At 32.3% G+C, this 288,358-nt stretch overlaps 11 protein-coding genes, 1 long non-coding RNA gene and 1 other non-coding gene across 35 annotated transcripts in view; 7 read left to right on the forward strand and 6 right to left on the reverse strand.

The window, feature by feature from the left end:
• Positions 1–627: 627 nt before the first annotated feature.
• Positions 628–9,202, forward strand: LOC145322615 (uncharacterized). The gene is made up of 10 exons (XM_080164763.1): positions 628–658; positions 1,981–2,037; positions 2,654–2,737; positions 3,841–3,895; positions 4,538–4,621; positions 5,943–6,025; positions 6,572–6,654; positions 7,800–7,835; positions 8,038–8,056; positions 8,206–9,202. Exons 4-10 carry the CDS (start codon positions 3,862–3,864, stop codon positions 8,338–8,340), a joined length of 474 nt encoding a protein of 157 aa, XP_080020889.1. The 5' UTR covers positions 628–658; positions 1,981–2,037; positions 2,654–2,737; positions 3,841–3,861; the 3' UTR covers positions 8,341–9,202.
• Positions 9,203–15,136: 5,934 nt separating this feature from the next.
• gig (TSC complex subunit tuberin) lies at positions 15,137–55,235 on the reverse strand. The gene is made up of 46 exons (XM_080165484.1): positions 55,118–55,235; positions 54,357–54,416; positions 53,700–53,774; positions 53,066–53,200; positions 52,352–52,464; positions 50,895–50,997; positions 50,396–50,487; positions 49,751–49,831; positions 48,946–49,066; positions 48,367–48,514; positions 47,980–48,065; positions 47,496–47,592; positions 47,004–47,089; positions 46,673–46,721; positions 43,995–44,079; positions 43,679–43,744; positions 43,100–43,252; positions 42,234–42,303; positions 41,652–41,756; positions 41,206–41,362; positions 40,632–40,707; positions 38,360–38,436; positions 37,967–38,012; positions 37,343–37,432; positions 36,833–36,931; positions 36,326–36,458; positions 35,665–35,734; positions 35,148–35,246; positions 34,083–34,229; positions 26,168–26,263; positions 25,534–25,638; positions 24,963–25,075; positions 24,366–24,449; positions 23,676–23,928; positions 23,247–23,356; positions 22,409–22,558; positions 21,939–22,093; positions 21,264–21,382; positions 20,629–20,807; positions 19,990–20,098; positions 19,408–19,526; positions 18,872–19,012; positions 18,208–18,324; positions 17,040–17,135; positions 16,383–16,453; positions 15,137–15,385 (listed from the first exon to the last, which is right to left on the reverse strand). Exons 1-46 carry the CDS (start codon positions 55,196–55,198, stop codon positions 15,349–15,351), a joined length of 4,854 nt encoding a protein of 1,617 aa, XP_080021610.1. The 5' UTR covers positions 55,199–55,235; the 3' UTR covers positions 15,137–15,348.
• Positions 55,236–55,739: 504 nt separating this feature from the next.
• On the reverse strand, positions 55,740–62,285 carry LOC145322637 (uncharacterized). 8 transcript variants are annotated; one of them, XR_013880777.1, is made up of 6 exons: positions 61,705–62,285; positions 59,396–59,626; positions 59,184–59,253; positions 58,827–58,938; positions 58,127–58,322; positions 55,740–57,644 (listed from the first exon to the last, which is right to left on the reverse strand). XR_013880777.1 is itself a non-coding variant. In XM_080164796.1 (2 exons), the coding sequence occupies exons 1-2, from the start codon at positions 62,240–62,242 to the stop codon at positions 59,475–59,477; spliced, it is 690 nt and encodes a 229-aa protein (XP_080020922.1). In that variant the 5' UTR covers positions 62,243–62,285; the 3' UTR covers positions 59,074–59,474. The 8 variants fall into 8 exon arrangements, 1 of the variants encoding a protein (XP_080020922.1); XR_013880776.1 differs by having other exon boundaries at positions 55,740–58,358; positions 59,184–59,244; XR_013880775.1 differs by having other exon boundaries at positions 55,740–58,358; positions 59,154–59,253.
• Positions 62,286–62,424: 139 nt separating this feature from the next.
• On the reverse strand, positions 62,425–65,676 carry chico (insulin receptor substrate 1 chico). The gene is made up of 2 exons (XM_080164795.1): positions 64,577–65,676; positions 62,425–64,218 (listed from the first exon to the last, which is right to left on the reverse strand). Exons 1-2 carry the CDS (start codon positions 64,991–64,993, stop codon positions 62,440–62,442), a joined length of 2,196 nt encoding a protein of 731 aa, XP_080020921.1. The 5' UTR covers positions 64,994–65,676; the 3' UTR covers positions 62,425–62,439.
• Positions 65,677–66,637: 961 nt separating this feature from the next.
• On the forward strand, positions 66,638–78,099 carry PpD3 (protein phosphatase D3). 15 transcript variants are annotated; one of them, XM_080164809.1, is made up of 14 exons: positions 66,638–66,786; positions 66,892–67,060; positions 67,320–67,567; positions 69,973–70,096; positions 70,523–70,646; positions 70,774–70,866; positions 71,207–71,330; positions 71,700–71,948; positions 74,268–74,409; positions 75,657–75,779; positions 76,102–76,295; positions 76,694–76,807; positions 77,091–77,261; positions 77,458–78,099. In XM_080164809.1, exons 1-10 carry the CDS (start codon positions 66,667–66,669, stop codon positions 75,719–75,721), a joined length of 1,458 nt encoding a protein of 485 aa, XP_080020935.1. In that variant the 5' UTR covers positions 66,638–66,666; the 3' UTR covers positions 75,722–75,779; positions 76,102–76,295; positions 76,694–76,807; positions 77,091–77,261; positions 77,458–78,099. The 15 variants fall into 15 exon arrangements, with proteins under 15 accessions (XP_080020935.1, XP_080020937.1, XP_080020934.1 ...); XM_080164811.1 differs by having other exon boundaries at positions 76,694–76,801; XM_080164808.1 differs by having other exon boundaries at positions 76,694–77,866; positions 78,018–78,099.
• A 4,703-nt stretch (positions 78,100–82,802) lies between these two features.
• LOC145323102 (protein maelstrom 2-like) lies at positions 82,803–105,669 on the forward strand. The gene is made up of 19 exons (XM_080165485.1): positions 82,803–82,889; positions 84,092–84,184; positions 85,270–85,401; positions 86,245–86,314; positions 87,324–87,392; positions 88,029–88,053; positions 88,462–88,506; positions 88,956–89,051; positions 89,417–89,501; positions 90,217–90,313; positions 90,997–91,101; positions 91,460–91,553; positions 92,729–92,837; positions 93,096–93,161; positions 100,749–100,824; positions 100,947–100,981; positions 102,035–102,136; positions 103,276–103,327; positions 105,547–105,669. Exons 1-19 carry the CDS (start codon positions 82,840–82,842, stop codon positions 105,667–105,669), a joined length of 1,524 nt encoding a protein of 507 aa, XP_080021611.1. The 5' UTR covers positions 82,803–82,839.
• LOC145322641 (syntenin-1-like) lies at positions 104,253–119,030 on the forward strand. Of its 2 annotated transcripts, none has more exons than XM_080164814.1 (13): positions 104,253–104,321; positions 104,807–106,230; positions 107,486–108,102; positions 109,219–109,309; positions 109,580–109,708; positions 110,115–110,230; positions 113,953–114,024; positions 114,389–114,504; positions 114,991–115,051; positions 116,131–116,220; positions 116,530–116,640; positions 116,922–117,043; positions 117,583–119,030. In XM_080164814.1, exons 3-13 carry the CDS (start codon positions 108,052–108,054, stop codon positions 117,635–117,637), a joined length of 1,014 nt encoding a protein of 337 aa, XP_080020940.1. In that variant the 5' UTR covers positions 104,253–104,321; positions 104,807–106,230; positions 107,486–108,051; the 3' UTR covers positions 117,638–119,030. The 2 variants fall into 2 exon arrangements, with proteins under 2 accessions (XP_080020940.1, XP_080020941.1); XM_080164815.1 differs by having other exon boundaries at positions 104,273–104,321; positions 104,787–106,230.
• Positions 119,031–121,387: 2,357 nt separating this feature from the next.
• LOC145323372 (uncharacterized) lies at positions 121,388–134,481 on the reverse strand. Its single transcript, XM_080165798.1, has 12 exons — positions 134,378–134,481; positions 133,011–133,098; positions 130,313–130,413; positions 129,912–129,988; positions 128,179–128,240; positions 126,428–126,533; positions 124,689–124,717; positions 124,562–124,620; positions 124,040–124,129; positions 122,553–122,616; positions 121,682–121,770; positions 121,388–121,490 (listed from the first exon to the last, which is right to left on the reverse strand). The coding sequence occupies exons 2-12, from the start codon at positions 133,065–133,067 to the stop codon at positions 121,412–121,414; spliced, it is 813 nt and encodes a 270-aa protein (XP_080021924.1). The 5' UTR covers positions 133,068–133,098; positions 134,378–134,481; the 3' UTR covers positions 121,388–121,411.
• A 29,948-nt stretch (positions 134,482–164,429) lies between these two features.
• On the forward strand, positions 164,430–215,714 carry LOC145322642 (ceramide synthase 6-like). Its single transcript, XM_080164816.1, has 15 exons — positions 164,430–164,520; positions 172,842–172,954; positions 193,197–193,279; positions 193,707–193,801; positions 195,381–195,428; positions 196,887–196,963; positions 197,766–197,871; positions 199,650–199,739; positions 200,443–200,519; positions 206,718–206,802; positions 207,857–207,909; positions 208,831–208,894; positions 212,304–212,387; positions 213,148–213,269; positions 213,710–215,714. Exons 1-14 carry the CDS (start codon positions 164,491–164,493, stop codon positions 213,247–213,249), a joined length of 1,107 nt encoding a protein of 368 aa, XP_080020942.1. The 5' UTR covers positions 164,430–164,490; the 3' UTR covers positions 213,250–213,269; positions 213,710–215,714.
• Positions 215,715–222,161: 6,447 nt separating this feature from the next.
• On the forward strand, positions 222,162–254,472 carry LOC145322643 (transient receptor potential cation channel protein painless-like). The gene is made up of 34 exons (XM_080164817.1): positions 222,162–222,354; positions 222,767–222,825; positions 226,566–226,628; positions 229,979–230,057; positions 230,741–230,861; positions 231,549–231,645; positions 232,062–232,151; positions 232,445–232,537; positions 234,788–234,871; positions 235,315–235,432; positions 235,880–235,977; positions 236,450–236,587; positions 237,621–237,757; positions 239,774–239,815; positions 240,080–240,190; positions 240,288–240,375; positions 240,785–240,865; positions 241,230–241,312; positions 241,837–241,946; positions 242,272–242,346; positions 242,862–242,940; positions 243,273–243,410; positions 243,839–243,938; positions 244,185–244,255; positions 244,848–244,898; positions 245,406–245,445; positions 246,030–246,141; positions 246,751–246,874; positions 247,313–247,395; positions 247,967–248,081; positions 249,097–249,186; positions 249,617–249,691; positions 253,209–253,268; positions 253,917–254,472. The coding sequence occupies exons 1-34, from the start codon at positions 222,219–222,221 to the stop codon at positions 254,029–254,031; spliced, it is 3,156 nt and encodes a 1,051-aa protein (XP_080020943.1). The 5' UTR covers positions 222,162–222,218; the 3' UTR covers positions 254,032–254,472.
• Positions 237,253–237,339, forward strand: TRNASTOP-UCA (transfer RNA opal suppressor (anticodon UCA)). Its single transcript has one exon. It is a non-coding gene; the product is annotated as a tRNA-Sec (tRNA).
• Positions 254,473–257,989: 3,517 nt separating the features above from the next.
• Positions 257,990–262,160, reverse strand: LOC145323373 (uncharacterized). Its single transcript, XR_013880937.1, has 6 exons — positions 262,124–262,160; positions 261,546–261,615; positions 260,150–260,215; positions 259,325–259,378; positions 258,900–258,936; positions 257,990–258,147 (listed from the first exon to the last, which is right to left on the reverse strand). It is a non-coding gene; the product is annotated as an uncharacterized LOC145323373 (long non-coding RNA).
• A 5,751-nt stretch (positions 262,161–267,911) lies between these two features.
• LOC145322649 (uncharacterized) overlaps positions 267,912–288,358 on the reverse strand; it is a 124,658-nt gene continuing 104,211 nt past the window's right edge. Inside the window, exons 9-14 of the mRNA XM_080164824.1 lie at positions 282,277–282,359; positions 278,807–278,927; positions 277,853–277,975; positions 269,666–269,754; positions 268,406–269,304; positions 267,912–268,254 (exon numbers count right to left, since the gene is read on the reverse strand). Coding sequence (XP_080020950.1) covers positions 269,277–269,304; positions 269,666–269,754; positions 277,853–277,975; positions 278,807–278,927; positions 282,277–282,359 — 444 coding nt within the window. The 3' untranslated portion in view covers positions 267,912–268,254; positions 268,406–269,276. The remainder of the gene's footprint in view (positions 268,255–268,405; positions 269,305–269,665; positions 269,755–277,852; positions 277,976–278,806; positions 278,928–282,276; positions 282,360–288,358) is intronic.

The raw sequence follows: 288,358 nt of genomic DNA on the forward strand, positions 1-288,358 counted from the left end.
AGAAATACATAAATTTAAGTAACATTACCTTTTAACTTTATATATATTAAAGATTAAATTATGTGGTGCTTTCACCATGAACGGGTGTTTACCCCTTTAGACTTTGAATCTCTTATTTTATACCCCTCAAGTTTTTTTTAAAATACGTTTTTACTCCCCTTGAACGTATAGAACCCCTAATTTTACCCCAATACAGAGTAAAAAGCTTGGGCGTCCTTGTGTTAACATTAGTTTACAATTTGCCTTTTGTTCTTTTGCCAGCACCTGGTTGTATTTACATTTTCGAAAGATTTAGCTTACACGAAAGACCCAACCCAAAGTTGATAGAAGGCCTTTGAAAAGGGGTGATTGTTACGCATACTATTTATCGCTCTATAATATTACTTTAATGGACTAAAGAAGTTATTACTTTATATTATAGAATATTGGATTTGTAAATATTAGAATCAAGCATAATACAAATAATGAAATATATAAATTATAATTACATATTTATTACATACAAAAATAAATTTCTACTTTATGTGTCATTGACCTCTCCTTCACTATAAATTGCCCAAAACCAGATATAGATATTGAGTTTTCATATAATTAAAGTAAAACTATAACCTTTGCTTGATACAGATTTTCAAAAACGACTCCAAGAAACAGCATCCAGGTAATTTTAAACACGCAAATAGCTGTCTATCTATAGTGGCCTAGCAAAATGGGGATAGATGTCACAATTGTTGGCCTACCTTATCTATTGACGTCATAGTAGAGGGAAAAAGAAAGTGAAGAAAGAAAGAAGCCCCCTAGAAAAGAAAGGGGGTATTGGGTATTTCCTGACTGCAATAGGATAGGTAGGCCAAAAGCAGTGACATATATCCTAATTTTGCTAGGGCACTATAGACTGCTACTTCAGGATTTTTTATAAACATGCAAAACTTGTTCTATAAAACTTCTTTTCTCACTCTGTCTGTCTGTAAGTCTCAACACATTTTTCATATTTTAAGTAACTCTGTTTTTTTATGGAATTTTCTTGGTTTTTATTCTATCTAGCTACATTTTTAAAAATTCAATACATTAGCAAAAATTTGAACTTTGATACCAGATGTTGGAAATATGCATTCCCATATAAACAACCCCTTAAATAGTGGATGTAAATATTCATTTATTTCCCTGGTATCTCATTTATTTCCCTGGTATCTCATTTATATCCCTGGTATGATTTTAGAAGATTTTTAATTTTTTTTGGAAGATTTTAGAAATTTTATTAATTACTAAAAGAAAGAAAAATTATACCAGGGAAATAAATGAAATTTAAAAACCAAAATTAAACCACATTTTACTAGCATAAAAATGAGTTTTTGTTTAAATGAGAATGATATTCCTGTCCAGTTTTTTGTTTAGGAATGAATATTTCTTACCCGAGGGAATAAATGATGGACCGATAGGTCATCATTTATTCAGTTTTTTGTTTAGGAATGAATATTTCTTACCCGAGGGAATAAATGATGGACCGATAGGTCATCATTTATTCACGAGGGTAAGAAATATTCATTCCTAAACAAAAAACTGGACAGGAATACCCCATTTCATGTTAGATTCATTCAATAAAATGATTTTAATTGATTTCTTTTTATATTTGGAGTATAATTAAGTGTATTTTTTTCCTGCTTATTTATTCATTTTGTCATAATTTATTCACTGGGGGAGGGGACATTGGGCTGTTTTTATTACACTAGTCCCCAAAGTCTTATTTTAGGTAGCTTAACAACCTTGGGGACTTTTATTGAACTTTGAATGGTTGGTTCATTTAGTTAAGTGTCCAAAAATTTCAACCACTAATTATAATCAACAGAAGGGGAATTTTTGTGTATTGTCATTGGGGGTGTACATCAATTTATCGGCCGTTGTCTTATCCCTTCAGATCCCTGTAATTTATTACATAAAAGTTTTGTTGCAGAAATATTTTAATTTAATCTATTCCTTATTAAGTTTACCTCCTACCGGCAGTCTTGCCTTGTGATAAACCCGGTTTGCTTCAAGAAAGAGGTAAAATTATTAAAAGTATGGCTTTAAAACCGATTAATATTCGGTGGATCAGAACCGGTTCTCAGCCATACCGAAAAATCATATGTCGTATCGTATTATAGTTTTATAAGAATAATAAAACAAATCATAATTATATACCTTTTTTGCATTTTACTTGCCGCGGAAAGCTGTCTATAATATGATGCGGTAAATGTCTATTTATTTATTTATACTGACTGTCCTAATTATATCAAGATCTTCATGATGATTCCTGTAACAGTAAGTAACATATTATAATGCGTGCAAGCAACTCTATAACCATTACCAGATTAATGTATGTATGTCTTTTTTAATATCGATTTTAGTTAGATTTTTCAAATAATGTTTCATACTTTCATAGGATGATTAATTGTAGTCAGTAATGCAATAAGCGAAGCATCTATGTATATAATCATTTTTAAAAGTATTTCAATATCAAATATCCTCTATTTTGGTCATTTAACGATCTTTATTTTAAATTTCTGTTAAGATTTCGAAATAAAATTAAATTTCTTATGCATTTAAAGTGCACAGTTACTCTATATTTGTCAATGTTCATTAGTCCGTGTGATTTGTCAAAATTAATTTTTTTATCTAGAATATAAGTGAAGTTATAAAAACAGTGAGATGCATCAACAATCCATTTATACTCTTTGTACCACAAGATAAACTAACACTCACGGTAATACTTTTTTAATTGGGGACCGTACCAGAGATCTTAATGGATAAGACAATGGACATTAAATTGATGAACACTCCAAAGAACAACATATGATACAAAATTGTTTTTAGATTCAAATTATTAATGGAAAAGATTGGAAAATGCTAGCTTTGTCTCAAAAGTTTTAAACCAACGAATGAGATAATGTGTTTAAGATATTTATGTAAATTACAGTCCAATGGCCTATTTTTCAATTGAAGGCGCCATGTCATATTTATTGGTTATAATCTCCTGTTCATATGCAATTTCAATAGTTTTTGTCAGGGCTCGGCAGCCGCGCCTCAGCCTCAAATTTAAACCAGCGTGTGTGCAAAAACAAAAATTCTGAAAGATTGTCTGTTTCGGAACAAGTTTAGACATCATGCTGAATTTTAAAGATATAATACGCGGCTGCCAAGCCCTGTTTTTTTCGACTGTGTCGCATCACTAAGCTAAGTCATGACTGACACAATAACCACATGCTATTTAAACCATAAAATTAGTATAAAAACAAGGATGACCAACATCCATAAAAGCGAAGCTCTGAAACGGTAGGAAAAACGAATATTTATACTTGTAGTGTGTCAGAACTGAAAAATCGGAACATAAATGTATAAATGTCAAATCAAAATTTTAATTAAATTTGTTGAAAAACTGCAGAAATACAGGATAATGTTCAAGGACATACTTACGTTTTTAGGACTTGATTATAGTAATGCTTTGCTTACAACATTGTACTTTGTTGTCGTAAGAATCAGTATTCCAAAAATCAAAACAATCGGATGATCTTATCACACAAAAATTTGTTGTCAAAAAAGTTAAAAATCAATATGTTTAAAAGGGACATAAGGACATTCTGGTAACGATTATAGAGTTGCTACGCTTTCTAAATCATACCTAACTACTACAGGAATCACCATGCAAAGTTTGAAATCGATAGGACAATTCTAACATGCCTAAATTAAAGAAAAAAGCTATCCGTTACAGACATACGGACGGGCGGACCGACCCTAATTATAGAAAAGCTTCGCTTTTAAAAACAAGGATAAAAACATTCATTTGCTTTTGATATATGATTTTAATAGGCTGACGAAGTTACCCCTCTAATGATGAAATTTAAATCTTGTCTCAAACAAGAAGGTTAGTCAATATTCTAAGATATCCATATAACAAGGACAATTATGTACATAAGTAATGCAGCATTGTAAGTTATCAATAGCATATCATGAATAAAAAAATACAGTAAAATGTTATTTTATATCAAGGAATTCGGTCTTGAAAGTGTAGTAATCGCTTGTAAACTTAATTTCAAGGTGGCGTTATCATTAATCTATAATACAAAGTAGAATGATGTCTGTCTGTCTGTTTGTTTGTAGCGAAGGATCTCGCTAACTGCTGAACCGATCGGGTTCTCCTTTACAGGGTAGCTTCTCATAGGTCCCGGAAAGGTTTATACCTATATTTTCTTGGGGGGTGGGACACCCCCAACCCCCCAAAAACCTCTTAGAGCAAAGCCCCTATGGGCTAGGGGCGAAGCCGCTAGTAATGATTATAAAGGGATTTTTTTATTTTCAAAATGTGCAAAACAAATTTTTGGGAATAAAATGACGGCGTTATTCTATATGTGACAGTAAAATATGAATTTTTCTCTGCCCATCAAATTTCTAAACTAGTTTTTCCTCTGATAGCTTAGAGTTGTTGGAGAGGAAAAGTAAAATCTATTTTTCTCCCCAGTTATTTTATTTCTCATCCATTGTTCTATCTCTGTATGTCATGTTTAAGGATTGGAAAGCATAGTAACAGCTTGTGGACTTAATTCCAAGATGGCGCTGCAATCAATATTGGCTTTGCTCAGGGCAAACCCAGGTTTATTTTTATTTTTCCTTATCATTAGTAGGTTTGCGCCTATCTTTTTTGGACTGCTCCCTTTCCCCCATTTTTTTTAAAAAAATAAAATTATTCGGGAATAGTCTCTTTCGTAACATCGCCCCATAAGGGGCGATTCGTCATATTTTTAAAATGGCTTTTTATAGGTTATTTTAGGTTATATTGGGTTAGGTGATTGCCCCACAGGGTTAGGTAATTGGCCCCGCAGTGGCTAGAAATAGGAGAAAAGCTACTGTGAAAAATACGAAGAATCGCCTCATAAGGTGCGATGTTACGAAAGGGACTATATCCGATTATTCTGAAGTTTTTTTTACGAAGGGAAGGAGGGGTTGTTTCTATGGGCAATTACACCTGGATGTATTCTTTAAGAAGTTATAAACCCTCCTTGTACCTCAAAGAAGCTTCATTGTAAAGGTGAACCATATCGGTTAAGCGGCTAGCAAGATCCTTTGCTACATAGTATAAATAGACAGACAGATGTTATCTTAAAACAAGGATGACAACATCCATAAAAGCGAAGCACTGAAACGGTAGGACAAACGGACATTACACTTGTATAGTATCTGAACTGAAAAATCGGAACATAAATGTAGGTATAAATGTCGAATCAAAATTGTAGGTAAATTTGTTGAAAAACTGCTTAAAAACAGGATAATGTTTATGGACATACTTACATTTTTGGATTTGATTATAGAGTTGCTTCGCTTATACTATTGTTCTTTGTTGTCCCAGGAATCAATATACAAAAAATCAGATCAAACGGATAATTAAAACACTTGAAAATTTGTTGTTGAAAAAGTAGAAAAATCAACATGTTAAAAATGGACGTACGGACATTCTGGTAATGATTATAGAGTTGCTACGCTTTCTAAATCGTACCCAACTACTACAGGAATCATCATGCAAAGTTTGAAATCGATAGGACAATTCTAACATGCCTAAATTAACGAATAAAAGCTATCTATCTCGGACGGACGGACGTACGGACGGACGGACGGACCGACCCTAATTATAGAAAAGCTTCACTTTTAAAAATGAAAGGTTTGAGCTATTAACAAATTGATAAATAATGAGTTAGAACATCGGTTAAAGGTTTAGAAGGATGAATTTTGATGTTTATATGACGTATATATGAATTCTTTAATTTTCGTAAAAGCTTCCTAATATTCAGTTAAATAGACAATTGGCCTCAGCTTATTTGAGAAATTTCAGCAAATTAAGGCTTTAAATTATCAAATATTTGACACAAATTTGCTATTAAATAATATTTTGTGTATTTTTTTTTACTTTTAAAATTTAGATGAAGTGGCTCCGTTGGCGTACGGATTTTACAAGCAGCACATCAAGCGGAGTTTAACTACCGAAGTACAGACAAACGCGTTGGTAAAGTCAAAGTGATATAAAAAAACATACTTCGGCGTCTATCGTCTTTAATAATTCACTTTGTCTGTCCGTCCATAACGCAAAGGTAAATGAGATTTCCTCGGATGCTATTCAAGATCGAAGGCTATTTTTCTGTGCGAGAAGATTCCCTCTACCAATGAGTATCCAGTATTACTTAACAGATAGATACGATTTAGAAAAGTGTAGCAACTCTACAGAGGTTACCAAAAATCAGTACGTCCAGTTAAAGCATGCTGATTTCAAATATTTTTGTATGATTTAATTATCCTATTCATCTGAGTTTTGGAATAATAATTCCTCGGACAACATAGTACAATATTATATCATAAGCAAAGTATCTCTATTATAAAGTCCTAATGTATGCCAATCGACAGTATCCTGTTTTTAAGGAGTTTTGCAACAAATTCACTTAGGTTCAATTTTGTTTTTACACTCTACAATTGTTAATGTTCGTTTGTCCTGTCGTCTTATTTTAAAGTTTAGCATTTATGAATGTTTTGATCCTTGTTTTATATTTAATTTTAGATACTTGCTGGAATTTGTGAGACTAAGGCAGACTGTGCAATACTGACTTTGGATTGTAACAATATCAGAGATCTGTTTGAAAAGTAAATATATTTTTATTACCTAGATGATGATGACCTCTAGGGGGCTTGGTGCCGCGTTGGGTTCGAGACCTCTCCACGCTCCTTGAAACATACTCGGCGTCTTATAATTGCGGAGTAAAGCATCCATTCGCCCGATAGACAAGCAACCCTTTGATTGCACGACCTTTGTCTGGAAGTCCTAACTGTCTGTATGTTAATGAGTTACACCTGTTATGGGTAAAGGCATTCCCCCCTACTCTTACTATTGATGTCAGACGCCTAGTGTAGGTATAATTTTTAATGTTTCTAATTTGACGTGGTGTGGACCAGACACCTCCCCGACAAGTTACCAATTACGCTAATACCTCGGGTTTTATTTCCCTAGATGATCAATCATTTACAAAAATCCGTTCAACTATTATTGAATATATCTAGCAGACGAAGATTTTGAAACATATGATTTAATCCCACAATTCGAACTTCGAAATTATTGGACAGTTGATTTTACCGAAGCAAATGTTTCTCCATAAAATTAACATTATTAGACGTGTTTTCAAAACTTGTAAAATTATTTTTCATTATCCCAGATATCATCATATAAAATCAATTTAAAAGCTAAAATATCATTATGTCTAATTCTAACAGGAATCCACAATGCAAAGGTTGAAATTGATATATATAATTTAAGATTACAACTAGGGTTGGCAATCCGTATCCGAGATCCGCCCAATTTTTAGCCAATTTTGGAATCCGAATCCTAATCCGGTATCCGTTTTTTAATAGCGGATTCGGATTCTTAATTGGTAGGCTAAAATTAGCGTCTTGGGTTTTTTTTTCAACTCCGCCTTTTTGAAGGCAAAGATTATCATCATTATATATAATACCTTTTAAAATTTGGTTCTTTTCTCGGAGGTGAATTATATTATTACACCACGAACATTAATTTTTAATTGAAAAAAACTTTAAAAATATTGCTAGAATTCGGAATCCGCCAAAAATAATAATCCGCATTTTTTGGACGGATTCTTGTAAGAATCCGAATCGATCCTAAAATTTGACGGATTGCCATTCCTAATTACAACATACATAAAAAATAATTTGTGACATCCTTTATGGACAGAATGTAGAAAAACTTTGCCTTTATAATGACATAAAACTTTGTTTAGAGCCAGTCAAGCAGACCTCACTTTGCCAGCTAATTCAGGAATTTATGTGTGCATTTGCAAATTTTTAGATTGACAAAACACAACACAACTCTAGCTTAGAGGAATAAAGATATCAATTCTAGGTCCAGTTTTTCAATTATAATTTTTATATTTATTGTCTAGGGTAGGAAATTAACTTTACTTTAATTTGTACATTTTATCACTTTTTGCAACGCTATTCACACATAGATTTTCTTCTAGGTTACAGAAATCTCATGGTAAGTTTAACAATTGATTTGTTTGCGAATCTTCTTTATAATTCGAAGAAAAAATTTTATTCTTGAACTTTAAATAAATATAATTTTTTTACTTACGGCTTTTAACCAGTTTCATTCTGTTATATCCTGGAAAATCATCTCTAATTTAGATCAACTGCAAAATTGCCAGTGCCGAGCCTCCAAACTCAAAGATGACCGCCAACGTTGCCAAGAAAGATGGCACTGATGACCAAGCTAAATTAGCTACCAACCATCTTGAGAGACAGACTGAGGAACAAAAATAATGAAGAAAAAAGTTTGGCCACATCAAACAGTAAAACATATTTTGATAACTAAAAATTGTTTGTAATTAGTTTTTATTTGTATTGGGAGTAAAGCTACTTTACATGTTATAATTGTCGGTTTTTAATCACTTTTAAACCATCAGGAACTTACTTATTACTCTTCCACTTTTATGTGCAACCTTTCGACTGAACACAAACACCACAATACTTTTTCCTCCGAATGGGAAACTTTCAATATATATTACAGGTTTAACGGATCAGGTTAAGCAGTGCTTACAAATAGGTTGACAGTTTGGGCAAGCTCTGCTTTACCTGTCAAAATTTTAGGGTAGCTGCTAGTAATTAGAATTGTGTCTTTTGGTTAATAAATCATTCAAAGTAATAAATATTAGGGTTGGGCCGGATATCCGGCCAGATACCGGATATTGAAACTATCCGGCCGGATATCCGGCAATATAATCTTTTATATTTTACAACAAAAATCTATGTTTTTTTTTAATCTTAAATGGCTGTAATTTTCTTATTATTGAAGCTAGAAGAAAATTTTTTCTGAATATGTTTATCTTTATGTAAATTCTATATTAGAAATCTCAAAACATAAATTTTGGCGGTGGCAGCAGTACTTGGCAGCTGCCAGCCGCAAACCGACGGTTAGCAGGTAAACGGCAACGGATTTTATGAAATTGTAATAAGTCATGAAGATATATAAAAAAGCTTAAGTTTAAAATTTGAAATCTTCAAGTAAAAAGTTGCGGTCACAGAAACCGTTTAAAGATTTCTGGAGACCTGGAGGTTCAGAACTTGCAGGATTATACCTGGAACCTGAAATCGACTTGAACATCTATATTACATATGAGGATGTATGACTATAGGATATTTTAGTATTAGATAACATGAAATGCTTTGTTTAAGTAAAAAAATATTTTTACTTTTTACCTGAATGACCTTACCAGATTTGCTGGCATCCTGTGCCCGCCAGGAAGGAGGTATTAAAAATTTTCAACTCTTAGTTATGTTTCATACCCATATTTCGAAAGTCACTCAGTTGTAGCCCTCTACCTTTTATACACAGAAAATGGGATAGAAAAAAAACAGAGTGTAGGGGGGGGGGGGGGCAGGCATTTAACGCCCCCTCCCCGCCCATCCTCCAACCGTTAGGGGTTGATATTACATATTGAGGGTAGTAATGGTTAATTAGATTTATTTGCTATGGAGATTTAATAGTTACTTAATTTTATCCTATTATATAAAGTAGTAAGCTTTTTTTTGTCTGTAGCGAAGGATCTCGCTAACTGATGAACCGATATGGTTCTCCTTTTTAGGTCCCAGGGTGGTTTTAGTCAGTTTAATTTTTATAAAAAAGTCGTTGTAAGGTTTTAAGTTTTTTTTCTGCACTTTCATGTCCTTTCTAATATCCCTAGATACTAGGGACGCAGCCGCTAGTATAATATAAAACACCAGTTTATGAAGAATTTTTTTTGCGGGTATAGTCCCTTTCGTGGCAACGCCCTTTAAGGAGCGATTATTCGTATTTTCACAGTAGCTTTCCTCCTATTTCTAGCCCCTCGCAGGGGACTCTAACCTTGCGGGGCCAATTGCCTAGCCCTGCGGGGCAATCACCTAACCAAATATAACCTAACCTAAGCTAAAATAACCTATTAAAAGCAATTTTAAAAATACAACGAATCGCCCCTTAAGGTGCGTTGCTACGAAAGGGACTATATCCTTTTTTGATGCTTTAATATGTAGTAATTTGGCCGGTTACCCGGCCGGATATCCGGTGGTTTGGCCGGATAACCGGATATTTGCCGGATATCCGGCGTTGGCCAGATACCGGCATTTGAAATCAGCCGGATATCCGGTATCCGGCCAAAAAACTATCCGGCCCAACCCTAATAAATATATTAAATCATGTATTTGCGTTAGGGGGCACGCTTTGCTTTACTTGACTGAATATGGGCCTGCTCTTCTTTGCTTAATAAGCAATTGGCATAATTTGCTTTACTTGTGATCAATTAGCATCTGCTCTGATCCTGTTTCAATTCGATAATAAATTCTTATGTCGAACAGGTTGCTTCACTACTGTTTTGGACGTCAATGTCCTTGTATTACTTGTTAAAAATAAACAAAAATTAGCTTTGTCAACATTTATTAAAATTATTGAAATGTAAAATTATGACAAAAATTTATATTTGTAAAGAAATAATAATTTGTTGAATACGTCCCTAAATTATGTTCAATATTTCAAGAAAGTTATAGCAACATTTGATTTTAAAAATTATTATAACATTCTCTATTTAAAATCAAAATTGTAAAGTAATCATTGAATCAACCATGTTTGAATTATTTTAAAATAAATATTAGAAAATTAGACAGTTTTTTTAAATTAATGAAAATAAGTTTTATATTAAATGAAGTGAATAAAAAAAGGAAATAGGTATTAATGTAATTGTCCAATTTTAAGCTGTTGTTTTTAACAAATGAAAACGCGAGATAAAATAGTTTTTCTTTAGATAAAATTCCCCCTCGTTTTTCTAACTGATTACGATTTTGGATGAATAAAAATATTTTCGATAACAAGTTTTAACTTATTTTGATTATAAAGATTTTTAAATAAATAGAAATTTTATAAGTTTAACACTTTTGTATCTAAGAGGGGAAAGGAATTAGGATCTAGATCAATCTTACACTGCCCTATTCTTGGTGTTTTATCACAAATAACTATCACGGTCCATTTTCATTAAATAAAGAATAATTTTATGTTTATTTTTTCTGTTTAACCTAAATTCATTATTACAACTATAAAAAAAGTGTTCTGAAAAATGCTATGAAATGTGTTTTTATAAAGTTCTTTTGTTATGAAAACTTTTCCTACAAATATTTCCAGTTAAATCTTGAATAACCACATAATCAATTTTACCTCAGAATAATTCGCCTGCGGAAAAACAACTTTGCTTTCAACTTTTTCAGAAAAATTGTTTTTCTGCAGATGAAATATTTCTCCCTAATGTACCTAGGCAATTTAATATTTAGATAATAAAATGATTTGGCGGTTTCCGTCAAAGTGCCTTATTGGGCATAATCCAACCCCCCCCCCCCCCCCCTCCCATAATTTTTAATAAATAGGTAGAAATAATATTTTATTTTTTGGGGGGAGGGGGAGGAGACAGTTTTTTGTTTGTTTGTTAGGTTGGACATAAAAGAAGTACTCCCTCCCTCCCTCATATAAAATTTATTTTTAAATAAGGCGGATGGGTAAGGGCCCGGGGGGGGGGGGGGTTCTGAGCTCGAAATGCACTTTGAGGGAAATCACTCATAATTTTGTATAACTCTGTTAATAACTCTGCACAGCCTGACTACAATAACAACATTTCACAGGTGACCACATTTAAATTTTCATAATATGCACAATGTTACAATAGCTTAATAAGATTTCACTAACCGCTGGACCGAGTGGTTCTCTTTTGAAGTAATGCTTCTTAAATGGTCTAGGGAATTTTAATATTTTGGGGGGAGCACCACTTACAGCTAGTATTATTAGTAGCAGTTTTGAAACATTAATCCATACTCGAATACATTTATCTCGTATTCATTCGAATCCGGTGGATAGGAACCGGTTCTCATCCATACGAAAAAACTATGTCTAGCATCGTATTATATCCAGCTTTCTATAAATATAAAAATGTACAATCATAAGATTAAAACTAGTTTTTTTAGCCCCGAGGTGCTGAAAGCGGAAAGCCGTTTATAATACGATGCGAGAAATAACTATTATTGCATCGTATTATATACAGGGCGACCACTCCGAAACCAAAAAAATATAGTATTTTTATAGTATATTTTTTTAATCCATATAGTATATATAGTATATTTTTTTAAACTCATATAGTATGATATAGTATCGGACTTAGAATTATTTAGTAATACATAGTTTATACAATATACATCATCAATGCAATAATAACTCAAAGCATAGCTGTTATCAAAGCAATTTCACATATAAGGGGCTTACTCTGTGGTTATTAGGCAAGGTATCAATGTGAGATTATAGGTTATTTAGGATAAAAGTTTTTTTTTGGTTAGTATTTCACATATATTTAATCATTTTTTGGATAGGTCTCAGGTTCAGGTGCTGCAGGCTATCTGGAAAGGTAAAAAAAATTTAGATTTCTGTTTGAAGAGTAAGTTAGAGATCAACTTATAAAACAAAATATGCATCTTTTTGGATGTTATTAACATAAATGAAGAAAAAATTAAAATAGTCCTCCAAGTTCTGGTCTTGCAGGCCTCCAGGTCCACTCTGGACAGGTTATAGATATTTTTTATTTGAAGAGTTAGAGGCCAACTAATAAAACAGAATATGCATCTTTTTGAATGCTATTAACATATCTGAAGAAAAAATTAAAATCGGCCTCCAAGTTCTGGTCCTGTAGGCCTCCATGTCCACTCTGGACGGGTAAAAAATTAAAATTTCTTCTTTGAGGAATTAGAGGTCAACTTATAAAAAACATAACTGAAGAAAAAAATTAAAATCGACCTCTAAGTTCTGGTCCTGCAGACTCTGGACAGGTAAAAATAAAACTTCCCTAGTTGAACAGTTAATGGTAAATTTATTAAACAAAATGAGCTTATATTTGGATGTTCTTTATATATTTGAAAGAAAAAAATAAAATTGGCCTTCAGGTTTAGGAGCTGCAGGCCTCCAGGTGGACTCTGGACATGAATAAAATAAAAATTTTAAATTTAAGGAGTTAGAGGTTTATTAAACAACATAAGCATTTTTTTAGATGCTATTTATATGTTTAAAGAAAAAATGACAATCGACCTCCAGGTTTGATGCTGCAGGCCTCCAGGTGGACTCTGGACAGGAAAAAATTAAAAATTTCTTATTTATGTAGTTAGAGGTTAGTTTATAAAACACCATTTTTAATTTAATTCTAAATTTAAGGAGTTATAGGTTTATTAAACAACATAAGCATTTTTTTAGATGCTATTTATATGTTTAAAGAAAAAATGACAATCGACCTCCAGGTTCCGGAGCTCCAGGCCTCCAGGTGGTCTCTGTACAGGTTAATGAAAAAATTTGTTTTTTAAGAGTTAGAGTGCATGTTTTTTTTCTTCAAATATGTGAATAACATTTAAAAAGAAGCATATTTTGTTTTATAAGTTGACCTCTAACTCTTAAAAATTTTTTTTTTCATTTTTACCTGTACAGAGACCACCTGGAGGCCTGGAGCTCCGGATCCTGGAAACAGGTTAATGAAAAAATTTGTTTTTTAAGAGTTAGAGTGCATGTTTTTTTTCTTCAAATATGTGAATAACATTTAAAAAGAAGCATATTTTGTTTTATAAGTTGACCTCTAACTCTTAAATTTTTTTTTTTTTCATTTTTACCTGTACAGAGACCACCTGGAGGCCTGGAGCTCCGGATCCTGGAGGCCTATCCAAAAAATCTTAAAACTTGGAAAAATTAATCATATAAGAATGATTTTATCTTTAATAACCTATCCTCTCAATCCAAAGATAAAGCCTATATACCAGGTTTACGCAAATGTGTCAGAACTCCCCCCCCCCCCCCCTTGACCTCCAGGTCAAGGTGCTGCAGGCTTCCATGTAGACTCTGTCCAGAGAAAACCTGAAGGCCTGAACTTGGATCCTAATATGTTAATATTATCCAAATAAATGCATATTATGTTATTTAAATAGGTAGACCTCTAACTCTTCATATAAGAAATTTGATTGTTTACCTGTTCAGAGTAAACCTAAAGGCCTGCAGGACCTGAACTAGGAGGCCAATTTATATATTTTCTTCAGATATGTTAATAAGATCCAAAAAAAATACATATTCTGTTTTAAAAGTTGACCTCTAACTCTTAGAATAAGAAATTGATTTTTTACTTGTCCAGAATGGACCTGGAGGTCTGCACGGCTTGACCCTAAGGGCTAATTTTCAATTTTTTTCAGATATGTTAATAACATCCAAAAAGATGCATATTCTGTTTTATAGGTTGACCTCTAACTCATCAAACAAAAAAATTTGAATTTTTACCAGTCCAGAGTTGACCTGGTGGCCTGCAGGACCAGAACTTCGAGGCCAATTTTAATTTTTTTCTTCAGATATGTTAATAACATCCTGAAAGATGCATATTTTGTTTAATAAGTTGATCTCTAAATTTTACAATTTTTTTACCTGTCCAGAAACCACCTTTTTCCTACCTGAACCTGGAAACTTATCCAAAAAAATATTGAATTTAAGTGAACTACTACCCAAAAGTAAATTTTTGTCCTAAATACCCTATAGTCTCACATTAATACCTAGCCTAATAATCACTGAGTAAGCAAAAGTGGTAAAACTTACCCCTCACCCTTAAGTTAACTCTATGAAAAATAACTGATATTTATATCATAATCACAAACAAAAATATATTTTAAAGGATTTTCTTCATCTTTATGCATTTTAGTCGTATCACAGTATCTTTTGAGCCCCCTGCAGGGGCTAGAAATAGGAGAAAACCTACTGTGAAAATAAGACAAAACGCTCCCTAAGAGGCGTTGTCACAAAACTGGCAATATTAGTTTTTTGTTATATAAATGTAATATTATATAGTATATATAGTAAATTTTGGCCAAGTAAAGGTTAAAATATATAGTATATATAGTAAATTTTGGTCATATAGTATGATATAGTATCCAAATTCATCCTATATAGTATAAATAGTATATATAGTATGCAGTGGTCGCCCTGTATATAATCAAACAGCTTTTCGCGGATAGTAAAGTGAAAAATTAAAAGATTAAAACCAGTTTTGGTAGCCAGTTCTAATCCAGTGGATATTTATCGGGTTTGAAGCCATACTGGAAAAAACTTAACTATTAGAATAAGACCACGTAGTACATACTAAGAAAGTTTAAATGAGATCACCTTATCAATTAAATATATATATAAATATGTACATTTCTATGTATAATAATATAATTATGATTATTTTCATATTCTATGTTCAGGTTTCATATTATGTTATAATCCTTAAATCCCTCGTCTTGCTCCTGCAATGCAAAATATCAGTTTTGTTTCAAATAGTTAAGGTTATTAAGTATAAACTTAGGGTACTTTTACTGAATTTTGATTAGTCGGTTCCAAACAGAAGAGTTTAAACTTTCAACTTATAATTCAATTTGAAGAAGAGGTAATTTTGATTATCATCATTGGTGGCGTAAATGAATTTATCGTCCATTGTCATATTCCTTAAAATTCTTGGGTAGCACTGTAAATAAACATTAATATTACTGGAATTTTACAAATAGGAATCGAATGCCCTTCCCCTTTCTTATACCTTAGTAACATTTTGGAAAGTACGCCTAATTTATTTCCTAGCTTTAAATAAACCTTTTTCATCAACATGTATTGTTCTACCTACACGTGTTGATATTAATCCTATAATTTCATTAATTCTAAGAACTACCAAGAAACCTATAAATTATACATACTCTTGAGTTATATAAAGTTCAACCCCAGGACATCCAAGCTTTTATATTTGGGGGGGGGGGGGGATAAAAATTAAAATTAGGGGAGAGGGGGGTTATCTATATAACATAGAGGCAAGAACGTCCAATTTTATTTGGGGGGAAGGGGTAAATCCCCCCTCCTTTGGACGTCCCTGGTTCAACCTACATGTGTTTGTAAAAATCCAATAATTTTCTTAATTCCCAGAACTAACTTAAAAAAAACTTGATACCAATAAAGTTAACACCCCATAATTAAACAAGTTGTTGGTCCTACTTTATATTCGTTAATTAGCTCCTTATTCCGTGAAAAAGAAAATCAAGTCTGTATTTGCTTTCGCGACATTCCGTAAAATTGTGAGCAAACTTCCAATCAAATGCGCTTATAAGGTCTAAATGTTCTTAATGTTGACTGAAAGCATAGTATAAATAAACACATATCTAAAAACAGTTTGACCTGATAAGCGCATTTGACTGGAATCTGACTGAATTTTGTGAAAGCTACTATTTCCTTAGTAAAAGAAAACTGATATTTGCATTCCTTTTGAACTTTAGTTTTTAATCTCTTGATATGGCGAAGTCTTTCTAACCAGTTGCTGGCGTATAAATCCTGAAATAAATATTTTAATTTTAATTATTAACGGGGAGGGAGGGGAAATTGGACTCTTAACAATACTAATTTTATATTATCTCATTTATTGGCTATCTGGACTTTTTAAAAATCTAGATTGTTTGTTTGATCTGGCATCAATAATTTTAATAGGCAGAAATGGTAATTTAGTTTATAAAAAGTACCTATATTAATTCAATGTCCATTGCCAATTTGCCTTATCCCTTATTTTAGAATATACCATACACCATCTACTATTACAGAGACTGACGGACAGACAGGTATTATCTTGGTGCTTATTATGATGACATTTTCAACGATGGCGCGTTTTTACTAGCTGCTACTAACCTAGCCTCTAGGGGCTCTGCATTCTAAGAGGCAAAGAGGCGCTAGAAAATATCTTTGAACCATCCCAAGACTTAAATCTGTAAACAGAATGCCCTAACTGGGACCTATGTGAAGATTTCCTCGAAGGAAGAACTCAATCAGTTCAGCAGTTATTGGGATCTTAAGCTTCAGATAAAAAAAACCTTACTACTTTATATAATAGGATACTATAGTTTCACCAATAATAAGTGATACTAACCGCTTTCTTTTCAATATTAGAGTAGATATTAGCTGCCAGATTACAGTGGAGAGCTATCTGCCGGACTATCATTGATAAATTCCAATCAGACACAACCTAAATATTCAAACCTTCAAAATCTGTGTATCATAATCAACTTTCGTATTAGGTGCTGCGGTGTTTATGTCTAATCTATGTCAAGGAGGTAGGAAACAATGAACTGTTAATGATGCTATCCCCCCCCCCCGCCAAAAAAAATGGATTTATTACTACTTTGATCTTACACCAGATTTTCATGTACTCTAATAAAGTGAACCATGTAATGATGTAGCGGGCTAAAATAAAGATCTCCCCTGTACCCTTACCTACAATTGGATGAACCAATAAAAGATAGGTAAATAACAACTCTAGTATAATTAAGTTTAAGTTTTTGGCTTAAAAGGAGAAACATATTCATTTACTCTCAATTGCTCTGGAAAAAGTTAAGAGAACATTTATTTGAGTTAGTTGTAATTGAGAGTCCATATACAGAACACTTCTGGTTTTGGGTCGAGCCTTCTTTAGGCCAATTCAGCTACATAAAGACATCCTACTACTTGAACGAGTTTAATACAGACAAATATTCCACCTCTTCAACGCCTTCAAAGTTATACAGATAATTAATACTTTTGTATTAATTAGACAGACAGTCATCCTGCTGCTTTGGTGTTTCTACACACAAACAGACATCCTACTACTTCAGAAACATTCCAGCATAATTAATCAATAGTTTTAATCATTTAAATATATTTAATATTTGCTAATACAGTATTCATATTTACTCATAAATATAATAACCATATTTAATCAAAACTGCATTTAATCCTAGTTAAATAAATACTTAAAAAGATATATTTTATGTTTGAATTAAGTATCCGAATCTACTCAATCATTTAATTCGTGTCAGTCTGTCTACGTTTCACAACCTAAATTAAAGAAAATATTTCCCATGTCATAATATCCACGTATATTTTTTATCCATCTCCCTCCATTACATTCAATAGCTATGTGGGGAAATTTTGATTGGGTTGTACATTGTAGAAAGTAATAGTATCTAAACTCTTTCACTACCAATAACATACTTTATTAAACATTAAAATGGGAATGTTAGTAATAAAATTATTTTTATTTTTCAACTATTTTGTCTTACCTTGCCCTGTGTGAGATGAGAAAGAAACTGAGAAAGCTCAGACTTGGCCAACACAGTAATTTTATTAGATTCAAAATCCAGAGGCTCCACCACCACTGTAGCATAGATAAACTGACCCTAAAAAATGAAAGTTTTATAAAACCTATTCGTTTGCTTAAAAACTTTGGGTACTTTTATTATATCTTGATTAATTTGTGCACTATGTTCATTGTCCAAACTTTTCCACCAATGACTCTAATATTTATATACTGCAAGGGTAATTTTGTTTAACATAAGTAAGAGTACATTGTATGAACCCTGGATCAAATGTATACAAAGTTGTTAGTTTCCGGTTAGAAAAAACTTTGGGTCCTTTCGTGACAATGCCTCTTAAGGGGCGTTTTGTCGTATTTTCACAATAGCTTTTGATAGGTTATTTTAGATTAGGTTAGGTTATTGTCCCTCAGGATTAGTCAATTGGCCCCGCAAGGTTAAAGCCCGGCCGCAGGGGGCTAGAAAAATGAGAAAATCTACTGTGAAAATACGACGAAACGCCCCTTAATGAAAAAAGCTGTCGCCAACTGTACAGACTTTTACTAATCCCTTATTATATTCTAATATGTACATATAGTTATAGAACTCTTATTGAGTACACCAAAAAATAATTTATTTATAAGGATATTACCTTAACAGTTCCCATTTGATAATTTTCTCCGGAATCATTGTAGACAATGGCAACATAATCATTACCAATATGGCGCTTCTTCTTGTTGAACTGCGGGTCTGTCTCTCTGTTCGGCATCAGGGTTGCCGTGTGGTAAACAACCTAATTCAAATTGGTGATATCAGTACCCCTTCTGTAGATTACAATTAGTTCATGAAACGTTTGGACACTCTACTTCATGAACAAACCAATCGTAATTGAAGAAAAGTCCCCAAAGTTGTTAAGCTAACGAATATAAAATTGTTATTATAAAACTTTGAGGACTAGTGTAATAAACAGCCCAATGTATCCTACCTCCCTAAATAGCTTTGCAACAAGACTCTAAACCTAAAGAATGTTTCACAACTTTCTTTAAACGAGCACGTTAATAATCGCATCCTTACGTCTTTGAAAGCCTGTTTGATAGCATAATCAGTGTGATATAGTTAATGATCTTTAATTGAGACATTGATAAATCTAGTAAAACTCACAGACAAATGTCGCACAATCAAATCTACCTGCATAGCATCATCCAGCCAGACGTAAGCGCTCTCACCATCTCCATCCTTCTCACTGAGGCCACCAAGGAATATTTTACTTGTAGCGCCCTCAGCTAGGGATATCAGATCACCCAAGCCTATGAAAATACATCCGCTGATAAGTACTGCTCTCACTGGTGTAGATAACCAAAAAGAACCGTCAAATGGCGATCAAAGGCTTCTAGAAAGTCAATCTGACAATTAACAAGCCATGAAACTCTCAAAGCAAATCAGATGCATAAACTGACAGAGAAAGGGGACAATGGGTTGGTTATTACACTAGTCCCCAAAATTTTTTAATAATGATCTGAGGTAGATTCTTTAAAAAAAATAGGGTAGCTGCATCGCTGAGGCAAAATTGTTTTTGTGAAAAATCCACGAAAATCACATAAAAAATCTATAAAAATTAAATAAAATCTTATGTCAATAACCCTTCCGTGATTTTATTTTATTTTTGTAGATTTTTAATGTAATTTTAGAGGATTTTTCACAAAAACAAGTGTGTTTCACCAACGATCCTATTAAAAAAAAGAAATCCACCTCTAGTGAGTTGAATCTTACCTGTAAGAAAAGCTTGATATCTTGCGGAGCCTCCAGTATTGCTCAATATTTCTGTTTCTTTGTTGGCTTGTCCGGGCCCAACGTAGATTACACCGATTTTATGAGTCTCCTAAATAAATTCAGCGTTTAAATTAAAACATGTTTAAAATACTCGCGGCATTTGGCTTCGGCTTTCTGTCGGGGAGGTGTCGGGTTTAAGTCTGAACAACACCGCGTCATACCAGAGACGTTAAAATGGTACCTACTGCTGCTATGTCATGTGCGTGACATAACTAGTTAGGAAAGGGGAAATGCCTTGATCCATAAACAGGCCTAATTCATTAACATGCAGTTAGGACTTCCAGATAAAGGTCTTGAAATCAAAGGGTTGGTTGTCTATCGGGCGAATTTACGTGTACACAGCAATGAATTATAAACTGCGGAGTATGTTTCAGATGCGTGTAGAGGTCTAGGACCTGAATCACCATCAAGCCCCATAGAGGTCAAAAATGTTTACGATGCTTTCACACAAAGTGCACGCTGGGCACTGTAACCCCCTCCCCAATTCCTCTTGGGCGCTGTTTAGTTTTTTAGTGAAGTTCGATTGTCTTTAAAAACCAAACTAAGCTATAACGATGAATTTGATAAATAAATGTCAACCTGATAAGGAATCATATCCAGAATTCTGAGGGAGGAATCAAACTGACGAGTCTTGGGTATGACCAAGCACTGTTGTTCCCCCGCTGGACCTGGGGGTGGGGCGGAGAATCCTCCCGCTCTCAGCAGCTGTTCCAACATCAGCTCAGGAGTCACCGCGTCTTTACCAACCATGACGTTTCCTAATTAATAATAGTTATTTATAGCATCGTATTTTAGACAGTTTTCCGCGGATATGTAAATGAAAAATTGTAAGATAACCGGTTTTAAACTTATGAGTTTTATTTTAATATTCGTGGAAAATTGTTAGTAATACGATGCTATACATGATTGTTTATTATGGCTGAGAACCGGCTCTAATCCAACAATTATTAATCAGTTTATCAGCCATACTGGAAAAATATATCAGAACCAAATATGAATGTTTAACAATCACGTTCTCGTATTCGTTGGCTCTAAACTAAATTTTTTAGACTGATATAAGGGGTTATTTTGTTTATCATAATTAGGGATGTTTATCATTTTATCGTCCATTGTCTTATTTTTATCTATTTAGATCCCTTTGGTAAATGTTGTATACATTAGTAATAAAGAAAGCCATATGTACATGGGGGGTTGACAATTTGTAAGGAGGTTACCTGTAACTGGAGGCGGTACAGGTCCTCCAGCAGCCGCCATACCTCTCTTAGAGGTGGCCAACATCATACGCTTTACTGGCTTCGTGGGCGAGGACGAATCTATGGTGTTAGATCTTGCTCTAAAAAAAGTAATCATTTTATGAAAGTAACCTGATGTCTGTCTGTCTATCTGTACCGAAAGATCTCGGTAACAACTTTAAGGATATGTATCTCCTTTATAGCTTAGCTATCATTTACACACCCACAAAAGAAATATCACGTAGAGACAAAAATGTCCCTACGACCCCCAAAAAGAGACTATCATCCCCCCCCCCCCCTCTCATAGAGCCCTTTTGATAAAATACCTATCATCAGAAACTATTCAGTATTTCTATAAAAGATCTATCATTTTATAATACACTTTCTCGTATTCATTCGAAACCGATTAATATCCGGTTGATTAGAACCAGTTCTCATCCATACGAAAAAACTTTGTCTAGAATCGTATTATATCCAGTATTCTACAAATATAAAAATGTACAATCACAAGATTAAAACCAGTTTTTTTAGCCTGTGCCTTCGGCATCTCTGGGCTAAAAATATGGTTTTAATCTTATAATTGTACATTCTATGTTTATAATACGATGCGAGAAATAGCTATTCTTTTTCCTATTAGGATATGAAGTGGATTCTTACCTGGTACGCATAACAGGATGAGCCTGGCTGACCCTGGGACCGCTGGTGTTGCCCTCCTCAGGTATAGGATCACACACCTGCAGACTTTTCATCCTCGACAGGTCCAGCGGCGTCAGCTTGTCCAGGATCTCGGGGTCAGAGTTAGATCTATTCACCTGATAAAAAGTATTTTATCATGATTTTGTAGGATAGAACATTTGACAGGTTACTTAAAGTGACTGACCTAAAATACTTTTGTAATGTATTGTACAAAATGTACATATTACTTTGTAGGTATATCTTGAGATTAAAATTTGCAGTAAATAGGTACATAATCTTTAAAGAAACCTTAAAAATAAAAGTCCCAAAGAAAAATCAAGGAAAAAATATCATTTTTATACAGCTTTAGATACTAGTGTAATTTACAGTCCAATGTCCGATCCCACCCTACATAAATGTAAACATTTCATAAAAGTGCATAAATTATTTACCTTAATCTTGGAAGTAAACTCTGTACTAGGAAAGAGTATGGCACAGATATCAGATAATGGAAAACTGTTGCTAGAGAGCTGGCCGTTGTTGATCTGACATATCCAGGACATCTCCCCACTGGGCCGTCGTATCAAGATCTCACACCAGCCCTGGCAATAAATTATAATCTAACAAAGATGATAAGATCCATAAAAGCAAAGCTCTAAAATCAGACGGTAGGATAAACGAACATTAAAACATGTAGAGTGCATAATACAGGATACTCTTTCAGGGAGCGTGTCGGAGCCGTTTAATTTTGATGCGGCTCCGGCTTCGGCTCCTACCTTAAAATTAACATATAAATTTTTGTTCATTGTTGAATTTGATAGGTAAAATAAAATAAATAATATAAAATATTTTGCTTTTATTTGATTAAAGCTATATAAAAGTAGAAGGATGTGTGTCTATTTGTTAAGTAACAATAGTTTTTCAGTTTATTATATGGAAATAGACCGTTGCCAAATTATAATATTACTTTAAAAAAATCATTTTTAGCTAATCTTGAGCCGGAGCCGTTTTTAACGAAAAATACCACCAAAAATGTTGCTGCTCCCGGCTCCGGCTCCGAAACGCTGCTTTCAGGACATACAATTTTAGGACTTGATTATAAAGTTGATTCGCTTAAAATATAATACCTTGTTGTCATAGAAATCATTATTCTAAAAATAAGAGAAACTTTTAGCTTTTTAAGGAAGTTGTAAATGTTTTTGCACCGGAATTTACGAGATCCCAGCTTCCTTTAAATAAATTAAATACCTAATCATTGTTTTAAATTAAAGTAATGCAAAGAAAACTTACTTGGCACCAACAAGGACAAATCTTGTTCCCATCCGCATTCAGGGGTGGCTCAGTGTCAACCTCAGGAGTTATGTTGTGGGCCAGGGGTCCTAACATCATACCTGGGTCGTCTTAATTGGTCCAAACAATAAATATATCGCAAATTAGCTATAAAAGGGTTAGAAAAAAAGTCTCAGTTTAAAACTAGTTCCGGAAGTTTTACAATAACGTTTTCCTATTCGTTGTTTCAAACAACTAACGATTGAAGCATAATTTTAATCTAAAGTGGTTAATTTGTGTACCATCATTGGGAAGTTACTCGATAAATCGGCCATTGCCTTATCCTTTTAGATCCCTAGTTTCGATAATATAAGCCAATTTCTATATTTATCTATTTATCATTTTCTTGGGGCCAGGGACTTATTAGTCCTAATTTAATATTGCTCGCACCCTGAAGAGCATCTCCGCCTTCAATATTGAGATCTCTAAGATCCTCCAGCGAGCCGACACTGCCATCTCCATTCAGTTCATCAACATCATCCCCAAGACCTTCAGGGGCGTCATTCAAACCATTTTCAGATTCTTTTTTCTCTTTGTTGTTGTCAGTTGTGGTGGTTGTGTTAGTTGGTGGAGATAGGTTGGTAACAATATTGTCCACTGATTTAGGCTTCTGGAGGGTCAGTTGTTGGTGTAGTAATATGTCGTCCTGTTTTAATAAAACTTTGAGAATATGTTACAAACAAGTATGGCAACATTAATAGGTAGCGAAGCTCTAAAATACTAAAATAAGAGCAGCCATGCTGATATCGAGGGAAAAGTTAGAAAAGTATAAGAATGAACAGTTCTTGACAAAAAATTCAAAACACTTATCTTTGACAGTCATATTTTCAGAACAATATCATAGCAGAAAGACAAACCGTCATCGTAAGTTTCTTACAAACAAACAGATAGGCAGGCATTTGAAATGATACATTATATTCTCTATTAAAATTATGAGTTTTAAATCACAAAGTTAGCCATAACGAACCTTTATTCTACTTCTTTTTCTTTTTAGAAATAGTGCCATTTCGATCAAAGCGTTAAGCAAGGCATACAAATTCAAACAGACAGACATAAAATATAAAATTAATCTCAAATAAGTTCCTGTGTGAGAGGTATGGGAGATGAGACTTGTTGTATTCTGCTTCGGACTGGTTGCTCACTGTGATGACGCTTCTTGTCAAACTACAATAGAAATGTCCCATTAAAGATATTCTTTATTAGAAAATTAATTAAAGAATGAAATATTACCATCTAGGAAATAAGTTCATTAGCTCTGAGTTAATTCATGAAATTTTCCCATTAAAGGAATTTATATGATAGTTACTTAGCTAATTGAATAGTCACATGAAAATGTTAAGGGAATTATATAAGCTAAATTACTAAACAATAGTCCCAATAGAGGAAATGACATTTTTCTGGCATCGACCAATCCAAGCTTGAATTGATTTAATAACCTTGGATATACATATAGTTTTTTTTTAAACTTTTATCAATAAAGTTTTAACAACGATTTTCAAATTTTAACTTGTGTAATATGCATTCTCATATGGAAAATAATGTACTAAAATAAAATAGACGATTGGAAATGTCCGTTGGACATAATATATAGTTCTATCATAGTAGCAAAACTTAAAACTTCTTTAAAAACACGCATTTTTCAGAAATATGTGAAGTTTTTTTATGTATTATACTCACCAGAGAGTTATTTTGATTAATGGCCTCACAGCCCTTGGCACAAGATTGGCAGAGGCCACCTTCAGAGGCCTGTCCGTTACACCCACTCACAGATATGGTCAGGATAGCCGTGTCTATAAATAAACAAAGAATTTGAAAATCCTGTTAAATAAAGTAGTAATATTTTTCTAATCAGAAGCTTAAGGTTTCAATAACTACTTAACAAAGTTCGCCATTTTAGAAAGGCTACACATTTTCCCTGGATGGTTTTAGGTTATTCCTTACAACTACAATTACAGGGCTCCTAAATGTTAAAAGCGCAGTCGCTAATATTAAATTGATTGATTAATCATAGTTTCTTAGGGTTTGGACCTAAGTAGTCATGGAGTAGGTTGAGACACTTTTGTATAGCCACTAGGGCTATCAAGCTCCACGTTCAAGCACATTATGGTTAGTGTAAATAAATTTTTTGGTTTCCCAGTTGAGACTTTAGGAGAAGATTTGTCAAGGAGGATCTCTCTGTCTCCAATGAAGGATTAACACACACACACACACACACACACACACACACACACACATATATATATATTACCTATAAGCCAGGAGGTAGAAGTGCCCGACTTTAGGAGGAGATTTGCTAATGAGGATCTCTCTGGCTCCAGTGAAGGATTAACAGTGCAGTATCGAGTCATCATATCTTAAAGGTAACAGTTATATGGAAAAGTGTGTTTGTCTGAATGTTGCTTAAGATCTCAAAAAAGCCTGTTAAAATCTTTGAATTATGGAATGGACGGTGGCCAATGAACAAGTACCTAAAGATTATTACAAATAACAAATTTTATCTTCGTAAAAAAGATCTATCGGTGCTTTACCTCAAAGTGCTTATCGAGCAATGATAAACCCAATCCCAACCAATTTCTGTGTACAATAAGACATTGCCGATCTTACACTCATGTAATCAAAGCAACTCTTTATTTAGAAAAATTCCTATCCGTCAGTTTTTTTTTCTTCAGAACAATATAAATATGCCTAGGTAAAGATTTCATTATATAGATTCTCTGTATTGGTTTAGTTTTCTTGTTTTATTAATAGCGATAAAGATTTACTATAAATAGACAAGTAGCTTTACTATAAATCCAAGCTGCTTCGCCAATTATTGATGTTATAATTCTTCTTGAAAACTAAAAAACAATTAATTATGCATATTACAAGTGAATGTTACTTACCAAGACATGTTTGAGTAAGTTCTTGATGAAAAGTATGGAGGGCTTGTCTCTCATCTGGACCACTCTTCAACTGAATGTTAGGTCGCGAGGGCAGTCCTGAAATACAAAATTAATCTTGTTTAACAAAAAATAGTTATTTCTCGCATCGTATTATAAAAGTATTTCCGCGGATATAGAATGTACAATTTTAAGATTAAAACCAGTTTTTTTAGCCCTGAGGTGCCGAAGGAACCGGCTAAAAAAACTAGTTTGAATCTTTTGATTGTACATTTTTATATTCGTAGAAAGCTGGATATAATACGATGCTAGACATAGTTTTTTCGTATGGATGAGAACCGGTTCCTATCCACCGGATTCAAATGAATACGAGAAACTAAAATCATCAGGGAGAAAGGAGACTTTAGACTGTAAATTACAATGAAGCCCAAAGATTTATAACCCCGTTATCTTAATCGATTGCACAAAAACTTTGGGTACTTAATTCAACTGGTTGGTTCCAAACTAGCAGTGTCCAAACTTTCCAACCATTAATTTAATCTACATGTTTCGGTATGTATTTCCTGTATTCCCTGTCAAGTTCGAACCCATTAATCCCTGTTTCCTTACACCAAATTTCCTAGAGAATGAGTGTGTTACGCGGCATTCCTAATTATCTCCGCGCGGCGCGTGGCTTGTAAACAGACAAAAGAAACGCGCACTTTTTCTTTGATTAGTCCCACATGAGGAGCTACGTGATTGAAAATAATGTATTGCTTGAATATACATGTGCTCTGATGTGTGGAATATCTCAAATAAGCCTTCTGCTTAGTTTGACATCATAATGTGGTAAGAATTTATCTTTAATTCTTAATAATAAGTGTAGTATGGTATATTTTTACGAAGAAATTTAAAACATTAATTTTTCAACAAATAGACCATTTAACTGCTAACTTTTGACATACGAATATTTTCCTTAATTTTATTGATCATTTGAATCTAAAATTATCAATTTCTGATGCTATTTAATATGTTTCGTGCCAATTTAAAGTTTTTTAGAAATTTTATATTTTTAATTAAATTGAAATCACGCAACCTCGATATACAAAAATAATAAACCATTAATGCTATGTAATTAATCTTTATATTTTTGTTTTAGATTAACCGTTTTCATGGTAATAAATACACATTTGTAAACATTCACATGTTGGTCATTCGGAGGGCTTGGAGATTAAGATTTCGTGTACGGCAAGGCATGCGTACCGAAACAATGAAAACGAGACAGAACAGATGCAGCTAAGAACATTCTGTGAAGTTTTGTGAATGTGTTGGTTGTGATACCTTACCACACATTATTATTATAGTCATAATCAGTACAGTTAACTTTAGTGACAATTATGGGTCCTAAAAAGAATAAAGGTGAACAATTGAGTAAGCGGCTGCGTCCAGCCGTTGATGCCCTAACCAGTGAGCTAAATAGAGTGATGAAGTTGGTCAGTGATACTTCAGAACTTAATGTTAGACATCTCACTAAGGAATCAATCCTTGTCCATGACAAGTTCGAGACATTTGACAGCATCATGGTCGGTTTTAGCAAGCTTGGTTTGAGAATCCAAGAGCTTGATGAGTTTAGTGACATTTATTCTGATATAGTTACTGTACAAAAAGACTATAGTGCCTTGAAAGATGCTCTTGATGCTATAGAAGAGCTTAGTGACATTCAAAGTGTTGTTGATGTCGTTGGTGATAATTTGCCTAACCATCAGGCTGAACTTTATGATCGATGTTTGAAGATTGTGAAAGTTATTAAAGGGCCATATTTTCCCTTACCTGATGCAATTATAAACACTTTGTCTGCTTTGATGAAACGTTTGGCTGAGGTTAAGCTTGAACCTGTGAAGCCACCTACAACGTCGGCGGGTGCCTCGACAGCATCGCCATTTGTGTCACCGTTTGGCACACCACAGTTCGCCGCCGGTTCTATATTCACGCCAGGATATATGAATCGTGTCGACGAACGTCTTCTTCCCAGCTTCGACGGCCTGGAAGCATCCTACGTAAGTTTTAAAGACACTTTTAAAAAGCTTACTGTAGGACAAGACCCGTCGTATTTACATTTATTGTTAAGCAGTGAAAAGGTCTGTAAAAATAAAGAGCTGAGACTCCAGTTAATTCAGATTCAATCGCATGAATCTCAGTGGGCCTACCTTGACGCACGTTTTAAGTCCAAAACACGTCAGATGCTCTGCCTTTTCAACCAATGGGAGAAGAAGTCTAAACCGTCGGACTCCAACCAGATTGTGACTGTGTTAGCAGAGTTTGGCGGAGCAGTTAGCCAGCTGGAGCAGCTGACTAAAGATGATGAAGATGATGAAGTTACCACTAGCCAGTGGTTGACTGTGATACTTCTTGAGATGTTATCCAAGAAGTTGCCACGTGATTTTCAAGATAAGCTCAATTTATCATTGGGCTCGATGGATGTCCCAAACGTCCCAAAGCTGTTAAAGATTATTGAAGAACAGCGTGGCGCCATTTTAATGAGGTGTTTGACTGATATGGACACCCCCTCTAAGAAGAAAGGTAACCCTGCGACAGCCGCTACCGCCGTAGGTAAACCTGGTAAATCTAAGATGAAACAGTCATGTTTTGTAAATGGCTGTAATGATATGCACTTACTTTACAAGTGCCCAAAATTTCATGACCTGTCAGTGTCAGACAGGAAGAGTATTGTGGAGAGTGCTGGATGCTGTTGGATTTGTTTGCAAAAAGGGCATAAATCTGTGGATTGCCCGAAGGCAGATGTAATAGGCGGCTGCAAAGTGGACAACTGTGGTCAGGCCCATAACAACCTTTTGCATGAAAGTGTTGATATGGCCGCCGCCGTCTATGAAGTACATACTTCCCCTGAGGCGAACCTAATGTTAATGTTACAACAGTTAGACGTCGTTGACATTAATCACCAGAAGGTCCCAGTGAACGCCATGTGGGACACTGGTTTAACTACCACAATGGTAACCCAGTCACTTGTTAATAAACTTCAGTTACCTTTTACTGGACGTTCAGCAAGAATTTCTCTAGCTGACGGTGAAGTTAAACGTCTCCCGACGGTCAAGCTATGTTTAATTGATCGACACAAGAATTATCACATATTAGAACCTGTGGTAGTGCCTCTCATTGGTCCAAAAGAGGCGATCTGCTCCATAAATCCTGTGGAGGCAGCTGTTTTGTTTGATATGAAACCTGAAGATTTTACTTTGGTTGATGGGCAGGTTGATTTGCTCGTAGGGCACCTGCACCCATCGATGTTTCCCTACTCTGAACGTTCAGTAGGAGAAACCATGCTTTACTCCAGCCTGTTTGGATCTGGATATTTTGCTGTTAGTGCTAATGGTTTAGCAAAGAGTAGGTATGTTGTCTGCTCAGATGTTCAGCCGCAGCCGACTGTTGGTGCTGCTTGTGATGCTAATATTGAACCTGTTGGTTCTGCTTGTAACGCGGCTGATGAACCTTTTGGTTCTGCTAGTGCTGCAGCCGTTGACAACCTGGCTACGGCGGGTGCTGCCGTGGTTATTACTGATAATGATGTTAGTTGTGCTGCAGTTATTCCTGATGATATTGGTAACGATACTGTAGTCGTTGATAACTTTGTTACGGCGGGTGTTGAGCCGCTGAATGATTCGGTTCCAGCCGGACAAGAGCCGACGGGAGTTTCGGTTCCGGCTGGACAAGAGCCGATCAGAGTTTTGGTTCCAGCTGGACAAGAACCGACAGGAGTTTCGGTTCCAGCTGGGCAAGAGCCGATAAGAAATTCGGTCTCGGCCGGACAAGAGCCGACGGGAGTTTCGGTTCCGGCCGGACAAAAGCCAGTAGATGATTCTAAGTTTTATGACAGCCACACTTTTATTACGTGCCCTGGTGGTGTTATGAATCAAGAATCGACTTGGTTGCTGCCAAGCTGGCCGCCCGACGCAGGGTAAGAGGCCTGCCAATGGCGGGTGGAAATATGGCGGGTGTTGCCGCCAGAAACTCATTGAAATTTTTCAAACCACACATATCTAATCTACAACATGATCTTTAAAAAAAAAAAAAAATATATCACAAGTTATATATTAGGCTTGTGAAGGGAACCAAATGGGTTCTGTAAAGAATAAGTATTCATTATTCAACTAATTTTATTGTTCATAACTAAGCACAAAAATTCTACAAAACTGTTTAGACTTTTAAAGCAGATTTTAAAAAGATTTTGTTTCTTTAAGTATGATTTTGAAAAGCAAAAGTTCGTGAAATGATTTTTGCAGATTTTAAATTGAGAAAAATAGATTTTTTACAAATTATTTTTCTAGTTTTTTTTATGGTTCACGTTTACTTAAAAAATGTTATTTCTCAGATTCTCATATGAAATAATGCATTAAAGTAAAGAGCACAACATGTAATATTATTATGATAATGTTTAAGATATTCCTCATTATTATTTTAAAAGATTATCGCAAAAAATCAAGATATTTGTTTAAATTTGTAAGCAAATCAAAGATTTTCTTTCATTCCGGAGGCAGAGATTCTTAACAATTCATGTACAAAAGTTTTCTTTCACTCCGGAAGCTGGGATTCCTATTAATCCACGCGTAAAGATTTTTTTTCTTCATTCCGAGAGCAGAGATTCGTAGTAATGTACGTACCTAGCGATTTCGGACAATTTTAAACCTTGAGAAAATACTTTAGCAATTATTTTCCTAGGTATATATATTTTTCGTTCATGTTTAAGCATTTATAATAATGAACACGATGTATGGTATTATTAAAATATTGATTATTATTTTATCTGAATGCCACAGAATTAATTTAAGATAAACTATGCATATTTTAAATTAACTCTACCTTCATTTTTATCGTATATATTAAAATACTGCTTCAATGTATTTATTTTTTGTAAAAAGAAATTAACCATTTCTTAAGATTTATAAGTAACGCAAATTTTGATACAATTTCGTTAAACTTTCAGATCGATGCAAGATTTTTTTCATTTGAAATGCAAACTTAAGTTTTTTATACGTTTACGCAAGTTTTTCAATGATTTAAGTCTTTTCGGGACCAGGGATTTTTTTCGCGGAAAATTTCCTAGGTACCTGCACAGATATAAACATTTTTATCCTTGTTGGATTGAAATTTGATATGATAAGAAATTAACAAAATGAGAGTTTTACATCATTTAAATATTTCTTTATGATTTATTATAATCACATAAATAATTTAATATTACATGTATATTAAAAATATTACTATTTACCTTTGAACTGATGTACCTAAAGAAAAAATGCAGATTTTTTTCGCCTTGAATTAAGTAGATTCTTTGAGTTCGAAGATTTAAGCTTAATAAAACCGCTCTATAGTGTATCTTAGCTCTGTTACCTCGGCCAGACATACTACAGAACGGCAAAACTAAAGCATAAGATAATTTTATTTTGATTGCTTTGATTGATGATTCTAAAGTTTCTTGAATTATTCATGATTCTTTTAATTTTTGATTTGATTTAAACATCACTAATTATGTTTATTTTCAGTTGATGGAGCCTTGCGCCAGAAATCCTGTCGGAAATTATGCAGTATCAAAAAATTGTGATGGAAAGACATAACGTCCGTCAGGATAGCTGGAACATGGCATTATTATTATTTGAAAGATTGGTTAGTTTGTATCTTGAGGGGTTCATTCTAACTGAGGCCCCAAATTGCCTTAATTTTGACTGTATGAATATGTACAAGTTGCTTTCTTCTTAAAACAGAGAGAAATTGCAAACTCAGCATTTTTTGAAGTTCTTTTCTTATAATTGAGCTTTTGTTTTATTTTGGTAATTTAATTTGCATATTTCAATTGCAATTTTATTTACGCAATTTTGATTCACGAAGACTTAAAATTATGAAATTTTAGTTTTCCGATGTTTGATGATTTTTTACAGTCATATTTTATTTAGATTTAAGTATCTATTTTATTAAAACATGTTAGATTTAAGGATCTTACCTATCTTATCTTAAAAATGTTTAGATGTAAGCCCGAGTATTTTTCCGCTGGAAACAATGCTAATTATTGAGAAGTTTTTTATGAAATTTTACTTTTCTTTTCTAGCAAAAAGATTTAGTAGAAAAAATGTCATTATTTAATCTTTCTTTCTTTTGATGAAAAAAGTTTGAGTTGATTATTTAATTATCGATGCGATTTTTAGTATAAAAATCATTTACCTATTTTATTATGTAGATACCTAATCAAAGTTTAGGTACTATTGATTATTAATTCATGTATTCGCAATTACATGGTCTGTAATTCTAATTTTATTGAGATTATGAGGCCATGATATAATGAGATGTGTGAGTGGTAAATGTGCAATTCATGTATATTGAATGCTTTTCCCATTCCTTATTCCTATCCTTATGTGGTAGTGGACTCGGTTTGAGTTATTGTGGTATTCGCGAGTTACCATAATTAATTTTAGGCCTTATGGCCATAACATTTTAAACTCTTGTGGTTTATGTGTTGTGAGATTGTGATTTTGTGGACACTGTCTGCACGCATATTGCAAAGATGAGGTATTGTGTTCGATTCCCAGTGAATAGACGGGTGTGTTTCGGTATGTATTTCCTGTATTCCCTGTCAAGTTCGAACCCATTAATCCCTGTTTCCTTACACCAAATTTCCTAGAGAATGAGTGTGTTACGCGGCATTCCTAATTATCTCCGCGCGGCGCGTGGCTTGTAAACAGACAAAAGAAACGCGCACTTTTTCTTTGATTAGTCCCACATGAGGAGCTACGTGATTGAAAATAATGTATTGCTTGAATATACATGTGCTCTGATGTGTGGAATATCTCAAATAAGCCTTCTGCTTAGTTTGACATCATAATGTGGTAAGAATTTATCTTTAATTCTTAATAATAAGTGTAGTATGGTATATTTTTACGAAGAAATTTAAAACATTAATTTTTCAACAAATAGACCATTTAACTGCTAACTTTTGACATACGAATATTTTCCTTAATTTTATTGATCATTTGAATCTAAAATTATCAATTTCTGATGCTATTTAATATGTTTCGTGCCAATTTAAAGTTTTTTAGAAATTTTATATTTTTAATTAAATTGAAATCACGCAACCTCGATATACAAAAATAATAAACCATTAATGCTATGTAATTAATCTTTATATTTTTGTTTTAGATTAACCGTTTTCATGGTAATAAATACACATTTGTAAACATTCACATGTTGGTCATTCGGAGGGCTTGGAGATTAAGATTTCGTGTACGGCAAGGCATGCGTACCGAAACACTACAGAAGGGGTAATTTTGTTTAGCAGATATGTTTGAATTCAAATATTTTTTTTTAAAGAATGAAACATTGTTATAATCAGTGTTTCGGCAACATTTTTGGTGGAGCCGGAGCCGTATTTTTCGTTAAAAACGGCTCCGGCTCCGGATTAGGTAAAAATGATTTTTTAAAGTAATATTATAATAAGGCAACGGTCTATTTCCATATAATAAACTAACAAAACTATTGTTACTTAACAAATAGACACACATCCTTCTACTTTTATATAGCTTTAATCAAATAAAAGCAAAATATTTTATATTATTTATTTTATTTTATCAAATTCAATAATGAAAAAAAATGATATATTAATTTTAAGGTAGGAGCCGGAGCCGCATCAAAATTATACGGCTCCGACACCCTGGTTATAATTTATGGTGAATGTAAATTTTAGGTCTGATTTTGTACAGTACATATTCTGTACATTTAGATTTTACTAGATTCTGTAAAACGTTTTATTTATAAAAATGTACAAAACAAAGTGATTTTTCAAAATATTAGATAAACTTTTAGAGGCATCATTTTATTGGCTACTTAAAAACTTGTGTACATAATCGGTCTACTGGGTATCAATCAGCAAAATTACCTGTCAGATTCCTGCTTCTAGTTGGTCTACTTTCTTCATTTAAACTTGATGATCTGGCCCTGTTGCTAGAATCCTCATTCAGGGCAGATAAATCTTTCTTTCGGAAGTTTCCCTCCTCAAATGGTTGCAAGGCATTCCCCTCTAGTCCTGTTCAGACATAGAATATAATTTCAATTTATATTTTGGTAATTGCAAAATGAGGGGAAAATATTAGGATTAGACTATGGGTTCTGGAACTTATGTTCCAGTATGGCTTCGTAACCGATTAATTTAATTACTGGATTAGAACCGGTTCTCAGCCATACCTACGGAAAGATTATGTATAACATCGTATTACAGACAATTTTTCACAAATTATAAAATTAATACCAGTTTTGTTACCCCAGGCCTTTGGCCCCTCGAAGCTATCAAAACTGGTTTTCATATTTTTTTTTTTTTCGGTTATAATAAGAACTTCTTCATTAAAGTGTTGAAATTATTTTCCTTTGACAATAAAATTAATGAAATCTTTTCTGGAGGCCATCCTACACTTGAGGAACCACATGATGATGACGTGATGCGCCAGGGACACCGTGTAGTGGTTGAACTTAAAGGGGTTGGTGAAGGGCAAGGTCATGGCGAACACGGACATGTACTGGTTGTTGTTAAAGCTAGAAAACACCTGATATTCATGAAACTTTAAAACTTGTAATTTATAAATTAAATTTATTTTCAAAACTCTTGATTAAAATTGGGTAGTCATTCTAAGACGCTAAAAAATGATAGAAATACAAAGATCAACGTAAAGCTTAATACATACAAGAGGTTCCCAGATTAATTCACTACCTCCATGGCGCAGGGTTCTGTATGTATGTATGGGGCAGGGTTCTTCTTCGATATAAAGTAAAGAACCCAGGGGCTCATATAGGAAGCGACAATTTAATGCCCAATATAGTATATGAGGTTAATTAACATCCAACAGACAACCTTTGTAAGCACAGATAATACAAATACGAGATCTTTAGTCTGTTAGCCTAAAATTTACTTATTATCAAATGCTTCTAGACAACTAGTATAAAACTAAGCTTAAAGTTTCCTTGGGTATAGAAATGAGAGTTGATAGAAATTCTAGAACTGGAACAGCCACGTGCACAGTAGCAGAGATTTTAGACAAGTTTAACAGCACCTATTTGTACAACATTTTTCATTTTTACATCAAATATTTTTTTAAATTCTCTTAGATTTTTATCCAAATTAATTACACTAGCGGCCACGCCCCTAGAGACCTTAAGGGGCACTTGAGGGGGGGGGGGTTTCAGTCGACCCTCCACTTTCCATTTAAGTTATGTAGGATCAGGGATTATTTCTCCTCTTTTAATATAACTATAAACTAATTATATAAGGATAAGAATTAGAAAAAAATAAACTTCTACCAGTGCACTGCAGTGTAAGAGGGCTCACAAGTAGTAAAACATCAGCCAATGGAGTCGTAAATATTATAAAAGTCGCTACAAAAGAGCAAAAAGCAATTTGCTAGAAAATCCAGGTAGTTGTCTGGGTTATGCATCTATACTGATACATTTATTGTAAAAATGGTTTATTTCCTCTGGCAAGAAATGATTCATACTCTCTGACATCTCAAGAATACAGGAGGTTAATGCCACAGTGCAAACCTGAAATATATTCACACGATAAACATAGAGTAGCCGCGATACTTAAAATATTTTGATTTTATAAAAAATATAGGTAAAGAATACCTACAAGTTTTTTTACAATTAAAATTTTCTTTCTACAACGCAAGCAAACTGGTGTCCAATAGTTTTATTGACATTTTAAAATACTTATGCTACCAGGTGCTTGTAACTCATGATAATAAAAATTTTTCTCCTCTGATCACTTATATTTTCAAAAATTATACATTGGTTTAGCTATTGTCGATCGAACACTTTATTAAAGTCAAAGTGCAAAATAAGCGATATACAAAAAAAGAAGAAAAAATAGGTTATCACTACTTAAAAGTTGAATGAAAAAAAATCGTTATGTTTCCCAAAGTTTCTAAATAACGTTTTCTTATTCGTTGGCTTAACAACTTTGGGGACTTTCGTAAATTTTGATTGGTTGAATCTTTAAGTTGAGTGTTCAAACGTTTTAATCTCTAATTCAAATCTACTGAACTGGAAATTTTGTGTATCATCATTGGGAATCTACATTAATTTATCGACCATTGTCTTATCCCTTTAAATCCCTGCCAGAAAAGGTCTTACCTTACTGCACTCTTTATTAAGCAACCCAGACTCCAAACTTTGTATGACAATACGTTTAACTTCAGCATTCAACCATCTGTTGTAGGAGGCCAGGGCAGACAGAACTGGATACACTGCCAGGTTAAAATCTGTCCTAAATTTTTAATATATTTATGTAAAAAATAAATTTTTATTTCTAGTCACGTAGCTACTATATAATAAGGGTATGGCCGTACGTCACACTGTCAATCCACCTATATCTACTATATCTAAACATTTATTTAAGTAATTCTACATTAGTTATTTATCACTCTCTTAACTAATAGGAATATTCCATTCTGGAAGCTTTTATTAATTACTTTTTTGTTATTTCCACCTACCTTTTAAATCTTGTTGGAATATTCCATTTTTAAAGGTTGTAACTATGAATAACTAATGAATTATTTCCACAAACCTGTTGAATCTCGTTAGAATATTCCATTTTGGAAGGTTGTAACTATGAATAACTAATAGCTTATCTCCACCTACCTGTTGAATCTTGTTGGAATATTCCATTCCGGAAGTTTCTGACTACTTTGAACAAGTCCACACAAAGCTTCAGCCAGCTTAGAAATCGACTCTTCATATCTGAACAAAAGAATTATAAAAGAAAGGTTCGAAAGGCGCCAATTATAATGCAGCTGTTTGCAGCTGACAACTTTAAGATAAGGGAGGCTAGCAATGAATTTACTAACTTGCTACCATTACAATAAGGTGTAACCAAACCAAACCAAAATGCAGCTAAAACATGGGCATAAACCAGCAGCTGCGAATTTTTATGGCTTGCAAAAAAACCGACAAAAATTGTAAAACTATATCATATTCATAATACTAGCCGCAGCGCCTCTAGCCCCTAGTGATAAAAGAGGACAAGACAAAAAAATTGTCTTTGAATTATATGAAACTTCCCTGAAATGCAAAACTTAATCTGTTGATTGGTTAGCGAGACATCAAAAGGAACATTTAATCAATATATAATGTTTTCCATGGAAGCTTTACCTTAAAAGTATTCCTCTGTTTTGTAAAACATTTGGCACTTGGTTCAGTAATAATTGAAGCACCTTCCAATCACTATCTTCTTTCAAAGATCTAAATATTAAATCAGTTATGGTTTCATAGTAATTTGGTAGCTTATAGGTAATTTTTTTTGCTTTTTTTTTGCATCATTTTCTTTCTTATTGGTATTTTAGAAAATATTTTGAGCATGTTATTATCTTGCTTAAACAGAATACCACATGCATCCATAAGTAGGTAAAGAAAGAATATAAAATAATAAAATTTTTTTTTAACTAAATTGGCACGATTTAAAAGAAAGGTACATATTAAAATACTGAGATAGTAAAGCTAAACTGAATTGAACCCAATCTATTTTAAAATGCATCAAGACTACACAAAAAAAATCTAAATTGTATGTATATAATACCTTAAAAAGAAACCTATAAAGCAAAGTATTAAATACACCAACAGCTGCCAACATATAGCTGCCACATTGCAACGTACATGATAAGTCAGCTGATTTGTGTCCATGTGACGTTCTAATAACGAACTTCTCTTTCCGACAAAAAGCTCTATATAACACGAGTTTAGTGAATTTTATCATATAAATTAATGATGTAAGCTTACCTTATCACAGCTCTACACGCCCTTGTCAATGAGAGAACCAACATATCTAGAAACAAAGAATGAGTATAACCATATACATCAGCCAAATAAAAAAGAACACTTTAATACAAGTTATAATACAGAAAATATAATGAATTAAACAACACCAGCGGCTACGCCCCTAGTATCTAGGGGATATGTATTGAAAGGGACAGAGAGGGGCTAAATAAATAGCTTAAAACCACCCCAAGACTTAAATCTGAAAGTAAAATAGGCAACAACTATCACAGGACCTATGTAAAGCTTTTCTAAATTAGAAAACTAAAAAATTTCAATAGTTAGTGAGATCTTAAGCTACAGACCAAATACCTTACTACTTTATATAAAAGCTGATTAAGATGAATGAAATTTCACCTTTATCTTTAGGAAAGAATCCTTGTTTGCTCTCGCAGACCACAAAGGGACTGAATATCACACAATTTCGACCATCCCTAAAACAAATAAACTTTGGTAGAGTGCATGGATTTTAAGGGATATGACAATGGAAGATGAAATCCCGAATGATATGAAACAAAATTAACCCTCCTCTAGATAAAAAAAAAACGTTGAAGAAGTTTAGATCTCAACTAGTTTTCAAATAGTTATTCATCGTATTAAAAACAGTTTTCCGTGGATATTAAAATGAAAATTTTTAGTATTTAAACCAGTTTTGTTAGACCCCGAGGGGCCCAAGGTCCGTTGCTAACAAAACTGGTATTAATTTTATGATTTTAATATTCGTGAAAAATTGTTTGTAATACGATGCTATGCATGAGAACCGGTTCTAATCAGGGTTGGCAAAATTCGGGATTTTTGTAGGTTTAATCCGCGGACAAGGAAAAAACCGGGTTTTATTGGTTTATTCCGGGAAAAGTCCGGACTTTTGTAAAAAGTTATTTTTTAAAAAAATAATCAACGTAAATGTCAACGTATTGACCCAATCTTTAGTATTTAGGTATGAGAGAGGCAATAATAAGCTGAGAGGACTTCTTGGTAGTACAGATACTCTACAATTATCTTGAATGAATGAACGTTAGTATAAAATTTAGGATTGCCTCTTAAATTATAAAATTAACTTATTGATATTAATGTTAATTTATTAAGTCAAAAGATCACTGTTCCTAATTTAAGCTAAAAGTATTTGTTAGTTTCTGAATTCTATGTTTCATAGATAAATTTTGTAGCATATTTAATAAAAAAAAATTTATCTGTTATTTTTATAATTTAAGAGGCAAGCTTAATTTTTTTAGGTACTATCGTTCATTCATTCAAGAGAATTGTAGAGTATCTGTACTTCCAAGAAATCCTCTCAGCTTACTATTGCCTGTCTCATACCTAAATACATTTTTCAAATAAAAATGTTGCTTTCTAAAAATAAGTCTTTTTTTTTTTGTAAATTCTAATGTTTTTCTACTGTGTTTGTTTACAGGCATTTTGATAAAAAATAAGAAGTTTATTACGAAAAAGTAGTAATTTAGGACCTTTTTGGAGGCGAACATAGCATTTTTTTTCAAGGTGGACTTTTGTTTTTTTTAAAGTGGACTTTTGTTAGACCTTTTTAGGGATAAGGGATAGGAAACCTGGACATAAATTAGATCTCGGCCTGGTTTTGAAAGGGATCATGCAACTTTTACCATTTGCCTAATTTAATGACCTTACTGGCGGACGGCTCATATTGGCTACCGCTCTAAACCAATAGTGTTCTGTGATTTGGGCTTGTTTTGTATCAACCAATCACCAATTGGCGGAAATTTTAGAAGCAGACAATTCTAGAAAAAAATAATGATTTGTCTGCTACGAAAAAATAAATATAAATGGTGTTAGATCACATTAGTTTAATTATTAAATCTGCTTAGAGTTAAACATTAAAAAAGGGCCATATAGAAAAAACAAAAATAACGGGATTATTTTCTTGGAAAGAAGGTAGCTACGAATTTTCATTTGGTAGTTTATAAATTAGATGTTGTATTTTAAATTTTAAAAATTTAATACGGAATTTATACAACACCTTAACCCTAATTTTTGTACAATACAACACAGTACAGATTTATCATTACATTATAGTATCCAAAGAACTTGATAGAATGTTACCCAAGTGCATATTTATTTGTTTATTTTGAATTTTAATTAGCAATGAAATTTTCAAATAAAATTTTTACTCATTAATAAAAATGCAAATAATACAAACTAAAATCTGTCTGAGGGAAACCCAACGATAGCTTTCTGACAGTTCAAATTACCAAAGTAAAAGATAAAAAAATTTTGGGAGAGAAAAAACTTCATTTTAACAAAAGCCATTAATATATAGGTTTATAAAAAGTTATGTTTTTTACTTTAAACTAGCTACCTGAATTTGATTCTATACTTTATCTACACACACACACACACAGCTTTTTCATTAGCGTTTAGGACGAACCACTGCGCCATCCCAAAACTGGTTTAATAGGCCTAGGCTTGAAATAGGCCTGAAATAATATTTTCCTACGTTTCCCATCCCTTATCCCTGGACCTTTATGTTGACTTTTTCTGGTGGTTGAAACCGGTCAAAACCATGTGGTTTTAACTGCCCTGGACTTTTCTTGCCAACCCTGGTTCTAATCCATCGGATCTTTATCGGTTTCGAAGACATACTAGAAAAGAGACTTACTTGTGATAGCCGAGATGAAAATCCTGTCTTGCTCGCAAGCTAAGAAAACAACGAAATATTTCATATCTCATTTCACCTAGTAAATTAAATTAAGTCAATTGCAATGGTAATGCCGCTACTCTATAACTAGGTTCTATCCAGACTTCTGTTATAATGACTATCGATAATTCACGCATCATTTAGCTACAATTAGTGAGATTTTAACCCAAAAATTTAAATATAATTTGAAATAGGTACATATTTTAAATTAAACTTGAAAAACAAAAAAAATATTATATAATCTAAATCAAGAGTCATTACATGTCTTAAAATTCGACCGATCCAATGGCACCCATAAAAGCAAAGCTTATATACTTTTAAATCACAGAAGACAGCTGTATATAAACGCCTGTTTTATTTATAAAATAAATTGAAAATAAGGACAAAAGCAGGTAGTTTATGCGTATATTTTGTTTATTTATTACATTAAGCAGGTTAGGTTAGGTTATAATGGGTACTGGATAGCCCTGTAGGGTTAAGGCGCCCTTAGGGGTTAGGCAAAACTTTACATTCAAAATTAAGATGAATTATTTACCAGTGTACTGTAGAAGTGCTGGAACAGAATAGAATCTGTCCAGCAGTGTGACCATGGTCTCGTAGCATCTCTTCACACACTGTATGGGAGGCTTGAAGAACTTGGCCTTGAACACCTTCACCACCCCCCTCACAGCCTCAGTGTACATATCAAAGTTCTGAATAAAGAGGAAATACTTTTTACAAAGGGTGAAACGCAAAGATCTTAAAAGATAAGACAATTGACGATAAGTTGATATTTATCCCAAAGATGATATTAATTTTTTGTTCATTTTGAGTTATCTGATAACTGATATTTCTAATTCATGTAACGTGAATAAATTCATGGCTACTTATTCACTATCATAGAATGTTTATTTGTTAAAATGTCCTAAATACTTATTTTTACAAGATCACCAAGACATCAACCCCCCCCCCCCCCCCAACCCTTCGTTTAACAACGCCTACCTGATCTGCAATCATTTTGTTGATGGCCTCCTTATTTATCTCCTCCTGCTCCGGGTCCAGGCTAGTCAAGGCAGACAGAATATTTTCAATAATATCAATCAAGTCCTAAATATCAACAAGAATAACAACACCCATGAAAGCGAATCTCAACGAATCAAAAGGACCTAACGAAATAAAGGGATTTCGCTTTGTTCATATAAGAAAGCTTCACACACTAATTAGAAGTTTAAACAAGAATTCCGTAAAATCAATCCCAATAGGAACAATATGCTCGACATAAAAAAACTTACATTTTAAGACATAGTTATAGAGAAGCTTCGTTTAAAACATTATACCCAATGGTAATGGAATCTTATTACAAAAATCAAGTGAAAATAAGTATAATCATATTGTTTTTAAACAACAATATATCATCATAATTAAAATAAGCAAACAGACTTTCTGGTACTAATTTTAAAATTGCTACGCATTCAAAATTGTACCCTACTACTACAGGAATCCGTTTTCAAGTTTAAATTCAATAGAACAATTAAAAAGTGCTATAAGAGCTCTCCGTTGAATTCATGAAATTGAAAAGCTTACATTTTGATTTTGTCCGGTAGATTCCGCCGCTAATTCTGATATTGTTAGCACAGCCTCAAGTTTTATACTCCTAAAATAGGTGTGATATCATTGTCATTTTGACGCATACATTCATATTCATAGTCCACCTAGAGCGTTCGTTTAGTGGCTTATTAGCAGGGAGAGAGGGGACACATTGGACTAAATTACCCAAATTTTTATTTCATTTGTCAAAAACTTTGGGTACTTTCATGGAATTTGAGTTTTTGGTGATGGTTTGTTCCTAGAAAAGGATGTTTAAAAAAATTTCACCACCATAAACAAGTCGTCATGTTTCAGATAATGTTTTAGTATGAATTTATGATTTATGAATTCTAAGTGCCGAGTCAAGAACAGACCCCCCCCCCCCTCCGGTTATTTTAAAAGCACCACAAATTAGGGTTGGGCCGGATACTTTTTTGGCCGGATACCGGATATCCGGCTGATTTCAAATGCCGGAAATCCGGTATCCGGCAAATCACCGGTTATCCGGCCTAATTACCGGATATCCGGCCAAAATACAAGTTTTTAAAGTAACAAAAACAAAATTTCTTCATAAGCTGGTGTTTTATTATATAAAATTAAGGTCAAAAATTAAAAATTAAGTAACTATTAAAAAAATTGTTCTTTTAGATTCAATAATAAGAAAATTACAGCCATTTAAAATTTAAAAGGCAGATATTTTTGTTGTAAAATGTAAAAGATTATATTGCCGGATATCCGGCCGGATAGTTTCAATATCCGGTATCCGGCCGGATATTGAAAATGGCCGGATATCCGGCCACATCGGATATCCGGCCCAACCCTACCACAAATGTCATTTAATATCTGAAAGAAACATATTCTACCTGTGAACCTCTGAGTTAAGATCTGACAAGAAAGGAATAACAGATTTCTGTAGAATTTGATCCTCGGCGTAGGAAAGATAATTCTTCACGGTTGTCTGCAGCAAATTCAGCATCCGCAGACGAACTTCCACCAGATTTTCTTTCCCATAAAATCTAATAAAGAAATTAGGCTAAAACTTTTTGTATGAAAGCATTTCACACGAAACAACTAAACTGGAATTAATCTTGATTTTTTATTTTACTATCTGAGAAAAGCTGATTGTAACTATAATACGATGCGATAAATAACTATTATTTAATTACACCATAGAGCGAATGTATGTTAAAATCTAATATTCGTATGAGACACTTTTATAAACAAACCTAAAACCAAAAAAGGGTTGCAGCACTGTAATTGGCCTGGTGTTTGCTTTAATGTAATAAAATATGAAACTGCAATGCCAAATTTCAGAGCTGTACCTCTTTTTTTGGTTGGTTAGGTTTGGATACAAAAAATGGCTTATCCGCCTCCCCCCTTTGATTGAAACCGTCTGAGATTTGAAATATTCAAAGATAAATCATTATTATAGCATCAACTACCTTTTCATTAAATCCGCAACATAATCAATCCATCCTTCTCTACTTGGCCGAACATTTTCATGGCTCCTAAAATTAAAAAAAATATGATTGATTAACAAGAGTGACAACATCTATAAAAAGCGAAGCACAAAAATCAAGAACGGACTAACGAACAAAGCGATTGTATAGTATACTGGTTATTTATAATGATCTTTTAAAAAAAAATCATAAGTTTAAACACAAGTACAGCCAAAAAAATCACATTTCCTCATATCGTAACGGACAGAAGGCAGACAAAGTGAATCATAGATTAGCAACAGATTAAAAAATCAGTTACCTGTGAGTAATAAGACGGACAATAGATTGTTGAGGACACAAATGGCACATAGTTTCTATCATATCATATAGTTCCCTACTGTCTCCTATATAAAGATATTATTATAGACACAAATGGCACATAGTTTCTATCATATCATATAGTTCCCTACTGTCTACTAAATAAAGATATTATTATATACACAAATGGCACATAGTTTCTATCATATCATATAGTTCCCTACTGTCTCCTCTATAAAGATATTATTATAGACACAAATGGCACATAGTTTCTATAATATCATATAGTTCCCTACTATCTCCTATATAAAGATATTATTATAGACACAAATGGGACATAGTTTCTATCATATCATATAGTTCCCTACTGTCTCCTATATAAAGATATTATTATAGACACAAATGGCACATAGTTTCTATAATATCATATAATTTCCTACTATCTCCTATATAAAGATATTATTATAGACACAAATGGCACATAGTTTCTATCATATCATATAGTTCCCTACTGTCTCCTATATAAAGATATTATTATAGACACAAATGGCACATAGTTTCTATCATATCATATAGTTCCCTACTGTCTCCTATATAAAGATATTATTATAGACACAAATGGCACATAGTTTCTATCATATCATATAATTTCCTACTATCTCCTATATAAAGATATTATTATAGACACAAATGGCACATAGTTTCTATAATATCATATAGTTCCCTACTGTCTCCTATATAAAGATACAGTGTTTTTTTTTTATGAGAACTTTTTTAAAAGCAATTTTACCCCACTTATAGTTATCAGAATTTAATGATTAATGGCTTATTTTCTTCGTTTTTTAAGGCAATTATTAGAACACCAAAACAATATTTCAGTTTTTATTTAAAAAGTACAGTAAAATGTAAAATTCAAAACTTAGGTGTCAACATCTAAAAATGGTTTTAGCGCTTTTTTCTTATGCCTAAATCTTCTACCCTTTGCAAGAAAAAAATTGGATTTTCTGTAGTCGACTTTGGGGGGCCAGTACTCCCTCCCTGGTTGAGATATGACCTTCAAACTGTGATATGTTATAGTACATGTCCCCAATAGTATCTGTAGACATTTTTAGCCCTATATCTCAATTTTGAAGCGTTTAGCAGTCATTCTTGCAAAAGGTAGAATATTTGAGTATAAGAAAAATGCGCTAAAACCATTTTTAGATGTTGACACCTAAGTTTTGAATTTTACATTTTACTGTACTTTTTAGATAGAAACTATGTGCCATTTGTGTCTATAATAATACAGTGTGTTTTTTTTATGAGAACTTTTTTGAAAGCAATTTTACCCCACTTATAGTTATCAGAATTTAATGATTAATGGCTTATTTTCTTCGTTTTTTAGGGCAATTATTAGAACACCAAAACAATATTTCAGTTTTTATTTAAAAAGTACAGTAAAATGTAAAATTCAAAACTTAGGTGTCAACATCTAAAAATGGTTTAAGCGCATTTTTCTTATACTCAAATATTCTACCTTTTGCAAGAATGACTGCTAAACGCTTCAAAATTGAGATATAGGGCTAAAAATGTCTACAGATACTATTGGGGACATGTACTATAACATATCAAAGTTTGAAGGTCATATCTCAACCAGGGAGGGAGTACTGGCCCCCCAAAGTCGACTACAGAAAATCCAATTTTTTTCTTGCAAAGGGTAGAAGATTTAGGCATAAGAAAAATGCACTAAAACCATTTTTAGATGTTGACACCTAAGTTTTGAATTTTACATTTTACTGTACTTTTTAAATAAAAACTGAAATATTGTTTTGGTGTTCTAATAATTGCCTTAAAAAACGAAGAAAATAAGCCATTAATCATTAAATTCTGATAACTATAAGTGGGGTAAAATTGCTTTCAAAAAAGTTCTCATAAAAAAACACACTGTATTATTATAGACACAAATGGCACATAGTTTCTATCATATCATATAGTTCCCTACTAGCTCCTATATAAAGATATTATTATAGACACATATGGCACATAGTTTCTATCATATCATATAGTTCCCTACTATCTCCTATATAAAGATATTATTATAGACACAAATGGCACATAGTTTCTATCATATCATATAGTTCCCTACTATATCTTATATAAAGATATTATTATAGACACAAATGGCACATAGTTTCTATCATATCATATAGTTCCCTACTGTCTCCTATATAAAGATATTATTATAGACACAAATGGCACATAGTTTCTATCATATCATATAGTTCCCTACTGTCTCCTATATAAAGATATAGACACAAATGGCACATAGTTTCTATCATATCATATAGTTCCCTACTGTCTCCTGTATAAAGATATTATTATAGACACAAATGGCACATAGTTTCTATCATATCATATAGTATAGTTCCCTACTATATCCTATATAAAAAGTAAGTTTTTAGGGATATAGGGAGTAGAAATTTGTTAGTTATTTTCTATACTTGACTCCTGGCTGGAGAGCTCTAACCCAGCTAATCAGAGTACCCTTTATCCAATATAACTTAAACTACCGTGATCTAAAAAGATAAACAAATAAGCGAAAAAAAAATTCCCTTATCATTTTCAATTTTGTCAAAAATAAGGTGGTTGGGGATTTATGTATTTCTACTTAAATTTGATTTTTAAAAATAATAAAGATACCTGTAAATTTATTCTTTGTTATAAGCTCGTCAATTGTTGTAATTGTTTCCTACAAAAATATAAAAAAAATATTATTTAAATCTTATTATTTAAGTAAATGTTAGAATTAACTATTTAAAAACACCCATTAAACAACCAACCCTGATCTTAAGTATGGCTTATGCAATCTATTGGCCAAGGCATTCCCCGTTTCCTTATTATTATCAGATATTAGAGCACTTTTGGCCATTTCTATTGTCTTGAATAATTGTGCGAAACGATTTTCTTCCGACAAATAGCAGGCGCGTTTGTATATTACAATAAAAATGTAGCTTTACATTAATTTTTTTACCTTTACATTATTTTCAGCCTGAGGTTTGATTTGTAGATCCTGGCAGATTTGTATGCCAGCATGTACTGCCAGTAACACAGAAAACACCTGTTGGGCATGACAAAAAATGTAAAAATTTAAAAAAATTAACAATTGAGGAAATGTTTTGTGTCAGAGCAATTATAGATGCAAAAATGTGCTTTCCCCCAAAGTGCCTGTCGGGCACTTAAACCACCCTTCATTTTATGAATTAATTTAAAGTAAGGGAGGAGTACTTTTTTTCCAATGCTGCGGGGCTATCCAGTACACAACTTATAACATAACATAACCTGTACAAAAGTAACTAAGTAACCCCCTCTAAAAATTACTACTCGACTTGATTTCGGCTGGGAATTCGCTTTAATAAATGTACACTTAAAAGTAACTTAGCTGCAACCTTATACCGAATTTTTATTTCTTGATGAAAGTTGATCATTTAATGTCAATTCATTCAAATTATTTGTTGTCTGCCTTCCTGTTTCCACCCATCCTTGTTGAGATCCATGCCCTGTAGCTGCACTAGAGACAGAACCTGGCAACTTGCTTCCTCCACAACCTGCGGCTGTCCATCCTAAAATTAAACAAAAAATCGTAATAGTATTTTAAAATCATTTAACTGTAAGTGTAAATTATAACGGTGACCCAAGTTTTATTTGTTCTTCAAGCTATATTTATAAAAAAAAATTCTACAGAAGGGGTAATTTTGTTTATCCTTATTTGGCATGTGCATCAAATCTTTCATTGTCTCACTCATGAAGATTGCTGGCAAATTATACTGGTATTCCCAAAGCTATCTCATGTTGACTAAGACATTTCATAAATCTCGTTTTGTTGGTGTCCAAACACTTTATTTTAATAATGTTAATCTACATAATTTTGTTAATCGAAATTGGGGGTGTTGATAATAGACAATTATTATATTTTAATGTTTTGTTGTCAGTAAAATAAAGTTTGCTACCTTTAGTGCAACATGAAAAACTGGTAGAATTGCGGAGGGTGAATATTTCAGACTGGGCACGCTGTGTGGACCCCATAAGCAGGAACCTTTAAATAATTTCAAATTGTTAAATGGCAGGGAGGGACGGGATATTTGGGTGTTTATTATACTATGCCCCAAAGTTTTATTACAACGTTTTCTAATATGTTTGGTTAACAAACTCGGGGACTTTTTTGAATTTTGATTGTTTGGTTCATCAAGTTGAGTTTCCAAACAATTAACCATAAATTGTCATCTACACAAGGGGAAATTTTGTGAATCATCAGTGGAGATCTGTGCTTGATTAAATTCCCCCCACGAATTTTGACCTAAAATAATGAACAAACAAACGAAATTTTTTCCACTTACCGATGAAGAAAACAGCCCCGCGTATGAGAAGTTCATCCTCTTGTTGATCTGGCGAGGATTGGATGAGAGAACAGAGATCCGCGAGAGAGGATTGTCCCATCCCTGTCCCCAACAGACTTCGCATTGTGATCAGAGCGTCTAATCGAACCTGTACAAGTATTTAATTAAAAACATGGATCTCAAGGGATATTTCCATGGACGATAAATTGATGTACATTACCCAAACACGATTAACATTAGAAATAGAAAATAAGGCTAATCACAATCAATAAACTTCAGATTAAAATTATTTCATAGGGAAGAGGGGAAGTGTGTGTTGGGGGGGGGGGGGGGGGGGGGTGTTGAGAAATTGTTTTCTAAGATGTAGAGAGAGGTTAATTCTATCCTAAGCTTCGTTGGATAATGGACTTAAACTATCTTTTTAAAAATTAATTAATCACCTCCCTCCTATCGCTCATTTTAAAAATCTTTTAGGACCTACAACGCGAATCAAAAAGACCAAACATATTTAATAAGTTTTAAAGCTTAAAAAATAGCAATATCTCATAAGAATGAAGTAAACAATTGTGATATTATGACCTGTTGTATGTTGACAACCCTGCAAAGGCAAGCTATAAATTGTAGAATTGCTTCACTGGGTATACTGGTGTGGTGAACCATGTTCTTGTAGATGTCAAGAATATATTGCACCTCTGCATCACTGCAACAAGAATTATTTTTAGAGTAGCTGCATTTCTAACGAATTTGGGGAAAACATTCCACTTCCCAAAATACAAACATTATTAGTTCTGAGCTTAATATTTCTTTAAAGCAGTGTTTCGGAGCCGGAGCCGGGAGCAGCAACATTTTTGGTGGAGCCGGATCCGGAGCCGTATTTTTCGTTAAAAAACGTAAAAAAAACAAATAGACACACATCCTTCTACTTTTATATAGCTTTAATCAAATAAAAGCAAAATATTTTATATTATTTATTTTATTTTATCAAATTCAATAATGAAAAAAATTGATATATTAATATTAAGGTAGGAGCCGGAGCCGCATCAAAATTATACGGCTCCGACACCCTGCTTTAAAGATAAATGCCAAAATGAAATCTGTAATGTTACTAAACTCATTTATGTAAAAAAAAAGGTTCCATTAAAAAATCAGCTCGATACCTATAAAATAAGCTCAGATCTAATAGTTACAGTGGTTTTTTTTGAGGGGGGGCAGGGGTGGTTGTTTTACTCCTTTAGACCCTAAAAGGAAAGAGTCAAAATTCAATTTTCAAAGTTTTACAGATCTATATCCAGTCATATAAGAGATTTTACAAAAAGAATTAAATTGATAACTGTAAAAACAAGCCCGTAAGTCCAGTGCAAAAGTTTAAAAGAGATAACTTTACCTTTTGGTGTTGCAGGCATGACTAGATAGAATTCCAATGAGATGCATTACAATATCTGGACCCAGGTAAGTCGAGTCATGACTGATACACAGATCATACCATTATTTTTCAATGGGAGTTAAGTTAATCCAGGGTCCGATTTTGTACAGCAATTATTTTCTACATATCTTTTTCTAGTTTTACAAATATTTTTAAAAGGTTAATTTACCTAATATACCTATAAAAATAAGATTTTATTATTTCAGTTGTTTTTTGCCCTTGTACTTTTATCACTTGTATACATTCCCAGCCAACTGGGTTTCTGTCATCTTATTTTCAATCAAGAATGAATAAATAACTTTCATCGCATTTGAAGTGCCTAATTCTACTTCTCTTAGCTTGTTTATTTCTAAGGAGAAAACAGGGGGTACTGTAGATCATTTAATATATAATTGTCCTTTAAAATCATGGGATAATATAGTAACCATCTAATTTTGCAAGAAGAAATTGTCAGGAAAGACTGTTAATGAGCTACTTAGCTTATAATTAAAACATGTTTATTATTTATGAAGAAATCACAATTCTGAAATCATAAATGTTATCCTTACATAAAACAAAACAAGAGAGGAAAAAAAGAATTTCTATTTACAAATTAGGGTATAATGCCTGATCAGATTAGAAGTTAGGGCCAGAATTAGTGTACAATCCTCCAGCTGTTCGGTGGACTGGCGTAACATCACCACAAGCACGCTTCCAATCTACAAAAGGTTTTAATTACTTTGAAATATTTTTTGTAAGGAATTTTTTATGTAAACAGTAGGAATATTGATGACATACTTACGTTTTTATACCTAATCAAAGAAATGCCTTTAAATTGTGCCTGATCGTGCTAGGAATAGATACTCCAAAAATGAAGGGAATATTACGATTATTATATTAAAAATAGATAACTGTCTTAAACTAAAAAATAATGTTTGAATTTGACATAGAAACTTTCGACTGGTAATAATTATAGAGTTACTAGGCTTTTTACTATGTAAATAAATTGTTACAGGATTGGGCATGCATTAGTACTATTCTAAAATGCTCAATAATACGGACGGACGTACATGATGCACCTAAATGTAGAAAACTTTGATTTGACTGGAAAAGTACATTATCATACCTCTGTCTGAAAATGGTTGACGTTAGTACCATGCTGAGTCAAGGCATCCAGCAGAAGAATTCTCTGTTTAACATCTTCGGCCACTGTATGTCTCTTTAACAACCTACAATGCAATGTTAGAACAAGTTTGACAATATCCATAAGTAACGAAAAAAAACATGGATGAACTAATGGACAAATGTTTAGTTGCCATAAAAGAAAAGGAAAGAATTCTTGATTATAAACTAATAGAAAATCACGAAACTCTTAAATAAATCAATATATATTTTTGTCAATTTTAGCATGACCAAGGGAGATAAATGCTCTTAGAAAGATGTTACTGTATCTTCAACAAAACAAGGATGACAACATCCATAAAAGCGAAGCACTGAAACGGTAGGACAAACGGACATTAACGCTTGTATAGTGTCTGAACTAGTGATGGGAATCCGGATCCGTAATCCGAATCCGGAATCCGCCCAATTTTCGGCCAATTTTGGAATCCGAATCCGGATCCGGAATCCGTTTTTTATAGCGGATTCCGGATTCTAAATTGGTAGGCTAAAATTACCGTCTTTTTTCTTACAACTCCCTCTGTTTGAAGGCAAAGATAAAAAAAAAAATTTCTACATAACAAATTTTAATAATTACTAATGTGATGTAAATGTTTTAGTTATGCTGGAAGTCAACACTTTAAACAAATCAAGGCTTCAACCAAGTAACATAGTGATAAATTAACGAAAAAAGCTATCCCTGTGACGGACGGCCTTTTAAAATACTGCTAGAATCCGGAATCCGAATCCGGAATCCGCCAAAAATAAGAATCCGGAATCCGCAAGAATCCGTCACTTTTTTTGACGGATTCCTTCAGAATCCGGAATCCGAATCCGGCCCAAAAATTCGACGGATTCCCATCCCTAGTCTGAACTGAATAATCAGAATATAAAAGTATAAGAGTCAAAGCAAAATTGTAAGTAAATTTGTTGAAAAACTGCTTGATATAGGATAATGTTTAAGGACATACTTACATTTTTAGGACTTGATTATAGAGTTGCTTCGCTTATAATATTGTTCTTTGTTGTCTCAGGAATTAATATACCAAAAATCAGATCTAACGGATAAATAGTTCACATAAAAATTTGTTGTTTAAAAAGTAGAAAAATCAACATGTTTAAAATGGACGTACGGACATTCTGGTAATGATTATAGAGTTGCTACGCTTTCTAAATCGTACCTAACTACTACAGAAATCATCATGCAAAGTTTGAAATCGATAGGACAATTCTAACATGCCTAAATTAACGAATAAAAGCTATCTATCTCGGACGGACGGACGGACGTACGGACTGACCCTAATTATAGGAAAGCTTCGCTTTTAAAAATGAGCATATTATCTTAAATAGCAACTTTAAAATCTAATTTCCCTGATACAGTTACGAATGAACGGATATAAAGTCAAAGTTTTTCAAAATCCTTACCCAAAGAACTGTAGTCGCATGACATCAAGAGAAGAATATTGACTCGTAACAATGTCGGCCAGAAAATCAAGAACAGCATGCCTCGCTTCTGTCAGTGTTGCTGGATCAGTCTCCTGTACAATACATCAGGTTTTAGGGATTTGTAGTAACATTGAGTAAAACAATGGAGGGGAAGAGGTTAAATAGCTGCATGTCCCCACTACGTGGACCCTGTGCCGAATATTAGCCAATAGCGTCTTAAATATTAAGCCAAGTAGCTACAAAAGAGCAGAAAGCAATTTGCTAGCAGACGAAAAAGATCCCAAACAATTGATCAAAATTAATAGTTATTTGGATTATATACATAATTATCTATACTGTTACATTTATTGCAGTAACAAATGTACATTCAACGGAGCAAAAAATTATCAGGATTTATTTAGAAAAGAAAAAGAATAGTTAAAAAGTAAATCTAAATAAAAAGTTATTTTATCAGACAACAGCGGCTGCGCCCTTAGCAATAGCATGTAAGGACCCAATATTCCAAGGGTATTGAAGGACAGAAAAATAGCCTCAAACAATCCCAAGATTTCAATCTAAAAAATAAATGTGAAACTTGCCTATATTAGAGAACCCAATCGGCTCAGTTGAGATTATAGGCTTCAGACAACAATTCCTTACTACTTTAGTACTTTACATAATTGAATATTTTATATAAAAATCCCCAAAGTTTGCCTGATGGTTGCTGTGTCCATTATTATCTCCATTTTCATGTGTTGTTGCTCCATTAGTGTTGCTCTGGCCAGAGGCATCATCATTTTTATCTGATTGACCATTCGACTCCGCTGTTTCTTCTAGTAGATCGCTTATCTAAAATTTAAGGTTTATTTTTAATGTTGCGGCTACAAGACATTTCTCTGAAAAAGCTATGTAAAACTCATTCCTTTTGAATTTTAAAAAGCTACCCTTAAAGGACGGCTGAGATTACTTTACTTTTTTTTCTTCAAAATCCGTCAATAAAAACTGCGATGTAGAGGAGTTTCATGAATTGTGACTTAACAAACCGAAAAAATATAATAGACCTCAGTTTCAGAGGTCTATTGGGCCATAAAAAAGACAAGAAAGCACTAAAACGTTTTAAATAAGTGAAAAAAGTTATCTACATGCCATCTCTAAATGAAAATTATCAAGATGTCTGTTTGTACCGAAGACTCTCGCTACCAACTTAAACCTTTAGTGTTTTTTTACGTTTTTATTTTAAAACTAAAATTGAAAGTGAATGGTCTCGTCCCCCCACCCCCCTCTTCAAGTGCCCCTAGAGGCATCCATGAAATTTATGAAAGGCAAAATAATGCTAACAAGAACAAACCTTGATCCATAGTTGCTCAACACAATTTTGTTGGATCTTCTTTTCTTTGACTAAACTTTGAAGCTCTTTTATTGCCTAAATATAACAGATTATTTTTTAAAATAAATGATAAGCAATCATTTAGTAATAAGGCGTACTGGTAAAATCAAATGACTTAAGACAAACAACAATCCTATGACTGGTAAGGAATTTATGCCTGTTTATGTGGCAAGACATTTGATGTCCCATATTCTTATCATAAATGGCACGAATTGGGTTGTACAATTTTCAAATGCCTTTTAAACCTTTTTTGGTTTTATATGTAAAATCAATATTTTTTTTAGTAAAGAAGCTAATCTATAATTCACAATGTCTATAGACTGCAATTGAAGATAACATATTTATTTCTTTTTTGAAGATTCTCTATACCTATGAGCATCAAGCACATGATTTACTTGGTCCGTGGGTCTGTAGTCATGCTACAAAAATATAAACATTAAAACGTTTTAATAAAAATATAAAAAAAAGTTTTATGATCTTAATGAATTTATTCTTGTTTTATGACAACTGAACATCTGCTCTGAAATCCCTTTATCTATATTTTCATCTCTAATTCGTTACATATGGATGTTGTTATCCTTGTGAAACTACTTTATAAAAAAAAGTCGTACGCCATACCTGGATTCTACTTTGTATGGGTTTATCAGAGCTGATATTTACCAAGCTTTCTACACTTATCTAAACAAAATTTTAATAGTTATTTATCGCGATCGTATTATAGACATAAATCCGCGGATATGAAAATGAATAATGTAAATGTTAAAACAAGTCTTGTTAGCCCCGATGGGCCGGTTCTAATCCAGTAGATATTAAGGGTTTCGAAGCCATTCTGGAATAACAAATGTTATTTTGTAAAGGAAAAAACTAACAATGAGAATTCTATTATGAGATTTTCAATCATTTAGAAAGTATACTGTAAGCTTTTAAAAACTTACTAGATTACAATTATCGGTTTAGACGCCGCTAGTTTCAATCAATTAGGATTTAATAAATATAACTAACATTTTTAAGCTTACGAATGGGAGACTGAGTTCATACGATTGAAATTATTGGGAACAACAAGTTTAATGTTTCTTTCCTCCCTGATAACTTAAAATCAAAATGTTTCCAAAGATTTTACTTTACTAACCCCCCCCCCCCCTCCTCCTCCCTTTACTACTAGCGGCTTCGCTCCCAGCATCTATGTGCTCTGTCTTTGAAAAGTAGAAAGGGGCTAAAATAATAGTTTAAAACCATCCAAAGACTTAACCTAGAATACAAAATAGCCTAAAACCATCACAGGACCAGTATGAAGCTTTCTATAATATCGCGAACCCAATCGATTTAGTAGTTATTGAGATCTTAAGTTTCAGACTTTACATAATAGGATATTAACTCACTTCAGACTTTGACGAAGATCTTGTTTTGAAAAAGTCCTTAAATCTTTCCCCCAGATTTTTTTCTTGTTTCGTCTGGGGCATTTTATTCACTTCTGCAAACAATCAGAAAATTAAATCATTTTAACAGAAATAAAACAACAATATTTCATATAATTGATTTAGGAAAAAAAAATATTTTTTAACTCTCACACCTATTTAAAATTTCATATTAATTTTAATCTTGTATTATTTTTTTAACTATAAAAATAACATTATTCTTTTTACATATAAAATATGTATTTTCTAATGTTTAATGGGGGTCCAGCAAATATTATATCTAGTAGTAGGTTCCAAATTTTGTATTTTTTTACATTTATACAGTGTGTTGTAAAAGTAATCAAAAATCTAAATTAAAACCATTTTGCCCCATCAATAAAGTAAATTTTAAAATATGTTAATGTTTTTTTTAATAAAATAAAAAGGGTATGATTTTGAATAATAAGCTTGAAATTATTTGAAGTTTTCCCAGTTGACACACTGTATATAAGTTTTAAAAATTTCTGGAGAAATTTGAAGAAAACTCCTATTGCGTAAAAAATAATACCAAAAAACATACCTACACATCAATTAAACCCTTTTTATATAGGAGGAAAACGATCAATGACAGGAGCCCGAACAACCAAGTATTTAGTTCATTTAGAAACGTCCGTGAAAGTTAAAACATGGCTTTCCTTCAGACAGGTATTAGGAAGATCATTTGATTCTTTAAAATCTTCATTTTTATAAAGAGCACTAAAAAGTTTATCCCAAAAATCATTAGGTGTTGTTTTCATCGGAGGATTTTTCTCTCTCAATGTTTTTGAAAACATTGAAAAATAAATTCGCAGATTTTTCTATGTCTCTTCGAAGATTTAAAAAAAAATTAAATAAACTTTGTCTTACGGGATCTGTCATAGATTGTTCACCCCTTTTTATTCCCTACTCTCGATCATGCATAATGTTTCGTATCGATTTTTTTTGTTTAACTGAAAGGATGTCATTAAGTTTTATTTTATTTAATGGCATTTTTAAATAGAATTACACTCCATTGTATAAATATCAAATTTAATAATCTTAACATATTAAAAAATTAACAATAATTAATACAAAGGAAATAATAAAATATTTAATGATTATGAAAATTGAACAATCAATGATATGTTAATTAAAATTTTGCCATTACTATGAAAACAAACAGCAAATGGATAATGTAGTTTAACTTTTAATAACATAAGGGGGGATTGGAGGAGTTCTGAAAATTTTGCGTAAATAGTGATTATAGGCTTTGTCTTAGGAGTGAGAGTACAACTGGAGGCCAGCAACACCTGAATCTGGAGGCCCAATTTTTTTTTTAAATATAGAGAAACTACATCCCAAAAGGAAACTTTTTTGCCAAAATGACCTATCCTCTCGCCCTAAGACAAAGCCTATAATCAATGCTTACGCATTGTGTCAGTGTCAGAACCTAATCCCCCCCCCCCCCTTGTTTATGCATTTTAAATTTGAAACAATCTGATTTTAACACGAACTAAAAATATTCTAATATCTACTATAAAAGCTGTCTAACGATGTGCCTTGTAAATAATATAATGGTATAAAAAGTACTTTAATTGACTTTGAGAGACCCTGAAATTTATTATTATACAGGGTCATTCAAGAGAAATGATTTTTTTAAAAACTTAATTATGCATAGAAAATAAAACAATTATGTAAAATCCTTTATATATTTGGAAAACCTATTATGAGACATTTATGTTTCAAATAGTTGAAAATGATTATTTCAACAAATTATGTCCTAAAAACCAGTTTTTCCAAAGGCCATTTTTTCGAAGATTTATTGATTTAAAGGTTGTAAAAAAATGTGCACCTTTTTGAAATTCAAATTGCTTGGCTTGTGTAAATACTAGAAAAATGTTATGCATATCGTTAGAATCGTCATAAGCTCTATTTTTTTACTACATGAAAACCTTTCCAGTGCTACGCATGGTATAGGAGCTACGAGGTAAAATGTTCCAATTTCTTAAAACCTTTCAACCTTTTTCTCAAATTTTTCAACGTAGCTCCTAAACTATAAAAAGCACAAAAACGGGTCTTATATTTTAAAAAATTAGAGCTTATGACGATTCCAACGATATGCGCAACATTTTTCTACTATTAACACAAGCCAAGCAATTTGAATTTCAAAAAGGTGCACATTTTTTTACACCCTTAAAATCAATAAATCTTCGAAAAAATGGCCTTTGGAAAAACCGGTTTTTAGGACATAATTTGTTGAAATAATCATTTTCAAATATTTGAAACATAAATGTCTCATAATAGGTTTTCCAAATATATAAAGGATTTTACATAATTGTTTTATTTTCTATGCATGATTAAGTTTTTAAAAAAATCATTTCTCTTGAATGACCCTGTAATTATTTGTCTTATGGAATGATATTTACAAAGCACTCTAGAGCCTAGATGCCACTCTTAACAATATCTTAAAAGTTTATCAAAGATTTAACAAAGTCTTTTTACAACAATTGTATTCGCAACTTAAAAACATACATGGGAGGTCATTGAAAAATTCGCGTAAACTGTAATTAAGGATCACTTGACAAACTGCCACCTATTCACTAACAAATACTTTGTAAAGACACAAAAGAACTGTAAGGTTTCTACGGGGGTTTTAAGACATAAGACTATGACGATAAATTAAAATACATCCCAAATGATAATAAAGAAAATTGCCCCTTTTGTAAATTGAAATAGTTTAAAAAGTTTGGATAATACTTGTTTTAAATCCCGATGAAAATTCGATGAAAGCACCCAAAATTTTAGTCATGGAATAGGATAAGTTATAATACTTATGGTACCAGTGTAATTTACAGTTCATTATCCCTTCCCTTCCTACAAATACCCCATAATAATTTGGATAAGATTAAAATAGACTTGAGACATTCGAACTATTATAAAAATGTAAGGAGTTTATAAAAAACAAGTTGCGAATACCGTGCTGGTAAAAAGATATTAAAAAAATAAGCAAGATGTCCCAAGAATTTCGACACGTTTGAGTACAGAAACCAGACCAAACTTTCTTGTATTGTAATCTGGTGTATGTACTCCAACCATGGCAAAATCCGTGGGTTCCCTAATGATGGTCCATTCTCATGGGTAAAGGAATATTAAGTTAACGAGGTTCCACACACTCACAGAGTACACACATATATCTTCACCTCAAATACTTCATGAAAAATAGAGTAGCTGCTCTTATAATTTAAGTACACAGGGATCTAAAGGGATAAGACAATGACCGATAAATTGATGTAATGTACATCACCAATGATAATACAAAAAAATACCTCTTTTGTTGATAAAAATTAGTGATTGAAACGTTTGGGCACTCAACTTAATGAACCACCAACCATTAAAAATTCCCCAAAATTGTTAAGCCAACGAATAACAAAACGTTCTAATTTCTTTTGGGACTAGTGTAATAAACAATCCATTGTCCCCTTCCTTCCTGATACCTATCATTTTTTTTATATTTGAATTGAATAAGAGATTTAGTTAAATTAATGTATTGTTTTGAAAAACTAAGAAGCTTTAAAATCTATAATAATGTTTAGTTAAGTTTTTGCAAGGGACATAATCTTGTAAATTAAGGGATTAGTTGTTTTAAATTTTCATGAAGTATTTAAGGATAGTATACCTATGTGTACTGATAATAATAATTTTAACAATTTTTAATTACTACATATATGCTGTTAACAATATATATATATATAGAAAAGTGGCGAAAATTTTAAGGCGAAGAAACAAAACTATTTATAATAAACAAATTACTAGACTACATTAATCTTTAATACATGTAACAAATAATAGATAAACCGCCACTTTTAATTTAATAATTTTATGTTCAAGATAAATATAAAATTTCTTATTGATGCTTTTTAAAAAAAGAAAAGTGGCCTAAAAATATTTACATTTAGTATTTAATGCCATAATAAACAGTTTCAATTGTCTTTTTTTAGTTAACAAATATAAAAAAATAGTTTTGTTTCCTCACATTCATAACAAACATATTAAGCAAGCTGTTTTTATTGTTTCTTTTTTCAAGGTTAAATATTCTAGCCAATCTAACCCAATATAAAAATAAGCTTAAAAGAAAACAAGTTTTAGGGCAGGGAGTCTGACTTTACAAGTTTACATACTTGTAATGTTTGAAAATAATAATGTAAGAATAAATTTGGAGGTATTTTTACTAGGTTCATGAAAAACTTGGTTGTAGAGTGGCTAAAGAATATGTTAATCCATAAGTTTGTTGACTTCTGCTGTCTTCCAATAGCGCAACATCTAGTTAACTGTTGATCGGATCCTTGGCCGCCGCATCCTTTTCGCCTTCAGACTGGGTTCTGTGACGCCGTCGCTCGTTCAGCTGCGGCCGGTTAGGTACAGAGCCCGCCCGGTTACGAAACCAACCCTCCAGACGGGATACTACGCCAGGACTTCCTACAATTGAAAAGTATAAGAGAAAGTAAAAAGTTACTTTCATAATATGAAAATTTTAGTACATGTACATATACTTGGGGACTGTCATTTATACATCCGACTAATTCAGTCATTTAATACCTTATCTATGACGCTAAATTAATGTTGTTTAATTTTCATGCCCCCCCCCCCCCCACAGTGGTCTATTTTGGCCGACATTTCACCTACCTCTACTCAAAGTCAATTTTCTCAGCTTGTAGTTGATAGAATCGTTCAAAATAAAAAGCCTGCGCCTTATTATTACCCAATGCAACTCGTATATTCATCTAGAGAAGAAAAACAAAAGCCAACTGGTCTAGAAAATACTTTGAAACTTAGCTAAAATTACATATTTTCATAATATTTTCTTAATTGGTAAAGTGCCTAAATTCGATGTTTTATAGCATTAAAACATTGAAAAACCTTGAAGCATTAATAAATATTACTGTAGAAATGATTATATAAATTTAAATGCCCAATCACCAACCTTGTGCAACATACATTTGATACAACTAATTCAAGTTTCTTCACCCTTTTATACGAAGTTATTTTCTCTTAGATAAGTAATAATACTTAATCTATATAGTAATGTTTTTAGCTGTTTAACAGCTAAATCTAGAAATTAAAAAAATTATTAATATATCCAGTAAAATTAGTTAGAAATGGGTATTAATGAAAGAAGTTAAATTTACCGAAATTCTTATTGTTAAAAAATATCATTAAATAGTCTTAATTAGTTAAATAAAATGGCTAACAGCTGAGCAGAAGCCGTTTCCCAGCTGCCATATGGATGGGCCCCCACTATTTTTGAGCTCAGCACTCATAAAAACCTACCCCTAGCTAGACACGACACAAGCCCTATCTACACATCATACTCTTAGCCACTCCTAGCCGTTTCCGCTAGTTCTAGCCGTTGAGCAGCTGGTACAAGAAATTCTTAAAATGACTATTGGTAACATTTAACATCAATTATAGCAAAATTATGTTTCAAGAAGTTGTTTCCTATGTAATAAATGATGGATTTGCCCTGAAAATGGCCAAAAAAACTGCTAAACGGCTGAGCCGCCAGCCGTTAGCCATTACTTTTCAAACTTTGTGTTTGATTTAGGGACAATAGACCTACCAAGGAATATTCATGCGAAGTTTCATAACAAAATTCGGATTCTAAGTGCCATTTGCGCATTGATTACGAAAAGGATGCATTAAACACCCCCCCCCCCCTTAAAAAAGATTTAAAACATTCATTTTAAATCTCATAAAGTCTCTTAATTTATCGTAGGCACTTTATAAGCAGTTTAAATGCATCAGAAATTAAAATTAACAATGAAAAGAAAAAAAGTTGCAACAATTTTTTCTTCTTGTATTGTAATTTTAGAGTTTGGCCCCTTAAATTAAAGTTAAAATTTGCAAGAAACCGGGCCCTGCAACAACCTAAACTAAACATCAAACTATGGCATTATACCTGTATATTAAGAATAATATACAGTTTGGTATGTTGCGGGGCCCGGTTTTTGGTGAAAAACTTAAAAAACTGAAAATTATTGCCAAAATTTTTTGCAAAAATATTTAAGAAATGACATGAAAATTTTTCAAAAACAACATAAAAATGGATGAAAAAAGTAAAAAAAAATTTTAAACCCCAGTTTCCTAATAGATCACGAAGTATTATAAATAAAAATAGGTGAAGAAACTTGATTGTATCAATGTAACACTGAAAAAAAATATTTTTTCCAGGGATGGTGAAAATTCAAAAGGTAAAATTCATGACGTGAAAATAATCCTTAACCTTCATGTTTCAAAGTTCATAATTCATCAACCAATAATTAAAAAGACAAAAACTCTTTTGTTTTATATGAGGTAGGGTATATATTTTCAAAATAATTTATTAATTTAGAGAAACTTTAAAGTTGATTTTTGGCGAAATGTCCGGTCTTAGACCGCTGTGCCCCCCCCCCCCCCCAACCCCACAACTCTCGGAGATGGAAAAAAATTCAAGGTAAGGATATATTTTTCATTGGATAAAGGTTACAAAAAGACAGAAGAAAATGAAATGTTCTAACCTGAATGGCCACTGCTCGGAGGTGTTCTACCACTTAAATGAAAAGACATATTGCCACGTGAACTAAGCTTGGAGCCAGGTATGTCGATGTATCGACCAGACTTGGAGGATCTTCCACTAGAAGTATCACCTCTAGGAGGCCTACTACTACTGCTGGTGGGTATTCCCGCGTTTCTCTTCTCCTCGGCAATGGCCTCCTGGTCCATGAGGAAGCTCTGCACCTTTTCCAGCCTGTCCATGTCGGGCGCCACCATACTCCTGCTGACCGATGAGGGTGTACCGCACATGGCTGAGCTGCTAGATGCCGGGGAACTGCGAGATATCGGGCGTGGCGTGGATCCCATTCCACTGCGTGGATAATCAATGAGCATATAGTCGTCAGTAGGACCTGTTGGAGACATTCCCCGCGGGTCAGAGTCCTCGGTAAAATCAAGATCCTCGTTTAGCCTCCAGGAGAAAGAGGTGTCAGTCTCGTCTAGCAGACTGGAATTTCGCTTGCTATCCTCAGGTAAAGTTGGCCGACTCGAGCTTCGTCTCATCACTTTAAAATTATGTATTCAATATGAGTGAACCCTGACAGTTATACTAAAGATAAAATTTGTCAAATCATGAAATTAAGGGAGAACTAAAGTTATTTGGTTTACAAACAAGATATGATACAGCAAGTCCTAGTCATTTTTCTAAAACTGTAAGTTGTTTTATAGGATCCTAGTAATTTTGGTAGTTAATAATCTCATTAAGAGCAAACAATCACATATCTATAGCTAAAATATTTTTTTGGATTTTTACTTAAGTCATTTTTACATTTTAAAGTTCGAATGTTTTTCTTAATTCCTAATGAATACATTCCTGGTGAAGTATGGTAAGGCGAGCTATGCCATCTGCCCCCCAGAGCTTCCTCAATGGCCGCCAGGGACGCAGGCTCATCATGGTTCACACTTTCTAAGTTAATCTGAACTCCAGGAGACATGATAACATAACCTGCTTCACCGCTGGGTATCCTAACCTTCCCCCTATTGCTAATGGTGCTGTCTGTTGTGTCTGAGCTGCCTGCAACGGCAGTGGATGCCGGTTGTGGTTGTTGAGCTGATTGTGTGCTGATACTAGATGGGGGCATAACTACTCCAGAACTGCCGGGCGTCGAAGTCAGCCCCTCCAGGTGAGGATACGACCGTGGTGACGTCATAATCTGTCTGGTGGGAGGTGAGAGAATAGGTGCTAAGTTGGGTGGACTAGACTGAAGAAGGCTACTACTTCGGGGCGGAGTAGCCAGCATCTGGCTGATTTGATCCATTGGCAAATATGGATTCTCAGGGGAGAGTAAGGGAGTCGAGTGTTGCGTTCCGTTCCCACCAGCACTTGGCCGGCCTTGATATTCACTTGACAAAGAGTTGCTAGGCTGAGAATCTGTTGGACTAGCTGTACTCTGGCTCACCTTACTTGTCGTAACCACTGCTCCCCCACTTGGCAATGAGGTGGACAAATTAAACTCCTGATTTCTGGCAGGTAGGGCAGGAGGGATTGCGCTTATGTCCATGCGTAAATAGTCATCAGGCAGTGACGGTTGCTTTGAATGGAAAACATTAGCTCGATTAGATTTATTTCTTGGCAAAGATGCGGCTGCACCTGCAAGCTCAACATGTTCTTTTCTAGAATAAGCGGACATCAGATGATCAGAATTTCCGGGAAACTCAATACTGATCTCACCACTGGACTCTTCAGGTATAACTTCTGGCTGGTGGGAGAAATGTGGATCAAAATCCATGTTTGGATCATTGATCGAACTTGAACTTCCAGTTCCGCCGTCAGACAGTCCTGTTGTACTGCCCATAGGCGAGGTGGGTGATCCAACACCAGCCATTCGTCCACCCCCAATCCGATACCTTCCACTAGAATCTATGCTCATGTTGCCGAGTTGCTTGTTTATGACACTGGTAACCGCACCTCCGTCAACAGGCTCAGAAATGGTGCGGTTACGCTGCTGTTCAGAACGATACGGTTGGCGCGTGGTTGGGGTTGGATGAGAGATTCCAGTAGTTTTAGGAACACGATCCTGACCAAGACTGGAACTCCTATGGCGGCCAGGAATTCCAAGGATTTCTTTAGAATTAGCACATCTTCCTATTTTTAACAGGCTATCGTGTATTTGTTGGATTTCATCCTTTTCTTCTGACTCGATGGAAATAACTCCCGGGCCAAGGGGAGATGTACGGCCCAACTCAAGCCCCAACACTTTATTCTTGTCATTGAACATGTATTTCCTAATACAAGGATGGTGAAGCTTAATCCCTCTCTCATCACCAAGTCTAAAGAGTTCAAGATATTCAGATGTTACGCCGAGACGGTAAGCCCCAGTAAGAGGGTAGCTCTTTGTATCATTTCCAGCATCGGGTTCAAAACCTTTCAAGTTAACTTGCCATATTGCTTCAAAGTTTGGTAAAGGTTTCTTGCCGTAGAAGTTTGTAGCACCCTGATGAAGTATAAGTAACCTCTCCAGCCATTCGTTTAACTCGTCCTATAAAAATGATAAAAATAAAGCTTTTCAATAAATATGTATTATTATATTATTATAGAAATAGAATACATATACTACATTAATAATAGCTAAAGCAATGAAATGTGAGTAGTAAATATTATTGAGTCATCAAAAATAGATGACGTTAATCAATGGGTATATATAATATAAAAATAACTTGCTTGAAAATGAATAATAAACACTAATAAGTATGGTATATCTTAATTTTAAAAAATCTTTGTTTCTAGGTATACATTATGCTAGTTGTTGTTTATACTTATTCCTGTAGTACTTAACATACTAGTGCTAGTTAATGATATAATTTTTCTAATCTAACTTTACAAAAACCAAACTTTACCTCATGGTTATCAAAGCTAATCTGTAAGCGATCTTCAGGTGTGTAAATATCTAAACCCATGAAATCTTGTCCTCTGGCATCTTTTGCATCCCTCCGCCGATTGATATTCAAACACGTTTTCAGGTTAATTTCCCGTTTGGGATGAAACCTATTTTGCAGGTATTTCTTCTCTGAATCAAAGTAGACTAGTTTGGCCGGCGCATCAGCGGTTCGATCGTATAAAACAAACAGTTTCGGTTTCGTGAAGTGGTTGTTCTTTTTTATTTTCTTCAACATCGCCTTCATAAGGACTTGTGGTTCCTCGTGGTGGGTGGCTCCTGATTTACCCGAGCCATGACCATCATCATGGAGGTGTTTGGGCTTTTCACTTGAGCCAAGGAAGGAGGGCAATGATATTTTCTTGTCAGTCCACGACATGACTATTTAATTAATGTAAAATATCACTTTCTTATTTTCTTCACAGTTTAGGTGATGCCAACTTGATACATTGTAATATAATTCACACAACTCGGGTACGTGAGATAACAACAAATTATAACAATGTCACAAATTATTCACATCGTTTTCTCTGAATTTACAATCTTATCGTCAATTTTGATTTTTATCTGAAAAGAATGGTTATGTTACTAGTCTGATAGATATTATTAAAATCTAATTATAGTATTTGTTAAAGAGTAATTATAATGTAGACACTAATACGCTTTAATTATTGTAACGACGTATAAATTAAATATCACCAAAATCTTTATAAATAGATAGAACAAAAAGTAGAAAAGTCATGGTTGGACAATCGAAACGATTAAATAAAAGTAAAGCAGATGTTTAGTGTAATATAACAGGCGGACAGACGATTCAAAATAGAGAATAGCTTCTTAACAAATTAATAAAAATAGATGTTAAGATAAGATATATAGAAAGAAGCCCAAAAGATAGCTATGGATATATATACAGAACAACAATAAAGTAGATACATCTTTTCACACAGTTTTGATCACATTGAATATTATATTTTCCCAGAAACAAGCATGGGTTGAGCAAAAAAAACATTACAGAAAATAATCTTATGGCTTACATATGGCCTGAACGTTTCTAAAGCTATCAAATAAAATTTCCAAATGTTTTGTCGCAAATATATCTGCGCACGCCTTCTCGGATATACGTAATTCTAAGCCCTAACTGCCTGATCTATGATGACGAAATGTAAATATGCAACATCAATTTTCTGCGTATTAAGCAAACACACTCATGAACTCGAGAAAAACAACGCAAAACAAGTTAGGGGCTTATATTAAAACTAAACAGAAAACTGGTTATTTTATTAAAAATAAATAAACCCTTATGCTAAAAGCCTGATTTACTATAAGCCGCTAGTAGAAAGCTGCGAAGTACGAATGCCGCGTCAATTTATGAATTTGCTTCAAGTTTTTCCCCTTTGCGGATTTATATTTTGCCGAGAGGCGCAGAGCAAACGCGAGGCATGAGAGTTAATGAAAGAAAGGAAAGAAAATAATTAGATAGAAAGCAAATATTAAGTGAATGATGTTAAAGTAAAATTAAGAACATGTAATCTTTGAATTAAATAAAGTTTTTTTTATTGAGAAAAAAGTATAATTTGATTTTTTGGGACTTTTAAAAAATAACATTAGTAGAGCTTAAAGAAATACAGATAATAGTTGACTTTTTTTGGAACCAGCCTAAAATGGTTGTTCCGGCCTATTGACGTAAAATTTTCAGCCTTTTAACGATCAGCCTATCATGAAATATAAAGAAGTTAGGATTTTTTGTACCTGAAGTTCAAGTTCTCGGAACATGCCGGTCTGAATAGGTTGTACGTACTTTTCAGAGAGGGTAGCCTCTATAAATATCTTGGTGATGTTTTGGGGTATTTTCCTGACCTCAAAGGCCCAAAGGCGGCTATGATTGTATTAATTATACCTACAGATATTATGGAAAGGTCGGATTTTTTGTATAAATTTGTGAAACCGATTGTTTTAGGCTATTTCCTGTAAATAACCTACCCTTAATTATACTTCGACGAAGTCGCTTTTATTTTAATTGAAGAAATGCTTTAAACGGACGTTTTAGAATTCATGGCTGAACCCGAAAATGTGTGTGAAGAAGCCCAGGTGGAGTCGGATAAAATTAAAGCCGAGGCAAATGAACAATTCAAGTCAGAGAGATATGATAAAGCCATAGAACTTTACTCAAAGGTAAACAGTTAGCAAAAAATGACCCTTCTCATTAGTCAGTTTTTAATTTTTTTTCGGGAATGGATGATTTAAAAACGGTTTTAAAAATTAGATGTTTTATTTAAGGCTATTGAGCTGAATCCTAAAAATGCTGTACTGTATGCCAACCGATCCATATCTTACCTCCGCACAGAATGTTTTGGTTACGCCCTTACAGATGCCTCAAAAGCAATTGAAGTAGATAAAAACTATCTCAAAGGGTATTACAGACGTGCAAGTGCCTATATGGCTCTAGGTATATTGTTAGCTTTATTAATCTCAGCAGAAAAGAAAATACAAATTCCCTCACCCAATCTTATCCAACGACCCAAAATAGTCTTAGAAGGGCATAAAATGTTTGATTTTGAATGATATTGCTAAAATTGTTATATCAAAGAAAATATATGATTGAAAGGTGGAGCTATGTTTTTCTAGGATCAATTATCCCGACTAAAAACTTAGTTTTCAAAAAGGTTTATTATTTGCGTTCAAAGCTATCAATATAAAACAAACAGGAAAATACAAACTGGCATTAAAAGACTACGAGGGTATTCACAAACGTCGGCCCAACGACAAGGATGCCAAGCTCAAGTATTCAGAATGCAAGAAGATTGTCCAGCAGATTGCCTTTCAGAAAGCCATAGCCGTGGAGGAGAACAGAAAGAGTGTGGCAGATTCTATTGATTTGGAGTCGATGCCGGTCGAGGAGAAATATACGGGTCCCCGGATATCGGAGTCTGGGATAGATTTAAAATTTATGAAGGTAGGTACTTGTTGAACAATGGCATTTATTCATTTGGTTGAAATTGTCATTCCATTGCAAAAAACGCGATATTGGGTTTGTTAAAATATCCATTCCCATATAAACAACCCCTTAAATAGTGGATGTAAATATTCATTTATTTCCCTGGTATCTCATTTATATCCCTGGTATGATTTTAGAAGATTTTTAATTTTTTTTTGGAAGATTTTTGAATTTTTATTAATTACTATACACCGATATATGTATATGATCATAGCCGGGCCGGGAAATAAATGAAAATTAAAAACCAAAATTAAACCACATTTTAGCATAAAAAAATTAGTTTTTTGTTTAAATGAGAATGATATTCCTGTCCAGTTTTTTGTTTAGGAATGAATATTTCTTACCCTCGTGAATAAATGATGACCTATCGGTCCATCATTTAATCCCTCGGGTAAGAAATATTCATTCCTAAACAAAAAACTGGACAGGAATACCCCATTTATTTGGCATTTTTCAAGAATGTCAAGCGTGGGAAAATTTTTAGAGTGTGGGAACCATTTAATTTTAAAAAAAGCCCTAAAGATACATACTCTTAACAGAGGCTCATAACTCGATATCTCATTGGTTGACTTAAAATCATTTGTTGATTCAAAAACTTTCTGGACTTTTAATAGAGATTGGTTAGTTAGTACAAACTAGCATATTTCAAACTAACGCTCGATCATTTAATACCTTAGGATTTAAATATCCATTTATGCTAAATTTTGTTTGCATAAATAACTCATTCATTTGTATGTGTCAAATCATTTTATTCATTTTCATGCAATGATTAAAATTTAAAGGATTGATCAAAATTTTTACAAAATGCATAGGTAGATATAAAATAGATCTTAATTCACAGAAATATTATTTCGTCCGTTTAATACCTATTGATATTTTCATTCACAAAACAGACCTACTACCTACCTATTAAATTTGCATGTCAAAAGGGATAGTTGCATGAAGTGCATTTCAGAATTATGATTTTAAGTTAAAATTACATGTATACCATCAAACATAAATAATTTTGTATTACAATAAATAACAAATAATAAGACATCTCTAAATTAGTCACCATGCTGTTTTTGTGAAAATAAGCCTGCTATACTTATAAATTGCATATTTCAAATCTTGATACTTTTTAGTAGCGAAGCTACTCTATAATTCACTTTGTCCGTCCGTCAGTCAGTCCGTAACGCTATGGGGGAAATGGGATTTTCTCAGCTCCTATAAAAGATAGAATGCTGAAATTTTTTGACAACATTCCCATCATTAAGGAGCACAATTGACTGTAAAACATCATTGGCGTTCGGACCGATTTTTAGCAGGTTTTAGGCTATTTTTATATTTTTCACATTTTTCTCCATATCTTCAGTGTTTATGGTCCGATTTTCAAAATTTTTTCAGTTACAGATATCAAAATTAAATTTCCCGTCGTTTAAAGGAACAACCATGAAGGCCAGACTGCCTTTTTAGCAGGTTTTAGGCTATTTTTATATTTTTCACATTTTTCTCCATATCTTCAGTGTTTATGGTCCGATTTTCAAAATTTTTTCAGTTATAGATATCAAAATTAAATTTCCCGTCTTTTAAAGAAAACAATCATGACGGCCAGACTGCCTTTTTAGCAGGTTTTAGGCTGTTTTTTTTATATATTTAACATTTTTCTCCATATCTTCAGTGTTTATAGTCCGATTTTCAAAATTTTTCAGTTATAGATATCAAAATTAAATTTCCCGTCTTTTAAACAAAATAACCATGACGGCCAGACTGCCTTTTTGGCAGGTTTTAGGCTATTTTTTTTTATATATTTAACACTTTTTTCCATATCTTCAGTGTATATGGTCCGATTTTCCAAATTTTTTAAGTTAAGGATTTAAAAATTTAATTTTTGTCGTTTTAATAAAACAGCCATGACGGCCAGACTGCCTTTTATCAGGTTTTTGTCTATTTTTATATGTTTTACATATTTCCCCATATCTTTGTTTATTTTGATGCAATTTTCAAACTTTTATGGTATTTCAGTATCAAAATAGTTTTTCCCATTGTTATGAGCATCTTTAATATAATTTACTTTGACCATCGTCATCATGCAAAATAAAACAAGGTTTTATGTTTATTTTATCCAATAAATCTATTCTTGATTTTAGTAAAAACCTTTTAAATCTACCTGTATATTCCCATCGACGATTTTTTGTGCTTCGCTACTTATGGATGTTGTCATCCTTGTTAAAGTACAAAGCAGAAAATTGAAATTCTTTTAAATATATGCTCTATAAATCCATTGAACAGGAAAACGTATACAGTTCACTAAATTCAAGTATAAATGCATTTCGTGCAACTACTCCTTTTGTAATAGGTACCTAATGCATATATTTTTCTAGGATTTAATGAAATGTTACAAAGGGCAGGGTAAGCTTCACAGAAGATATGCCTTCCAAATATTGTTAGAAATCCTTCAATACTTTAGCAACCAGCCTACTTTAGTTGATGTTACTGTACCAGATGGTAAGATTATATTGAATGTATTCATGAAGTGTTTTCAAAGAATTAAAGTTTTTAAAGTGAATGAATGATTTCAATTTCTTATTAATAACAACAGTTTTAATGAACTTTGCCTAACCTTAGTCTTTATTGATAAATTACCTATTAATTTCTTCATGAATCTTAAAGGATAAGAAAACGTCCATATATTGATGTACAATGTACATCCTCAATGATGATACACAAAATTATCCCTCCTTTAAACTACAATTAGTGGTTGAAACTTGATAAACCAACCCTTCAAAATAAAAATCCCCAATGTTGTTAAGCCAACGAATACGAAACCGTTATCATAAAACTTTTGGACTAGTGTAATAACCGGCCCCATATCTCCTCCCTCCCTGAATTTCTGCTTTCATGAATCAATTCATATTAATATTATTATTTTAGAAAACAAGTTTACCGTGTGTGGAGATATCCATGGTCAATTTTACGACCTTGTCAATATATTTGAAATAAACGGACTGCCATCACAAGAAAATCCTTACCTATTCAATGGAGATTTCGTAGACAGGTCAGATTTTTAACATGTCTCCGGGGTGCATAATTTTAACCTAGTTGAATTTCTTTTCCCTCTCCCTCTTTATTTCTTTCCCCAATTTAAAAGGTAAAAATAATACATAAATTTTGATCTATTTCAGAGGTTCCTTTAGTGTCGAGTGTATTTTTACACTGTTCGGATTCAAGCTGTTATACCCAAACCACTTCTTTATGTCCAGAGGAAATCATGAAAGGTATCAAGTTTCTTTATTTTGTTTGTTAAAAATATCCTATACATTAAAGTAGAGGCAGAGGTGTACATTCTGCACAAGATTAATTTTTTTCCCTCCTCAAATACAATATTTCATTACTTTGGTGACAGAAACCCTGTAGACCGAGAAACTACACAATTTTATAAAGTACAAAGGCAAAAACCTCAAAAAATTGCTTCTAAAACTTAAGTAACATTTAGGTTTTAGACTCTTAAATGAATAAACATGATTAAATAACTCGAGAAAAAATAATAATAAAAAATATATGCTGTACAAAATTATACCCTTTGCTGACTACCACACAAGTATTTAACTGTTTTAGTGAGAACATGAACAAAATGTATGGTTTCGAGGGTGAGGTGAAGGCTAAGTACAGCGCTGTCATGTGTGAACTCTTCACTGAGGTCTATAACTGGCTACCTCTTTGTCACTGCATTAACTCTAAGGTTAGTAACTTAGGGATTTGGGCATAAGACAATGGAAGATTAATTGATGTAAATATCCAATCATGATAAATATCAAGATTGTAGGTGGGAAAGTGTGGACACTGCTAGTTTATACGCATTCCTGATTTAAGAAAAGTCCTAAAAATATACAAGACTACTTTCAGTACGCACAATCACATGCTAAAATGCTTGCATAACATCGCCATTTTATTCATACATAACAAATTTTAGTTTAAACATAGCAGTTATGTAATTAAATAATCTTTCTACATAATTACAGTATATTGTTCATTTAAAAACAAAAAAATGTTGGTCATGTTTTGGCGCATTTTTTTAAAGACTTATGGTTAATCAATTTCTGTATGACAGGTGTTAGTGATGCACGGAGGATTGTTCAGTAAAGACGACATCAAGCTCGACGATATTCGTGCAGTTGACCGCTGTCGCCAGCCCCCAGAGGAGGGCATCATGTGTGAGCTGTTGTGGTCAGACCCGCAGCCCATGTACGGCCGGTCACCCAGCAAGCGAGGCGTTGGCTGTCAGTTTGGTCCGGATGTGACGCGCAGGTTCCTAGAGTCTAACAAGCTTCAATATATTATTCGATCTCATGAAGTTAAGGTAATGCTAATTATGATTTATTAAACAAACATATAAAAACTTTTGCTCTATTTCTATTGCTAAATTTCTAAGTTATATATGTGATGTTGATGTGAAATTATGGCAATCAGTCCTTCAAAGATAAATTAACATGTGGGAAAGTCAAAACTGCAGCGTGGCCACATTTTTCAGTATACTGAAAATATTCAGTATTCTTCAGTATTTGGAAATTAGGGGTTCAGTATTTTCAGTAAATACTGAATATTCAGTATTTGAAAATTTTATTCAGTATTTTTCAGTTTTTGGAAATTTTCATGATTCAGTATTTTCATTATTTCTTAAATTCCAAAATTTTTAGTTGATGTCAGATTTTTTTCGGCGCTTCGCGCCTCACTTTACTTTCCTTTAAATTACCCTATAACTTTGTACATTAATTTTTTTTTTTTACTGTATTATACATCTTTTTTCAATTTCATCTCAGGGGGTATTTACCCCCCCCAAAATAAAAAATCTCTAACAAAAAAAATTTTTGCGCGCTTCGCGCGCATTTTTAGTACTAAATATTTAATATAATATAAATTACCCCCCCCAAAAAAATTTTACCCCGGGGGTCAATTTTGGGGGGGGTAAACAAAAGGGATAGTTCTATGAAGTGTATTTAAAGAATTAAGGTACTTAGAGTAGTGAACTTTTATATGTCTTAGTAGAATATATTAGGCATTGGATAGATATGATTATATGTTAAAGAATTTTTAACATTGACCAGACCAAACTTTTTTTATTTGACAATATCGAAAAAAGTTAAAGAGATTTGCCACATAAATTACATGAGAATGGTCTATTTTTTTCCAAATATGTATAGCCAAAACACCAATTTTAGATAATCTTTTTCCACATATTTCACAAGAGTTATAAAAAAATTGAACAGGGGTTCCCCTTGGGACAAGTTACTTAAAAAACATAAAAAATAACGTCCGGTTCACTATAGGACAGGTTTTCTATAGATTCTTTTAAAAAAAATAAAGAAAACCGTCCAGTTTACTTACAATATACACATTATCTCACGCGGAAATACCAACTAACCATACAACATATATATATATAAAAAGACCATTCTCATGTAATTCATGTTGCAAATCACTAACTCTTTTAGATATTGTCAAATAAAAAAAGTTTGGTCAGGTCAATGATAAAATTCTTTATCACAATCATATCTATCAAATGCCTAATATATTCTACTAAGACATATAAAAAGATCACTACTCTAAGTACCATACTGAATATTTTATTAGTCATTCTTTGTTGTTATGTGTATTTTGTTGTATAAAAAGTTTAAAGTTCTATTAACTAGTAAATGCTATCTAAAGTTGTATTTCTGACAAAAAAGTTTTTGCCATATATAACACGCAATGAAGTTGAAAATAAAAATGAAAAACTCATTTTTTAAGGAAAATCCCTGGTAAAATCTCTTAATTTTAATCAATAACTTTATATTATGCACTACTACGTTATTTAAAATAGAAAAAACATACAGTTCACTATTTTTTTTTTAATGCACTTCGTGAAACTATCCCTTTACCCCTGCCAACAGATTTCATGGGGGGTAATTACCCCCCCTCCCCCCAAACAAATTTTACCCCTGGGTAAAAATTTTTGGGGGGTAAAAAAAATTTGCGGCACGCTTCACGCGCCATTTTACCCCCCCCCCAAAAAAAAAAAGCAAATTACCCCCCCCCCCCCCTTAAAAAAATTTTTAACCCCCCCCCCAAAAAAAAAAAGGTTGGACGTCTATGCTCTTAACTCAACTAAAAAGTATTTAAGTTTTGTAATCATTTAAAATATTTATCAGTCATCTTTAAAATATCCCCCTAATAATAAAGCTATGATGATATGAAATTTTGAAATGAGGAATCATATAAAAAAATATTTATTCAGTATTTGTATTTTTTGTTCAGTATTTCAGTATTTTTTCCTATTTTAGGATTCAGTATTTTCAGTATTTCCTTTTTTTTCTTCAGTATCAGTATTTTTTTGGTTGTGGCCACACTGAAACTGTGTTACGTACAATTGTCTTTAAACAGATGGCTTTAAATATTACATATTATCATTTTAGTTGCTAATGTCTTTAACTATATATAGTGGCTGTTCCCCTAGCATCTTAGTACTCTGTGTTGGAAGGGTAAAGGAATGGGGGAGAAAATAGCCTAAATCCATTCCAGGATCTATGTGAAGCTTCCCAAAAGAAGGACTTAATCGATGGACATCTTAGCAGACAATGAAATACTACTTTATGAAGTAGAGTAATTGTCAGCTTACACAACATATTTGTTTTTGTTTTAGGATGAAGGTTACGAGGTGACCCACGACGGGAAGTGTATAACCGTGTTCAGCGCCCCCAACTATTGTGACACCATGGGCAACAAGGGCGCCTTCATCAATATCAAGGGAAATGATCTAACCCCTAAATTTACCACTTATGAAGGTAAAACATTTTTTGTGTTGAAGCTTCTTAAATTATCATAATGTTTGTCCTTATGTTGTCCGTATTGGTTATTTGATAGAAATGAAAATGATTTTACAATTCATACCTATTTAAAATTTTCTCTACTTAAAAGTGTTTTTATGATTTCGTGATCTTAAAGTAAGGGGGGAGGGGGCGGGGGGTGAATGCAAACATCTCGTAATCAATGCGCAAATGGTACTTAGAATCCGAATTTCAGGATGAAATTTGGAATGAGTATCCTTGCTAGGTTTAATTTCCCTAAATCGAATAAAGAGTTGGAAAAGTAACGGCTGGCGGATTAGCCGGTTTTTTGGCTATTTTCAGGGCAAATCCATCATTAATTTAAATTACGTAGGAATCAACTTTTTTAAAGAAATCTGTACATTATTTGATATCCTATTATATAAAGTAGTAAGCGTTTTTTGTCTGTCCCGAAGGATCTCGCTAACCGCTGAACCGATATTGTTCTCCTTTACAGTGAAGCTTCTTATAGGTCCTGGGAAGGTTTTAAACTATTTTTGGAGAGGGTGTCTTCACCCCCTCCCCCCAAAAAAATATTATTAAACTCTTTTTTTGATTTTTAAAATGGGATTAGGTCGACTTTTCTCTTTCCTACCAGTGCCCCTAGAGGCTTCTAGGGGCGTAGCCGCTAGTAAAAAAATATAGGGTTGGCAATCCGAATCCGGAATCCGCCCAATTTGTGGTCAATTTTGGAATCCGGAATCCGTTTTTTTAATAGCAGATTCGGATTCTTAATTGGTAGGCTAAAATTAGCGTCTTGAGTTTTTTCTTTCAACTCCCCCTTTTTAATTAAAGATTATCATCATTATATATAAAATCTTTTAAAATCTGGTTCGATTCGAGATCTCGGAAGTAAATTATAGAGAACACCAAGAACATTAATTTTTAGGACATATGTAAAACTTCATTTTTTAGATTAAAAAAAGCCTTTTAAAATATTGCTAGAATCCGAAATCCGCGGGAATCCGTCATTTCTTTGGACGGATTCTTGTAAGAATCCGAATCCGGTCCAAAAATTTGACGGATTGCCATCCCTAAATTAAAAATGATACTCTTAGCATTTTTTAGCTTCTACCAGCCGTTTTTGATCGGTTCTAGTTTGCAGATTTGTTAAAAAAAGCATATGTATTAGCATATTTTTATAAAGTTTCAAACTACAACTATCATTGATTTTGATCTTAAATACCTATATACTATAATTTCAGCTGTGCCTCACCCGAACGTGAAACCAATGGCCTACGCTAACTCTCTGCTTAGCTTATTTGGATAAAAAGACTGCAAGACCACTGCTGCACGGGTATCAAAGAAGGAACAAACAAGAACAAACAAATTCAGAATATAACAGGGGTGTATATTCTGCACAAGATTTATTTTTTTTCCCCTGCTACAAAATTTTTTATTTTTTTCCCCCCTAGATTTTTCTTAAAAAGTAGGGGGGAAAATAGAAAAATGTTTAAAGAACTCTATATTTTATTTATTTTATCCCTCCTACCACACATTTTTTTTATTTTTTTAACCAAGGAGGGGGGCGAAATGGAAAAAATGTTTTCAGTTTTCTTAATTTTTACATTTTTTTTCCCTCCAACCACTTATTTTTTATTCCCCCCCCCCCCCCTGAGCCGGGGATCCCATGCAGAATATACACCCCTGGAATATAAACTACATAACTCAAAAATAACACCTCACTGGCATCAAGACAATTGTTCTCTATTATATTTATAAACATTATACAGTAAACAAACTAGTTTAAATTGCACTGTTTTCAAGTTGTTGTGAAAGGCATTAAAATGATTAAGTCATTACTATTATTTATAGATTAAACACACCTAGTTTTAACCAGAAAGGCAAAATTTATTAGCATTAAGTTATCTACGAGCTACGCCCTATTAAGATATACATTGAGTGTCTTCAACGGTTAAAGGGGGAGTTAGAGTGTCACTTTTAAAAACCAACCCGGCCTATTAAATGATGTAGAGCACTGGATTCTTGCTTGAAATTAGTTTAATGTAGAACTTTAAAGAAATGACGGCGGAATCGCGGGAAACCGCTATAACCCGCCGTAATTTTTGGTTAGTTTCATAAATTGCAACCCCCCCCCCCCCATAATTCCTCCAAATATTTAACAGATACTGAATAAAAGTTTGGAGGAAGATTTATTTATCTTCCATTGCCCTTACCTGCATTATTCTATTGCCAGGCTTAAAGATACCATTTTTAGTCTAATTTAAAATCATTATTTTAGGCGAAATAAAATTAGTTAAAGTTTCCGAATTTGTTTATTCGGAAAGAAATAATGTATCATTGTGTAAATTTTTACGTTTTATTTGTATTTTATCAATATGAAATATAAGTTCTGGTAACTGCAATTTTATGGGCTTTCACACTAAGTATCCTGCTAAGCACTGAAACCCCTCCCCCAACAACCTTATTTTTTTAAATTGAAAATAAAAAGGGGTTATGTTTTTTTATGTTTATCACATTAGGTTATATTGAGTACTTAATAGCTCCGCAGTGGTTTTGCCTAGGGGAAAAACTAGCCCCTGCCTTATTTTTTCCTTTTAAAAAAAAATTGGGTGGTGGGGGGTTATCATTGCCCGACAGACACTTAATTTGAAAGCACCTAAATTTATTAATAAAAGCCACTACAAATAGTACCTAGTAAATATCAATCAAAGCTTGTTATAAACACCATTTTTAAAAAATACTCAAAATTGTACGTTTTTTTTATACGATAAGATTTTTTTATACAAGTATTGCTATTATTGAGATTATCTGTCTTTTTAAACACATTAAAATCAAATCTAGTTCAGGCAACTACAGAGTTTTGTACATTATAGAGAGCTGGTCAACTATTCTTATTTACCCAAAAAGGTTTTATTATAAAAAATCCATTGAATTAAAAGATTTTAATTTTTACATTTTTTCTAACAAAACATAGATTTTTATATAAAGAGAAGATTTTGGTCTCCCATGATACAGTCGATTCTGTCATTGCCTCTACTGTAGAAAACTATTTTTTTTTGCTAAGGTTGTACAAGTACATCACATGAGATCTTTACTTGATGGTTTGCGAGACCATAAAGTAAATACATTCCGTCCAAAAACTAAATAATATAAATAGATAACCATTAGGTACCATCTTTAATTTTGTTTCTATTTCATTTCATCTTAACTTCATCCTTTAGTTTTTATAAAGAAATAATGCTCATTTTGTTATATTTTATTTCTGTTTTGTTATGCATGTTATAATTACCTCGCCTCACTAAATTAATTGTGTTTTTAATGCGTTTTTTTTTATATTTGTTAAAGTTTTTGAACAATGTGTTATTCTAGTTTTGTAAACTTAATGTTTTGTTTATCATTAGTTTTATTATCTTTTCTTTACTCTAATAAGGGAGGGAGGGGACATTGGATGGTAAATTATGCTGGTACCTAAGTTTTAAAACTCGATCTCTCATTCGTTAGCTTAAAAACTTTGGGTACTTTTATTGAATATTGGTTGGTTCAAACAGCCAGTGTCATATTCTTGAATTTGTAATTTATCGTCCATTGTCTAATCCCTCAAGATCTCTGACTCTAATGATATTTATGTGAACGTTTTATATTGTAGAGATGCGATGACATTTGATATGTAGTTTTATAATTCTATTGCTTGAATTTTTATTTTTCGAGCTTTAATGGCAAGTAATGGATCCTTAAATTAAAAGTTTATCGTCTATTCTTAAGTAACAGAATGTACGTCTGTAAACGACAATAACGGTAGTTTCACGGGAGTTTCATATTTGTCTAGAGAATAGGGGCGAAACCACTTGTTATTTTAAATAGAAAAGATTCCCCCTATTCTATGAAATATTATACAATCAAATTTAAATCAACCCAACAAATTAATTTGTCAATCAGTTTAGATTAGCTGCAATTTTGGTTGAATTAATTTTTATCATATCTTATCCCGGTATGCTTAAATTTGAAAAAAAGTTGGGATTTACACACTAAAATATTTTGAACCTAATGGCTGTTGTCCATAAGGGGGGGGGGGGGGGTAATGCAACAATCTCGTAAACAATGATTATATGGCACTTAGAATCCGAATTTCGTTAGGAAACTTGGCATGAGTAATCCTTGGTATGTCAATTTTCCTAAATTGAACGAACAATAAGTTGAAAAAGTAACGCCAAACAGCTCAGCCGTTTAGCCGATTTTTGGTTATTTTTAGGGCAAATCTGTCATAAAGGGGGGGGTTTTTAATGCAACCATCTCGTAATCAGTGATTAAATGGCACTTAGAATTCGAATTTCGATCTGAAATTTTGCATGAATAATCCTTGGTAGGTCTATTTTCCCTAAATCGAACAAAAAGTTAGAAAAGTAGCGGCTGGCGGCTGGCAGCTCAGCCGTTTAGCCGTTTTTTGCCTATTTTCAGGGCAAATTCATCATTAATTACGTAGGAATCAATTTTTAAAAACTTATTTTTGGATTAGTTCATGGTAAATGATAGCAATAACCATTTTTTAAATTTCTAGTACCAGCTGCTAAACGGCTAGCACCGGCTGAAAACGGCTGAGAGCTGCCAAGAGTATGAAGGGTAGATATGGCTTGTGACGTGTCTAGGGGTAGGTTTTTATGGCTGCTGAGCTCAAAAATACTTCCAAAAATAGTGGCCGCCCATCCATATGGCAGCTGGTTAACAGCTGCAGCTCAGCTGGGAGCAACCAAGAGTAGAATGAGTAGATAGGGCTTATGACGTGTCTAGGTGTAGGTTTTTATGGGTACTGAGCTCAAAAATACTACCAAAAATAGTGGCGGCCCATCCATATGGCGGCTGGGTAACAGCTGCAGCTCAGCTGGGAGCGGACAAGAGTAGAAAGAGTAGAATGAGTACATAGGGCTTGTGACGTGTCTAGGAGTAGGTTTTTATGGGTGCTGAGCCCAAAAATGCTACCAAAAATAGTGGCGGCTCATCCATATGGCGGATGGGTAACAGCTGCAGCTCAGCTAGGAGCGGCCAAGAGTAGAATGAGTACATAGTGCTTGTGACATGTCTAGGGTTAGGTTTTTATGGGTGCTGAGCTCAAAAATGCTACCTAAAATAGTGGCGGCCCATCCATATGGCAGCTGGGTAACAGCTGCAGCTCAGCTAAAAGAGACCAAGAGTAGAATGAGTACATAGGGCTTGTGACGTGTCTAGAGGTAGGTTTTTATGGGTGCTGACCTCAAAAATACTACCAAAAATAGTGGCGGCCAATCCATATGGCAGCTTGGTAACATCTCTAGCTCAGCTGGGAGTAGCCAAGAGTAGAATGAGAAGATAGGGCTTGTGATGTGTCTATATATGTTGTAGATATAGCATGTGATATTTCTAGGGGTAGGTTTTTAACTATTTATGGAGGTGTTGAGCTCAAAAATACTACCAATAATAGTTGGGGCCCATCCATATGGCCGCTGGGTAACAGCTAAGCAGCAGCCGTTACCTTGATGCCATATGTATGGGCCTTTATATTTTTGGGGAGTATTAATAACCTTGGCACCTATAAAAATTTACCCTACACATCACAAGCTATGTCTTAAACTTTTACTTTTATCTGTTGGCTGCTCCCAGCTGAGCTGCAGCTGTTACCAAGCTGCCATATGGATGGGCCGTCACTATTATTGGTAGTTTTTTTTTGAGCTTAGCACCCATAAAAACCTACCCCTAGACACGTCACAAGGCCTATCTTCTCATTCTACCCTTGGCCAATCCCAGCTGAGCTGCAGCTGTTACCTGGCTGCCATATGGATGGGCCGCCACTATTTTTGGTAGTTTTTTTGAGCTTAGCACCCATAAAAACCTACCCCTAGACACGTCACAATCCCTATCTACTCATTCTACTCTTTCTACTCTTGTCCGCTCCCAGCTGACCTGCAGCTGTTACCTAGTTGCCATATGGATGGGCCGCCACTGTTTTTGGTAGTATTTTTGAGCTTAGCACCCATAAAAACCTACCCCTAGATATGTCACAAGCCCTATCTACTCATTCTACTCTTGGCCGCTCCCAGCTGAGCTGCAGCTGTTACCCAGCTGCCATATGGATGAGCCGCCACTATTTTTGGTAGTATTTTTGAGCTCACCACCCTTAAAAACCTACCCCTAGACACGTCACAAGCCCTATCTACTCATTCTACTCTTGGCCGCTCCCAGCTGAGCTGCAGCTGTTACCCAGCTGTTATATGGATGGGCGGCCACTATTTTTGGTAGTATTTTTGAGTTCAGCAGCCATAAGAACCTACCCCTAGATACATCACAAGCCATATCTACCCTTCATACTCTTGGCAGCTACCAGCCGTTTTCAGCCGGTTCTAGCCGTTTAGCAGCTGGTACTAGAAATTTTAAAAATGGTTATTGTTATCATTTACCATGAATTAAACCCAAAATATGTTTTTAAAAGTTGATTCCTACGTAATTAATGATGAATTTGCCCTAAAAATAGGCAAAAAAACGGCTAAACGGCTGAGCTGCCAGCCGCCAGCTGTTACTTTTCCAACTTTTTGTTCGATTTAGGGAAAATAGACCTACCAAGGATTACTCATGCAAAATTTCAGATCAAAATTCGAATTCTAAGTGCCATTTAATCACTGATTACGAGATGGTTGCATTAAAACCCCCCCCCCCCCTTACGTAGGAATCAACTTTTAAAAAATGGCTAAATGACTGAGCCGTTAATTTTCCAACTTTTTGTTTAATTTAGGGAAAAGAGACCTATCAAGGATTACTCATGCCAAGTTTCGTAACGAAATTCGGATTCTAAGTGCCATTGAATCATTGATTACAAGATGGTTGCATTAACCCCCCACCCCTTATTTTTATGTCACTAAGGACTGAAAAGATCTTGAAATCAAACTAAAACATACATAATTTTCAGATTATTAAACAGTGTATTTCTTAACATTTTTAAATTTTTGGCGTAATTTGTTTTTCCATTTTGTACCAATAATAATAATAAATTCATTTGCAGTTTGGCCTCGACACCAATTAATATCCACCAGATTAGAATCGGTTCTAAGTCAAATTGCTAAACTATTTATTGTATTATAGCCAGATTTCTACAAATTAATTTTAAAACCAGTTTTTTAGCCCGGCCTTACAGCCCCTCGAAGTTGACAAAACTGGTTGTAATCACTAATCATTTAATTTTAATATCTGCGGAAAGCTGTCTACAATACGAAGCGATAGATAATTATTATTTATAAATATTATTTGAAATGAGATTTTTATTTTGGATCCATGTTGTTGCTCTGTCACTAAAATTGTAACAAGTTGTGCTAGATTAGAAAAAAATGCCATCTAGTCAGTTTTTTCATAAAATAAATCTGCCAGATTTTGTTTGTTGTTTATTATTATATTGTTTTAATACTTTTGATGAAGAAAGCTATAGAGGCGAATTGGTTAGCGAATTTGAAATATTTAAGCCTCGAATTACTCTTAATGCCGATCGTGAACTTAATATGAATGAATTAGAATATTCTTAGAACGAAATATGACGAAACTTTATCTTTATTTAATAAAAAAAAACTATCTAATATTGATTTCAAATATATCTTCGTAAGAACTATAAAACAAGTTTTTTTTAGCTTAGTTGTTCTCTAACTTTCATATATCTTTAATTTTAGGGCACTAAAATGATTTTTAATAGCTAACACCCGAAAATGCTCCAAAGGCGTATGGCCGTTTTTATCATTGTAAGTTAAAGACAAATATCCTTGCTTCATAGTATCTACTTGATACCATTGCAATTTTCGTGTTATACGATTTTTGGTTTAACCAGGAAGGGAAAGTATATTGGACTGTAAATAAAACTGGTACCCAAATTTTTAAGATTTAGTTAACTTGTATGTAGGCTCATAAACTATGTATCTATCATCATTGGTGATCTATATTCTTTTATCTGTCATTGTCATTCCCCCTAAAAACCATGGGTTTAACTGTGAAAAAGTCGGTTACCCTAATCGACTGTTATGGTTAATTGATTACTGGTTTTTTTCTTAATTAAAAGTTCTGAGGTGAATTCTTAAAAAAAACTTTTCCCCAATAAAATCAGCTTGCCCGACTTAAATTTTAGTAAGGCTAAATTATCCCCTCTAAAGTTTTAGCGAGCTTCACTGATTTAAGTTGGGCAAATTGACTTTAGTGAGGTAATTTTTTTGAAGAAGTCACTCTGATATCGAACGCTTTGTTTAAGTCAAGACTACCATAATTGAACGAAAACAGGGGCAAGGTATGGTGTTGAAAGTAACACTGATCTCAATTTAAAAAATAAGCTAGAAGGAGCGCGGAGATTTTCTCAATATTTGGGAAATAAATTAGTTTGTTACTTAAATTTTCAGATCAACGTCACAACTACATTGAAACGTTAAGATGCCAGGAAAATGCAGCCCATTTTGGGACTTTGCTCAGGAGCAAAGAAGGTACAGTATTTTATCAAAATATTGTTAGAAAAGGATTAAATTATACAAAACATCAAAACTTTATCTAGATACCTAGACTTTGCATGTATCATATTGCACGAATAATAATATTTATATTATCTCGTAGTTACTAAAAAAAAATTCCAGTCTGATTTGTATCCTTTAGATCCAGTAATCCAAAAAAAATCAGTGTGTTTTTTCAAAGTGCCTCGTTGTGCTGGGCATAAAAAACCTCTCCATCATTTATGAAATAAATTGAAAGTAAGAAAAATAAGGGGGGGGGGGGGAAGTTTCGACACATTTGCGTAAACAGTGAGTATAGGCTTTATCTTTGGACTGAGAGGATAGGTTATTAGGGATAAAATCATTCTTATATGATAAATTTTCCCAAGTTTTAAGATTTTTTGGATAGGCCTCCAAGTTCAGGAGCTGCAGGCCTCCAGGTCCTCTCTGTACAGGTAAAATTAAAAAAATAATTTTTTTTTTGAAGAGTTAGATGTCAACCCATGAAACAAAATATGCATATTTTTGAATGTTATTCACATATTTGAAGAACAAAAATGCATATTTTGTTTCATAAGTTGACTTCTAACTCTTTTTTCATTTTTACCTGTACAGAGACCACCTGGAGGCCTGGAGCTCCGGAACCTGGAGGCTTATCCAAAAAATTTTAAAACTTGGGAAAATTCAACATATAAGAATGATTTTATCCCAAATAACTTATCCTCTCAGTCCAATGATAAAGCCTATACTCACTGTTTACGCAAATGTGTCAAAACTCTCCCCCCCACCCCATTGTCGTTTATTTGTTTATAGTCTAGCCCTTCAAAGTTAGAGCAACCCGCAGGGGTAAGGGAAAAACGGTTCCCCGCACCTCTTATTTTCAATTTATTTTTAAAATGAGGGGAGGTGCTCGACAGGCTCTTTGCGTAAAAGAATACGAAATTAGATATAAAGTATAACCAACAAGTAAAATAAATCTAAAATAACATTTAGGGGGCAAATGGAGAGGACGTCTATTTTACTATATCTTGCCCCCCAACGAGACGACATCTGAAAACCACGTATATATTTCGCGATTTTTTTTCAAAATAATTTTGTCATTGGTATAAGCTAATACGAAAAACCTCGAATTGCTTTTCATGTGAAAACAGACAAAACATAGGTGAAAGCTTATTACTATTTTGTGGTTCTGATTACAGGTTGAATCCTGGCTGGCAGGACCTGTCCAATCCAGAACTGTTAGAACAGGCCGGACCTCTTTGGGACCAACTGGACAAAGCTGGCAAAAGCCGGTAGGATTGGAGATTTATTTTATTTAGAAAGCTGCTCGGCAAAGTCTTTCTAATTTAGGTTTCTCATTGTCAGTTTCAAAGTTACTTCATAATTCCAAATATTTGTAAGGTACATTTTCGGGAAATAGGGTTTTCTTAGCTGCCATTTAGGATAGACAACAATACGTTGGTCTGTTGGGTCTACTCTAGAATACATAAAAATATTATGGAAAAAGTTGTTTTTCTCAGATATTACCTAGACTGCTTAAAGTTTTTGTGAAGATTCCAGTTGTGTATATTCTTCACAAGATTTATTTTTTTCCCTGGCCACATTTTTATTTTTTCCCCCCTTAGTTTTTTCTCACCAAGTAGGGGGGGAAAATGGAAAAATATTTAAAGAACTCTATATTTTATTTATTTTATCCCTCCTACCACACATTTTTTTTTAGTTTTTTTCACCAAGGAGGGGGGGGGGGGGGGGAAATGGAAAAAATGTTTTCAGTTTCACTGTTGCACGGCCAGATGCAAAAAGTTTTTTTTAGTGTTAGGCAAAAATGACTTTGCACTTGTATCAGTAAGTAGGTCTAATAACACCTTTTGCTAATTTTAAAATCCATCTAAATCTAATTTTTGAAAAATTAAAGTTTGAAATTTTCAATTTCGAATTTCAGCCCCTAAGAGCTTACACTTATCCATGATAAGAAAAACAAATATTCATACTTTTTAATTCTTTACAACTTTTCTTTTATGAAGTCTTTCATAAACTCACTCTATATATGATTTCTTTAAGGCTGAATTTCCGTGACCTTAGCAAAGCAACTGATAAAAATGGCCAGTGATTAACTCCCTTTAGGAGTGGTTTTATGAAGAACTTTATAAAAGCAAACTTGTTTAGAATTTTAAATTAATCTTTGCTTTTCTTTTCGTGATTGTTCGGTAACTCCTAGTTGTCTAAAAAGATTCATATAAATCACTTTACAACTCACAATGTCTGTCACCTGTCTTATTTGCTTACCATTTCTTTTAATCTGCTTGGCAGTACTTCTAAACTTTATAATTAGGAGCTTCGCTACTTACGGATGTTAACGGAATCGTTCTTGTTCCAGGTATAAGGATAATAAAGGAAGATACGAAGTGGCAGACGGTACCAAGGATTCCATGGGCAGAGATCTCCAGGCCGTGGCTTTGAAGATCCAAGAACAAGAAAATGATCCCCTCGTGATGAATACAAAGATAAGGTTAAAGGGGGGGGGGGGGGTACGACATACCAGCAATTTTATTTTGGGTGCTACTTACTCCTTTATTTTAGAGATAAGCGGGTAAACTCTTTTTAGTTGAGTCAATAATTACCCCAAGTTTTAGTATCTTTCATAAAAAAGGGTAGAGGGACTACCACCACTGCTGTTCACCGCTGTTTTCTGCCGCCACCTCCCCCCCCCCCCTTTCAGAATATAAAATAGAAATTTGCTAAAATATCTTTATTCAATGATACATGTTTTATTGATTGTGAACGTTTGTTACACATTAAAGTGAGTAATATGAATATTTCAGGTATATTGAAAGCATTACAGTTATTAAAACATGTTGGAATTTTTGTACACTTTAATGCTGTTGTCATGGCACCTTTACTTCACATTTAAACTATGGTTCCCAAATTTCCATCGATTATAATTTTTTTGATGTTTACTACAAAGATTTGGTGTGATAATCGTTAAAAAGTAATACATTATTATAATATATATTTGTGTACACTGTACATGTTGCTGCATTGCTCTTAAGAACTTCGTTACATCGGATATTGAGACCCTAGTTTTCACTTGTCTTTAAAATAAGGCATCTAGTGTCGACTTCTTTCACCAATTCATAAAAGTTTTTCAATGCTTTCTTGTCATTTGTATGGTCTTTAAGACAAACAATTGTCCCAAAAAAATTTGTCTGTCTGTTCGTCTGTTAGTTACGCCAATAGAGATATACTACAAATAATCTAGAGACACACTCTAAATCAACCAATAAGAATTTTTAAATTCTAGCTTTATTTTGGATTATGATATTTGTTTTTTACAGTTGAAAATCTACTTTAGAAATCTTTTTGCAAATGGGGATTATGATACAGCAGTTATTACAGTTATTCACATCAATATATTTGAAAAGGTATATATTTTTTTTACATACTTCGATAGATTTAGAACCTTGAATCTTATAGTAAAGAGGCAAATTTTCAAAAGCGAAGCTTTTCGTAATTTAGAGTATAAACGTTTGTAACGAATAGCTCTAATCGTTAACATAGGTATGTTAGAATTGTCTTCACGATTTCAAACTTTCCATTTAAAAAGTTTGTTTCATTTGTGTAGCAACTCCCTTATTTTTTACAGAAAGCTTTGTTTACATTCGTACGCCTGGCCGTCTTATCTATTGAGATCTGCTTTCATGGATGTTTTCATCCTTGCTTTAAGTAATTTTCACAAATGAAGAGAAAAATTTACATAATTTTTTTTGGATCATGGAAAGAAAACGAAGTTTCCGGTTTCATCGTATTTTCACAGTAGCTTTTGAGGGGTTATTTTTGGTTAGGTTATGTTAAGTAAATGTTAATGATTGCCCCGCAGGGTTAGAAAATATGCCCTGCAGGGCTAGAGCCCCCCGCAGGGGCTAGAAATAGGAGAAAGGCTACTGTGAAAAAACGACGAAACCGGAAGCTTCGTTTTCTTTCCATGATCCTTTTTTTCTTAGTGTTTTAATTTAGATTGTTGAATAGAAATTAAAATTTGTCAAGTGTTTTGTTTTAGTCCAAAAAGCAATAATAAAAAACTAACTTATGCTTTTTGTTTAAGATTTTAAATTCTTTTCTTGAGCTCGTTAGTTAAGTGCTTTATGAAATAGACTTAATATATATGTATGAGTGGCCAAATACTTAATACTCCTATTATGTTAACTATTATTAGTAACGCACCTTTTCTACATTAGGGGTATGTGACGTCCATTTCAACGTAAAAGTACTTAAGCTTACAAGTTACAAAGTATGATTTTTTGTATTTTATCGTCTATTTCTAATTTTACTGTTTTCATGTTTTCCAATAAGTTTACTGTTTTTTTTTCATTTAAGATATTGTTAACTCCTAATATGCTGTACTACTAATAGACTATATTTTTCTTGTTTTAGATTGATGGTATTATTTTGCCAGCTGAGATTTGTGTTGCCAACTTCAGTCTGGAAAAAGGATTATTAGAGGTAATGTATTGTACTTCGTTTAATTATATTAAAAAAGTAGTAAGGTTTTTTTTTGTCTGAAGCTTAAGATTTAAATAAATACTGAATTAATTATGTTCTCCTTCATAATCACATAATTTCCTGGGTGAATTTAGGCTATTTTGATTTTTAGATTAAAGCCTTGGGATATAACAAATTTAGGCTAATTTCTGCACTTTGAATATAAAGCCTTTAGATGCCAGGGGCGCTGACGCTAGTACTTTGTTATATCAATGTTGTTGAAAGGGGTAGTTTCACGAAATGCATTTGAACTTAATTTAGTGAACCGCATATTTTTTCCTGGTTAATGGGTTAAACTACATTTATATGGCATATATTTGAAAGAATTTCAATTTTCTACTACGTAGTTTTTAAAATATCAAGACTTGAAATAGGTATAAATTAACGTTTGTCCTTTTTTGTATCATTGTGGATTAAGATAGAAAACAGATTTTAAAGTTAAGCTGTCAAATATTTTTTGATAAAACCTTCCAAACCACCCACCAAAAAGATACAAACAAGATATCTTAAGTAGTAAAGAGAACTTACATTATTTCTATTCAAACTTTATTGATACAAGTCTTAACTTATCCTGTTCCCCTTTCTGACTATTTGTAGTTGTACCACGAGTTTCCAGCGCCAGGTGCTATACCTGTGGGGTGGAAGGCAACATGTATCCAAGGCTCAGGTATTAATAATTTCTTGTGCCAGGTGCTAAACCTGTGGGATGGAAGGCAACATGTATTCAAGGCTCAGGTAGTTATAGTTTCCAGCGCCAGGTGCTATACCTGTGGGATGGATAGCAACATATATCCAGGGCTCAGGTATTTATAGTTTCCTGTGCCAGGTGCTATACCTGTGGGATGAAAGGCAACATGTATCCAAGGCTCAGGTATTTATAGTTTCCTGTGCCAGGTGCTATACCTGTTGGATGAAAGGCAACATGTATGCAAGGCTCAGAAATTAAAATTTTCCTGCGCCAGGTGTTATACCTGTAGGATGGATGGCAACATGTATCCAGGGCTCAGGTATTTATAGTTTCTTGCACCAGGTGCTATACCTGTGGGATGGAAGGCAACATGTATCCAAGGCTCAGGTATTGTCAATATCTCAAACAAAGATAAAACATTAACTTCTCATTCGTTGGCTTAATTTTTTTTTACTGTTATATCAAATCTTGATTGAACATTAATTTACAGAAGGGGTAATTTTGTCCATCGTCACAGGGGATGTACTTTTCTTTATTGTCCAATTTGTTTTCTCTTAAAATCACTAAAAAGCACAGACATCATCACTTAAAACTTTGTTCAATAGGATGTGAGACATGTGAAACATTAAGATTAACATTCATCAAGTTCAACATCTACAGTCCAACAAAAAAAGTTTTAATTTTAGAAAGAAGTCACAAGATTCCACTAGATCTGTGCACATCTAATCCAAACTATCATGAGATACTTGTTTTTATTTTAGAAAGAAGTCACAAGATACCGCTAGATCTGTGCACATCAAATCCAAACTATTATGATGTACTTGCCTCTATTTTAGAAAGAAGTCACAAGATACCGCTAGATCTGTGCACATCAAACCCCAACTATCACGAGATACTTGCCTCTATTGAAGAAATTCTAGATGCGCAACCAGGTAAAAAAAATTCTCTCCCCTATTAAAGGCTTTCTAGATGTACAATCAGGTTAGAAAAATGCATGCTTTATTCGATGGCTTAACAACTTTGGGGACTTTTATTGAACTTTCATTGGTTGGTTCATTTAGTTGGGTGTCCAAACGTTTCAACCACTAATTGCAATGTACAGAATCGGCCATTGTCTTATCTATTTAGATGTAGGCTATTATTAAATCTTAAAGTAAATTTCACCATTTTCTACAATAGAATGATTCAAAATTTTACAATCTAAATTGATGTAATTGGGTCTAATTTGGCGTCTGACAGAAAAATTGGGAAAACGCAGTTTGCAATTTTCTTGAATTTTTTTTATTTATTTTTTCAGGAGATAAACTTATGTTTACATGGGGTTCTAAAAGAGAAATAGTTCAAGAAACTTTAGATTTTCTCTATACCAAAGCTCTAAAGAGGTAATTGTTATTAAACTATTACTTTTTCAATGACACGCGGCTGTAGCGTATCCACTCGTCGTTGGAGAGGTGATGGGTTCGAATCTCAGACAAAATCGCGTCATAACTAAAGATAAGATTTTACCTACTGCTGCTATGTAAGATGCACGGCATTAATAGTAAGAGGGGGGGGGGGGGAAGCATTGGTCCAAAACATGTGAAACTAATTATCATGCACGGCTAAGACTTCCAGATAAAGGTCGTGCAGTCAAAGGGTTGGTTGTTTGTAATAGTTGGTATTCTAGTGCCTTAGGACTGTAATCTATCTTAATTTTAGTAAATGATGTTTCTTGATAGTGCTGTGTGACTTGATTACATAATTATTCTTGTTGAAGGCGAAGCTTTTCTATGGTTAGAGTCGGTCCCTACGCCCGTCCTTCCGTAACTGTAAGCTTATTCCGTTAATTTAGACATGTTAACATTGTCCTATCGATTTCAAACTTTCATGTTGATTCCTTATACCAGTTAAGTACGACTTAGAAAGCAAAGCAAATCTATAATCGTTACCAGAAAGTCCATACGTTCATTTTAACATGTTGCTTTTTAACCTTTTAAATAACTTTTAATTATCCTATTACAACAATGTTTTCAGTTCTGACATTTTACAAGTGTTTATGTTTGTTTTTCTTTCCTTTTGATATTAGAGCTTTTATGGATGTTGTCATCCTTGTTTCAGTATGAATGCCATGGAGGAAACAGAGAAGGCGATATTTCCGTGCTCAGTTCTCGACATTAATGAACTATATCGCTATGTTTGCAAAGCACTGCCTCAGGTTTAATTGTATTCAGGGTTTTTTAGGGATAAGACAATGGACGATAATTTGACGTATACCCCCTCACCGGCCATCCCGCCCAATTGGGACAAAAAAGTAACCCCTTCTGTTGGTGATAATTTGAACCAACAAATGAAGATGTGATAAAATACCCTAATGTTTTTAAGTTCTGTCATTTGGTCACTTTTGATAAAGTCCTTATAGGTTGTTTTTTTTCTAAAGAAGGGGTGATTTAATTTATCCTAATTAAGGGTATACAATATATCAATTTATCGTTCATTGTCTTATTTCTAATAATTCTGTGAATTATGAATATCAGAATAATTATCAAAATTTATTTTTTTCATAGTTTTTTTTGAGTAAGTTAGAATTTGTTTAATTAATATAATTACAAGAAAATATAATGAAATACTTATTTTGCCAGGGATCTAAAGGAATAAGACAATGGCCGATAAATTGATTTACTTCCCATTTAATGATACACAAAATTACCCCTCCTGTAGATTACAATTAGTGGTTGAAACGTTTGGACACTCAAGTTAATTAACCAACGAATCAAAATTCATTAGAGGCCCCAAAGATATGCCAACGAATAAGAAAACGTTATTACAAAACTTTGGGGACCAGTGTAATAAACGACTTATTTTCTTCCTGTATTTTACTACTTTTATTATATTAATAAGGCCTCTGGCTTGGTACCTGCCCTGGACAACTGTTTGAGCATGTGGGATGGTATAGCCTGTGACCTACATCTCAATGATGGCATGGATGTCACCTACTGCTCTCAGGTTTTTCCATATTTTTCAAGCCAAATCGTTAATTTAGATATGGTATTAACCAACCTTCCAATCGATTGCACCAATGTAAACCTATATTTGAATTTCTGTAACTGTAAGGTACAATTTTGGAACGCTAAAATCATGATAAGATATATTCCTTCGTCATTTTTGCACTACCTCGGAACCGTGATTAAAAAAACATTTTATAGAAATTGCAAACTAAAACATAAATAAAAATCACATTACCAATGAACTTCTTGTTTGCTCAGGCGTTTGGCCACTAAGGGCCAATCATAAATGAATTTATCCTATAAATTTTATTTATTCGCGGACAACTGTCTATAAAAACATACGATGTATAATTCAGGCACTGGTAAGAAATTGGATTTACAACTTCTGTGGTACTCTGTGTCCTGTCCTGGACATTCCCCTAATACCTGGCAAGCACAAAACATTTCCAGGTTGGGATTTTATTCAGCGTGCTTAGCCAAATCTATAACCTAATCATATCAAGATAGATATACAATCCAGATAACTAACTGGCTCCAGTGTTGGGGGGATCTTAGACAAAGTAGCTTCAGACAAAGAAGCTTCGGACAAAGTAGCTTCAGGACATTTACTTAAGAAAAGTAGCTTCCTACGAAAAATAGTCTCCAATATGGCCGAAGCGCTCGGCCCCCTGGCCTGCCTACTTTCCTTAGGAGGCTAATTTGTCCTGAAGCTACTTTGTCCTGAAGCTACTTTGTCCGAGGCTACTTTGTCCGAAGCTACATTGTCCAAGATCCGTGTTGGGGACCTTTTCCTTCTGCTAGCAAATTGGAATCTGCCCTTTTGTAGCGACTTGGCTGTGTTAATATTTCCGACGCTATTGGCTGATACACACAGACCAAATTGAAAGTCGTCACAGGGTCTACCGGTTTTATAAACCCTTCCCCCTTTACTTTTTTACTTTTATGTTGGGACGCAATTTAATTACTCTTTTCCCAAATCTGCCTTGGGTAGCTTGTAAATACAAAATATATATTGAGATTGTGTGTGTGTGGGGGGGGGGGGGGGGGGAGGGCCCGTTCCAGTTGCATCGACATATACCCTGAAAATTGTGATTTGAATTATAGATTTATGACCCTGAAAATACTGTCCAGCTATTTTGCGAGATTTCTCTAAAGTATACTTATAACATAGGTAGAACAATCAAGTCCTTCAGTCGTATATAACCGACAAATCTAATGATACCCCTTAGCCGCAGATCATAACCTTTATCTTCTGTTAGCTCTAAAATTGAACCGAGCTTTGAAAAAAAATTTGTAAGGGACTATCCACGAACGAGAGCAAGTGATTTTAAGCACCTTCCAGCATTGGACCTTAGTATTTTTAAGTGAATTTCCTACTAGGTTTATACCCATTACGCTACACTTAAGTGTCAAAACTTTTGAAACAACAGTTTAAACTCAAAAAAAACATTTGATGATATTTTAAAAGATTTTTTCTAAAACCTATTTTTTTAGTCTTTATAACCATATTAAGCATAAACCTAGTATATTCAACATAAAATTTCTCAGGTTCTCTGCTAGAAAGTGCTTAAAATCACTTGCTCTTGTTCGTGCATAGTCTCTTTAATCCTCCAAATATAATTTAGTGCGCGCCCTGGAGGTTAATAATGAAACTGGAGAATCTAGCAACACGAATGATGTATCCAGTATTGAGGATAGTTGTAGTGATACTAACTCTGTTATTTCTATATCTAGGTAAATATTATTATATTACTATAGAGTATCATCAATAGAGATATATAGAGAGCTTCTCTGGCTCAACCAATAGGAATTTACTAAGAGAACCATGCAGACCTGCTATTGGGTAGAAACTGTACACATTTTGGTAAGAAAGTCCGTATTGTTTTGATTTCTTCCCAATAAAAAAGTCGGCTATTAACGGTCGAATTTCTTAATTAAAACCCATAGACCAATTAGTTAGAATTAACAGCTTTTGAATTATTTCTTTTTTAGTGAATATGGAGGTGGAGGCTACTCAGATTACAGTGATGTAGAGAGTATTCGCTCAAGGGACTCAAGGTACAGTTATAGAAAAGAGAGTAGTAGCTTTCGCATAATTCCGTAATGGTTTGTAATACATACGCTGATCAACACTAATGTGTTCTTTGTTTAGGTAAAGAAGATACAACATTAGCTGTCAATCAAAGTACAAGCAAAGTTACAATAATAAATCTTCAGAACAGTTCCATACATTAAGTCATAAAGCTATATCTACAGAACAGTTCCATAAATAGTCAAGAATAAGTCATAATCAGGATGGCCAGAATGTCGTCTTACTTTGTTGTTTAAATGATCTATAAGTCGGGATATATCACAGAAATCAATGTATAAGAAATCATCAGATGTACCTGTTTCAGAACAAGCTTTTTATAATGCGAGGTGAGTGAGTTTATGCCTTTATTTATGTGGTGGCAGCTAGGCTAACTCACGTCCCGAGACCCCAACCATCCTACCTGTGGAGTATTCTCCTTTCCCAATTGGAATTAATTCCTTTTTATTGGTCGTTTAGACATAATTTTAAAAAAACACTCACCAAGTGATTTTAACATTTTTTTAAAAACCTTTTATTGATTTTAAAAATAAAGTAAACATTTTATTATCCAGTGAAAACTAAAACAATCTCAAATATTTAGTGTGAAAAAAAAGTGAAAATAGTAGTTTATTTAAATTTTATTGTTTTTTTAACCCCCTCCCCTTTTTTTCACCCCCTCGTTGGTCTCTGTGATATATCGACAACAAAAGTACTGCGACATTCTTATCTACCATGTCATCAATCAAAATATATCCTCCTAATACCCTACCTCAAGAAGGGATTAGTGACGTACAGTTCGAGATATGGAGAGAAACCTTAGAAGTATACTTAGAAATAGAGGAAAAATTTCGTAAATTTCTACCGGATGGCCGTTACGAAAATTGGATTGCAGCTGAAATAAATGATAAGAGAATATTAGTGGCTAAAGAGCCTGATAAAGCAGAACATCTACCAGACATCCGACGTGACCTCCGACAGTTTCTAACTATTGTGGCTAAATATGTACACATGGACTTCTACAACCCAATCCAACAACAATCAACAAGCATCAAATGGATTTATAAAAAGATACGAGAGGATTATGATATAATGACACAAGGAATACACTTCTTCAACCTACTAGATCTAACCTGGGATCCAACTGGTCAGCAATCTGCAATAGGATTCTACAATCAATACAGGTCTATGGTCATCAGCAATCTTGCAAAAAAATCAACCCTCATCGAATGGAAAAATGAAACATTGAAGGAAAATGAATCTTTAACGCCTTCACATGAGGATATGATACTACTGAATGTGCTAGGATTGCTACACCCTAAACTGCCTGCCTTTATTCGAGAAAACTACTCCTACAAAATTGGCGCTTCTAAAAGGTTAATGGATTTTAAGACTGAAATCCTCACAAAATGCAAACAGTACATTCAAGATATTGATCAACCAACTCTATCAAATGTTATGACAGAAGAAGACCCACAATGTAACTACATGTCATCCCAACAACAAAGAGGAAATACTAGAGGCAGCTGGCGAGGCGGACAAAGACGACCTCCGTACAATAATTATCGTCAAAGACCAACAGGAAGCTTCCAACAAAACACACAAGCATCACCATTTTGCCGACTTTGTCATATCTCTGGATTATCAAGAACCATCTATAGTAGTCACTTTCTAGGCCAAGAATCATGTCCCTCATTATCTCAGAAAGATAAACAAATGCTTAACTCTAGACTAAGCCAACAACTAAGTGCTCTCAATATAGATGAAGAAGAAGATGACTTAGCAAAAGAGTATGGTTATGATGATCAAGAAGATCAACAGCAGCAGGTAAAAAAAGATTGTTCATTAAAGCAAAATAAATCTTATGATATAAAGGATAATGCTAAAATACATGATAATCTTAAAACTGACTCTATTTCTAATAGGACTGCCTGTAACTTCATTACTCCAATAGCAACACAAACCCTTACTGTATCTGATGTCAACAACTCTGTGATCAACATTGATTTGGATACAGGTGCTACTTCTAGTTTTGCCAAATTATCTGCTGTTATTTCTCACGGATTTAAGATTAAACCTAACTCTCAATTGTGATGGAAAAACAAGTCTTCCTTCTTTTGGGGAAATAGATGAAATTTTTCATAGAAATTCATGGTCTGTCCGTTTTCACGCAATTGTAGTTAAAGATCTACACTGTAGTTTTGTAGGAGGGAACAATTTCATCAAAGAAAATTCTATTATCCAAAATTTGAATGCTAGAACTATTTCAATTCACAAAAAATTCACTGTATCTGAAACCAGCAAATCCCTTATTTTACCTACACAACCTAACAATTTAATTTTGCAGAATAGCCACTTGAATGTAATCCTACCTGGACAAGAAGTTGCTGTACCTGTTCCCCATCAAGATGATACACAGATTGCGGTACAGCCATGGCATCAGAATAAACATTACAATTGGCCGCAACCACAAATTTGTTCCGTACAAAATGGACAGATATTAATCAAAAATAATTTAAATGAACCAGTTCAGGTTAAAAATCAAAAAATTCAGGCAAGAACGCTAGGCAATATGGAAAATTCTACTAATCAAGATTACAAATCAACAACAATTGAAGATATTAAGGATGCTGACAATACTACAAAAATTGAAATAAATGAAGATAGCATAAGCTCCGAAATTGTAAATTATATAAAAGAGATAAATCACACTTTCAAAGATGTATTCAATGAAGATCTTAACACTGGATATAATCACAGATATGGCAAGCACATATGTTCCCTCAACTGGGCGGATCAAAATCGTCCAACAGCAACAAAAGTCCAACATATTAATTATGATCATCAGACAAAACAACTATTACAAGAAGTTATAGATGATTTAACTGAAAAAAATGTTCTAGGAATCCCTCAAGAATTTGGAATAAATGTGCAATATTGTTCACCTAGTTTTTTAGTAAGGAAACAGAGAGCCAAGAATAAAAGCAAGAATGAACTTACAAAAGATGATGTCAGGTTAGTGGTTAACTTTTCTAAAATAAATGATCACCTAAAAAATTTGCCAACTAGTGTAACTAAACCTAAACAGATATTTTCACAGTTGGGACAATGGAACTTCATAATTACCATGGATCTAAGCTCCGGTTTTTTTCAAAACCATATGAATAATGAAGATGCTAGTTGGTTGGGTATAACCTCTCCCTTTGGTGGTATGAGATTCCTGAGACGATCAGGACAAGGTTTATTGGGCCAAAGTGAAGAATTGGATGAAGTTTTATGTAAAGTCTTAGGCCCAGAAATGAAAGATAGAATAGTTGCCCGCATCGCCGATGATATCTATATTGGAGGTAGCACAGAAAGAGAAACAGCAGATAATTACAAGAGAGTCCTACAGAAGCTTCAATCAGCAAACATCAAAATATCAGCAGGTAAAACTAAGATTTTTCTTAAATCAGTTGATATCTTAGGATGGAAATGGTCTCAAGGTGGATTTCTTTCACCTTCTCCCCACAGAGTAAATGCCCTCAGAAACACTAAATACACAGACATCAAAACAGTGAAAGATTTGAGATCATACCTGGGATTATTTAAAACTTTGCTTCCAGCCTCCCCAAATCTTACATTAATCTTAAACCCATTTGATCAAGAAGTAGCCGACAGAGATTCTAAAGAAAACATTGAATGGAACAGAACCTTACAAAATCAATTTAAGGTTGCTACAGAAGCAGTAGAACAGTTACAGACTTTGTACCTACCAAGCCCTGAAGATCAACTCCTAATTGAAGTAGATGCAGCTAAAACACCACCAGGAATTGGACATACTGTATATGCCATTAAAGAAGGTAAGAAAATCCCAGTATCATTTCATAGTGTAAAATTGGACGAAAACCATGCAAAATGGATGGCTTGTGAACTTGAGGCTCTTGCTTTTGCAACGGCCATAAATGCTGAAATGAACACAATTAAGGAATGTAAACACCCAGTAATAATTTCACCTGACTCCAAACCTGTTGCTGATGCTGTAAAATTAATAAAAAAAGGTTTGTATAGTACAAGTCCCCGAATTCAATCCTTTATTAATAATATAAACAGAATACCAATTGTAGTTCAACTGGCCAGTGGGAAAAATAAGCAAAATATAAGCAGCGATTATCAATCAAGGCATCCTGCTAAATGTACATCAGAGCATTGTTCAATATGTAACTTCGTTTCAGAATCATCAGACTCAGTACTCATACCATCATCATTAAATTCAGTGGAATCCTCAGACTCTATGAATAACAAGACAGCTTGGAGCAAGATTCAGGACCAGCAAAAAGCAACCAGGGAAGCAAAATCTCTACTGAAGTCTGGAAAAACACCTAATAAATTATCAGGTAAAATAAATTCAGAAATTAGAAGATTATGTGCTGTAGCCAAAATAAATAAAGATAATCTGCTTGTTGTCCCATCCCAGGTAAATAAGTATTCTACTGTTCAAAATGAATTAACTGTCATTCCGCAAACACATCTTCCAGCAATTCTTTGGCAATTACATAACAACCATCAACATCCATGTAAATCACAGCTAAAAGCCCAGTTTGAAAAAATGTTTTATTCTGTAGGATTACTAGCAGCTCTTGAGCAACTGTACAATGATTGTTTTTTTTGTTCTACACAAAAAAAGATCCCCATTATAGCTAAACATCAGACTATCACAGAAACAGAAGTACCTGGAACCAATTTTCATGCAGATGTTATCAGACGCCAAAGCCAATATATATTCACTATCAGAGATAATTTTAGCTCATATACGGCCGCCAGAATTATAAAGAATGAAAATCATCAAGAATTGAAGAAAGCCATCATTGACACAATTATGGCTATGAAATTGGCGGGAAATTGTTCAATCAGAGTGGATAATGGCACAGGTTTCAGTCCTCTTTCAGACAAGAAAGATCCAGATTTGAATAAACTCAACATAGAGGTAATCAAAACTGATGTGTTTAACAAAAACAGTAACGCTGTTATTGACAAGGCTTGTATAGAATTGGAACAAGAATTGAAAAGAATCGAACCAGATGGAAGACCTGTATCAAATACTACACTTCAATTGGCTGTTGAAAATGTAAACACTAAATTACGAAGAAAAGGGCAAATCTCGGCTTTTGAAATTCATTTCAACAGAGATATGTTTACAGGCAAAAATCTCAACTTAGATTATTCAAAAATAAAAAAAGAACAATTAGAAGTTAGAAATAAGCAGAATGATATAAACAACAGAAAAATTCCAGAACAAGTACATAACGATCCAAAACTGGGAGACATGGTATTGATTAGAGGTAAATATGACAAACACAAAGCCAATGATGTGTTCATAGTATCAGACAGAAATGAAGAAAAGGTAACAATTCAAAAAGTTATACATTCACATACAAACAAGGCCAATATCAGATCAAAACAATATGTAACAGACAAAGACAGAATTTATGTAACTAACCAATTTTTACCTCAACAACCAAAACAACAAACCATGCCTAAGAAATTTAATTTTTGGAATCCTATCAGATCAGATTCTGACAATGAGGAAAATGATGATACTGACGTGAAAAAAGTTATTGATACAAGAGCTACAGAAAGTACTTATTCAGATTATCAAGCACATATCAGAATACAACAACAAGAAAAGCATAAACCTCAGTTATATGAAAATCTTGAAAGAAAAATTCAACATCAAAGAATTGTAGCTGCTCGTGATTTAAATAGAACTAGATCTTTGGAAAATATTAGTTATGCAAATGAACAACCTATATTAAGAGCATCTACAAGGAAACAGAGTACAGAAGCAAAAAAAAAGATTTCTTCAATGTATAATAAACAAAAAGATATTATCCCGCAAATCGATGGAACTTTAACAGATTCAGAAAACCAACAAATATCAGATAATAGTGAAACTTATCAGTCAAAACCACGACATTCTTCAACACAAGAAAACTTGTTAGATCAAACAGATAATCAATCTCAAAAATCGAATGATTCTTCTCTTTATTGGGATTATTCAGACAACATAGAAATTGAGGAAGATATTGATACCAATGATGTTTTTGCTGACCCTGCTCATGATAATTCTTTAATGCATCCTCCACTCAATCTTACAGCTTTGTCACCTACAATGACAAATAGAGTGTACAACTTTACTTCATTGCTTCGGAGAATATCATACACAGAATCACCAATATCTTCAGAACCTTTACCTGAAAAGAAGGGGGACGCTGATCAACACTAATGTGTTCTTTGTTTAGGTAAAGAAGATACAACATTAGCTGTCAATCAAAGTACAAGCAAAGTTACAATAATAAATCTTCAGAACAGTTCCATACATTAAGTCATAAAGCTATATCTACAGAACAGTTCCATAAATAGTCAAGAATAAGTCATAATCAGGATGGCCAGAATGTCGTCTTACTTTGTTGTTTAAATGATCTATAAGTCGGGATATATCACAGAAATCAATGTATAAGAAATCATCAGATGTACCTGTTTCAGAACAAGCTTTTTATAATGCGAGGTGAGTGAGTTTATGCCTTTATTTATGATAATATATATAAAATTCCTTCGAATGTTTGGTTTTTGTCAAACTAATAATAATTTATTTTTAACATATTATAGTAAAATTACTATGAACAATAAAAATATGTTTTAAAAAGTAAATACCTTTAAAATAATTGGCAATATATTCGTGATTTTTCAAATTAAAAATTAAGATAAGGGTGTTACTTGTTATTTTTAAAAATCTGCTCTAATTTTGCTGCACTCCGTAAAAAGTGATTTTTTGTCAGCTTGACTTTAAAAAGCATTTGATGAATTTTTGGCGATTTTTAACTGATACTTCGGTACCGTTATTTTATTAGATAAACTTTCTTTTCAACATTTGTATTCAAAAAGGAAGAAAGCTATGTAGTGAATATTATCGTTCTACCCCTATTTTTTAGTCTTAAAACAGGGGTGTATATTCTGCATGGGATCCCCGGCTCAGGGGGGGGGGGGGGAAATAAAAAATAAGTGGTTGGAGGGGGAAAAAATGTAAAAATTAAGAAAACTGAAAACATTTTTTCCATTTCGCCCCCCTCCTTGGTTAAAAAAACTAAAAAAATGTGTGGTAGGAGGGATGAAATAAATAAAATATAGAGTTCTTTAAATATTTTTCTATTTCCCCCCCTACTTTTTAAGAAAAATCTAGGGGGGGGAAAAAAATAAAAAATTTTGTAGCAGGGGAAAAAAAATAAATCTTGTGCAGAATATACACCCCTGTCTTAAAAAAAACACCTTGACGGAATTATGCTCAAGCTACCACTCTCTTACTTAACAATTAGCCCTTTTTAAATTCAATGTTCCAACATTTATCTCACATCTTTGTTTTTTAAAATAGACATATAGTTTTTACTTCTTCCGCCATATAAAACTTTTTATGCATTTTCGTCATTTTTATGGCCCTAGGGACCCTCAAAACAGAGTTATACTCTTTTTTTATAGTGCTCCCCTTTTGTAAATGTAATTGACGGACACTTGTTGCTCTTACTATTTTGTGAATTGTTTAGTTCCAGTTTGAGACGCCAGGTGGAGGAGAGATTGTCTATGATAAGGCTACAACAACATCTACAGAGCAACAATCAGGTATAAAGTATCTGATCAAAGTCATAGTCTGATATATGCATGTGTTAATATTACTAGATAATTTTTTACCTACACTTCTATGTACATATAAGTTTAATAACTCGAAATGTATTAAATTTCAGGCTACTGGAGCTGGCGGTCGCCTTGCTTTGACCTCAGGAGCGTTGTTCATTTTCACTGGCGCTGCAGCTTCTCTATAACAAAGATATTCATCTATAAGGCCACTAACTGTTGGTTATGAATTTATGTTTGCCCTGTTTGTTAAAGAAATGCTTTACCAACTATGGCAGAAAATGTAAATGAAGGATGAGTGCATAAATGCCACTTCTTTAAAAAAAAACAAAGGGTTTTGCCTTATAAAAGATTTATAACAGTTTACATGGTAGTTGACCAATGTAGTAGACTGCATAAACTGCTGCCTACTCGACCAGGGATTAAGGAAATATTGGAGTGTTTAATACACTGCACTGGTTCCTAAAGTTTAAATATTCGTTTGCTTTACAACTCTGGAGACTGAATTGAATTTTTATTGGTTTGTTCATTAAATTGAGTGTACATACGTTTCAACCACTAATTGTAGTATACTGAATTGGCAATTTGTGTTTCATCATTGGGGAACTACAACAAATTATCGGCCATTGTCTTATTCCTTTAGATCCATGCTAACTGACGCCAAAATTGCCAAACAATAAAAGGCGGGAAATGACGTTTTATTGGCGGTTCTACATTGTACTGCATTATTGCAAATGTCAAGCAAATCCTCATAGCTGTAAATCTTTTCATTTGGTTAAGTTCCTTACAAATATTTTCATTTAAAAAAATTATGCCTTTCCCCTTATAAATATTTGAATATACAGGGTAATAGGAATAAATATAGATTAAACGTGGATAATTTGATAGGGAAAAATTGTTTTCAATTTAGGTTGCTAACGTGGACAATGACATCTTTTATGGGTCAGTTCGTTAATCCAGTAGGAGGGGTAAAGTGGGTGGATAATGGATCGTTATTTTATCCAGCTACAAGTTTCACTTTGGCAGAGTACATGATAATCTGGTGTAAAATCCAAGTAATGATAAATCCATTTATACAGGGTGAAGTGAAGAATGAATGTCAGGGTATGTTTAAGGATTATTCTTAGTGAAGACATTAATTAAAACTTATCTGATAAGACTTATGAAAATTGTTATAATGGACAATGAACATGAAATTAGGAAACATTGGAGGTGGTGTTATGAAGTCTAGACTGGCAGGTTTATGCTCCAGTACAGATTCTATCAACACTAACTGTAGTGGATCATTCTCCACCACGTCCTCAGGAATATTAAAACAATCATAAAGAGCATTTTATGCAATAGCAGCATCTAGCCCCTAGAAGTAAAGTCCCAAATTTAAATTTTCAAAGTTTTGCTGGTAGATCCAGTCATATAAGATTTTTTGTAAACAGAATTGGATTTGTAACTATAAAAACAAGCCCGTACGTCAAGTTCAAAATTTTATACTAAAAGGGATAGTTGCATGAAGTGCATTTAATGAGTCTGATTGCATGCATAAGTTACAAGAATACCCTCTAATATATATAGGGGGGGGGGGGGGGTTAATGCAACCATTTTGTAATCAATGATTAAATGGCACTTAGAATTCGAATTTCGATCTTAAATTTTCTATCAAAAATCCTTGGCGGCTCAGCCGTTTAGCCGTTTTTTGCCTATTTTCAGGGCAAATTCATCATTAATTACGTAGGAATCAACTTTTAAAAATATATTTTTGTTTAATTCATGTTAAATGATAGCAATAACAATTTTTTAAATTTCTGGTACTAACAGCTACCGGCTAGAACCGTTTGATAAGTGTTTTGAGCGACACAAAGTATTATGTGGAGAAAGGTTTCGCAACTAATTTGCTCTTAAGATAGACAAAAAATGGCAAAACGGCTGAGCCGTTACTTTTCCAACTTTTTGTTCGATTTAGGGAAAATAGACCTACCAAGGCTGAGCCGCCAAGGATTTTTCATGCAAAATTTCAGATCGAAGTTCGAATTCTAGGTGCCATTTAATCATTGATTACGAGATGGTTGCATTAAAAATACCCCCCTTTTGTATTGCAATAAATAGCAATCAATAAGGCACCAACAAAATAGTCATCAAGCTATGTTTATGAAAACAGGACAGCAATATTGATTGCATATATCCCAAAAAATGATTTTCAAGTCTTGATATTTTTAAAAACTACCTGGTAGAAAATTGAAATTCTTTCAAATACATGTCCTCTAGATGCAGTTTAATCTATTTAATAGAAAAAATATGTAGTTCACTAAATTCAATTTTAAATGCACTTCGTGCAACTACCCCTGTCATTTCCTATAAATGTACAAAATTCCCCCTCTTAAATGCGCTCAGAATTATGCCCCTACTGCTATTTACAATTTATAATCTTAATATTTGCACACAAACATCAGGATGTTCAAGAAGTGAGGTTATGCAGAGGATCAGACAGCGAGTACAGGTTATATAATAGTTTTGTTGCTCTAGGCAATAAATGTACAAGTATATATGCATAATCCATAAAACTACCTGGCCCATGTGGGGGAGACCTTTTTCATTTGCTAGCAAACTACTTTCTGTTCTTTTGTAGGCTGTGTTAATTATTCTAAATCTAATAGCTGATTTCAAAGACCCAATACAAAATTGGGTCATGATCCCTCTATTCTTTTACTTTAATCCCTAGCTGGTCAACCAGACACAACATTTAAAGGAATTTCTAGAGGACAATATGTTTTGGTTTATGTTTTGTTTATATTTTGTCACATGTGAATTAATCACATTATTCGAGAGAGAAAAGTTTTTGACGATTACATCTCTTGCTCTTGTTCGTGTCTAGTTCCCATTTTGAACACAAGCGGCCGCACCCCTAGCACCTAGCGTAAATAGCGTGAAAACAAAATAGCGTAAAACTATCACTTGACCTTACTTAGAAATATAAAACCCAATCAGTTAAGTAGTTATTATTAAAAAAAAACCTTACTTCTTTATATAATAAGATAATACATTTAGGATAAAGAAAACTAGAGTTGTGCCAGAAAACTGGAGGGAAAACGATCTTTACAAAACTAATTTGTAAACAAACAATGTTTGTGATTTATTATATACTGATCTTGTAGCTCTGTAATTAAACTTTGAATAATTTTTTATATGATTAAAGAAGATTTGTACATTTTCTTTTCTAAATATTTTTTTGTTTGATAACTGTCATTACCTTATATCTAAACTCTGTACATACATAATGAAAATTATAATTGACCATGCCAGTGATTTCATTTGAATTTCAGTTTTTAAAGTTTTTTTCCTCATTAACAATGTTTTAGTAAATACTGTAATCTATTTTTTTATGTGTTATAACCGTTTCATGTTATTTTTGTTATATTTTTTTCAGAAAGACTAAAATCACCTTTAATATGAATTTTGAGACCTGAAATCTTTTGAAGTGAAATGTCTATGGAGTAAGGAGGAGGCTATTAATTTAGATTTCTCGTAATTAAGGTATTATAAACACTGAAACATCACAGAATATCATTCATTTATCGCCCATTGTCTTATCCCTGAAGAAGTTCAGTGCTAATCTTCAAATAGTGCTTCCCTAAAATATGAATTAAGATAAATTGGGCGCATCATACTTATGTTTTAAGAAGCTATCATTAATTGAAAGTAATAGGATGTGTGTCTGTATTTACAGATCTTGGACCGCTTGGGTTCTCCTTTATTATGAAGCTTCAAATAGGTCCAGGGACGGTTTATAACCAGTTTAGTGGAGGGTGCCTCCACCCCTCCAAGAGAAATCATACCTAGAAAAATACTCACTATTTTGGAAAAATACATTGTTATGAGAGGGTTGACTCCTCATTCTACTCAAGTTCCCCCTAGAGGCCTGTAGGAGCGTAGCCGCTAGTATCAATTTAAATCAATAGCCTTCTGGGATGCTCCTAAGTGTCCTTTTACTTCATTGACGAGTTCTAAGCTGCTATTACCATCAATTTTAAAGAAAAAAATGTTAAAATGAAACACTGCCATAAAAAAGGGTTACTTAAAAAGATTTTACGTGGACACAATATAATAAACAATAAAATGTCATATTCTTGTGATGTTTGTAACAAATCTTTTAATAAAAAGAGTCATTTTGTTACCCACCGAATGATTCATACAGGCGAAAAGCCCTTTTCCTGTGAGATGTGCGACAAAAGATTCCTGCGCATTGGTGGATTGAACAGTCACAAATTTACTCATTCAAGTGAAAGTCTGTTTTTGTGTAAACTCTGTGGACAAACATTTAGAAACATTAATAATTTAAATACACACCGTAAAAGAAAACATGTTAAAAAGAAACCACATTCATGTGATACATGTGAGAAAACTTTTGCCCTGCCATGTGATCTAAGACTGCACCAGAGAACCCATACAGGGGAGAGACCATACTGTTGTGCTGAATGCGGGCAAACATTTAAACATGGCTCAAACCTAGCTAGGCACAAAAAACGGTTTCATTCTAGCATCACTGAAATGATAAATTGTGACCTATGTTCGGAATCATTTCAAGATAAAACATCTCTTAACAAACACATATTGAGTCACATTAAAGATGATGTGAACGTAAAATTAAAAAATCTACACGCTGAATTGGTAAATGGTGAATGGGTTTTAAGCAAATGCAATTGCAATTGGTTTACTAAGATGTTTGTCCAATGTTTTGATGACATCAAAGACGAGAAAGACATCAAAGATGATGTTTATGATTATAAAACAGTGACGGTTGATTTTGTAGCAAATCCTCTAATGATCAAGGACATGATTTAACCAGTGATAAAAAAAAATCTTTTAATGTAATATTTATGTATGGTTAGGTGTCTACTCAGACCAAAAAAAAATATTTTAATTTCATGGATAGAATTTTAGTTAAAATTAGTGATTTCAATATTTTGCCATGTTCCCATATAAAAACATTTTTAGAGCTTTAGAGATAAATGCCAAACACCCCACTCCAATGACTTCTCCTTTTAAAACTAAAATGAGAAAAATCGGGTCACCTAACTTCCACCCCCCCTTAAATGAGGGTTTTTAAAAGTTTAGAGGGGTAAACACCTCTTTACCCCCACTCTTTGACGTCTATGTAGTATGTATATCCAACAATTTCGGGTTTGAAGTTTAATCATCAAATAATAGACGTAATTAATGAAAAAATTAACTCTTACGTTTATCTTTACAATTACGTAATAATTGTAACTGATAAGCTTAGTAAGCTGTTTAATCTTTATCAAACGTGTGTATGAAAGTTTTAATGATACAATATTAAATTACTAATGTGATACTATATGTGATTAATAAGTATTGTATATTCGTCAATATGTTCCATGAAAGGTTGATTTTTATAAGAAACTTTCTCAATGGCCCTGAAAATTACATTGATTATTGTATTACTTGTCTTGTTAACATTACAGCATAATTATTTTGAACTCTTATATGCAGAAAAACAATGCATTTTGTCCTAATTTTCATTATTAAAAATTTTACCTTTTAATAATATTTAATCGTGCTGCATAGATTTTTTCATACCAGGAAAGTTTTAGATTTTTATATTGAGGGGGGGGGGTAAAATAATGGGTTTCAAGGTTTGAGGGGTGTAATTTAATGTATTTTTAAAGATGTTGAGAAAGGCAAAATGAGTGATATAAATGTTTCGGGGAGGAGGGAGTAAACACCCCTTTACCCCCACCCTTGGACGTCTATGTTCAATACCATGAATAAAATAAGTAACTAAACAACACTAAATCTAATATGAGTCATATTTATAAAAGAAAGTGGTTAGAAACTTCCCTTTTATAAGTAGCGCAGCTACTACATAACTATAATATGTTTGTTAAACCTTCAAAATCAAGGCATTCCTCCTCACACACTTCCAAACTCGCATGAATAACGGTACAGACCAGTGCAGTGCATACAGACATAAACGTTGACATTGGCTACAGTGAGAGAGAGGGGGGACAATTGGCTGTTTATTACACTAGTCCCCAAAGTTTAATGATAGCGATTTCTTATTCGTTTGGAAACTTTTAGTGAATTTTTGATTGTTTGGATCATAAAGTTGGGTGTCCTATGTTTCAACCATTAATTATACTCTATAGAAGGGGTAATTTCATGTATTGTCAATTTGGATATGGCCATTGTCTTATCCCTTTAGATCCCTGCACTGGCTATGATTTCATTCATAACGTGTATTTGTTATTAAAAAGTACATTTATGTTAAAAGTTTTAAATTGTTAATATTTCTTGATTAAATCTAACAGTTTTCTCCTACTTATTACTGCTGCGCTATCTAGATACATAAGTATCCTTGTTACATTTGTGATAACTACCTCCCTTCTGCCCCATGTAAATTCCGGACGGACGGGTCCCGCATCAAATTGACGTAAATTGTGTTGTACGCTAGTGGAGAATTCATGTCTAAACTGTGTATTAGATTACCAGAGCTAATCACCGTCAAAGCATTACAAAGCACTTGCTAACTTGACTAAGTTAGATTTATATGTAATTATTTGACTAGAAATAACTTTAGACACTGCCTTTTGTTTAGCTTCTTAGTAGTATTAATTCAACCAGTAAAATGATTACATAGTGAAGATAGTGACGAAATTAATAAAAATGTTTAATAAATACCTATTATTAATAGTTATGATTAAAGAAAATGTGAAAATTAGCTTTAATAAGAGTAAATTACCTAATTATAATATTGTTTTATAACCTATAAAATTCTAGTTAAAACTTATTATTTTCAGATTAATACAATGTTATTTTTACAGCATCAAGTCAATGTTAAAAACAAGGATGACAATACTTATATCCTTAAAAGCGAAGCTCAAACAATCTGAAAAAAAACATTACTATGTTTTAATAATGAGGAAACCAAAATAAATTAAAATTTGAAAAAGCATTTTATGTCATCCTAATATTGCTTAATACGGACATACTGAAGTGCGAGAGGTTTTTGTAGAGGTGCTACGCTTATAGAATTTTCCCTAATAGTTAAGAATTAAACCAAATATACTGGCTACTAAAGTTAGATTTTTCAAAATTTATATTGTTAGCACAAAGTAGTGTCCAAACTTTTTCACCAATTTTCTTAACGCGAATATTGTCACCTACCTCCCTTATGATATTTTCAGAACAAATTAAAAAATAGAAATGTCGTTGTATCCTTCGCTAGAAGATATGCAGGTTGATCAGATGATCCGGGTAAGTTGGTGCTTTTCCACAAAATGGCTGTTGAGCACTGAACCCTCCCCCTCTTATTAAAAAAAAGAAAATAAGGAGGGTGGTGTTAGTTTCACTCCCAATGCTAACCACGAGGTTCCGATACCTGCGGTACCCTAACCTCGTGGGGCTACTTATATTCCAATATGACCTATCCTTCCTTAAATTGAAAACGAAAAAACTTCAACCTCATTATTTTTAATATATCAAATAAATATGGGGGGTTGGGTCGATGTTCAACAAGCAATTTGAGAGATTACGCTGGTAATTGATGCGATACTGAGAAATTAACGGTGTAAGTTTATTTTGAGAAAAATCTATCTTTCTAGCTGAATATGCCACAAGTAGCATTTTATAATATATTTTATAATATTATTTCTCGTATTTATTCGAATCCGGTGGATAGGAACCGGTTCTCATACATACGAAAAAACTATGTCTAGCATCGTATTATATCCAGCTTTCTACGAATATAGAAATGTACAATCATAAGATTAAAACCAATTTTTTTAGCCCGTGCCATCGGATTCGGCACCTCGTGGCTAAAAAAAATAGTTTTAATCTCATAATTGTACATTATATATCCGCGGAAAGCGGTTATTCATACGATGAAAGAAATAACTATTCTTGTTTTAATTTTATATTACAACAGAGGGCTCTAACTGCTAGAAGTCCAATGATCTCCTTTGTAATTTATCATCTTTGTTATCTTTTAATAAAAACGTTCTTGTTCTAAACTTATTTTTCAATACGTAACAAGATTTTTTCTTAAATTGTAATTTATTCCTAAAGTTATATAATATTTGAGTAAATTACAACCTGAAATTTTTTTAATAAAATCAAAAAGAAGGGTGACGGTAATTTTTTTTACATGCCGACCCCTGCGGTGGCCCTAACCCTGCAGGGTTATTCAATACCCAATATAATTCATATAATCTAGTTTAACCTTAAGTAAAAAACAATCCCTTCAAACCTTTTTACAAAAAAGGTTAAATATTATGAAATAATTTCAACTGTACTCAAAGAAAATTATAATATTTACATTGTTAAATTCATTAGTAACTTTGCCATTTGAAGATCTTAATTTATTTATTTCAGGTGACACAGCAGGGTCAACAAGGACAAGGAGGTCACACAGGAGCACAACAACAAGCTATTCAACACCAGAATAATCTTCCATATCCTATAGGTAGTATCCATATGATAAAGTAACATTGTGTCTGCCTGTCTGTCTTTATGTTTTTTTTCTATCGAGGGATCTCGCTAATATGGTTCTCATTTACAGGGTATCTTCTCATAGGTCCTAGGAAGGTTTATAGCCGCTAATTATTAATAAAACAACCATAAAATTTAGTGCTTTCTCTTAATTTATACAGACCCAAGGACTTCGAAAACAACGGTCTCAAGAATTTTCATACACACATACATCTGGTGGATATTCACATGACCATAAATCTAGGAGACAATACTGTGATTCCAGTACCTGGTGGGTACACTGCACATGGAGGCAATCCTGCAGCCCCAAACAACCTGTATCCATCCTCCCCAGCCTCTGTCTATCCATCTGCTCCAAACTCCACACATTCACAGGAATAACATTTTATGTTTACCTTATATAAAATTTTTACATCAAAACCTATTGAAAATTAAAATGATTTGATTTCTATCCAACACCCATAAAAAACAAAGGTCGACAAGTCAGTCTAAGAACACTATAACAAGCGATATGGGCATATTTAATTAAAAAGGTCTTAAAAGGTATAGCGATGCTTCGCTTATAATAATGATTGTGTACTTGGAATCATAAGGTTACAAAAAATCAAATGTTGTCAATAAGCCAAAAAACTCATATTTTAAATAAACATCCTGTCTATCGTGTCTAGTGATAATGAAAGAGTGGGTTCGCTTGTTATGTCATCATGACAAGTTTCATGCCGCTTCTAACATGCATATAATAACTATTAGACCTAAAATTATGACACTAAAATTGTTAAAGGAGACGAGTGTGGTGCCCACCTCCCCCTACCCCTCACTAACAGAGTTCATGGGGATGGAGCTGACAGAAAGAGAAATTGCTCTCAATATGCCGGAATATATTCCTCAAATGAAGGTAAGATTTTACAGGGATTGGTTCATGGCCGATGAATTAATCTTCCCCAATTATTTTGTTAATATCATATCTTAAGTAGCTTAATATTAGTATTGGGATGAAGACTGGGATGTAAATCAATCTATCTGACATTGTCCTATTCATCACTGGTCTCAATTGACTAATTCCTTAAGATTTTTGGTTATAAATAAAAATTGAAATTATTAGAAGTATATTTTATGAAGATTAGAAATAAGAAGTTATTGAAAAACATCAAATAGTATGGTATGTTTTTTTGTGAGAATTTTACCTCTTATAATTGCTCTGCAATTTTCTAGCCAAAAAAATTTTAAGAAATTGCTTATTTGCCAATTTTTGGAGGGTGAATTTATGCTTGAACTATTCTACATCACATTTATCCACAAATAAAAAAGTTTTTAAAAATATTTCGTAATGCTAGATATGAATTTTTCCCTGGTGAAAGATCTTCGCATTTATGTAAGTAGTTATCCTTGTTTATTGAATTTGTCAGAAAATTGAAACTACGGGTTGTTGAAGTGAAAGGAAGTAGATGTATCAGGGATCTAAAGGGATAAGACAATGGACGATAATTTTATCATTTCTTATCATGTTACGTTTGAAAGACTAAGTAAATTAAAATATTTATTATTGTCCTCTCTCCCTTCAGAATATCCAGGAATTTTAAGGTGTAAGACAATGGACTATAAATTAATTTACACCCCCAATTACAACAAACAAAATTACATCTTCTGTAGATTTAAATTATTAGTAGAAAAGTTAAGACACTAAAATTGTAAGCAACCTTATAAAGTTTTTATTTCAATGAATGTGAGACAAAACTTTGTGTACTAACTGCTATCATAATTTCCAGTCCAATATCCCCTCCCTGCCTGAGAATATCAGAGCTGGATCTTTAAATCATTTTAGTGGTGAACCAGATCGGGGGGAGTCAACTTTCCACTAATGAGAGCACAGCATTTTATGAAATGCCGCGCTGTGATTGGCTGAAATTCGGCTCACCCCGATCTGGCTCACCACTAAAATGATTTAAAGATCCAGCTCAGTACAAATGTGTAGCGTTGAATGAATTTTTAAAGAACCCTTAATTACGACAAACAAAATTACCCCTTGTATTAGATTAAAATCATTGGTGGAAAGGTTTGGTTACTTATGCTCAAATAGCCCAATCAATATGTAATGAAACATCCAACAAATAAGAGATCATGTTCATAAAACTTTAGGTACCAATATAATTTCCAGTCCAATGTCCCATCCCTGCCTGAGAATATCAGTACAAATGTGGGGTGTTGAATGGAAATAGGCCATAACCACACTTACAAACCACAGTTAGTTCAAATTGGACAAAAGTAGGTATTAAAGAAAGAAAATATTTTGAAATAAATAATTTCTTTGAAATGGCCATGAAAATTGGGATATACTTTTCAGGGAAGGTTCATACAGAAAGGTCATAATCTGAATTTCTTCTCTTGACCATATGCATATTGCTTAAAAACACAAATAGCTTTTTTGTTCATCAACCTAGTAGCTGGAGAATTTACCTCTTATGCTCTCCTGTAAAGCAGATTAGTCCCACCTGAGATGTTCTTTAGATTTAATAACATTCTTGTTTTATTTCCACAATGGATTTATTATTACTTGGATCTTACACCAGATTTTCATATTCTCAAATAAAGCGAAACACGTAGCGGGCTAAAAAAACGACTCGTCTCTTCTACTCTCTTTACCCCATCTACTCCTCCCGTACTGGATTAACGAACTGACCAATAAATGAGTTCCATGTTAGCAAGCTTAAATTACGACAATTTTTCCCCACGTTTATTCTACATCATTTATGCCCATACTCCTAGCCTTTCAACTTTAATCTCACGACCTTTTTCTGGAAGTTCTCTCTATAACGCAACTTTTGTCCCTATGTAATACAATTGTCCTTCCTTCTTTTTATTTGTTCCATGGTCAGGATGAAAGAATATTGTTTAGTTGAAAGTGAAAATATGGCAGGAGAACACCACAACATGCCAAACTTTTATTTCAAGTCTTACAATTCATAGAATTAAAGCTAGGTATTAAATGAAATTTCTGTGTACAATTATAGATAAGGTAAACCCGCGTCATTAGTGTAAATTTAAACGTGTCTGCTTACTGTTAGGAATAGGGGGTGTCAGATTCGAATTTTGACAACTATACGTCATACTAGAGATGTTAAAAATTGGACCTAAATAAGTCTGTCACAAACACTAGTAGTGAGAACAGGTGAACTTTCGTGACCCATAAAAAGAGGCGACTCATTATCATACATAGTTACGACAAAGTTTGGTTGTCTGTCGGATTTTGCTTTTGTGATATCCTACTTGGCGTTAGAGTATCTTATCCTATTATAAGTGGATGATGCTCTCGGATTCTTTATATGATGTATTGAAATCGAAAAAGAACTATAACCTTAACGAGGTAATTAACATTGAAAATGGACAAGGTATCTTAACTTAATATTAGTACTTTAGACAGCAAGAATTGTGCCCTGCAGGGTTTTAGGGACTTGGCCAGTGAGGGAGGGGACAATGGGTTGTTTATTACACTAGTCCCCAAAGTTTTATAATGACGATTTCTTATTTGTTGGTTTAACAACTTTGGGGGATTTATTGAATTTTGATTGGTTGGTCCATTAGGTTTCAACCACAAATTGTAATCTACAGAAGGGTTAATATTTTGTATCATCATTGGGAATGGAAGGGGCGACGGGGGGCAACAAAATAAGTTATTTAATAAAATAAAATTAAGCATAATATATTTAAATCCCAAGGTATTAAATGATCTAGCGATATATTTGATTATTTTTTGTAATCCACCAAATTAAGATTGATCTTATTTTTATTACCTAACCATTTTGCTTATAAACTTAAATTTTATTGATCTGTAATTCCTTGTAATTGGTATTTATAGAAAATACTAATAATCGTAATACCAGATTGCGTAATATTTTTGAGGAAAATTCCCCTCTTACGTAATTTCTGGTTTGCTTGTTGATTATTTAAGCCAACACAAAGTAATATGTGACTTTATTTAATGTAGGTAATTTTCTTTTTTATAGATTTTTTTAAAAAAGATTTTCTTAAATATGGCTATTTTTCAGCAATATAATTCAACTTAAAATATTTGCAAAATCTTGATATTTTGACTTGTTAAAACTGGATTTAGAATATAAGCAAATAGATTTTTTGGTATAATTAGGGGGTGAAAAAGAATCCTGGGTCTTCCATTAATAATAATCTCAGTAACGCTATAAAAACATAATAATAGCTAGTTGATTAAAGTCTGATTGGATTAATTCTTGGAATGATCGTTTATTTTTAGTAGTACAGCTACTCTTTAATTAACTTTGTCTGTCCGTCCGTCAATTAGTAACGCTATGGGGAAATGAAATATTTCCAATCACTATTATGGGAAGGAAGGAATGTTTTTCGCCCAAGGGAATAAAGGATGGAGCCTTATTTTTTATTTATAATATATTTTTCATTTTCTCACCTGCTATTGTCGATAGAATGCTGATTTTTAATAAGGTCAATTTTAAGTCAAGATCAGTGTACTCAAGTGTGGCTTAATTCAAAGTCAGGTTTTATTGAATAAAGTTTTTAGTAGTTGTATTTGATATAAATGTGAAAATGAACAAAACCCCTGGCATAGATGATAATCATATCTGTTTATAGGTAATGAGTGCTCCGTTGAGTGGTGGGTCTCTTGGGCTGGCACGTGCAGAAGTTACTCATGGCGTCAGACAGGTACATAATAAATTAGGAATGAATGTAAAATATACATGGATATTGTAACAGGGGATAGATTGTCGCTAATTGAGCTGGCTATGGTCGGTTTGTTCATCTAGTAGGAGGGGTAGGGATGGGTCGTAAGGTGAAAATTGTTATTTTAGCCCATTGCTTGTTTCACTTTATTAGAGAACATGAAAATGTGGTAAAAAATTCATGTAATGATATATCCATTAAATAAGGTCATGTGCTTTCCCTCCAAGTGCCTACCGAGCTCTGAAACCCTCTCCTTTATACATATTTTTAAAAAAAATTAATATTAAGAGGGGAATCCTATAATCCTAAAAAGAGTTTTGCCCATAAATCCTTATTTCTATATTAGGTAGTCGTCTGCAAGAACAAGGACAACAAGATTGGGTTGAGGGTGAAGTCCATTAACAAGGGCGTGTTTGTTGCCCTGGTCACTAAGGATTCTCCTGCTGCTCTGGCAGGACTCAGGTATAAAGGAGGTCATTTTTGGCGTATTTTCAGTTAAGTTGTGTGTTTTTGTTCAGCAAAAGGCGCTTGTTAAGTCAAACTGTTCTTAATTATGGCATTATATACATTTGGTCGAAATTAAGTACAGATTGACTTAATAAGCGCATTTGACTAAACACGAACAAACACAACTTTACGGAAATTATATTTTTAAGCTACGCTTAAAATGTTGTTTTAAATTATACATTTTGTTGAAGTACTTACAGGAGTTGTTATGCTTTATATTTCATGCCTTGTCATCCAAAGAATCAAATTAAAAAAGTTTTATATATGTATTTATACATATATATAGGTATAGAATGATACTTTTAACTAACAGTTTAAAAGAAATGACGCCTTATTTCTGACAATTATTATAAATTATAGCTCCTTTCTATATAAAATTTTGCTATTGTATTTAAAGGTTTAAATCAATAGGATAATTCTAACAACATAATCTACTGTTAGGTTTGGTGATCAGATCTTGCAAGTAAATGGAGACAATGTTGCTGGTTATTCAAGTGATAAGGTAACTATCGACCAATGGCGTGAACAGAAAAAAAATATTTTAAAGGGAACTATGCACGAATGATAGAAAGTGATTTTAAGCACCTTCCAGCAGTAAACCTGATTTTTTTTTTCATTTAAAGCCATGGTTAAATTTATTTTTTTAGTTTATAAACCTATTATATTCATCACAAAATACTCAGGTTTAATGCTTGAAGGTGCTTAAAATCACTTGCTATCGTTTGTTTATAGTCCCCTTTTAATCATCGTTAACTTTGTCATTTTCTATTAATTTTAGACAATTTATATTTTAACTATCTTACCTAATGGTTTTAATTTACTTGCATAAAAATTTTGAAGCAATTTGACACCCACTCCTCTCCCCCCTCCCCTACATCCTTCTTAAACTGGACTGTGCTCGCCAATGTTAAAAACCCAAAGTTTATTTCTTTTATTGTCAACTGTCTTATTCCTTAAGATCCACGTTCTTTCTTTTCTAAAAATATGAATGACTCTAAATAGCAGCACACGAAAATATTTGATTTAAATATGATTTTTTTTGTTAAAAGTGACCAATTTTACTGAAAAATTAAATAAGATTTTAAGGTTAAAGAAAATTATCTTTATTAAATAAAATACATCAAGTACAGAATTTTTAACAATTGAGTCATATTGAAATATTAAGACATTAATGGTACTTAAAGTTTTTTGTCTGATATCAAAGATTAAAATAGTACATTTTAAATGTACTAAGGAGGTACTCCCATTAGTGTCTCCATGATCTTAATTTTTAATATCTCCAAAATGGCTGAAACAACAATGAATATATAATACATTGATAGAGAAAAAAATTTCGTCAATATAGTTTGTTAATACGGACCATTTATTGACCAGTTTGTTCATCCATTGGGAGGGAGGGGATGCGGGTTATCATTGCTTTAGCCAGCGGCGAGTATCACTTTATTGGGGTACATGAAAATCTGGTGCAATATCCTAGAATTAATATATAGATTGGACCAATTCAAATGGTCTACAAATTGAAGAAATCTTTACTTTTAAATCAACGTTATTTGCTAATTGATCAAAAATCTCTTTTTTTAGGCCCATGATGTGTTAAAGAGAGCCAAAGGAGATGCCATAAGCCTAGCAGTCAGAGATAGACCTTTTGAGAGAACTATTACGCTTCATAAGGTACAAGTTTTCACATGGGCAATAACGGGCGGATTCCCTCAATGTGCCTGGTCGAGCATATAAACTATTCCTATAAAAATAAATTGAAACTAAAGGGGGTATTTCTTCCTGGTTTTAGTTCTTAAATTAGGCTAGGTTAGGTTAGGTTACATTGGGTTTAGGATAGCCCCGTATGTTAGACATAAGCAAAACACTGCATAGATTTATTTTCAATAGGTAGTAAGAAAGGGTAATTTTGTTTCTAACAATTGAGTTTGTACAGTAGTTATCATCAATTGTCTAATCCTTTAAAATTGCTGCCTTATTTAGAATTCCAGTGGCCATATTGGATTTGTGTTCCGTGATGGCAAGATTACAGACATTAGTGTGGACTCTTCAGCTGCTAGGAATGGAGTTCTTATTAATCATCAACTTCTAGAGGTATAGAAACTACAACTTTAAATAAAGCGTTTGATTATTAATTACATTTTTGTTGTCGCCAACTTCATGGTCCTTATAATCGTTGTATCTCATTGATTGATTGATTGATTAGCCATAGTCTCTTAGTGTTTGGACCTAAGTAGTCATGGATTAGGCTGCGCCCCTAGCACCTGTATTCAAAGTGGTAAAAAAAGGTCGAAATAAAATCCCAAACCATCCTATGGATTAAATCTTAAAAAATTGGAATCTGCTCGAGACAAAAACCTCACTACTTTATTAAGGTTAATGGGCAGAATGTAGTTGGACTGAAGGACACAGATATTTCCAAGATTATTGACAATGGAGAAAGTGTTGTCACCATCACTATCATTCCAACTTTTATCTACTCACATATGATCAAGAAGTAAGTTTTTGTGTATTCAAATTAGGATTGGGCCGAATATCCGGCCGGATACCGGATATTAAAACTATCCAGATACAGGATATCGAACGTTGGCCAGATATCCGGCCCAACCCTAATTCAAATGTTAAAGAATCAGGATGATTGTGTCCATTATGAGCACAGCAAAAACAAGAGTCTTCTTACTATATCAATCATTCCAACATCCTTCCATTCATTTTACCAATATTTAGTGAAACAGGAATTGGCACCCTACACAACATTTTTATTTTAAACATTGCATTGGTAGGGAGGGGGATTTTTCCAGTTGCGCTTCATCTTGGGAGGTTAGAGGCAAACTCTCCCAAAAGAGTTACAAACCTTTCCTTGACCTATGAGGAGCTTCACGGTAAAGGAGAACTAAATCAGAAGGGTGGTTACCAAGATCCTTTGGTACAAACAAACAGAGAGACATCCTGTTACTTCTATATATACTTAGGAATTTATTTCTACTCAAAATGCTCAATTTTTAAATATAATTAATCTTGTTTATTTTGATTTAGTATGTCCAACTCTTTGATGAAGAAGCTTATGGATCATTCTATACCAGAATGTTAAATTAAGTTGTTAAATAGTTATTTATCGCATCGTATTATAGACAGCTTTCCGCAAATATTAAAATGAAAAATTATAAGATAAAAGCCAGTTTTGTTAGCCCCGAAGGGCCGTAGGCCTGGAATAACAAAACTTGTATTAATGTTATGATTTTTATCTTATTATTTGTGGAAAATTGTCTATAATACGATACGATACATAATTTTTCAGTATGGCTGAGAATTAGAACATGTTCTAATCCAGCGGATATTAATCGGATTCGAAGCCATACTGGAAAAGGTTTGAATTGTGGTTATTATTTTATTAGTACTTAATGTACACTGTCAATGCTAAAAAAAAGACTTTGAGTAGGTACTGATAATTTTCTAATTTGATTCCAAATCATAATTATCCTAATTTAAACACTTGAGTTTTTTAAAAATACTTTTAAAAATTGTCGACCTTTGAAGCAAATTTATATTTAAAAGACTCCAGATTATATATACATATATAATACAATCCTAAGTGAAGCTTTGTTTTACTTATAGTTCTGTTCGTCCTTGACGATAACTTAAAAATGTTAAAATCGTCCAATTTTGCATGAAGATTCCTGTAACATTTATCTATCAGGTCTTAAGATGATTATATGACATCTAATTTTCTTTCAATTTCGAAATGTTTACAGCTATATATACTGATGTGAGTATTATTTGCAGAGCTTCACTTTTTTTATTGTTTTCATTATTTTTTTTTTGTAAAAAATTAGAGCTTAATAGTTATTATGTATTTCATTGACAACATATATATCTTAATCATCAATCATTTTTTTTAAATCTGAGGTGGGTTAAAAAAAACATAACTAAAGTATTACTAAAATTGTTATCTTCCAAAGTTGGTTTTGCAAAATCTACCAAAATTATATTTAAAATCTTCCAAAATTAGGTGATAGGTATTTTCCGATTATAACCCATTTATAATTTTTAAGAATCTTAAGGGATAAGACAACGATTTATCATACATCTACAATTTGATAAGCCAAAATCATCCCTTCTGTAGATTAAAATCATTGTTTAAAAAGTTTTGACACAAAAAAATATTTAGGTGCGGCATGTAGTGATATTTGTGATAAATAAATGAATTTTTTTCTCGTAATCTTTCGAATCCGGTTGATAGGAACCGGTTCTCATGAATACGAAAAAAATATGTCTAGCATCGTATTATATACAGCTTTCTACGAATATAAAAATGTACAATCATAAGATTAAAACCAATCTTTTAATCTTATAATTGTACATTCTTTATCCGCAGTAAGCGGTTTATAATACGATGAAAGAAACAACTATTTTATCATTTTGATTTGATCTTATTTATTATTGTAAAATTGTAAATTTTTATTTGAAATAAATTTTTAAATTTACGATTTGATTCTTTGTTAATGATACAATTTTTTTTTAAAATTCACGTGGACATGTTTTTTTTTTGTTTAAAAGCGTAGCTATTTTAGTTTATGTGTGACCATCCGTCTGTACGTCTCATTACTTTATTACCTCATTTTAAAAGCGAAGCTTTTCTACAATTAGGGTCGGTCCGTCCGTCCGTAACGGATAGCTTTTTTCGCTAATTTAGGCATGTTAGAATTGTCCTATTGATTTTAAACTTTGCATGGTGATTCCTTTAGTAGTTAGGTACGATTTAGAAAGCGTAGCAACTCTATAATCATTACCAGAATGTCCGTAAGTCCATTTTAAACATATTGATTTTTTAACTTTTTAACAACAAATTTTTATGTGATCTAATAATCCGATTGATCTGATTTTTGGTATACTGATTCCTGGGACAACAAAGTACAATATTATAAGCGAAGCAACTCTATAATCAAGTCCTAAAAATGTAAGTATGTCCATAAACATTATTCTGTATCAAGCAGTTTTTCAACAATTTTACTTACAAATTTGCTTCGACATTTATACATTTATATTCTGATTATTCAGTTCTGACACTATACAAGTGTTAGTGTCCGTCTGTCCTACCGTTTCAGTGCTTCGCTTTTATGGATGTTGTCATCCTTGTTAGGTGTATATTTACATAAGTGTTTCGTTCTGCTGTTTAAAATCTAATTTCTTTAATGTTAAAAAAGCTGAAACTGAATTTTATTTGTTACTCTGATTTGCAGACCTTTGCTTTTTTTGAGGTTTCCAGCATTATTGAAACGAATCAAATGCTTTGATTAGGTCTAGTTAACAACAATTATTTAAAGCGCTCATAATGGCAGGAGTTATAAATTCAAGTTTGTCTACTGGTTAATCCTAACCCTCCCCCCCATTTGAATACCTATTTCTCCCTGGGATAAAACACAATATTTTCTACCTACCTAAATAATTCTAAAAATAAATATGATCAATTTACCTACGTAAAAGGTTTTTATTTAAATTTAACTTTCATTTTAAGTGGATCTAAAATTAGAAATATATAAAATTGAAATTTTAATACATTTTATTAGAGCGATTTAAATTTTATTAAATTAAAATAAAAGTGTCTTTAACAAAAAAAACAAATATTTCTTGATTAAAATGTTTATTATCCCATTAATACAAAGTAAAACAATGTCTGTCCGTCCTTACGCTTGAGGTCTCGCCAGTTGTTGGAACAATTAATATCTGCTTTTCAGGGAATAACCCAATTTGGTCATACCAAGCTTGCAAAAAAAGAATATTCTTATAATGCTATTGCTACTGCAGTAGTGGATGGTATCGACATAAGACTTACATAGAAGCTTCGCTCGTAAAAAAAAACATTTGATACAATGATGGTACATATTTCAAGGCACTGGGAATGTACCGTCCAAAGGGATAGTTCTACGAAGTGTATTTAAAGAGTTAAGATACTTAAAGTAGTGAACTTTTATATGTCTTAGTAGAATATATTAGGCATTGGATATATATGATTATATGTTAAAGAATTTTTAACATTGACCAGACCAAACTTTTTTTATTTGACAATATCTAAAAAAGTTAAAGTGATTTGCCACATAAATTACATGAGAATGGTCTATTTTTTTCCAAATATGTATAGCCAAAACATCAATATTAGAGAATCTTTTTCCACATATTTCACAAGAGTTATAAAAAAATTTAACAGGGGTTCCCCTTGGGACAAGTTACTTAAAAAACATAAAAAATAACGTCCGGTTCATAATAGGACAGGTTTTCTATAGATACTTTTTTAAAAAAATAAAGAAAACCGTCCGGTTTACTTACAATATACACATAATCTCACGCGGAAATACCAACTAACCATACAACATATAAGACCATTCTCATGTAATTCATGTTGCAAATCACTAACTTTTTGAGATATTGTCAAATAAAAAAAGTTCGGTCAGGTCAATGTTAAAATTCTTTATCGCAATCATATCTATCCAATGCCTAATATATTCTACACAGACGTATAAAAAGATCACTACTCTAAGTACTATACTAAATATTTTATTGGTCATTCTTTGTTGTTATGTGTATTTTGTTGTATAAAAAGTTTGAAGTTCTATTAACTAGTAAATGCTATCTAAAGTTGTATTTATGACAAAAAAAGTGTTTGCCATATATAACATGCAACAAAGTTGAAAATAAAAATGAAAAACTCATTTTTTAAGGAAAATCCCTGGTCAAATCTTTTAATTTTAATCAATAACTTTATATTATGCACTACTACGTTATTTAAAACAGGAAAAACTTACAGTTCACTATTTTTTATAAATGCACTTCGTGAAACTATCCCTTTGATACAATGATGGGACATACTTCAAGGCACCGCCAATGTACCGTCCAAATTAATGGCATAGATCTGAGATCTTGGAGACTCAACCTGTACACCAAACATTCTGAAAAATGGACAATAAGTTGACAACATGAAGAAATGGTTTAAATTTTACTGTATTTGTCCTTTTCTAATCCCGGGCATGTGGACAGACAATGTAACATAATTCAGATTAAACATAAATTTCAAAAAAAAATCCAACAGTTTCATTTTAAAGAAAACGGGGCTAAAAAAACTGGAAAAAGGCCTACTCACTTGTAAACAATTGATTGAAAGAATTTCTTGATCTTGACACATTCATCCCTGAGACCACTGCTTGATCCAACTATCATTGCTGGTATCACCTAAACATTATCCTATACATCCCTGAGACAACTGCTTGAACCAACTATCATTGCTGGTATCACCTAAACATTATCCTATACATCCCTGAGACCACTGCTTGAGCCAACTATCATTGCTGATATCACCTTAACACTATCCTATACATCCCTGAGACCACTGCTGGATCCAACTCTCATTGCTGGTATCACCTAAACATTATCTTATACATCCCTGAGACCACTGCTTGAACCAAATTATCACCTAAACAATATCCTGTACATCCCTGAGATCACTGCTTGATCCGACTATCATTGCTGGTATCACCTAAACATTATCCTATACATCCCTGAGACCACTGCTTGATCCAACTCTTATTGCTGGTATCATCTAAACATTATCCTATACAACCCTGAAACCACTGCTTGAGCCAGCTATCATTGCTGGTATCACCTAAACATTATCCTATACATCCCTGAGACCATTGCATGAGCCAACTATCATTGCTGGTATCACCTAAACATTATCCTCTTTGGCACCTTGGAATCAACAAAACTAGGTTTTTGTAATCAGTAATGTAAAGACCATTACATCTATTTCAACATGCACATTATTGGATCATGGAAAGAAAACCAAGTGGAGGGTTTAATCATATTTTTACAGTTGCTTTTCTCCTATTTCTTGCCCCTGCGGGGCCAATTGCCTAACCATATTTATCTAAAATGACCAATAAAAGGTACACAAAATCCGCTACTTCGTTTTCTATCGATTATCCACATTTTTAAAAATCAAATAGTAAACTCACCACGGTAAGAACAACAGTAATTGTGTATAGATAATGTTCTCCTCCATCTTGCATGGCATCTCTTCTAAAAATAATAATATCAAGAGGGAATGAAACCTGAGGCTTTCCCTCAAAATGCCTAGCAAGCACCAATCCCCTTTCTCCCTTAGAATACGCTGGATTTTGATTTTTGAATGTTTTATGTTAACAAATTAAATTAAATTCAGAAAGTGTATTATATGTAGTTTGAGATTTTGCCGCGAGATGTCTCAACTAAAAGTTTTCTTTATTGTGGACCTCTTAGAACAATATAAATAACATAAGTGCTAATAATGGTACTTTGTGGGATAATGGCAAATAACAATTGGAGAACAATACGACGGACTGATACTAAATGTAAAACAAGCCTCGCTTTCAAACTACATCAATAAAGTAGTTTCTCAGATGTAATTTCTCTAATTGAACAAGGAATTAATTGCTTTTCCAGACAAAAACTAATTGAAATTTTAATCATTTCGAATTATTAACTAACTATTTACTTCCCAAAAATGCCGTTATTTACTTAATTATTATTAGCGCGGCTACTCCATAATTATGTAATATTCGTAAACCTGTCCCTCCTTATGTAACAAGGTAAAATGAAAGTACTTTATAAGAAAGTTTTTTTTATTATTTTCTAGTTTTTATATCTACTATTTTTAAAAGCGAAGCTTTTCTATAATTAGGGTCGGTCCGTCCGTCCGTCACAGTTAGCTCTTTTCGTTAATTTAAACAGGTTAGAATTGTCCTAACTCCTATCGATTCCAAACTTTGCATGATGATTCCTGTAGTAGTTTAGTACAATTTAGAAAGCGTAGCAACGAACCTAGTAATAGTGTCTAACTTTTTATCTTTGTGACGTAACAAAAATCGAAGGATGAGAGGGGAGGTGGGAAAGGAAAACCCTAAAAAAGAGATGGATTTTTGTTACGTCACAAAGATAAAGAGTTAGACACTATTACTAGGATCGTAGCAACTCTACAATCAATACCAGAATGTTCGTACGTCCATTTTAAACATGTCGATTTTTTACTTTTTTGACAACAAATTTTTGTATGTTAAAATAATCCGATTCATCAGATTTTTTTAAAAACTGATTCTTATTACAACAAGGTACAATGTTATAAGCGAAGCAGCTCTATAAACAAGTCCCAAAAATGTAAGTATGTCCTTAAACAGTATCATCTATTTATGCAGTTTTGCAACAAATTTACTTACAATATTGTTCGTACTGCATTAATATTCTGCTAATTCAGTTCTGACAATCTACAAGTGTTAATGTTCGTTGTCCTTCCATTTTAGAGCTTCGCTTTTATGGATGTTGTCATCCTTGTTTATTTGATCTACTATCAATTTGCAAATAGAGAGGTAAATGATAGTTTACTGTTGTTTATTTATTCAATCTTATGTTAACTACAAAAGCTGCACTAATATTGAACCTAATTGTCCTTGTAGTTGCCAAGGTTTACCTGTTGTGCTTGGAGTAAGAAGTATAGATAGATATCAGAACAGGGATCATGGACGCCAATGTGACCATCCATATCAGTAAGCTGCTTGTGCTTAAAAAATGTATATCATAGGTGTTAGAAGGGAGAGAGAGAACATTGAACTGCAAATTTTAAACACGATCTCGCATTCGTTGCTTTTAAAACTTTAGGGGCTTTTACCAAATCTTGATTGGTTTAAACAAACTAGCAGTGTTCAAACTTTTCAAAGATTTTTTTTCTATAATGATTAGGATTGTCCAGTGTCTTATCCCTTAAGATCACTGGGTATTCGGCTTTATAAAACACATCTATGGTTGTATTAAAATATCTCTGTTCCCCTAAATGCACGGAAACCAACGCCCCCATTTTTTCGTGTTTTTTTTATTTTCAATCTTTTCAGATGATCAATGTTTCTAGGTACTTCGAGGAAAAGCACCAAAAATGAATATATGTAATGTGTATTTTAAGGTTGTCTAATACAACGAGTTTAAAATAATAAATTACCTGTTGATTATATTAACCATAAGTTTTGTTTCAGAAGGAGTTTGGGCAATCACAGTCACCTGGATCTTCATCTTGCGGATATAGTTCACTAAATAAAACAAGCATGGGTTTGGGCAATCACAGTCACCTGGATCTTCATCTTTCTGATATAGTTCACTAAATATAACATGATTATAGTTTGGGCAATCACAGTCACCTTGATCTTCATCTTTCTGATATAGTTAACTAAATAAAACATGATTATAGTTTGGGCAATCACAGTCACCTGGATCTTCATCTTTCTGATATAGTTCACTAAATAAAACATGATTATAGTTTGGGCAATCACAGTCACCTGGATCTTCATCTTTCTGATATAGTTAACTAAATAAAACATGATTATAGTTTGGGCAATCACAGTTACCTGGATCTTCATCTTTCTGATATAGTTAACTAAATAAAACATGATTATAGTTTGGGCAATCACAGTCACCTGGATCTTCATCTTTCTGATATAGTTAACTAAATATAACATGATTATAGTTTGGGCAATCACAGTCACCTGGATCTTCATCTTTCTGATATAGTTAACTAAATAAAACATGATTATAGTTTGGGCAATCACAGTCACCTGGATCTTCATCTTTCTGATATAGTTAACTAAATAAAACATGATTATAGTTTGGGCAATCACAGTCACCTGGATCTTCATCTTTCTGATATAGTTCACTAAATAAAACATGATTATAGTTTGGGCAATCACAATTACCTGGATCTTCATGTTTCTGATATAGTTAACTAAATAAAACATGATTATAGTTTGGGCAATCACAGTCACCTGGATCTTCATCTTTCTGATATAGTTAACTAAATAAAACATGATTATAGTTTGGGCAATCACAGTCACCTGGATCTTCATCTTTCTAATATAGTTCACTAAATAAAACAAGGATAAATTTGTGCAATCACAGTCACCTGGATCTTCATCTTTCGGATATAATTAACTAAATAATACAAAGATAAGTTTGTGCAATCACAGTCACCTGGATCTTCATCTTGCGGATATAGTTCACTAAATAAAACAAGATTGACAACATCCATAAGGAAAGAAGCGCAAAAAACATAAGTAATAGAATGTACTAACGGATTAAGTAAAATATGAGGCGGATGTTCAGTTGTAACAAAGAAAAGAAAGAGAGACAGTATACAAAAACTCAAAGAAAATCACAAAATGTCTAAAAATAAGGTTAATTTCTTTTAAAGCATAACAGACGGACAAAACAATGTATATGTAGAGTTAGACTATATGCGCACTAAGATATATAAGTTTTCCGGAATTTTAAAGTTAGGGGGAGATTTGAAATCTGCATCAAATTTTGAGGATTTTTTATAAAATTCGTTTTTTCTATAATTCTTTATCTAAAAGCGGAAATGCAATTTAAGTTAATAAATTTTGACATCTGTGATTGGTGGATTTAAAAAATCTGCGCTCTGATTGGATGGCGTACATCATTCAACCAATTAGAGCTCAGGTAGTTTAAAATCCACCTATCCTATTGGTCAAAATTAATTAACTTAAAATGCATTTCCGCTTTTAGATAAAGAATTATACAAAAAACGAATTTTATAAAAAATCCTTAAAATTTGATGCAGATTTCAAATCTCCCCCTAACATTAAAATTCCGGAAAACTTATATATCTGCGCACATGGATTCTTCCTAAATTTGTCGTAAAATTTCTTGAATGTAGGGTGTTTGTAATTAATAATAATATTGAAAGTGGGGGAGGGGGGGGGGGGGTTAGGGAGTGTTCTTCTATCACTCCTCCTGCACCTCTAGTGCCCCTAGAGGCCTCTCGGCTCATAGCCGCAAGTTATCAATAACTTACCAACTCTACAGAAGCAGATGAAATCAATGAAAACAGAAATGAACCACAGAGTAAGATATGTCACAACAAACGGCTTGTCCGCTGTTCCATCTATAATCGAGCATTCCTTAAAATAAAATAATATAGGTAGTTACTCGTTTTATGGTACTTTGGCTGTAAACTAGTCTTGTCTAGCTTTGTCCGTTGCTACGTTAAAATTTTGACGAGTGTACATTGGACTGTAAATAAATTATTTAATTTTTTAAACTGTCTTTCATTCGTTGGGTTTAAAACTTTGAAGACTTGATATAAAAAATCTTGTTTGGGTTGTACAAACAATTAAACAATTAGTGTCTAAAGTTATCCACCAATATTTTAGATATTTATTTTATGACACACATAACAAGTAAAAATAATAACAGTGTTATGATACAGGTATTAAATATTCATATACAAACAAAAAAATTGAATATGAATAAAATATTAAGGACAGATCAAATAATAATTATGTACAGTGTCAAAGGACTAAACAATCTCGTGAGAGGTATATATTTTAATCTTCAGAAGGGGTAATTCTGTTTATCATGATTAGGGGTGCACATAAATTTGTCGTAAATTGCATTATCCCTTCAGATCCTTAGTTTTATTGGTTGTTTTGGATTTCATATAGTACAAACTCAAATGGTTCAGTGAATATAGTGAAATCTTAACAGGAAAACAAAAATGACTTTTAATGAATTTTGATTGGTCGGTTTACTAAGTCTAGTATCCAAACGTTACATCCAATAATTGTAATCTATAGAAGAGGTAATATTATGAAGCACCATTGGGGATGTACATCAATTTATCGGCCATTGTCTTAACCCTTTAATTCCCTGATTGATTCTGGTTAATTCAAGAACCTTATTAATTTGTTTTAGCAGAACTGTAGAAGACGTCAGCTATTTGGTTTTCAAAAAACTTATTAAAATCTTATTATTATTATTCATATAAAGATGAAATGCGGCGAATAAAACCTACTTCAAAGAATGATTAATATTATTTTTGTCTGAAACTAAAGATCTCTGAGAATAGGAATTAGAGATGGTGGTTCTTTTCAGGGAAGCTTTATACCTGTGATGGGGTGGTATTCATTCGACTACTTTCATCTCCCACCATAGAAACTAGGGGTGTATGTACCTACTAGTTATTAAATAACATCGAATAAATTTTTGGGAGGAAGTTTTAGTCAAATACATTTAAAGTCTCTTTAAAGAATTTAGGGAGGGAGGGGAGGAGCTTATGAAAATGGCAAAGCCCAAATTATGTCAAAAAGGATCCATGTGACGTCATAAAAATTAAGGAGTGGGAAAGAGAACCCCTAAAAAAGAGATGGATAATCCCTTATTTTTATGACGTCACATGGGTCATTTTTGACACAATTTGGGCTTTGTGTAAAAAGTTTTTTTCTAGGGAATGATTCTTTTTAGGAGGGTAGAGTTACGCTCCTTTAAAAATAGGCCTTTAAGCAGATGTAAAATAGGTTAAAAAAAAATTTCACGGGACCTAAAAGAAGCCTTACTGTCAAGGAGAACCCTCTTTAATTTTCTCAGGAAAAAGTAATAAAAATTTCTAGGGGTGATTTGTCTTATTTAATTACATTCTTTCCTAAATCAGTCAATCTTCCAAGGATTTAGGATAACCATATCGGCTCATCGGCTTGCTAGATCCTTTGGTACAGAGAGACAGACAAACATCCTATTATTTTGTATGTAAAAAGGAATTGTTTGTACCTGAATATTTGAATAATTGTTGAAAGGTATTGTGACCAGAGGAAGGCTTACCAGAATTGTTCCTACAACACATACATATGTTGTAAAACAACCAGGGATAAGAGCAGGGAGGGAGGGGACATTGGGCTGTTTATTACACTAGTACCCAAAGTTTTTTAAAAGTTTTATTTCTATTGGCTTAACACCTTTTGGACTTCTATTGAATTTCATTTGGTAGGTTCATACAGTTGAGTGTCTTAACGTTTCAACCACCTATTGTAATCTACAGAAGGTGTAATTTTGTTTATCATCATTTGGTATGTACATTAAGATATATAAGTTGGAAAGAATTTAGATGTTAGATGGAGATTTGAAATCTGCATTAAATTTTAAGGATTTTTTATAAAATTCGTTTTTTGTATAATTCTTTATCTAAAAGCGGAAATGCAATTTAAGTTAATTAATTTTTACATCTGTGATTGGTGGATGGAAAACTATCTGGGCTCTGATTGGAGAAGCTTAAGTGTCGTACATCATTCAACCAATTAGAGCGCAGGTAGTTTCCAATCCACCTATCCTATTGGTCAAAATTAATTAACTTACATTGCCTTTCCGCTTTTAGATGAAGAATTATACAAAAAAATGTACATCCATCTATCGGCCATTATCCCTTTAGATCCCAGGATTAGACAATGAATTGATCGATACATTGATATACATCACCAATGATGATATACAAATTTACCTTATCTGTTAATAGGTTTAGAACTAACAAAGCAAAATTCAATACAAGTACCCAAAATTTTGAGCAAACGAGTCTGATAACTTTGTTATAAAACTTTGAGGTCCAGTGTGATTTACAGATGGACACTGATGGACAGTTTCAAAGTTTTTATGTCTAATATCTATAATACAAAGTAGAACGATGTCTGTCTGTCTGTCTGTTTGTTTGTAGCGAAGGATCTCGCTAACCGCTAAACCGATCGGGTTCTCCTTTACAGGGTAGCTTCTCATATGTCCCGGGAAGGTTTATAACTATTTTCTTTGGGGGTGGGACACACCCAACCCCCCCAAAAAATGAAAAATACCCCCCCCAAAATTTTTTTTTTAAAACTAAAATTAGAATAGTGGGTTAGACTACCCCTCCCCCCCCCCCCAAAAAAAAAAAAATCCCCCCACAAAATTATTTTTTACGTTCTTCTTTTAAATCTAAAATACGAAAAATTTGGTTTGATTAAACCTCTTGGGGCAAAGCCCCTAGAGGCTAGGGGCGAAGCCGCTAGTATCTAATAAAGATGGTAATGGGTGACATACTATCGGCATCACATGATTATTGAATAAAAAACCATTGATATTAATATTTCTACAATATGACTCTAAGTGGTAATAGCTGACAAAATATCGACATATTGACTTTTTAATTATATTTGTCTCTTTTATGAGCTATCAAAATTTTGAAAAGTTTTATCTAATAAAGGATAGTAAATTGATAGTGGGACAAAGAAACTAAAAAATCAGCCATGTGACGTCATAAAAATAGGGGATTATACATCTCTTTTTTAAGGGTTTTCTTTCCCACTTCTCCTTTTATCTCTCTCATTTTTATGACGTCATATGGCTGATTTTTGAGTCACTTTGTCCCACTAAGCAAATTATACAGTAGAAATTGGGATTTTTTATGAAATGTTGAAAAACAATAGGTCGACTAAAACAAGAAAAAAATCGATTATCGGAGATAAACCGGTTTTCCTTACCTATGGCAAATAAAAGACTGATTAACGGAACTGTTGGCAGATTTGACACCCAGGTTGTAAAGAATATGTAAAAATATCTAAATAAAATGTAAATAACAAAGACGTTTATTTATTACGATGATTTAATAATGAAACTGTTTCAAATTATGAAATAAACATCAAAGGTTGGAAATAAAGAGAAAGAAAGTAAAATTTGAAGTCTTTAATATTCAAGGTAAACAATTTGCTTGGACGTATTATTGTAGTAATTCATAAAGCTAGTGAAGTGGATTTGTCGAAAAAGTCAGCTTTCCATCTTAATACAGAAATTTGATGTATAACAGATAGACCAAATAAGTGATACATAGCATTAATGCTCAATGACCAGGAGAATCTTCTGCGCTACTAAAAATTATTTCTACCTGACGAGAATCGTTATAGTAAGAAATATTTTCTCATGAAGAACAATTATAGGAATCAACATTCTCAAGCAGAAACATTCCAGACCCTCCAGATTTAAAACCTAAAACAGAACGATTTTCCAGTATGGCTTCGAAACCGATTAATATCCGCTGGATTGGAACCAGTTCTAAGCCACACTGAAAAATAAGAAATAACATCGGATGACAGACAATTTTAAACACATTTAAAATTAATACTAGTTTTAAATTTATAATTTTTTATTTTATATATCCGCGGAAAGCTGTCTCTAATATGATGCGATAAATAATTATTAAATGTTCGTACTCTTTATTGCAAAGTATGAGCATGCACTTTAATTTAAATTTTCCAGAAATAAATAATTTACTTTCTGATAAAAAGCATATATACACATGAAATATGCAAAAAAAAAGTATTATATACCATACATATAAATATATATATTTCTTGAAAATGCAATGAAATTTTTGCAATTCAATTTATACAAAAACATAAAGTTTTAAAAATCCTTGTTTTGGTACTATTAGTTTAATATCAGAGAAAATTCTTTAACATAGACATTTGCCTATTCGCTAGGAAAGGTGTCTTATATCTATAGTACTAGAGTTGGCTCGATATAACTATCTCGCTATTGGCTAGTTTTCTATAAGTACATATCTATTTATCTATTTCTCAATAAATCAATTTTCCTCCCCCGCCATTACTATCTAAAAGAAATATGTAAATATTTAATAATTTAAATGATTTTAAAAAGATTTTTTCAATTATATTTTTTTTCACATTACCATCACCAAAGGGTTAATATGATTACAATCACCACCAGTAAGAGCATCTTAAAGGCCATCATCCTCAAAATCAAGAATTTAAAATGGATTTTTTTAACACATCAAAATACATTTTTGTATACTTTTCAGGGTAATTTTTATCTTTAACATGTATTTAGCTTCATCCATAAGACTAGGGGTCAGCAGATGTCCTCTAAAGTGATAGGGATAGAATTTCTTTTTTTCAATTATTTCTTATTTAGAAAAATCACTAAAATCTACCTTAAACTGTTTTTCATTATAATTAATGCATAAATCCCTTAAAAAAATGTTATTTTATCAGAATCATTTTTTAAAAGTGGAGAAAAGTGCAAAACAAACGTTTTCCCATTGATTTTCTTTTGATTTGATAATGAAGTGGATTGGTAAAAAATACAAAAATATAGATTTTGATTGAAATATAAGCATTTTACTTTAAAAAGAATCTTTTTCTTTTATCATACATGTTTCTTTAACCAATAGAAACAATGTACTGTAAAGCTGAACACTTATGGACTACCGTAGACAAAATATCCAGGAAAATGTAGATTGCATAATAAAGTGGTTCTGAGTTTAAATAATCTTTGCTTTTCTTGTCATGATTATGCAGTAACTCCTAGTGGATGAAAATTGAACTTGAAATTTTCAAATCTAATTTTCTCAAAAATGGCTGTCCCAATTTAGGTTCTGTCACAAAAGTCAAAGCTCCTTCAAACGCACTGTGAGTAAGGGAGGAGACAATGGATCGAATATTCAATATTTAGGAGTCTCAGACTTTGGGTACTGGCTTAAAGGGAATGTGCAGGAATTTAGCAGGTTCTGACTGATTTTGGGTACCAGCGCATCTTTTTTTTCTAAATTTGAATGAGACAACTTTTACAATTTTCTTCAAATTTTCTGGATAATTCTAGATTTCATGGCATTTCAGCAAAAACTCTTAAATTAAATTAATTACCCATTGTACCCTCCCTTACTCCCTGTGTTCCGCCCATAAAGGTCACATTTTAGTGTTTTTGTTACAGGCTAGAGGGTTCTCTCTATTTTTTTTTGTTTTCAGAAGAAAAAAAATTGAGGGTAGGGAGTTTAATTGGTCTAGCGGTTAGCAAGACATTAAGCTTCAGATGTACATCGTTTCTCTTTGCATTATAGATGATAAAGAGTTTATTTGTATGTTTAATCCATTTGTGTTTATGTATAATGTATATGTTTGTTGTTATGTGTATAAAGCAAAAACATGACAGTTTTGCCACAAAAACAACTATATCAATCAGTATTCAGTCTTAGAAAAAAAATATATTTATCTCCTAGGATTTGTATTAAGAGAAAACGTGTATAGTGATTAACAAAGAAGAAATCGTCTATTATAAATTAAATTTACATACTAAGCTTAAGAACTTAAGAACCCCCCCCCCCTTATTTGAATGGTAGATTACATTTTTTTGAGGGTCAAAACCGTAATCATAGATTATATTTCTGCTTCTATAAAAATGAATTCAACTCCCCAACTGTCAATGGTTTTTATAATCGCGTTCTTCATTTTCTGGCTTTTAACTTGGATTGTTTATTATTAAATCTTGATTGGGTGGTTAATAAAAGTAAACTATTTCCACAAAAATTAAAATCTATGTAAGGGGTAATTTTGTATGTCATAATAGTACATCAATTTAGTACCCAATGTGCCACTTATTATCCCTGATGGAGCTTTTTTATAGTCTCTGTAAAAAATGATGTCATACTAGCCTACTATTGGTCAATTAAAATGTATACTGGCCTGCCATTGGTAAATTAGTCTGTGTATTGACCTATCATTGGTCATTTGTATTGTATAACGTTATTTTTTATAGGCACTATGCAGAGCTTCATTCCTGATACTTACCCTACTAAGAGGAAGGAGAATAGAAATTAGACTGATTAATCTTGACCAGGCTATCATCAAATTTATTATTGTCCAGTGCTTCTCACAACTAAATAAATAAAATTTAGACCAGGCTATTATTGTCCACTACTTCTCACAACTAAATAAACAAAATTTGGACCAGGCTATCATCAAATTTATTATTGTCCAGTGGTTCTCACAACTAAATAAATAAAATTTAGACCAGTCTATTATTGTCCAATACTTCTCACAACTAAATAAACAAAATTTGAACCAGGCTATTATCAAATTATTTATTGTCCAGTGCTTCTCACAACTAAATAAATAGAATTTGGACCACTCTATTTTACATTTTTTGTCTGTATTTCTCAAAATTAAATAAGTTTAATTTAAACCAGTCTATTATTCAATTTTCCATTGTCTAGTGTTTCTTACTGCTAAATAATTATAATTTGGACCAGTCTATTATTTGATTTATAATAAAAATTTTATATCGTTCAATGAATCTCACAGTTGAATACATTTTAATAAATATATAGAATCATTCTATTATTAGATTTATTATTTTAAATTTTTTTGTCTGTATTTCTCAAAATTATTTAATTTGAACCAGTCTATTAATCAATTTTCCATTGTCTAGTGTTTCTCACAGCTAAATAATTATAATTTGGACCAGTCTATTATTTGATTTATTATTGTCCACTACTTCTCACAACTACAAAAATTATAATGGACAATTCTATTTTCATTTTTTGTCCATTATTTCTCACTACTAAAAAATCATAATTTGAACTAGTCTTTTATTACATTTCCTATTGTCTAGTGTTTCTCTAACTAAATAATCATTTGAACCAGTCTATAATAAAAATTTTATAACGTTCAGTGAATCTCACAGTTGAATACATTTTAATAAATATATCGAATCATTATTAGATTTATTATTGACATTTTTTATGTATTTCACAAATCTGACATCTTTTGTTATGACACCGTTTTGGCTGAGATTAAGAGATTTTCCATTTATGATAACAAATAATTTGTCAAATTGTGATTTCAATCTCACATACTATCACATATGTGATCCCAGGGAGGGAGGGGTTATTGGGCTGTTTTTTACACTAGTCCCCAGAGTTTTATTATAACGTTATCTTATTCGTTTGCCTAATAACTTTAAGACTTATTTAATTTTGATCGATTGGTTCCTCAATTTGAGTGTACAAACGTTTCAAATTCTAATTGTAATCAACAGAAGAGGTAATCTTGTGTATAATCGTTAGGGATGATTTATTGGCCATTGCTTTAACCCTTTAAATGCCTGCATTGAACCGATTAAAAGGTAGGCATTGTCAATAAATATTATTACTAACCTTATGACAAAAATGATGACAGCTGAAGAGAGAGGCAGACTGAGGCCAACCAGAACGATGAAAAATGGAAGGAAAAAATTTATCCGTTCCTCCTCTAATATTATAGACCTAAAATAAAAATAATAAAATAAAAAAATTTATAAATTCTTTTTAAACTTGGTAGAATGTTTTTACTAGCTAAAAGCTATGGTTAATATGAATTGTTTTTATTAACTTCATTGATTAAAAATCCAAAATTCAACAAGCTATAAACAAAAACGAAATAATACAAATACCAAAAAATTTAAGATCTAGTTAAAAATGGTGTAAAACAAAATAACACAATTTTGATTAAAAAGAGAAATAGAGAAAAACCTTATACAAAATAAAACCTCTGACATGTTCATGTATAGTTAATAATAATATTAATAAACTAGCAATTGAACACTATTGATAGCTCACTTAAGACATTTAAAATTCTGAAATTCCACTGAAAAAAATGTCAAAATCAATTTTCGCACTGACATAAGGACACTACTATAAACCATGTATAAAAAACCTCATGAAAAAATATGTATCATTGTGTTTTAAAGCATGACCAACAGACATTTGCACAGGGAATCAACGCCGTCTATCTTAAGTTGCAGCCGAGAAAATTACACTATCCAATTGATTTACGGATAGACAAAGTGAAATAAAGAAAAGTTTTCCATACCTGTCATCATAGAACTGATCAATTTTATCTGTAGAGGTAAAAATCAAAGTTGTTTCATTAAAATCACTTTCATCATACGAACTCGACAAGTTCGTTCCTTGAGGGAATAAAAAATCAGATCCTAATTCATCCATGATAAAGTTATATTATATTATAACATCGACCCACAAAAGTTGTGTAAAAGTCTTACAAGTTTTGATACATCGTGTATCATGCTAGTTTTCTTTAGGGTTTAGAGCTGTGTAGAATTTTATTGTGTGTTTTTTCTTTGAGTAGTTTTTATCAACTAAAATATGAAATGTGTTTGATTGTTGAATATACCACTTTCTTCTTCAATTAAATTAAGATTTTTTTTGTAAGTTAAAAATATTTAGGAAAATAAAAACTAAATTTTATTGTTAGGTGTTTCAATTGATAATAATTATATTTAAATGGCCTATTTTCAATTTCTATATGAAATTTGAAACAACATAAAAGCGAATACTTTATTTTATAATATGCCAATTATGGTCCTAGGACAAACTCAGGAGTGACAAACGTTGTAATGAACATTTAACCTAAAATAATTTGAACCATCTTATAGGTTTTCTTAATGCTTGACCCCTGCGGGGGGCTTTTTTGTATATTAATATCTTAACCAACCTAACCTTATAGAAATACTTAATCAATTTAATATTCTAGAAACTCTTGAGTCTTAACGAGATCTTAACAAACAAAAAATAAATCCTTACTACTTTATACACTAAGATCATAATTAATTGACTGTTTTTTATAATGAAATTTTAAAATGTCTTGAATGGTTTTCAGAGCAGTGTGAAATTGTAAGGCAGGTAGAAAATGGTTTTAACCTCGTTTTATTTCTCTATCACAACTCAACAGGCATGAAAGTTATTCTTTTAATAACCGGGGGAATTTTCAAAGCAAAGCTTTTCTTCAATTATGGCAGGGCTGTCCGTCCCGTCCGCCATAAGAGTAAAACACTAGAGGGGGAAGGGGTCAAATAACTTCATCACTCCATCGTAATGACCTTGTCGATACTTTATTGGGTCTTTGAAAATCAACCAATGAGGTCGGTAATTTTAACACAGCCACGTTGCAGGAAAAAAATTGCTAGCAGACGAAAAAGGTCATTTGAAAAGGTGGGAGGAAGTAATTCTGTATATACATCTATACTATAGATCTGTTTGTCCGTCCACCCATGCAGCGTGACAGATTGCTCCTTTTTTGCTGATTTGAGCTTATTATAATCATTTTTGATGCACTTTTTTGATTTTTTAGCTTCGCTTGTATAGGTTGTATCATTCTTATTAACAATATATATTATAAATTATTTTTATTGTTTTACATTTTATTAATAGTTTTATAAATGCTTCTATTATTTTACATAGGTATTTAAAGAAAGATTTTCGTGGATATTCTATAATTTTTAGATTTAAACAACAATAGTTCATAATATTGTAAATATTTAAATTTCTTTATTACACGTTGACTTAAGTATAGCATTTGACACTGCTAGGAAAATTAATTTGTAATGAGAGTTGTAAGCGTGCTAGTTTTTTTATTATTTATGAAACGTTTTAAGGTTAATCTTTTTCATAATTAAGATAGGTGCGTGTACGTCCATAACTGTGCCAGTTCTTAAATAATAAAATATCTAAAATATGGACTGAGAGACGGACGGACGGTCGGACGGACCAGCCCTAAGCTTCTTTTATAAAAAAAATAGTTCAACTAACCAAAATTTTGATAATCATTATATTTATTATGCATCGCAAAGCGGTTCTCTTTTTAAAAAAATCACGAAACTTTACGAAGCATTTTTAATTAAAAGAAAGTATTTTAATATTTAAAAATATAAAAATAAAATGCAGAAATTAGTGCGTACAAATATTGACATGATAACTTTTTAGCTTAATAAATAATGATTTAATATCAGGGTCATTTTATCATGGTGCGTTACCGCAACCAGCCGCAAAATACCGCACAATTTAGGTAAAGATATACTATTAATATATCCTTATGATAAAGTCTGATGGATCTCACTAGCCACTGAACCGATGTGGTTCTCCCTTGCAGGGTAGCTTCTCATACGTCCTGGAGAGGTTTATTACTATTTGGGGAGAGGACACCATCAACCTAAAAAAATGATGATCTCCCCCTAATCTATTTTTACTTTTTCTTTTTAAAATTAAAATTGATAGTGGGCTCTCTAGGGGCCTCTAAGGGTGTAAAGGCTGGCATTAAAATAAACTATAAATTACGATTTTACTTTTACCGATTGCAGAAATAGCAGTAACCTTCCATGAAATAATAAATGGCGTTCGATTTGCTAAAATATTTTATGGTCATACTCATATAATTTATTAATGCCATTTATAATTCCTGTATTTTATGTTATATTTTGCATTTTATGTACTATATTTTGACTTCGCCCATAGTCTCTAGGGGATTCAACTTAAGAGGGTGTTTAGGACAAACCCTACATTTATCATTTTTATAAATAATAATTTATCATATTTAGTTAAAAAATGGACCTAGGAAGGGATATAAAAATAAAATTAAGTCTTTAGAAAGAATAAAAGTACTTTTATGAACTCTTAAGTTATTTAAAAAGTGAATAAAGTACTAGTTTTTTTCCTGTTACATTTTTATATTGTTAACCTTATGACATTAAGGATTGGATTTTTAAAATGTTGTCATCCTGTTTTTGATACAGTTAAAATATCAAAAGCTAAAAATGAAATATAATTTATTTGTTAAAATTGCAAATAAACAGGGAAGAAGGTGACAACGGGCTGTTTATTACACTTGTCCCCAAAGTTTTATAAAAACGTTTCCTTATCTGTTGTCTTAACTTTTGGGACCTTTATTGAAATTTGATTTGTTGGTTCATTAATAATTAATTTTCAAACGTTTCAACCACTATTTATAAACTAGAGAAGGGGGTTAGTTTTGTGTTTCATTATTGGAAATGTACAACAAGTTATCGGCCATTGTCTTATCCCTTTAGATCCCTGGCAAATATACCTATCATGAAAATGGACACTTTTTAAATGGAAAGTGATTTATTTGATCGGGTATATTTTAATTGCTTTTTAGTTCCACTATCTTTAATATATTGATTGATTCAACAATTGTTGGCAGAACACAAAAAGTTAATATTAACAGGGATCTTAAGGGATAAGACAATATCCGATAAGTTGCTGTAAATCCCCAATTATGATGTGCAAAATTATCCCTTCTGTAGATTAAAATTTGTATAGAAATACTTAACCCTTAACGGTCGGGGGGGGAGGGGGGGGCGTTGAACGCCCCCCCATCCGGTTTTTCTATCTCATTTTCTGTGTGTGAAAGATAAAGAGCCCAAACTGCTTGACTTTTTAAGTGTGGGTATGAGACATAACAGAGAGTTGAAATTTTTTGAATATCTCCATCCTGGCGGGCACAGGATGCCAGCAAACCTGGAAGGGTCATCCAGGTAAAGAGCAAAAATATTTTTTTTTGACTAAAACAAAGCATTTTATCTTACCAAAATACTAAAATATCCTCTAGTAGTACATCCTTATATTAAATACAGGTGTTCAAGTCAATTTTAGGTTCCAGGTATGATCCTGCAGGTCCTGATCCTCCAGGTCTCCAGAAATCTTTAAAAGGCTCCTGTGGCCGCAATTTTTGACTTATTGACTTCAAATTTTAAACTTAAGCTTTTCTTATATGTCTACATAACGTATTAAAATTTCATAAAGATCCGCCGACCGCCGACTGCAACGGCTGGCAGCTGCCAAGTACAGCTGCGGCGGGTGAAATTTATATTTTGATATTTCAAATATAAAATTTACATAAAGATAAACATTTTCTGCGAAAAATGTTTTTTATAGCTTCAAAAATAAAAAAATTACAGCCGTTGGAAATTTTTAAGTAAAAAAGGACCTAAAAACAAAGGTTGTTAAATAAAAGGGTGAAGGAAGCAAAAATTGACCTTGACTCACTTAAGGTCGGAAATTCATCATAACACAGGGGACTTGCACAAAATTTTTTAGCCCTCTAGCTCTAATAGCAACTGAGATAATAGTGGGGGGGGGGGGCGTTGAACGCCCCCCCCCCCCGACTGATTAAGGTGCGGCAAGGGGCCCGACTGTAAGGGGTTAATAAAATTAATATTTTAACACTCCTGCGTTTGTCCACTCCGACGTTTGGGACTCCTGCGTTTGTCCTGGAACCGTAGAAACGTTTGAAAATTTAACTTAATGAATCAACCAATCAAAAAATTCACTAAAGTTCCCAAAGTTGTTAAGCCAACGCATAACAAAACATTATTATAAAACTGTGGGGACTAGTGTAAAAAACAGCCCCTTGCAACATATCACTCTAAAATATCTAGCTTTATTTATCAATAAATTTAATAAATACCATTTTCATTTAATAAAAAATTTGTAAAAGATTTCTTTTGTTATGTCCGATGTCATTTTTTCTTTATTTTAATTTCTCTCCAATTAATATTTAAAAATTCAGGTTCACGTATGTATAATAAATATTAATACCACAAAGTTTTGGTAAAAATTAGTAAAACTATTTATTAGTACAGTATTGGTTCAACTTTGCTTTTATAATGTTTAAATAGTGAACAAGTACTTAAATATTAGGAATCTAAAGGTAATGGATTTATTATTACTTGGATCTTACACCAGATTATCATGTACTTTAATAAAGTTAAAGTTGTAACTGGCTAAAATAATGATTCTCCCCATCTACCCCCTTATTCCATCCCCTCCCCTCCTACTTGATGAAGGATTTGACCAATAATTGATGTCCACGTAAGGAACCTAAATCATAATATTCGCGTGTTTTTTATATCCAATCTAAAGGTACAAGATTATAAATTTTGTAGATCAAAATTATTGATAGAAAAGCTTGATCACTATTGGTTTGATTAACCATATCAAGATTTAATAAAAAGTCCTCAATGAGTGAAAGAATTTGTTTATAAAATTTTATGGATCCGTATATTTCTCAGTCTAATGTCCAGCTTATACCAATAACGAAATAAATTCGGAAAAAAAATCACGAAACCTATACGTGTTTTTCAGCTGTCGTTAGGGGGGGAACACATCGTTAAATTGACGACCTCTCCATTTATTTTAGATTTTTTTCGCTTGTTGGTTATACCTTATACCTGCTAATGTCCCTTTCCTTCGTTTGTAAATATACAATCCTAAAAGGACAATCATATTTATAAACTAATCAGTAATAACAAGATAACATCATTTTGGATGGAGTGGAATGTTATGAGAAAATGAAATTAAATTAAGGCTTTCAAAGCGACCATTTTATTATGATTATCGTAAGGACTTTAAAACTTTCTTTTATTTTGTTATGCAGGGGAGGGGGATTGAATTTCCTTCAAAAAAGACATCTGATTTCAACCAAAGCAATGGTGATAACAATTTATAAAACATTTTCTAAAGTACATATTATTAATTTATTATCAGCACTTTCAATTACAAAGTAAATTTGATTAGGGTTAGATGGCTGTTTTGTTGGAAATACTTAATCACAGAACAAATTGGCCACTAAAATTTTAATTAGTATACATTAGCTTAATTTATAACCAGTGTAATCATCCGCCAATTAAATATTTATCAATTTACTCAAAGGGTTAGTTGAAATTAGTGATTCCAGAATAACTTTCTTTTAATATTTTCATATTAATATAGCATATAGTCAATTATTCTATTTTACTAAAATTAAGTCTCTAAAATCAATTGATAAAATTAATAAATAAATATACTACTTTCAAATACGTTTTAATAAAACAAATACAAAATAAATTAAAAATGGATTACTTTTTATCACAACCATGGAAAGAAATGGATATTTCTTGTTATTATGGGAGAGAAATTAAATTTTCAGTGAGACCCTCCAGGATAGAAAAGAAAATTTCTTACTAGAAATTCAGGGAATGCTTATTTTCTTTTGGTGATTTTTATAAATAATCTTAATTGATAATATTTCACAAATACATATGAATGTTTCCTACTCTGAGAACATTAAAATGCATTCTATGCATATAATTCTTTTAGTAGCAAAGCTATTCTATAATTCACTTTGTCTGTCCGTCAGTCAGTCAGTCAGTAACGCTATGGGAGAAACATGATTTTCTCGGCTCCTATTAGAGATAGACAGCTGAAATTTTTAGTGAAGATTACTATGACATGTGCGCATCTAATCTATACATTGTTTTGTCAATCTGTCTAATAATTGGGGTGCTAGATTGATTCCTAGATTTTTACTTTTTTGCAATTTTCTCAATTCCTGTTCAAGATGAATGGCTGGAATTTTCAGGGATTAAATAAATTTAAATTCTACATATTTCCATCAAGTTTTATTAAAATGCCTTGATTGGTTTGGGTGCTAGATCGATTCCTAGATTTTTAGGTCTTCTTAATTTTTTTGATCCATATACAATATAGACAGCTGAAAATTTCAGGGATTGAATAAGTTTAAACTCTACATATTTCCATCAAGTTTTATTACGGTACCCTTATTAGTTTGGGTGCTAGATCGATTCCTAGTTATTAAAGTTTTTTTGATTTTCTTAACTCCTGTTCAAGATAAGCGGGTGGAATTTAAAAAGGTTTCGTGATTTTTATTATTGAAGTTTTTTATAACATACTCTATAGATCATTTTTCCCAGATGTCTATTCATAATTTTTGAGCTTTGCTATTTATGGATGTTGTCATCCTTGTTTTTATCTATAATACAAAGTAGAACTATGTCTGTCTGTCTGTTTGTACCAAAGGATCTCACTAACCACTGAACCGATCAGGTTCTCCTTTACAGGGTAGCTCCTCATAGGTCCTTGGAAGGTTTATAACTATTTTTGGGGAGTGTAACACCAACCTCCCAAGAGAAATTGCCACTGAAAAAAATCCCCTCCCCCCTACAAAAAAACTTATTTTTTTTTAAACTAAAATAAAAATTGGATTTTTATACTTTTTTTCAATTCTAGATTTTAAATAAATAGGATTCATCTCCCCTCTCAAGTGCCCATTAGGCCTCTAGGGGCCTAGCTTCTAGTATAAAAATAAAGTATAAATACACGGTTGTATGGAAGAAAAGACTATAAAAGATATAAATGTAAGTGTGATGTAAAGTAAGTTTGTATAATATATGATGAATATGTTCTTTTATAAAGAAAATATTATTCATGTGTATTGTGTAATGAAAGTTAAGTGACATTTGTTGTCCTGCTAGACCACTAATATCCATAGTTATAGTACACTATTTTATTCTAATATGTTTTAGTTTGTAGGGGTTTAGCCGCAAGCTTACAGGGGCTTTGCCTAAAACAAGAGGTATGGAGTAAAGAAAAAAGGTTTTATTGCATGGGCAGTTTGGTGATTTTTCTTCTTCTCAGGGGTTACCCCAAGAGTGGGGGTTAAATAACAAAACCCAAATTGTGACCAATACTAAACTTCCTAAAATTGATGAATGATAATGATACACACAGACAGACAGAGACAGGAAAACATCCAGTTACTTTGTCAATTAGGATCATTTGTTTTTTTCTCTAACAATAATGATATAATTTCTAAAAAGATGAAATGAAATTACAAATACACAGACAGCATGTAAGAAAATTGAATTGATTGGACATAATAATAGGACATTTATTCAAAAAGTAATATTAGACAATCTTAGGTTGATTCAAAAGATAAAACAGAAAATAAGAGTTTCCTTTCATGTAAGTATTAACATATCTATACATTCTTAGAAATAGTGTAGTATTTCAGGGAGGGTAAGGATAATGACAGATAAATTTTTTCAAACCTCAATCTTTCCTCAAAGCTTCAAAGACATAATTAGTTAGACTATTAATGTTTTATCTATTATCCTATCCCTGTATTTATGGCAGACTACATAAGTTTATGAAAACTACTTTTCTTTTGGCTAAATTGATCGGAAAATATGTTATCTATTCACAAAATAGTTTTGTGGCAGTTCAAAGAGCGCAGCCATTCTATAATGCATTTTAACTTTCCTCACTCTGTCTGTATGTCTGTGGGAAATAATCTTTTTACAAATGTCTGTAGTGGTTAGGCTTATACACTTTGGTATAACATACCAATCCAAAATATAAAGTAGTAATGATTTTTGTCTAAAGCTAAAGGTCTAGGAAATTGCTGGTCGGAATGGGTTGAAATTGTCGTTTAGGCTATTTTCCTCAATATCCACGTCCTCACAGAGAGGCTAGAGGCGAGGCATATCGTGTTTATAGGAGTGTAAGGATTACCGCATTACTTTCATAAAAAAATTCTGTCAGACGTACTTTTGACGTTTTGAAAGTGTTAGATTTTAATATCAATATTTATATGTTGCGTAAGTTTGTTTTACTTTCAAACATTTTTTACTCCCCGTAAATGTCATGCATTCAACATTTAAACAAGTATGATAATGTCCAAAAGTAGAAGTGAAATTAAGAATGAAAAAAAACATGTCAACAAGTCTACAAATTGCAAAGTTTTGTTAATATGTTCTTTGTTGGGGATATACATTAATTTATCGTTTAATTTCTAATATGTTAACTTGCAGAAAATAGAATATACCTACATAAAAACAGATGACTACGCCTCTAGAGGCATCTAAATGGTGATGGTTGGGGTAATTGATGTATTATTACATGGATCTTACATCAGATTTTCATGTTCTCTAATAAATTGAAAAACGCAGCTGGCTAAAATAATGAAAACCCTCATACACATCCCTTCCACTCCATTTTTGGATATTTTTAAAAAATTTGTCATAAGGCGATTTCTTCTTCTAAAGACTCACAATTAGATAGACAGACATAAATCCTCTTAATTCTTATACAAAAATTTCTCACATTAGCGGCTGAAATATTTTTACCCTCTCTGCCCTTGGATGAAATAATTAAACCATAATGAGCTCATTATTAAATATGCCTTATTATAATGTCAAATTTTATATTCATTAAATTAATTATAATCATTTATGGAACTACTATTTTGTGTTCAAGGTTAAATATTCTAATTTTTCTATTTTCATATATACTATTATACTAATATATTATGTAAATATTGAATAGGTTTTGTTACACTGATCGTTAGTAGTTGTATGTATTTTTAAAAGCGAAGCTTTTCTATAATTAGGGTCGGTCCGTCCGTCCGTCCGTACGTCCGTCCGTCCGTCCGTCCGTCCGAGATAGTTAGCTTTTATTCGTTAATTTAAGCATGTTAGAATTGTCCTATCGATTTCAAACTTTGCATGGTGATTTCTGTAGTAGTTAGGTACGATTTAGAAAGCGTAGCAACTCTATAATCATTACCAAAATGTCCGTACGTCCATTTTAAACATGTTGATTTCTTTAATTTTTTAAATAGCTTTTTTCGTTAATTTAGGCATGTTTATTCGTTAATTTAAGCATGTTAGAATTGTCCTATCGATTTCAAACTTTGCATGGTGATTTCTGTAGTAGTTAGGTACGATTTAGAAAGCGTAGCAACTCTATAATCATTACCAAAATGTCCGTACGTCCATTTTAAACATGTTGATTTCTTTAATTTTTTAAATAGCTTTTTTCGTTAATTCAGGCATGTTAGAATTGTCCTATCGATTTCAAATTTTGCATGGTAATTCCTGTAATAGTTAGGTACGATTTAGAAAGCGTAGCAACTCTATAATCATTACCAGAATGTCCGTACGTCCATTTTAAACATGTTGATTTTTCTACTTTTTTAACAACAAATTTTTATATGATCTAATTATCCGTTTGATCTGATATTTGGTATATTGATTCCTGGGACAACAAAGAACAATATTTTAAGCGAAGCAACTCTATAATCAAGCCCTAAAGATGTAAGTATGTCCATAAACATTATCCTGTATCAAGCAGTTTTTCAACAAATTTACTTACAATTTTGCTTCGAATCTTATACTTTTATATTCTGATTATTCAGTTCAGACACTATACAAGTATTAATGTCCGTTTGTCCTACCGTTTCAGTGCTTCGCTTTTATGGATGTTGTCATCCTTGTTAAAATACGTTCAACTTTAGTGAACTATCTGATGCCAGCCCCCACACTAGTCATCTAAAACTGAATGATTCTTTTAAAAAATTGCCCTACTAATCGCTTAGTGGGGCAAAATTGTTTTCGTGAAAAAATCCACCAAAAGCATATTGAAAATCTACAAAAATTAAACAAAATCATAGGAGGGTTATTAACATAAGATTTTATTTAATTTTTGTAGATTTTTTATGTGATTTTGGAGGATTTTTCACGAAAACAATTTTGCTCCACTAAGCGATTAGTGAGGCAATTTTTTTAAAGAATCCACCTCTGATTAATCACAATTACACCTAGTTTCCTAAGCCCAACAGTCAACCTGTTATTAGTCCGCTACACCCTGTAACCCAACAATCTAAACAGAGTTAGTTATGATTCCTTTACTGTATAGTACATGAAATGATCTATTTGAGGTAAACTAAGCTCTATATAGCTAACTAGCGGCTTCGCCCCTAGCCTCTAGGAGCTTTGCCCCAAGAGGTGATTAAAAGAAATTATTGCGAAAATCGTAAAGGACCATGGAAATCTCCTTCAAAAAAAAAAAAAAAAAAAATGGGGGGGGATTTTTTGGTTTTTGGGGGGGTTGGGGGTGTCCCACCCCCCGAGAAAATAGCTTAAAACCACCACAGGACCAATAGGTAGATACCCTGAAGAGTAGAATCCAATCGGTTCAGTGGTTACCGAGATCTTAAGGGACAGACAGACAGACGGACAGACGGACAGACGGACAGACGGACAGACGGACAGACAGACATCGTTCAACTTTGTATTATATGTACCTAATAATATGATATATATTATGTCCTATATTTTAAAATTGTACATATTTAGTAACATTTTGAAAAACATACAACGTACTTCAAAGTTAAGATGTAAAAACTTTGTGAAATTGTTGCCTATTGATGATTTTTATTAAATATACTAGAAAATATTCTAAAAAGATTGTCTTCATAAAAACCATGAAACTAGCAAAAGTGTCTGACTCTGATTATGACGTAAAAAAAAATTAGCCAATGAGAGGCCAGAATACACTGTAATTGACTAATGGTAAAATCTATAGTGGCCTCTCATTGGCCAACTTTTTTTTACGTCATAATCAGAGTCAGACACTTTTACTAGGTTCAAAAACCATTTTAAAGCCTTTTTGATATTGATAATTCAAGCCATCCAATTTTATATAAACAGGTCTACAGTAGAAAAACAGTATTTTTTTGCTAAAGGCTTTCTTTTTTTATTTGTTTGTCCTATTGTTTGATTTATAAATCTCTGCAAGGAAACTGGGCTGTTTATTACACTAGGCCCCAACGTTTTACAAAAACGTTTTCTTCTCTTTTTCCTTAATAACTTTGGGGAATTTTGCTTGTTTGATTCATTAATCTACTGAAGAGGTAATTTATTGTGTAGCATCATTGGGGATGTACATCAATTTATCGGCCTTTGTCTTATCCCTTTAGATCCAATCTAATGTACTGTTGCTGAGTTAAAGTACATCCAGGAGGATGACGTGGAGAACCAGGGATCTAAAGGGATAAGACAATGGCTGATAAAAATTGATGTGCATCCCCAATGAGGATACTCAAAATTACCCCTTCTGTAGATTAAAATTAGTTGTTGAAACGTTTAATCACTCAACTTAATGAACCAATCAAGTCCCTGTAGTTGTTAGGCCAACGAATAAGATAACTTAAAATATAACTTTAGGGACTAGTGTAATAATCAGCTCATTGTCCCCTTTCTCTCTATAAAAAATGGAATACAAAATTCAACAAACATACCTTTCTTCCCCCAAGCAATAAAAACCTTTTAAAAGTAGGTTTAATACAGAGGAATTGAGAGGAAGATTATTTTATTGTCCATTGTTCTATCCCTGTAACCTTGGTTGAAGTACACACACATTTAAAAAGTTTTCCTGGGCTAAAAATATCCTCGGCCAACCTTGTATCTATATTCTCTCAGGGAGGAAAGGGCTGTTTTTTACACTAGTCCCCAAACATTTGTAAAAACGTTTTCTTATTTGTTGGTTTAACAACTTTTATTAATTTTTTATTGGTTGGTTCATTATGTCGAGTGTCCAAAAGTTACAACTACTTATTGTTATCTACATAAATGGGTAATTTTGTTTAGTATAATTGGAAAAGAATATAAATTTATCGGCTATTGTCTTATCCCTTTTTATCCCTGATATTTTCTCTCTATATAAATGTAGTAAACATAGTGACAAACATCCAGTAGTCCGAAAATGTACATAGGTTTAACAAAGGTGATAACATCCATGAATAGCGAAACACATAGTTGAACACACAGATGTTCAGTGCAGTAGCCATTAGATGAATTAATTGCTTTGCTAATAAAAGTATAAGGGCAAAAAGCGTCAAAATATTAATAGTAAAAAATCTTTTGTAAAGAAAAATCAATATGTACAATATGAATACTGTAAAAAATCGGACTATGAATTAGCCCCTGCCGTAAAAATAGATAAATACCCATATAATATATATTATACCTAGAATTCTTCCTACTCCAACTTTTTCTTCTTTCCCTTTTTCAATAGCTTATTTATAAGGAAAAAGCGAATGCTCTGAATTAATCTACAACCATTTCTTCCCCCTGAAAATCAAACTGGTCTAAATGCAGAATTTTTCACAGTAGGGAAGATTAATTTATCTTTCATTTTCCTCTCCCCATATTATTTTTTAATAAATCATCTTTAATGTTACAAGATAGATCTTATAATTTAATTAGGCTTAATAGAATTGTCTTATCGATTTCAGATTTCCTGAATTTTAAAAGCGTAGCAACTCGATACAATTACAAGAAAGTATCTATAACATATGTCCTTTAAAAACAAATTGATTTTGATTTTTGCATCATTTTTTGCATTGTGTAATTGTCCTGTAACAAGGTATAATGTAATTTTTTTTATCTATTTTCTAGCATATTTACGTTGGATTTTACATTGGATTTTGAAATTACATGCTGTTTCTTAAATATCAAAAGTGGGGTCACTCTATGTTTGTCAATGTTCGGCTGTTCAGCTTCGCTTTTATGAATGTGGTCATTCTTGAATTTATTATAAACTACTTAAATTTATTATTACATACTTTATACTTATGATAAAAGCTTTTATTTATAATTGCAAGTAAAAGCCAATTATTTCCGGAGATATTAGATTGACATATTTGGATTAGGCTTTATTAGACGCAAAATTTTATAAACAAACAAATCACTTATATATTTGTGTGATTTAGTTTTACACCCACCCATCTATCACACAAACACACACACACATACACACACACACACACACACATACACACACACAAACATACATACATACACACATGCACGCACACGCACTCTTTCTGCTCGGGTCGAACTCACTTTCTCGGTTCCCCAGGGGTATAAGGTACAATGCCGGCTTATTCAATATTTCAAACCATAATTTTATTTAAAAATTATTTAGGCTAAAAAATGGCAGAATATCTTATATTAAAATGAAGGAAACATCAAATTATCTTTTATTGTTACATCCCTTTTCCCTGAGAATCCCCAATTCTTTGATCCCCATAATAATTACCCTTTGTTTTCTTCTTTTTATGAGGGAGGGGGGGGGGACGCGACCGACGCCCGAAACCTTATTTTGTCCTCCCTCCCTCCGTCTACTTCGACGGTGCATAATTTAACCCCCCCCCTCATCTTCCTCCCACATCTTTCTCTTTCTCTTACTTTCTCCGTTTAATCGACCCTCAAGCTTTCTCTCGCTCTCTTTTTCTCTCTCTCTCTATCCATTTTTCTCTGTAATTTTTCTCTCTCGCTATTTGCATCTGCCTCCCTATCTCATGGATGACTCTCTATCTCTCTCTGTCTATCTATTTCTTTCTTTTTCTCTCTCTCTCTCTCTCTCTCTCTCTCTCTCTCTCTCTCTCTCTCTCTCTTTCTCTCTCTCTCTCTTGATCTCCATTTCTTTTCTTTCCACCCCTAAAAAAGTAAGTTTTGTTCTTGTTTCATCTTAAAACATATTTTCTAAGCAAATATTTAACAATCTTTTTTGTTGTTGATATATTGAGTTTTTAAATGAAATAAATTCCAGTATGGCTTTGAAACCGATTATTATCCGATGGATAATAATCGGTTCTCAGCCATACTGAAAAATCATGTATATCATTGTATTATGGACAATTTTTCAATTAAAGTAAAAATCATAAGATTAATACCATTTTTTTTAGCTCAGGCCGATCGGCCCTTCATTGCTAACAAAACTGTTTCAATCTGAAGATTTTCCATTTTAATATCCGCGGAAAGCTGTCTATAATACAGTGCTATAATTCACACCATGAAAGATTCTAAGAAATTACGAGATACATTAGAGCAATGGATTTATTATTACTTGGATCATGCACCAGATTATCATGAAACATATAAAACATAAAGCTGCCTTCTCTCCACCTTCTTTATCCCATTCCCTCCCCTCCTACTGGATGAGCAAACTGATCAACAAATGACATTGGAAAAAGCAACCTAAATTGACGACGTTTTTTCCCTGTCATAATATCCAAGTATATTCTGCATCCATTATTAGCGCGACTTCAGAAATATCAGGGAGGAGTCAGTTGAAAAAAAAGAATAATAAAAAAGAAACAATATAAAAAATAGAAGATATATTGTACAGAAAAAGGTTAAAGTTCAAAAAGAGAAAGAGATGACCACTAAGCAAGAAAGATATATCCATTCAAAGCGTAGCAATAACAAGCCAAACAGGTGCTCATAAAAATTTCTGTAAATCAATTCTATTATATAAAGTAGTAAGCTTTTTTTTACTGTAGCGAAGGATCTCGCTAACCACTGAACCGGCATGGTTCTTTTTTACAGTGAAGCTTCTAATAAATCCAGGGAAGGTTTCTAACTTTTTTTTAGGGGAGGGTATCTCCCATACTAATTGCCCCTAGAGGCTTCTAGGGGCGCAGCAGCTAGTACCCTTATAAACTGATAAGTTTATTTTGTCTGTAGCTTAAGAATTTGGAAATGTCTGGTCCGAATGGGTTGTACTTTTCAGTAAAGCTTTATAAATGCAGTTTTAGTGGTTTTAGGCTATTTCCTAACCTCCCCTGCCATCCCTTGCCATAATTCGGTTAGGGGCGAAGCAGCTAGTATATTATAAAAACAGTTATTTCTTATCATTAATATTTGATAATCACGAATATGACAAAATAATTTGTTTATATTGCCTTTGTTTGACATATATAAAAGTTTTAGTCTTTTAACAGACAATTAAACATGTTTTAGCTGATTTTCAATAAGTGTCAACGGACGGATTCGGATTTATAGTCTATTTATAGAGTAGCCTTGCGCTAAAATGAGATGAATTAGGATTAGAGAGAGTCAGAGAGAGAGAGACAGAGAGAGAGAGAGAGAGAGAGAGAGAGAGAGAGAGAGAGAGAGAGAGAGAGAGAGAGAGAGAGAGAAAGAAAGAGGGGGGCGGGGTGTGAGAGAAAATGATAGAGAAAGCATGAAATGGGCGAGAAAATTGAAAAGGGGATGTACAAAAATTGTAGTTACAAAGAGAAAGCAGTATAAGAGACATGGGAGAAATTATCTCTCCCCCTCCCCCTTCTAAGAAACTCTGCTCTCAAATTTCCTCCGAATTTCTCTCTTTAGCTCTGCTGTGCCCTAATATCCACCCCCTCCGGGGGACACCCTCTTACACCTCCCCTCCCCACACCCCATGTGTCTTATATTTGTGTTGGCGGGTTTTATCCACACACAGTTGTGTGTGTGTGTGTGTGTGTGTGTCAGTGTGTGTGGATCAGCTGAGAGAAACACACACACAGACACAGAGAGATACATTTTGCCAAAATTTTAAATTTTCAAACAGTTTTACTTTAATATTTTTTTGACTTTAGCTGATAATTAAGCTTAGTTTTGTATATAAATTTAAAAAAAAGTGATTTAATTTTTATAGTGATCATTTAATATACGTTTGTTACCTATTCTATTACTTTATTTAATTTTGAGATGAGTGGATTTTTTTATGTATGTTTATAAATTTATCTGTGTATGTCAAGATGGGGTTTTCACATTTTATGACTTTTTTAGGTTTTCTAAAATTTTACATAAATCTCAAGAAAACATAATTATATGTTAGGGACTTGTCATGTCTTTAAAATCAAATCAATGGATATTTAAAGCTTTTCATAAATTAAAATAATTACTTAAAATAAAAACTTATGTAAACCCTTTAATATATAATTTTTAAAGTTTTGTTGTTGACAAAAAAAAATCAATTATTAAAAACAACTGTGTGTAAGTTCTTAAATAAAAAGTTTACTTAAAACCTTTACAAGAAAATTAACAAAAAATTTACCGGCAAAAAGTTGAATGGTCAGAATTTCTTTGTATGTATACTTTGACTTCTTTCAATAACCCCATTGACATTTAAATATACTTGTTTTTAGTAGCGAAGCTACTCTATAATTTACCATGTCCGTCTGTTAGTCCGTTCTTTTCGTTAATTTATACATGTTATAATTGTCATATCGATTTTAAAATTTGCATGATGATTCCTGTAACAATTAGGCATGATTATGGATGCGTAGCAACTCTATAAACTTCTATCAGTAACCTTATTGACATTTATTTTAAAAAAAATTTACTAGTAGCGAAGCTACTCTATAAATAACTCATGACTTTGACTTTTGGCCGAACCAAGTAATTATTGACTTTAATCTTATTTAATATTTTTGATTTATTGTAAAATTTACTTTAAATAAAAAAAGCACTAGGTATACAGTGTTTTATATGCTTTAAAAAACAGGAAAAAAACAAAGCTCTTTGTATGTCATAATTGTTCTACTGATTTCAAACTTGTTCTGATGATTCCAGTAACAGTTTGGTACAATTTAGATATCGTAACAACTCTATAATTTATTACAGATAGTCTGTATGCTGATTTAAACATAATGTTTTTATGACTTCTACAAAAACATTTTTATATGATATACCTAATTATTTTATTCACTTATTTTTTTGCACAATAGATTCTTAGGACTAATAGGTATAATGTTATATGTAAGGTATCTATCTCTATCATTAAGTCCTAAAATGAAAGTATGTCTAAATTTAGTATCTTGTATTTAAGTAGTTTTGGGATAGATTTTTTTCACTACTAAATAAGGTTGAATATTAAATGCTTTGTTACTTTATATTTGTAATTTTTTTGATTTTTAAGCTTCGCTTTTATGGATATTGTCATCATCCTTGTTATTTTTACTGCACAATCCAAATGGTTGAGAAACTAAAAAATTATGTAAATATACTTTACATGAAAGGAAACACGTTAACACCATTTTCGCAAACTTTTAGTTTTATTATAAAAATATTTTTGCAATTTTGTCAAGAGAGATTAAAACTTTGTTTTAAATTTTTTGCACTTTAAGTAATGAAGCTATTCTCTAATATATTTTGTTTGTATGCCCGTTTGTACGTTCGTACGCTCGTCAGAATTTTTGGTATGATTTTTCCAGGCAGGGATGGGTCATTGGACTGTTTATTACTCCAGTCCCCAAAGTTTTATAACACATTTCTTATTCGTTGGTGTAACAACTTTGGAAACTTTTATCAAATTTTGATTGGATGTTTCATTAAGTTTAGTGTTAACCACTAATTGTAATATAAAGAAGGCTAATTTTATGTATAATCATTTGGGGATGTAAATCAATTTATCGCCCATTGTCTTATCCCTTAAATTGCTGAATTTAGTCCTCCTAAACTCTTAATAGTATGGGTATATATTTTATAATTTATTTCTGTGCTTCTTTATTTATGAATGTTGTCATCCTTGTTTTTAGCTTTTAATGACCTTAATATACTATTTTACTTATATAATTTAGAACTAAAAAAAGTACACTTCGTTTTAATTTTTAGTTTAATTTTTTTCCTGCATATTTTACGCATTTTTACATATGCTATCCTATCATATAAAGTTTTTTTTATAGTAGCTTTAAATTTCAATAATTATTGAACCGATTGAGTTCTCCATTTATTGAAGCCTCTTACAGATCCGTAGATTGTTTTAGGCCATTTAATATTTATTTCTAAGGTTATATTTAGGCTATTTTCCTACGTTCCTTACTCCTTCGAATATACAGCTCTTAGATGCTATGAGCGCAGCCGATGGTAATATATAAGATAGATAATACATTTATGACTAGTTCATTGCATTTTTTTGCAAGTAACTGTTTCAAATCGCGGAAAAACACCATAGGGAAAATTTTTAACGGGAACAGGCTGCATTTAAGTGACCTGCACACACACACGAACCAAACAGTGATCTAAAGGGATAAGACAATGCTCGATAAATTAAGGTACAACTCTAATTGTGTTACACATAATTACAGATGCATAGATTACACTTAGTGGTTGAAACGTTAAGACGCTCAACTTAATGAACCAATTATTCAAATTCCCTAAAAGTCCTCAAAAATGTTAAGCTAACGAACAAGAAAACTTTATTATAAAACCTTGGGGACTAGTGTTATAAACAGCCCAATGTCCCCTCCTTCCCTGGGAACCAAGCGTTGAACCCTTCAAAAATAATGAAAAACTGAAATTACGTAGGAAAATTTTCCATATCTGAGTATCTGTTATCTCTGTGTCTCTGTGTTTAATAAACAAACAGAAGCGGGTGGATTTAACAAAAAATAAATAAATAATTATTTATAAAAACTGATAAAACTCAAGGTTAAGAAATCAATAACTATTAATATAATTGTAGTTTTAAAGATAAAAAGTAATTTTATAATAATGAATAGCAAAATTCAGATTCAGATTTAAAAATATCATGTAGGTAATCATTTTTTAGATGTTTTTGAATATCACTTCCTATCTTCATTTGGTGATTCCTGTTATTGTAAGGTACAATATAAAACACATAATAATCCTGTATTTATATCTAAAGTGTTTATATGTTCTTATAGCTTTTTTTGACAATATTTTTTACATGATATAATGATACTATTTACCTTATTTTTGGAATATTGATTCCTTGGACTACTCGGCATGTCTACAAAAAATGCAAATACGTGCATGTTAAGTATTTCAATATTTTTGGGATAGATTTTAGAAAGAATTTTAGTTTGGACTTTAATATTAAATCATTATTTTAATAAGTTTACTTAAACCTCTAAAGTCGTTAAAAAAAATCAGATGATAAATGATTTTATAGATTTCTTCATGGTTTTTAACTTTTTGTACATTTTCTGTGCTTTTAATTACAGAAAAAAATTATTAAGTTATTTTATTTCAAGAAATTTTTCTCATTACAAAACTTCACCTTTTTTAAAGTGTTATTTTTATGTTAACAGTGAATTAGTAATTCAAGATAAATCAATGCTTTTCAATTCACTAAAATCAGTATTTTAAAATTTCATTTGGAATTGTAGGCAAGGGGTTATAAATCATATTAAACTCTTAAGGGATAAGACAATGGACGATAACTTAATGTACGTACTTAGTGATTTGAAACAAAATTACCGCTTTTGTAGATTAAAATTATTGTTTGAAAATTTTGTACACTTTTATTTGGAATCAACAAATCAAAATTTAATAAAAGTACACAAAGTTTTTGAGCCAACGAATAAGATAAAGTGTTTATAAAACTTTGGGTACCAGTGTAATTAACATCCCCTTCCTCCCTGTGTTTATCTGTTTTTAAACATTTCATCAGTTTATTTACATTCCAATATTTCTGCAGCTGCAGTATACGTCATATTCTTTAACTTTTTATTGCTTTGATTTATTTACTAAGTATATTTGCGATTGCTTTTATTTAATGAAATCTTCCAATTTTTAACATTTACAAAACGGCATGCTTTATTGCATCAAGATCCATGACAGATCTATATAGGAAATAAACGTCTATAAATGAGCTCGAGTCTTCCAATGGTAAAGTGTTTAAAACTCATAGTGCTCCAATAATCCTCATTAAACTCTCATTGACCAAAGCAATAAGACCTTTATTCTATTTGTTTATGGAATGAATTAAGTTTTTCACTTCATGTTGATATTTGAATTACATTGAAGTATTTAATCCTTTTTTCATAAATAAAAAAATTACGTTCATAATAGAGTAAATCTAAGAAAACTGTATTTTAAAAGAATTCGATTGTGGCGACACTTTCTTCGTGTTAAAATATTAAAACTAAAATTTTAATCATGTTAACCCTTTGTTGATGGTAATGTGAAAAAAAATATAATTGAAAAAATCTTTTTAAAATCATTAAAATTAATAAATATTTACTTCTTTTTTTTAGATAGTAATGGCGGGGGAGGAAAATTGATTTATTGAGAAATAGATAAATAGATATGTACTTTTAGAAAACTAGCCAATAGCGATATAGTTATATTGAGCCAACTCTAGTTTATATAAATGCGCGTAACTTTTCATTAAGACATTCTTCTTAAACGCACAATTCAACAAGGATGACAATATCTATACAAATAGGTTAATAAATAAAACGGTAAGACAAACGAACAATAACAAATTAGAGTAATAATGCATTAAAATTCAACAGAAATTCAAATCCATAATTCCAAAAAGTGTAACTTGTATAGTATACAACATAACTACATTTTGAAAATTGATTATAGAGATGCTTTGCTTATATTTTTATACCTCATAGGAATCCATACTTCAAAAATTAATTGAATAGGGTGATAATATTATAGAAAATTTTTTGTTTTAGAAGCCACAATGTTTAAATGGATTAACTTGCTTTTTGGCAATGATAATATAGTTGCTATGCTTTCTAAATTTTACCTAACTGATACAGGAATCACCATGCCAAGTTTGAGATCGGTAGGACATCTCTTACATGCCGAAATTGATCGTAACAACTATCAGTTATAGACGGACGTACGGACTGACCCTAGTTATGGAAGAGCTTTACTTTAAAAAAGACATATATTCATTATTTATGCCTCAGAGTAGGGGAATTAAATAATGATTAGAACAAGTATTGCGCGTGTTCAAAACATTGACAGAAAACATAATTTATTATTTAATGGGGCGTTAAAAACGTTGTTTACCCTTTTCTTTGTTTTACTTCAGAAAAAAAAATATTTTGACCGCTTAAAAACATTTGCAGTTCGTGGAATTTTCTGTGTGTGAAATTTTTTTATTGAGTTACTAAATACGTTATTTTTCATTAAAAAACAACACTTTTTATGAAGACATTAGTTTTCATTTGTCTACCTCTTTCATGTTTGAAGATAATATCTTATTTGTTAATTTTTTTTACTTTTAAAATTTTTCCATTTCCTTTTTTTAGTTTATTTTAAAACAAACTGCGAATATATATTTTTATCACAATAAGTATCCAGGGAGTAAGGGAGGGGACAATGGATCGAATATTCAATTTTTAAGGAGTCTCAGACTTTGGGGACTGGCTTAAAGGGAATGTGCACGAATACAGCAGATTCTTACTGATTTTGGGGACTTGCGCATCAATGCCCCGCTAACTAGCTGAGCTAGTTTTGAATATGCAGACAGAAAAGTTTGTTATTTATCGCTGGTTTTAACAAATATTTTTTCCCAAGAAAATGTCTTTTCATGTATAGAAACTCTACTGTGATATTTATGTTTTAAATAATCTAAGAACCGCTTGAATTAAGGGGTCAGTTATAAATATATCAGAAGGGTTGAGGTAGTTCTAAACAAGATTTTTCTAGTGATTAATTACAGAATGTTTACTACATTGTGATGTGTTGATAATTTAATTTTCAAGTAAATGAAATTTTTTTAGAACTAATTTTGTTCTACATTTGGTTACCATGATCCCTTTACAATTTTGGTAAAATTTTCTTGATAAATCTAGTTTTCATTGCTTTTCAGCGAACCCTCTTAAATTGAATTAATTGCCCATTGTCCCCTCCCTTACTCACTGATAAGTATGGCTATAACGTTTTTATGTCAGCTATAGCCACTTTTCATGTAAATAATTGCTAATGTATGGAGTATTTTGAAATATAGCATGTCGATCTTATGTCATCCAATAACACTACAAAAGTTTATAACGACGATCTACATTTTTTTACCCAGACAAAAATCTTTCTTGTTTTTTTTACATTTGAATTTTTAGGTTTTCTTCGGGATGTTGCAGGTTAAGACAATGTTTTATTTTCCAATGATGAGAAACAAAATTACACCTTCTGTATATTAAGTTAATTAGTTGAAAAGTTTGGAAACTGACTCTGGTAGTTTGAACCGACCAATTACGAATTTAAGCAAACGAATGAGAGAACATGTCCATAAAACTTTGGGTGCTAGTCCAATTTTCTCTTCCCTCCCTGTTTTTCCCCTTGTTTTTGTATTGTAATGTTGTTGTTTTGATAAAATTTAGATGATTTGACTTGCTTAAAATCTACATTTTTAACCTACATTTGTACTCACATAATGTGAATTTTTTAAAAACTAAAATAAAAAATTGAGGCCTCTAGGGGCGTAGCCGCTAGTTTGATGTTAGTCACTGACATTTCTTACATTTTTGATACCGTCATAAAAATCCAAAAAGTTGTGAAACTTAATGGTCATAAAAGTTGGTCAGTCAGACATAACTAAAGTCATAGAGAAACTTCGCTAATATAAGCACAGTCCTATTTGGTAGTAGACACGATTTTTTTACGGATTTTTAGAGTATTAATAATTAGTGAAAAATCAATCAATCTACACACATTTCTCCCTCCTCCCACTATAAAACCAAAAAAAAACAATTGGAAATAAGAAAATGTTTCAAGTATAAATATAATGTCCATTTTCTATCCCTGTACACATGGATGTAAGCACACATATGAGACGAACAAAAATGTAGACTTTAACTAGATGACAAGCTAATGTAGGGTCTAAATTTGTACATTATATATTCTGTACATATGAGTTGCTTTTCAAAAAGGTTTGTTTAATAAAATCTGCAAAATAAAGAGACACTAAAAATCCACGTTTTAGAAGCAGCATGTTTTGTGTTTAATTACCTTTGTACTTTTTAACTCGTGTATATAATCGGACTTATGGGTAACCTGTAATACTTTAACTGACCATAAAAATCCTTCAATAATTCAGATTGTTTTATTTGGAGGATTTGTTATTAGGAGAGCAGCTACAACTTTTTTTGTGAAGCAGCTTATAAAAATGACGTCCTACAAAATACAAATGACCAATGAAAGGCCAGTATATGTATATTTTATTATTGGTCAATTACAATACATACTGGCCTTGTATTGTATGACGTCATTTTTAAGGCACCATGAGCTGCTTCATTTTCGTTTGTTTATACAAGGATGACAACATCAATAAATGAATGCACAGTTTTGAATCAATAACACAGTTCAATCAAGAAATATTCTAATAAATGTTACTTTTTCTTATGACAAAATCTAAAATTAATTCAGCAATATAAAATCCTGAAACTTGTTTGCGGAAAGTAATCTTTATTTTCTAGTATTCATGGGAAGGAGCAAAGCTTTTCTTTAATTAAGGTAGGTACGACCGTCCGTCCGCAATTGAGAAAGCTTAGCAACTTTGTAATTATTACCAGAAAGTTTACTTCCATTGTAACATATTGATTTTTAAAAAGATTTTCGCAACTTTTGAAAATGATAAGATTATAATATTGACTTAATTTTCGAAAAATAACATGTTTAATTAAAATGTGTTAATCACTCTATGTGAATATTGATTTGATTCCCAGGAGATTTGGTACAATGTTAGAAAAGAATTATCTTGAAAATCAATTCTTTAAATGTCAGAATGTCTATGCATCTCTTATTTAAATAATAATGTATGATGTATATATGGATTTTTTTCAGAATTATAAAGCGCTCATATTTTTGAATTTTCGTTTGGTTTGTTGAGCTTTGCTTTTTAATGGATGTTGTCATCCTTGTCTTCTAAATGATGTAATTGATCTACATCTTTGCTCCATTGATTATCTAATGCCTTTTAATCTAGGAATCAAAGTGCATATATAAAATTACGATACTTCATTTTGCATAATATCTAATGACTAAAAGCTATTTTAACTGATATTTACATCAACAATATAAATTTAATATATTATTATTTACTAACGGCATTTTAGGACTCGACATTCTAAGTTGCAGGGAAGAGCAGAAATATAGCCTAAAACCAACCAAGAACTAGTATAAAATAAAAATAACCTTAAACCTTTCCAGAACTATGTTAAGCATCCCTGAAATGGAAAACTCAATCGGTTCATTAGTTAACAAACATCAAGCTACAGAACATAATAGTTATTTCTCGCAATGTATTCTAAACAGCTTCCCGCGGATATAAAATGTACAATTATAAGTTTGTTTTGGCCCCGAGATGCCGAAGGCACGGGCTAAAAATACGAATGAATATGAGAATAGTTATTTCTCGCATTGTATTATAAACAGAACCTCGGGGCTAAAAAAAAACTGGTTTTAATCTTATGATTGTACATTTTTATATTCGTTGAAAGCTTGATATAATACGATGCTAGACATAGTTTTTTCGTATGGATGAGAACTGGTTCTAATCCACCGGATATAAATCGGTTTCGAATGAATACGACAATAGTTATTTCTCGCATCGTATTATAAACAGCTTTCCGCGAATATAGAATGTTTATTTAGCTCCGAGGTGCCGAAGGCACGTGATAAAACAAACTGGTTTCAATTATTGTACATATTGTACTCGTAGAAAACTGAATATAATACGATGCTAGACATAGTTTTTTCGTATGGATGAGAACTGGTTCTAATCCATCGGATATAAATCGGTTTCGAATGAATACGAGAAAATTTTTTACTTCTTTACATAATAGGTTAATGATAAAAAGGACACAATAATATAAGTTTGCATGTGGTCTAAAGATTATAAGAATCAGGGAGCTCAAGAGTTGACAATTGACGATAATATTTATTTATTATAAAATAGCCAAGAATTTAGTATTTTACAGCTTGAGAAATCCGCGAATAATCGATCTCTTTTGCACGATTGTCTGTCCTGCGCGTTCCCTGTGCAAAAGTTATTATTGAAGTCTATTCCAGATTATTAGTACACCATTATATTCCTGGGAGAGAAGGAATTAAAAATATTTACATGAAGTAAATACGGGTTAATACAGGGATACAGGGAAAGGACAATGAATGCTTTTTGTTGTATAAAATATTTAGTAGGGCGAAAGAGATGTAGATTTATTTTAGCATTATTGTTCTACCTCACCAAACAGCACTAAACAGATCTATAGTATAGATGTATATTGTATATACAGATAACTACCCCCCCCCCTCCCATTTTACAAGGACCTTTTTTGTTTACTAGTTACTTGGCTTTGTTAATATTTCCGACACTATTGGTTGATTTTCAAAGACCCAATTGAGAGTCGTTACACGGTCATTGGGATGGGAACATCAGATGTTTAACCCCTTTCCCCTCTAGTGTTTTACTCTAACAATTGGGGGACAAAATATTTTTTTGTCCACTGACCTATCCCTAGAATTCCTGGGTAAATATAAGCTTTCTGAACAATAAAGGAAATGCAATATTGATATTAATGCTATAAAAAATATTGAAAAATCATCTTATTTGTCAATTTAATCTGTAGGTCTGTCTGTAATAAATAATAAATGTTTAACTGTTGTTAAAATGCACTATTATTAGAATAGTATTTCATAGCAAACATAATTTTTTTGTCTGCATCGTAAGATTTCGATAACCTTTGAACCGATTTAGTTCTCCATTTTATGGAAGCTTCACACAAGTAATGGGATAGTTTTGGATGTAAATGCTTTTCTTACCCCTTTTATGCCGAGCCCCTAGATGCTAGGAGCGCAACTTAAATAAAGCCTCGCTCAAAAATTCTTCAAAATAACGTTACCCTTGATAATTGCATTCATCTGAAAGATTTATGAAAAAACAAATGTTGAAAAGATGTTTACATTCCAAGTTAAAAATAAATATGTTATTACTTAATACAAGGACTTACAAGGACAATTATGCACATTAGAAGTTCAGCAATTAAATCAATATTATAAGACAAAGGCCCAATATTAAATAACTAGGAATCTGAATTCAGCATTTAAAAGATATAAAAAAGCACCTGAAATAAATTTAATGTATTTTTTGATAGAGAAATATTATTTTTCATATTTTTTTTCTGGTTGTCTAAAAAAAACTAGAAAACTCAGTGTTTGTGAGTGTATATAGGCACATATTACTTCTATTTTTTTTTTGTAAATTCGTCAATAACTAATGAAGTTTCATAATTACAAAATAATAAATATACAATATTAAACAACAAAGCCTTTGGAAAAATTTGTAGATTCGGAACATTTGAAAGATATTAGATAACATGTTGGTTTAATTATAAAATTATCTAAACTCAAAGCATGATCTACAGAGTTCAGTTTCCCTTACTCCGTCTAATTGTCTGTCTGTGTGTATGAAACGTATTTTTTTCCAGCACATTAGTGGGTTCGCCTTGCACCTCTGAAGGTCTAGGGTTGGACCACATCAACCAAAAATTTTGAGGGGTGTGGGTATTTTTTGGAGAGGGATGGAGTTTTGTAGCCTAAAGCCACCACAGAACCAATTAGTGGTATATTTCATAAAAAGCAAAACCTTTATTGTTTCAACGATTCTAGAGATCCTTAGCTTCAGACAGACACCTTAAAGAATATTTTTATTGTAATAACTTAATACGATGCTTATTAATTAAATGTGTGACAGGTTAATTAAGGGTATTATTTTATACAGTACATATGTGATATGGGTTTTCTCGAGTTTTAAAAATAATTTTATAAAAGTTAATTTTCAAATATGTTCAAAAAAAAGGTTATTAAAACCATACATTAATTCAACTTTTAGTTTAGAAGCAGTAGTTTAGTGGTTATTTTCTTTGTACACTTTGAACCTGCACATATTATCTGCCTACTGAATTCCTGTCACCATGATATGGTGCCATATTATAAAACAACAAATGAACATCAAAATACACACATGTGTCTAATTAAAGAGTCACTCTAGAATTTCAATTTATTGCATTTTCTTGAAAGTGGGCTTTATTTAGGGAGGGAGTAGACATCGGACTGTTAATTATGCTGGTCCCTTAAGTTTATACACAAGTCCCCCCAATTGTTGGCTTACATTTTCGCAACTTTCTTTAAATCCTGATTTTCACCTAAAAATAATTTTAATTAACAGAAAAGTGAGAAAAGGTTCTTTTGTTTATATTATATTAGCGGTTTAGCCCCTAGCCTCTAGAGGCTTTGCCCCATGAGGTAATTAAAAAAAAATAAAAAAAACACCAAGAATTTTTTTTGGGGTGGAAGAAAATTTTCATTTTTTTTTTGGGGGGGGGGAAGTTGAAGGTGTCCCACTCCCCAAGAAAATAGCTTAAAACCACCACAGGACCAACAGGTATATACCCTGAAGAGTAGAATCCGATCCGTTCAGTGGTTACCGAGATCTTAAGGGACGGACGGACGGACAGACAAACAGACAAACGGACAGACATCAAGCTACTTTGTATTATAGATAATTGAGTTTTGCATCAATTTCTCATCCAGTGTCTTATCCCTGAACTTTTCTTTTAACTAACATACTTCAGTAAATAGAAGAAAATAACTCCTTATGTATTATACTTAAACCTGATATTACTGCTTTACTTTTGGATATTATTGTCATTGTTTGGTTTATAATATTCTAATATTGATAAAAACACAACCGCTCATTGTCATAAACACAATAATTAATATTTTTGCTAGTTGTAGAAATGGCAGCACCTCTATTGTTTTAAACTTTTGTAGGTTCTATTTAAGTTAAACATGTATATGAAAAGTTCAAGTTTATTCTAACTAAAAGCTAGTACGAGCATGATACGATGTAATAACATATTTTCACGTATTCATTCGAATCCGGTGGATAGGAACCGGTTCTCATCCATACGAAAAAACTATGTCTAGCATCGTATTATATCCAGCTTTCTACGAATATAAAAATGTACTATTATAACATTAAAACGAGTTTTTTTTAGCCCCGAGGTGCCGAAGGAAAGCCGTTTATAATACGATGCAAGAAATAACTATTATCTTTATCCAAGTATAATATTACAATATCCTAGTAAATTAAGTTATAATTCTTATAAATGATTGTTAAATTTGTGTTTCTTATCTTTTAAGATATGATTAATTATAATTTTACGTTAAAAAGTGACTACTTGGAAAAAATACCTAGTGAAACATCTAAAAAAAACTTTCTGAATTTGATTAAGTATAGAGTTTCTACACTTTCTAAATTGTACCTAAAAGTTACAGGAATCAATATAAGTACAAAGTTTAAAATCGATAGAAAGAATTCACATACATATATTTAAGAGCTGCTTGTTACGGACGTACGGATCGACCATATTTTAGAAAAGCTACACTTCTGTTTAAAAATGAAAAATCATATTGTAAAGTTCTAATCTAGTCCATATTTAAATAACAAGTACAGTTTGTATTCAAGACATTTATAAATATTTAATTATTCAAGTGAAAGATCATTCTATACCAGGGATCTGAAGGGATAAGATTGTTTAGACCATAAATTAATATAATGCCCGACATTATGATAAATAAATTTACCAGTGGAAAAATTTAGACACTCATTTAGTTTGTTAAACTAATCAAGATTTAATAAAAGTCTCCAAAGTTAGAAGTCAACAATTAAGAGAACAGTTTTAAAACTTTGGGGACCAGCATAATTTTAATTTCCAGTCTGATGTCCCTGATGAGGCCTACATTGTAGTAGCGTTGTAGATATAGGTTTTTATTAACGCTGCTTTGCTTATTTTATTGACAATAATGCCAACTATTGTTAATTGTGATGCAGTCACTATCGCACTTATATAGTAGCCAACGCAGTATCTATTAAGTCAATACTATGCTTACCAGTTTAACAGGATATGTCTATAAATAACATTGTTATATAAAGATTGAAACTTGTAAATGTCAAAGTTTGTTAGCAGCTGTAAATACATAAAATTAGATAACCCTTTATTTTAATATTGAACCCAACTTATAACACTTCTAATTAGAATGGGGACATAATACATTACTTTACATTAATCCCCAAAGTTTTTTTTATAAAAGATTTATATTAAGTGCTTATTATTTCTAACTAATTTTAAGTTAAATTTTCATAAAGTTGCATAATTTAATAAAGATAAAATGACTATTTATTATCTTTCAGATAAAAAAAATGAAATAGCTGATGTCGTACTGTTGAATATTTGTTGTGTTCATAGTCAGGACAAAATGGCAAAAGTTATTAATGAAGTTTCACAGGTATAATTAACATTTTTAGTATCGTAGCTGGCTGCACTATAATTAAGAAATTACGTTCGTCCATACAAATGCATGACGGTCACTGATAGTTTTTTAAGAATTAAAGGATTTCAAAGCTTTTAGCGGTTGCGTTTCAAGGGGTTTGTAAGCTTTGAGACAGGTGTACAGTATAACTAACAAGTGAAATAAACCTAAAATAATATTTGGGAGGAATATGGAGAGGTCGTCAATTTTACTATTTGTTGTCACCCAGCGACAGCTGAAAAACACGTTAACGTTTCGTGATTTTTTCCGAATTAATTTCGTTATGGTATAAGCTGGCTTAGAGGTTGTAGAATAAAAGGAGTTGTACTTTTTTTTAAATTTCCTATGTTAAGGAATGCCCATTGGGGGTGAGGTAATGACAGTGGCGTGCGAACCGAAGGGGGCATTTGGGGCAATCGCCCCCCCCCTAGCGATCAAAACGCCCCCCCCTGCCCCCCCCCTAGCAACCGCCCCCCCTGCCCCCCCCTAAATGTTGAAAAATGCCCCATTTTGCCCCCCCCTGGTCAACAAAAATGCACCTTTTTGCCCCCTACCCTACAAAAAGCAAAACTATCCCAGTTTCCAAAAAAAAAAAAAATACTCCAAAAAAAAATTTTTGGCGCTTCGCGCCAAACAGACAGTTACTATTCATTTAACCTTACCAAATTTTTAAATTAGTGTAGAAATTAGGTTATAATCTTTTTTCACTGAACATAACAAAACAGGTTATAGGAAGTATTTTATTTTGTATGATATAAACTTTTTACCAAAGAAATTTTGTACATCCCCAATGATGATACACAAAATTACCCCTTACATAGATTACAATTAGTGGATGAAATGTATGGAAACTCGACTTAACTAACCAACCAATCAAAATTCCATTAAAGTCCCCAAAGTTGTTGAGCCAACGAATAAGAAAATTTTATATGAAATATTGGGGACTAATGTAATAAATAGCCCAAAAACCCCTCCCTCCCTGCATATTTGAAGAAAAAAATTTGTGCTTCGCGCCCTTCCAAATGGTTTCTGCTATGAAATATTGGGGACTAGTGTAATAAATAGCCCAAAAACCCCTCCCTCCCTGCATATTTGAAGAAAAAAATTTGCGCTTCGCGCCCTTCCTAATGGTTTCTGCTATGAAATATTGGGGAATAGTGTAATAAATAGCCCAAAAACCCCTCCCTCCCTGCATATTTGAAGAAAAAAATTTGCGCTTCGCGCCCTTCCAAATGGTTTCTGCTATGAAATATTGGGGACTAGTGTAATAAATAGCCCAAAAACCCCTGCCTCCCTGCATATTTGAAGAAAAAAATTTACGCTTCGCGCCCTTCCAAATGGTTTCTGCTATGAAATATTGGGGACTAGTGTAATAAATAGCCCAAAAACCCCTGAGTGTTTTTATCTCCCCCCCCAATTTTTTTTAATGGGGTTATTCATCCTTCCTGCTGAGATTTTATAACATCCCCTTCCACCCATTAAAAATGTTTTGTGGTGGAGGGGGGGGGGGGGGGAAGGTTAATTTATCTTCTGTACTATTTTTTCGAAGATGCTTTCTAGCTCCCTTCCCGGACATTGCAGGGTGGGGAGAAGGGATGGGGGAGAAGAAAGGGGGGGGGAAGAGATGGGGGGGGAGAAGATGGGGGGGGAAGAGGTGGGGGATATAAATGGGAAATAAGGATTGGGGAAGGGATGGGGAAGAAGAGGCCCATAATCAAATAATCCCACCCCTTTAACGCCCTTATTTAAAATTAGTATATATAATCAAAATGCCCCCCCCTAAAGCAAAGTGCCCCCCCGGGGCACTTTGATTTAGGGGGGGGCAAAATTTTACTAAATCTTCAAAATGCCCCCCCCTAGACAAAGTGCTTCGCACGCCACTGGGTAATGACACCCCACTATCGCACGCCCACAATCTCCTAATATAATGGAGTTTAGAGTCTTCAATACTATACATACAATACAATCTATAAGAATGAGAAAGAGGATATGAAAAGTTTAAAATGAATGAATTATCTATCTTCAGTTCTAAAGATAACATAATTGTTATATCTAAACAATAAGATAAAATAATTCCAAGATAGAATTTGAATAAATACTTGAAAAACAAGGATGACAACATCCATAAAAGCGAAGCACTGAAACGGTAGGACAAACGGACATTAACACTTGTATAGTATCTGAACTGAAAAATCGGAACATAAATCTATAAATGTCGAATCAAAATTGTAGGTAAATTTGTTGAAAAACTGCTTAAAAACAGGATAATGTTTATGGACATACTTACATTTTTAGACTTGATTATAGAGTTGCTTCGCTTATAATATTGTTCTTTGTTGTCCCAGGAATCAATATACCAAAAATCAGATCAAACGGATAATTAAAACACTTAAAAATTTGTTGTTAAAAAAGTAGAAAAATCAACATGTTTAAAATGGACGTACGGACATTCTGGTAATGATTATAGAGTTGCTACGCTTTCTAAATCGTACCCAACTACTACAGGAATCATCGTGCAAAGTTTGAAATCGATAGGACAATTCTAACATGCCTAAATTAACGAATAAAAGCTATCTATCTCGGACGGACGGACGTACGGACGGACGGACTGACGTACGGACGGCCGGACGGACCGACCCTAATTATAGAAAAGCTTCGCTTTTAAAAAAGAATTATTTATCTTAATTTGATATACACCTGTAAATTGTAAATAATTTGAAAGATTTGTCTGTCTGTCTGTACTTTTGTAATTTTGCTTGTCTGTAATGCTTTTATATAACCTTTTATATCCTTCTTTCCCTTTTCCTTCTTCGTTCTCTGTTATTTCTTATGATTAGGGAACAAAAGGGATAAGACAAAGGCTGATAAAGTACATCCCCAATCATCAAACACAATATTACCCCTTCTGTAAATTGCAATTAATAGTTGAAACGTTTGTACACTCAACTTAATCAACTAGTTAATTAAAATTTAAGAAAAGTCTCCAAAGATGTTAAGCCAACAGATAAGAAACTATTATAAAAACTTTGGGGACCCTCTAGCTGCCTTCTTATCCTATTTTTATTGTTTACCATTTTGGACAAAATCGTCTTTGTTATGAGAACACTTTTTCTTTTTGGAATAATAGACATTGCGTAAACCTTTGTTTTCAAAGATTCAAATCTCCTTTATGTAATATTTGTGTAAGGTTTCTTCAGGGATCTTTAGGGATAGAACAATGGACGATAAGTTGATGTTAATCCCAATTATAATAAACAAAATTACATATATTGTTGGTTGAAATTATCGGGAGGATAGTTTGAATACTGCTAGTGGTTAAGAAAGAAAAGAACGTATTCATTTAACTTAGGGGACCAGCATAATATGGATATAGAATTCATGGATATTATTTCATTTTCAGGGGAAATTTTTCTTTAGTTTAGAAACTACAATGCTCCTCATTTATTGGTCAGTCTGTTCATCCAGTAAGAGAGGTCGGATTGGGGGAATCGGTATATTAGCCAGCTGAAATAAACATTTTAACATTGTATTCGAGAATCTCTCACAATTTCCATGCATTTTATATCCATTGGTATAATTTACTGCCTACTTCTTACTTTTCATAGCAAATTATTTCTCCTAGACCAATGGTCGGTTGACAGGTAATGCAGTGAAATTACGTGACTTGACACACACACACACACACACAACTCCTGTCACTTTTTGTTCCTACTCTTCATAGTTTATTCCAATTTGAAATTTTTAAAATACTTTGATGTGTGTTTATCTATTTATCATTGATGATCTCTCAAACTGAAGGATATACTTTTTGTATAGAAGCTTTGTAATGGTCCTTTACTACTTAATTATGAAACTAAAATGGGTGGGTGTTGGAAGGTGATTACTTTAACTTTTAAATTATTCAAATGTTCTATGTATCTAAGAACGTTTACATATAAAGGAAAATTATAAATTCAACCCACTAGCTATGTATGCACCTACTTTTCTTATATTATAATTGAACAAATGATTAAATAAATAATGATCAATTCATAAATAGTACATATATATTAATGTAACATAATAATTGGAAAATTGGAAAAAAAAACTATTTAATTTGCTTGCTTTTATTAATTTGTGTAGCTGGACAAAGTTTCTCAAAAAATCAGCATTGTGACGTCATAAAAATGGGGGATTATCCACCTCTTTTTTTAGGGGTTTTCTTTCCCACTTCAACTCTCATCTTCCTCATTTTTATGACGTCACATGGCTGATTTTTGAGACACTTTGTCCGGCTACTTAATTTTTTAAAGGTGGAAAGGAAAAGCACTTAAAACCTATTTACAACAATCCAGGGATCTATAGGGATAAGACAATGGCCGGTAAATTGATGTACATCCCCAATGATGATGCACAAACTTACCCCTTCTGTAGATTGCAATCAGTGGTTAAAACATTTGGGCACTCAACTTCATGAACTAACAAATGAGATTCATTAAAAGTCGACAAAGTTGTTAAGCCAACGAACAAGCTAACGTTATTGTATAACTTTTTGGACTAGTGTAATAAACAGCCAAATGTCCCCTCCCTCCCTGACAATGATAATCGGTTTTTATATTGTAACAAAAAAGATACCAAATATGAAATGAAAGGAAACATAAAAAAAACAGCCAATTTTGATTTTGTTGACTTAAGATGGTGGCTTAAATTTTAGAAAAACGTGCGCGGCTTTAGCTGCCGATTGTGCCTTGCGGCTTCGGATTTAAAAACGTTTTTTTGCCGATTAATTATATTATCCGGACATCTGCGACTGAAAACGTCTAAGAATGTTATTGCAGCCACGGTCGCAGCCTAAGTTAGGTACTGACTTTCCACTATTTTAAGCCAGCTGTTTTTGTAACTTTTTGTTCTCCCAGAAAATTTTTCCTTTCCCAATAAAAATTAGTGTAAATACAAGTATCGATTAAAAACTACAAGTGTTTTTTACCTTTTTTATGTCGAATGTTGTTATAATAATTAGGACAAGAAAAAAATTATAAGTATTATATTTGGATCTTAAGGTATAGGATATTGGAGTTCAATTTTTAAAAGCGAAGCTTTTCTATAATTAGGGTCGGTCCATCCGTACGTCTGTCCTTACGTCCGTCCGAAACAGATTGCTTTTTTCGTTAATTTAGGAATGTTAGAATTGTCCTATCGATTTCAAACTTTGCATGGTGATTCCTGTAGTAGTTAAGTACAATTTAGAAAGCGTAGCAACTCTATAATCTTTACCAAAATGTCCTTACGTCCATTTGATTTTTCTACTTTTTTAACAACTAATTTTTATGTGATATTATTATCCGTTTAAACTGATTTTTGGTATTTAGATTCCTGGCACAACAAAGTACTATATTATCCTGTATCAAGCAGTTTTTGAACAAATTTACTTACAATTTATCTTCGACTCTTATACTTTTATATTCTGATTATTCAGTTCTGACACAGTCCGTTTGTCCTACCGTTTTAGTGCTTTGCTTTTATGGATGTTGTCATCCTTGTTTTGATGATAAACAATATTATCCCTTCGGTAGATAACTATTGGTTGAAAATTTTGATTACTGCTAGTTTGAACCAAGCAATCAAAATTAAGAATAAACTAAACTTTTTAAAGCCAGCAAATAAAAGTTACAAAACTTTGGGTTCTATTCAGGGAAAAGGGAATGTGATTCTGACAATTCTAAAGGAAAATTTCCCCACAACCCCCTTCCCCTTTTCTTCCCCCTTCTTACCCACCCTCTTCAGTTACATGAAGAAAAAAAAACAAGATATACCCCCACCTTACTTTCAAAGGTTTCGTAATTTTTTTTTGTTAAAATAGCTAGGCCTATGTTCTATTGGAATTTACAGTCCACTCCCTTCTTGATGATTATATTATGTAGAATGCCACTGGACCTTAATGAAAAAATCTTCTCTCCTCCACGTTTAATTCTTATTAAGATAATATACCATATTATGTAAAGTAGTAAGGTTTTTTTTGTCTGTAGCTGAAGATATCGATATATTCTAAACCGATTGAGATCTACATTTTAGCTTCACACGTGTCCAGGGGTGGTTTTAGGCTTTTTATTATTTATAAAAATAAGTTTCCAGATGGTTTTAAGCTATTTTCTGCTCTTCCCTACCCTTTGATAAATTTGAGACATTATGAAAAGACAATCATAGCTGTTAACAAGAACTAGCCAAGAGTAAACAAGAGTAGTCTCACTCCAAACTATTTTTATGACTATATTTTCCAATTATTGTTTTTCATAAATTGAAAGATTATATATGTCTGAAATCTCACGTAGTTTGGCATTGATTATAATAATTTACTTTACATATATGTATGTACAAAAAAGATGCTAAATCTGGGCCAAAAATGTATAAGATTTTTAAAACAAAAGTTGGATTTAACTTTTTAAAGAAGTGTTTTAATAAGTATTGGAAGTTGCACTTTTTGAACTTGTGTACAATCTACGACTATTGGTTCTCTGTCATAAAAAAAACATATTACCGACAAAACAGAATCATGTATTAGCTGCGCTATTTAATAGCTTGAGTATGTGATAATATACGCAGACAAAAACTATTTAAAGCATGATGATATGATGAAAATGTGTTATTTACAACCCAACACTTCCTATCGCAGTGGGGTGTATAAGTTGACTATTGTTTATTGAAGCTAACAATTTCCTGTTTTCATTTAAATTCTTACTCGTGTGAAATGTTAGTTTACATTTTTCGATTTAATGGTCAACCTACACTCCATAGACGTCCAAGGGGGGGGGGGGGTAAAGGGGTGATTACCCCCCCCCCAAATGGGGGGGGGGGTAATGAAATTTTGGATTTTCAATTTTTACCCCCCCCCCCAGAATAAAAAAATTGCCTCTTTGAAATAAAGATTATCCCCCCCCCCCAAAAAAAATTATTATTTTCAAAATTTTACCCCCCCCCCCCAAATAAAAAAGCTTGGACTCCATGACATTTATCGTTGAAGTTTTAATGCCATTCCCACTCACACAAAAAAAATAGGTTAAAACTAACCTCCAACTAATAAAAGGTTCCTTCTAGGTCCAGTGGTTTCTATTGTCATATTTTAAACAGACATAGAATATTTAAAAAACTTATATTTCATCAATATGCATCATTTATTGTTCAACAAATTCATACAGTTCATGCTTATGTAATGGCTTAATTATTAAAACATTCCCAAGAGTTTCAGTCATTCAGCTTATTGATATAACTTTCATGCCATTCGTCTTTTTAAATACCTATGCAAGTGAATTCTTTATTTACTTAAAATTTATGACATAATAATCCCAATTCCTAAAATTCCCAGAAAATTTGCTTTAGTAAAAAGTATCCTATTCAAATGCCAAACTGTATTAAATGACACTAAAAAAGCTCAAATATGATGTATGAAAACATAATGTATACTACATCTATTTTGATTTTTGCGTCGTAGACTGTACAGAATTATATTAGCAACAAAACTTCTCTATAAGTTTAAATGTCGGTTTGATTGTACATTGATCTGTATTTCAAATGCTGTATGTAAGTTGAATGACATGCTTAATTTATTGGTGCTTTCACTAAATTACTTTGGGACGCTAGAACTTACCCAACCTTTAAAAAAAAAATCATATTTCTAACCCCCTGCTTAGATCTTTTACCCTTCGGGGTTCTTATAGCTTTTAATTAATAAAAAATAACCATAAAAAAGTATATGTAAGATCAAAAGTGACAAAAGTCTTTTCTTTGGTGAACACATAACACCTTCTTTAGTCTAAATAACAAATATTATATTAATTTAACCCAAAAGCATTTAAGTTTTTTTATTGGGGGGGTAGATGGTTAAAAATTATATCTTACAGGCGAGGAAATCAAATTTAAAAAAAAAATTTGGACGTCCCTGATTTAACCTACATATTTAAAAAAAATACTTAAAAATAAAGAAAATTGAAAAATAGGAGTTTTTTTTATAGTTAAAATTGTTTCAATAATTCATCTATCTACATGAATTAATTTTAAATCTATTGTTATAGTCATTAATTACTTTTTATGCCTTTTAATAAATGCATATAGTACTCACTTCTTCCACTAATTGAAAAAAAATATTGCTTTCTTGTCATTTGGTTTAAATGGGACTTCAAATAAAGTTTTTCCTTTTGTGTGAGTGTGTGTGTGTGTTTCCATAACACATTGGGATGTCTGAAGTCTCCTTGGTATGTCTTTACACGAAAGGACAATTATCTTCTTTTTTAGTTTAAAAATGTATCAGTTTTCTTTTTATTTAGTGGTTCTGGTCGCCTGAGATCTGGTTGCCACCTAACGTGACCTGGGACAGTTTCAGAGAAACTATTGTCGTCAAGAATAATGTTCTAGAACCCACGGATTTTGCTAATTTCAGGTAAATGTCATCTCAAAATCAAAACAATGCAATGTCTTAGATTTGATATCCGATGTTCAATATATCCAATGTAATATATGTTCAATTCAATATCCTATGTTTGATATATATCTAATGTATTATAATATCTTCAATTTAGACATAATATGAGAAAAATACTTGTTTCAAATACTACTAACCACTGTAAAAAACTCAAGCTACTTCATTTCAATATTTGTTTCCAAATTTTCGAAAGAAGGCATCTTTCCTCATCAGGGTCTAAAATTACAAAATTTATGAACTATTTATAATTTTTTTATGTACTAAATAAACATTTATTTTCAAATATCTAACATAATTCTTCAATCTTCAATTTAATATTCTATTTACAATGTAAGGTTTTGTCTGTTATCTATTCCGATTGTTTTTTTTCAGGCAAGCTTCATTTAGTTATCCCTCAGTTTTTCTGAGCTTAGCCCCTAAAGGCCAGGGGCGAAGCTGCTATTATATATAGTTACATAGAAGTTACGCCTGTAAAATTATGCATAGAAAATATGTACACAGCATGTAACATGAAATCAATATGATAATCACGCAAATAAAAATAGTCATTATCACACAAAGTACCTTTTTGAGCACTTGATGACCCCTCCCTGCTTTATTTTAAAATAAATCTAAAAAGGGGGTAGGGTATTTTTTGTTTGTTTATTATTTTAGATCAGATTATGTTAGGTTATTTTGAGTACACAGGGTTAGGGACCCCTTCATGGGTTAGGCATTGATAAAACTAACCCCCACTCTTATTGTCAATTTCTTTTGAAAATAGAGGGGGGGGGGGGTATCAATGCTTAATCGGCCATTTGTGGGAATGTGCCTAAAAAATATTACCTCCTTTGTAATTACAAAATACAGAGAGACACAACAAATCACCAAAATAAAATTATACTTAAATATGCTACTAATATCACAAATAAATAGTTATATTTCTCTTCATATAGGTTTAAGATTTCAATTAATCCCTTTAAAAAATCATTTATACTGCTGTAATTAATCATTAATTTAAAAATCTAAAATATTTCAAGACTTTAATTTCTAAAACTAAAATTTGTGAAAATGTGTATATTCATACATATATGTAAGTGTTAAAGAGAAATTCAATAATGGAAAATTTCAGGGAGGATAGGGTCAATGAAAGTTAAATTAATTTTGGTTCTTTCCCCCCTCAATATATAACAGCTTTTAAAGGCAACATTTTTGAAAGCGAAGCTTTTCTATAATTAGGGTCGGTCCGTCCGTAACGGATAGCTTTTTTCATTAATTTAGGCATGTTAGAATTGTCCTATTGATTTAAAATTTTGCATGGTGATTCCTTTAGTAGTTAGGTACGATTTAGAAAGCGTAGCAACTCTATAAGCATTACCAAAATGTCCGTACGTCCATTTTAAACTTGTTGATTTTTTTACTTTTTTAGCAACAAATTTTTATGTGAACTAATCATCTGATTGATCTAATTTTTGGTATATTGATTCCTGAAACAACAAAGTATAGTGTAATAAGCGAAGCAACTCTATAATCAAGTCCTAAAAATGTAAGTATGTCCATAAACATTATCCCGAATCAAGCAGTTTTTTTCAACAAATTTACTTACAATTTTGCTTTGACCCTTATACATTTATATTATGATTTTTCAGTTCTGACACTATACAAGGGTTAATGTCCGTTTGTCCTACCGTTTCAGTGATTCGCTTTTATGGATGTTGTCATCCTTGTTACATAAGAATTTTTTATTCTTCATTATCATATCCTTGAAAAATCTGCAAGGGAAGCATTTTTACGTTTAATAAAGAAAAAAGTTGTAAAAGAGATTTTTTTTATTTGAAAGTTAATAATTATTATGGATGCATGCTACTTTAGATAAACAAAGGAGAAAAATAGGACTATTCTAATTAACGGACGGACCGACCACTCTAAACGAAGAAAAGCGTTGCTTTTTATAAGCCTAAAATGATAACGTATGCGAATGGATGTAGAATATACGTGGATTTTATGACAGCGTAAAAATGTCGTCCATTATGGTTGATATTTCCTCTGTCATTTATCGGTCAATTCGTTAATTCAGTAGGAGGGGTGAATAAGGGGGGATTCGTTATTTTAGCCCACTACGTGTTTCACTTTAGTAGAGAATATCTGGTGTAAGATCCAAGTTATAATAAATTCATTTGTATAAGTATCATTTACAGTGAATTGAAAATATTGATAGCAATCAATTTCCGCCAATTTATTTGGAAAAATTTATGATTTAGACTTTGTACTTTTTTAAAGCGGAGGTTCTCTACAATTTAAGTTTATAATTCATGATTCCTTGTAGATGTCTGTTAGGGTATAAAATTAATAAGTATATATCCTAAATATTATCAATTTGAAAATTCAATCTCTTTTGATTAAAAAAACCTTAATGAATAATGTGGAACAAAGGAGTTTTTATGACATTTCTTTTTTTAAACTCACATAATAAAAATATATTTGTTATATCCTGTCTGTTAGACATTAGAATAGTTTGAATTTAAAGAAAAAACAAAGTCATTGTAAACAAATACTTATTTTTGAATAAGGTGACAGATATCAAGTATCCTGAGAATGTACGTTTAATTTTAAAAAGTTTCAAAAGGAAAATATTTTGATTATTAAACTTTTAAAACAATATCTTAAAACTTGAGAAAAACCCATATGTACAGTATATGCACTGTACAAAGTCGGACTCTAAATTTGCCTGTCATCTTAAAATTTTGTTAATTTTCAGGAAGGCGAAGGACAGTGGTGTTTTAAATAATAAATAATAGTGAGGGGACATTATACTGTTTATTACTCTAGTCCCCAAAGTTTTAGTATTACGTTTGTCGTTGTCTTAATAACTTTGGGGACTTTTTTATTAAATTTTAATTGGTTGATTCATTGATACAAGTAGAGTGTCCAAGTGTTTCAACCATTAATTTTAATCTACAGAAGGGCTAACGTTGTGTACCACATTGTCTTATCCCTTAAGATTCCTGGGATGATTGGTATAAAAACTGTTGTCCTATCCCTGTATTCCTGGCTTATTGTATAACTATCTCATTTACATCGAATTGCTGTTTTCAGGAGTGGGGTAAAAAATTCTTAAAAATAAGAACAATATGTGCAAAAGTTAAAAAAAAGAGTAGTAATATAACAATAATATTACTATGACTAAAGGTGATTAGGAATTGGTTATTTGTAAACATTTACAATTTTTGGCAGATGTTGTCATATTAATACGAAATACATTTAATAAAAATGATTATTTAATTTTGATCAATATATCTTAGAGAAATCTATTTCCAATCGATTGATATCCGCTGGATTAGAACCGGTTCTGAGCCTTACTGAGAAATGATGTATTTCATCGTATTACAGACAATTTTCCACAAAAATGAAATAAAAATCATAAAAATTAAAACCAGTTTTGTTAGCCTGAGCCCTCGGGGCAAACAAATCCGCAATTACATTGTTCGTGGGGGAGGGATTATAGGTGCTTGCTTACATGTGAAGACCGGAGCACCGAAAACCCCCCCCCCCCCGCTTAGTTTTGACAAAAATCAAAAATAAGGGGGGGGTAGTTTTTTAACCCCCCGCTTAGTTTTGACAAAAATCAAAAATAAGGGGGGGGGGGGGGTAGTTTTTAACCCCCCCTTAATTTTGAAGAAAATCAAAAATAAGGGGGGGGGGGTAGTTTTTTCACTGTACAACACGCCAGAAAGTTGAGTGAGGTAAATCAAGTAAATCCAGTATACCAGAGGGGAAACCTTATTACAGGGATATTCATGTTTTGGGGCATAATTTCCTTATTTATTGACTTTGGCCAGTAAAAGGTTTTAATTTTGCGCAAAATTAAAACCTTTTACTGGCCAAAGTCAATAAATAAGGAAATTATGCCCCAAAACATGAATATCCCTGTAATAAGGTTTCCCCTCTGTTATACTGGATTTTCTTGATTTACCTCACTCAACTTTCTGGCGTGTTGTACAGTGAAAAACTACCCCCCCCTTATTTTTGATTTTCTTCAAAATTAAGGGGGGGGGTTAAGTCTTTGCCTTGCTGAGCACTTTTCCTCCTTGCTGTTTTCCAGACATTAAAAAACTACCCCCCCCTTATTTTTGATTTTTGTCAAAACTAAGCGGGGGGGGGGGGGGTTTCGGTGCTCCAGTCTACCACATGTAAGCAAGTACCGGATTATAAAACTGTTCCTTGTCCCTTATTATCTAATTTACATTGAATAGCTGTTTCATGCTTTCAAAACAAGGATAGCAAGTTAATTATGCGCAGGGCGGTCGGGCACATTGTTCACATTCTTAATATACTCTGACAGAGATCCAAAGGGATAAGGCATTGGCCAATAAATTGTTGTACATCCCACATGATGATACATAAAATTACACCTTCTGTATATAATAATTAGTGGTTTAAACGGTTTTTGGACAATCAACTTATAAACCAATTAAAATTTCTTAAAGGCCCTTAAAGTTATTAAGCTTACGATAAAGAAGCGTTATTATAAAACTTTGGGGACTAGTTTAATATACAGCCCAATGTCTTCTTCCTCTTAGATACTCTACCCTGTTAATCTGGAGGCAATGTGTTAAGACACAATCTTTTTAGTTATGTCGACTACTATTAAAGAAGCTTCTTGTTGACATGGAATTGACAAGGATTTCAAGAGATAAGACAATGGACGAACAATTGCTGTACAACATAATTGTTGATTAACAAAATTACCACTTCTGTAGATTGAATTTATTTTATAAAAGTTTGGAAACTGCTAGTTAGAACCAACCAATTAAGATTTAACAAAAGTAGCCAAAGTTTCTAAGCCAACAAATTAGAGGAATTGTTATATTATGAACTAGCGGCTTCACCCTTAGCCTCTAGGGGCTTTGCCCCAGGAGATAATTAAAAAAAAAATTAAGTATTTCTGGTGCTGCCATTTTTGTGAAGTAGTTTCCCCCCCAAAAATTTTTTTTGGGGGGTGGGAATTTTCATTTTTGGGTTGTTGGGGGTATCCCACCCCCCGAAAAATAGCTTAAAACCACCACAGGACCAATAGGTATATACCCTGAAGAGTAGAATCCGATCGGTTCAGTGGTTACCGAGATCTTAAGGGACGGACGGGCAGATAGACGGACAGACATCAAGCTACTTTGTATTATAGATTACAGTCTAGTGTACCCTCCCCTCCCAGCATACTAACTCTTTTTATAAGTTTTATATCAAGTTTAACGCAAATTTTATATCATTTTATCAAATATTTGTTGCAAAAATGGGTAAAAAGACACTGGATATATCTTAATCATATGCTATGAAAAAAATAACCATCAATAAACATCTTTGAACAAAATTAACATTTATTAACCAATATCACAAACAAAATGACATATATAAAACAAAATCCAAACATATAATATTTAAATCAAAACATATAATATGTATATCAATAAAAAGTAGACAAATGCTGGATCTAACAGTAATTCAACTTGTTGAACTGAAATAATAAACACTATATTTGTATGTGTTCAAACAAGGTTTCAATAATGCATAGCAAGCACAGAACTGCTAGATTATGCATAACAAGTACAAGCAATCAGCAAAGAAGTGCTTTATTCCTTGTACATGAATAGTAAATAGTTACTAGCTCAACTTATTGGTTTATAGTGAAGACAAACACTAAGCTTAAAACACTAAATGCAAGCTACAAAAACTATTAGAATTGATTCAAATAATACCATAAACAGCAAAAATAACTAATAGAGTAGCTTAAATGTGGTTTAAAACTATAAAATAATGCCTAAAACTATAAATAATAAAAAGCTATAAGATATAACTAAACTACCAAAAACTTACTTGTGCTGAAGCTATCCAGTTAAAAGAATTAACAGAATACATGACTGCAACGGCTGGCAACAGCTGGCAACGGCTGGCAACGGCTGGCAACAGCTGGCAACGGCTGGCAACAGCTGGCAATAAATAGTGCCACTGGCAGTGACTGGAAACAGCAGAAACACTGGCAACTGCTCACAAATTGAGTTCTAAAATAGTCACAGTACATTTAAAGTATTTTAAACCCAGAACCTTAAAACTTAAAATTAACTATATGAGATTCAGCACAGAATTGCCAAAAACTCATAAAAATGAAATTAGGATAAAATAAATAATTACTAGCAAAGAAATGCCAGAAATTTGTTAAATAAAATAGTACTAAATTAGGTTCCAGCTTTAAAATCCAAAAAACGTTTTAACTAGTTAAAAATACTCACAAGAACTGACTAATTAACCAAACAGAGGCAATATTTATACTAGTAGGATTTGTTTACCTTTTAGGTTTGGTTTGGCAACTCCACATGTACAACATGTGCTCTATATTCTAAATTATAACTAAAAAATAAAAGAATAGGATAAAAAAATGTGTAAATTAACCTAAAATTAATTAAATAAAAAACGAACTTTTAAAACTAAGTTTTAGAGTAAAAAATATGCTTTTTTTGTATATAAAATGGACTCTTTGTATATTTCAAGCCAATTTAGACTCTTTGCATCTTTGAATTATTACCACATGCATATAAGAATAAAAGGACACAGACGAATTTTAAAATTAAGGACTTTAGAGATAAATTTGAAGTTTTAAAGTTAAATTTAAAGTAGCTACGACTTTTTTTAGCTAAAATTAAACAATTATAAGTTGTTTTACACTGTTTAAAGCGATTTTACAACACTGGGCCGGGAAAAAAGTGTAAAACAACAAAAAAATACCTTAATTCTTTCTGTAGGGATTGTATCTTTTCACCTTCTTTCCTCCTTTTCCCAAATGAGCGTTTTCAATGTAGATTGAGGGATGGTTAAGATGGATAACATTGGCCAATCTCTTGAAATTTTTTGCGGATCCTATCTGGAAGTTCATAGGTCCTTTGTTCTGACCAGGTTTGGGAACTTTGCTGAGCCAGGACAACGCAAATCCAGGGTCCTTTTTGATCTCCTGCTCAATGATAGCCCACGCTCCTTCCATGTCAACTTGTCTTTGATCTGCTATCATTGCTAATGCTTCATTCAATCGTAAACTTAACTTCCAATTGCCATTGATATTAGCTGTATAAGTAAACCCCTGACTATTTACATCAAGGTATGGCATCTGCTGTCGTCTCAAAACATTCAACTCATGAAGAACAGGTGGGAATTTCATAGAATTTTCTTCATGTTTATCAAAAAGAGTACCTTTATCACTAGTGGCATCAACAGATAGCTTACCAAATTCAGTAGATACACTTTCTACATTGGGTGGAATCCTTTTCAAAATGTCTTCAGTCATATTTCCATCTTGTAGATTGAACTTAGATACAGCTTCACCCAGAACATTCATTATCTTGTCAACATCAAATCCCGGACATTCATAATCACTATCTGACACAATCAACTGGTTACAATCAAATGCTTCCTGAACAAGATCATCCCTAGTATCAGCTGACACTCTGAAGGGAGCATTCTTAAACTTGTCAGTCCTAAGCAACACCTCTTTTACATTCCTTCTTATAAATGGCATGTCATCTTGTACAAAATTAAACTCCTTCCCTTGAATTAAACAACGGCCAAATTCACAGACAAAAACACCACAATCAAAAGTATTGGACTGAAGAGGAATGGTGTCCAGCTTACTGATACTTGCAGCTTTATTAAGATAATCAATCTCAATGAAGAACTCCTTCAACTCTTCAAGTCTTGTTCCAGGATCATACCTGAGGGAATCATAATAACGGATAGCTTGTTGGGTGCGATCAATTTCGGCCAAAGCCCAATGTTTATTATTTAAATTGATAGGAACTAACAGCTTATTGCTAGCCATGATTCTGACTAGGCTTTTCCTAACACATCTCTTGGCGAAACCTACTCCGCGATCCATCAGATTCTGTACAAAATAGGAGGACATAACGTGCGTATCAGTATTGTGGGCAATTTCTTGCAAAAATACCTCAACAACTGCACCACAAAACCATCTTTTTGGTTGAAGCACAACCAACTCTTCCTTCTCCAGGTGTCTTCCCGTCCTGCTAGTTTTGCCATGTACAGAATTGCCAGAAATAATGTCATTAAAGTCATTAGCAATCTCATTATCTACAAGAGTATTCTGGAATGAGTATCGAGGAGTCACATTGCCAAAATCTTGATCCTTACTTTCAGGCACAGAACTGCCAAAGACTTTTGAGGCATCAGAACAGCCCTCTGCTACAACCTAAAATAATAACATATATGATTTAACAACCAAACACAAAACATCAAGAACAATGATCCCTTTGTACCAAGAACGGTATTTGGATAGAGTACAGAACTACTCAGGTGTCAGAACACGCCAATTAGGAATATCTTTACCAAGGACGGTATTTGGATAGAGTACAGAACTACTCAGGTGTCAGAACACACCAACTTAGGAATATCTTTTGTGTTTAAGTATTCTATCAAATATGCTATTATCAGACCTATTCTATCAAACCCTATCAAAGTAAGTTTCAAGACAGTAGAATAAAAAAAATACTCTAAACAGAATCCATGAATATATTTACTGTTTTTAAAAAATCTGTACAAATAAACAATAAAATGTTAAAAAAACATATATAATCTTGGTAAAATTGAATTATTTACAAAACTTTCTTTGAATTGCTGCTGCCAAATGGTGCTCACGAGTATTGAAGTCTACTTCTTCAACACCTTTGATCTTGATAAGATCTTTGACACTTCTTTCAGCAATTCTTTTCACAGCTTCACCAGCATTCTGGTATTCAACCTTGACCTTGTTTTGCCTTCCATCAACCATAGTAGCTATAACTCTACCATACTTAAGTTTAATATTTCTTGATCTCTGATTCTCTTTTGTGATAAACATCACCACATCTTCTACTTCTGGTATGTCTCCAGCTACCATTCTCTTGCCAGGAATAAACCTGTGTGCATATTCTCCTAATAAGTCAAACAACTTATTATCCATCTCTGCAAGTTTCTTCAAAGCAGTTGGAGGGTTAAATTCAATATTGAGAATAGCATCAGGACTCCTGGTATTATTCCTGCCTATCAAAAACATATTAGGTGTCAGCAGACCTAGATCATTGTGAATACCTCTATCATCCTGGTTATGACATATAGGTAAACCATTGATTACTGCTGCAATATTCAGTACTAATGTTTCCCATTCAAGAAAAGAATGTTTTTGACCAATATCACCTGCCTTTGTAATGTATTCCTTTAGAGCCTTAATTTTAGACTCAACACGTCCATGTTCATTATGAGCCAAAGGCGTAGAGAAATCTAGTATTAGGCGTTGATCTTTCCAGAGCCTTCCACGTAAATCTTTAAAGGTAAGGGATACATCCTTTAACTTCTTGAATGAGGATTGATTGTCAAGAATGACAAATTTGGGCCAACCATACCTGTCAGCTGTGCGAGTCATAGCCATTATGACTGATGTCACACTTAAATCTTCCAAAACTCCAATAGACGTAGCCCCTGATGCAAGACAAACCTGCACCAGGAAAAAAACATCTCTAGTAGAACGTTTCTTAATGCTGTCATGAGCAAGAAACGTACCAGCTATATCCATCATCATGGAGTAAAATGGAGGAGCTCTAAACAGTGAATACATTGATTGATTACCTGTAATAGGAGTCAAGAACTTCCTCATGAGATACCTACACCTGAGGCATGTCTCACGAATGAACTTGACAATCTTTCTAAGATTGCTAACATGAATAATGTTGGACACAAAGGTGATTGTTCTATCAACACCACTATGTGGACATAATGTCCAATGTGTATGCATACATAGTGCATATGTTACAGCACTAGAATACAAAAACACTGGTTGGAAAAAATCAATATTACTAAAGATTGGTATCTCTACATTGTTAATAAGTCTTATATCAGAATGTGAGAGCCTCCCTGCTCCAAACAAGACTCCATCCTTTTCTGTATACTCATTTAGTTTGTCAGGCTTACCTTTATAATATTCCTTGACTTCTTTGGTTCCTTCTTTGCACAAGAAATGCCATGCTGCATAGAAATCAAGTGGTGAACAGACAACAAAGCTGACATCAGCTATGTTTCTTGATTCATCATTGCAAGATGAGTTCTTCAACTGTAATGGTTGAATCTTGCACAAGCCATTTGTCCTGAATGAACTTTCAATGTTACACATTTTGCAATCTACCTGAAACACATTACCTTTGGATATATGTGCTCTATGTTTAGTTCTAAGGATAAACCTGAACACAGTCGCAAGGATGAGGAATCCTTTTGCAAAACCAAATTTGACTAAATCTACTACATAATTAGATTCAGTTTCATTGACTTTAGATTGATTTGGGTTAACTTTCATTGCTGTTATAGCAACATCAATGGTACTGACAGTATTATACCCAGTTTCATTACCATCAGCATTGTTATCAGTACTAGTACAATCTGCTGTGACATCATCAGGATCATTAGTAGCTTCTCTAGCAAGCTTACCTTCAGGAACATCATCCACCATACCTAGACTGTCTGTAGTTTTGCAACTGATCTGATCATTGAATATAAGTGTACAATTACAAGACTCACCTTCACAGTCTGCTTTTTCTTGTCCTTTATCAAGAGGGTCGCTGAAGAGAGACATAACTATAGGTGTTTCAGGTCCACTTGTTGTGGTTATTATTGGCATTGTGGGATGTGATTCCTTATCAATACTATCTTTTTCTTCATTGCTTAGTGACGAGCAAAGATCAGAATAAGATTTTAGTGGCATTTCAGCAAAATCAAGATGCATCCAACTGTGGCCAGTCTGCCAAATGGAGTCAACATCTACATCACAACAATCCACATCTCCCCTTGTAAGAAGATCTGCCGGATTCTGTTCACCTCTAATGTGATAAAACTTGTCATTACCAACTAACCTATGAATTATCTTTACTCTAGTGTTAACAAATTGTTTCAGTTTGTTGTTTGTATTTGCTATCCAGCAAATACTGATAGTCGAGTCCGAAGCAAATATTAATTTCTTGACCCTAGAACCTAATGTCCTAGATACTATGAATGCTAGCTGGGCTGCCAAAGTACATCCCAAGAGTTCATTTCTTGGGATGGTACTACTGCATGATTTGCTTTTTGCTGCTAATAACTGACAGCTGTAACTACCATCTGTTAGCTTTAACCTAGCATATGTAGCAGCACCACACATAGTTGCAGCAGCATCTGAACAGGTCAGAATTTCAATCTCATCAGGATTTACACAGTTTTCAGGGATGATAGTTCTCCTGACTGTGATATTCCTGGCATTATTCAGCATTTTCATATTCTCCAACCACCTTCCACGCAAGGCAACAGGAATCTCTTCTTCAAACCCAAGATTCTTAAGAGGTTGTAAGTCAATCTTAAGTCGTGCCTTTAAAGGTTCCAGGATGCCAGCTATATCAAATAGCTCAAGCGTTTTGCCAATAAGAACACGTCTAGTGAGCTTCTTTGTGGCAACAAGTTTCTCAACATCTTCATCAGTCTTCACAGGAAAATCATTGGCTCTTTTGACTCCTCTTCTGCGAGGGTTAAAGTTTATTTCAGATGAGTTAAGCAATAGCAGGTCATCCTTTGTTTGCCAACGATATCCACCAAAGGTTGTTGAAACTCCATCTGATGAAGCCTTTTCACTTGGGTCTTCTCCACTTCTACAGACAACCTTAAGCTTAAATCCTCCATGAGGTAGTAACTCCTTGATCTCATTGATCATCTTATCAACTGTTTGCTCATCATTGGCACCACCTGAACTATCACCAGTGTTAACTTGTTGTAACTATAATGTATGGATTAGACATAAAATATTGAATATGGGAATAAAACTAAATAAAACTTGATAATCTATGGAAACTCCACAGAACTGCGGTTATAGATTAAAATTCAATAAAATAACATGACAGATAAAAGCAAAGAAATGCAATGGGTCATGAATAAATATTGATAAAATAATAGAATGTTCCCATAAACAACAAATAAGAATAAATAAAATGATAAAATATAAAGAACTAAATTAATAAAAAGTAGATGTTGAGTGATTGAAATATCAAAATACACTAAAGAAATTTGCCCTGACCTATGCTTATATACCCAGTAATTTTTTTTGTTTACATTTAAGAACAGGTTTTGTTGTACACATGTACAACGATTTTCCTAATAAAATAATCAAATAAAATAAACTTATTATACCTAAAAATAATGAAAGGATTAATAAAATATGTTAAATAAGCTAAAATTAAGTATAAAAAACGATAAAAATTAAATAAAGATATAAAATAAAACTTACCATACTCTTTGCATCTTCATGATTTTTTAAGCTCTTTGTAACAATTTACTTATTTTGAGCATTATAAAATACATTTTAAAATACGATAATTTTATGTTTTGCAATACCTAATTTTTTCTACAACACTTGGCCAGGAAAAGTTGCAAAACATGAAATATAAATGAAAACAAAATTTAATTTAATTAGCTAAAATAAAAAAAACTTCTTGCTGATAATATAAGTACTAGATCAAATACAAAACTATGAAAATCTAAAATAAATCTGACTAAAATAACTAGATAGATCTGTTATTTAAATTATTTTCTTAGAAAGTTGAGATTAACAAATATACTTAGCACAGAAATGCCATACTTCAAGTTATAAAAAATTATTCACTTTATAATCTTTTTAAGTGTATCAATTCAAATTAGCCAAGAACAGCTTGAGCAATTCAAGTTAAGAACAACTTGTTAAGTAAGAACACATCTGCTCATTCTTAATCATAAAGAACAATGATTAAGTGACACTTATAAAACATGATCATAAAGTAAATGCAAAATTTGTCCTAACTTTGCAAATCTCAATCAATTATCAAATAAAGGTTAAGAAACAGTATCCAGCTTATGTCAATTCATTAGACCTCAAATTATTTAGTCTTTAAAATTAGGCACTAAGCAAAAATTTTAAAAATAAATAGTAAATATCAGCAACTTTGAAATATGGAACTTTCCAAAATTAATATTAAAAATAAATCATGAGATCCTGTTTTAAATGTTGAATCATGATCACTGATCTTATTGTGCATACATCTATAATTAAACTGCTAACATCTAGATTAGAATTAGTACAAACAAAATTTAAAATCAGTTAAAAATATTTTACCATTGCAATAGGTATCAGCCATATAAAGACATATATATGTGATTTAAAACCTGGCTTAGAATCATAGGTTTTAATCAATGAGATTGTTATCTTAGACTTGTAGTAATAAATAATAATTTTGCAGACTTGATTAGTTAGCTACTGCAACTATGAACCTTAAATAAAAATTAAGGTGGTGGTTTATCAGTAGGCTGTGGAATATCCAAAAATATAATCATTTGATTGGATATCAAGCTCAAAGTGTTTGATATACAAATTACCTGAAACTTCTTTGATGCATAAAGGACATGTAAAAACAATGATGAATCATCAATAATGTCATTAGTGTTATCACTATCATGACAATTACTCTCATCAATAACTACATTTTCAAATGTAGAAAAAATAAGATCAGTATATGCATTCATATCCATACAAGCAACAGCCTTACCATTCTGAATTTCACCTTTAGGTTGACTTACAGCACTCTGTTTGGTGCTTAGATCAGGAATGACAATACTGGATAGATTATCGATACAGTTAGCATTTTCCTTAGAAATCAATGAAATATCAGAAAAAGTATTCTGTTCATCTACAGAAGACACATCACAGTCTGTAGGAATAGAATAATTGGTAGCATAACCTTCAGATGTCTCAATAGTACTATTCTCTATACTATAGTTTTCTGAGACAAGAGAATCTACAGTACAATCAATAATATCAATAACATCGTTTTTACTAAGAAAGGAATGTTGTCCAAGAATTTTGGAATGAGATTCAAGATTGCTTGCTCGTATCTCTGAATCAAATTCTTGTATATATCTAGATTGTCTGTATATCTTTGTAAACTCAAAATACTCATCTTTCAAAACCTGAATATCTGTATACAGACATTCAAATTCATCATCTAATTCTGTCTCTAGGGCAATGTATTTAAGGGCATTAACAAATCTTGTAAGCTTTGAACAATGCAGTAGAGTATTTATATATTTTCCCACAATTGATTCCCTAAACTTGAATTTCATAAAGACTAAGTCAGGATTTAAGAATCTTGTGGAATTATTTACCATATTAATCAATGTTCTAATTCTACAAAGCGATTGAGATTTGTCTGTAAAATACAATTTAACTAGATCTTTTTCTTTCTGATTCAGACAATCATTCTCATGCAAATAAAAACACCAGTCTGGTGATGAAACATTAGTAGACATTTTGAATACTAATATAATATAATAATACTAAATTATGATGCTCAGATATATAATTTGAAGTCTCAATAAATATATAAATATATGAAAATAAAATCTCAAGATATATATTTACAAAGAAGCAACCATGCTAATGGGTTCAAGATGCAAAAATGTAGTCTAGTTTTATCCATTATCAAAAAATCAACAGTACAATTCAAACACAATTCCTTGGCAATAGCCAAGCTTAAAAATTCAATGTTGTAGAACTAAAATTAAGGGGACAGCTTAATTTTAATTCGTTTAAAGACTCTGGAATAACTACAGGACTAATAAAAATGAGCATCAAGAATGAAAATGTGCATGATTACAACTAAATAAAGAACTAAGTAGAGATTAAAAATGATACATATATTTACATAAAATAACATGAAACAACAAATAAGAGCATTAAATATAGTATATAAAATATAGGTAGAAATTATCCAGATAACACAGCTATATTCGAACAGTGTTGAACTGAAACAATTATAAGTTTATGAATAAAGAATAAAACATAAAATAAACTTATAATTGTTTCAGTAGATAAAAAAAAAAAAAAAAAAAAAAAAAAAAAAAAAAAAAAAAAAAAAAAAAAAAAATGTTGTAGAATTAAAATTAAGCTGTCCCCTTAATTTTAGTTCTACAACAATATTTCGTTGTTGATAATGAAACTTGATATGCTTAAACTGTTAATATGGATAAAGAAATTAAATTTTAAATCAATAAAATTCAATCTACATATTATATAACTATCTTTTTGTGTAGCGAAGCTAAGCTATAATAACTTACTTTGTCTGTCAGTACGTTAATAACGCCATGATAAATGTGATTTACATGGCTTCTATTTAATATAGACTATTACTTTGTCCATCTGTCTGTTATTTACATATTTATATGACAAACAATTCTAAGTAAAAAGTTCCCCACAACCCACTTCCTTCCCCCCCCCCCCATTCCTTTTGTAACAGATTAAACCAAGTTTGTGGCGTAACACAAAATATCCAAATTTTCAGCAATTTCAAATGGGATTAATTTGCTATATCACATTCCCAATTTTAATATTCTATTCTTCTATTATTGTCTAGAAATAGAAAAACTCTTTCTTATTAGAAATCTTTTACTGAATACAATTTTCAACAAAGAATTAATTAAAACAAACAAAACACACACACTCACACACACACAATGTATTTGGTTCTTGAAGAAATATAATGGAAAAGAAATAGGTTTAGATTTGATTAGAATTAATTTTTGAGGAAAAGAATTTAAGATCATAAGATTATATTTGTAAATGTATGTATGTATGTAGACTGAGAGTATAAAAAAACGTCTAAAAGGTTTCTTATAAAATTGAATGCCTCGTATAAAAGTAACAGGATGTGTATCTGTTTAGTGTCTGTACAATGTGTGTAGCGGAGGGTTTAGATTTCCGCTGAACCGATATGGTTCTCCACTATAATAAAGCTTCATACATGGTCCAGTGAAGGTTTAAAACTAATTTTAAGAAAAGGTACAGTACATGCACCCTCCAAATCACTCCTAGAATAAAAACCCGAACAAAGTGTATGATTGATTTCATACTTTCCCTCAAGTGCCCCTAGAGGTCTCTAGGGGCGTAGCCGCTATGTGTGCTATAAAGAAGTTGCGCTGGTGATACAAGAGAAATTATGTTAGAGATAGGAAATATGACATTAATCACCACAACCTTTCTCTTCTTATCTCAAACCTCCTCATTTGGAAAGTCATTAATATTTTTGGGATACAGGGATAGATTAATGGACATTGAATGTATACCTTATCTGATACTCCTCATTAATATTAAATTTTTCAATTCTTATATAAAAGTAACAGGATGTCTTTCTTTACCAAAGGATTTCGCTAAAATTCTTAACCGATACGGTTCTCATTTACAATGGAGCTTCTGAAAAGGTCCTGGAAAGGTTTATAACTATTCTTGGAGAGGTTTCCACCACCCGCCCAAGAGAAATCGCCGTTAGATAAAATTGATTCCAACAAAAAACCTTTATTTATTTCCATTTTTAAAACCTAGATTAAAAATGGGAAGGGGGTCGATTTTCCCCCTCCTTCCCACTTTAAGTGCCCCTAGATGCCTTGCTACTTTTAATAACTGATATTCTCATTAAATTTAGTCTTTGATAATGATATCCTATACTCAAATTTTATTCAGTCTTAGTAAATTTAGATTTAACAAGACTAAAAAACTGCTGGTCGCCAATTAGTCAAATACTTTGTTGTATTCAAAGGAACAATAATTAATATTAACAAAGAAGGGAGGAGATATTGGACTCTATATTACACTTGTAACCAAAGTTTAAAGCCGTATTCGTTGAAACAAAACACTATGGTGCTTTTATTGAAATAAGATTAGTTAGTTCCCAAGTAGTAGTGGAATAACTTGAAAACAAATAATTATCTACTAAAGGGGCAATTTTGTTTATTATCTTGTATATCAATTCTTAATTAATGAATGAAATCTTATAAACTAATTATGGAAGCTGAAGAGGCTTAATCTGTATCTTTGGAAGAGTATCGATTAAAGATTCCACAGAAATTGCCTTACTTTTATTCAGAAACCTGACCACGCTGCCTATAGTTATATAATCTATCTGAATTATTGGACTGAAAAAGCACAATTTTAGGTAATACTTCCGACATAAAACCCTGAAAAGATTACAGTTATGTACTTTCTTTGAAATTATGTAGTTTAGTTTACTTTTTATACTTAAACATACCAAAATCTGTGGATCCTCTAGTATCCTAAATACGTTCTTATCATTGATTAATGAAATCATATAAATGCTTCAAGCAATTTTCTTTTTAATAAAAACAAGAATGAGATTGTTTAGAGTTAATAAGTAAACTTTTGATATCTTTATTGTCTTCTAAAACTAACTTAAGTATAATTGAGAAAAAAAAGGGTAAGGAGTATTTTATCTTCAAGAAAACTAATTGCATAATATTTTAGATTCTCCCATCTGTATTTATTAAATAAAAGATTTCCTGGCCTTCTATTGTTCTCTAAATAAAACCCCATGCTTTAAAAAAAAAATTCTAATTTCTATAATATTCATAATTAAAAGTAAGACTTCTTAATTGTCTTCTGTTAATATTTGTATATCCGCTTAGAAACCATGTCTCATAATCTCTTCTGGATTATTTTATTCATTTACATTAAGACATATTATAGTATTTTATATAATACAAGAGGCTACGCCACTAGAGGCCTCTAAGAGTATTTAAGTGAACTGGGTCATTTTATTTCAGGGGTCGATTTATCTCGTAAGGGAGTAAGTACCTTCCCACAAAATAATTATAAAACTTCTCTGAAAGCTTTACTGTAAAGGAGAACCAATTCGGTTCAGTGGTTGGCGGGATCCTTCAGAAAACACAGACAGACGACATAAGAGACATACATCTTGTTACTTTTATATAAGGATAATATTGTTTTCCATCATTGTAAAGATGTCAGGCTAGACGGTTTGTAAAATTACAGCGCAACTCATTTAATTTAGTTAAATTTGATTAAATCAAGAAATCTTTAATTCTAAAGAATATGAAATGTTTGATATTTACCTAGTCCTGAATTGTTTTGCTCTTACGATTTTATTGAATGCTATTAATATGAATCCGGACCAAGTTTTTTGTCTTAAATACAGCATCTCTAAGCATAACGATAAAGAGGGTCATTTTTTCGCGTATTTTCCGTAAAGTTGTGTGTCAGTGTTTAGTCAAATGTACTTATTAAGTTAAACTGTTCTTAATTTTGACAATTTCATTTATATACATTCGGTCAAAAAATAGGAACAGTTTGACTCAACAAGCGCATTTGACTAAACTCTAACACACAACTTTACAGAAAATACGCAAAAAAAGACCCTCTTAGTCAACTAGGAATATAATATTTGTTGCAATAACATATACCTTTCAAGGATTATAGAAACAAATGTATGTAATTAAGTGTGTGCAGGATTCTAAGCTACTTTATATATAGTCAGGGATAAGGGGATATGTATAATAAGATTATATAAACAAATATATGTTATTAAGTGTGTGCAGGAGTCTAAGCCACTTTATACATAGTCAGGGGTAAGGGGATATGTATAATAAGATTATAGAAACAAATGTATGTAATTAAGTGTGTGCAAGATTCTAAGCTACTTTATATATGGTCAGAGGTAAGGGGATATGTATAATAAGATTATAGAAACAAATGTATGTAATTAAGTGTGTGCAGGATTCTAAGCTACTTTATATATAGTCAGGAGTAAGGGGATATGTATAATAAGATTATAGAAACAAATGTAATTTATTAATTCATTTTAAGATTCTAAGCAATTATTATTGTCAGGGGTAAAGGAATAAAGTTTAAACTATTTAACATTTTTACTTATCCTTATATCCCGCATTTTATATTGTAGAGTTTTGCCAATATATAATTAAGTCTTCAAGGGTTATATTCACTATTTTGGCATGTTGGATAATTTTTAGTTACATAGCTACATATTACAAGGTGCTGTCTGTCTATACGTCTGTCTGTATTTCAAATGACAATAGCTTTGTGATCTAACTCCTATTTCATTATCCCGTAGTTAAACATTGTACAGACAACCAACCCTTTTGTTTCGCAACATTTATGGACCAAGACAATATCTAATATAAAATTGCGTAGTAGCTTCGCTCTTATTAATATATATGAATTCAACTTAAACATGTTTTGCAAGATTTTTTACATAAACCCACAAAAATATTATTTTAATACGCAATGATTTCTTTTTGCGACGTATAAATTGCTATCAAAATTAATATTTCCTCTATATACTTGAATTCAATAACTTTTTCATATAAATTTTCAATGAACAAGGATGACAACATCCATAAAGTGAAACACTGAAACGGTAGGACAAACGGACATTAACACTTGTATAGTGTCAGAACTGGATAATCAGAATATAAATTTATAAGAGTTGAAGCAAAATTGTAAGTAAATTTGTTGAAAAACTGCTTGATACAGAATAATGGTTATAGACATACTTACATTTTTAGGACTTGATTATAGAGTTGTTCCGCTTATAATATTGTACTTTGTTGTCCCAGGAATCAGTATACCAAAAATCAGATCAATCGGATAACTAGATCACTTAAAAATTAGTTGTTAGAAAAGTTAAAAAATCAACATGTTTAAAATGGACGTACGGACATTCTGGTAACGATTATAGAGTTGCTACGCTTTCTAAATCGTACCTAACTACTACAGGAATGACCATGCAATATTTGAAATCGATAGGACAATTCTAACATGCCTAATTTGATGAAAAAAGCTATCTGTTACGGACGGACCGACACTAATTATAGAAAAGCTTCGCTTTTAAAAACTCTGTTTTTATGAAAACAAATATTAAGTAACCTTAATAAATTTCAAAACATAAAGCTATTACATGAGACATGTTATGCCACCTCTTTTGATGCTTTACCTACTAATTATTATCATTTTAGTGACCTGTCATACCTTTAATCACCTGATAACTTATATATTATTACCTTAGAAATGTTATTCTACTTTTTTTTTCATATATGATATGCCATACTAAATAAATTATAATTTTAGTACCCTCATTTACCCTGTACCTCATTATAACCAACTATTTTTCAGAAATGTTATGCTATCTCTTTTGATATGCTATACTAACTAACTTATTATTTTAGTGACCTCCGATTTAATGTATCATTTGATAACTTATTATTATCCAACAAATGTTATTGCACCTCTTTTGATATGCTATCTAACTAATTTTTATTTTAGTGACCTTTGGTACCCGGTGCCTCTTGCCATCCTAGTCATTATTGTGAGATCTTGGGTAGAAAAGAAAATATTCAAACCTATAGGTATATTATTTAGTAGCGAAGCTACTCCCTATTTTATTTTGTATGTCAGTCGTAAGTCCGTAACGCTATGTCATTCATGCATCAAGATCAAAAAACACTTATTTCGAAAAGGTTTCGTGATTTTATTGACTTTTGCTTTTTCTCTATATTTCTTTTTTCTTTAAAAAAATCAATATATACTACTTAAATCACTTCGCCTGTTTGTTCATCCTTTTTTTCATAACATTTCTTATCAAATAATGCAGAAAGTTAATTCTACAAATGTAATAGCCAAATTTGACAGGCTTTGGTGCATAAAAAATATTTGCATTTGTTTTCTAATCAACCGTTTATTCTGACGGAAAGAATATACTTTAGAATACAAACAGACAGACATTGTAAGGGAAGCTAAGCATTTCTTTAAGACATGAATTTTAACTATTTTTAGGAATATGGTTGGGTTTAAAAGACCACAGACGCCTGTATCCTACACCAAATCAGCAACTTGAACTTGCCTACACAAGCTTTAATAAACTTTCAAAGGTAAACAATAAAAGATTTAGAACACATAGAAGTCAGGGATCTTAAGGGATAAGTCAATAAACGATAAATTGTTGTAAATCTCAATGATGATAAACAAAATTAGCTCTATGTAGATTAAGATATGTGGACACTGCTTGTTTAAACCAACTAACCATTCGCAATAAATTAAAATTAAGGAAGCTGTACTTTTTTCATATGCCAAAACCCTTCGGTGACTAAACCTGCGATAACCTAACTTCTAACTGGGGCTACTCAGTACCCATTATTACCTAACCTAACCTAACCTTAAGTAAAAACAAACAAACGAAAAGTAAACTATCCCTCATATTCTAATAGTAATAACTAACTATCTAAATGTGTATTTAATTACTGCATACCAGCTCAGCATAAGTTGTAAAGTGAGGATTAATTGTGAATATAATTACAAATTTTCTTTATCTAAAGTTTTTAATTACACAAAGTGAGAATGGTTGAAAGCTCAACTTTGAACAGATAGAGTAAGGAGGATGATTATATTTTCATTTACTCAAATATTTTTTTCTTCTTGAAAACTTTGGTGGGTACTTTTATTGAATCTTGCTTTAACTTTTCAACCAATATCTATAATCTACAAAAGGATAATTTGGCTTATCATTATCAATTTATCGTCCATATTCTTATCCCTTACAAGCATCTGTATTATATTGGAAGGAGTAGGGAAGAAAATAAAATAGCCTAAAACCATCCTAAGACAGAAATCTTAAAATAAAAAGCAGAAAACCACCTTGGCTCATATGGGAAGCTTCCCTGAAAAGGAGAACTCAATCGGTTCAATAGTTATTGAGATATTAAGCTTCAGACAAAAAAAACTCTTGACTACTTCATATTATAGGATAAAACACTCAACCTCCTAACTAAGATAGAAAAACAATTTGCACAAATTTTTGCAAACACGAACAAAGTAATTTCAACATTTTTCTCTCAAATTATGGACGCTCAAATTTTAAATATGCAAAAATTAGAGAAATTTATAATTTTATCTGAAGCATAGCTACTTCACAGTTAGGGAAAGCCTTTCCATGTTCAAGTTATAGTTGTTTATTCGATTATTTGGAATACTAGTTGCTCTGGCTCAAGAGGTTATGAGGGATTGGGGGTAGAGGGGCGTCACCCTCCACGTTTATTTTTGAAAGAGTAATTCTTAAAGATTTTATAGAACATACAATACATGCATCATCTTACTACTTTATAGAACGGTATGTTCAACTATAGCTACATAGATAAACCTTCCAAACTACCTAAGTATGTATCTTCTATAATTAACCCACACCACCTATATTATAATTTTATTAAGAAGGGTGGGGGGGGGGGGGGTTCTTCTTCATTGTCTAACCCCTGTGGTGGGCACTAACTAGGTGGTGTCTGCAACAGCAGTGCCCTATTCCTGTGGCCCCAGGGGGTACCTAGTACCCAATATAACCTAACCTAAAGTACAGAGAAAATAAGAAAAACTACCCTCTCTCACTTTTGGCAAAATTTTTTTTCAGGAAAGCCTAAATATTTTCTTTAATGAAAATTAATTTTGTTATTTTGTTTATAGAACCAGAAAGAAGAGCTGGCTAGTTCAACACAGATGACTTACATTCAGGTATAATTATCTAGCAGCTACGCTAATCGATAATTCACTTTTTCCTTGTATTGTTGTAAAAAGGTCTTTTAGGTTTGGTACAGATGAACCTAGTAAAAGTGTCTGACTCTGATTATGACGTAAAAAATTTTTGCCAATGAGAGGCCACTATAAATTTTACCATTGGTCAATTACAGTGTATACTGGCCTCTCATTGGCTAATTTTTTACGTCATAATCTGAGTCAGACACTTTTACTAGGTTCGGTACAGATCCCGTAAGTTTTTCTTTTAAGATTCTACTTATACCTTGCTTGGTTAAACCTTAATTGGTTGGAGAAGTGCCCTAACTTTTCAACCAATAATTTAATCTACACAAGGGGTTGAAGCTCTGTATAATGCCTATAAAACGTATCCCGAATGACGTCATATTAGAATAATGGAATATACTAAACTAATTTAGGATACTTTTGGTAAAAAGTTTTTATATTCATTCTCTTTTTTATAGGAACTATAAGAAGCGTCCAAGGGGTTACATTGTTTATCATTATTGGGGATGAACATCAATTTATTATTCCATTGTCTTATCCCTTAAATATTTGCGCATCTAAAAATAACTGCATTGCATATTCCCCCCTCCCCCCTCCCTCTCAAACTTTACATTACAATAACTTTCAACTCAAATTTCTTATTTTCACAATTTTGTCTAATTTCACTTTTCTTACTTCTCTCTTAAATTGACTTTGTACAATAGAGTATTTAGATTGGAGAAAGATGAAAACAAACGGACATAAAGCCAATAAGTTTTTATAGAATATAGTATTGATAAAATTCCGCAATAGCTAACAAGATATTTGAGTTGTAACCATAGAGTTAATTTTCTTTGTACAATTTTTGCCTATTCGTCCAAGGAGTCTTCATTAAAGTTAATCAGAAAGGTTTACCTATTAAGTTGATTTTCCTTGATTATATTCAATCTTTATAGCAATTTTATTAAGTTTGAAATAAATAGAATGATTCTAACTTACCAAGATGCACCGTTAGAGCGGTTTGAAGTAAAATACAGACAGGCAAAATATAATTATAGAAAAAAAAAGAATGATGAACTTGGCTCATAGCCTTTAGATAATGTACTTAACTATCTATCTATTCTAGTAAGGCTATTTTTGCAGAAAAAAGAGAAAAAATGTGCGTAAGATTTATATTCATGCAAATTTTGTTGAATTTTATTGAATTCAATTATTTTAGGCCGAGTTTTTTTCCTTCGTGTACTATATTAGATTTTTATTTTAAGAACTTTGTAAAAGGATTTTTGAAGAAGAAAATCTTGTATATTTCTTTTTAAAAGTTTGCCCTTCAACGACAAATCTAAATAATATTACTTGAATTACTTTTGAAGACAAAAACACAGTTGCCAAATGTATTTATACTCAGGGTGCTAAAACAGAGGTGCCAAAGTATCATCATTTATTATATTTTAGGTTGAAAGATGGTTAAGACAAAGACACCAAGCAGAGTTGCCAAATACTTTACAAAAATTTTGTGAAACAGGGTGGAGGTAATCTTTTCAAATTTAACCAGAAGCTTTTTATAGTGCCTGTAAAAAATGACGGTCATACTGGCATGCCATTGGTCAATTAAAATGTATACTGGCCTGCCATTGGTAATTTAATCTGTGTATTGGGATATTATTGTACATTTGTACTGTATGACGTCATTTTTTAAATAGATACTATAACGAGCTTCTTTATCGATTATTTTCAAATCCTTCAATAAACAAGGTAGTATCAGTCTATTTTGACAACATATGTTTTATGTATATTTTAATCTATGGTTTTATTTTTCTATGGAATACTTTATAATATTTTAGATGGATATTCTATAGAGGAATCCTAATATATGGTTTTATTTGTCTATGGAACAATATTCTAACATTTTAGATGGATAATCTACACTGGAATCCTGATATATGCATTTATTTGTCTATGGAACAATATTCTAACATTTTAGATGAATATTCTACACTGGAATCCTGATATGTGGATTTATTTGTCTATGGAACAATATTCTAACATTTTAGATGGATAATCTACACTGGAATCCTGATATATGCATTTATTTGTCTATGGAACAATATTCTAACATTTTAGATGAATATTCTACACTGGAATCCTGATATGTGGATTTATTTGTCTATGGAACAATATTCTAACATTTTAGATGGATAATCTACACTGGAATCCTGATATATGCATTTATTTGTCTATGGAACAATATTCTAACATTTTAGATGAATATTCTACACTGGAATCCTGATATGTGGATTTATTTGTCTATGGAACAATATTATAATATTTCAGATGGATATTCTACACTGGTATCCTAATCTATGGATTTATTTGTCTATGGAACAAGCCTTGGTTTTGGAATATCAGACATTGTTGGTATGATTACCCTTATCACCAGGTAAATCTTAAGATATAATCCTTTTGAATATTACATCCTTGACACCTTCTCATTTCTTTAAAAAAGACTGATTATGAACTAGACTTCATATGCACAAAATTTTTACCTTCTTAGTGGTAAACTAGACCTCCTATGTAGAAAACTTGAATCTAATATGTAGTAGACTAGACCTCTTATGCAGTAAACTAGACCTTATTATGTAGTAAACTAGACCTCCTATGAAGTAAATATGACATACTATGAAATAAACTAGAAATACTATGTAGTAAACTAGACCTCCTATGTAGTAAACTAGACCTCCTATTTAGTAAACTAGACTTTCTACGTAGTAAACTAGACCTCCTATTTAGTAAACTAGACCTCATATGTAGAAAGCTAGACTTCATATTTAGTAAGATAGACATCATATGCACCTAGTAAACTAGACCTCCTATGTAGTAAACTAGACCTCTTTTGTAGTAAACTAAACCTCCTATGCAGTAAACTAGACCTCTTATACAGAAAACTATACCTTCTATGTAGTAGTAAACTAGCCCTTCTATGTAGTAAACAAGACCTCCTAATCAGTAAACTAGACCTCCTATGTAGTAAACTAGACCTCCTATTTAGTAAATTAGACATCTTATACAGAAAACTAGATCTTCTATGTAGAAAACTAGACTTCATATTTAGTAGGATAGACATCATATGCATCTAGTAAACTAGAGCTCCTATGTAGTAAACTAGACCTCTTTTGAAGTAAATTAGACCTCTTATGTAGTAAACTAGACTTCTTATTAAATATAATTGATGAAAAGTTGAAAAGTTGAAGAAACAATAGTTTATCTTGCGATAATATATCCCTTTCTGATTGTGTCCAATAATTTGTCTAAAAGAAATAGAGAATGTCACTTATAAAACTTTTTCAATATTCTGAGTGTAAGATAAGTAGAATTGAATAAAAGAGTAAAAGAGTTACAAAAACTTTTATGTCCAAATATAGCAGTAATCCTATTTTTAAAAAGTAGTAAGGTTTTTTGTCTGCAGCCTAACTACTGGACCGCTTGAGTTATCCTTTTTAGAGAAGCCCATTCGAATACGGAGCCCCTAGATGCTAAGGGGCAGTTGCTAGTATTGAAAAATGCTACTTTATAGAGTAAAAATGGCAATTAAAAAATAACCAAGTTAGATAGTTAAATAGATTAATATCATATTAAGTTTAAAATGTTTAAAAACCATCAACAAACAAAGAAGTTGTTTACATTTTCGTATATGGACCGATTTTTTTCTTTTCTGCAGAGTAGCCGCGATCAAAAAAAGAAAAGAAAATAATTGGACACTTTTTATAGTTATTCTGAATTTGCAAATAATTTGTTATACTGGGCCTTTTTCCCCTCGGGGACTATAAGGCTTGAATTTTCAACTTTGCTACCCGCGGATAACAGTCTATTATGCGATGCGATGTATCCAAAATAAAAAGTGGGGTCGGAAGAGGAGGCCGGGGAGGGGGTGTCTCCCCCCCCCAATTTAAAAAAAATCTAAATTATAAAATAAGTTTGGGATTCAACTCCCCCCTCCTTAAGTGCCCCTAGAGGTCATTAGGGGGCATAGCCGCTAATAATTATAAAAGCAACTTCCGCATCTTGGAAAAAAAGCCAAAAACCTGACATTTGATTCTTATATACTTTTAGGTTGATCGTGATGTTTGGATCTACTACATGGTAGAAATTCTTATTTACTTGTAGGTTGACCGTGATGTTTGGATCTACTACATGGTAGAAATTCTTATCTAATTGTAGGTTGACCGTGATGTTTGGATCTACTACATGGTAGAAATGGCATTCTACTGGTCCCTCTCCATATCTCAGTTTTTCGACGTCAAAAGAAAGGTAACAACTTTTTTGTGGAAATTTTATATTTTTTCAGAAGAAACCCCATTTACTTTTGAAATAAATTGAAAATAATGGGAAGGTAGTGTAACCCCTCTGGAGGCCCTAACCCTGTGGGGCTACCCAGTACCAAATATAATCTATTCTTTCCTGACAGACAACCAACAACGGACTAAAATTTAAATTGTTTTTCATAGAATTTTTACTTACAGTTTAGTTGTTCTATTTCAACTATATCTTGTACATTCTATCAACTCTCTTAACCTACTTTTGTTTCTAAATAAAATTTGCTGTTTTTTTTCCATCTTAGTTATTATTAACTTCCAAATCTAATGCTGTGCGCTTTTTATGGACATAATTGTACTTGTCAATAAAAAAATAACACTAATTTAAAATCATAACTAGGATTTTTGGTAGATGTTTATTCACCACATCACCCCAAGTTAAAAATAATAATGTTTTAAATGAAAAGTTCAGACTTTCTGGTTATGATTATAGAGTTGCTACGCTTTCTAAATCGTACTTAACTACTACAGAAATCATCATGCAAACTTTAAAATCGATAGGACAATTCTAACAGGCCTAAATTAACAAAAAAAAGCTATCCGTTACATACGTAAGGACGGACTGACCCTAATTATAGAAAAGCTTCACTTTAAAAAAAAAACATTCACTATAAACATTAATTTAAAATGATATCCAGGATTTTTGGGAGATGTTTATCCACCACAACACCACAATAGCCCTGATGATGTTTTCATGGACTGCACACTTCACCAGGTAAGGAATTTTTTATTAATTGGGTTTTACACCAGATGTTCATGTTAAACTTGATAAAGTGAAACGTGCAGCGGACTGAAATAACGATCCCCTACAATTAACCCCTTTACCCTATCCCCTCCTCTTATACTGGATGAACGAATTTACCAATAAATGACAGGAGAAATAGCAACCTGTCATAGTATCCACATATGTTCCACTTACATTCACAAGGTATACTTTAATTTGAGCTGCAATGCTCACTATTCACAAAACCTAGCTTTCCATTAAAGTGCCTTTCTAGCACTAAAAACCTTTTCAAAGTTTTAGATTTTGAACAAAATTGCAAATAAGGGCGGTGGAGGCGTCATAGCCATAGTGGGCCATGTCTGCGGTGCCTTAACCCTGTGGGGGTACCCAGTACTCAATATAACCTAACCTGACCTATTTTGAATTTGCAAATTGAGGAGAGAAAATGGATTTCGACGCATTCTTTTTTTTCTAGTGCGTTTAAGATAAAATATCCTTTTATATACCACCTATGTATATACTTTTATATCATTATTTTTTTTTATAAAAAAAATTCTTTTTCTGTACTTACATTGTAAAAAATGTAATCTGTAATATGTAAAGAAATATATGAAAAGAATATTATAAGAGTCTTCTGGGGAATTTACCTTCTATTAACCAGTGGATCATTTGTAGCCACCCTTCGGTTATTTTAAAAAAACGAGTAATAGAATGTTTGTTTGACTGTATAACATTTGACGTATCTTTAGCCGTTTTTCTTCAGATTTCCAAATTTGTGTAGCTAAGACTATTAATCATTCTATAATTAATTTAATTAGGTAAGTTTTATACTTATACATAAAATAAAAACAAAGTGCTATCACTCAATTTGTCTATTGAGTACTGAAACCTCCCCCCCCTCCCTTCTTTTAATTTTGAAATATATTGATAATAAGGAAGGGGGGGGGGGGTTCATTGCCTAACCCCACAGGGCCTTATCACTGCAAGGCTAACAAATACCAAAATGCAACTCAACCAAAAGTAGCAAACATAAAAAGAAGAACTCCGTCCCTATTAACAATTTTAATAATACCAACAACGCGAAGGGGTGGGGGGGGGGGGAGTGGTCTAGTGGCTGTTTGGGGGATAAGGGCGAGTCTTCTTTAAGGCTTAAGCATAAATAAAAAAGAATTTTCTTTTTTTCCCGTGAATCTGGCAAATTAATCACATTATTCATGCACAATCTACTCACACACACGCACACACACACATACGCACATTCACACACAGACATACATGCACACACACCTACACACACACATTTTATCAGGGATGAATACAAGATATTATAAAGTTTAATTTTCATTTTTAGAATTTATCATAATTTTGTAGTAAAAATTGTCCATTTACAATAAAAAATAATTATTTTTACTACTCTGATTATTTTAGTCAATTCATTGTTTGGGTACATTGATTTTCAAATTTCTTAATTTGCCGCTGAAATAAACCAATCAGGTTTCTCCAACGTCCAAAGAGGTCCAATGAAACGGTAGTATTTTTGACAAGATGACGCGTGATTGGTTCAGTTTAGCGGCAAAAGGAAGGGGACATTGCATAATGGATTATGCTGGTTCCCAAAGTTTTTTTTTATGTTTTTTTATTGCTTTGCTAAACAACTTTGGGAACTTCTCGAAATTTGATTAGTTGGTTCATTAAGTTGAATGTTAAACGTTTCAACGACTAATTTTAATCGAAAGTAAGAAGTATTGTGTATTGTCATGGGGGATTTACCATTTATCAATTTATCTACCATTGTCTTATCCCTATAGACCCCTGACGTATAAGTCTTAGATAGGAATATTTGTAATACTGTAATAATTCATAGGACATACGGACGTTATCTCGTTATAGAGTAGCTGAGCCAGTGAAAGGAAAAATGTTGTAAGCATATAGTAAATGTATTGAATAGAAGATGTTCATTTATTCATGTATTATCATATTATTATTACCATCAAAAAAACCTATAATTCTCAGGGATCTTAAGGGATAAGACAATGGATGATAAATTTATATACACACATCCCCATGCTTTGGACATTAATGGATGTACATTCAGAATAATATTAAACAAAATTACCCCTTAATTAGATTGAAATTAATGATTGAACAATTAGGACACTTCCAGATTGAACCCAACTATCAAGATTCAATTAAAGCTTTCGAATGTTAGAGTGTATTCTTACAACTTTGGGTACCTGTAATTTACAGTCCAATGTCTCCAGCCTTCCTGATATTACTATAATATTCAATGCTAGCCCCCTAGCCTTTATTATTTTGTAGTGGTTGGGGTACGTCATTTTTAAATTGTAGAGAACATTTTTGGTGATGGATATGGGGTCATTTCCTAAAAACAAACATTAAAATTAACCTAAAAGTTTCATCTACATAAGTTTCAAATGTCATAAGGTATACCTCCGACAGTTGCACTTGAAATATTTATCAATTTGTTCCATTTTTTAGTTTACCTAAAAGGACAAACTAAAAATGTTATTTGGCAAGAAATACATTTATTCTTTATTTGTTTGAGATTCTTAGTAAATCCAATAATTGGTATAAAAAGCTAACATTAGTCAGTTAGATCCACAAATAGAGTATTGTATAATGGGAGAGAAATTAAATAGTGAGATTATTGGAAAAAGCGTAACTCTTTTAAGATTCTTTGTTAGAACTTCAAATTAAGGGATGAGAATGTGCAAGTGAAAGTTTAGATATACCCAAATTTTTTTGAGTTAACGAATAAGATAATGAGGTAGTAAAACTTTGGGTACCAGTGTGATTTACAGTTCAATATCCCCTCTACTAAGGACAATTGTGTCCATAAGTAGTACAAACATAGCAATAGAATAGTAGTTTGGTCTTGGTAATGTACATTTGTGTGTGTGTGTTGTGTGTGTGTGTGTGGTGTGTGAGTGGGCGTGGGTGTGTATTTGTTTCCTATACTTTCCTTAACTTTTCACAACATTTTCTCAAAAGACTAAAAGGAGCTTTGTCTTGTTTAGTGAGCACATGATGATCCACTATTGGATTTAAATATTTGTCTTGTTTAGTGAGAACATGATGATCAACTATTGGATCTAAATATTTGTCTTGTTTAGTGAGCACATGATGATCAACTATCGGATCTAAATATTTATCTTGTTTAGTGAGCACATGATGATCAACTATTGAATCTAAATATTTGTCTTGTTTAGTGAGCACATGATGATCAACTATTGGATCTAAATATTTATCTTGTTTAGTAAGCACATGATGATCAACTATTGGATCTAAATATTTGTCTTGTTTAGTGAGCACATGAGGATCAACTATAGGATCTAAATATTTGTCTTGTTTAGTGAGCACATGATGATCAACTATTGGATCTAAATATTTGTCTTGTTTAGTGAGCACATGAGGATCAACTATAGGATCTAAATATTTGTCTTGTTTAGTGAGCACATGATGATCAACTATAGGATCTAAATATTTGTCTTGTTTAGTGAGCACATGATGATCAACTATTAGATCTAAACATTTATCTTGATTAGTATGCACATGGTGATCAACTATTGGATCTAAATATTTGTCTTCTTAAGTAAGCACATGATCAGCTATTGGATCTAAATATTTGTCTTGTTTAGTGAGTACATGATGATCAACTATAGGATCTAAATATTTGTCTTGTTTAGTGAGCACATGATGATCAACTATTAGATCTAAACATTTATCTTGATTAGTATGCACATGGTGATCAACTATTGGATCTAAATATTTGTCTTCTTAAGTAAGCACATGATCAGCTATTGGATCTAAATATTTGTCTTGTTTAGTGAGTACATGATGATCAACTATAGGATCTAAATATTTGTCTTGTTTAGTGAGCACATGATGATCAACTATAGGATCTAAATATTTGTCTTGTTTAGTGAGCACATGATGATCAACTATTAGATCTAAACATTTATCTTGATTAGTATGCACATGGTGATCAACTATTGGATCTAAATATTTGTCTTCTTAAGTAAGCACATGGTCAGCTATTGGATCTAAATACTTGTCTTGTTTATAATGCCGGATATTCGGTATCCTTCCGGATATCCAGCAAATATCCGGTTATTCGGCCGGATATCCGGTAATTTGGTCGGATATTCGGTAATTTGCCGAATACCAGATGACGGTTTAAGGAAGTTTAAATAATTAGTGCCAGGTATTGGTCATTTTAAACCAGGCAGAGCAGGTTTCATGAATAGAAAGGATCAACTATTTTACAAAATACTAGCAGGAACTAATATTTTTGGAGCACACGTTTTTGTTATATCTTTGCTTTCTGGGGTCTAAAAGGATCAGTAAATAGACGATACATTGATGTACATTCCCAATGATGCTGCACAAAATTATCCTTTTAATGATTGATATTAGTGGTTAAAACGATTTGACACTCAACCTGATGAACCAATCAAACAATCGCCATCGAAAAAGAAAACGTTCATATAAAACTGTGAGGACTTGTGTATTAAACAGCCCATTTTCCTTCCCTCTATGGGATTATTTGATAGAAATAAGAAAATAAATATATTTATATTACATTTTATTACTTCAGTTGAATGATCCCTGTAAAAAGGAGGCCCAGAGTTAGTATAAGCGGCCAGTTTAAACAATTTATCAAAGTTTTCTTAAAACTAGGGACTAAAGTTATTATAACTCATAAAAGCAAGCACATTAAAGTCTTCATAAATCTTCTTAAAGAACTAAAATGCTTTTATCATTTTAAAATTAAAAAAACTTCCATGGATGATATCATCCATTTAAGCAAAGCTTACAAATGTTACTTGATTTTTTTTCTAAAATAAATCATCAAGTTAGGTTTCAAAGTGATCAGACAAGTCAATATTATCCTATAATATAAAGTATCCAAGATTGAGGGCTTTACAAAGATCCCATAGTGGTTTTAGGCTATTTCATTTTAATATTAAAGTCTTTAGATGGTTTTAGGCTAGTTTTTTAATCTTCGAATGGGGAGCCCCTAGATCCTAGGTGCTTAGTCACTTTCAAAATAAATTTAATTTAATTTTAAGAGAAACCATTTTTGAAAATTAAAATAGCTGTGTAAAATTTGCTATATTTAGCCAATTCCCTAATTTTAGTTTGCTAATTCTTTGTTTTTATTCAGCCAAGCAAGATCATAACTTTAGAGCTGTGGAGTTTTAATTTTTAGTCTGACCTTTGCTTTGGGATTTGATCCATATTTTTTATTTACAATATACCTTGTGAGACAGAGTAATTTTTTTTTCAAATGACAACATTATCTAGCAGACAATAAGTTTTACAAAAAAAAATTGTAAAAAAATTAAAAGCTTATCAATAAATGCACAAAAAGATCTTTCTTATCAAAAATAAAGCAACAAAATTGTATTAATTCTAAATCCAAAATAAACCAAAATTGAATTAAATTTCATAAGGTGGTGTGATATGTGATAGCGCCATCAATTAATACATTAATAAAACTTATGAAAAGTAAAAGAATTTTGTGGTTGTACTTTGTAAAAAAAAACAATAAATTATATTTGGTTAATATACCTAGGTAAACTAAATTAATTATAAATAAACAGTTAAATATATAAAATATTATTAAATGTTTCCATTATAATAGCACATTTGAAATTTTGAATTATAATGAATTTTATTTTAAAAGCTATGATTATATAATTAAAATTAAGAAATTCAAATCTATATGGAAGGATTAACCATCTAGAGTTATAAATATATTAATTTTTTTAGAAATATGTTATAGGATTTTTCCATAGTTGAAATCTGTTGAAACGTTAAAGAGGAAACGACATTTTCATTCAAACGGAATTTTCGTTCCGTTCAAGAAAAAAATCCTATCAAGTCCAGAATTCAAAAGGGATAAGACAATGGCCGATAAATGTTCATCCCCAATGATGATACACAAAATTATCCCTTCTGTAGATTATAATTTGTGGTTGAAATGTTTTGACACTTAATAACTTAATCAACCATACCATCAAATTTCTATAATAGTCCCCAAAGTTTTTGAGCAAACGAATAAGAAAATTTATTATTAACTTTGGGGACTAGTGTAATTAGCAGCCCAATGTCCACTTTTTCCCTGTGCAGTGTCAAGACTCATAATATTTTTTTTTGTTTTAGAATTGGAACCTTAGTGCTGATAGTTCACGACTGTTCAGATCACTTGTTAGAGCTTGCCAAACTTTGTAGATATGTTAAGTATAGGGTAAGTTAACATTTTCTAGTAGCGCAGCAACTATATAATTCGCTTGGTCTGTATGTACAGTATTGAGCATAAAAAAGTAAGAGGATGTTTGTCTGTGTGTGTATCTTATCTGTGTATAGCGAAGGATCTCGCTAATTGCTGAACTAATATGCTTCTCATAGTATGAAATATTAAAAAGAATTGCAAGTAAGGACAGGCGAACAGAACATACAAACATTACCTGGTTAAAGAGAAGCTGAACTTTCAAAAAAACGGTGACATGTAATCAGTAGTCCAAGAATGTAAGCAAGCTTTAAAAGTACAAGGACAAAAAAGCAATCTCTATAATATTTTTTTAAAAATCCTTATTGTTTTGTACATTTTACATATAAGCCTTTTAAAAGATAAACAACAAAAAATGTACAGTACAAAGTCGGACCTATAATTATGCTGTCATCAGACACTGTAGCCCCTGCCAAAAATGTGAGTATGTGGATTGATAGTTGGACACCAACACATACAAGAATACAAAGAGATGATTGTAAACAAATCCAGTCCTTTCAACACAACAATCTTTTAATCTTCAGAAAAATTATTGTTGCTCCCGAGGCTGCGCTATAGCTTTTGATATTTTTGTCCTAGAGGGTTTAAGAAAATAAAGTACTTTGAAATGGTTCCTTAAAATGATAATGAATTTTTTTTAAAACTTCCTCATGCAGTACTTGGCTTTGTGCAAAAGAAAACTTCACTGAAAATATTGATAATTCCATTATGTTTATTTAAATATTTTCCTCTTCTGAAATCCAACTATTAGCATACATTTCATATAAAACGAACAGAAAGGTCTGAGGTTATCAAATGCTTTTTAGAAGTCTAAATAACACAAATTACGTAAAACTTAAACTTTAAAAATAGAAAATTAAAAAAAAAATAATGAAGAATTATTTTTAAAAAAAACTTTAATTAAATAAGATTTCAATATTACATGAAATAATTTACATAAATAAGTAAATCTGTTATAAAAATGTGAATTAAAAGAAGATTTTAAAAAATATATAATTTATTATTATTTCAGAAACTTTGTGATGCCATCTTTGCTCTGTTTTCTATTATTTGGATAGTCACCAGGTATAATTTTAGATTTTTAATAATAGATATAAAAAGTCCAGATGAGTGATCCCTTATTTGTACCAGTTGTAACACATTGTAGGAACAATCCAGCCACATTATTGGTTAAAAGCATGCACGATTTGGTAAGAAAGGTCACCTTCCATTTTATTTGTTAGCTTACGTTAAAAGCTAACAAAAATTAGAAAAAAGTCTTCTTCGACTGCTAGAAATTCCTTTTATAAGTTGGAGGAATCATTGTATTTGATTGACCATCTATGGTAATAAATCTATTATTATTATTAATAAGGACCAGAACGATTGTCAAAATAGATACCTAACATACATGTTCCTATATGTACATTAGGATATAAAAGTTGGAAGGAATTGTAATGTTAGGGGGAGATTTAAAATCTGCAACAAATTTTAAGGATTTTTTTTATAAAATTCGTTTTTTGTATAATTCTTTATCTAAAAGCGGAAATACAATTAAAGTTAATTAATTTTGACCAATAGGATAGGTGGATTAGAAACTAGCTGCGCTCTAATTGGGTGAATGATGTACGAAACTTAAGCTTCTCCAATCAGAGCGCAGATAGTTTTCAATGCACCAATCACAGATGTCAAAATTAATTACCTTAAATTGTATTTTCGCTTTTAGATAAAGAATTATACAAAAAACTAATTTTATAAAAAATCCTTAAAATTTGATGCAGTTTTCAAATCTCCCTCTAATTCCTTCCAACTTTTATATCCTAATGTACATTGTACATATTTATTGCAACAGAGTATACATAATTTCTAGAGTGAAAACGTTTTATACAATTCAAGGCGTTACCAAAAGGAACCCTCTTTGTTGGTTAAATGAAATGAGTGATTAAAAGGACAAAATTCTTAAGTCTTACAAACCTTCCAAGCCCAAATCATTGATTATTTTTTTAGATGTGGAATCTATCCTAGCTGGATCTTGTACTCGACCCTCCACGACGCTGCTGGCTTCATTCAGGTAAATTAATCACTCATTCTATGTCAGGCACGTTAGAATAAGTCGAGAATTTCAATCCTTTGAATTTAAAGGGATCAATATTTCTTGATGAAAATTCATGATTTAGCGATAGTTTATGATTTATTTATTAACTAATAGCGTCTACGCCCGTAGAGGCCTCTAGGGGCACATGAGAAAGGGAAAGTCATATCCCAAAACCCATTTTTATTTTAGTTTAAAAAAAAATTTTTTTTTGGGTTGGTGGATTTTTTTCAAGAGTCGATTTCTCTTGGGAGGGTGGTGGTACCCTCCCCTAAAATAGTTATAAACCTTCCCGGGACCTATGAGAAGCTACTCTGTTAAGGAGAACCTGATATGTTCAGTGATTAGCGAGATCATTCGGTACAAAAATACCAACTCCTTTTACTTTATTATAAGGACTAGCGGCTACGCCCCTAGAGGCCTCTAGTGGCACTTTAATTGTTTTTATTTATATTCAAAATATAGCTATTTAACGCTTGACGTTTATTTTTCGTTGAACTCTTTTTCTAAAATCGATAAATTAAAAAAAAAAATTATTTCTCTAGGGAGGGTGGTGGTACCCTCCCCCAAAATAGTTATAAACCTTCCCGGGACATATGGGAATATACCCTGTTAAGGAGAACCCGATCAGTTCAGCGTTTAGCGAGATCCTTCGGTACAAACACACAGACACACAAACACACAGACACACAAACATCCTGTTACTTTATTATAAGGATAAAACATAGAACATTTTTATTTAACTCTTTACAATTTACATTTCAATGTCCACTTCCTCCCTGGATAAACAAGAAATACAACCTATAATTATTTTACCTATCTATAATACAATGCAAGTAGAACGATGTCTGTTTGTAACTAAATATCTCGCTAAACGCTGCACCGATCGGGTTCTCATTAACAGGGTAGCTTCTCATAGGTCTCGGGAACTATTTTGGGGGAGCGTACAACAAGGCCTCTAGGGGGCGAAGTCGCTAGTATTATTTACAAAGCTAGATGACAAAATAAAGATTTCGCACTAAGATTGCAATGGAGATCATTTAAATTCAGTTGCTCAAATTCGATAGGACCATTGTTTTTGCCTAAATTCACAATGAGAGCTATTCGTAACTGAAAGACTTAATTGTATAAAAGCTTCCCTTTAAATAAAAAGGTTTAGCTAAACATAAAGACAGAGGGCATAGATAAAAAAGAGTATTTATATAATTTGCCAATCCTTTGTATAAATGGATTCAGCCGGGGATCGACAGCTGCAACCGTGGCTGCACTTTATTTTATTACCCTACCAATACCTTTTTGATTTTCAGTTGTCATACCATCTTACTTATCAGCTGCTGGCTTTAATTGTTTTGAAACAGCTGACTTTGATCTCAAGATTTTAACAAACAACTGCCGCCAGCCAGTCGGCCAAAAAAAGACGGTTGCCGAGCCCTGGATTAAGCTTACAACTTCTCCAATATATTGTGAATACTTAATACATTCCACTTAGCAGCCCAGGAATAATTTAACTTTGCCTAAACCTTCTGATATCGTGAAAATTTATAATATATTAATGTATATTTATGTATTTATTCCTATTTTCACATATTTGAACCTATATTACGCACTAGCGGCTACGCCCCTAGAAGCTTCTAGGGGCACTTAAGGTAGGAGAGGGAAAAGTCGACCTCATCCCCTTTTAAATTTGAGTTTAAAAAGAGTAAAAAAATATATTTTTTTGTGGGGGGGGGGTAAGGACACCCTCCCCAAAAATAGTTAAAAACCTTCCCAGGACCTATAAGAAGCTTCACTGTAAAGGAGAACAATATCGGTTCAGCGGTTAGCAAGATCCTTCGGGACAGACAAAAAGCTCTTACTACTTTATATAATAGGATATGTATACTAGACTGGCCCAAAAAAACATGAATTTTTAAATCTTTACCATATCAATTTGCGGTTACCTTGAAGTTGTTACCGGCTCAAATGTAGACCTTTTAGTGAAAACTAGACCTCTCTACAATGAAAATTGATCTCGAAATTTCAGTCTTAAGCTTTTTATCAAAAACTTTATATTTTCATGATTTTAACAAGAAATAATTAAAGAACTGCCAACCTAAAATAATGTAACAAGAGTTCAAATATGAAGCAATTATAAAAAGTAGGCAGAACCGCCATTCCTGCAGAATAATTCCGAAAAAACGTCTAAAAACATTGTTTTATTTAAATTAATAATTTGTGTAAGAAATTGAACTAAAACAGTAGCTATTAGTCTTATGAGAAGAGAAATGATGAAAAACTCTAAAAAATATACATTTTAAAGACATAAAATAGGAAAAAGTGTTTTTAATAAATTTCATGGCTCAACAGACATTGTCGCCAATAAAGAGACAATTTACTAAAATAAAAAATTAAATGAAGGTAAAAAAATATGTAATATACTTATTCTCATATTCAACTTTAAAAAAAAGCATACTAATAAAAAAATTGATATTGCAAAAAATATTTTGATTGTTTTTTATTAAACCAGGAATAAAGAGTAAGGCTTATCTTTAATTATTTTTCTTCAATGATTTTGCAGTATGAATTAGCTTTCCCAAATTATTGTAATTGTACAAAAATAAATTTTTATACTTTCTTTCTTCATATGTTTATTCCTGGTGATTTTAATATTTTATTTCAATGTTTGTAAACAAACAGACAGAAAATTTGATGTTTTGCTTTATATCTGGTGTAAGGCATTCTTAATTTGGGGAAGTAAAGGTGAAAATAAATATGCATTGGACGAGATAGCGATAGATTTTTTCTTGAAATCAGTTATAGGGCTAAAATCTATAAACAATACATAACCTATTTTTACATTCCGCAAATTGAAAAGCGATTTAGACCTTCATTTGGGCCACACTAATGTATACCTATCTAATACCTAAATAGTTTAATATATCTTAATAGTTGATTGAGTTTTAATTTTGGTAAAACTTCCTAAAGACATATAAATTTTTACATTTGGCAACTCAGATTTCTCAGTCGTAATACATTCACGCAACTTCCCCTTCGTTGTGTAAAAAAGGGGGACTATTGAGTGGTTTAGATACCCAATAGTCACGTACATAATACCAGTACAGTCCTTATCCCAAGCTCCTCATAGCGTTATTCAATACGTTGACTTAATTAGGGACACCTGTCATACTCGGCGAGGGTGAGGTAAAAAGACAACAGGTCAAGTTATAATGTTCATAAACTGGCCCTATAGGCTAAACTAAAGTGTCTCATCCTACTCCACGACTACTTAGGTCTAAACACTAAGAAACTATGGCCACACACACAGACACACACACATCTAAAGACTTTATATTATCTTCGCTCTAAAAACAACTTTTATTATTATTTATTATAATTATTATTATTGTAGATGTTTCCTGCATATTACATATTCAACACTCTTCTTGGCACCCTACAAGTTCTTCATCTGGTTTGGACTTACTTCTTAATAAAGGTAAAGAACAGTAGTTGGTAATAAAACAGTATATACTTATCATTTACCAAAGCTACGTAGGTTCAAACGCTATGAAATATCATAGTTTGCTACCAAAGGTTATGCCTTTAGGGGCATTTTATAGAAGGGTAGTTGTGAAATGTCGAACATTCAAGTTAAAATTTATTTCAAAACGAACATAGGCAAAAAATATTTTTTTTCGGGGAGGGCTATTTTTTGCAGTGGTAATTAATCTTACAAGGTTGGCGGTAACCCTCAAAAATATTATAAACCTACAATTTACCGATGAGAAGAAAAACATCCTGTTACTTTTTTTATAAGTATTTATTTATGTTTACAACATTTTCCTTTTATTATATTTGTATTTATTAATATTATTCATTATTATGTCATTGCCAAGTTTTATCATAAAGACACATAAATGTACTTTTTCAATATCTAGGAGAAAATATCTATAACTCTAAAAGTACAGATTTGATACTATATTTGCGACAACCTATAAAATGTGAAAATTTCAAGAACCAAACTTTTGTATTTTTTCATTATCCTACTATGCCCCTACTTATATTACAAAAAAAAACTTTTTTGTGTCCTTTTTAGCTAAAGATCTTGCCATATTGATGATTCGAATTTGTTGTACCTCTTAGTGAAGATTTTTAATTGTGTTGGTTCGGATTTAGGCTATTTTTTGACCTCTACCACCCTCTTATTACAGGGTTTAGGATCGTAGCAACGAAATAATTATTACATTATTATTAAGGCTGTCCACAAAGCTCTTGTGAAAGGAGGTATAGATGACAACAGGTCCGACAGTGAACCAAGCGAAGATTCTGACCACGAGAATGACAAGAAATCACAATAAATACAGATTCAAGCTTTAAGGTTTGAAGTCAAGTTTTAATGTCTAAAAGTTTATACTGCAATAGATTAATTCCTTAGAGTCAGATTTTGTTCAGTACTCTTTCTGTACATGTGGATTTTTTCTCAAGTTTTACACATATTTTACAAAAGGTTTACTATTCAAAATGTGAAAAATAAAGAGATTTTTAAAACAAATGTTAATTTAACTTTTTGAAGCACTATTTTAGTAGTTGTTTGTTCTTGTAAGATTAAAACGTAGAGGTAAAACAGCTGATGTTGTTTGCTTAGGAAAGCTTTGTGGGTAAAGGGTTGTACATAAAATATGTCAATCTCTAAAATATCATTGTCCATAGCAGTCAAACTCTTGTTTGAGAAGAGCTTTGCAATTTTTAAAAAAGGAGAAAAAGAAAAACATGATTTAGAAATTTAAAAAAAATTAAACTTGACAACAAATTTTGAAGGTGTCAAAAACCCAACAGACACACAAACACATACAACAGTACACTTTATGACAAATTGCCAACAGGGTGCTGACGAAATATCAACAAGTTATTTTTATCATCATATCAACATTTTCTAAATATTTGTGGATTTAATGATTAATATAATTCAGAATTTCATGTTTGTAAATAAGGTAATATAATTCTTGTAAATAATTTTAGAGTGGAAATTTGTGTACTTTTCTAGTTAAATTAAAGGGAATGTGCACTAAAAATAATTTGTTTTTTTGATGCCCATTCCCTTTAACCTTAATATTATCTCATTTTCGTAGTAAGCATTATTTTTATATACTTTTGTAGAATTATTCAATAGATATATTTCTTCCAAGAAGACTTTTTTATATTTATCCTGTAGTTAAAGTACGTTTTATCATACAAAATCATAGAAAGTTTTTTTTCTTGTTAATTTGTCCGCTCTTTCTGCTGACAATGTGCAAAATTTTGGAAATTTGTATTTGTAAAAAAAAAACATTTTTTGAGGGTAGACAATAAGTAGAATCACAAAAAATGTTAGGTATGATAGTTTTTTTGGTAAATATACCAAGGACGTCCAAGCTTTTTTTGAGGGGGTAAAATTAGGTGTTTCAAAGGTTTGAGGGGGTAATCTAATGTATTTTTTTTTTAAATTTGAAGGGTAATATAAGCTATTATTAAAGTTAAACACTCCTATACCCCCCCCCTTGGACGTCTATGAAATGTCTAATAGTTCATTAATACCTCCCTTCTAAACAGAAAGGGGGGTTGGGTGATTTTAAGTTAATTATTAATGACTAACTATTAACTGGAAAATGTAATAATTTAGTTCAAATTTAATTTAAATATTTATCTATTTAAAAACTCCGGCTTCATCTTTCATCCAAAAATATCTTTCAATCTCCAGCTCTTTTTGATTCACTTCATAAATTAAAAAAAAAATCATGTAAAAAAATTGTATCCCGTATGTGCCTTCTTCAAGAGAAACTCCTAGACAAAAAAAAATAAAAATAATTCCCTTTTTATGTTTTAATTAGAATTTTAATATCTGTATTTCCATTTATAAAAGTTTAAGAGTTTCTTATTAAAATTGCCAATAAAAATTCTTATTATTTATCATGGTAAATTTTTAAAAATTTTCATAGATGTTCTTAGTTTTATTGAGTGCATATTTTATGATGATTAATTTATTAGTTGTGTATGGAAAAAGGTTGGAACTTGTATTTTATGCACTAGCATAAAGTACAAAAAGTATTAATCTAAACCTTTTTTCACAGACAACCAATTATGCATTATTTTGCTTGCTTTTTATATATAAAGCTCTTTGATATATCAAGACAAAACTCGTTTTCAATGAGTGCCAAATTAATAAAGTAGATTTTATTTAACTATATGTTAAAATTATCATATAAATAATTTACTTTTTTGTGTAAAATTGTGTGTTCAGTGCTATAGTAATTAAAATTAACTCTTTAATTTTAATGTTAAGTCAATAATTTTTATGGAAAAAAATCAAATTGATCTCGTTTTTTTGTCAATATTAATGTTTGATTTAAAAAACTTATTTTTGATTTACATTTTTATGATTTTTAACATTGAAATTGAAATCAAAATATACTACATTGTAAATGTGAAATAAATTGTACAAAAACAAACAAACCAAGTACTTCAAAATTTCAAACTTGATCCTGTTTTTATATTCCTCTCTAGTTAAAATCCTGAACCATATATTAAAAAATGTTACCTATAGAAAGTAATACCTAAATCATTATATCAGGGCTCGGCAGCCGCGCGTCAGCCGCGTGTAAGCCTCAATAAAATCGTCATATTAAAATTCAGTTTGATGTTTAAACCTATTTCTTAACAGATAATTCATTTTTAGATTTTTTTGCACTATTGCGGGTTTAAATTTGAGGCTTATGCGCGGCTGAGGTGCCGATGCCGAGCCCTACATGTTGACTTTATGTACTAATTAAATAAATCAAAGTTCTTACAGTGATTGAATTTATAATTGTTACAGAACCTCATACAATACACACTGTCTTTTTATGCAATCATCAAAGTGCAAGTGCAGGTTTTAGGCCATAATTCTGTCAAAAGGCTCACAGAATAGATTTTTTCAGGTGCTTACTTACTTAAAATATTATATTTAAGATCTCTATCCAGTATGGCTTCGAATCCGTTTAATATTCGTTGGATTAGAACCGGTTCTCAGCCATACTGAAAATCAATGTATAAAATCGCATTACAAAAATTTCTTTTCGAGGTGTACAAAACTGGTTTTAAAATTATTATTTTTCATTTTGATATCCGCGGAAAGCTGTCTATAATACGATTCGATAAACAATCTATATTTCAAGAATGGGATCTGTTCTTCAAGCTTTTTTGACATTGTTATGGCCAAAACATGGTCATGCACATAAAAAAAAAAAAACACTGTTATATACTTAAAAATTTACATAAGGCAATATTTGAAGTATTTTTTGGAAAAGTTTAAAGAACAGGCAACCACAAGGTCATATTTTGTACAGTACATAATTTGAATGGTCGGGGTTTTATCGAGTCTAACAAATATTTTGACCTACTTAAATTTACAGAATAAAAGTTTTAAAAAAAACTAAACTTATTTTAACTTTTAGAAACAGCGTTAAAGTGTTTATTTGTCCTTGTACTGTTTAAACTTGCGTGCATTCTTTGACTCTTGGGTACATGGGCTTTGTAGCTTACTAATTGAATAATAGTATTTAAAATAATACTTATGGTATTGCCTGTAACTCAAAAATCAGCCACGTGACGTCATAATAATGAGAGAGATGAGAGGAGAAGTGGGAAAGAAAACCCAAAAAAAGGAATGGACAATCCCTCATTTTTATGACGTCACAAGGCTGATTTCTTGAGACACTTTGTAAAGTTACATTGACAAATGTTTGATACATATAATGTTTTGATTGCATCTAAGGACAGGGTGATTAATCTTAAGATTGTCACTTATTAAAAGCTTAACTTGCTTTACATATCGTGTGTGTGTAAATATTATTATAGAAAGTTAACTTTTTTATGTATTAAGTTTAATAAATTTTTCTGAAAAAAATTGTTTGTTATAATTTTAGATTTTCTGGGTATTTGTTTGTCTTCTGTCTTTTAACGGTCCTACCCTTTTAGCAGATTATCGAATCAAAAATAGGGTATGTCCGTACCTCCGTCCATATGTCACTTTGTCACACCGTCTAAGTACTTAAACCTATTTATAAGGTGATTAAGGCGATAATACTCCTATTTGAGAAGCGTTAGGGGTTGGTTTCACCAAACCGACTTTGGCACGGTTTTTTTTTTGTGACAGACCAATTCAAGGTCCGATTTTCATATGAGGTTTTCAACTTCAAATTAGTTCATATATATATATAAAGGTTTTATTTACTAATACAAAACAAAGATATTCCAAAATACTATGTTTACTTTTGTACTTGGGTACATTCTTGGACTACTGGTTAACTTTTACATTCCAACCTGCCTTATTAATTCATGACATAATTTTTACATATTAAACATTAAAAAATAATTCTACTTCATTGTAAAGTATTTCCGTAATAATAAGTATTTCCTATAGGGGTTAGAAAGCCGTGTTTGAGTATTTGCAGGGATCTTTAGGGATAAGACAATGGGCGATAAACTGATTGAAACCCCAAGATATGATAGACAAATTTATTCAATTCTGTAGTTAAAATTATTGAGAAAGGTTTGTATTACCCAATCAATATTCATTTGGAGTGTCCAGTTTTGAATCCAGTATCCAATAGGAGCTAATGCGTATAATTTAAAACTTTGGGGACAAGCACAATTTACATTTCATGTCCCCTCCCTGAGTTTTCATAAGTTTTTTATGTAAAGAGTATTTTGCTGAATATACAAACGACAAAAAGATATAGGTAAATGGATGGGGAAAAAGTTCGTATTATCGTTCAGAACAAGAATAATCGCATAAAAAGCGGTGTAGCTCATATATTGGCTGCTGGAAAAGGATGACAACATCCATAAAAACGACGTTCAGGGGCCTCCAAGCTTTTTTATTTGGGGGGGGGGGGGATTAAATTTTTTGGGGGGGGTAAAATTTCAAATTTTTTTACATCCCCCCAAATTTTTATCCCAGGGGTAAAGCGAAGCGCGCAATAATTTTTTGGTTAGGGATTATTTTTCTGGGGGGGGGGGGGACTTACCCCCCCCCCCCAACATTGTTTGGGGGGGTGAATACCTTCTCCTAAATGGTTGGAGGTGCCTACGGCACCCCCAAGGTAGGGGTAAATTTTAAATGAAGGGGGTAGAATGAAAAAAAATTTGGGAGTTTCTACGGCACCCCAAATTTGTTTGAGGGGGGGTAATCCCCACTTTACCCCTCCCCCTTGGACGTCCTTGACGATGTACATCAAATTAATGAACATTGATAAATATCTAATATAAAAAAAATATTATGAAATCAGAAAAAGCGGCGAAGATAGGGTGATTGATGCACTCATGTACATAAGACTTGTTTACTTCGCTTACTTAATTGTGACTTTACGTCTAAATATAAATATAATTAAGTAGAACTTGATATTCGGAAAGGATTTTTAGAGTCGCTATGCTTTCTTAATTGTACCTAAATGTTTGAGGAATCATCATCATGAAAATTTTTAATTTAATATGACTATTCTAACAAACCTGAATTAACTATTAGAGCAATTTTGTAGACTGATGGAATTATCCCTTTCTCTCCTTTAGTGACAAAAAATTATTTTCAATACTTGATTTATTGCTAAATATTTGCGAAAATTTTGCTTTCTTTTCATAACTTATACGACGAGAGAAAGTTTAAGAGCATAGCTCCTAGAAAATTCCTTATTAAATGTGGTCATAAAAAAGACATTTGATTTATTTAGAACTAGCGGTTTCCCCCCTAGCCTCTAGGGGCTTTGACCCAAGAGGTAATTAAAAAAAAATTATGTTCCTGGAGGTGCCCCCACTACTTTCTATTTGAAAAAAATTAAAGGATTTTTCTGTTTTTTAGGGGGTTGAGGGGTGTCTCATCCCATAAGAAAATAGCCTAAAACCAAAACAGGACCAGTAGGTATGTTCCCTGAAGAGTAGAGTCTGATCGGTTCAGTGGTTACCGAGATCTTAAGGGACGTAGGGACGGACAGACATCATTCTACTTTGTATTATTTATTTAGAAGGGCTTTTAAATACTAATAAGCTACTCGAGATCAAATTATAAATATCACTTATAATCGAATTAATAATCCGTTTACTGAAAGTTACCATAGAAAGAACATTGCAATTGCATACATTAAATGGGGAAAAGATTGATATATTATCAGTTATTCTATCCCTGCATCTTTACTTATTGCTTTTATTGCTACATATATTAAGCTACCAAAGGGAAAATTTGACACTTGTGAAAATTATTCGTATATATGGATTTATCTTTGTATCCAGGGTTCTAAAGAGATAAGACAATGACTAATAAATCGATGTTCATCCTCAATGATTATACACAAAATTACCTCTTCTATAGATTACAATTAGTGGTTGAAACGTTTGACCACTCAATTTAATGAACCGCCAACCAACTAATCAAAATTCAAAAAAGAGCCCCCAAAATTGTCAAGTCGACGAATTAGAAAACGTTATTATAAAATTTTGGGGACTAGTTGAATAAACCGCCCAAAGTCCCCTCCCTCCATATTGCTTCTACCCAGTCAAACATGCGTCATCTCTCCAAAAAAAATAAATCACAATTTCAAATTCATAGAAATGATAGGAATCTTTTTTTCATTGAAAATGAAAAATAAATGACCAGCATTTTTTTTTCATTTTTGTAATTTTCCCCCAAATGCCAGAAAGATGAAAAGAATGTTTTTTTCATTGAAAATGAAAAGTGAATGACCAGCATTTATTTTTCATTTTTGTAATTTTCTGAAAAATGACCCGGCATTAAATTTTCATGTTTGACTTTTTCCAAATTATGCCAAGAATCTTCATATCATTAAGAGATGAAAAATAAATGCTGGTCATTTACTTTTCAATTTTTTGATGAAAAAAACATTCCTGTCATCTTTTTTTCATCTAAATGACTTTCATTTAATTTTCATTCCATTCTTTTTTTCTATATTACATGGTTAGAAAAAATCCCGCTAGAGGTCTCAAATTTTAATTTTAAAAGTGGGAAAAGTTAAGTAAAAATAAATTTAATTAAAATTGAGTAATTATTATGTTATTAGAAAATATAACAGAAATATTTTTGAACATGAAAGGAATTTTTAACATTCATTTAAAATAAAGAAATCTTATTTGAATTACAATTTCAATTAGTCATATAAATGACTAAATTCAGTGTCAACTACAACACATTATTTAATTTAGTAATATCTTTGGCCATCATACTTAGGTACACGTGGCAAGTCCTTGGATGCTGCTTTACATTATATATTATTTCCATAAAAAGATGACCTGGCATGTAAATTTCATTTCTCTACAAACATGACTGTCATTTAAAAGTCAGGTCTCCACAAAAATGATTGTCATTTAAAATTCATTTCTATAATCATCAAAATCGGTGCCATTTTAGAAGGGAGTTGATTCTGAAATATCCCTGATTTTCATTTTTCTGGCATGATGATTTTAAATGAATAGATGTAAGCGAAAAAGATGAAAATTAAATGAATTTTAATGAAAATGTTAGCTGGGTACAGTTGCCCGATTCTAAAAATACCCAACTATTACGACTTTACCGTAACAACCACACACACACACACATACACACACACACTTACATACACATTCAGTGTAAGCCAAAATGGTTATATGTATATTGGTACATAGAGGAGTGGTGGTAGATAGGGGTGGATAGACAGATAGAATTCCCAAAATCAGCTGTTACATTCACAATTGTAAACAGAGAGAGAGATAGATAGATAGAGAGAGAGAGAGAGAGAGAGAGAGAGAGAGAGAGAGAGAGAGAGAGAGAGAGAGAGAGAGAGAGAGAGAGAGAGAGAGAGTGAGTGAGAAAGAAGGCCCCTCTTCCCATCTATTACTCTCACTCTCTTGTTGTAAATATCAGCTTTAGCACTGCCTGACTAAGGCATTACACACACACACACACACACACACACACAAACACAACTACTTCTATTCAGAAACTTTGTGTCATATAAACATTCATGCTAGCTTTACTTTTAGTTAACAGCATTAAAGTATTTTATTATGTCAGTGATTACTAATAATAGTTCTAAGAATTAAAACATTTCTTTTTATGAGTATTTTTATGTTAAGTGATATATAAAGTGAAACTTTATTATTTATAATACCAAATCATTAAAATTTATGCATTTTACTGAAATTTTAACATGTTGAAGTCCATAAAGATTTTCTTATTTTCAATAATTAAAAAGTAAAGTTAAGTCACAATATTTTTTTTCTGCAAATGGCGTAATTTGCCTTTAAAAAACATTTCCAAACTAAACTAATAAAACTGATAATATAAGTAATGATTTTTACAACCATTTAAAAATGTTATTGTGAATAAAATCTGTTACATATTTACCACAAATAAAGTTATTGATAAAAACATGTTTTTGTTGCTTTTAGTAATGGATATAATTTACGTGGATAAATTGACAGTTAAGGTTGCTAATATTAATATGGACCTCATATAATGGTCATTTCGTTCATCCTGTAGGAGGGGAGGAGATGGGGTAAAGGGGGTGGATAGGGGTTATCGTTATTTTAGTATAACTTTATGAGAGCAATTGAAAGTCTTGCGCAACATCCATGATATATATCGATTCTTTTAGTAGGTTAGGTTTGATTAAGTAAAGATTAGAAGAGCCCTGGATGGGTATGGTTAGAGACTCTCTAATAATTTGTCCGTCAGTCCGTACATCTATTTTGCTTTTGCTTGATATTTTGATAATTTGTTTCATATTTCTGTGCTTTATATGGATGGAGGCTCGAGGGAATGTTGAACTTTAAATTATACTCAACCTTAAAGTAATATGAACTCTCATTCGTTAACTAAAAACTTTGGGGACTTTTATTAAATATTGATTGGGGTAGAACATAATAATATTGTCAAAACTTTTCCACCATGATGTTTATCATAATTATTGTTGTACATCAATTTATCGTCCATTGTCTTATCTCTTCAGATCCCTGGCGCGTCACTACTTGTAAAATTCCCATAAAGAGAGTGGACAATGGGCTATTTATTACACTAGTCCTCAAAATTTAACATAACGTTTTCTTATTCGTTGGCTTAACAAATTTGGGGACTTTAGTGAATATTACTTGGTTGCTTTATTATTATAAATTTTCTAACGTTTCTACCACTAATTTTATTCTACAGAAGGAATAATTTTGTATATCATCATTGGAGACGTAAATTAATTTGTCTTATCCTTTTAGATCCCTTATTAATCCACAAATTTTTAGACACAAATGAAATAACAAAATTTATAAAAAAAAAATGGACAAGGACAAGACAAGTTTTATGTTGCGAGGCACGAGCTGTGTGGGGGAGCCTGGCAGCAATGCTCTGGCAGCTCTGGAGGCGGGGGACCTCACTTATTTTGTTGATACTCTTAACAGAGAAGATTTTCAAGGTGATTGCAATAGAAATATAATTGTTCTTTCGATTTTAAACATGGTACTCCTATATGAGTTATTACAATTTAAAAAGCATAGCAACTCCATAATCGTTTCCGAAAGTTTATTTTCAACATAATGATGTTGAAAATAAATATTTTATACTATACATGATTGATTTTTGTAATATTGATTCCTATGACCATTAGGTATAATGTATAAGCGAGGCAACTCTATAGTTAAGCCCTAAAAAGTAAGTATGTCTAAATTAAGCATACTGTATTTCAGTAGCTTTTTGGATAGATTTGTAAAAAATTTTATTCAAACTAGAAAATATTAAATGCGAAGTTACTCAATATCTATTTATATTCGTTTGTCTGATTTGTAAAGCTTGGCCTTTATGGCTGATTTCATCCTTGTTTTGTATAGATTGTGAGGCAGGCCAATATCCCAAATCTGAGAAACACTGGATCAACGAAATACTGGAGGTATGATTGTTATAGTATTTATAGTAGCGAAGCTACTTTATAATTCGAAATGGCCGTCCGTCTGTCTGTCCGTTCGTCCGACAGAAAGGGGGAAACGTAAATTTCTCGGCTCCCATAAATGATAGTGAGCTGAAATTTTAAGAGATTAATTATGTCTATATTCTTCATATTTTTAGGGATTGAGTCAATTAACAAAAAATAATAGATATACCCTTTTAAATGTCTAGATAGTAGACGGATTTTTTACTTTTGATTGACCATCTAAAGTATTATTAATATATATCTCCATTTTTTCAATGATTGGGGGTCAATACTAGACATTATCTATAAGTTTTAAAACTTAAAAATGTTGTAACTATGCAGGATTTACTTATGATTAATGCATTTTAAAACTTTTTCGGATTAGATGATGAAGAATTATAATTTGACAAAATTTCAAAAACTTTTAAATCTTTGTCAAGTTGAAAATATTTTCTAAAAATTCGCAAGTTTTAACATCAATATATTTATATAAGTCTTAACCCTATTCCAGGGGGGAGGGGAACCAAATAATTACTAAGGCGGGGGGGGGGGGAGACATAATAGTTATTTCTCGCATCGTATTATAAACGGCTTTCCGCGGATATAGAATGTACAATTATAAGATTAAAACTAGTTTTTTTTATCCCCGAGTTGCCGAAGGCACGGGCTAAAAAAACTGGTTTTAATCTTATGATTGTACAATGTACATTTCTATATTCGTAGAAAGCTGGATATAATACGATGCTAGACATAGTTTTTTCGTATGGATGAGAACCGGTTCCTATCCACCGGATTCGAATGAATACGAGAAAATTTTGTATAGGAAATTTGTGTTTTTCTCAGCTGTTATTGCTGATATTTTGTTCCGATATTTTTTTGACTTAAAATAAGTTGTACATTTCCCAAGTTACTTGTTATTAAAAAGTAATTGTTAATTTTGACAGTAAAAACTAGAGCCGGAATAGTTTTTCTTGAGTTAAAATATCCCATCTTGTATTATGCCAGACAATATTCTTCGGCCAGGACAAGATTCAATCAGTTTTTTTGAATTTGAAAATCACTAAATAAAACCCCCTTTTTATACATAATTTTGAAATAAATAGTTAATTAGTATAGGAACAATCTAACCATTTAATTGGTTAGAAAGTTTAGACATTTTGATGCCAAAGGGCATTGATTTTTAAATTTCAGCCATAATTAGCTAAAAATATGTGTATGATTGAACATCTATGGTATTAAACCTATTAAACATACTATATAATTTTAAGCTATTGATTATTTATCAAGGGGCCGTTGAGGGGGAGGTAGTCACAATCCCCCCCCCCCTACTTTCATGTATGATTTTAAAAAGAAAAAGTTACAAAAATTTTTTGGGGGGAGGTGGCAATTTTTTTCTTTGGGCGATTTTTCATGGGAAGGCAGTGGTACTACTACTCATCCCCAAAATTATTATAAACTTTCCCGGGACTTATGAGAAGCTATCCTGTAAAGGAGCACCATATCGGTTCGGTGGTTAGCGATATTTTTCGGTACACACACAGAGACAGACAGACTTTTTTTTATTATTAGGATTAAATTTTGTAACTCTTGTCTAGAAAGTTTTGTTTTTGAGATGAAAGTTCGAAACCTAATGAAAATAGTAATGAAATCAAGAACTTTGTGCGGTTAAATATAAGAGTGGGTTATTTTATAAACAATTCATCTATATAGGACAATGTCCTACTCTGTCTTGAAGAATAAATCATAAAATTATCTTAAATTAGCATATTCAAAACTATCAAAAGTTTTAATGGAAGCAAATATTTGAAAAAGAAAAGGGTAAAGACAAGTTTTTAATAAGCAAAGTTTTTATACAAATAAAAGTGTTCTTTTTTAACTTTGTTTTATTTGAAATACTGTATGAAGATTTTTCTAGCGATATGATATAATCAAGAAGTAAAGCTGGTCTTAAATTATATGAAGGACAAAAGAAAATTTACTATAATGTAAAAAAAAGGATTTCCTAAAACAATTTTTATTTTTAACTGAAGATTGATTATTCGCTTTGGACTTTTAAAACTTTTAAACCTTTCCCTTCTGCTGGATGTCTGTAATCTGATAGAAACATCCTATCAATTTAAATTAATTTTCTTTTGATTAAGATCAAAGATATGTTAGTATTTCAACGCTATAGCTAACTTTAAAAAGGTTCAAATTGATGATAATGCCATTTGAACAATTTTAAAAGTATAAATGTTTTGATCCTGAAGTTTCAAATGCTCTCAGTTTTTCTGTATAATTTTTTGTGCTTGGCTATTAGAGACGCTGTCATTCTTGTTTTTTTAACATTTATTTTAATTATGGAAATTTTATGCAGTTTTTAATTGACAGCCATGTAAAAAATTAGAGATCGACATTTTAAATTTTCATATTTATATGCATTATATTTCAAATAAAAACGTTTAATTTATTTTCATATTTTGCATAGAGTTAATTTTAGGCCAAAATACCCTTTATTTAAAACCGGTTTGTGATCGAATGAAATAATTGACATTGCGTTTCATAGTAACTTACCTTCAGATAGGCCTAATCATTATCCGTTTTCTACAAATTTATAATTTTTATACAATTGTTATAATTGTTCATTTCATTTTCTTGATAATGAAAAGAATAATTATAAAAAGCACTAAATTTTTAAACAATAATGAAAATTTAAAGATATTGGGGGTAATTTTTCCAAAACATTTTACATCCCCTTCAGTGCGCTAATGAAAATACTATAGGAAAGCAAAGATTTGATATTGTTAAAAGGTTTTTGAAATGTGGCATTTGTCAGGGATAAAAGAAAAAGGAAAATTTATACATATTTTTTGTTATTTAAAAAAAATTTATAACATGTACTACAACTGAATTGTAATTGAAGAAGGTTTTTTTTTATTTTCATAATATTAATTGAATTGTATGAAGGTTAGGCATATCCTCATAATATAGTAACAGGATATCTGTGTATCTCTGTATCTGTGTGTCTGTACTGAGAGATCTCGCTAACCGCCTAAGTGATATGGTTCTTCTTCAAAATGTAGCTTCTTGTAGGGTGACTATTTTGGGGGGATGGTACCACCACCCTCTCAAGAGAAATCGCACCAATAAGAAAAAAAACCCCACCCCCCAAAAAAAAATTCTTTTAAAATTTTAATTCAAAACTAAATTGAGGTGGGGTCGAATTCAAACCCCTCCCCCCCCCCTCTACTCAAGTACCCCAAGAGGCGAACCGCTAGTCCAAGATAAAGAGCGAATAAAGTAATCTAACCTCAATATTTGAAACAATTCCCCATTATGATTTGAAGGAAGATTAATTTAATGTCCTATCCCTGTATTCTTGGATATTTTATCCATAGCTTACTTGTCAGACTATACAACTTACAATATTTGAAAACAGTGGCGTGCACATTGTTTGCAAGGGGGGGGGAGGGGTATAAAAAAGCGAATTCAGGCTTTAAATGTCAAGGGAGATTTGGACCGTCTGTATGTTAAGATGTCACTTCGTCACAACGTGGAATGACTTTAACTTTTAAGTTACGTGATTTTTAGTATTTCTGTTTACAGCTTATTTTTTTCTGCTGGGGTTTTCAAAAATTTTTTTTTCTAAAACAGTTTATTGTTATTTTTACACTCATGCAATCATTAACTTCTTATGGACACAATTGATCTTGTTTATATATGTTTTAATTTTTGTTTAGAATTGTGATGGGCACACTCTGTTGACCAAAGCCATATCTGAAAATTTGCCAGCTTTTGTTCAGGTAGAGTAGCTGTGTTTAGTGCCCTAGGAAAATGGGGATAGATGTCACAGCTTTTGGCCTACCTATTCTATTGCCATCCTAGCAGAGGGAAAGAGAAAGGGAAGGGGAAAAAAACCCTAAAAAATAGATGGGGTAAAGGGTATTTTCTGACGTCAATAGAATAGGTAGGCATGCCCAATGATCATAAAAAATTTTACCATTTAAGAAGGTTAAAATTATTTGCACGTACATATAAATCTCAATTTAATAAAAGTAATTTGTCTTTAAGTCAAAGAATAAGATAAATCAGTTTAGCGTGCTTATAAAACTTCGGGTACCAGTGTAATTTACAGTCCAATGGGTCTAAAACCTTGGAACGCGCATAAAGTTTTTGTTAAAGCATGATTTAACAAATTGTAGGGACCAATATGAATGACGTCCCATATCTATACATATTTTAGTAGCGAAGCTACTTTATGAATCACTTTGTCTGTCCGTCAGTCCGTCCGTAACGCTATGGGGGAAATATGATTTACTCAGCTCCTATGAAAGATAGAATGCTGAAATTTTTTGACAACATTCCAATCATTAAAGAGCACATTTAACTATAAAACATCAATGGCGGTCTGATGGCTTTTTAGCAGGTTTTAGGCTATTTTTTAATTTTACAAATTTTTCCCATATATTTGGTGTTTATGGTCCGATTTTCAAAATTTTTTCAGTTAAAGATATCAAAAGTAAATTTTCCGTCGTTTGGCGAAAACAACAATGACGGTCAGACTTCCTTTTTAAAGGTTTTTGGCTATTTTTATATTTTTCACATTTTCCCCAATATCTTTGGTGTTTATGGTCCGATTTTCAAAATTTTTTCAGTTAAAGATATCAAAATTAAATTTCCCGTCGTTTGAAGAAAACAACTATGAAGGTCAAACTGCCTTTTTGCAGGTTTTGGCTATTTAATATTTTTTACATTTTCCCCCATATCTTTGGTGTCTTTAGTCCGATTTTCAAATTATTTTTCAGTTAACGATATCAAAATTAAATTTCCCGTCGTTTGAAAAAAAACAATGACGGTCAGTCCCATCCACATATTTTTTGTGCTTAGGTACTTATGGATGTTGTCATCCTTGTTATTTCAGTAATTTAATATTTTTTGTTCTGAGTTTCTCTATGAAGTACTTCATAAACCAGTTTACTATTAAAGATTCTACCTCTGGTAGCTTAATATTAAGAAGAATTGGTATACATTTTTAGGCGCTAGTTACCTCTCCCTGCCTGATTAAATTAAATATGTAAAGTGATGATGAAAGGATTTGGTTTTGTTTCCGTTCAATGCAAGGATCTAAAGGAATAAGACAATGGCCGATAAATTGATGTACATTGGACATCCCTAATGATAATATACAAAATTGCCCCTGAACAACAAAGTGATCAACAAACTAACCAACAAGCTAACCAACAAGCTAACCAACAAGCTAACCAACAAGCTAACGAACAAGCTAACAAACAAGCTAACAAACAAGCTAACCAACAAGCTAACCAACAAGCTAACCAACAAGCTAACCAACAAGCTAACCAACAAGCTAACCAACAAGCTAACCAACAATCTAACCAACAAGCTAACCAACAAGCTAACCAACAAGCTAACCAACAAGCTAACCAACAAACTTACCAACTAAAAGGCCAACAAACTGACATACAAAAGTAGTTAAGCATAAATAAATTGATATTTTCAAAATCAGTTACAAGTTGATAGTTGTAGAGTACAATACCTAATAATTTATGAATAGTATGCATTCAGTTCATACACTTGCACTCAACTTATTTGTTCTACAAATATTTTACATAAAAAAAGAGTTTAGTTTTCTTATCTACTAAAATGGTTATAATGGTGATTGGTCTTAGTTGATTTATTATTTAGATTAACATGTTAGAATTGCCCCATTGATTTAAGATTTTGCATTATGATTTCTGAAACAGTTATGTATGATTTAGAAAACGTATCAACTCTATAATCGTTACCAGAAAGTACGTACGTCAATTTAAAACATGCTGATATTCAACTTTTTTTAAAAACAACTTTTTGTATGATATAAACATCCTTTTCCTATGATTCATCGAATGTTCTACTTATTAATTTCTTACACTATACAAGAGTTATTGTTCCTAGGTCCTTCCTTATGATTTTAGAGCTTCGCTTTTATGGATGTTGTCATCCTTGGTTTGTTTAAAAATAAGTAATATATGGTTGTAGCTACTGAAATATAATTATTCCTATGTATTATATTCAATTAATGTTCTAATTTCAAAGAAATATTTAATTTGTTATTGTAAATGTATTGGTTAATATCAGGAATATCAGGTTTAACCTGCTGCAAACTTTTAATTATATTATCTATAATACAAAGTAGCTTGATGTCTGTCTGTCCGTCCGTCTGAAGCTTAAGATCTCGGTAACCACTAAACCGATCGGATTCTACTCTTCAGGGAATATACCTACTGGTCCTGTGGTGGTTTAAGGCTATTTTCTTGGGAGGTGGGACACCCCCAACCCCCAAAAAAACAACCCCCCCCCCATTTTTTTTGAAGAACATTTCCTTGGTCCTTTTTTTTGCAGAACATTTCCTTGGTCCTTTTTTTTGCAGAACATTTCCTTGATCCTTTTTTTTTGCAGAACATTTCCATGGTCCTTTTACGAATTTCGCCTTAATTTTTTTATCACCTTTTGGGGCAAAGCCCCTAGAGGCTAAGGGCGAAACCGCTAGTAACTTATTAAAAAATATACTGTCATTTATGATTGGTATCATACAATCTTCTCTTATTATTAAATTTTGGCCTATTTTCTTGATGGACGTCAGGGAAGCTTTAATTATTTTTGTATTTGTTGTCGAATTCCCCTATGCTGACATGATAACTACTCTCGTTCCTTACAGGCTCAGTTTCAACAACTTTGGGGACTCTATCAAATTTTAATTAATTGGTTCATAAAGTTGATTGTCAAAACGTTTCAATCCCTAATTGTTAATTTTGTGAACTATAATTGGGGAGATACATCAATTTATCGACCATGTATTATCCTTTAGATCCCTGGTTTTAATTCTCCATTGCTAGATAAACAATTAACAGATCTTATTTTTAAGTCTTTATTATTATGCAAATTAATATGTAAAATAGTTTCCAAATTTACCTTTCAAGTGGCAATCACTTCAAAATATATTTATGTCTGTGACGTCATAAAAATGAGAAATGAGGAGAGAAGGAGTGGGAAAGAAAACCCCTAAAAAAAGAGATGGATAATCCCTCGTTTTTATGACGTAACATACTGATTTTTTGAGGAACTTTCTTCGTCTTCAACCTAAAAATATTCTTAGAAACTAGTGCGAGGGGGTGCGGATGTGAACCTGTATAATGGACAGATCAGCAAATACCCTATCCACGTGGCAGCTACAGGTACAGACAACAATTCTTAATCAAATTTTTGTATTTAGTTTTTATGTTATTGATATTTTCTACTGGAATTGTTATTACATCTTGCAAAATATTCCTATAACCGTCATGGAGATCTAGAGGGATGGGACAATGGCTGATAAAATTGATATAGATCAACAATGATTATACATAAAATACTCCATCTGTAGATTACTATTTGTGGTTGAAACGTTATGACTCTCAACCTAATGAACAACCCAATTAAAATTCAATAAAATTCCGAAAAGTTGTTAGGAAAACGTTAAAACTTTGAGGACCAGTTAAATAAAAAAGACCATTGTCTCCTCCCTCCCTGCCTAAAATCAGATGTAGACCCCAAAGTAATTCAACAAACAGACGGTAGACATGCCATTACCAGCTTGGCAGCTCCAAAAGATCAAGGTTGAGCTGTATGAGTTGTATGAAGGAACACATGGCCAAAAATAAAATATTACTTTACATTAGAGTGATTAGAAATAATACATTTCTCATTGAGTCATTATTAACACAAATGTCATATAATGTGATTTCTTTTTTTTGGAGAGTGGAGGTACTCTCTTCCAAAATAGTGATAAACCCCACCTTAACCTACAGATAGACAAACATCCTGATACTTTAATGCAAGTATTGATCTTTAAATAAAACATCACATGTATTTCTTTAAGTTGGAAATGTGGAGCTGATGCGAGTGCTGGTACAAAATGAAATGAATGGAGCTAATGGAGCCGGTCCAAAGAAAATTGTAGGGCATAACTCGAATACAGCGGATGTTAATGCAACAACAAGGTTAGGTTTAAATTAAAAATTTATCCAGTTCAGCTTGTTTAATGTCGAAAATATATCCTATAAAGTAGTAAGCTTTTTAAGTATGTAGCGAAGGATCTCGCTATTTGCTCAACTGATATGGTTCTCTATTAAAGCGTGGCTTCCTACAGGTCCTGGGTTGGTTTTAGGCTACTTTATTTTCAATAAGTCTGGGTATGGTTTTATGCAATATTTCTACTGTCATGTACCTTCGAATATATAGCCCCTAGATGCTAGGGGCGCAGCCGCTAGTAAACACATATAACAACAGATCTATAGTACAGATAGTACTAAAGTACTACCTCCCTCCCTTTTTCAATGACCTTTTTCGTCTGCTAACAAATTGTAAATTAGCTGTGTTAATATCTTCTACACCTTTGGTTGATTTTCAATTTCAATTGAGCCGGCACAAGGAAATTGTGATGGGGAGATACAGTTATATAAACCTTTCTCCCTCTAGTGTTTAACTCTAATTTGGGAACTACAAGAATACAGTGGATATTTTGCATGGATCATAAGTAATAAGACAATAGATGTTCAAACCCAATGATTATAAGCAATATTAATCCTTTTGCTGATTAAAATCACCAGAATAAAAGTTTTGACCATGATAGTTAAAATCATAGATTTGCAAGTTGAAAATAATATTGAAACACATATCATATTTAGGTTTGGTAAAACAGCGCTACACTTTGCAGTTGAACATGAACACACAAGAATGGTCGAATTTTTACTCAGACAGCCGGATATTCAAGTTGATATCAAGGTATTGCATGTCTTCTTGATGTCCGTCTGTCTGTCACTTTGTTTTACATTTTTGCACCATAGCAAAAACCAGTATTTGACACCCCTCTTGGCTGTTTTAAGGGGTGTAAAAGGTGGTGTTTAGCCTTGTAAAAGGGGGTGGCCAGTGGTGTATCCAAATTTTCTTTAAATTTTTCCAAGAGAGTGGATACACCACTCCCCTACAACCCCCTTTCTTCCTTACTCTTTAACAATCATGTGCGTGCAAGGAATTGTAAAATTGTAAAACTTTTTTAGGACAATAATTAGGACAGACCCCACTATACCTGTCTGTTAAAAATGATACTTAACATTGGCTACTGACTACTCCTACTCTGATACACACAGACAAACATCCTAATATATTTTATAAAACCTTGTAAAACTTTATAATTTTAGGATAAGAAAGGAGGACAGACCCCACTATACCTGGCTGTCAAAAATGAGAACTTAACCTTGGTCAGGCTACTGCTGGAAAATGGAGCCAGCCAGGAATACATCTTATAAAATTTTGAAAATAATTGTCGTCTAAGTTTTGTATTTGAAGAGTAATTAACTTTGAAGGTAACATTTCACCACTCCCAAATATTTACTTCAGGGGTAAAATTTACATAATTGGGGTGAGTTTGAATGAACAACCACCTAAATATTTTTTCTTAGTGTGTTGGGAGGAAAGTGGGGGGGGGGGGGGTAATTTAAATTATGTATAATATATAAAAACTTTGAGGGGGTTTCAGAGTTTTTTTTTCTAATACTGTAAATATTATAAGATGTAAAAATTACAGGACACGATAGTAAAAGGCCAACCTATACGGAGCCTAATTACTGATTTGGCCGCCAGGAAACCAGAATTTAAACTCATGGGAAATGTACAGGTAAACACTTTTCCAGTATGGCTTTGAAATCGATTATTATACGATGGATAAGAACCGGTTCTTAGCAATACTGAAAGATCATGTATAGCATCGTATTACAACTGATTTGCCACGAATGTTAAAATAAAAATCATTGGAGCCAACTAAACTATTATTTTATTAATCTTATTATTTTTCATTTTGCTATCAGCGGAAAGCTGTCTATAATACGATGCAATTAATATTTTACATATTCTTTTTTTAACATAGATTTTAGGTTCTTAAATAAGAAATTCTTACATCTAATTTAATTTGCCTTTACTTTATTTTTATTGGTGGGAAATACTGGTGCTATTTCCTGTACTAGAGGTAGGAAAGGTAAAAAATAGCCTAAAACCATCCCAAAATTTAAATCTGAAAATAAAAAAGCCTGAAACCATCCCTGGACTAATGTTAAGCTTCACATGAATAGAAATCTCAATCAGTTAAAAATCCTAGGCTGCAGACAAAAAAACCTTACAATACAATATGATATGATCTGTAGATATTTATGATTTATTTTACAATTTAAAACAATAAAATAGGATCACTTCAATAAATTGAAACTATTAGAAGTTTATTTCAAAATCCTTTTAATATTTACAATTTGCCTATGTTAAACTACTGTGTTGTTATTATATCGACACAGTACCATTGTGTCGATGTAAATACCAGACAAATTATCCAGGGAAGTAGAGGACATTGGGCTGTTTATTATACTAGTCTCCAAAGTTTTACAATAACTTTGTCGTATTTGTTTTCCTAACAACATTGGGGATATTAATTGAATTTTGTTTGGATTTTCACTAAGTTGAGTTTTCAAACGTTTCATAATAGTAATTTAAACAGAAGCGGTAATTTTTTTTATTATCATTGGAGTTCATCAATTTATCGGGCATTGTCTTATCCCTTTAAATCCCTACAAAATACCAATTTTTTCGTTGATATATCACTAATGACTACTTTTATTTAGTACCAATATGTCGAACTCGACAGAAACAGTGGAATTATATTTCAATACAGTGCTAACGGGACTAACAGGGAACTGAGAGGGTAGATGCCAAAATTTAGAAAGTTTGAAAATTAATGTTCAAGTTTGTTATACAGTTAATTGATATCTTATCCTTCTACAAATATAAATACCTTTCAAGTTATATATAAATCCAAGGAGGTATATAGGGGACATTGGGCTGTTTATTATACTAGTCCCCAAAGTTTTATAATAACATTTTCTTATTAGTTGGCTTAACAACTTTGAGGACGTTTATTGAATTTTTTTGGTTGGTTCATTAAGTTGAATGTTAAAATGTTTCAACCACTTGTATTGTAATCTACAGGAGGGGTAATTTTGGAGATATTATTGGCCATTGTCTTATCCATTTAGATTCCTGAAATATATCTCATTTATGGCAGCGTAGCTACTCTATAATTAGCCTTCCCTTGTCACGTCAATTCTTTGGAAATGATCAGGGATCTTTAGGGATGCAACAATTGAAGATAAATTGCTGTTGATTCCTGATTGTGATAAACAGTATTATCTCTTCTTTAGATTAAATTTATGGGTTGATAAGTTTGCAATAAATAATGAGCTTTAAATTTCTTGTAATGTCTCGAAGGAAAATATTTTATACAGGGTAATTGTTATTATCTTTGCTGCTACATGAGATAGGGTTATATTTGTTTAATTTAAATGGATAAGGGTGCCAGAGTAAGATAAACTACTTAATTAATTCTTGACAAGATTTCGTTGGCTTTAAAAGTTTGAGTACTTTAATAAATCTTGTTCAGTTGATTTAAACTAACAGTGTACGACACAATACAATCTGTCCCGATTTTGTATTACTTTTACGGAACATGATTGCAGTTACGTCATATTTTTCTTTCCCGAAAAAGGGAAGGGGGGAAGAAAATCTCTTCAAAAGAGATGGGGAAAACCCCCTTTTCTCCCATCTCTTTTTTCTTCCCCCCTTCCCTTTTTTTTCTTTCTCCCTTCCCTTTTTCGGGAAAGAAAAATATGACGTAACTGCAATCATGTTCCGCAAAAGTAATACAAAATCGGGACAGATTGTATTGTGTCACAGTGTCCAACTCTTGAAGCAATAATTTTAATATACAGAAATATGTCCCCATATCTTATCTTATCAAATATATCTTATCTCTTAAGATCCCTGTGTTTATATCTTTTGTCTGTGTCAAGTAAGCTATATTATACTTACTCCATGATTAATTTAGGTGACAAGGGCGCCATTAGTAAGAGAAACAAGTGGAAGCACAATTGAACGTCTCATCAATCTGGCCGACAATGCTACTCTCAGGGTAATTTCTAAATTTTAAAAAGGTGGTGCTTTCCCTCAAAGTGCTTAGAGAGCACAGTAACAATCCCCAAATATTACTTGAAATAAAAAATAAGGAAAAAATATTTTTTTATATGCCATCCCCTGTGGGCAGCCTAAACCCTACGGGGCCTATGTCTGCGAGGCTACCTTGTATTCGACCTAACATAACCTTACCTTACAAAGAAAACACACAGAAAGCTACTTTAAACCACTATCAGGGAATTTATTTATTTATTTATGAAGAAGCAGGTATCTTTTCTTTATTTCTTTTCTATCTAAAGACTTGAGGAAAAAGTAATATCGACTAGTAAGAGGCTAGGACCGAAGCTGCTTTTAGGTTGTTTCTTACATAAAAAAATTATACTTAAATAAACACAAAGATGCACATTTTTGTTGCATATTAATTTTGTTGCATTTTTTTAGAAACCAACAGAAAGAGATATTAAAGAGTTTAGCAGCCTGATTCTGGAGTTGAGTGAGAATAAAACTAATCTAACAGATGTGGGGGGAACTTCTCTCCTACAGAAATGCTGTTTTGCAGGTTCATATCTTAAAACTTTTTAAAAATAAGTATAAACAGCAGGGAATTAGACATTGGACTGTGAATTAAATAGGAAAACAAAGTTTTATAAACACGATTTCTCATTGGTTCGTTTTTAAACTATGGGAGCTTGATTGAGTTATATTCAGAAGGGGTAAATTTTTATTGGGTCTGAACTGAATTGTCTTATTCAAGAAAATCCCCAGAACAATTTTATTCATAAGTAGTAAAAATAAACTTTAAATGTACATTAGATAAGAAAATACTTTCAAATCTAATATGGAAAAATAGTATGGTTCTTTCCCTTTAAAGTGCCAAGCAAGTCCAAACTCCCACCTTCATTTCTGTTTCTATGTAAGACTAAGCACTTTAAGTGAAACCATCAATTGTCTCATACCTTGTAAAAAAAAAACTTTTTTAATAGAAACACTTAAATTTAATATTTAGGAGCTAGTGCCTATGTATCCTCCCTGCTGGGGGAGGGAGTGGATCCAAACTATATATCTGGACAGTCTCTAAGTCCACCAGTCATCATTGCTGCTGAAAGGAAACATTAATTCAATATTCACATGAATTCAATTAAGATGACATCGCATCCATAAGTAGCAAAGCACAAAAATTCGTATATGTTAGTATGGATAAATGATTCAAAGATCAAAGGTTCATTGTTCATCAATCAAGAAATAATTAATTTAATAAATTGTTATCTACATTTTTGTTGCATGACTAACCAACAGTCCAACTAAATTATATACTGGATGCTTATTGGTAGAGAAAATCTTTAAAAAACAATTTATCCGTCTATCTTGAATGCTCTGAGAAAATCACATTTTCCCACAGCGTTACGGACTGAAAGACAGACGGATGAACGGACAAACGGATTTCAGCTTCGATACCAGAAGTTAAATAGTCTTCTGCAAAATTTAAGGAATTGTTTGTATCATAATGGAGAAATTATTAAGAAATTATTATGCATTCTTGACGAAAATAACAATGAAATTAATGTTAAAATATGACAGGGGCCATGTTGACGTATTGCGGGTACTGTGTGAGTATAAAGCTGACTTTACTGTACAGAAGAGAGAAACTAGAGAGACAGTGCTCCATAGAGTTCTTGCTAAAGATCCAACAGCTTCTTCTGAAGAAAATCTTTTGGTTAGTTTTTTAATATTTTGCTTGTATGCCTTTTAGAAAAGCATATTGTTTTTATTTATTCCGCCAATTAAGATTTAGGCTTTCCCGTCATTTGAACTTCAAAAGGAACTTAAAAAAATAGTCTCCAAAAAGTTTGTCTATGTATAACACTTTTTAGTACCCTGATTCTTTCCCATATCTTCACCAATTTATACCGTTAATACTAATAAAACCTTCCAATAGAATGTGATAATTTGTGGAAAAGTCAAGATATTTTAAGCTTTTACAACCTAATCAAAAAAAGTTCCCAAAGATTTGAAGTCAATGAATGAGAGATCGTGTTAATAAAACATCGGGTATAAATATAATCTAGATTTCAATTTTCCAATCCCCATCCTCCAAGATTATCTTATTACTTTTGATGCCTTAGTTTACCAAATTCGCCGCATGGCGTCTCAAGATGAAAACATAAAGAAATGTTATTTTTCTTTGAATTATTACGTCTAAACTAATGAATTTTGCGCATTTTTAACAAAATAATTATATTCAACATCTTTTTCGTGTCTTAATGTTATCAAAAGTGTTATAAACTGCAAGGTTTTATTGTAAAATCTGTTTAAACACATGGTCAATGAGAATAAATTAAAGAAATTTGAATTGTATTATGAAGATTTCTTATTAGTGTTGTCCAGGTGACCTTCAGTGGTCTGGGGTGCAGGCTTCAAACCTGTAGGCGTCGAGAGGCGCAGTGGTTCGATTCCACCTCCTGGGCGATAATAAATTATTTTTGTTCATGGTCCCCAGGTCAAAAGAAACAATAAATTAACTTGGTACTACTTTCAAGAAGGAGAGGGACCTCCATCCCTCAATATTTATATCAAACTTTATTGAGGGGGACATATCTCTTATAATGACGAAGTTCCTTCCCCCCCCCCCCAAAAAAAAAGTTACTTACAAGGTTTCGTGATTTTCTATTTAAAGTTTATTATACTTTATTACTACTTCCAAAAGCTACGCTACTCCCCCGGACATACTTTAGTGTCCTTGTTTTTAGGAATGTTTGGAGTACCTGCTAACAAGTGACGAGGAGCCTATAAAATCAGCAGTTAGTACCATTTTAAACAAGAAGGATTGTCACGATAATACTGCACTACATGCAGCTACTCAGAAGTGGGATCAAACCGTTGTTAGGTAAGCGATTTAGTTACAATACCTTTGATGTCACAACTTTGAAATTACCAAATAATTTTAAAAATGATAACCCTGATTCTTTGATACTGTAGTAAAAGTTTTTTATAGATTTTTACTGGCGAAGCATATCTATGATCTACTTTGTCTGTCCGTCAGTTATTCGGTAACGCTATGGGGAAAATGTGATTTGCTCAGAAAGATATACAACTGAAATTTTTAGTGAAGGTTCCCATGACGTATGCACATCTATTCTAAAATTTTTTGAGTAGTTGTGTATACGATCTTTTGTAATACTTACCAAAGGGATATTTTAAATAGCAAAAAGTTATTGACATCATAGTTTTTCGTCGGATGAAATAGAACCCATATATTTGATCTATATCCTTATAATTTATATAAATTGTAAAGAAAGATAGATAAACTAATATCAGATTTCCTCAATATATAATACACGAAAAAAGGGAAAATCAAATTGGTTAAAGATCATATTGGATAAAAAAACTTTTTTATATCACCAATAATAAAAGTTTCAATAGATCCGTTCAGGTTTAGAATGACTAAAGCAGTGGCGTGAACAGCGATATACTAGAGGTGTGAAATTATTAGGGGGGGGGGGGACTAGAAAGGCAGGCCTTCCCAATTTTAAATTTAAGGTGGGTGTTGACACCCGGAATACTGCGCCACTGGATAAAAGCATGAGGTCATTACAAATAGGAATTAAATAACAGGACATGCTGACAAATGTTATGGAATTAAGAAGTTTGTCAATGTACTTAAAATGGTCATAGGACAGACGCTGGATTGCCAAACGTCGGAGTGGACACTTAACCTAGCCTAACCTAACCTATGGGTTTTTAAAATGCTTAACCCACCCTTGCGGGGGGCTTATTTGTATATTCATATACAACCTGAATAGAAATATCTAATTAACTTAATAGTTTAGACACTCCTGCGTTTGTCAACTCCGGCGTTTTTCTTGGAACCCTTAAAATCATAGAACTGACCCTTATAGATGCATTTTGTATAATGTACAAATGCTTGTTGCTAAACATAGGTCCCAGCAAGAATAATAAATTAGATATCCCAATTCCTAATGTCTTAAAAGGAAACATAGATAAAGGTTGCTTAAAAGTAGACAGAAGAAAAATAGCTAAATTAATTAATTTAATTAATACATTAATCCAAAAAGAAGGAAAAATCAAGTTGATAGGAATTTAGCCAGTATGGCTTCGAAACCGATTAATATCCATAGGATTAGAACCGGTTAGCCATATTGAGAAAAAAATAATGTGTAGAATCGTTTTTCAAACAATTTTCCACGAATATTAAAATAAAACCCCTAGGGGCTAGCAAAAATGGTTTTAGTCTTATAATTTTTCATTTTAATATTCGAGGAAAACTGTCTATGATAATACGTTGCGATAAAAGGCCAAAGGCAAAAAAAATTAAAATAAAGTTTTGAGATCTTAATGAACACGTACACATACTTGTTATGCCGTCATTTTTTCATTATACTATAGGAAAACAGCAAAAGAAAAAATCAATTAATTTTGATTACTAGGATAGAATTAGATATGAACCAAGATAAATGTTTGTAGGATATAAGAACATCATCTAAATGATAGGAAACAACATATATGATAATTATTTCTAAGAGTTAAACTAAATCTGAATAAAAAATTATTTACGATTGGACAAATTCAAATATTGATTATTTTGACTTGATGGAAAACTTTATAAGGAATATAGCTTTTAAACAATGTTGAATTATTATAAATTTTGTTTAAACTAGCGGCTACGCCTCTAAATACGTCGAGAAGCACATGAAGAAAGGTGGTGGAGTTAGTTCATCCGATCCTACACTTTAATTTTATTTTCAATGATTAAAATTTAAAAAAGAATTCTTTAAAGGAGAACTATATCAGTCCAGCGGTTTGTGAGATCTTTCGCTACACATAGAGACAGACAGACATCTTGTTACTTTTAAGTTGGAAATTATATTTTGTAAATGTTTAGGAAGCTACTGGACAGAGGAGCAAATATTGGAATTAAAAACAGGTAAATTAAATTACATAAAGGTCTTGAGATTTATAACTAGATATAACTGTGGAAAAAATCAGCCAACTCAAAAAAAAATTTATTAGTGCCCAATCCCTTTAATATGATAGGTAAGGAGACATTTTAGTAGAAAATACAATCCTTTTTAGTGCCCATTCCCTTTAAATATTATAGGCTGGGGACAAAAATTAAACTGGTGGCCTTTGAATCATTTCTCTATAAAATGGACTATTTTCTTGCTGCCAATACCCTTTAATGCTATAGGTGGGGAGACATCCCAGTGGAGAAGATCGAACCCTCAACTCTGGAATCATTTCTTGATGAACATTGTCTGCAGTCCAATAATGATATCAATCATGAAGATTTTACAATCAAGTAAGTTTAATTTAAATTATTGGTTGATAAGTTTGAACCAACCCATCAATATTTGAACTCTGTATCATTCGTGACTCTCAACTTATTATTATTCCAGGTTCAAATATGAATTCCTTGCACCGCCGGTTGAAAATTTACCAGAGGAAGCCCAGGGACCTTACCAAGCTTTTGATGAAGAAAATCAGGTAAAAAGTCAACAAATTTTACTATCCATATAAAAGTAGCAGGATGTCTCTCTGTCTGTGTGTGGTGAAGTATCTTGCTAACCTCTTAACTGGTATAGTTCTCCTTTACAGCGAAGCTTCGTATAGGGTATTAGAATAAATACCGCCCCCCCCCCAAAAAAAACAACATTTTTATACTTCTTGCTTATTAAAGCTAAAATTAATAGTTGAGGGTTAATTTCACCCTTTACCCTTCCCTAAAGGCCTCTAGGGGCGTGGCCGCTAGTATCACCTAAAGAAACATTATTTTCCCAACTTTTTCTGCCATTTAAAAATAGCAATTTTTTGTAATTTGACTATAAGCTTACAGGCAAATAACATGCAATCAAAGGGTTGATTGTCTGTAATGCTCTACTTACTATTATTTTAGAAGTTATCTAGTGGAGGAAGAAAAGAGGAAAGGATTGCACTACCAGAAACAGAAAGTCTTTGGTACATGACTTTAACTAAGGTAGGCTAATCATCATAGGGATTTAGAGGGATAGGACAATTGCCGATAAATTTATGTAGATCCCCAATGATTATACACCAAATTGCCCCTTTTGTAGATTAAAAATTTTTGGTTAAAACATTTGGACACTCAACTTAATAAAGCAACCAATCAAAATTCATTGAAGTCCCCAAAGTTGTTAAGCCATCGAATAAGAAAACATCATTATCAAACTTTGGGGACTAGTGTGATAAACAGCCCATTGTCCCCTCCTTCCATGGGAAATAACACAAAGAAATTTTACAAACATTAAATGAAAACACCCTTTAAAGTGCAAGCTAAAAATGTTCAATGTCTAAATTATGTATTTTTCTCACAAATTTAGGACCACAGGCATTTGTTGAAGCATCCTGTAATCACAAGTTTCCTATGGTTAAAATGGGCCAGGATTAGAAGATATTTTAACAGGTATAACAAAAACCCAAGAAGGTCTCATAGCTGACCTCACTTAGACGTGCATTTATTTAATCCTATTTTTTTTTGTCTGAAGCAAAGAATCTCGCTGAACCGCTGGTTCTCTTATACAGTGAAGCTTCTTATAGGTCCAGGGAAGGTTTGTTAACTATTTTGGGTGAGGGTATATTCACCCTCCCAATAAAAAAGAGCCCTACCTTAAAAAAATTGTTCACTGTTTCTTTTTAAAACTTGAATTTAAAATAGGTGGGGGGGGGGGGGGTGATGTTGATAATTTCTCCCCCCTCCACCTTAAGTGCCCTTAGATGCTTCTAGGGGCGTTGTCGATAGTAGACATATAATGTAAATTGTTTAAGTCAACAATGTTTTTTTTAAAAATAATAACGTTTATAAAAGTTTGTTGTGAAAAATATGCCTAGATTTTACATCTATAAAATAATTTTACTACTAGTAACCTATAATTACCAAAAGACACTTTTACAAAAATGATATTATGTTTAACTAGAAATATGTTTCAGAAATCTGCGATTTTTCGCATTATTTGTGATGATCCACACGTGGTATGTTTTTGAGCAGTTTGGCGGTCAGTCTATACGCGGAGAGGACGGTACTGTACGCGGCTGGCCTCAGGGATATACAAAATAGATAATCATTACTTTTCTGCCAATCAAAAATTATTTCATCGAGATACAAGCTTTTTTATGCACATTAGTTAAAATATTGTGCTTTGATCGTTATCAACAAAATTGTATAAAATTGAAAAGAAATAAGTTTCTTATTTGTTTGCTCAACAACTTTGGGAACTTTTATTGAGTTTTGCTTGGTTGGTTCATTAAGTAAAAGTTTTGTGTAACATCAATTTATCTGCCATTGTCTTATACCTTTATACCCCTGATATTTATGTTACCCTTGAAGAAGATAAAGAAATGTTTTGTATATGCAATCATGGCTTTAGGTTTTTATAATATTTTCTGTACTAATGTTACTAATGGTTATTTGGGACTGGATTCTAGATATTCAAGATTTTGGTAAGTAATCTTATATTCATTAGCGCAGCTACTCTATAACTATGAAAAGAAGGTTCTTCCATGGTTTTAAGATTTATATTATCTGTAGTATAATGGTGCCAGATTAGTGGCGTGCAGAAAATTTTTTACAACCCCTTATGAGATTACACCCATGTTAAACATAAATCGAGGGAAGTGTGACCTTTAGGGGGTGTATTACAAAAAACAAGATCGGTGTATCATGACTGTTAGGGGGTTAATGCACCCCCCCCCCCCAGGGATCCACTTCCTCACTCATAAGTCCTAAAAATATCCTTGAACTGGCAAATTGACTAAAAATCAAGATTTTTATGAATGTTTTAAACATGCATTTTTGTTTTATAATTATATTAGTCTTAAGTAAAATTATAAAAACTTTAGATACACCTATTTTACACCTAATTTTACCTATATGAAGAAAATTATCAATACCTAATCATTTCTATAAAATGAGAAAATCAAGCTAAAGATTTAAAAATTATAAAATTTTATTATAGAGGAACGAGTTAGAGTTTTAGAAGATTCTGGTCGACCAGAACCATCAAGGTGTAAACATACAGCTAAACTATTTCTCAGGTATGTATATAATATGTAGAGATAAGACAATGGATGATAATTTAATATACGCCCCCAATAATGATAAACAAAAATACCCCCAACAAAATCATTAGTGCTGTACTACTTATAAACAAACTAAAGTTCCGACCTAAACATTATTTTTTTTTATGTTATCTAACTGGTAAATTGGTTTGAGCTTAGAATTTTTTTACTGAATGTCTTTGGCACAAGATGTGTCTGTTTAATATCATCTTTATTTAGAAATTGGCTTGAGCTGGCGTTTGTTGGTATCCTGGTTGTAGTCAAAATCTTCGGCACAAGATGTCTCTGTCTAAAAATCTTTTATTTAGGAATTGGCTTGAGCTGGCGTATGTAGGAAGTCTGGTTGTAGTTAATATCTTCGGCACCAGATGTCTCTGGTTGGCTCTTTTAGTTCTACTCATTGGTCTCACTGCTAGAGAGTTTTTTCAGATGGCTGTTTCGCTCAGGTATTGTTCGTCTAAAGTTTCTTAGTGACCAAAGTTTTTTTTTTAAATCATGGGTATCTAAATTTCTAAAAAGAAATAGGTAGTTAGGTCATAATGGGTACTGGGTAGCCCCGCACTGTTAAGGCACCACAGGGATAGGGCTTCTCCCAGGGAATGGGAATAGGAAAAAACTCTGAAAAGCGTAAGTCACGGTATAGGACAGTGTCCCTCTCATCGCGCTGATTCTCTGGGTAGTTAAACGAAAAAGAGGCACTGAGCCAAAACCTGCATTACAAGTCAAGGCTCAGTGTCTTTGGATTGGTAAAACATACTTACTTTAATTATTTTTTTCAGAGGATTAAGTGCTTTTAAGGTCCTTTTAGGGAAAGCATCAATTTAAGTTATAACATCGCTGCTATTTCAAGAAATGATTGATAAAAAATTTTCAGGAGATATTTTCTGGATCCCGAAAACTTGGTGGAGATGATGATGATAAGTTTAACATTTGTGCTGCTACTCAAACCTGACATCCCACAACCTGAGGATATGGTAACATCAATATTTTCAGAGATCTAAAGGGATAAGACAATGGCCGATAGATTGATGTACATCTGCAATGATGATACACAAAATTACCAATTCTCTAGATTACAATTAGTGGTTGAAAAGTTTGGACACACAACTTAATGAACCAACCAATAAAAATTGAAGTCCCCAAAGTTGTTACGCCAATGAATAAGAAAACTTTATTATAAAACTTTGAGCACTAGTGTAAATTTGATATTTGAATTTTAGGACCCAGAAAATGAAGAATTTAAAACATTTTTGTATGAAGTTGAACTTAAACGACATTTTGCTTCAATAAGGTAAAAGTAATGGAATTATGTTTTAAAACTCTTTTTTATGCCTTTTTGATAAAGTAGCAGGATGTATTTGTGTCTATCTGTTTGAAATTTTTCGTGTAATGGAGTTTTATGTCTGTTAAAGAAAGAGCAGTATTATTTCTACAGTATTATCTTTTTGATTTTGATTTTCTATACTTGAGGGGGGAGTTTAACCCCCCTCCTCCAGTTTCAATTTTAGTTTTAAGAAGAAAAAGTTGAAAAAAAAGGAAGGGGAAATCTTTTTTAAGAGCGATTTCTCTTGGGAGGGGGTGGTGAAAATCTCCCTAGAACCTATGATAAGCTACCCTGTAAAGAAGAACCATATGGTTTAGTTGTTAGCGATATCCTTAGGCGCACACAGAGAGACACAAAACAGAGATCCCTTTACTTTATTATTGGATTGGTATTATGACTTATTCAGGGAAAAGATTTCAGTCTCTTAATTCAAAATTTGCCCAAGCAGGGTTCTCAAAACCTTACTTAACCCAAGATGTCCAGTTAGTTACAATCAATTTTATGTGTCTTTGAACTTAGCAAAGTGTTTAATTACAATAAAATTGCATTTTATTTTTAGTTTACTGTTGGCTTGGATCGAACTCATAACCTTTATTGCCAGACATCCAAGGTAATGATTTTGCATAAAATGTAACACGCCTTTTTGTTTTCAGGTAGGTGTGATCCTTACCACGTCAGCCTAAAGACATTTAAATTTCACCTACTGCTGCTAATTCGGGGCATAATAGCAGTAAATATATTTTAGTCTTACAAACTCAGGACTTCGAGAAAAGTATCTGAAATCAAAGAGAGAGTAGCTAAAGGAAGTATAAGTTTTTTTTTAAATTCACTAAAAACATAAATTAATTAACCATTGACTCTAAAAATGAATAGTTTGAAATCTTTTAATATTTTTTTATGTTTTGTTATGAGGATTTTAACAGTTTTAGTCCATAACCATTCTTATTACTTAAACAGTTTTTTTTTGTTTTTAATGGTGCAACAAACTGTAAATGAATTGCTTTTAGCAGTCTATGTAACATATCCATTATTCTAAACATCTAAGTAGCAATATCCATAATTTTACCAAAGCAGGACGACATTTATTCTCAAGAACTTAATTATATTTTTATTTTAGGCTAAATGCATACAATGTTTATGTGAGGATGTTTTATAAGGTGAAGTTTTGATTTATAAATTTTGTAAAAGTTTGATTTTTATTATGAATATTTCACTATGTAGGGAGAGGACATGGAGTATAATTTTTACTAGTGTACAAGAAGTTTTAAATCACGTTATTTCATTCGTTGGTTCAATCTTTTTAAAGAATTTTGATAACTAGCAGTGTCTGAACTTTTCCACTAATATTTTAAATTTCGAAGTATTTTTTAATCAGAGTCGTACATTGATTTATCGTCCATTGTCATATCACTTATTCCTAGACTTATTACTCTATATTAATATTACTAGCGGCTACGCCCTTAGCATTTAGGGGGTCTATATTTGAAAGGGTAGAGAGGGGCTAGAAAAGAGCTTCAAACCATCTCAAATCTGAAAATAAAATAGCCTGAACCATTACAGGAGCTAAATGAAGCTTACAAGTTACCTATAATAGAGAACCCAATTGGCTCAGTAGTTATTGAGACCTTAAGCTTCAGACAAATAACCCTTACTTCTTTATAAATATAATATAATATTCTGTCATTTTTTTTACATAAATTGGGGAAATATATTCCGATAATTCAAATAAAACAAATTCCAGGTGATGTCGACCTTCTTTTTCTTCCTGTTGCTGTCCATCAACGTCCTGGTGGCCGCTGGACTTGGATTCTATATCATGCTTCACAACGACTTCAAATACTCACAACAAAAAGGTAAATGAGAAGAAAAATCATTGAATTTTGATAAATATCGATTCAATAACAAGGAATTAACATAGTTGAATATTTTTCCAGAAAAACATGTTTCAAATACTAAAACTTTTGATTGTATAAACCATATTAATTTCTTTATTTTTGAAGAAAAAAATAATCTAAAAAGAACTTTCATCGTCAAATGTTTTGCCAAGTTCAAAAGAACACTAATTAAGATTTAACCAGTTGAAGTCAAATCTCGTATAAAACATGAATTAAAGTTCTACATAAACATTTCATTGGACGAATGGCTTCGCCCCAAGAGGTGATGAGAAGTTATCTATTTATTTTAGCTTTTAAAAAAGAAAAGCCTAATAATTCCAATGGTTATTGCAATCTCGAACTTTAGACGGTTAGACATCGTATTATAGCAGCTGTAACCAATCAACACCTGAATTATATTAATTTTAGCTTATATGTTATCGTGATTTGGTGGTGTCTTGTTTATAAAAGACGACCCTTCTATCTGTCCCCCAAATATTATTTTAGATTTATTTCGCTTTTAATTGTTCCTTTTCCTAATATTGTAGACGGTTACAATTTTAATTTTTCAATCTTTTATCATTTCAGAGGATGATTATGAATTCTTTAACTCTCCTTGGTTGGCTCTGGTCAAGGTGTCCACTATGTTTGTCGGAGAATTAGAGTTCTCAGATATTCCAGTCAACTTGGACAGTAAGCTTGCTCCACTAAGGTAGTAATAGGCAGTGTGAGGTGGTGATGGGCTGTTTTCTTAGAGAATTTACTGAATTTTGAAAGGTTGGGTCATTAAATTTGAGTGTTAAAATGTTTTAACCACTAATTTTAATCTAAAGGGGCAATTTTGTGTATCATAATTGCGGATATATATCAATTTATCGGCCACTGTCTTATCCCTTTAGATCCATTGGTAATATGTCATATTTTTTAACAAATAAATCGCAAAAACATAATTAAAGATTAAGAATTAATTTTTTCATCAAATTCATATACCTAATAAAAAATGACGTCATACAATACAAATGACCAATGAAAGACCAGTATACATTGTAATACCAAATGTATAGTAGCCTATCATTGGTCATTTGTGTTGTATGACGTCATTTTGTATTAGACACTATAAACTGCTTCTTTTTCATACATTTTTTTTCAGTTACATATTCTTCATGGTATTTGTGTTTATTGTTGTTGTTGTTCTGATGAATCTCCTGAATGGTTTAGCTGTTTCTGACACAGGTCAATATATTACATGCATAGCTATCTTAGAAATAAGAATAATATTCACTTACAATAGTACCTCATACGTGCGGGCGTGGCTGCTGACAATGACACGTCAGGTCCAACAATCAAGGATAACTAAGGGGCACAATCTCTCCTTTACTGTCCAAATATCCGGGATATTAAGTTAAGTAGCACCCAACAGACAACCAACTCTTTGATTACACGATATTTGTCTTAAAGTCCTAAGTATGCATGGTAATGAGTTGTATATGTTTTAGGGCCAATGCATCCCCCCTACTCTAACTATTAGTGTTGCGCATCTGACACAGCAGCAGTAGAAACTATTTTTAACGTCTTTATTAATGACGTGGTGTCTAGGCGAAATATGAACCAATCAGGAGAAAAATTGTCGTCAATAGGTTGAAAACATGGAACTTATTTATTGGTCAGTTCTTTCATCCAGTAAGAGGGGAGGGGGTGGGGTAAATGGGGTGGATTGGTGGGGTATCGTTAATTCAGCAAGCTGCGAGTTTCACTTTATTAGAAAACACAAAATCTGGTGTAATAATGAATCCATTTGTTGCAGGAGCTATCCAGGAGCAGAGTGAGATAGTTAGCTACCTGTCCCAGGTGGAAACTATCAGCTACGCGGAATCAATCCTGCTGGGGGATCCTTTTAATTTTCTGTCTCAGTGGCCAAGGTTTTTATTAATTTTTTTTATTTATGCAGCTAAATTAAAGGGTGAGCAAAAAAAAATGCGTAGATTTTTAAAATTCAAATTGCGCGGCTTGTGTTAATAGTAGAAAAATGTTACGCATACCATTAGAACCGATAAGAGGTCTATTTTTTGGAAATATAAGAACAATTCCTCTGCTACGTATAGTTAGGGGGCTACATGTTAAAATGTCCCAACTGACTTAAAACTTGACTTGCGAGTAAATTTTGGGACATTTTACCACCTAGCTCCTAGATTATTTGTAGCACAGGAACCGTTCTTATATTTCCAATAAATACAGTTCATAGCGGTTCTTACGGTTTGCGTAACATTTTTCTACCATTAACACAAGCCGCGCAATTTGAATTTTAAAAATGTACGCACGTCTTTTTGCAAGAATTATTGTCTACAATTTTCTAATATACTCGCAAGTCAAGTTTTAAGTCAGTTGGGACATTTTAACACGTAGCTCCCTAACTATACGTAGCAGAAGAATCGTTCTTATATTTCCAAAAAATAGACTTCATAGCGGTTCTAGTGGTATGCGTAACATTTTTCTACTATTAACACAAGCCGCGCAATTTGAATTTTAAAAATCTACGCATTTTTTTTGCTCACCCTTTAGTAGATGTCTATAGTGAACCAACCAACCAAAATTATTTAAAGACCTTAATTTTTTTAAGCCAAAGAATGAAAGAATGTGTTTTTTTGTCTTCTGATGTTTACTTGATAGAATTAATTTTCTCATATTTATTCGAATCAGGTGGATAGGAACCGGTTCTCATCCATACGAAAAAACTATGTCTAGCATCGTATTATATCCAGCTTTCTACGAATATAAAATTCTACAATCATAAGATTAAAACCATTTTTTTTAGCCGGTGGCTTCGGCACCTCAGGGTTAAAAAAACTGATTTTAATCTCATAATTGTACTTTCTATATCCGCGGAAAGCTGTTTATAATACGATGCGAGAAATAACTATTAACTTATTTTTATAGAATTGAGTGGATGTTGCAAGGCAGAGATACAAGTTTAAGTTGTTTCCGCCAGGTTTACAAAAATAGATCTGCTAGAAGCATATTTCAAAAGTAAGTTTTCAATTTTCATATATTTGATTCTTTAGCTTTGTTTCATATTTGGTTTAGGTTAGGCTAAGTGAAGGTTGTCAGTAACCTTACCTTGTAAGTATAGGGATTCATGAGGGCTGGATTTTTTTTCAACAGTGAAAAGTAGGGTGGGGGCTCATTGGTCAAAGAATGGGTTTAGTGAAAGGATCAGAATTTTTTTTTACCGCAAGTAAGTTTGTTGGTATGTAGCTTAAGGTCCCAATAATATCTACTGAACCAAATAAGTTCTCTATTTTAGGAAAGTTTAGCATAAGCCTCGTAATGGAATGAATTTAGGCTATTTTTCAGCCCATCCCTTCACCTTCTAATGAGGATTCCCTAAGATGCTAGGGGCGCAACAGCTAGTAACAACATTAGATGCTACTTTTTTTAATTATGAGCATTTTTTTAGATTAACTGGTGCCACTAATCTTCTCCTGTTTTATAACTATCTCAAGGACAAGGAGTGGTCTATTAAACCCAACAGGTAAATACAATATTGCCAGGTGCCACTAATCTTCTCCTGTTTTATAACTATCTCAAGGACAAGGAGTGGTCTATTAAACCTAACAGGTAAATACAATATTGCCAGGGGCCACTAATCTTCTCCTGTTTTATAACTATCTCAAGGACAAGGAGTGGTCTATTAAACCCAACAGGTAAATACAATATTGCCAGGTGCCACTAATCTTCTCCTGTTTTATAACTATCTCAAGGACAAGGAGTGGTCTATTAAACCTAACAGGTGAATATAATATTGACAGGGGCCACTAATCTTCTTCTGTTTTATAACTATCTCAAGGACAAGGAGTGGTCTATTAAACCTAACAGGTGAATATAATATTGACAGGTGCCACTAATCTTCTCCTGTTTTATAACTATCTCAAGGACCAGGAGTGGTCTATTAAACCTAACAGGTGAATATAATATTGACAGGTGCCACTAATCTTCTCCTGTTTTATAACTATCTCAAGGACCAGGAGTGGTCTATTAAACCTAACAGGTAAATATAATATTGACAGGGGCCACTAATCTTCTCCTGTTTTATAACTATCTCAAGGACAAGGAGTGGTCTATTAAACCTAACAGGTAAATATAATATTGACAGGTGCCACTAATCTTCTCCTGTTTTATAACTATCTCAAGGACAAGGAGTGGTCTATTAAACCTAACAGGTAAATATAATATTGACAGGTGCCACTAATCTTCTCCTGTTTTATAACTATCTCAAGGACAAGGAGTGGTCTATTAAACCTAACAGGTAAATATAATATTGACAGGTGCCACTAATCTTCTCCTGTTTTATAACTATCTCAAGGACAAGGAGTGGTCTATTAAACCTAACAGGTAAATATAATATTGACAGGTGCCACTAATCTTCTCCTGTTTTATAACTATCTCAAGGACAAGGAGTGGTCTATTAAACCTAACAGGTAAATATAATATTGACAGGTGCCACTAATCTTCTCCTGTTTTATAACTATCTCAAGGACAAGGAGTGGTCTATTAAACCTAACAGGTAAATATAATATTGACAGGTGCCACTAATCTTCTCCTGTTTTATAACTATCTCAAGGACAAGGAGTGGTCTATTAAACCTAACAGGTGAATATAATATTAACAGGTGCCACTAATCTTCTCCTGTTTTATAACTATCTCAAGGACCAGGAGTGGTCTATTAAACCTAACAGGTGAATATAATATTGACAGGTGCCACTAATCTTCTCCTGTTTTATAACTATCTCAAGGACCAGGAGTGGTCTATTAAACCTAACAGGTAAATATAATATTGACAGGGGCCACTAATCTTCTCCTGTTTTATAACTATCTCAAGGACAAGGAGTGGTCTATTAAACCTAACAGGTAAATATAATATTGACAGGTGCCACTAATCTTCTCCTGTTTTATAACTATCTCAAGGACAAGGAGTGGTCTATTAAACCTAACAGGTAAATATAATATTGACAGGTGCCACTAATCTTCTCCTGTATTATAACTATCTCAAGGACAAGGAGTGGTCTATTAAACCTAACAGGTAAATATAATATTGACAGGTGCCACTAATCTTCTCCTGTTTTATAACTATCTCAAGGACAAGGAGTGGTCTATTAAACCTAACAGGTGAATATAATATTAACAGGTGCCACTAATCTTCTCCTGTTTTATAACTATCTCAAGGACAAGGAGTGGTCTATTAAACCTAACAGGTAAATATAATATTGACAGGTGCCACTAATCTTCTCCTGTTTTATAACTATCTCAAGGACAAGGAGTGGTCTATTAAACCTAACAGGTAAATATAATATTGACAGGTGCCACTAATCTTCTCCTGTTTTATAACTATCTCAAGGACAAGGAGTGGTCTATTAAACCTAACAGGTAAATATAATATTAACAGGTGCCACTAATCTTCTCCTGTTTTATAACTATCTCAAGGACAAGGAGTGGTCTATTAAACCTAACAGGTAAATATAATATTGACAGGTGCCACTAATCTTCTTCTGTTTTATAACTATCTCAAGGACAAGGAGTGGTCTATTAAACCTAACAGGTAAATATAATATTGACAGGTGCCACTAATCTTCTCCTGTTTTATAACTATCTCAAGGACAAGGAGTGGTCTATTAAACCTAACAGGTGAATATAATATTGACAGGTGCCACTAATCTTCTCCTGTTTTATAATTATCTCAAGGACAAGGAGTGGTCTATTAAACCTAACAGGTAAATATAATATTAACAGGGGCCACTTAATCTTCTCCTGTTTTATAACTATCTCAAGGACAAGGAGTGGTCCATTAAACCTAACAGGTGAATATAATATTAACTGGTGCCACTAATCTTCTCCTGTTTCATAACTATCTCAAGGACAAGGAGTGGTCTATTAAACCTAACAGGTAAATATAATATTGCCAGGTGCCACTAATCTTCTCCTGTTTTATAACTATCTCAAGGACAAGGAGTGGTCTATTAAACCTAACAGGTAAATATAATATTGACAGGGGCCACTAATCTTCTCCTGTTTTATAACTATCTCAAGGACAAGTAGTGGTCTATTAAACCTAACAGGTAAATATAATATTGACAGGTGCCACTAATCTTCTCCTGTTTTATAATTATCTCAAGGACAAGGAGTGGTCTATTAAACCTAACAGGTAAATATAATATTAACAGGGGCCACTTAATCTTCTCCTGTTTTATAACTATCTCAAGGACAAGGAGTGGTCCATTAAACCTAACAGGTAACTTTGATATTTCCAGGGATCTTAAAGGGTGTTAAAAACAACCAATCGATCACAATTTAAGTACTTTAAATCTTGGAGATAGATCCCATAATGGATTTAGTTTTTGTTGGAGCATGTAAAGACCTATCTATAGACACCTCAACCAGATTTCTAACTCAATCTTTGCCAATTTACCATAAAAAAGACAGACCAGTCAAACATTGAGATATGCACCGCACCATCAAGAACTCTAAACATTATCTACAAGATTTAAAGTACAAGACGGTTTTTTCTTTTTAAAAACAGACAAACTTTTCTTAATTTATAGCTAAATATGCACTTTCGGCGTAGGGCAAATTTCTCTGCAAGGGCTAGTTCTTAAGCTGTAGCACTCTAGTGACGTGAAAAAACAACATTCAAAATTCAATATTGTTTTTCTTTTGTCATTATTTGAGCATGAATTGAATTTTCATGAGTTTAGGACCAAAACTGTAAGGTTATAATGAAAAAGTGAAGCGATTGGTTTTTTTAATAGCCTTTAATGGATAGGACAATAAATAACAAAACAGCTGTAATAAACAAAGTCACCCTTTCTAAGGTTGAAATTATCGGATGAAAAGTTTGGATATTGAAGGTTTATACATTATACAACCCAATTAATATATATTAAAATTCTCCAAAGTTTTTCACTTGTGTAGCTACTTTTATGTTTGATCCCCAATTTTTCTAAATTATTTATATTTTGGTTATAAATGCTACAATTCTGTCATTTTAATTTCAGTAATGATGAGACGTGTTCATTGAAAGTTTCTCTGCCCAAGAATATTCTCGATAGTGCCAGGTTTGTTTCTTTAGGTCTCTAAAACAGCCAGATCTATTCTTTTTTTATTCTCTACTGCATTAGTTTTTGTAGGTCTTTCCCTGTAATTACAGTCAAAATTAAATGTTTCATATAACCAACGTACTTTATAAGCTGTTTTCTTTGACTTTCATAGTAGTTAACACCTTTTTTGGAATTATTCTTTATTAGAAATCAAGGGTAAAACCAAAAAAATAATCGGTGCTTTTTTTCAAAGTGGCAAGCCAGCACAGCACCTCCCACTTATTTTTGTATTGCATTGAAAAAGGGGATGACAGTATTTTTCTTATAAACCACTGCTGGGTGTCTTTTACTCCATTCAATCTAACCTAACCTGAACTAAAGTAAACTATAAACAAATTAATAATCCAATCATAAATAAGGGGGGAGGGATTGGGTCGGAGTTGCCTGCGTTTTAGTTCTTTACTCCTTTTGGAGATTTTTTTATAGAATACTTAAGGATGTTTTAGTTATTGATTTACACTCGATTTGACGTGCAAAGGTTTTTGCAGGTTGATATAAGCTTGCGGGGGGGGGGGGGGGTTAGGGTTATCCTTTCATATAAGGGGTTGGGGGCGTTTACGCCCTCTTTCCTTATGCTTATATGTATTACAAAATTTCTAATTTCAGAAAAGTGATTATAAAGAAGGAGCAAGAAAAGAAGAGTGTAACATTGGAATCTAAAATTCAAAACTTGGAAGATAAACTTGATTTGATCCTTCAAAGATTTCAAATTAACCAGTAACCAGCTAATTGGCCAGTAGCAGCTAAATTAAATCAGTAAGCAGCTAGTTCACAGCAGGATTAAGAAGCTAATTATGTAAAGATAAACCAGTATAAAACGTCTGGAATTAAAAGTTTGTACTTAGTTGTCTTATCAATAAACAGCTAGTTCCCAGCTATTATAAACCAGTAAACAGCTCTTTTAAAGCTAAATAAACCAGTAAACAGCTCTTTTTAAGCTATATAAACCAGTAAACTGCTAGTTCCCATCTATTATAAACCAGTAAACAGCTCTATGTAAGTTAAATAAACCAGTAAAAAGCTTGAATTTGACAGTAAACAGTTGACAGCTAAATTTAACTAGAAATCATCTAATTGGCTTTTATAATTGACCAGTTAACCAATAAGCAACAAATTAGCTACCAAATAAAATAAAATTAAATAATTTCTTGTTTGTCAACAAAAAGTAAAATTTACATTTTTTAATATAATTCTTACTGAATGATTATTTTAAAATCTTAATTGCAATAGTTATATAGTGAGAACTATATATTTTGTGCAGCTTTTTATAAGTTACCAATATTAATATTTAACCATTTATATAATCCTATAGTCAATGTGCCTAAAAAGTAAATTTTAAAGTAAATTTTTCTTTTGTGCTGTTACCATAAAAAGCTTTAATTTAATAATTTAAAGTAAGAGGGATAATTTAATTCAAAATGGCTATATTATATAGAAATCTATTTTTATTGTTATACTTAAAAGAAAATTACAGTATAATTTAGTACACTAACATGTAACATAATAAAAATTGTAGTAAAAAGCTTTTTTTAATGATTTTTACCCTGATTTGTATAATACATTTTCCGTAAAGCTTAATATTGGTCAATATTTTTATTATCAAGCCCAGAAAAAAATTGAGGGGCGAAGCTACTAGTTTTATTAATATGTTTATTATTATACTAACATTTTATATACTCTTACTACAGCTTTAAAAAATCTACCTATGAAACTTTGTAATAAATAAACAGTTATTATTAAACCATAAAATTTATAATAATAAATTATAATTAAATTTGTGTCATATATGTATTGATTAAAATATTATTTTTTGACAGCGACATGTTATACATAAATATTTTAAATTATTGTAATTCCGGCCAATAAATTGATAAATGTTCCCTTACTTTTTAAAAGCGAAGATTTTCTATAATTAAGGTCAGTCCGTCCATACGTCTGGTGTATAAAAAGGAAAGGGGAAAACGTGATTTTCTCAGCTAAAACATTTCGTTTATCAATAAGAAATATATTTTTTTTGGTCCGTTATCAATTGATGAATATTGCCATCCTTGTTTTTTCTTAATCACAGGTTGCAAAGTGCAGAGAAGAAATTATCAGTAGAGCAGGGAAATACAAAATCCTCGGCAAAATTAATCATCTTCTGAACTATTGTCAATTTACTTTAGTGGAGAAATCGCGTATTTTTTTAATTTATCAGTTATATTTCTCTTAACTATATTGAAATAAATATAACAAAACTTATTTTTATCTTAACTTTTCATTTTAAAATTCGTGGAAAGCTCTCAATAATACGATACGATAAATAGGCAACTATTCTTATGACAAGGGTTAGAAACAACTTTGATGGGGGAAAATGTTTGCGATCCAATGGCAAAAATTTTGGCAAATGTAACACCAAAGAAATACCTCTTATTAAATGAGAGAATTCCACATTTTGCAACTGTCAAACGTTACCCTTACCCCTTAACAATCCTCCTAACCTTCCGGCAATTTTGTGATATCATTTCTTAACCTATCCTAAAAGTACGGTATTTATAAGGGTTATTAAATAATTTGGTAGTATGTACCATGTTATTAATTTTAAGTTATAGGATTTTGTTTTTAATTCAATTGTTATGAAAATAAAAGGAAACATTGTTAGCATGTTATATATCAAATAATTAAACCAAAATAGGTGAATTATGTGTTAAAAATATAAAACTTTAATATTACTTATAAGTACGTTTTGGGTGCTTGCTTACATGTGAAGACCGGAGCACCGAAACCCCCCCCCCCCCGCTTAGTTTTAACAAAAATCAAAAATAAGGGGGGGGGTAGTTTTTTAACCCCCCGCTTAGTTTTGACAAAAATCAAAAATAAGGGGGGGGTAGTTTTTAACCCCCCCCTTAATTTTGAAGAAAATCAAAAATAAGGGGGGGGTAGTTTTTTCACTGTACAACACGCCAGAAAGTTGAGTGAGGTAAATCAAGTAAATCCAGTATACCAGAGGGGAAACCTTATTACAGGGATATTCATGGTATTAATTTTGCGCAAAATTAAAACCTTTTACTGGCCAAAGTCAATAAATAAGGAAATTATGCCCCAAAACATGAATATCCCTGTAATAAGGTTTCCCCTCTGGTATACTGGATTTACTTGATTTACCTCACTCAACTTTCTGGCGTGTGTACAGTGAAAAAACTACCCCCCCCTTATTTTTGATTTTCTTCAAAATTAAGGGGGGGGGTTAAGTCTTTGCCTTGCTGAGCTTTTTTCCTCCTTGCCGTTTTCCAGACATTAAAAAACTACCCCCCCCCCCCTTATTTTTGATTTTTGTCAAAACTAAGCGGGGGGGGGGGGGGGTTTCGGTGCTCCAGTCTACCACATGTAAGCAAGTACCACGTTTTGTTTATTTATCCTTATGATAAAGTAAAAGGATGTTAGTTTGTCTGTACCGAAGGATCTCGCTAGCTGCTGAACCGATGTGGACCTCCTTCACAGGGTACCTTCTCATAGGTCCTGGGAAGGTTTATAGCTATTTTGGGGGGAGGGTACCACCACCCTCTCCTGGGAAATCGCTAAAAAGAAAAACGCCGCCCTGCGGATATTTTTGGCAATTAGCTATAACATGACCAGCATCATCTGGTGGCGCAAAAAAAATTGGTAAATCATATAGCTATGTATGGTTTAATCCTTATACAAAAGTAACAAGATGTTTGTCTGTGTGCCTGTGTGTTTGTGTGTTTGTACCGAAGAATCTAGCTAACCGCTGAACCGATCGGGTTCTCCTTAACAGGGTAGCTTCTCATAGGTCCCGGGAAGGTTTATAACTATTTTGGCGGAGGGTACCACCAACCTCCCAAGAGAAATCACAATAAATCGATTTTTTTTTTCCCATGAGAATTTCACCACATGTTATGGGATTTTTCAAGGACTGGGGTTGTCCCAACTCTCCAACAAAATAGCTAAACCCACCGAAGATCCAGTAACTAAATACCACAATAAGTTCAGTAATTTTCGAGATCTTAAGCTTCAGACAGATGGACGCCTAGACATCGTTCTATTTTGTATTATCGGAAAATTTATTGTTCAGTAGCAGTGTTTATAATAGATGTTAAATTAGGATTATTTTGACTGGTGGAAATGTTGAAAGATGAACCTATGCTTCACCACTGCCATGCACTGCTTGAAGCTGGTTGACACTGCTGGTTAGGTTTGTAATTGGAACCTAGTAATAGTGTCTAACTTTTTATCTTTGTGACGTAACAAAAGTCGAAGTATGAGAGGGGAGGTGGGAAAGGAAACCCCTAAAAAGAGATGGATTTTTGTTACGTCACAAAGATAAAAAGTTAGACACTATTATTAGGTTCTTGTAATTGTACAACCAAATCAAAATTCAGAAAAGTCTCAAAAATAATTTAAGCCAACGTAATTATAAAACTTTGATACCATTACTATCTAATTTGTAGATAATACCAACGTAACGTAATGTGAGAGAAGCTAAGCTATATAGTCCACAATCTTTAAATTAAAGTAAAAAGATCTCTGTCTGTCTTCTGTCTTTACCGAAGATCTCGCTTACCGCTGAACCCATATGATTCTCTTTTTACAATGTAGCTTCTCATAGGTCCCCGGGAAGATATATAGCAATTTTGAGGGAGGATACCTCCCAAGTGAAATCGCAAAAAAATATAACTCTATCTAGCGGCCGAAAAAATATTTATTTGGTAAACAGCTGATCTTAACATTGAGTAAGAAAAAAAGGTGCCCCTAGAGGCCTCTAAAGGTGTAGCCGCCAGTCCAGTAAAAATAACTTACCACTGGCGAAACGTTTGTCCGTAGTTGGTTCTATTGTAATCTAAATTGAAAAAAAAGTAGACAAATCAAATTTTTAAATCTCAGTATTATTAACAAAAATGTATGCAGCTTGTTGTTCAAAAATGTTTCGGATTTTGCCCTGGTGTCGCGGATTTTTTTTTGCAGCAAATTAGCTTGACTTGCGGCCGACAGCAACTGTATGTGGAATGCCAATAATTAGCCATCATATTCCAACTATTAAAAACCTTTTTGTAGTTATTGCTTTTTACATGAGTCTCAAAGAGAGAGATGGATCTTTTTGAAGTAATATTTGTTTAATCAACAAATTTCTAAGTGCCAAGTTTTCGCTACAAATATAACTTCTCATTCTTGTTAAATAATTTTATAGTAGTATAATTCACGCTATGGGGAAAATAAATTTTCTCGGCTTGAAATTGAAGATAGACAGCTGCTATTTTCTGTAAAGATACCTACTGCATAATCCATCTTATCTATACATTGTTTTGTCTGGCGGTTTTTCTTGCATATTCTCTCTTTTTATTCATTGTTATTGGAACTGAACATCTGCACTATGACTCACTGTCTGTTTTTGTGCTTCGCTACTTAAGTATGTTGTCATCCTTGTTAAAAGTATCTTTATTTAAGTAGTTTTTCAACAAACTTACTTACAATTTTGTTTCAAATATTTGGCTATTCAGTTCTGACACTCTACAAGTGTCAATGTTCGTCTTTCTTACCTTTTCAGAGCTTTGCTTTTATGGATGTTGTGATCCTTGTTTTAATGGGACTTACCATAAGATAGTTTACCAGGAAAAAACTGACACTTTTGCTAAACAAATATTCAATATTTTATGTTAGATTTATACACTCTAGACTTGAACAAAATGTTAAATAGTTTTTGATTATCTAGTATAACCGATATGGTTTTCCTTTACAGGATAGCTCCCATAGGCCCTGGGAAGGTTTATGATTATTTTTAGGAAGGCTACCACTACCCTCCAAAGAGAAACCGCCCCTAGAAAAAATTCAACCCCCGTCAAAAAAAGAATTAGGTTATCTTATTAAATTCCCCCCTCCTCAAGTGTCTCTAGATGCCTCTAGGGGCGTAGCCGCTAGTATCGTATATAGTATTTGATTATCTTTAAAATACACACCCCCCCCCTCCTTATCTTTTTAATATAGGAAACCAATTATCCTATAAATAAAGATTATCTTACCCCTGTCTTGTCAAAATTGAAAGAGTTGCATCTTGGATCTATGTTGCAAAACATCTAAATATACAAGAACAAGGATGACAACATCCATATAACATCGATAAACGAAGGAAGGACAAACGAACAATAACTCTTGTAGAGTGTGAGAACTTAATAAGCAAAACATTAATTTGTAAATTTTAACAAAATATACATAAATTTTACAAAATCGCGTAAATACGTGAAACATACTTTTTTCTTATACAGTATTGAACCTTGTTGTCATATGAATCATTTCCTAATATTTTATGCAGATAAATAGGATAAATTTCTAAAGGGTACCTAACTGTCATAGAAATCATCATTTAAATCTTGAAATTGATAGGACAACTCTTGCATGTTTGAATTAACGAAAAGAGCTAACCGTTACGGACGGACCGACCTAACTATAGAACAGCTTCGCATTTTTAAATAATTTGTGTGTACGATAATTGTGTATGGTTATTTCTCCACAGCTAAAAATCTGCCTTAGAACTATCAGTTTTATTAATACTAGTGTATGTGCTTGTGGCATCAGCAAAAAATTTTAGGATCGAACATTATTATAAGATAAAATTTTGGATGACAAGAAACAAATGAAAAAACAAAAACAATTAATTTTTCACACTCCCCCTCCCCCCCCCCCCCCCATTTAAAATTAACAAAATTCTGATCTTGGAGAGAATTTAAAATTTTCTTGTTCTTTCTCTGCATCATTTATAAGCTACAAAAGATTCACGATATTTGGGACAATGAATGATTTATCGTGTATTGCCATTTCCCTCCTCAAATAGAATAGATAAATTTTACCTCACAAGTAACCAAATCTGCATCAAACATTTTGTAACCCATGTCTATTCCCGTTGTTAATACCTTCTAAAATCAGTGATTAGTTATTTATCGGATCGTACTATAAACAGCTTTCCGCGGATATTGAAATGAAGAATTATAAGATTAAACCCAGTTTTGTTAGCACCAAGTGGCCGAAATTGGTATTAATATTGTGATTTTTCTTTTTAATATTCGTGGGAAATTGTCTGTAATACGATGCTATATTTGATTTTTCAGCATGGCTGAGAAACGATTCTAATCGAGCAGATATTAATTGGTTTCGAAGCCATACTGGAATAGTTATTTCTCGTATCAAAATTTTTATTAGTAGAAAACTGGATATGATATTAATATGCTATACATGATTTTTCAGTATGGCTGAGAACCGTATTTAGCCCTGAGGTGCCGAAGGCACGGGGTTCATAAAACTGGTTTTAATCTTAGGATTGTATATTTTTATATTCGTAGAAAACTGGATATAAAACGATGCTGAACATAGTTTTTTTTTCGTATGGATGAGAACCGGTTCTAATCCACCGGATTTTAATCGGTTTCGAAAAAATACGAGAAAAAATATTCCATGATTAATGTTTTTAGAACTCTCAAATAAATGTTAAATTACTAACTTTTGTATTTAATCCGTATACTAAAGTAACAGGATGTTTGTCTGTTTGTTTGTCTGTGTGTCTGTACCGAAGGATCTCGCTAACCGCTGAACCGATCAGGTTCTGTTTAACAGGGTAGATTCTCACATGTCCCGGGAAGGTTTTTTAACTATTTTGCGGGAGGGTACCACCACCCTCCCAAAGGAAATGACAAAAAAATTGAAAAAAAATTAATATCTGGAAGACTTCAACGTAACATAAAGAGGTATCCGTAAAATAAAGAATTATCGTAGAGACTTTAACAAACAAAAACATTTAAAGTGCCACTAGAGGCCTCTAGGGGCGTAAGCTACTCTGTCATCTGAAATATGTCGGGAAAACGTGATTTTCTTTGATGTTGAAAATAAACCGCTAAAATTTCTTGTCAACGTTCCCATTCTTTTTTCTGCTTTGTTTGCTTGATATTTTATTATATACTAGCGGCTACGCCCCTAGAGGCCTCTAGAGGCACTTGAGGAGGAGAGAGTCGAATTTAATAACCCAATTTCTTATTTTAGATTTTAAAAGAAAAAGTAAAAAAAATTTTGGAGGGGCGAATTTTTTTTTTTTTTGGGGGGGGGGTTGCTTCCCCTCATTTTTAATTTTAGTTAAAAAAAATTCAAAAAAAATTTTTTTTAATCATCCTGAAACATCCTGTTACTTTAGTATACGGATTTGTGCTTTCCTACTTATGGGTGTTGTATACTTGTTAAAATAGGTTTTATAATTACCCTTATTAATGGCTGAGATTTAGGCTGATCATTAGATTGACAAGTTACCATTCCAATGGTTAACATAATACTAAAATAAAAAAAGATTTTATTAGTGAATACAAAGAAGAAAAAGCCAGGGATCGGAAGCCGCGCGTGAGCCGCGTGTAAGCCTCAGTGAAATCGTCATTTTATCACTATAAAATTTAGCTAGATGTATAAAACTGTCTCTTTAGCAGACAATCCTTCTTTCTGTAATTTATTTTTCTGCTCACAAGCAGGTTTAAAACTGAGGCTTATGCGCGGCTGAGGCGCGGCTTCCGAACCCTGGAAAAAGCAGCACTTAAATGAAACTTTTAAAAGTTTTATCTACATAAGGATGCAATATTTATAAAAGCCAAGCTCTCAAACAGTAACGCATACGAACATTTATTTGTAAGTCTAAACAAAATTGTAAGAACAATAGTAATTTGCTAAATCAACTAGAAGTTTATCTTAACAACTTAACTATTTGGATGTTGTAATTTCAGTGCAAAAATATTCCATAAAACAATGAGAAAATCTGTTTTTTGAGATACTGTAGGAAAAGCAAAACTTACATCAACACCATAGTACGAACCATTTTGTACCAAACTCTTGTTAAAACTAAAATGTTATATAGTTTGAATATTAATTAGTTCAAATTCATATAATACATAAATAATAAATATAAAACAATGATGACAACATTCATGAGAGCATAGCTCATTATAGAATAGACAATCAAAATAACTGAAGAAAAAAATATTAATTTATAAGTCAGAAAAGAATTTTGGTAAACAAAGATACTGAAAACTTTTTTTACTAGGATTCTCTATGTTTCATCTTTGCTTATAAAGGTTATGCAAAGTAGAACGATGTCTGTCTGTCCGTCTGAAGGTTAAGATCTCGCTAACCGTAGGAACGATGATCACTCCGGCTCTGCTTTTCAGGAAACTTCTCCTATGGACATATCATGGTTTTAAACTAATTCCCACAAAAATTCTCCTTCCCCCGAAATAATAAATTATGTTTTAATTACAACCATAAAATATGAGGGGCTATCTCTATCCCCTATTTGCGGCGATAGACTAGAGGCTAGGGGCGAAGCAACTTTTATAATATGTAACTATACATAATATTAATTGATTTTAATTATTAATTGAATCAAATGACTTTCTATTGGTTTAGTTTTTGAGTTTGCATTTCATAAATAAAATATAATTGTAATCATAATGGCAATAATAATCACGGATCTACAGAGAAAATTGACGATAAATTGATGTACATCCCTAATGATGATACACAAAATTACATCTTCTGTAGATTACAATTTGTGGTTAAAACGTTTGAACATTCAACTTAATAAATCAACCAATCAAAATCCAATAAAAGACCCCATAGTTGTTGAGCCAACGAATTAGAAAACGTTATTATAAAACTTTGGGGACTAGTGTCATGAACAACTCAATGTCACCTCCCACCCTGAATAATAATGCATACTAGGGTGGGCCCATTTCACCCTTTTTTGAGATTTAACTGTTATCATAAGTTGTGGAAGTCATATATATGTATGACTAGCCTACAGCTCACGTTGTTCGCTGGTCTGTAATGCTCTTGAGAATATTAAATATCCGTACTGGAAAGGTAGAAGGCTAATGCAATTATTAAGATATGACGAAGTGGCCTCAGGCCGCCTTAGGGTCCGAGTTATTAGGAAAAATTATTATATTATGAATTATAGAGTAGCTTCCTACTAAAAAATATTTTAGCAGAAAATCTTACTTGAACTTTGTATGTCTGTCTGGTACAAAATCAGAATTATGATTTACTTAAAATTAAAAATGAAAAGCAAATTTGTCTGTGAGGATTTCGCTGACTAAAAAGCATCATATATATTTAATTAACTTTGTCAGTCAGTCCGTTCATTATGCTAAAGTTTTAGTAATTAGATTTTATGGTATTTTATGTTTTAAGTTTACTGTATATATTTCTATTGACATCTAATGTTTTAACCACATTGTCCGTCTATTTTATTAGCTTTTTATGAACTTCACAAAGTTTATGGATATTATCATATGTTTCTTGGTACTCTAATTGAAATGTCTGTCTGTCTGTCTGAAAGAAACCGTAAAGAAGTAAACGTGAATTTCTCTTCAGTTATAAAAGATCAATGGCTGGAATTAAAAACATCCCCATACTGATGAACTTACTTTGTCCGTCCGTCTGTTGGAATGTTTGATATGCATCTACTATCATAGATATTATATAAATTCTATTGTAAAGATTTCCATGTTTATTAGCTTTACTAAGGACTTATAAATGATGTCATCCTTGTTTAGCTTTAAAATTTCTAAGAAATTCTATATGTTCTATAATTAATATCTTATCAAGAGTAAGGGCACATCAAGGGTAAACCTTGGTGGGTTAGGGCCCCCTGCAGGAGTTAGGCTTATGCAAAAAAAACTATCCCTTCTAATTTACAATTTATTTATAAAATATGGAAGTGTATTTTCAATGCTCGATATGCACTCGATATGGGAAAGCACCCTAATCCTCACTTTGGCTGACCTTGCTTTTTTATTAAATATAATATTTTTTACGCAAAGTCCCTCTTTAATTAGAAATGTCCGTCTGAGGGTAAAACATAATTCACCATCTGCTATTAAAGATAGACGGTTTTAATTTTTGAGAATATACCCTATACCTTTAAGCATCCAATATGTGATTTACTTATTCCATCAGCCTGTCGGAAATACCCTGCAAGGCATTTAATTTAAAATGTAAAAATTTTATTTATCAAATTCTAAATTAGATAGACGATCACTTCTGATTTTTCTAGAGAAGATTTTCCTGATAAATGAATATCTACTCTCTACCTTATTTAGTCGGTTAGTCTGTCTGTAACCCTCCAGATGACATCAATTTCTGTAGAGAAATGTGCCTTTTCTTCTATTGAAAATAGAAGTCTAGCCTATAGTCCTTAAAATAAAGTAAAAGGATCTCGGTGTGTGTGTGTGTCTGTCTGTACTAAAAGATCTCTATAAACGCAGAATCGATATGGTTCTCGTTTACAAAAAAGCATCCATTATATAATTTACCTGGTCTGTCAGTCTATCGGTAATGCTCTGATTGTCATTTGATTGATAGAAAGATGAATTTTTCCCTGGTAAAATTTTACAGGGTGATGAGCATCTACTCTGCATCTCAATTGGCCCGTCAGTCTGTCTGCAAAAATATGTTTTTCCACTTTTTTTATGAAGGTTAAGATCTCAATAACTACTGAAGCAATTGGGTTCTCTATTTTAGGTAAGCTTTAAATAGGTCCCATGATGTTATTAGGCTATTTTATTTTCAGATGGTTTTGAGCTATTTTTTCTAGCCTGTTTCTGCCCCTTTTAATTGAGAGCCCCTGGATGCTAGGTACACATCCGCTAGTTTAAAATATTCTTATGCATTTAGAATAGAAAGAGATAAATATATTAACTTACACATAAAGATTACTTCAAGTTCAACTACTTACGTTAGAATTTCTGTCCGGCTGATTTTAGTTATTTATTTTATAATAAAAGCCTTTGATACTATGAACGTATTAACATTCTGCCTTGACGTTTTCTTGTTTTAAAAAAAAACCTCTCTCTAACTTGCTTTTTCTTCCATTTTCTTTTGATTTCTTAATTTAATCTTCAAATACGTGTTATTAATAAAGCCATTTTCATTCTTTCAAAAATGCAATTTAAATTACGGAATTTATTTTCCAATATATATTTTTTATAACCGTCAGGAAAGGGTTAAAATGTTTTTAATTTTTGTTTCAATATTTGGACACATTAGGGAGGGGCGCTAGAATCAACTCATTTTAAAACTAAGTTTTCTTAAATTTACTACATTATGAATTTAAATTTTCTTTTTTAAGAATAGTAATAAAATACTTCAATATTATGTAAATAGCAAGATGAAATTAAAAAAAATTAATTTATTCTTAATAAAGTAAAATATTGGGTTTAAATGTTCTGGGCAATGAGAGTTTATTATGGATTATTGGAGCACTATGAGTTTTATACATTTATTCCTTGGAAAACTTGAGCTCGTTTATAGACATTTATTTCCTATATAGATCTGACATGGATCTTGAAGCAATAAAGCAGGCCCTTTTGTAAATGTTAAAAATTGGAAAAATCTATTAAATAAAAGTAATCGCAAATATACTTAGTAAATAAGCCCTATTCAAGTTTCAAAAGTTACTTTGCTCTAATGGCTGCCGGCGCCCGGGGGGTATAAAAAGTGCCCACCCCCTTATAAAACCAAAAATTTAAATTCCTTCAAATACAGGCATGTTGCATATCAAAATAACCGCATTGAAATGCTGATTACGAATCTGAAAATCGTTTTGAAAAATATTGCTCCTAGTTCGAATAAGATCTCATTAAGTACCTAAAAACAGCTGATTTGGTCAAAATTGTTCATTTTGGTAGGTTATTTGAAAATCATTTCTGACTAAATCAATATTTTTCAAAACGGTTTTCAGATCTGTAATCAGCATTTCAATGCGGTCATTTTGATATGCAACATGCCTGTGTTTGAAGGAATTTCAATTTTTGGTTTTATAGGGGGCGGGCACATTTTATACCCCCCGCGCGCCCGTTGTTTTTGGATTAATTGGATTAACATACATGGACTAGGGATAATGGACAGTTATGTAACATGTAAATTATACTGGACATTGGTTCCCAAAGTTCTATAAACACTAGGATATATAAGTTGGAAGGAATTTTAATGTTAGACATTAGAGAGAGATTTGAAATCTGCATCAAAATTTTAACGATTTTTTATAAAAATTCGTTTTTGTATAATTCTTTATCTTAAAGCGGAAATACAATTTAATTTCATAAATTTTGACCAATAGGATAGTGGGATTGGAAACTACCTGCACTCTTATTGGTTGAATGATGTGCGACATTTAATCTTCTCCAATCAGAGCGCAGATAGTTTTCAATCCATCAATAACAGATGTCGAAATTATTTAACTTGAATTGTATTTCCGCTTTTAGATAAAGAATTATACAAAAATCGAATTTTATAAAAATCCATAACATTTGATGCAGATTTCAAATCTCCCTCTTAACATTAAAATTTTCCAACTTATATATCTTAATAAACACGTTTCCTAAACGGTTGGATTTCAAATTTTGGGTACTTTTATTAGATCTTCATTTGTTTGTAAAACATTTTAACAATGAATTTAAATAAAAGGAGGGTAATTTTTTGTTTTTCAACATAAGAGTTGTCCTACACATTAAATTATCGTTCATTGTGTTTTTCTAACATCCATGAACAGGGCACACTCTGTTCTTTAAATAGCTATAGCCACAACAAGGATGACAACATCCATAAAAGCGAATCTCTGAAAATGTAGGACAAACGGACATTAACTCTTGTATAGTGTCAGAACTGAATAATCAGAATATACAAATATAAGAGTCGAAGCAAAATTGTAAGTAAATTTGTTGAAAAACTGCTTGATACAGGATAATGTTTATGGACATACTTGCATTTTTAGGACTTGATTATAGAGATGCTTCGCTTGTAATATTGTACATTGTTTTCCTAGGAATCAGTATTCCAAAAATCAGATCAATTGGATACTTAGATCACATACAAATTTGTTGTTAAAAAAGTAAAAAAATCAACATGTTTAAAATTCTGGTAGTGATTATAAAGTTGCTACACTTTCTAAATTGTACTTAACTACTACATAAATCACCATGCAAAGTCGACAATTCTAACATGCCTACATTAACGAAAAAAGCTATCCATAACGGACGGACGGACCGACCCTAATTATAGAAAAGCTTTGCTTTTAAAAATACTGAAAAATTATTGTAAATCTAAATTATGAATTTAAATCTAATATTTACATTGCTATCATATTTATTCTAGGGTACTTAAGCGAAAGAAGGGGAGATTTTTTAGGTTCATACTTACGCTGTAAGACAAGCACTGATTACCTTTATCTTAGCATTAGCTTTTTTTCCCGAGTATTACAGACTTACAGACCAAATAGGGTAAGTACTTTAATAATTTTTATCAAGGCTTTAGTGTAATCGAAGCGAAGCACAAACAAATTAGCAACACTTAAAAGATGTTTAGTTTTTATAAGCCTTTTAAAATTTCTTGGTAGAATGGCCGTCATACCGACAGTAGTAAATCATATACTGGGTGCTTGTACAAAGAATCTTTTTTTTGAAACAGCCATCTATCTCGAATAACAACCAAGAATTCCCCCATAGCGGTACGAACTGACTGACGGATAGAAAAGGTGAATTATAGAGTTGCTTCGGTACTATTAAAAAGTTTATAATATTATAATAATTGTAATACGTTTATTTAATTACATTACATAATAATAATAATAATACATTAGAATATAAATATTATAATACTAATAAGTCAGTAACTACAAAAAATGCAAAGTAGAAAATCTTTCATATTGGCAAATTATTTATAAAAACATCTTGGTCTTTTTTTCTCTCAATAGAGTTTTAAAATATCTTATTCAAAGAAACAAATTTTACTTGTTTCATATATTAGGATATTTTTTAACTGATTTATACATATACAGGGTGTCCATTTAAATTGTCCTTAACTTGAAAAGGCCGCTATTAAAAGTTGAGGAAGCACCTAGAGGCCGTAGCTGTAACTTCAGTAGAGCCTAATTTGTTTGATTAGCCATAGTTTCTTAGGGTTTGGACCTAAGACTCCTGGAGTATGTTGAGACACTTTTGTATAGCCACCAGGGCCAGCTTAAGCTCCACGTTCAAGTATGACTTAACACGCTGTCTCATGAGAGCTCCTAGTAGAGCCTAATATTGACTAGTGGTTTACATGTAAAATATTTTCCTATATGGCTTTGAAACCGATTTATATCCGCTGGATTAGAGCCTGTTCTCAGTCATACTGAAAAATCATGTATAGCATCGTACTACAGACAATTTTCTACGAATAGTAAAATAAAAAAAGTCATAATATTAATATCAGTTTTCTTTGCCGGGCTTTCGGACCCTGTGGGCTAAAAAACTCGGAATTAATCTTATTATTTATCGTTTTATTATCCTCGGAAAGCTGTCTATAATACGATGCAATAAACAACTATTCTTGTATTAAAATTTGCACAATTTATAGGATTCACTCTGTATAAGTACATAAACAGATGGCATTTTGGCATAGAAAATTGTACAAAAAATTTATACAAGTTTTTACACCTTAAAAGGACAGTACATTGGATAAAAATTGTAAGCTTTCTTTTTTTTATATTTACTACTAGGATACAAACAGTATGTATAGATAGATAATTAATTAATAAATATAATAATAAGGTATAAAATTGGAAAACTGGTTGACTATAAAAGAGGACTTTTTTATAGCAGGCGAAGCATTCAGAAAGATTTTAGTAGTTTTTTTATGCAATAATTTCATATCAACTTTTTAAGTACACGTAAGTTATTACAATTACAAAAGATGTTTTTTTTCATTGAAAATACTATGATCTGATGTAAATTGTTATGATTATAATTATAGGAATCATAAAAATGTTAGGTAGACCTATTTTAGAGATAGGTATAGCTACATATTTTCACGTGATTCCTGTCAATATTCGTTGTTGTTCTTGTTGTTCTCATTGATGAAGGGATGGTTAATGAAGGTTTTAATTTTGTGTTGGCATGGTTTCAATATTTACTTGTCCCTAACTCCGGTACCGTATCTGAAAAAAAAACTATTTTGTAACCTTTTTAATGGCAAAGAGTGCTTTTATACATCTAAAACTGTTTTTGTAAAAACTCAATACTTTCACATATTAGCGAGCAAAGGCTTTTGCCAGACAGGTATCAACCTTGAGGGGGTAAAAAGGCATCCACAATTTCAATTTTAACGCCCAGAGGGTATTGTAAGTTTAATTTATCATCTATTGTCTTATCCTATTATCTCTAGTTTATTATTTTATAAATCTAAATCTGTGTATAAACAGGCGCAATGTATATCCAAGCAAAAGTTAAAACTTTTGGACAAAGGTCGTGCAATCAAAGGGTTGGTTGTTTGTACTATAAAATTGATAAAAATTGTACCTGGCGCCTCCAGCCTTGTCCACCTCAGTTTTTAAATGTTCAAAACTCAACTCTCCGTTGTTCTCAGTCTGAATCTCTACAGACAGGTTCTGAAACAAAATAGAACAAGATTAGTTATTTCTTTCATCGTATTATAAACGGCTTTCCGCGGATATAGAATGTACAATTATAAGATTTAAACCAGTTTTTTAGCCCCAAGGTGCCGAAGGCACGGGCTAAAAAAACTGGTTTTAATCTTATGATTGTACATTTTTATATTCGTAGAAAGCTAGATATAATACGATGCTAGACTTAGTTTTTTCGTATGGATGAGAACCGGTTCCTATCCACCGGATTCGAATGAATACGAGAAAAAATCTTAATCCTTTTACACACAAAAGATTGCTGTTTAAGGTCTTATATTCCCCTTCCAATTGTTCCCTTTCCATTCACAAAACCCTTCACAGCAATGCACCAGCTCAGCTACTAATGGACAAAATCGTCCTTGTTTCAACACAAAAGTTGTTGAAACCGTAAAAAAGGGAAAATATGTCTTTTAAAGTGGAATATTTATTATTTTTGTATGGGTGTAAATTTTGCACGCGGATTATGGTGCATTGTTATTGTATTCTTTATGTCATTAAAAACCAATTGTTGTCAGGAATAACAGGGATATGGCAATATTGGCACTACAGTCAAACATAATACTAGTACCCAAAGTTTTATAAACAAGTTCTTTAATACATTCTTTATTGAATCTTGATTGATTGGTTTCAACTAGCAATGTCCAAACTTTTCAACAAACATCTTTATTCTACAGAAGGGATAAAAATGTTTATCATCATTGGAGATTTACTATTGTCCATGTCTTATCCCCTAAGATCCCTGATCTTAACACTGAGTTGGTATGATTTATTACAGGCTTAAGAGCATTCATATGCAGGGATCTTAAGGGATAAGACAATGGCCAATGAATTGATGTGCATCCCAAATGTGCTTAACAAAATCACCTCATCTGTATAAAATTATTGACCAATACTAGTTTGGAACCAACTAATCAAAAAGTACCCAAAGTTTTAGAGACAAAGAATGAGATATCACAGCTGTAATACTTTGGGTACCAGTACAATTTTCAGTCCAATGTCCCCTTCGACCCTGATTGAAATGGCAGTATTATGTGGATATTAAAGGATATTTACATCATAGGTGCGCCTTACTTTTAAATCTCAGCCATAAAGCATACATAATTTTGCTTAAAATTGTCATATGTCTTATTTTAGGTTAGGTTAAGTAAGTGTTAAATAAGATAAACAGGGTTAGTGTCCCGTAGGGATAGGATGTAGCATCTTTGAGTTAGAACTCATCACTGCCCTGTCAGATCTGATATAAAATTTTCATTATTTATAACGACTAAAAGTAAAAGTGGCCATGGTTGACATATTATCGACATTGCATTGTTCAAACTACATTATTAACAATATTTATGTCCACTATATGGAATTAGCCAAAAGTAGTCTAATCAATATAAGATATTCTAATGACATTATAACCTAAACACCTGCGGTAATATCATAACTATGCAAGAATAGTTATTTCTCGCATCGTATTATAAACGGCTTTCCGCGAATATAGAATGTACAATTATGAGATTAAAACCAGTTTTTTTAGCCCCGAGGTGCCAAAGGCACCGGCTAAAAGAACTGGTTTTAATCTTGTGATTGTACATTTTTATACTCGTAAAAAGCTGGATATAATTCGATGCTAGATAGTTTTTGCGTATGGATAAGAACCGGTTCCTATCCACCGGATTCGAATGAATACGAGAAATTTTCTTCTATAACTTCTTTTCATGGCCATAAATTACGGTAATTTTATGTCAACATAAAGTTTAAAAGTTTGAGGGGGGTAAAATCAGGGGTTTCAACATTTGAGGGCGAAAAACACTAATTTACCCCCACCCTTGGAAGTTTATTTGTATATAGTATATATTTCAATAGGTTAAACAAAAATTAAGTGTTTTTCATGTTTCATATACCTATCCATTTATCGCTATTATATTCGCTTGCATTGATAATTTTTCATCTAGTAAAGTAACTGTAAAACCATATATTTACAAGCGAAGATTTTCTATAAGACTTACATTTGGGCTGTTTGCAATTGAGCTGGATCTTTAAATCATTTTAGTGGTGAGCCAGATTGGAGTGAGCCAACTTTCCACCAATGAGAGCACAGCATTTTATGAAATGCCGCGCTGTGATTTGCTGAAATTCGGCGCACCCCGATCTGGCTCACCACTAACAAGATTTGAAGATCCAGCTTTGGTAACTGTTAAACGTTGCTGTTGATGTTAAATCAACATTAGACAACATTATTCAATTCAAAGAATTACGTCGTGGCGGATAATGACTTATAATTGACTCATATTGCATAAAAGAAAGTCGATCATATATCAGCTATGATCACTTTTATGTCATTTAAAAGATTATGTCGAATTAATAGTTATAGGTTTACCATGAAAACTAATGCTAACCTAACACTCAAAACTATGAATGTAATTGTTCTTGTTAATATGCAAAGCAAAACATTTTAAATTTAGCACCGTTCAGTGTCACAATAGAATTTAAACAAGGATAATTATACCCATAAGAAGCTCAGCAATGTTCAGTGTCATAATAGAATTTAAACAAGGATAATTATATACCCATAAGAAGCGCAGCAATGTTCAGTGTCATAATAGAATTTAAACAAGGATAATTATACCCATAAGAAGCGCAGCAATGTTCAGTGTCATAATAGAATTTAAACAAGGATAATTATACCCATAAGAAGCTCAGCAATGTTCAGTGTCATAATAGAATTTAAACAAGGACAATTATACCCATAAGAAGCGCAGCAATGTTCAGTGTCATAATAGAATTTAAACAAGGATAATTATACCCATAAGAAGCGCAGCAATGTTCAGTGTCATAATAGAATTTAAACAAAGATAATTATACCCATAAGAAGCGCAGCAATGTTCAGTGTCATAATAGAATTTAAACAAGGATAATTATACCCATAAGAAGCGCAGCAATGTTCAGTGTCATAATAAATTTAAACAAGGATAATTATACCCATAAGAAGCGCAGCAATGTTCAGTGTCATAATAGAATTTAAACAAGGATAATTATACCCATAAGAAGCGCAGCAATGTTAAGTGTCATAATAGAATTTAAACAAGGACAATTATACCCAGCAGAAGCGCAGCAATGTTCAGTGTCATAATAGAATTTAAACAAGGATAATTATACCCAGCAGAAGCGCAGCAATGTTCAGTGTCATAATAGAATTTAAACAAGGACAATTTTACCCATAAGAAGCGCAGCAATGTTCAGTGTCATAATAAATTTAAACAAGGATAATTATACCCATAAGAAGCGCAGCAATGTTCAGTGTCATAATAGAATTTAAACAAGGATAATTATACCCATAAGAAGCTCAGCAATGTTCAGTGTCATAATAGAATTTAAACAAGGACAATTATACCCATAAGAAGCGCAGCAATGTTCAGTGTCATAATAGAATTTAAACAAGGATAATTATACCCATAAGAAGCGCAGCAATGTTCAGTGTCATAATAGAATTTAAACAAAGATAATTATACCCATAAGAAGCGCAGCAATGTTCAGTGTCATAATAGAATTTAAACAAGGATAATTATACCCATAAGAAGCGCAGCAATGTTCAGTGTCATAATAGAATTTAAACAAAGATAATTATACCCATAAGAAGCGCAGCAATGTTCAGTGTCATAATAGAATTTAAACAAGGATAATTATACCCATAAGAAGAGCAGCAATGTTCAGTGTCATAATAGAATTTAAACAAGGACAATTATACCCATAAGAAGCGCAGCAATGTTCAGTGTCATAATAAATTTAAACAAGGATAATTATACCCATAAGAAGCGCAGCAATGTTCAGTGTCATAATAGAATTTAAACAAGGATAATTATACCCATAAGAAGCTCAGCAATGTTCAGTGTCATAATAGAATTTAAACAAGGACAATTATACCCATAAGAAGCGCAGCAATGTTCAGTGTCATAATAGAATTTAAACAAGGATAATTATACCCATAAGAAGCGCAGCAATGTTCAGTGTCATAATAGAATTTAAACAAAGATAATTATACCCATAAGAAGCGCAGCAATGTTCAGTGTCATAATAGAATTTAAACAAGGATAATTATACCCATAAGAAGCGCAGCAATGTTCAGTGTCATAATAGAATTTAAACAAAGATAATTATACCCATAAGAAGCGCAGCAATGTTCAGTGTCATAATAGAATTTAAACAAGGATAATTATACCCATAAGAAGAGCAGCAATGTTAAGTGACATAATAGAATTTAAACAAGGATAATTATACCCATAAGAAGAGCAGCAATGTTCAGTGTCATAATAGAATTTAAACAAGGACAATTATACCCATAAGAAGAGCAGCAATGTTCAGTGTCATAATAGAATTTAAACAAGGATAATTATACCCATAAGAAGCGCAGCAATGTTCAGTGTCATAATAGAATTTAAACAAGGATAATTATACCCAGCAGAAGCGCAGCAATGTTCAGTGTCATAATAGAATTTAAACAAAGATAATTATACCCATAAGAAGCGCAGCAATGTTCAGTGTCATAATAGAATTTAAACAAGGATAATTATACCCATAAGAAGCGCAGCAATGTTCAGTGTCATAATAGAATTTAAACAAAGATAATTATACCCATAAGAAGCGCAGCAATGTTCAGTGTCATAATAGAATTTAAACAAGGATAATTATACCCATAAGAAGAGCAGCAATGTTAAGTGACATAATAGAATTTAAACAAGGATAATTATACCCATAAGAAGAGCAGCAATGTTCAGTGTCATAATAGAATTTAAACAAGGACAATTATACCCATAAGAAGAGCAGCAATGTTCAGTGTCATAATAGAATTTAAACAAGGATAATTATACCCATAAGAAGCGCAGCAATGTTCAGTGTCATAATAGAATTTAAACAGGGACGATTATACCCATAAGAAGCGCAGCAATGTTCAGTGTCATAATATAATTTAAACAAGGATAATTATACCCATAAGAAGAGCAGCAATGTTCAGTGTCATAATATAATTTAAACAAGGATAATTATACCCATAAGAAGAGCAGCAATGTTCAGTGTCATAATATAATTTAAACAAGGACAATTATATACCCTAAGAAGCGCAGTAAAAAGAGGCAAAAAAAATTGAAGAAATTAGTGAATTAAATAATAACAGCGGCAAACTTTAGAGTCCCAACTCAGGGAGCTTAAGGAATAAGACAATGAACAATAATTTGATGTACATCCTTAAAGATGATATTTGAAATTACCCTTTCTATAGAAAAAATTATTTCAATTTGAAACCAACCAATCATAAAGTATCCAAAGTCCAATATAATTTACAGTCCAATGTTCCCTCTCCCTTTAAGCTCAACCAAATTAGTTCAAAGAGAAGCTGAAATAAAATATCATTTATGCCATTAAACATACATATAATGTTTTTAAAGTCCTATAAAATACATTTAAAAACTTGTAAAATAAGCTTTATATGTCTTTAAAATGCATGCAATTAAAACCTACACAAATATTTAAAATATTTGGAAATAAATTTGATGTACTTGGGCAATCTTGTTTTTTAAACCTAGTTAATTGATAAAAACATAGGTACTTTAATCATCAGTATAAATTTCAGATTTTAGAAATATTTTAAATCAAAGGACTTTCTCTTTATTATTTTTTATATCAATGGCACAATATATGCAAGACTATCTTTTAAAATCTTGTATTAATAGCACAAAGAACTATTATTATGCCACTTTATCTACTTACAGCTAAAAATAATATTTTATTTTTGCAATTATCCAAATGATAGTTTAAGCAGGGGTTGGATTTAGCAGTTAATATTTTAGGCGATTTATATTCGCCAAATAATAAAAATCAGCCGCTAATAAGCCAGTATGTCAAATATAAACAGCCGCAGCTTAGCCTCCATTTCTTTGACAATCTGCAGCCGGTTACCGAGATCTTATTTATATACCATTTTCCTCAATAACTAGGGTAACTACCATCTATTTTTGTATTTATATTGCGTGCATGGTGTGTTTGTACTGTAATGGCCAGGGAATTTAAGGGATAAGACAATGGACGATATATTGATGATAAACAAAATTAACCCTGCCATTTTAAATTGTTGGTGGAATGTATAGACAGTTAGACACTGCTAGTCTGCACCAACCAATCATGATTTAATTGATGTACCTAGAGGGATATTTGCATAAAGTGCATTTCAGAAAAATGATTATAATAAATAGCAATCAATTACGCACCACTAAAATAGTCATCATGCTGTTTCTTTTGTGAAAACAGGACAGCCATTTATGTTGCATAAATTCAAAAATATGATTTTTAAGTTTTGTTGTTTTTAAAACTACCAGCTATAATTTGAAATTATTTCAAATATATGTTCTTTAAATGTAGTTTAAACTAAAAATATGCAGTTCACTAAATTCATGTTTAAAAACACTTCGTGCAACTACCATAGGCGTCCAAGGGGGGGGGGGGGTAATGGGGCGATTACCCCCCCTATTTAAAATTTACCCCTACCCTGGGGGTGCCGTAGGCACTCCCAACCATTTAGGAGGGGGTATTTACCCCCCGCAAACAATTTTGGGGGGGTAAATACCCCCCCCAAAATAAAAAATCTCTAATAAAAAAATTTTTTGCGCGCTTCGCACGCATTTTTAATACTATATATTTAATAAAATTTAAATTACCCCCCCCAAAATTTTACCCCGGGGGTAAATTTTAGGGGGGGGTAAACTAAATTTACCCCTGCCAACAGATTTCAGGGGGGGTAATTACCCCCCCTAAGCAAATTTTACCCCCGGGGTAAAATTTTTGGGGGGGGTAAAAAAAATTTGCGGCGCGCTTCGCGCGCCATTTTACCCCCCCCAAAAACGAATTACCCCCCCCTTAAAAAATTTTTACCCCCCCCCAAAAAATAAAAAGCTTGGACGCCCCTGGCAACTACCCCTTTTTAAAGCCATCGAATAAAAAACGTGTTTAAAATACTTAGGGGAATTCAATGTCATTTACATCCTTGGTAGTAATGCCCTTATCAAACATATATAATAAGTGCTCAGAATTTTTAAACAAGATTTCAATAAAGATACATATCTTACACCTTTTTGGGACAGATACTTGCCTTATTAAAAACATTTAGGCAAAGATTTTTTAATATCCCTAAAAGCATCGATACCAGATTTATAATTATTCCATTATATAAAGTAATAAAGTTAATTTGTCTGTAGCTAAAGATATCTTTAAACTAATTGAGCTCTTTATTTAAGGGAAACTTTAAATAGGTTCGTGATTGTTTTGGGATATAAAATTATGAAATTATGTTTTTAAAAGTTTTGTGAATCTTTATTCCTATTTCTTTTGATATCTTATGACATTTTATGCGCATGTAATATTTACCATTCAGCCACTAGGTATGTTGGTGGCGTTTTCCCTCAAAGTGCCTTGTTGAGCACCGAGAACACCGCCCCCCCCCCCCAATTAAATAATAGGGAAAAACTTATGAACACTCAGGGACGTCCAAAGGGATGGGGGTTGATTTTCAATATAAAAAAAAACTTGGAAGGCGTTGTCTCTATAAAGATTACCCCGCTGTATAGACACCCCCAAAATTTTAATTTCAATTATTACCCCCCCCCCCCCCTCCCGAAATAAAAAAGCTGGGACGTCCTTGCCGGCCCTTATTATTAGTTATTTTCCAAAATTGTAGGGGAGGGGGCTCTGTGCTCGAAAAGCACTTTTAGGAAAGCACCTGTACAATGTTAAAAGGAAACTAATTATTATTAGATATATATTTAAGCCCTTACGATAGAATTACATTAAAGAAATATGTCTCTAATGTTCAATATCAGTCATGACAATGATCCAAAAGCTTAAACATTTTAATAATATGTCAATTATGACCACTTCAAAAATGCTATATTTTCGACACAATCTATTCAAATAGAAGGTCAATCAATATATTCTACTAAAAAAGTTATCAACATGGCACGCTCATGATATCTTTACTTCAAATATAGATATAATAACAGCCCCAAAGTTTAACAGAGAATCTAAACTTTACCTGGATAATTTCCTTGACTAGGAGTTTGTCAGTTGACATCTTGGCCTTCTTCATAACAGAGATGTTGGCACCAACCCAGGTAACCAGTACGAATCTGGATCTTTTGGACATCTCATCTCCAGTCTAAATATAGTTAAAATGATCTATAGATTATATTTTAGCTCCAACCTAGGTGACCAGTACGAATCTGGATCTTTTAGACATCTCATCTCCAGTCTAAATATAGTTTAAATTATCTATAGATTATATATTTGCTCCAACCCAGGTAACCAACACAAATCTGGATCTTTTAGACATCTCATCACCAGTCTAAATATAGTTAAAATAATCTATAGATTATATACTAGCTCCAACCCAGGTAACCAGTACGAATCTGGATCTTTTGGACATCTCATCTCCAGTCTAAATATAGTTACAATTATATACTAGCTCCAACCCAGGTAACCAGTACTAATCTGGATCTTTTAGACATATCATCTCCAGTCTAAATATAGTTAAAATTATCTATAGATTATATATTAGCTCCAACCCAGGTAACCAGTACGAATCTAGATCTTTTAGACATCTCAACTCCAGTCTACAAATTAATTTATACGTGTTTTATTAGTCTACATTTAAGGTTAATTTGCAAATCTGGCAGTTCGTTTGTTTATTAAACATTAATTTTTTAATCTATACTTCCATTAAAATATTTTTTCCATCTTCATCTAATTTTGTGATTTTAAGCTGTGATTTATAATTATGAAATACAAAACTAACCCATCTGTACATTACAATTAGTTGTTGAAACATTTGGTCACTCACCATAATAAGTTCCCGAAGTTGTTAAGCCAACGAATAAGAAAACGTTATGATACAACTTTGTGGACTAGTATAGTAAGCAGCCCAGTGTCCCCTCCCTTCCTGGCTTTAGAGGCAGTATCTAAAAGAAAAAATTCTCTAGGTTAAACCTACCTGAATTTTGATGTAACCGAAACCCTTTTCATCCGGACCAAACTGGGATTTGAACTCCGCCACGTCCTCGCCGGTGCAGGCAACGTTCAGGCAGTTGGAGTCGTCAAACTTGAATACGGCCCTGCAAATAAAAATTATTTTAATGTTTGCTGCGCTACTTTTGACTAATACACTCATGAACGTGTACACAACGTAAAAAAATTTAATTGGTTCACTAAGTCTGAATCTTGATTATTGAGATACAATGTATATCTTTATCTCATTTTATGTGAGATTTCAAAGCATATAAGCCCATCCCCATAAGTTCCAAATTAATTTTAAAAAGGGTGGATGTGGACTATATTCATCTTTCATTCGCCCATAGCATTTTATATTAATACTAGTTGCTGCCCCTCTAGCTTTTTATAGGAGGACGGATATGTTAGGAAAATAGCCTAAAACTACCCTAAAACATGTATTGTATAAACCAACCATGAAAAGAATTACCCATTCGGACCCGCCATTTGCGATATATTTAGCTACAGACAAAGATCCTTATTTTTATGTGTAGGTCTTGTTTATTTATGTTTATTATAGTCAGTTTTATAACATACGCCTATCCTTTTCAGACATAGGCAAATAATAAAAGCATATTAGAATATTTAACTATATTTTGTTGGTACTAAAGTTAAAGAATAAAGTGGTATTACAATAGATAACATTGACCCTTAGTTCTCGACTACAGTGCTATTATGGCTTTTTAAAAGCTGTTTTATAGAAGCAAGAATAGTGATATGGTGTCTTTAGAAAACCATTATGTCTCTATCTTTTCAGTATGCTTCTATTAATATGTAAGTATTAGCCTAGTTAATAATTTTCTGTAATTTCTTTTTTAAAATTGACTAATAAAACAATATTTAATTTGATGTCCTTAGGGATAAGACAATAGACAATAAAGTATAAACGAATGTACATATCAAATTATGATAAACAAAATCGCTCCATCTTTAGATGGAAAATAATTGTTGAAAAGACCAGTTTAAAGCTAACGAATCAAAAAACATGTTTATTAAAACTTTGGGTGACACAACAATTTTTTACAGTGCAATGTCCACTCCCTCCCTGTATTTGATATGTATACTTTTTTACTGACGCAATGTTTGAGACAACACAGTTTTTCTTCAGATATCCTATCTCTGTCCGAGAATTTGAGATGCATATTTGCGTCACGTAGAAACAATATAATTTGTGTCTGCCATTTAGGACACTCAAGTCTTAAAGAACTAAGAATATTATAAATATTTATAGAGAAATACTTACTGCCATTTAGGACACTACGTTCTTAAAAAAAACATGCAGAGGTTATTAATATTTATAGAGAAATACTCACTAACACATTTAAAAACACTTTATAAACATGGAGATTTTTATAGATATTTATAGAGAAATACTTACTGACATTTATGAAACTTAGGTCTTAAAAAACATTGAGAGATTATAAATATTTATAGAGAATTGCTCAGTTCTATTTAGAACGCTAAATTTTATGTTTATAGAGAAATACTTACTGCCCTTTTGGAAATAAATTAAGTCTAACGTAAAAATTTGAAAGATCTTAGAAATAATTATAAGCATATTTGTGAAAGGTTTATATTAAAATAGTGATATTTATTAAAAAGATAAAATGTACCATATTATAACGTCTACTGTTAGCCGGGCATACTTAATATATTGACCCTCTCGTTTAGAATTCAAAATTTCAAGATATATTAGTCATACAGATTTAGCACACCATCAGTAACGCAGACAATTATTCTTAAACATTTTTTGGAACAGTAAAAACATATAGAAGGGTTAGGTAATAACGTTAGATATGACAATTTCCCGTCAAATGGCTTGTCAAGTACATAATGGACCCTCCCTTATTTAGAAATGAATTTTAAAAATAGTAGGAGGGGGAGAAAGTCTTTTACTTAAGTTCAGGTATGGTTAGGTAATGTTGGCTACTTAGTTTTCTGCAGGGTTAGAGCACCCAATATGAAGACCCACTTATTTCAATTTATTTTAATATTTTAGGGGGGGATTTTATTGCACGATAGGCACTTTGACGGAAATCACCGTAGAAGACAAACATGACACTTTTTGAAGATTTTAGTGTAAAATTGTTACAAAAAAAACTTTGTTTTGGGAAGATTTTTCTCTGTCCTTTTCATAAATACACCCCCTCCCTCCTCCTTTTAAAGCGTTCCTAACTTTAATATCTTGTTGGTTAATAAATCAAAAATAATATACAGTTGTCCGTTGTAAGTGCTTTGCGGCCGGTTTACCCCTCCCCCAAATTAAGATAAAACAAATAGGACAGCAAAAATTAGGGCTTAAAAACTGTTGAATAATTCTATAATGTCTGTTTCTTGATATCTCACAAACGGATATCTCAAATCATTACTACTGTTCCGATTGAGTTCTTCATTTTAGAATGTAAATCCCAGGGTTTTAGGCTATTTAGTTTTCAAAATTTATTTATGAGATGGTTCAAGGCTATTTTACAGTCTTTAAATGAAAAGGGAGACTCAAATTATGTATCCCTGAAATTATGATTTATTGGAAAATATTTTTATTGGGCTACTTTTAATTCAAACAATGCATTTGAACAAATAAATATAAATCATTTTAATTCAAGCTTTTTTCTTGCAAAGATAAATTTAGATTAAGACATCACAACATATTCTTTAATAGAGAGGCTTCTCTATAGATATTCATATCTGTAAAACTATTGTTTTACATCGTTGAATATTCATGCTTTTTATGGATTTATATTAATCTTTCTCTTTATATTTCTTTCTCCATCTCCCCTTCTCTCTCTATTTCTTTCCCATTCTTCTCTCAATTAATACCCATATATATGTTTGGCTCACCATTTCAAATCGCTTTGCTACTATTGAACATTATCATTCTTGTTAAAAGATAACATTCCTCCTTCTTTGCAGAAGTAGTAGTCAAAAGAAAAGAAAAATCTATAAATATTGATGTGTGACCAGTCAACTACCTGGATCCCTTTGTGAGTCTGTACGGGACCTTTTTCGTCTGCTAGCAAATTGCTTTCTGTTCTTTTTTTAGTGACTTGACTCTGTTATAATTGCTGACTCTATTGATTTTCAAACACCCAAATGAAAGTCGGCACACTAGATTAAAACACTAGAGGGAGAAGGGATAAAAAAGTTTTTCTCCCCATCCCAGTGTCCTTGTGCCGACTTTTCAATTGGGTCAATGAAAATCAACCAATGGTTTATTTTATATTAACACAACCAAGTAGCAGAAAACAATTTGGTAGCAGACGAAAAGGTCATTGAAAAAGGGAGGGAGGTAGTTATCTGTGCATATATCTATACCATAGATCTGTCGGCACAGGGTCCTCGGGGTGGGGACATACAGTAATATAACCCCTTTGACCTCTATTGTTTTACTTTAATATAAGAAATATGTCAACTTACCAATTGATATCGGTATGATCATCCATGACTTGGTTGTATGCGTCTCTGATACCATCTCTGTTAACTGTTGTGGCCATGTTGTGCTAAAAATATAAAAAAAAATGTTAATATTCTATTATATAAAAGAAACAAAATGTATTTATGTCTATATGGTTCTACTTTACAGTAAAGCTTCATATAGGTCGAGAGAAGGTATATTCTATTCTTAAGGGGGTACCTGAAACCTCCAAACTTAAGTCTTTTATGTTTTTTTTCCTGCTCCCTTACCCTTCCGTCGAATCAAGAGCTCCTAATTTAATTCTCAAGTCAAGAAAGAGATATGTCATCCAAAGAAAATCTATATGAACTCCAACAATGGAGACATCATTTTTTCAGTTTGATATTAGGTTAAAATTCCAAGCAATTCTTTTTTTTTATTTGCTTGAAATTTAAGTACTAGCAAAAGTACAACTGTTATAATTTAAAATATTTATTTGACCGATTAAAAACTCCATATGATATTTAATATTTTTAATAAATGAGTGTTTTAACAAATAAGCTAAATATTTTGTTGAAAGGTGTTTAATCTAAGAAAAAAAATAATTTGCCAACACTTTTTAAGCTCATTTTAATAATTTTTTTCTGTAATTAAGCTAAAGCGTAATGAAATATTAATGTTTTTAAATCAGCTTACAATTGACCAATGGTAAAATGGAGAACCATTGTTCGTGGCCTACGCTCTGGAAAGAAGAGATAAATGGCGATGATGATGATGAATGGTAAAATGCATAGTGGCCTATCATTGGTCATCTGTATTGAATGCCGTCATTCTTTATTACGCACCATAAGCTGCTTCAATGTTTTTCTTTCTAAAGTCATAATTAAAATTAAATTGAAGCTGTGCTAAAAAATATTTTAGCTAAATTGCAACGCCATCTTATTAGTTAAGGGCGTAACTAGTTTTTGCTAGAAGCGGATTTTGCTATGAGAGAAGAAGGGTGAGGGGGGGGGGGGCAACGGGCAATAGAAATGTAGAAAGATACATGTATGTATATATAATAAGCAGCAAAAACTCTTACCCTATTCCCCCACCCTTCTAAACTTAAATTGACGTTTATTCAACGCAACAAAATAAATAAGACAGCTGTCCCAAAAAAGAAAGATGTCATTTGAGAAGCTTTTTTTAATCTACTAGACCATAGAACACAAACAAATGGCTAACATGTTACTTGTTACTTGCCAATTGGTCTGATATTAACTAAGAAATTATCATATTATATGAGGTGGTAAGTTTTTTTTTGTCTAGAGCTTAATATCTCAAAAACTAGTGAACCGCTTGAGATCTCTTTTTTTTAGGTAAGCTTTACATAGCTTCTGCAATGGTTTTATGCCATGACACATTACAAACTGTCCCAATTTTGTATAACTTTTGCGGAACATGTCCCAGTTACGTCATATTTTTCTTTCCCGAAAAAGAGAAGGGGGGAAGAAAATCTCTTCAAAAGAGATGGGGAAAAACCCCTTTTCTCCCATCTCTTTTTTCTTCCCCCCTTCCCTTTTTTTTCTTTCCCCTTTCCCTTTTTCGGGAAAGAAAAGTATGACGTAACTGGAACATGTTCCGCAAAAGTTATACAAAATTGGGACAGTTTGTAATGTGTCGATATCAATACATAAAGAATCATGCCTAATATAGTTTTATGTTTTATTTCTATTCCGTGTAATTAAAATTATTATTTGGTTATCTGTATTCTGATAAAGACGTATTAGAAGCAAGGTATGCTATCAATTCAACCAAATATGTCAAATCTTAAAATTCGCAAACTATTCTATAAACTATACCCAAGGTTGGCTTCAAAACTTTTGGTACTTTTATTAAAACATAATTAGTTGGTTTAAACATTTCCACCAATAATTTCAAATCCCTTCTTTCTATATCACATCTAAAAAATGACTTTTCTAATTTTTCTGATATTTTGTTTTATTGGGAAAATGAAACAATATGCAAATATGACATTTTACGGATTTGATGACCCATCTAAAGCAATATTGCAAAGAATATATCATTTAGGATCAATTTTGGGGTCTAATATTTTTTTCTTTGATTAGTCAATCCTTAAGCTTTTTAATAGCTACTTTATAATTTATGCCTGTTCATACGTCCATCAGTTACAAATAATAACTATAAATTGATAGTCTTTTTGTAAAAGTAGTTTAGAAAAGTCATTTATTAGATTTTTAAAAAAAAGACTGTCTTATAAATCAATATTTTACTGAATGTGCAGTAATTTGGTCTTTCTTTTACTGTATTACAGTTTGCATCTATTTTAAAGTTCAAATATTGCAATCTTGGTGTGGCTCCGCTACTTAAGGAGCACCAATTATGTACGTTGTAAACATGCGCAAAATAACAAACACTTAGTAAGCATAAGGGGTCGTTTTTTCAAATCTTGCCCTTGCATGATTTTATACCGTACAACTTTTTACTCCCTTAACGGTTTTTATTTTAAAATTTTCCTATAAATTTGATCTTGGACTCTTAAATGCCCCATCAAGTAATCTTTCCATAATTAATTTTTTAAGGATTAATGTACATTAAATTAATCCCTTTTATGAAAAACAAAATTAACCCTTTTTCAGATCAAAATCATTGGTGTAAAAGTTTGGGCACTGCCGAGATTTTATAAAATTACCCACAGTTTATGAATGAAAAATGTGTTAAAAATAAACAACAGATAAATTAATCTACTGCCCTATCTCCTATTCAATATAAAAAAAAACTATCAATGGCATATTTTTACACATGATAGTGGAATGAAATAGTTGAGAAAAGTTTGTTTATTTCAAATGCTATATAAGTCTAAAGTTTTTATTTGAAATCTTCAAAGGGGCTAAAAATTGTTTAAGTCTCGTAATAATAAATGGAAAATGCCTTTTTTGCTGTAGATGGTTTGTTTCATGTTTTTATTAGGTTGTAATTTTGTAAATTAAACACTTGGTCATAACTCAGTGGTATTTAATATTAACAATATTAAACTTTGGTGCTAGTATTATATCAATATATTATAGGTTAATGTTATGATTTTGATATAAGAATATCCTGTAAGGTTTTTTTGTAGCTTAAGATTAAAATATTTAGTGAACCGATTGCGTTCTCCATTTAAGGGAAGCTTTTCATAGACTTCAAGTTTAGATTTAGGCCTTGGGATGATTTTAGGCTATTTTTTTGCCCTTCTCTGCCCTTTCAAATACAAATCCCCTTGCTGCTGGGGGCGCAGCCGCTAGTTGTTTTAAGTTAAAAATATGGTTTATGTATCAAAGACCCTGTTTATTAAATTATCAAATTACCATGTACATTCAATTATTGGTTAAAAAGTTTAACCAGCGTTTCGGAGCCGGAGCCGGGAGCAGCAACATTTTTGGTGAAGCCGGATCCGGAGCCGTATTTTTCGTTAAAAACGGCTCCGGCTCCAGATTAGCTACAAATGATTTTTTAAAGTAATATTATAATTTGGCAATGGTCTATTTCCATATAATAAACTGAAAAACTATTGTTACTTAACAAATAGACACACATCATTCTACTTTTATATAGCTTTAATCAAATAAAAGCAAAATATTTTATATTATTAATTTTATTTTATCAAATTCAATGATGAACAAAAATTGATATATTAATTTTAAGGTAGGAGCCGGAGCCAGAGCCGCATCAAAATTAAACGGCTCCGACACCCTTTAAACACTGCTAGTTTAAACCAACCAATCAAGATTTTATATATGGCTTAACAACAAAATCTTTAAACTATCATTAAGCTTTCAATACTTTTAATAAAATCAAAATATGAAAATTTACTAAATATAATCTAAGAAAAAAAAAATATTGGTTTATCATATTTCGATAGTTTCAATTTCAGTAAGTGAATCTTGTTATTAAATTTATGCTTTTTAAAAATTCTTTCATGTTTAAACTTCTTACAAATAAAAATGTGGAAATATTTTATGGACATTAATTCATATTTTTCGACTTCATATCATTATGACATGTAAATGAAATACTATTCAAGAGAAAAATGTTATATTATTAATACTATTTTAAATCACGAAACCTCACATCTAAACATTTTTTATAAGTTTCAGTATTTATTAGGTTTTTACGCACCCAAAATTTGGATCACGTAAGAAATATGATGAAGGTTTGACTTTATGAAATTTGGAAGCTACTTTTTATTACACAGCTTGACGCATAGACGAAAAACCTGACCTGCTAATTATTTAGAAATGCTAAGACCATATTAGGATTAATGTGCATGGCTAGAGAAAATGCGCGCAAAATGGCACAATTGATAAATGAGCGTGAGTTGTGCGCTTCATGTGTCTTGTTAAAGTTATCGCAGTTCATCTTAAGACATTGTTATACTGGTTTCAACTAAATAAAAAATAAGGCAGTATGTGCATACAGCTGTTTGTCTGCTTTGCCGATAGAAGCCTGTAATATTGTCGAGAAAAAAAAACTTTTCGTGTTTCCACCATGATCCAAAAGTTTAATCAGACCTGGAAAATCATAAATTATAAATTTGCATTTGCCGACGGATTTTTAAAGCTAAAGCAAACATGCAGACTTTACAATTCGTCGTTTTCATTGGAGATATAGGTTATTAGTTTCATTGCTTAAATGTATACACAAGTGCAATATCATTAATTGCTTTGTAAATTTAGGGGCAAAGAAGGGCTAAAAAACTAGCTGAAAACCATCGAGACAAAGCCTTAAACCATCAAGTAAAGCTTGTCTAAAATAGAGAACCCAATCGGTTCTATATTTATTGAGATCTTAAGCTTCAGCCAAAAGAACACTTACAGTTTTATTTAATATGATTCCAACCTTGCAATATTTCATTCGGTTCCATTGGAATTCAGTCCACACGGGATTCAACCCACGGAATTCAGTCCAGCGGGATTCAACCCAACGGTATTCAGCCCACACGGGATTCAACCCACGGGATTCAGCCCACTCGGAATTCAGCCCACATGGGACTCAACCCACGGAATTCAGTCCATACGGGACTCAACCCACGGAATTCAGTCCATACGGGACTCAACCCACGGAATTCAGTCCATACGGAACTCAACCCACGGAATTCAGTCCACACGGGATTCAACCCATTATATATCTAAAATTACCAGTTTGCAAAAATATTTTTTTTTAAATTTGAGAACTAAATTTTTCTAAAAAGTTTTAAGTTTATGTAATTTTTTTTTACTGTAGAAATTATTTTATAAAATATGCTTTATAAAAAAATTTGAGAAAAAAAAAATTATTTTCTAAAAATTTGTTTCTTAAATTTGAAAAAAAAATTATTTGTTTTTAAAACTGAGAATTCAGTCCACACGGAATTCAACCCAATATATATATGAACTTCTCAGTTTTAAAAACAAATAATTTTTTTTTTCAAATTTGAGAAACAAATTTTTAGAAAATAATTCTTTTTTTTCAAATTTTTTATTAAGCATATTTTATAAAATAATTTCTAAAAATAAAAAAATTTACATAAACTTTTTTCAAAACTTTTTAAAAAAAATTTCTAAAAATTTTGTTCTCAAATTAAAAAAAAAATATTTTTTTTCAAACTGGTAATTTTACATATATAATGGGTTGAATCCCGTGTGGACTGAATTCCGTGGGTTGAGTCCCATATGGACTGAATTCCGTGGGTTGAGTCCCGTATGGACTGAATTCCGTGGGTTTAGTCCCGTATGGACTGAATTCCATGGGTTGAGTCCCGTATGGACTGAATACCGTGGGTTGAATCCCGTGTGGGCTGAATACCGTGGGTTGAATCCCGTGTGGGCTGAATACCGTTGGGTTGAATCCCGCTGGGCTGAATTCCGTGGGTTGAATCCCGTGTGGGCTGAATTCCAATGGAACCATTTCATTCACAAACACTCTAATTTTGCAGCATGTTTTATTATTTTTCCATTAAAAACTATGCAGTTGTCTGTTCTAGCTTTATTTTAATAAGTTACGGTTTTCTACGCTTAGTGTAGAGTTACTTCAATATAACCAAAACTTTTTTTGTGGAGGTTATTGAGTTATCATTTGGTTAATGAT

The sequence above is a fragment of the Acartia tonsa genome, chromosome 6 (genome assembly GCF_053477335.1).
Source record: "Acartia tonsa isolate MP-2025a chromosome 6, ASM5347733v1, whole genome shotgun sequence".
Lineage (NCBI taxonomy): Eukaryota > Metazoa > Arthropoda > Copepoda > Calanoida > Acartiidae > Acartia > Acartia tonsa.

Bases quoted from the DNA above. Each gene is read 5' to 3' on its own strand.
- LOC145322643 (XM_080164817.1), top strand. From the start codon at position 222,219: ATGGACAAGGACAAGACAAGTTTTATGTTGCGAGGCACGAGCTGTGTG. The intron at 232,152-232,444 runs CAGGAATACATC...ATGTAAAAATTA, and splicing joins TGCTGGAAAATGGAGCCAGC to CAGGACACGATAGTAAAAGG. The intron at 234,872-235,314 runs GTAATTTCTAAA...GCATTTTTTTAG, and splicing joins CCGACAATGCTACTCTCAGG to AAACCAACAGAAAGAGATAT.
- PpD3 (XM_080164804.1), top strand. From the start codon at position 66,667: ATGGCTGAACCCGAAAATGTGTGTGAAGAAGCCCAGGTGGAGTCGGAT. The intron at 70,867-71,206 runs GTATCAAGTTTC...TAACTGTTTTAG, and splicing joins TCCAGAGGAAATCATGAAAG to TGAGAACATGAACAAAATGT. The intron at 74,410-75,656 runs GTAAAACATTTT...CTATAATTTCAG, and splicing joins TAAATTTACCACTTATGAAG to CTGTGCCTCACCCGAACGTG.
- LOC145322637 (XM_080164796.1), bottom strand. From the start codon at position 62,242: ATGAGACGAAGCTCGAGTCGGCCAACTTTACCTGAGGATAGCAAGCGA. The intron at 59,627-61,704 runs GTTAGAACATTT...TTTCAATTGTAG, and splicing joins TCCGAGCAGTGGCCATTCAG to GAAGTCCTGGCGTAGTATCC.
- LOC145323372 (XM_080165798.1), bottom strand. From the start codon at position 133,067: ATGATAGCCTGGTCAAGATTAATCAGTCTAATTTCTATTCTCCTTCCT. The intron at 126,534-128,178 runs GTACAAACAATT...TTTTATTTTAAG, and splicing joins ACAATTATTCAAATATTCAG to GAATGCTCGATTATAGATGG. The intron at 121,771-122,552 runs GTGAGTTTACTA...GATAATGTTTAG, and splicing joins TTACTGTTGTTCTTACCGTG to GTGATACCAGCAATGATAGT.
- LOC145323102 (XM_080165485.1), top strand. From the start codon at position 82,840: ATGCCAGGAAAATGCAGCCCATTTTGGGACTTTGCTCAGGAGCAAAGA. The intron at 91,554-92,728 runs GTTGGGATTTTA...AATATAATTTAG, and splicing joins CAAGCACAAAACATTTCCAG to TGCGCGCCCTGGAGGTTAAT. The intron at 102,137-103,275 runs CTCAGGAATATT...TTGCACACAAAC, and splicing joins GGATCATTCTCCACCACGTC to ATCAGGATGTTCAAGAAGTG.
- chico (XM_080164795.1), bottom strand. From the start codon at position 64,993: ATGTCGTGGACTGACAAGAAAATATCATTGCCCTCCTTCCTTGGCTCA. The intron at 64,219-64,576 runs GTAAAGTTTGGT...TCATTTTTATAG, and splicing joins TTAGCTTTGATAACCATGAG to GACGAGTTAAACGAATGGCT.
- gig (XM_080165484.1), bottom strand. From the start codon at position 55,198: ATGCCCCAGACGAAACAAGAAAAAAATCTGGGGGAAAGATTTAAGGAC. The intron at 54,417-55,117 runs GTGAGTTAATAT...AATTTTGTTTAG, and splicing joins GATCTTCGTCAAAGTCTGAA to ATAAGTGTAGAAAGCTTGGT. The intron at 46,722-47,003 runs GTAAAAAAATTA...ATATTTTTGTAG, and splicing joins AGGCTGAAAATAATGTAAAG to GAAACAATTACAACAATTGA.
- LOC145322615 (XM_080164763.1), top strand. From the start codon at position 3,862: ATGATGAAATTTAAATCTTGTCTCAAACAAGAAG. The intron at 3,896-4,537 runs GTTAGTCAATAT...GTCATGTTTAAG, and splicing joins ATCTTGTCTCAAACAAGAAG to GATTGGAAAGCATAGTAACA. The intron at 4,622-5,942 runs GTTTATTTTTAT...TTTAAAATTTAG, and splicing joins TTTGCTCAGGGCAAACCCAG to ATGAAGTGGCTCCGTTGGCG.
- LOC145322642 (XM_080164816.1), top strand. From the start codon at position 164,491: ATGGCAAAAGTTATTAATGAAGTTTCACAG. The intron at 164,521-172,841 runs GTATAATTAACA...CTTTTTATTTAG, and splicing joins TTATTAATGAAGTTTCACAG to TGGTTCTGGTCGCCTGAGAT. The intron at 207,910-208,830 runs GTATAATTTTAG...TTATTTTTTTAG, and splicing joins ATTATTTGGATAGTCACCAG to ATGTGGAATCTATCCTAGCT.
- LOC145322641 (XM_080164814.1), top strand. From the start codon at position 108,052: ATGTCGTTGTATCCTTCGCTAGAAGATATGCAGGTTGATCAGATGATC. The intron at 110,231-113,952 runs GTAAGATTTTAC...ATCTGTTTATAG, and splicing joins AATATATTCCTCAAATGAAG to GTAATGAGTGCTCCGTTGAG. The intron at 114,025-114,388 runs GTACATAATAAA...TTTCTATATTAG, and splicing joins TTACTCATGGCGTCAGACAG to GTAGTCGTCTGCAAGAACAA.